General features: G+C 34.9%; 2 pseudogenes; both read right to left on the bottom strand.

Annotated features, from left to right (window-relative positions):
• Positions 1-110,577: 110,577 nt before the first annotated feature.
• LOC115768042 lies at positions 110,578-111,075 on the bottom strand (annotated as a pseudogene).
• A 53,745-nt stretch (positions 111,076-164,820) lies between these two features.
• LOC115768043 lies at positions 164,821-165,337 on the bottom strand (annotated as a pseudogene).
• Between the last annotated feature and the right edge of the window lie 123,021 nt (positions 165,338-288,358).

The following is a 288,358-nucleotide window of genomic DNA, read 5'->3' as shown; positions in this document are numbered from 1 at the left end:
GATGACGTCCCTGGTACCCATGCATACAACACACGCAGCAACACCTGCTCCAGTCATGCAGTGTTTAGCAATATTCCACCGCCAACTAATCCCGAAGTCAACAGCAATCAAGTACACGGTCTTCTAGCCCCGCTCACTGAAGCAAGTAGATCTTCACCTGATTACATGAACGAGGTTCACGTGTACACTCCTGAGGGATGGGGACAGTCGAACCAGCTACAACTACAACAACACGGCATTGTGTGCACAACAGCAACTACAACAACTACAACCACCGTGTCCTCAAGTAGCGGCTGCAGGACCTCTGCCTCCAATGGTACAAGCTGTGCCGCACTGGAGCCCTCTGGAACACACCGCAAAAGCACCAATGAAGCTTTCCAGCTTATCCCAGTAGAAACATATAGCGCCCAGAGCTCTTTCCCGGCAGCTGCGTCTTGCAGCGGTCTTTGCAGCCAAATCCCTGCTCTGCACCCTCTAAAGAGCAAAGGTAATATGCCAGCCTTCCAAGAAGCGCTGGTCAATTGGCATACGACTAAAACAAAAAAAACCGACAAGGAACAACACTAAAGGCCGGAGCCATCAAAAAAGGGAAAGTACCCACAAAAAACGGGAAAACCAGCAAGGCAGGAGAAAGTTCAACTGCTCTCAGTGCCTCCCTGACAAATGGGAACAGATATGCTCCACTTGCGCCTCTGGAAGAAGCCTCTGACATCGAAGACGACGAGATAGAAATTGCAGATGAAGCTCCGCCAGCTCGTCCCGAACCTCATCCTGAAAAAAAGGTCCCTTAGCCCAGGCCCATAACACTTCCTGGAGTTAACGACATCGCCGCAATGGAACAGACACTTGACCAGGCAGCTGGCCCAGATGCCTACGAATTTAAGGTCTCTCCCTCCGGCACGCTGAGAATATACGCGAAAGATTCCGACACTCATAGAGCCATTATTCGCAAACTCACTGAGGTCAGGGTCCAGTTCACGCACTTCTGTCTCAAGGAGGACAGACCATATCGCGTAGTCGTCAAAAACTTGGCCGCTTCTACTCCCAGAAGCCAAATCGAAAATGTCTTTGCAATACACGGCCACGTTGTAAAATATCTATACAACCCGGGGACCAGGCTACCTACAAGTGACGCTGATGCTGACCCCGCAAACGATTCGCCAAATCGCAACTACTGGTTCGTAGATCTTAAGCAGGCCCCAAACAACAGGGACGCGCTTCTAATTAACAAGGTTGGTCGTCAATGTTATCGCTGCTATGAGTTCGATCACACAAAAAACTATTGCCTCAAAAAGCCCATATGTGGACGGTGCGGCCAACCCCACTGGACCAACTCGGAGCAATGTCAGGCCAAAACGGTGGCAGACCTGCGATGCTCAAACTGTGATGAGAACCATGCTGCTTATTATAAAGGATGCAAAGCATTCCAGCAGCGCTTGAATGCCCGACAACCGGCCATCAATGTTGCCCTCCCGGCACGACACAACCAACAGCAACCTGCACGGCGCATCAACTCGCAGTTCGTACCCTCCCGAATTGTGCAAGAAGGCCTGTCGTATGCTGACGCGTTGCGGCCAGGACGCAACACGTACCAGCAAATTGCACAAGCGTGCCAACCCCCTGTGTGCAATCATCCCACCGCTACAACAATGCAGCCCCAATACCTCCAGCATGGATCAAGACACGTCCATGGGGCAAGATACGTCCCTCGGAAGTATCCTTCAAGGACTCCAGCAGTCGATCGCAGCACTGAATGCAGCAGTCACAAGCATCCTGGTCAGCATCAAGGAGCTGAAGGACGCGCAAGCTTTATTCATTAACCATAACAACGTGCAGAATAAGGTCCCGGGTAATGCTAACACCCCCTTACTAATTATCACGGCCAGCCGGGACATCCTCAGTCTTCCGTACCTTCACCGACTGAGTGAAAGTAACCTAGAGGAGATCCAGACCTCGGTAGCAAAGACGTATACCAGATAAAATGCATCGTGGGAGTGTATGTAATAGGCAGATGGAAGAATCTCCGACCCTATAAGTTATATATAGTCTTGATCAGCATCAATAGCCGAGTCGATCTAGTCATGTCGGTCTGTCTGTGCATCCGTCCGTCCGTCCGCTTGTCTGTCCGTATGTATGAACGCAAGGATCGCAAGGATAGATGTAGTTCCTCTTAGTATCTGCGCAGATCGAGTTTGTTACCGATAATCGATAACTTACTTCGTTTCCAAACAATCGATAAAAACCGATATCGCCATCCTGTTTCTTGAGCAAATTGGGTAAAAAATAAGAGCTAGAGTCACCAAACATGATATGTAGCTTCTAGAATAGTATATATGTTTGCAATTGGTGTTGGAAGAAGAGCCGTCAGGGTATCCCCTAGTCGGGAGCTCCCGACTAGAACCTTTTACTTGTTTTATTATTAAATTTTCGAAAATTAAATTCGCTTGCTAAAAGGTCACGATTTTCCCGGTCATACATGTGAATTTCATACTATGCATGATGAATAACGTCGTGGCAGATTGCGATGGGGAAACGCATGCTCTCGAAAATTGCACCACCTCTCCAGGGGCCACATTTTGTCGTCTAGCATCCGGGAGTCCATGCGCCAGAGAGCTCCACGCAGGAGGGATAGTGAATTGCGAAATCCAACCAAGCAATTTGGACGCTATCACTTTCGTAGATGACGGAATCCTCATCGTAAATGACAGGCCAGCGAAAGTGCAAGTGGACAACGGCAATCTCATTTCCACCAAGATGCAATGGATTTTCCAAAAAACGGCGTAAAATCCCTTATATGAATTTGAAGACATTTCTTTGCAAATGAGTTTGAGGCAGATCGAATGGTAAACAAAAATTATTAATACAAACAGAGTTTGCTAATTACCCGATGTTGTGTGTGGAATTTCCCAAATCGCTGAAGCACGTATTTATTAAGTTCATATAAATGTAGAGCTCTGGCAATAAATTTTAGGCAAAACGTACATAAGTTAAAACTTCACAAAAAATTCTTAGAATCGCAGTTTTTACCGAGGATGCTTTTATTCTACGAAAAATATGAAGCACGTCTTTAATGATTTTTCCTTGATACTTGAAAATTAATGTCTACTCGAAACGTTACCTATCAAGTTTTACCCCATTTCCACCAAGGAGCAATGGATTTTCCTAAAAATGTCCTTAAATTCCAAAAATTAAAAAAAATTTCTTAAAATATGTTTTAAGCAAATCGGACGAAACTTTAAACATCAACAAAAAGTTTTATAATCGTACTTTTTACCGAGGATGCTTTAATTCTCCGAAAAATGTGAAGCACGTCTTAAATGATTTTTCTTACAGATTCTTGAAAATTAATTTCAGCACGAAACGTCACCTATCAACTTATTGAAAAAATTTCTTTGAAAATTAGCTCGAGACCGATCGGATGGTAAATACAAATGTTTAATACAAACATTTTTTGCTAATTACCCACTCTTGTGTGTGGAATTTCCCAAATCGCTGAAATAAGTATTTATTAGGTTCTTATGTATTTAATTTCTGAAAATATGTTTTAAGCAAATCGGACAAAACTTTAAGCTTCACAAATTATTCTCCGAAAAATGTGAAGTATGTCTTAAATGAATTTTCTTATAGATCCATCAAGATTAATATCAGCGCGAAACATCACCTATAAAATCGTTGACCCCCATTTCCACCAAGGAGCAATAGTTTTCGAAAATATGGCGAAAAATCCCTAAATTTAATTTGAAGAAATTTCTTTGAAAATGAGTTTGTTGTCGATCGGATGGGAAACAAAAAAGATTAACACAAACATTTCCAGCTGATTATTCACTGTTTTGTGTAGAATTTCCATAATCCCTGAAACACGTATTTATTAACTTCTTATGTATGTAGGTAGAGCTTTGAAAACAAGTTTGAAATAAATCAGATAATTTTTCTTATAGATCCTTGAACATTTATTTCAACGCGTCACGTCACCTATCAAATTTTTGACCCCCATTTTTACCAAGGAGCAATGGATTTTCCTAAAAATGGCGAAAAATCCCTAAAATTATTTTTAAGAAATTTTTTTTAAAACAGAGTTTAAGGTCGATTGGATCGTAAACACAAAAGTGTAATACAAGTATTTTTCGCTAATTCTAATCCTCTGTTGTTTTTTTAATTTCCCAAATTTCTGAAATACGTACTTATTAAGTTCTTTTGAATGTAAAGCTTTGAAAATAAGTTTTAAGCAAATCGGACATAACATAAAACTTCACAAAATATTCTTAGAATTGTAATTTTTACCGAGAATGCTTTTACTTTCCGATAAATGTTAAGCACGTCTTTAATGATTTTTCCTTGATTCTTGAAAATTAATGTCTACGCGAAACGTTACCTATCAAGTTTTGCCCTATTTCCACCAAGGAGCAATGAATTTTCCTAAAAATGGCCAAAAGTCCCTAAAATTAATTTGAAGAAATTTCAATGAAAATGATTAAGAGGCCGATCGGATGGTAAACAAAAAAGTTTAATGAAAGGATTTTTCGCTAATTACCCACTGTGTGTGTGGAATTTCCCAAATCGCTCAAATAAGTATTTATTAGGTTCTTATGTATTTAATTTCTGAAAATATGTTTTAAGCAAATCGGACGAAACTTTAAACATCAACAAAAAGTTTTAGAATCGTACTTTTTACCTACGATGCTTTAATTCTCCGAAAAATGTGAAGCACGTCTTAAATGATTTTTCCTATAGATTCTTGAAAATTAATTTCAACACGAAACGTCACCTATCAACTTATTGAAGAAATTTCTTTGAAAATTAGCTCGAGACCGATCGGATGGTAAATACAAATGTTTAATACAAACATTTTTTGCAATTACCCACTCTTGTCTGTGGAATTTCCCAAATTGCTGAAATACCTATTTATTAAGTTCTTATTAATGTAGAGCTCTGAAAATAAGTTTGAAGCAAATGGGATACAACTTAAAACTTCAAAAAAAGTTTTTAGAATCGCACTTTTACCGAGGATGCTTTAAATATCCGAAAAATGTGAAGCACGTCTTAAATGATTTTTCTCATAAATCCTTGAACTAATATCAGCGCGAAACATCACCTATTAAATCTTTGACACTCATTTCCACCAAGATGCAATAGATTTTCCAAAAAACGGCGTAAAATCCCTTATATGAATTTGAAGACATTTCTTTGTAAATGAGTTTGAGGCAGATTGAATGGTAAACAAAAATGATTAATACAAACAGAGTTTGCTAATTACCCGATGTTGTGTGTGGAATTTCCCAAATCGCTGAAGCACGTATTTATTAAGTTCATATAAATGTAGAGCTCTGGTAATAAGTTTCAGGCAAAACGTACATAAATTAAAACTTCACAAAAAATTCTAAGAATTACACTTTTTACCGAGGATGCTTTTATTCTCCGAAAAATGTGAAGCACGTCTTAAATGATTTTTCCTTGATACTTGAAAATTAATGTCTACGCAAAACGTTACCTATCAAGTTTTACCCCATTTCCACCAAGGAGCAATGGATTTTCCTAAAAATGGCCAAAAGACCCTAAAATTAATTTGAAGAAATTTCAATGAAAATGAGTATGAGGCCGATCGGATGGTAAACAAAAAAGTTTAATTAAAGGATTTTTCGCTAATTACCCACTGTTGTGTGTGGAATTTCCCAAATCGCTGAAATAAGTATTTATTAGGCTCTCATGTATTTAATTTCTGAAAATATGTTTTAAGCAAATCGGACAAAACTTTAAACATCAACAGAAAATATTAGAATCGCACTTTTTACTGAGGATGCTTTAATTCTCCGAAAAATGTGAAGCACGTCTTAAATGATTTTTCATATAGACCATTGAAAGTTTATTTCAGCGCGAAACGTCACCTATCAAATTCATGAAGAAATTTCTTTGATAATGAGTTTGTGGCCCATCAGATGTTCAACAAAAAAGTTGAATATGAACATTTTTCGTAATTACCCATGGGTGGAATTTGGCAAATCGCAATCGAAACACGTATATATTAAGTTCTTATGTATGTAGAGCTCTGAAAATAATTTTGAAGCAAATGGGATAAAACTTTAAACTTCACAAAAAGTTCTTAGAATCGCACTTTTTACCGAGGATTCTTTATTTCTAATAATTTAGCGCGAAATGTCACCTATTAAATTCTTGAGCCCCATTTCCACCAATGAGCAATGGATTTTCCTAAAAGTGACGAAAAATCCCTAAAATTATTTTGAAGAAATTTCTTTAAAAAAGAGTTTAAGGTCAATTGGATCGTAAACAAAAAAGTGTAATACAAGCATTTTCGCTAATTATCCTCTGTTGTTTTTGGAATTTCCAAAATCGCTGAAATACGTACTTATTAAGTTCTTTTGAATGTAAAGCTTTGAAAATAAGTTTTAAGCAAATCGGACATAACTTAAAACTTCACAAAATATTCTTAGAATTGTACTTTTTACCGAGGATGCTTTTATTCTCCGAAAAATGTGAAGCACGTCTTAAATGATTTTTCCTTGCTACTTGAAAATTAATGTCTACGCGAAACGTTACCTATCAAGTTTTGCCCACTTCCACCAAGGAGCAATGAACTTTCCTAAAAATGGCCAAAAGTCCCTAAAATTAATTCGAAGAAATTTCAATGAAAATGAGTATGAGGCCGATCGGATGGTAAACAAAAAAGTTTAATAAAAGCATTTTTCGCTAATTACCCACTGTTGTGTGTGGAATTTCCCAAATCGCTGAAATAAGTATTTATAAGGTTCTTATGTATTTAATTTCTGAAATTATTTTTTTAATAAATTTGACGAAACTTTAAACATCAACAAAAGTTTTAGAATCGTACTTTTTACCTAGGATGCTTTAATTCTCCGAAAATGTGAAGCACGTCTTAAATGATTTTTCTTATAGATTCTTGAAAATTAATTTCAGCACGAAACGTCACCTATCAACTTATTGAAAAAATTTCTTTGAAAATTAGCTCGAGACCGATCGGATGGTAAATACAAATGTTTAATACAAACATTTTTTGCTAATTACCCACTCTTGTGTGTGGAATTTCCCAAATTGCTGAAATACCTATTTATTAAGTTCTTGTTAATGTAGAGCTCTGAAAATAAGTTTGAAGCAAATGGGATACAACTTAAAACTTCAAAAAAGTTCTTAGAATCGCACTTTTACCGAGGATGCTTTAAATATCCGAAAAATGTGAAGCACGTCTTAAATGATTTTTCTTATAAATCCTTGAACTAATATCAGCGCGAAACATCACCTATTAAATCTTTGACACTCATTTCCACCAAGATGCAATGGATTTTCCAAAAAACGGCGTAAAATCCCTTATATGAATTTGAAGACATTTCTTTGTAAATGAGTTTGAGGCAGATCGAGTGGTAAACAAACATGATTAATTCAAACAGCTTTTGCTAATTACCCGATGTTGTGTGTGGAATTTCCCAAATCCCTGAAGCACGTATTTATTAAGTTCATATAAATGTAGAACTCTGGTAATAAGTTTTAGGCAAAACTTACATAAGTTAAAACTTCACAAAAAATTCTAAGAATCGCACTTTTTACAGAAGATGCTTTTATTCTCCGAAAAATGTGAAGCACGTCTTAAATGATTTTTCCTTTATACTTGAAAATTAATGTCTACGCGAAACGTTACCTATCAAGTTTTACCCCATTTCCACCAAGTAGCAATGGATTTTCTTAAAAATGGCGAAAAATCCCTATAATTATTTTGAAGAAATTTCTTTGAAAATGAGTTTTAGGCCGATCGGATGGTAAACAAAAATGTTTAATATAAGCATTTTTCGCTAATTACCCACTGTTATGTGTGGAATTTCCCAAATCGCTGAAATAAGTATTTATTAAGTTCTTATGTATTCAATTTCTGAAAATATGTTTTAAGGAAATCGGACAAAACTTTAAACATCAACAAAAAGTTTTAGAATCGTACTTTTTACCCAGGATGCTTTAGTTCTCCGAAAAATGAGAAATACGTCTTAAATTATTTTTCTTATAGATCCTTGAAAATTAATGTCAGCGCGAAACGTTACCTTTAAAATTTTACTCCATTTCCACCAAGGAGCATTGGATTTTCCCAAAAATGGAGAAAAATTCCTTCAAATGAATTTGAAGAAATTTCTTTGTAAATGAGTTTGAAGCAGATCAGTTGTTTAACAGAAAAGATTAATACAAACATTTTTCGCTAATTACACACTGTTGTGTGTGGAATTTCCCAAATCGCTGAAATAAGTATTTATTAAGTTCTTATGTATTTAATTTCTGAAAATTTGTTTTAAGGAAATCGGACAAAACTTTAAACATCAACAAAAAGTTTTAGAATCGTACTTTTTACCGAGGATGCTTTAGTTCTCCGAAAAATGCGAAATACGTCTTAAATGATTTTTCTTATAGATCCTTGAAAATTATTGTCAGCGCAAAACGTTACCTTTAAAATTTTACTCCATTTCCACCAAGGGGCATTGGATTTTCCTAAAAAAGGCGAAAAATCCCTAAGATGAATTTGAAAACATTTCTTTGTAAATGAGTTTGAGGCAGATCGAATAGTAAACAAAAATGATTAATACAAACAGTTTTTGCTAATTACCCGATGTTGTGTGTGGAATTTCCCAAATGGCTGAAGCACGTATTTATTAAGTTCATATTAATGTAGAGCTCTGATAATAAGTTTTAGGCAAATCGTACATAAGTTAAAACTTCACAAAAAATTCTAAGAATCGCACTTCTTACCGAGGATGCTTTTATTCTCCGAAAAATGTGAAGGACGTCATAAATGATTTTTGTTATAGATCCTTAAAAATTAATTTCAACGCGAAACGTCACCTATCAAATTTTGCCCCACTTCCACCAAGGAGCAATGCATATTCCTAAAAATGGCCAAAAGTCCCTAAAATTAATTTGAAAACAATTTCAATGAAAATGAGTATGAGGCCGATCAGATGGTAAACAAAAAAGTTTAATGAAAGCATGTTTCGCTAATTACCCACTGTTGTGGGTGGAATTTCCCAAATCGCTGAAACACGTATTTATTAAGTTCTTATTTATATAGAGCTGCGAAAAAGTATGAAGCAAATCGGACATAACTTAACACTTCACAAAAAATTCTTAGAATCACACTTTTAACCGAGGATGCATTAAATGTCCGAAAAATGTGAAGCGCGTCTCAAATGAGATTTTTTATAGATCCATCAAAATTAAAATCAGCGCGAAACAAATCTTTGACCCCCATTTCTACCAATGAGCAATGGATTTTCCTAAAAGTGACGAAAAATCCCTAAAATTATTTTGAAGAAATTTCTTTAAAAAAGAGTTTAAGGTCGATTGGATCGTAAACAAAAAAGTGTAATACAAGCATTTTTCGCTAATTAACCTCTGTTGTTTTTGGAATTTCCCAAATGGCTGAAGCACGTATTTATTAAGTTCATATTAATGTAGAGCTCTGTTAATAAGTTTTAGGCAAATCGTACATAAGTTAAAACTTCACAAAAAATTCTAAGAATCGCACTTTTTACCGAGGATGCTTTTATTCTCCGAAAAATGTGAAGGACGTCATAAATGATTTTTGTTATAGATCCTTAAAAATTAATTTCAACGCGAAACGTCACCTATCAAATTTTGCCCCACTTCCACCAAGGAGCAATGGATTTTCCTAAAAATGTCCCTAAATCCCTAAAATTATTTTGAAGAAATTTCTTTGAAAATGAGTTTAAGGCCGATCGGATGGTAAACAAAAAAGTTTAATGAAAGCATTTTTCGCTAATTACCCACTGTTGTGTGTGGAATTTCCCAAATCGCTGAAATAAGTATTTATTAGGTTCTTATGTATTTAATTTCTGAAAATATGTTTTAAGCAAATCGGGCGAAACTTTAAACATCAACAAAAAGTTTTGTAATCGTACTATTTACCGAGGATGCTTTAATTCTCCGAAAAATGTGAAGCACGTCTTAAATGATTTTTCTTACAGATTCTTGAAAATTAATTTCAGAACGAAACGTCACCTATCAACTTATTGAAAAAATTTCTTTGAAAATTAGCTCGAGACCGATCGGATGGTAAATACAAATGTTTAATACAAACATTTTTTGCTAATTACCCACTCTTGTGTGTGGAATTTCCCAAATTGCTGAATAAGTTTGAAGCAAATGGGATACAGCTTAAAACATCAAAAAAAGTTCTTAGAATCGCACTTTTACCGAGGATGCTTTAAATATCCGAAAAATGTGAAGCACGTCTTAAATGATTTTTCTTATAAATCCTTGAAATAATATCAGCGCGAAACATCACCTATTAACTCTTTGACCCTCTTTTCCACCAAGATGCAATAGATTTTCAAAAAAACGGCGTAAAATCCCTTACATGAATTTGAAGACATTTCTTTGTAAATGAGTTTGAGGCAGATCGAGTGGTAAACAAAAATGATTAATTCAAACAGCTTTTGCTAATTACCCGATGTTGTGTGTGGAATTTCCCAAATCCCTGAAGCACGTATTTATTAAGTTCATATAAATGTAGAACTCTGGTAATAAGTTTTAGGCAAAACTTACATAAGTTAAAACTTCACAAAAAATTCTAAGAATCGCACTTTTTACAGAAGATGCTTTTATTCTCCGAAAAATGTGAAGCACGTCTTAAATGATTTTTCCTTTATACTTGAAAATGAATGTCTACGCGAAACGTTACCTATCAAGTTTTACCCCATTTCCACCAAGTAGCAATGGATTTTCTTAAAAATGGCGAAAAATCCCTATAATTATTTTGAAGAAATTTCTTTGAAAATGAGTTTTAGGCCGATCGGATGGTAAACAAAAATGTTTAATATAAGCATTTTTCGCTAATTACCCACTGTTGTGTGTGGAATTTCCCAAATCGCTGAAATAAGTATTTATTAAGTTCTTATGTATTCAATTTCTGAAGATATGTTTTAAGGAAATCGGACAAAACTTTAAACATCAACAAAAAGTTTTAGAATCGTACTTTTTACCCAGGATGCTTTAGTTCTCCGAAAAATGAGAAATACGTCTTAAATGATTTTTCTTATAGATCCTTGAAAATTAATGTCAGCGCGAAACGTTACCTTTAAAATTTTACTCCATTTCCACCAAGTGCATTGCATTTTCCCAAAAATGGAGAAAAATTCCTTCAAATGAATTTGAAGAAATTTCTTTGTAAATGAGTTTGAAGCAGATCAGTTGTTTAACAGAAAAGATTAATACAAACATTTTTCGCTAATTACACACTGTTGTGTGTGGAATTTCCCAAATCGCTGAAATAAGTATTTATTAAGTTCTTATGTATTTAATTTCTGAAAATTTGTTTTAAGGAAATCGGACAAAACTTTAAACATCAACAAAAAGTTTTAGAATCGTACTTTTTACCGAGGATGCTTTAGTTCTCCGAAAAATGCGAAATACGTCTTAAATTGTTGTCAGCGCAAAACGTTACCTTTAAAATTTTACTCCATTTCCACCAAGGGGCATTGGATTTTCCTAAAAAAGGCGAAAAATCCCTAAGATGAATTTGAAAACATTTCTTTGTAAATGAGTTTGAGGCAGATCGAATAGTAAACAAAAATGATTAATACAAACAGTTTTTGCTAATTACCCGATGTTGTGTGTGGAATTTCCCAAATGGCTGAAGCACGTATTTATTAAGTTCATATTAATGTAGAGCTCTGATAATAAGTTTTAGGCAAATCGTACATAAGTTAAAACTTCACAAAAAATTCTAAGAATCGCACTTTTTACCGAGGATGCTTTTATTCTCCGAAAAATGTGAAGGACGTCATAAATGATTTTTGTTATAGATCCTTAAAAATTAATTTCAACGCGAAACGTCACCTATCAAATTTTGCCCCACTTCCACCAAGGAGCAATGCATATTCCTAAAAATGGCCAAAAGTCCCTAAAATTAATTTGAAAACAATTTCAATGAAAATGAGTATGAGGCCGATCAGATGGTAAACAAAAAAGTTTAATGAAAGCATGTTTCGCTAATTACCCACTGTTGTGGGTGGAATTTCCCAAATCGCTGAAACACGTATTTATTAAGTTCTTATTTATATAGAGATGCGAAAATAAGTTTGAAGCAAATCGGACATAACTTAACACTTCACAAAAAATTCTTAGAATCACACTTTTAACCGAGGATGCATTAAATGTCCGAAAAATGTGAAGCACGTCTTAAATGATTTTTCCTTGCTACTTGAAAATTAATGTCTACGCAAAATGTTACCTATCAAGTTTTGCCCCACTTCCACCAAGGAGCAATGAACTTTCCTAAAAATGGCCTAAAATCCCTAAAATTATTTTGAAGAAATTTCAATGAAAATGAGTATGAGGCCGATCGGATGGTAAACAAAAAAGTTTAATAAAAGCATTTTTCGCTAATTACCCACTGTTGTGTCTGGAATTTTCCAAATCGCTGAAATAAGTATTTATTAGATTCTTATGTATTTAATTTCTGAAAATATGTTTTAAGCAAATCGGACGAAACTTTAAACATCAACAAAAAGTTTTAGAATCGTACTTTTTACCTAGGATGCTTTAATTCTCCGAAAAATGTGAAGCACGTCTTAAATGATTTTTCCTTGATACTTGAAAATTAATGTCTACGCGAAACGTTACCTATCAAGTTTTGCCCCACTTCCACCAAGGAGCAATGACCTTTCCTAAAAATGGCGAAAAATCCCTAAAATTATTTTGAAGAAATTTCTTTGAAAATGAGTTTAAGGCCGATCGGATGGTAAACAAAAGAGATTAATTCAAGCATTTTTCGCTAATTATCCTCTGTTGTGTGTGGAATTTCCAAAATCTCTAAAATACGTATTTATTAAGTTCATATAAATGTAGAGCTCTGGTAATAAGTTTTAGGCAAATCGGGCATAACTTAAAAATTTACAAAAAATTCTTAGAATTATTCTCCGAAAAATATGAAGCACGTCTTTAATGATTTTTCCTTGATACTTGAAAATTAATGTCTACGCGAAACGTTACCTATCAAGTTTTACCCCATTTCCACCAAGGAGCATTGGATTTTCCTAAAAATGGCGAAAAATCCCTAAAATTACTTTGAAGAAATTTCTTTGAAAATTAGTTTTGGGCCGATCGGATGGTAAACAAAAGAGATTAATTCAAGCATTTTTCGCTAATTATCCTCTGTTGTGTGTGGAATTTCCAAAATCTCTAAAATACGTATTTATTAAGTTCTTATGAATGTAGAGCTCTGATAATAAGTTTACGGGCAAATCGGCGTCAGTTCAAGTCGTATCGAATAACTATCGATATCGCCGTGTGAATTGTGCTCCTAAAAAATCGTGGAAAAAAGTGACAAAAAACGGACAAGCCCACCTAACAGTGGCATAATAATACAGCTGAAAGTGAATTGAACCCCAAAAAAATCAAAAACTGCGTTAAAGTGCCTAAAATAAAGAAAGACCCAAAAATCAAAACTGCAAATGTGCAATTTGCACACAAGCAAAAACTGGGAGCTGTCAAAGCCAGTGCTGCCAATGTCAATGCCGAGTTGCCTACAAAAATAGCAGCCAATTAACCAACGTTCAGGCTTCCATGGCAAATCAAAAAAGTTTTAGAATCGTACTTTTTACCCAGGATGCTTTAGTTCTCCGAAAAATGAGAAATACGTCTTAAATGATTTTTCTTATAGATCCTTGAAAATTAATGTCAGCGCGAAACGTTACCTTTAAAATTTTACTCCATTTCCACCAAGGAGCATTGGATTTTCCCAAAAATGGAGAAAAATTCCTTCAAATGAATTTGAAGAAATTTCTTTGTAAATGAGTTTCAAGCAGATCAGTTGTTTAACAGAAAAGATTAATACAAACATTTTTCGCTAATTACACACTGTTGTGTGTGGAATTTCCCAAATCGCTGAAATAAGTATTTATTAAGTTCTTATGTATTTAATTTCTGAAAATTTGTTTTAAGGAAATCGGACAAAACTTTAAACATCAACAAAAGTTTTAGAATCGTACTTTTTACCGAGGATGCTTTAGTTCTCCGAAAAATGCGAAATACGTCTTAAATGATTTTTCTTATAGATCCTTGAAAATTATTGTCAGCGCAAAACGTTACCTTTAAAATTTTACTCCATTTCCACCAAGGGGCATTGGATTTTCCTAAAAAAGGCGAAAAATCCCTAAGATGAATTTGAAAACATTTCTTTGTAAATGAGTTTGAGGCAGATCGAATAGTAAACAAAAATGATTAATACAAACAGTTTTTGCTAATTACCCGATGTTGTGTGTGGAATTTCCCAAATGGCTGAAGCACGTATTTATTAAGTTCATATTAATGTAGAGCTCTGATAATAAGTTTTAGGCAAATCGTACATAAGTTAAAACTTCACAAAAAATTCTAAGAATCGCACTTTTTACCGAGGATGCTTTTATTCTCCGAAAAATGTGAAGGACGTCATAAATGATTTTTGTTATAGATCCTTAAAAATTAATTTCAACGCGAAACGTCACCTTTCAAATTTTGCCCCACTTCCACCAAGGAGCAATGGATTTTCCTAAAAATGTCCCTAAATCCCTAAAATTATTTTGAAGAAATTTCTTTGAAAATGAGTTTAAGGCCGATCGGATGGTAAACAAAAAGTTTAATGAAAGCATTTTTCGCTAATTACCCACTGTTGTGTGTGGAATTTCCCAAATCGCTGAAATAAGTATTTATTAGGTTCTTATATATTTAATTTCTGAAAATATGTTTTAAGCAAATCGGGCGAAACTTTAAACATCAACAAAAAGTTTTGTAATCGTACTATTTACCGAGGATGCTTTAATTCTCCGAAAAATGTGAAGCACGTCTTAAATGATTTTTCTTACAGATTCTTGAAAATTAATTTCAGAACGAAACGTCACCTATCAACTTATTGAAAAAATTTCTTTGAAAATTAGCTCGAGACCGATCGGATGGTAAATACAAATGTTTAATACAAACATTTTTTGCTAATTACCCACTCTTGTGTGTGGAATTTCCCAAATTGCTGAATAAGTTTGAAGCAAATGGGATACAGCTTAAAACATCAAAAAAAGTTCTTAGAATCGCACTTTTACCGAGGATGCTTTAAATATCCGAAAAATGTGAAGCACGTCTTAAATGATTTTTCTTATAAATCCTTGAAATAATATCAGCGCGAAACATCACCTATTAACTCTTTGACCCTCTTTTCCACCAAGATGCAATAGATTTTCAAAAAAACGGCGTAAAATCCCTTATATGAATTTGAAGACATTTCTTTGTAAATGAGTTTGAGGCAGATCGAGTGGTAAACAAAAATGATTAATTCAAACAGCTTTTGCTAATTACCCGATGTTGTGTGTGGAATTTCCCAAATCCCTGAAGCACGTATTTATTAAGTTCATATAAATGTAGAACTCTGGTAATAAGTTTTAGGCAAAACTTACATAAGTTAAAACTTCACAAAAAATTCTAAGAATCGCACTTTTTACAGAAGATGCTTTTATTCTCCGAAAAATGTGAAGCACGTCTTAAATGATTTTTCCTTTATACTTGAAAATGAATGTCTACGCGAAACGTTACCTATCAATTTTCACCCCATTTCCACCAAGTAGCAATGGATTTTCTTAAAAATGGCGAAAAATCCCTATAATTATTTTGAAGAAATTTCTTTGAAAATGAGTTTTAGGCCGATCGGATGGTAAACAAAAATGTTTAATATAAGCATTTTTCGCTAATTACCCACTGTTGTGTGTGGAATTTCCCAAATCGCTGAAATAAGTATTTATTAAGTTCTTATGTATTCAATTTCTGAAGATATGTTTTAAGGAAATCGGACAAAACTTTAAACATCAACAAAAAGTTTTAGAATCGTACTTTTTACCCAGGATGCTTTAGTTCTCCGAAAAATGAGAAATACGTCTTAAATGATTTTTCTTATAGATCCTTGAAAATTAATGTCAGCGCGAAACGTTACCTTTAAAATTTTACTCCATTTCCACCAAGTGCATTGCATTTTCCCAAAAATGGAGAAAAATTCCTTCAAATGAATTTGAAGAAATTTCTTTGTAAATGAGTTTGAAGCAGATCAGTTGTTTAACAGAAAAGATTAATACAAACATTTTTCGCTAATTACACACTGTTGTGTGTGGAATTTCCCAAATCGCTGAAATAAGTATTTATTAAGTTCTTATGTATTTAATTTCTGAAAATTTGTTTTAAGGAAATCGGACAAAACTTTAAACATCAACAAAAAGTTTTAGAATCGTACTTTTTACCGAGGATGCTTTAGTTCTCCGAAAAATGCGAAATACGTCTTAAATTGTTGTCAGCGCAAAACGTTACCTTTAAAATTTTACTCCATTTCCACCAAGGGGCATTGGATTTTCCTAAAAAAGGCGAAAAATCCCTAAGATGAATTTGAAAACATTTCTTTGTAAATGAGTTTGAGGCAGATCGAATAGTAAACAAAAATGATTAATACAAACAGTTTTTGCTAATTACCCGATGTTGTGTGTGGAATTTCCCAAATGACTGAAGCACGTATTTATTAAGTTCATATTAATGTAGAGCTCTGATAATAAGTTTTAGGCAAATCGTACATAAGTTAAAACTTCACAAAAAATTCTAAGAATCGCACTTTTTACCGAGGATGCTTTTATTCTCCGAAAAATGTGAAGGACGTCATAAATGATTTTTGTTATAGATCCTTAAAAATTAATTTCAACGCGAAACGTCACCTATCAAATTTTGCCCCACTTCCACCAAGGAGCAATGCATATTCCTAAAAATGGCCAAAAGTCCCTAAAATTAATTTGAAAACAATTTCAATGAAAATGAGTATGAGGCCGATCAGATGGTAAACAAAAAAGTTTAATGAAAGCATGTTTCGCTAATTACCCACTGTTGTGGGTGGAATTTCCCAAATCGCTGAAACACGTATTTATTAAGTTCTTATTTATATAGAGCTGCGAAAATAAGTTTGAAGCAAATCGGACATAACTTAACACTTCACAAAAAATTCTTAGAATCACACTTTTAACCGAGGATGCATTAAATGTCCGAAAAATGTGAAGCACGTCTTAAATGATTTTTCCTTGCTACTTGAAAATTAATGTCTACGCAAAATGTTACCTATCAAGTTTTGCCCCACTTCCACCAAGGAGCAATGAACTTTCCTAAAAATGGCCTAAAATCCCTAAAATTATTTTGAAGAAATTTCAATGAAAATGAGTATGAGGCCGATCGGATGGTAAACAAAAAAGTTTAATAAAAGCATTTTTCGCTAATTACCCACTGTTGTGTCTGGAATTTTCCAAATCGCTGAAATAAGTATTTATTAGATTCTTATGTATTTAATTTCTGAAAATATGTTTTAAGCAAATCGGACGAAACTTTAAACATCAACAAAAAGTTTTAGAATCGTACTTTTTACCTAGGATGCTTTAATTCTCCGAAAAATGTGAAGCACGTCTTAAATGATTTTTCCTTGATACTTGAAAATTAATGTCTACGCGAAACGTTACCTATCAAGTTTTGCCCCACTTTCACCAAGGAGCAATGACCTTTCCTAAAAATGGCGAAAAATCCCTAAAATTATTTTGAAGAAATTTCTTTGAAAATGAGTTTAAGGCCGATCGGATGGTAAACAAAAGAGATTAATTCAAGCATTTTTCGCTAATTATCCTCTGTTGTGTGTGGAATTTCCAAAATCTCTAAAATACGTATTTATTAGGTTCTTATGAATGTAGAGCTCTGATAATAAGTTTTAGGCAAATCGGACATAACTTAAAAATTTACAAAAAATTCTTAGAATTATTCTCCGAAAAATATGAAGCACGTCTTTAATGATTTTTCTTTGATACTTGAAAATTAATGTCTACGCGAAACGTTACCTTTCAAGTTTTACCCCATTTCCACCAAGGAGCAATGGATTTTCCTAAAAATGTCCTAAAATCCCTAAAATTATTTTGAAGAAATTTCTTTGAAAATGAGTATGAGGCCGATCGGATGGTAAACAAAAAAGTTTAATGAAAGCATTTTCCGCTAATTACGCACTGTTGTGTGTGGAATTTCCCAAATCGCTGAAGCACGTATTTATTAAGTTCATATAAATGTAGAGCTCTGGTAATAAGTTTTAGGCAAATCGGGCATAACTTAAAAATTTACAAAAAATTCTTAGAATTATTCTCCGAAAAATATGAAGCACGTCTTTAATGATTTTTCCTTGATACTTGAAAATTAATGTCTACGCGAAACGTTACCTATCAAGTTTTACCCCATTTCCACCAAGGAGCATTGGACTTTCCTAAAAATGGCGAAAAATCCCTAAAATTACTTTGAAGAAATTTCTTTGAAAATGAGTTTTGGGCCGATCGGATGGTAAACAAAAGAGATTAATTCAAGCATTTTTCGCTAATTATCCTCTGTTGTGTGTGGAATTTCCAAAATCTCTAAAATACGTATTTATTAAGTTCTTATGAATGTAGAGCTCTGATAATAAGTTTACGGGCAAATCGGCGTCAGTTCAAGTCGTATCGAATAACTATCGATATCGCCGTGTGAATTGTGCTCCTAAAAAATCGTGGAAAAAAGTGACAAAAAACGGACAAGCCCACCTAACAGTGGCATAATAATACAGCTGAAAGTGAATTGAACCCCAAAAAAATCAAAAACTGCGTTAAAGTGCCTAAAATAAAGAAAGACCCAAAAATCAAAACTGCAAATGTGCAATTTGCACACAAGCAAAAACTGGGAGCTGTCAAAGCCAGTGCTGCCAATGTCAATGCCGAGTTGCCTACAAAAATAGCAGCCAATTAACCAACGTTCAGGCTTCCATGGCAAATAAAAACTTAAAAAACGATGACGTCCCTGGTACCCAAGCATACAACACACGCAGCAACACCTGCTCCAGTCATGTAGTGTTTAGCAATATTCCACCGCCAACTAATCCCGAAGTCAACAGCAATCAAGTACACGGTCTTCTAGCCCCGCTCACTGAAGCAAGTAGATCTTCACCTTATTACATGAACGAGGTTCACGTGTACACTCCTGAGGGATGGGGACAGTCGAACCAGCTACAACTACAACAACACGGCATTGTGTGCACAACAGCAACTACAACAACTACAACCACCGAGTCCTCAAGTAGCGGCTGCAGGACCTCTGCCTCCAATGGTACAAGCTGTGCCGCACTGGAGCCCTCTGGAACACACCGCAAAAGCACCAATGAAGCTTTCCAGCTTATCCCAGTAGAAACATATAGCGCCCAGAGCTCTTTCCCGGCAGCTGCGTCTTGCAGCGGTCTTTGCAGCCAAATCCCTGCTCTGCACCCTCTAAAGAGCAAAGGTAATATGCCAGCCTTCCAAGAAGCGCTGGTCAATTGGCAAACGACTAAAACAAAAAAACCGACAAGGAACAACACTAAAGGCCGGAGCCATCAAAAAAGGGAAAGTACCCACAAAAAACGGGAAAACCAGCAAGGCAGGAGAAAGTTCAACTGCTCTCAGTGCCTCCCTGACAAATGGGAACAGATATGCTCCACTTGCGCCTCTGAAAGAAGCCTCTGACATCGAAGACGACGAGATAGAAATTGCAGATGAAGCTCCGCCAGCTCGTCCCGAACCTCATCCTGAAAAAAAGGTCCCTTAGCCCAGGCCCATAACACTTCCTGGAGTTAACGACATCGCCGCAATGGAACAGACACTTGACCAGGCAGCTGGCCCAGATGCCTACGAATTTAAGGTCTCTCCCTCCGGCACGCTGAGAATATACGCGAAAGATTCCGACACTCACAGAGCCATTATTCGCAAACTCACTGAGGTCAGGGTCCAGTTCACGCACTTCTGTCTCAAGGAGGACAGACCATATCGCGTAGTCGTCAAAAACTTGGCCGCTTCTACTCCCAGAAGCCAAATCGAAAATGTCTTTGCAATACACGGCCACGTTGTAAAATATCTATACAACCCGGGGACCAGGCTACCTACAAGTGACGCTGATGCTGACCCCGCAAACGATTCGCCAAATCGCAATTACTGGTTCGTAGATCTTAAGCAGGCCCCAAACAACAGGAACGCGCTTCTAATTAACAAGGTTGGTCGTCAATGTTATCGCTGCTATGAGTTCGATCACACAAAAAACTATTGCCTCAAAAAGCCCATATGTGGACGGTGCGGCCAACCCCACTGGACCAACTCGGAGCAATGTCAGGCCAAAACGGTGGCAGACCTGCGATGCTCAAACTGTGATGAGAACCATGCTGCTTATTATAAAGGATGCAAAGCATTCCAGCAGCGCTTGAATGCCCGACAACCGGCCATCAATGTTGCCCTCCCGGCACGACACAACCAACAGCAACCTGCACGGCGCATCAACTCGCAGTTCGTACCCTCCCGAATTGTGCAAGAAGGCCTGTCGTATGCTGACGCGTTGCGGCCAGGACGCAACACGTACCAGCAAAATGCACAAGCGTGCCAACCCCCTGTGTGCAATCAGCCCACCGCTACAACAATGCAGCCCCAATACCTCCAGCATGGATCAAGACACGTCCATGGGGCAAGATACGTCCCTCGGAAGTATCCTTCAAGGACTCCAGCAGTCGATCGCAGCACTGAATGCAGCAGTCACAAGCATCCTGGTCAGCATCAAGGAGCTGAAGGACGCGCAAGCTCCACAGCTCGGTCTTCCCACTTCCCACTTCCCACACTCGGATCGTGGAACGCTCGCAGCATCATACAAAATGCAAACGAGCTCAAACTGTTTTTGAGAAAACATGAAATAGACATCATGCTTGTCTCAGAAACCCACCTACACGCCGGCCTGTACTTCGCCATGGAGGGATATGTTTGCTACCGTGCGGATCACCCAGCAAATCGAGCCAGAGGAGGTGCTGCGGTGCTTGTCAAGCAGAATTTGGTGCACTACCAACTATCTCAGGTGACTTCCAGCGCAACACAAATGGCTGCTATTATGGTGGGGACTCCTTTGGGCGAAATACCTGTAGCTGCAGTGTACTTACCACCAAATCTATCCTGGAGCCGAGCTGACCTCGATTCTCTCCTTGATCAATTTGGTCATAAATTCATCGTTGGAGGTGACTTCAACGCCAAACACCGGCTGTGGGGAAGCTACAGAGCTACATGAAGCGCTCACCAGCTGCTCAGCCCAGGTCTTGGCCACCGGGAGACCTACCCACTTCCCGTACAACAGGCAAAGTACTCCTTCGTGCATTGACTTCTATATATACAAGGGTATTCCCAACAGCTTAATATCAGTTCGCGAAGAGTATGAGCTTTCATCCGACCATCTACCCTTACTTGCAACGGTATCTACGTCTGCTCAAAGGACTGTAAAAAAGCGAAGGCTTGTCACCCCCCAGTCGAACATAGAACGCTTCAAAGCTGAACTGAATGGCATGATTGATCTAAGCATGCCAATCTTGACAGCCGAGGATGCCGACGCTGCAGTTCAAACCCTGCTGTATCAAATACATACCGCGGCTGCCAACGCTGCCAACCCACGAGGACGCTTCCCCCCATCGTTGAAGGCCTTCTTTGCCTGAAAAAGCGACTGAGGAGGGAGTACGTCCGGACCCAGGACCCCAGAATCGATAGGATCTATCGCCGTATCGTCAACAGAGTCAGAAAGGAGTTAACCTTACTGAGAAGAAAAGCCACAGACACCATGCTGGAGGAAGCAACGGCAGACGAGAGCTCCAAATTCGCACTGTGGAAGCTTACCAGTCGATACAAGCGGCAACCTGCACCAAAGTTTCCCGTTCGACATCCCGATGGCACCTGGGCCAGGTCGCCAATGGAAAGAGCCGAAGCCTTCGCCTGTAACCTGGAGGAGCGTTTCAACCCGTTTGAGACCGCATCGCATAGAAGGATACAGCGAGTCGCGCAAATCCTGGAGGCGCCGCTCCAAACGGCACTCCCTTTATCACCAATCACCTTCCAAGAAGTAAAGCAGGAGATAAAGAGCCTGAAAAACAACAAAGCCCCTGGGGAAGATCGGTTGGACAACCAGACAATTAAGCTATTGCCATACAAGGCGGTGCTTTTTCTCGTAGCCATTTTTAATGCAACTCTTCGGCTAGGTCATTTTCCGGTAGCCTGGAAGAAGGCGCATATCATTATGTTGCACAAGAGCGGAAAACCCCCTAATCAACTGGACTTTTATCGCCCCATCAGCCTCCTGCCTACCTTTGGCAAGATACTGGAAAGGTGCATCCTTAGAAGGATCCTGGATACTCCGGAAATAAAACGCTTAATCCCGAAGTTCCAGTTTGGGTTTAGACTGAAACACGGTACCCCTGAGCAACTCCATCGGGTCACAAATTTTATTTTGGACGGCTTTAACAGGAAGGAGTATGTGGTGGCAGCATACCTCGACATCCAACAAGCTTTTGACCGGGTGTGGCACGCAGAACTCCTCTCCAAGATTAAGGGCAAATTGAATCCGCAGCTCTTTAACATCATTGCGAGCTTCTTGAACGAGAGGACATTTAGAGTGGTACAGGATGGCATAGCCTCTCATACCAAACGCATAAGAGCGGGAGTTCCACAAGGTAGCGTTTTGGGTCCTCTTTACAGCCTCTTCACGCACGATATGCCCAAGGCAAGCGAAATACCCCTCGTCAGTCGGCGGGATTTCCTAGTGGCTACGTTTGCTGATGACACGGCAATCCTTGCCAAGAATAATTGCGTCTACGAAGCAATAGACATCCTACAAGAGTATCTGAAACGCTTCGAAAACTGGGCTTGCAGGTGGAATATCTCTGTGAACCCCCAAAAATGTGCTACGGTCACTCACACCCTGCGCAAGGACTCCTCCCCTGGACTTTTTCTTCATGGCGAGCTCTTAGAGCAGGTGCGTGGCCATAAATACCTAGGGATAACACTCGACAGACGACTTACGTTCAAAAAACATGTCACCGAGGTAACCAACAACTTGAAAAGCAAAATCAGGCGTCTGAGCTGGCTGCTAAACCCAAACAACAAACTCTCGCTCCGAAATAAAGTCCAAATATATAAAGTAATACTTGCCCCTGCATGGCGATATGGACTCCAGGTATACGGAATTGCCGCGAAGACGCACCTTAACAAACTTCGCATCATGCAGGCCAAGATCAAGCGAAAAAAATCTCTGGAGCCGAATGGTATATTCGAACACGAGACATTGCAAAGGACATTAAGGTTACTATGGTAGGAGACCTTATTAACCAACAAACAGCAAGTCACTTATTTAAGCTCCGCAACCACCCTAACGTCTTGGCAAGAAACCTGCTAAGGAGGCGAAGAAGGAGGCTTAAAAAGTGTTATCCTATAGACCTGGCCAAACGCCGACTATAATGAAGCAAAATTAACATGTACATATATATACACATTGTAAATATTTAACTTAAGCTTTCATTAACCAAAACTCACGCTGATAAAAGTTGCTAAAAGTAAAAAGTAACAGAAAATTAGCAAAAATAAAAGTAACTTAAAACCATAAAAAAAAAAAAGAAAACGGGCAAATCGGACATAACTTAAAAATTTACAAAAAATTCTTAGAATTATTCTCCGAAAAATATGAAGCACGTCTTTAATGATTTTTCCGTGATACTTGAAAATTAATGTCTACGCGAAACGTTACCTATCAAGTTTTACCCCATTTCCACCAAGGAGCAATGGATTTTCCTAAAAATGTTCTAAAATCCCTAAAATTATTTTGATGAAATTTCTTTGAAACTGAGTATGAGGCCGATCGGATGGTAAGCAAAAGAGATTAATTCAAACTTTTTTCGCTAATTACCCTCTGTTGTGTCTGGAATTTTCCAAATCGCTGAAATAAGTATTTATTAGGTTCTTATGTATTTAATTTCTGAAAATATGTTTTAAGCAAATCGGACAAAACTTTAAACATCAACAAAAAGTTTTAGAATCGCACTTTTTACTGAGGATGCTTTAATTCTCCGAAAAATGTGAAGCACGTCTTTAATGATTTTTCTTATAGACCATTGAAAGTTTATTTCAGCGCGAAACGTCACCTATCAAATTCAGGAAGAAATTTCTTTGATAATGAGTTTGTGGCCGATCAGATGTTCAACAAAAAAGTTTAATATAAACATTTTTCGTAATTACCCACGGGTGGAATTTGGCAAATCGCAAACGAAACATGTATATATTAAATTCTTATGTATGTAGGGCTCTGAAATAAGTTTGACGCAAATGGGATAAAACTTTAAGCTTCACAAAAAGTTCTTATAATCGCACTTTTTACCGATTCTTTATTTCTGATAATTTTAGCGCGAAATGTCACCTATCAAATTCATGAGCCCCATTTCCACCAAAGAGCAATGGATTTTCCTAAAATTGGCGAAAATGGCTGAAATTAATTTGAATACAAATTTAATTGAAAATGAGTTCGAGGCCGATCGGATGGTAAGCAAATAAGTTTGATGAAAACATTTTTCGCTAATTACCCACTCTTGTGGGTGGAATTTCCCAAATCGCTGAAACGCGTATTTATTAAGTTCTTATGTATGTAATTTCTGAAAATAAGTTTGAAGCAAGTCGGACATAACTTAAACCTTCACAAAAAATTCTTCGAATCGCACTTTTACCGAGGATGCTTTAAATATCCGAAAAATGTGAAAGACGTCTTAACTGACCTTTCTTATAGATCCATAAAAATTAATATCAACGCGAAACGTCACCTATCACATTTTTGACCCCCATTTCCACCAAGGAGCAATGGATTTTCCTAAAAATGGCGAAAAATCCCTAAAATTATTTTGAAGAAATTATTTAAAAAAGAGTTTAAGGTCGAAAGGTCAAAAAAGTGTAATACAAGCATTTTTCGCTAATTATCCTCTGTTGTTTTTGGAATTTCCAAAATCGCTGAAATACGTACTTATTAAGTTCTTTTGAATGTAAAGCTTTGAAAATAAGTTTTAAGCAAATCGGACATAACTTAAAACTTCACAAAATATTCTTAGAATTATTCTCCGAAAAATGTTAAGCACGTCTTTAATGATTTTTCCTTGATACTTGAAAATTAATGTCCACGCGAAACATTACCTATCAAGTTTTGCCCCACTTCCACCAAGGAGCAATGAATTTTCCTAAAAATGGCCAAAAGTCCCTAAAATTAATTTGAAGAAATTTCAATTAAAATGAGTATGAGGCCGATCGGATGGTAAACAAAAAAGTTTAATGAAAGCATTTTTCGCTAATTACCCACTGTTGTGTGTGGAATTTCCCAAATCGCTGAAATAAGTATTTATTAGATTCATATGTATTTAATTTCTGAAAATATGTTTTAAGCAAATCGGACGAAACTTTAAACATCAACAAAAAGTTTTAGAATCGTACTTTTTACCTAGGATGCTTTAATTCTCCGAAAAATGTGAAGCACGTCTTAAATGATTTTTCCTTGATACTTGAAAATTGTTGGTTATATAATGTTTTTAAAGTGGAACTAAACAGGAAACTGAACCGGATTAATAGGTTTTTCTTTTTATTACGCATCTGTACGTCTACATTGTTCGGTAGTTCATAAGCGACAGAGAATGGTAAACTTAAGAATAAGAATAATCACAAAGCAAAACAAAAGACTTAAGTGTGACCAGGATTCAAATATTAGTTGTTGCCGAAAAACTTATGCATATTTCAATACTCCTTCTCAACAATTACATACTTGAAAACTTATTAATATCAATTCATTTCATTATACATTTTACATGCTTGTTCTTTTGCAAATTTTTAGTTAGTACATCGGCAATCATATCATTAGTACCTATATATTTAACATCTATTTTGTTCTTAGAATATAGCTCGCGTACATGGTGAAACTTTATGTCGATGTGCTTACTACGTTTATGTAAAATTGGATTTTTAGCTAAGCACTGTGCGCTTTGATTATCGCAATACAATAAAATAGGCTTGGTTTCAATAAATCCCATTTCATGCAACAATTTTTTAATATATGTTGCTTCCCTTGCTGCGGTAGATAAGGCAATATATTCGGCTTCAGTGCTGCTTAACGCCACCAGACTTTGTTTCTTCGATTCCCACGAAATCGGACTGCCTGCACCAATAAAGACATATCCACTATATGATTTTCGATCTGCAGCATCGTTCGCCCAGTCTGCGTCGACGTATCCATAGATCTGCTTGCCAGTATCCTGATAATGAAGTCTCATATTAGCCGTGCCTTTTAAATACCTTAGCACACGCTTCGTTGCAACTTCATGCTCCTTGTGAGGGCTGGCATTTCGTTGTGCCAGTTTCGCTACCGAATGTAGTATGTCCGGCCTGGTTGTTATGGCTAAATACATCAAAGAACCTATCAATGATTGGTAGCTCTTTTTATTAACCATCTCGCAGTTGACGTCATCACATTTGACTTGGTGACCTGCATCCAGTGGTGTAGCTACAGGCCTACACGTTGACATGCCCCAAGTATGTAGCATTTGTTCCACATACTGCTTGTGGCCGATTGTTATGCTTCCAGTCTCCCCTTCGCGCTCAATTTCTATGCCCAAGAAATGGTTGAGGCCACCATCAACAATGTCGAATTCCCTGGCAATAGACGCTTTGATTTTCAACAATTCGTCTTTATTTGAGCTGGCAAGTAAAATATCATCAACATAAACTGCAATTATATTAATTTTACCTTGCCCATTGCGTATATATACACAGGGCTCGCTGACACATGGAGTAAAACCCAGTTTTTTCAAGACTGCGTCCAGTCTACTGTTCCACTCTCTACCGCTTTGCTTTAGCCCATAGAGAGATTTTTTAGTTTCAAGACTTTATCAGGCAATTCATCGCTGACGAATCCGTCCGGTTGTTTCATATAAACTTCCTCTGAAAGCTCACTATTCAGGTAGGCAGTAGACACGTCCATCTGATGCTCGACTGCCAATGCCATAATCATTCGTACAGACGAGTATCTCACAACTGGGGAGAACGTCTCAAAGAAATCAACGCCATATCGCTGCGCACATCCTTTGGCAACTAATCTTGAGTTGAAGCGCTCTACATAGCCATCCTTGTCAACTTTTATGCCAAAGACCCATTTGCAGCCTATCGCTTTCTTATTCGCTGGCAATTCCACAAGCTCCCAATTCTTACTGTCTTCAAGTGCTTTTATCTCCTTCTGAATCGATGCTGACCATTCTTGGCTCATTTCTGACTCATTTGCTGCGCTAAAATTTTCAGGAATGACGATTTCCTCTGCCTTCAGCATATTCAGACAATTATACTGGTTGCGGGGTCTACCTGGTTTTCCAGTTTTTATCTTTCGTGGACGCCCTGGACCACGAGCTTCACAGTTTACGGGCGGTTCTGCATCATCACTTTTTGCACTCTCATACTCGTCAGTATCTTTCCTTTCAGTATGTTGCCCTCCGATTTCAATCTCTGCCTGTGCCTGCAGGACATTCTCAGCCTCAGCCTGCTGATTTACTGTTGCACAATCATCAAACAGCACTGTTTCCTTTTTATCGCTTGCAGATCCATCTAAATTATTTTCTATAAAAATAACTTCTCTGCTTTCGACAATTTTCTTCGACTCTGGACAAAATAGGCGATATGCTTTTGCTGCCATCGAATAGCCAACCATTACATATTCGATTCCCTTTGGACTAAACTTATTTCTGTGCCCTTTCTTTAAGACAATTGCTTTTGAGCCGAAAACCTTCAAATGCGATACAGACGGTTTCTTGCCAGTTCAAACCTCGAATGGTGTTTTGTTAGCCAATGTCTTGGTTTCTGACCTGTTGCGTAAGTATACTGCAGTCCCTACTGCCTCACCCCATAGTGTTTCATCTACGCCCGAGTGTACAAGCATACTTCTGGCCATCTCTACCAGTGTGCGATTTGCTCGCTCAGCAACTCCATTTTGCTGCGGAGTATAGGGTACTGTCAGTTGTCTTTTAATTCCGTGTTCCGACAAGAATTTTTCAAATTCATGACTAACATACTCGCGCCCGTTATCGCTTCGAATTGATTTTACCTTTTTGCCGCATTGTCTCTCGGCAAACAAAACAAAGTCCTTAAACGCGCTTAATATTTGGTCGCGAGACTTCAAAAAACACACAACTGTGTGGCGTGAGTAATCGTCAATAAATGTTGCAAAGTATCGTGCGCCCCCGGCAGACGGTCTGCTTATTGGTCCACAAATGTCAGTGTGAATCAAACTCAATAATTGAGTCGCACGATTTTCAGAGGCTTTTGGAAATGGTTTTACACTTATCTTACTTTTTGCACAGGTTTCACACAATTCATTTTTTATTTCAAAATTTTTATTGATTGATTTTAAGCCATGCACCATCTCACCACTTGCCATTTTCCTTAAACTGGCCAGATTTAAGTGTCCAAATCGATAATGCCATTTCCATAACTCAGTGCTGCTTGCCTTAGAGTACATACACTGTTTCATTTTGACATCAATGGTGAACAAATCACCTCTCTTGTATGCTCAGTATATTCACATTATTTCTGTCTTTTATCACTGCTCTGTCTTTATCAAAAGTAACTCTGTATCCTTTTTCTACAGCTTTTGATACCGATATGAAGTTTGCTTGCAACTCATTAACAAACAACACATTTTGCAGTTCAAGATAAAAATTCCCGACAGTAATACAAACAGTACCAATGCCGTCGGCAACTATAAAATTTTCTCCTGCAAGCAATATTTTCTCTTTGTGCTCTCTAATATCTACAAACCATGACCTATCACAACACATGTGAGCAGTGGCGCCACTATCCAGACACCACGTCGATTTTGTCAAGTTGTCGCTTTTCTGCACATTCGCAAGTATGGCTAACGATCGCTTCATTTCAGCGTTTCTCTCTTTGCCTTCTTTACTTTTCTGTTTTTCCTTGCACTCAGCAATAAAATGACCTTCGCGGCCGCATCTATAACATTTTTTATTCCTTTTCGGATCTGTTTTCTGATGCGCATTTTTTGTACGCGACACAAATGCTTGGACATAACTTACAAAATTTACAAAAAATTCTTAGAATTATTCTCCGAAAAATATGAAGCACGTCTTTAATGATTTTTCCTTGATACTTGAAAATTAATGTCTACGCGAAACGTTACCTTTCAAGTTTTACCCCATTTCCACCAAGGAGCAATGGATTTTCCTAAAAATGTCCTAAAATCCCTAAAATTATTTTGAAGAAATTTCTTTGAAAATGAGTATGAGGCCGATCGGATGGTAAACAAAAAAGTTTAATGAAAGCATTTTTCGCTAATTATCCTCTGTTGTGTGTGGAATTTCCAAAATCTCTAAAATACGTATTTATTAAGTTCTTATGAATGTAGAGCTCTGATAATAAGTTTACGGGCAAATCGGACATAACTAAAAAATTTACAAAAAATTCTTAGAATTATTCTCCGAAAAATATGAAGCACGTCTTTAATGATTTTTCCTTGATACTTGAAAATTAATGTCTACGCGAAACGTTACCTATCAAGTTTTACCCCATTTCCACCAAGGAGCAATGGATTTTCCTAAAAATGTCCTAAAATCCCTAAAATTATTTTGAAGAAATTTCTTTGAAAATGAGTATGAGGCCGATCGGATGGTAAACAAAAGAGATTAATTCAAGCATTTTTCGCTAATTACCCTCTGTTGTGTCTGGAATTTTCCAAATCGCTGAAATAAGTATTTATTAGGTTCTTATGTATTTAATTTCTGAAAATATGTTTTAAGCAAATCGGACAAAACTTTAAACATCAACAAAAAGTTTTAGAATCGCACTTTTTACTGAGGATGCTTTAATTCTCCGAAAAATGTGAAGCATGTCTTTAATGATTTTTCTTATAGACCATTGAAAGTTTATTTCAGCGCGAAACGTCACCTATCGAATTCATGAAGAAATTTCTTTGATAATGAGTTTGTGGCCGATCAGATGTTCAACAAAAAAGTTTAATATAAACATTTTTCGTAATTACCCACGGGTGGAATTTGGCAAATCGCAAACGAAACATGTATATATTAAATTCTTATGTATGTAGGGCTCTGAAAATAAGTTTGAAGCAAATGGGATAAAACTTTAAACTTCACAAAAAGTTCTATGAATCGCACTTTTTACCGATTCTTTATTTCTGATAATTTTAGCGCGAAATGTCACCTATCAAATTCTTGAGCCCCATTTCCACCAAGGAGCAATAGATTTTCCTAAAATTGGCGAAAATGGCTGAAATTAATTTGAATACAAATTTAATTGAAAATGAGTTCAAGGCTGATCGGATGGTAAGCAAATAAGTTTGATGAAAACATTTTTCGCTAATTACCCACTCTTGTGGGTGGAATTTCCCAAATCGCTGAAACGCGTATTTATTAAGTTCTTATGTATGTAATTTCTGAAAATAAGTTTGAAGCAAAACGGATACAACTTAAACCTTTACAAAAAATTCTTAGAATCGCACTTTTACCGAGGATGCTTTAAATATCCGAAAAATGTGAAAGACGTCTTAACTGATCTTTCTTATAGATCCTTAAAAATTAATTTCAACGCGAAACGTCACCTATCAAATTTTTGACCCCCATTTCCACCAAGGAGCAATGGATTTTCCTAAAAATGGCGAAAAATCCCTAAAATTATTTTGAAGAAATTTATTTAAAAAAGAGTTTAAGGTCGATTGGATCGTAAACAAAAAAGTGTAATACAAGCATTTTTCGCTAATTATCCTCTGTTATTTTTGGAATTTCCAAAAGCGCTGAAATACGTACTTATTAAGTTCTTTTGAATGTAAAGCATTGAAAATAAGTTTTAAGCAAATCGGACATAACTTAAAACTTCACAAAATATTCTTAGAATTATTCTCCGAAAAATGTTAAGCACCTCTTAAATGATTTTTCCTTGATACTTGAAAATTAATGTCTACGCGAAACATTACCTATCAAGTTTTGCCCCACTTCTACCAAGGAGCAATGAATTTTCCTAAAAATGGCCAAAAGTCCCTAAAATTAAATTGAAGAAATTTCAATTAAAATGAGTATGAGGCCGATCGGATGGTAAACAAAAAAGGTTAATGAAAGCATTTTTCGCTAATTACCCACTGTTGTGTGTGGAATTTCCCAAATCGCTGAAATAAGTATTTATTAGGTTCATATGCATTAAATTTCTGAAAATATGTTTTAAGCAAATCGGACGAAACTTTAAGCATCAACAAAAAGTTTTAGAATCGTACTTTTTACCTAGGATGCTTTAATTCTCCGAAAAATGTGAAGCACGTCTTAAATGATTTTTCCTTGATACTTGAAAATTAATGTCTACGCGAAACGTTACCTATCAAGTTTTACCCCACTTCCACCAAGGAGCAATGAATTTTCCTAAAAATGGCCAAAAGTCCCTAAAATTAAATTGAAGAAATTTCAATTAAAATGAGTATGAGGCCGATCGGATGGTAAACAAAAAAGTTTAATGAAAGCATTTTTCGCTAATTACCCACTGTTGTGTGTGGAATTTCCCAAATCGCTGAAATAAGTATTTATTAGGTTCCTATGTATTTAAGTTCTGAAAATATGTTTTAAGCAAATCGGTCAAAACTTTAAACATCAACAAAAAGTTTTAGAATCGCACTTTTTACTGAGGATGCTTTAATTATCCGAAAAATGTGAAGCACGTCTTTAATGATTTTTCTTATAGACCATTAAAAGTTTATTTCAGCGCGAAACGTCACCAATCAAATTCATGAAGAAATTTCTTTGATAATGAGTTTGTGGCCGATCAGATGTTCAACAAAAAAGTTTAATATAAGTATTTTTCGTAATTACCCACGGGTGGAATTTGGCAAGTCGCAATCGAAACATGTATATATTAAATTCTTATGTATGTAGAGCTCTGAAAATAAGTTTGAAGCAAATGGGATAAAACTTTAAACTTCACAAAAAGTTCTTAGAATCGCACTTTTTACCGAGGAGTCTTTATTTCTAATAATTTTAGCGCGAAATGTCGCCTATTAAATTCTTGAGCCCCATTTCCACCAAGGAGCAATGGATTTTCCCAAAATTGGCGAAAATGGCTGAAATTAATTTGAATAAAAATTTCATTGAAAATGAGTTCGAGGCCGATCGGATGGTAAGCAAATAAGTTTGATGAAAACATTTTTCGCTAATTACCCACTGTTGTGTGTGGAATTTCCCAAATCGCTGAAATAAGTATTTATTAGGTTCTTATGTATTTAATTTCTGAAAATAAGTTTGAAGCAAATCGGACACAACTTAAACCTTCACAAAAAATTCTTAGAATCGCACTTTTACCGAGGATGCTTTAAATATCCGAAAAATGTGAAAGACGTCTTAACTGATCTTTCTTATAGATCCTTAAAAATTAATTTCAACGCGAAACGTCACCTATCAAATTTTGGACCCCCATTTCCACCAAGGAGCAATGGATTTTCCTAAAATTGGCGAAAAATCCCTAAAATTATTTTGAAGAAATTTCTTTAAAAAAGAGTTTAAGGTCGATTGGATCGTAAACAAAAAAGTGTAATACAAGCATTTTTCGCTAATTATCCTCTGTTGTTTTGGGAATTTCCAAAATCGCTGAAATACGTATTTATTAAGTTTTTCGTAGAGCTCTGAAAATAAGTTTGAAGCAAATCGGACATAACTTAAAACTTCACAGGGAATTCGTAGAATGCCACTTTTTACTGAGGATGCTTTAATTCCCCGAAAAATGTGAAAGACGTCTTAACTGATTTTTCTTATAGATCCTTAAAAATTAATTTCAACGCGAAACGTCACCTATCAAATTTTTGACCCCCATTTCCACCAAGGAGCAATGGATTTTCCTAAAAATGTCCTAAAATCCCTAAAATTATTTTGAACAAATTTCTCTGAAAATGAGTTTTAGGCCGATCGGATGGTAAACAAAAAAGTTTAATGAAAGCATTTTTCGCTAATTACCCACTGTTGTGTGTGGAATTTCCCAAATCGCTGAAATAAGTATTTATTAGGTTCTTATGTATTTAATTTCTGAAAATATGTTTTAAGCAAATCGGTCAAAACTTTAAACATCAACAAAAAGTTTAAGAATCGCACTTTTTACCTAGGATGCTTTAATTCTCCGAAAAATGTGAAGCACGTCTTAAATGATTTTTCCTTGATACTTGAGAATTAATGTCTACGCGAAACGTTACCTATCAAGTTTTACCCCATTTCCACCAAGGAGCAATGGATTTTCCTAAAAATGTCCTAAAATCCCTAAAATTATTTTGAAGAAATTTCTCTGAAAATGAGTTTTAGGCCGATCGGATGGTATACAAAAAAGTTTAATGAAAGCATTTTTCGCTAATTACCCACTGTTGTGTGTGGAATTTCCCAAATCGCTGAAATAAGTATTTATTAGGTTCTTATGTATTTAATTTCTGAGAATAAGTTTGAAGCAAATCGGACATAACTTAAAACCTCACAGGGAATTCTTAGAATGGCACTTTTTACTGAGGATGCTTTAATTCTCCGAAAAATGTGAAACACGTCTTAAATGATTTTTCTTATAGACCATTGAAAGTTTATTTCAGCGCGAAACGTCACCTATCAAATTCATGAAGAAATTTCTTTGATAATGAGTTTGTGGCCGATCAGATGTTCAACAAAAAAGTTTAATATAAACATTTTTCGTAATTACCCATGGGTGGAATTTGGCAAATCGCAATCGAAACATGTATATATTAAGTTCTTATGTATGTAGAGCTCTGAGAATAAGTTTGAAGCAAATGGGATAAAACTTTAAACTTCACAAAAAGTTCTTAGAATCGCACTTTTTACCGAGGATTCTTTAATTCTAATAATTTTAGCGCGAAATGTCACCTATCAAATTCTTGAGCCCCATTTCCACCAAGGAGCAATGGATTTTCCTAAAATTGGCGAAAATGGCTGAAATTAATTTGAATACAAATTTATTTGAAAATGAGTTCGAGGCCGATCGGATGGTAAGCAAATAAGTTTGATGAAAACATTTTTCGCAAATTACCCACTCTTGTGCGTGGAATTTCCCAAATCGCTGAAATGCGTCTTTATTAAGTTCTTATGTATGTAATTTCTGAAAATAAGTTTGAAGCAAATCGGACACAACTTAAACCTTCACAAAAAGTTCTTAGAATCGCACTTTTACCGAGGATGCTTTAAATATCCGAAAAATGTGAAAGACGTCTTAACAGATTTTTCTTATAGATCCTTAAAAATTAATTTCAACGCGAAACGTCACCTATCAAATTTTGGACCCCCATTTCCACCAAGGAGCAATGGATTTTCCTAAAAATGGCGAAAAATCCCTAACATTATTTTGAAGAAATTTATTTAAAAAAGAGTTTAAGGTCGATTGGATCGTAAACAAAAAAGTGTAATACAAGCATTTTTCGCTAATTATCCTCTGTTGTTTTTGGAATTTCCAAAATCACTGAAATACGTGCTTATTAAGTTCTTTTGAATGTAAAGCTTTGAAAATAAGTTTTAAGCAAATCGGACATAACTTAAAACTTCACAAAATATTCTTAGAATTGTACTTTTTACCGAGTATGCTTTTATTCTCCGAAAAATGTGAAGCACGTCTTAAATGATTTTTCCTTGCTACTTGAAAATTAATGTCTACGCGAAACGTTACCTATCAAGTTTTTCCCCACTTCCACCAAGGAGCAATGAATTTTCCTAAAAATGGCCAAAAGTCCCTAAAATTCATTTGAAGAAATTTCAATGAAAATGAGTATGAGGCCGATCGGATGGTAAACAAAAAAGTTTAATGAAAGCATTTTTCGCTAATTACCCACTGTTGTGTGTGGAATTTCCCAAATCGCTGAAATAAGTATTTATTAGGTTCATATGTATTAAATTTCTGAAAATATGTTTTAAGCAAATCGGACGAAACTTTAAGCATCAACAAAAAGTTTTAGAATCGTACTTTTTACCTAGGATGCTTTAATTCTCCGAAAAATGTGAAGCACGTCTTAAATGATTTTTCCTTGATACTTGAAAATTAATGTCTACGCGAAACGTTACCTATCAAGTTTTACCCCATTTCCACCAAGGAGCAATGGATTTTCCTAAAAATGTCCTAAAATCCCTAAAATTATTTTGAAGAAATTTCTTTTAAAATGAGTTCTAGGCCGATCGGATGGTAAACGAAAAAGTTTAATGAAAGCATTTTTCGCTAATTACCCACTGTTGTGTGTGGAATTTCCCAAACCGCTGAAATAAGTATTTATTAGGTTCTTATGTATTTAATTTCTGAAAATGTGTTTTAAGCAAATCGGACAAAACTTTAAACATCAACAAAAAGTTTTAGAATCGCACTTTTTACTGAGGATGCTTTAATTCTCCGAAAAATGTGAAGCACGTCTTTTATGATTTTTCTTATAGACCATTGAAAGTTTATTTCAGCGCGAAACGTCACCTATCAAATTCATGAAGAAATTTCTTTGATAATGAGTTTGTGGCCTATCAGATGTTCAACAAAAAAGTTTAATATAAACATTTTTCGTAATTACCCACGGGTGGAATTTGGCAAATCGCAATCGAAACATGTATATATTAAGTTCTTATGTATGTAGAGCTCTGAAAATAAGTTTGAAGCAAATGGGATAAAACTTTAAACTTCACAAAAAGTTCTTAGAATCGTACTTTTTACCGAGGATTCTTTAATTCTAATAATTTTAGCGCGAAATGTCACCTATTAAATTCTTGAGCCCCATTTCCACCAAGGAGCAATGGATTTTCCTAAAATTGGCGAAAATGGCTGAAATTAATTTGAATACAAATTTATTTGAAAATGAGTTCGAGGCCGATCGGATGGTAAGCAAATAAGTTTGATGAAAACATTTTTCGCAAATTACCCACTCTTGTGCGCGGAATTTCCCAAATCGCTGAAACGCGTATTTATTAAGTTCTTATGTATGTAATTTCTGAAAATAAGTTTGAAGCAAATCGGACACAACTTAAACCTTCACAAAAAATTCTTAGAATCGCACTTTTACCGAGGATGCTTTAAATATCCGAAAAATGTGAAAGACGTCTTAACAGATTTTTCTTATAGATCCTTAAAAATTAATTTCAACGCGAAACGTCACCTATCAAATTTTGGACCCCCATTTCCACCAAGGAGCAATGGATTTTCCTAAAAATGGCGAAAAATCCCTAAAATTATTTTGAAGAAATTTCTTTAAAAAAGATTTTAAGGTCGATTGGATCGTAAACAAAAAAGTGTGATACAAGCATTTTTCGCTAATTATCCTCTGTTGTTTTTGGAATTTCCAAAATCGCTGAAATACGTATTTATTAAGTTTTTCGTAGAGTTCTGAAAATAAGTTTGAAGCAAATCGGATATAACTTAAAACTTCACAGGGAATTCTTAGAATGGCACTTTTTACTGAGGATGCTTTAATTCTCCGAAAAATGTGAAACACGTCTTAACTGATTTTTCTTATAGACCATTGAAAGTTTATTTCAGCGCGAAACGTCACCTATCAAATTCATGAAGAAATTTCTTTGATAATGAGTTTGTGGCCGATCAGATGTTCAACAAAAAAGTTTAATATAAACATTTTTCGTAATTACCCACGGGTGGAATTTGGCAAATCGCAATCGAAACATGTATATATTAAGTTCTTATGTATGTAGAGCTCTGAAAATAAGTTTGAAGCAAATGGAAAAAAACTTTAAGCTTCACAAAAAAGTTCTTGGAATCGCACTTTTTACCGCACTTTAGCGCGAAATGTCGCCTATTAAATTCTTGAGCCCCATTTCCACCAAGGAGCAATGGAATTTCCCAAATCGCTGAAATGCTTATTTATTAAGTTCTTATGTATGTAATTTCTGAAAATAAGTTTGAAGCAAACCGGACATAACTTAAGCCTTCACAAAAAATTCTTAGGATCGCACTTTTACCGAGGATGCTTTAAATATCCGAAAAATGTGAAAGACGTCTTAACTGATTTTTCTTATAGATCCTTAAAAATTAATTTCATCGCGAAACGTCACCTATCAAATTTTTGACCCCCATTTCCACCAAGGAGCAATGGATTTTCCTTAAATTGGCGAAAATGGCTGAAATTAATTTGAATAAAAAATTCATTGAAAATGAGTTCGAGGCCGATCGGATGGAAAGCAAATAAGTTTGATGAAAACATTTTTCGCTAATTACCCACTCTTGTGGGTGGAATTTCCCAAATCGCTGAAACGCGTATTTATTAAGTTCTTATGTATGTAATTTCTGAAAATAAGTTTGAAGCAAATCGGACATAACTTAAACCTTCACAAAAAATTCTTAGAATCGCACTTTTACCGAGGATGCTTAAAATATCCGAAAAATGTGAAAGACGTCTTAACAGATTTTTCTTATAGATCCTTAAAAATTAATTTCAACGCGAAACGTCACCTATCAAATTGTTGACCCCCATTTCCATCAAGGAGCAATGGATTTTCCTAAAAATGTCCTAAAATCCCTAAAATTATTTTGAAGAAATTTCTTTTAAAATGAGTTTTAGACCGATCGGATGGTAAACAAAAAAGTTGAATGAAAGCATTTTTCGCTAATTCTAATTGTTGGGATAGTTTTAGTGTGCCTAAGATGCACATAAAGAAAACACACGTAGTGGTTCGGTTAAACGTTTAATGGAAACTTCAAAGCATGAGTACATAAATCTGAACAAGTACTCAATTACAGAATGAGTACTATGCTGATACAATGTTGCCAGATTATAAAGAAGCTTAACAGCTTATTGTCACTATTTTAACACTTCTTCTTAAGCTAATTATAATCAGTTGCAAAATAACAAATTTAATTCAATCCAAGTGTTTTTACAAAGCCTACGTGCTTTTGCTTACTTAAACATTTTGTTAGTATATCTGCAACATTATTATTTGTAGGTACGTATTCTAATGCAATATCATTACATTGTACCTTTTCACGTATAAAATGATACCTTATGTCTATGTGCTTAGTGCGCTTATGATGGACTGGATTTTGCGCAATATGTTGCGCGCTTAGGTTGTCGCCACATATAGTCAACGGCTCTGTATCCTTTGACCATCCCATCTCCCTAAGTAGCCTGCGTAGATAAACTGCTTCTTTGGCAGCCATGGACAAAGAAATATATTCTGCTTCAGTGCTGCTCAATGCGACAACGCTTTGCTTTGATGAAGTCCAAGAGAACGCACTGCCTGCCAGGAAAAATGCGTAGCCACTATAGGATCTCCTGTCCAGCCGATCGTTGCCCCAATCTGCATCTGCATAGCCTTTTAGTGGTTTGCCATTTTTACGGTATACTAATTTCATATTCTTTGTACCCGCAAGATATCGTAGAATGTGCTTTGCTGCAGACTGGTGTTCTCCATGAGGATTAGTATTTCTTTGTGATAATTTGTTTACAGCATGCAAAATGTCTGGTCGGCTCAAGACTGCTAAGTATATAAGCGAACCAATTAATGACTGATATTGCGTTATATTTACCTTTACACAAGTATTGTCGTTGCAGTCCACTTGAAAACCTGGGTCAAGAGGTGTGCTTACTGGACGGCAATTGCTCATGCCATACTTGTCCAATAGGCCTTGAATGTGCGTCTTCTGGCACAGCGAAACGGAACCTCGATCGCCGTCGCGTTGGATTTCCATGCCTAGGAAATAGCTAATGGGGCCTCCATCGTGCATTTTAAAATTTGATGCAATCTTCTTCTTAATCACGGCTATGTCTTCTTCGCTGGGACACACTATGATTAAATCGTCGACGTAGACAGCGATGTAGCTGAATTGTTGTTGCTTTTGCTTGACGTATAAGCATGTTTCATTTTTGCATCTTTTAAAATCCATGCCTCTCAATACCTCATCGAGCGTATTGTTCCAAACTCGTCCGGATTGTTTAAGCCCGTAAAGTGCCTTTTCTAGTTTGAGGACTTTATTTGGATGCTGCTTGTCAATAAAATTCGGCGGCTGTTTCATGTACACAGTTTCATTAAGCTTACTATTTAAGTATGCGTTTGAAATGTCGACTTGATGCATATACAGCTCTTTTTCGGCAGCTATTGCGAATAACATGCGAATGGTTTCATATCGAATTACGGGAGAAAACGTTTCCCAGTAATTGACACCAAATTGTTGACCACAACCTTGTGCAACTAGTCGAGACTTAAATTTTTCAATATTACCATCTTTATCTCTCTTGATTCGGTAAACCCATTTTGAACCAATGGCCTTTTGTCCAGGAGGTAGCTCACACACTGACCATGTCTCATTTGCTTGTAAAGCGTCGTACTCTATTTGCATAGACTTTTCCCAATCCTGCGCATTTTGGCCATGTAATGCTTCTGCAACTGACTGCGGAGTTTCAATGTCTTTACTGTAAAGGAGTAACCAACAAAAATGTACTCCTTGCCCTTTGCTTGGAACTTGCTTTTTCTGACTTTGTCGAGTGCAAATGCCCGCGAGCCAAATACTCTCAAGTGCTGTACTGATGGCTTGCGATCCTTCCATACCTCAAATGGTGTGCTTCCATCTAATGCTTTTGTGGGACATCTGTTGCGCAAATAAACTGCTGTTGCAACAGCCTCTGCCCACAAAAATTCTTCAAGCTTTGAATGAATTAGAAGACTTTTTGCCATTTCAACGATGGTCCGATTAGCACGTTCGGCCACACCATTTTGCTGCGGAGTGTAAGCAACTGTTAATTGCCCCTTTATACCGCACTCGATCAAAAATTCAGTGAATTGCTTATTCACATACTCTGTTCCATTGTCGCTGCGCACAGCCTTTATTTTATTTCCTGTTTGGCATTCTACAAAAGTTTTAAACATTTTAAACTTCTCAAAAACTTGGCTTTTTGAGTGCATAAGGTAAACAAATATCTTGCGTGAGTAGTCATCAATAAAAGTTACGAAATATCGATTGCCTGCAAGCGACTTAACATTCATCGGACCACATACGTCTGTATGTACTAAGTCCAGTACTTGCTTTGAGACACGATTTGCTTTCTGTGGGAATGGCAATGCACAAATTTTTGCTTTATTACATGTATCGCAATTTATTTCTAATTGTACGTTTTCAACTTTCATACCACGCACCAGTTGCTTATCATTAAGCAATTTCAAATCCTTAAAATTCAGGTGGCCAAATCTATTGTGCCATTTTATGGAAGATGAATCAGAACTATTTAGCATATGAACCTGATCAAGACTATGTTTGTAAACATACAAACCATTTTCGTGTCTTGCCCTTATTATCTCGTTGCCTTCTTTGTCTTTTATCAGCGCAATTTTCCCTTCAAATATGGTAGAATTCTCAAACTTTGCTGCAGCACTTACTGATAAAAAATTCATGCTTAAGTCAGGGACATATAAAACATTTTGCAGCTTTAATTTTATTCTATTGTAGTGCAACTCAACACTGCCACTGCCGGGTGAATCGATAAACTTATTTGCGGCCAACATTATCGACGTCTTTTTATCAGCATACGTAAGGAACATGCTGCGGTCGCAGCACATGTGCGATGTTGCACCACTGTCAACGCACCAAAAACTCTTTTGCTTCTCCTTGACACACGTGTGCATTAAGCATAGAGACTTTTCGTCCTTTTGGCTCTTTTTATCATCCTTCTTTTTATTTCGGCAATCGCTCGCTCGATGCCCTTCTTTTTCGCAATTAAAACATTTGCCTCGGAATGGCTGCTTACTGCTATTCTTTCTGCCTTTGCTTTCGACACTGTTGTTGTCCCGCGGTCCATTATGTTTGTGTGTATACACTGCTTCTGGTGTCCCTATGCCGTCTCTGCTAGCTCTTTCTTGCTTTCGCGTGGCCTCTTCTAACATTTTAACCTTGACGACTTCGAATTTGGGCAGGTCATCGCGTGTCTCAATCGCTATTACAAAATTTTCCCATGTGTCTGGTAAACTGCTCAAAAACATGATGACCTGCAACTCGTCATTGAGTTTGATGTCTAATTCTGCCAACTTTTCAATTGTCTCAACAAATGAATTGACATATGCGACTACATCGTCACCCTGCTGCATATTGAAACGTATTAATTTTTGATATAATTGGACCTTCCTAATCGGTCCAACTGAGACATGAATTTCCTTTAGTTTTTTCCATACAGCTGCAGATGTTGGGCATGACTTGATATGCATCAACTGTGTTGGCTTCAGATTTAAAATTATGTAAGCCATCGCTTTTTGGTCGACACTAACCCATTTTTCGATATCCTCACCATTTCCTTCTGGCTTAACATATTTTCCACACACAACATTCCATAGGTCCGCCACCACCAAGACACTTTTCATGGCCATATGCCATACGTCATAATTGTCCTCACCAAGTTTTTCTATTTGATGCGACATGTTCATTTTGACAATTTCACCACGTTATTCTTCGCACGAAATAAACTTTTTAAAAATTTAACAAAAAGAAGCTTTCAAAACCATAGACACTTTGTGTACTTATTTAACCGAAAACAACGAGACCTGGGCCCATAACCAATGTTGGGATAGTTTTAGTGTGCCTAAGATGCACATAAAGAAAACACACGTAGTGGTTCGGTTAAACGTTTAATGGAAACTTCAAAGCATGAGTACATAAATCTGAACAAGTACTCAATTACAGAATGAGTACTATGCTGATACAATGTTGCCAGATTATAAAGAAGCTTAACAGCTTATTGTCACTATTTTAACACTAATCCTCTGTTGTTTTTGGAATTTCCAAAATCGCTGAAATACGTACTTATTAAGTTCTTTTGAATGTAAAGCTTTGAAAATAAGTTTTAAGCAAATCGGACATAACTTAAAACTTCACAAAATATTCTTAGAGTTGTACTTTTTACCGAGGATGCTTTTATTCTCCGAAAAATGTGAAGCACGTCTTAAATAATTTTTCCTTTCCTTGCTGCTTGAAAATTAATGTCTACGCGAAACGTTACCTATCAAGTTTTGCCCCACTTCCACCAAGCAGCAATGAAGTTTCCTAAAAATGGCCAAAAGTCCCTAAAATTTATTTGAAGAAATTTCAATGAAAATGAGTATGAAGCCGATCGGATGGTAAACAAATAAGTTTAATGGAAGCATTTTTCGCTAATTACCCACTGTTGTGTGTGGAATTTCCCAAATCGCTGAAATAAGTATTTATTAGGTTCTTATGTATTTAATTTCTGAAAATATGTTTTAAGCAAATTGGACGAAACTTTAAACATCAACAAAAAGTTTTAGAATCGTACGTTTTACCTAGGATGCTTTAATTCTCTGAAAAATGTGAAGCACGTCTTAAATGATTTTTCTTATAGATCCTTGAAAATTAATTTCAGCACGAAACGTCACTTATCAACTTATTGAAGAAATTTCTTTGAAAATTAGCTCGAGACCGATCGGATGGTAAATACAAATGTTTAATACAAACATTTTTTGCTAATTACCCACTCTTGTGTGTGGAATTTCTCAAATTGCTGAAATAAGTATTTATTAGGTTCTTATGTATTTAATTTCTGAAAATATGTTTTAAGCAAATCGGACAAAACTTTAAACATCAACAAAAAGTTTTAAAATCGCACTTTTTACCGAGGATGCTTTTATTCTCCGAAAAATGTGAAGCACGTCTTAAATGATTTTTCCTTGCTACTTGAAAATTAATGTCTACGCGAAACGTTACCTATCAAGTTTTGCCCCACTTTCACCAAGGAGCAATGAATTTTCCTAAAAATGGCCAAAAGTCCCTAAAATTAATTTGAAGAAATTTCAATGAAAATGAGTATGAGGCCGATCGTATGGTAAACAAAAAAGTTTAATGAAAGCATTTTTTGCTAATTACCCTCTGTTGTGTGTGGAATTTCCCAAATTGCTGAAATACCTATTTATTAAGTTCTTATTAATGTAGAGCTCTGAAAATAAGTTTGAAGCAAATGGGATACAACTTAAAACTTCAAAAAAGTTCTTAGAATCGCACTTTTACCGAGGATGCTTTAAATATCCGAAAAATGTGAAGCACGTCTTAAATGATTTTTCTTATAAATCCTTGAAATAATATCAGCGCGAAACATCACCTATTAAACTTTGACCCTCATTTCCACCAAGATGCAATGGATTTTCCAAAAAACCGCGTAAAATCCCTTATATAAATTCGAAGACATTTCTATGTAAATGAGTTTGAGGCAGATCGAATGGTAAACAAAAATGATTAATTCAAACAGTTTTTGCTAATTACCCGATGTTGTGTGTGGAATTTCCCAAATCGCTGAAACACGTATTTATTAAGTTAATATAAACGTAGAGCTCTCACAAAAAATTCTAAGAATCGCACTTTTTACCGAGGATGCTTTTATTCTCCGAAAAATGTGAAGCACGTCTTAAATGATTTTTCCTTGATACTTAAAAATTAATGTCTACGCGAAACGTTACCTATCAAGTTTCACCCCATTTCCACCATGGAACAATGGATTTTCCTAAAAATGTCCTCAAATCCCTAAAATTATTTTGAAGAAATTTCTTTGAAAATGAGTTTTAGGCCGATCGGATGGTAATCAAAAATGTTTAATACAAGCATTTTTCGCTAATTACCCACTCTTGTGGGTGGAATTTCCCAAATCGCTGAAACGCGTATTTATTAAGTTCTTATGTATGTAATTTCTGAAAATAAGTTTGAAGCAAATCGAACATAACTTAAAACTTCACAAAAAATTCTTAGAATCGCACTTTTACCGAGGATGCTTAAAATATCCGAAAAATGTGAAAGACGTGTTAACTGATTTTTCTTATAGATCCTTAAAAATTAATTTCAACGCGAAACGTCACCTATCAAATTTTTGACCCCCATTTCCACCAAGGAGCAATGGATTTTCCTAAAAATGGCGAAAAATCCCTAAAATTATTTTGAAGAAATTTCTTTTAAAATGAGTTTTAGGCCGATCGGATGGTAAACAAAAAAGTTTAATGAAAGCATTTTTCGCTAATTACCCACTGTTGTGTGTGGAATTTCCCAAATCGCTGAAATAAGTATTTATTAGGTTCTTATGTATTTAATTTCTGAAAATGTGTTTTAAGCAAATCGGACAAAACTTTAAACATCAACAAAAAGTTTTAGAATCGCACTTTTTACTAAGGATGCTTTAATTCTCCGAAAAATGTGAAGCACGTTTTTAATGATTTTTCTTATAGACCAATGAAAGTTTATTTCAGCGCGAAAAGTCACCTATCAAATTCATGAAGAAATTTCTTTGAGAATGAGTTTGTGGCCGATTAGATGTTCAACAAAAAAGTTTAATATAAACATTTTTCGTAATTACCCACGGGTGGAATTTGGCATATCGCAATCGAAACATGTATATATTAAGTTCTTATGTATGTAGAGCTCTGAAAATAAGTTTGAAGCAAATGGGATAAAACTTTAAACTTCACAAAAAGTTCTTAGAATCGCACTTTTTACCGAGGATTCTTTCATTCTAATAATTTTAGCGCGAAATGTCACCTATCAAATTCTTGAGCTGCATTTCCACCAAGGAGCAATGGATTTTCCTAAAATTGGCGAAAATGGCTGAAATTAATTTGAATACAAATTTAATTGAAAATGAGTTCGAGGCCGATCGGATGGTGAGCAAATAAGTTTGATGAAAACATTTTTCGCAAATTACCCACTCTTGTGCGTGGAATTTCCCAAATCGCTGAAACGCGTATTTATTAAGTTCTTATGTATGTAATTTCTGAAAATAAGTTTGAAGCAAATCGGACACAACTTAAACCTTCACAAAAAATTCTTAGAATCGCACTTTTACCGAGGATGCTTTAAATATCCGAAAAATGTGAAAGACGTCTTAACAGATTTTTCTTATAGATCCTTAAAAATTAATTTCAACGCGAAACGTCACCTATCAAATTTTTGACCCCCATTTCCACCAAGGAGCAATGGATTTTCCTAAAAATGGCGAAAAATCCCTAAAATTATTTTGAAAAAATTTCTTTAAAAAAGAGTTTAAGGTCGATTGGATCGTAAACACAAAAGTGTAATACAAGCATTTTTCGCTAATTCTAATCCTCTGTTGTTTTTGGAATTTCCAAAATCGCTGAAATACGTACCTATTAAGTTCTTTTGAATGTAAAGCTTTGAAAATAAGTTTTAAGCAAATCGGACATAACTTAAAACTTCACAAAATATTCTTAGAATTGTACTTTTTACCGAGGATGCTTTTATTCTCCGAAAAATGTGAAGCACGTCTTAAATAATTTTTCCTTTCCTTGCTGCTTGAAAATTAATGTCTACGCGAAACGTTACCTATCAAGTTTTGCCCCACTTCCACCAAGCAGCAATGAATTTTCCTAAAAATGGCCAAAAGTCCCTAAAATTTATTTGAAGAAATTTCAATGAAAATGAGTATGAGGCCGATCGGATGGTAAACAAATAAGTTTAATGGAAGCATTTTTCGCTAATTACCCACTGTTGTGTGTGGAATTTCCCAAATCGCTGAAATAAGTATTTATTAGGTTCTTATGTATTTAATTTCTGAAAATATGTTTTAAGCAAATTGGACGAAACTTTAAACATCAACAAAAAGTTTTAGAATCGTGCGTTTTACCTAGGATGCTTTAATTCTCCGAAAAATTTGAAGCACGTCTTAAATGATTTTTCTTATAGATCCTTGAAAATTAATTTCAGCACGAAACGTCACCTATCAACTTATTGAAGAAATTTCTTTGAAAATTAGCTCGAGACCGATCGGATAGTAAATACAAATGTTTAATACAAACATTTTTTGCTAATTACCCACTCTTGTGTGTGGAATTTCCCAAATCGCTGAAATAAGTATTTATTAGGTTCTTATGTATTTAATTTCTGAAAATATGTTTTAAGCAAATCGGACAAAACTTTAAACATCAACAAAAAGTTTTAAAATCGCACTTTTTACCGAGGATGCTTTTATTCTCCGAAAAATGTGAAGCACGTCTTAAATGATTTTTCCTTGATACTTGAAAATTAATGTCTACGCGAAACGTTACCTATCAAGTTTTGCCCCACTTTCACCAAGGAGCAATGAATTTTCCTAAAAATGGCCAAAAGTCCCTAAAATTAATTTGAAGAAATTTCAATGAAAATGAGTATGAGGCCGATCGTATGGTAAACAAAAAAGTTTAATGAAAGCATTTTTTGCTAATTACCCTCTGTTGTGTGTGGAATTTCCCAAATTGCTGAAATACCTATTTATTAAGTTCTTATTAATGTAGAGCTCTGAAAATAAGTTTGAAGCAAATGGGATACAACTTAAAACTTCAAAAAAGTTCTTAGAATCGCACTTTTACCGAGGATGCTTTAAATATCCGAAAAATGTGAAGCACGTCTTAAATGATTTTTCTTATAAATCCTTGAAATAATATCAGCGCGAAACATCACCTATTAAACTTTGACCCTCATTTCCACCAAGATGCAATGGATTTTCCAAAAAACCGCGTAAAATCCCTTATATGAATTCGAAGACATTTCTATGTAAATGAGTTTGAGGCAGATCGAATGGTAAACAAAAATGATTAATTCAAACAGTTTTTGCTAATTACCCGATGTTGTGTGTGGAATTTCCCAAATCGCTGAAACACGTATTTATTAAGTTAATATAAACGTAGAGCTCTCACAAAAAATTCTAAGAATCGCACTTTTTACCGAGGATGCTTTAATTCTCCGAAAAATGTGAAGCACGTCTTAAATGATTTTTCCTTGATACTTGAAAATGTATGTCTACGCGAAACGTTGCCTATCAAGTTTTACCTCATTTCCACCAAGGAGCTATGGATTTTCCTAAAAATGTCCTAAAATCCCTCAAATTATTTTGAAGAAATATCTTTGAAAATGAGTTTTAGACCGATCGGATGGTAAACAAAAAAGTTTAAATCAAGCATTTTTCGCTAATTATCCTCTGTTGTGTGTGGAATTTCCAAAATCGGTAATATACGTATATATTAAGTTCTTATTAATGTAAAGCTCTGAAAATAAGTTTTCAGCAAATCGGACATAACTTAAAACTTAACAAATAATTCTTAGATACGCACTTTTTACCAAGGATGCTTTTATTCTCCGAAAAATGTGAATCACGTCTTAAATAATTTTTCCTTGATACTTGCAAATTAATGTCTACGCGAAACGTTACCTATCAAGTTTTACCCCATTTCCACCAAGGAGCAATGGATTTTCCTAAAAATGGCGAAAAATCCCTAAAATTATTTTGAAAAAATTTCTTTAAAAAAGAGTTTAAGGTCGATTGGATCGTAAACACAAAAGTGTAATACAAGCATTTTTCGCTAATTCTAATCCTCTGTTGTTTTTGGAATTTCCAAAATCGCTGAAATACGTACTTATTAAGTTCTTTTGAATGTAAAGCTTTGAAAATAAGTTTTAAGAAAATCGGACATAACTTAAAACTTCACAAAATATTCTTAGAATTGTACTTTTTACCGAGGATGCTTTTATTCTCCGAAAAATGTGAAGCACGTCTTAAATAATTTTTCCTTTCCTTGCTGCTTGAAAATTAATGTCTACGCGAAACGTTACCTATCAAGTTTTGCCCCACTTCCACCAAGCAGCAATGAATTTTCCTAAAAATGGCCAAAAGTCCCTAAAATTTATTTGAAGAAATTTCAATGAAAATGAGTATGAGGCCGATCGGATGGTAAACAAATAAGTTTAATGGAAGCATTTTTCACTAATTACCCACTGTTGTGTGTGGAATTTCCCAAATCGCTGAAATAAGTATTTATTAGGTTCTTATGTATTTAATTTCTGAAAATATGTTTTAAGCAAATTGGACGAAACTTTAAACATCAACAAAAAGTTTTAGAATCGTGCGTTTTACCTAGGATGCTTTAATTCTCCGAAAAATTTGAAGCACGTCTTAAATGATTTTTCTTATAGATCCTTGAAAATTAATTTCAGCACGAAACGTCACCTATCAACTTATTGAAGAAATTTCTTTGAAAATTAGCTCGAGACCGATCGGATGGTAAATACAAATGTTTAATACAAACATTTTTTGCTAATTACCCACTCTTGTGTGTGGAATTTCCCAAATCGCTGAAATAAGTATTTATTAGGTTCTTATGTATTTAATTTCTGAAAATATGTTTTAAGCAAATCGGACAAAACTTTAAACATCAACAAAAAGTTTTAAAATCGCACTTTTTACCGAGGATGCTTTTATTCTCCGAAAAATGTGAAGCACGTCTTAAATGATTTTTCCTTGCTACTTGAAAATTAATGTCTACGCGAAACGTTACCTATCAAGTTTTGCCCCACTTTCACCAAGGAGCAATGAATTTTCCTAAAAATGGCCAAAAGTCCCTAAAATTAATTTGAAGAAATTTCAATGAAAATGAGTATGAGGCCGATCGTATGGTAAACAAAAAAGTTTAATGAAAGCATTTTTTGCTAATTACCCTCTGTTGTGTGTGGAATTTCCCAAATTGCTGAAATACCTATTTATTAAGTTCTTATTAATGTAGAGCTCTGAAAATAAGTTTGAAGCAAATGGGATACAACTTAAAACTTCAAAAAAGTTCTTAGAATCGCACTTTTACCGAGGATGCTTTAAATATCCGAAAAATGTGAAGCACGTCTTAAATGATTTTTCTTATAAATCCTTGAAATAATATCAGCGCGAAACATCACCTATTAAACTTTGACCCTCATTTCCACCAAGATGCAATGGATTTTCCAAAAAACCGCGTAAAATCCCTTATATGAATTCGAAGACATTTCTATGTAAATGAGTTTGAGGCAGATCGAATGGTAAACAAAAATGATTAATTCAAACAGTTTTTGCTAATTACCCGATGTTGTGTGTGGAATTTCCCAAATCGCTGAAACACGTATTTATTAAGTTAATATAAACGTAGAGCTCTCACAAAAAATTCTAAGAATCGCACTTTTTACCGAGGATGCTTTAATTCTCCGCAAAATGTGAAGCACGTCTTAAATGATTTTTCCTTGATACTTGAAAATTTATGTCTACGCGAAACGTTGCCTATCAAGTTTTACCTCATTTCCACCAAGGAGCTATGGATTTTCCTAAAAATGTCCTAAAATCCCTCAAATTATTTTGAAGAAATATCTTTGAAAATGAGTTTTAGACCGATCGGATGGTAAACAAAAAAGTTTAAATCAAGCATTTTTCGCTAATTATCCTCTGTTGTGTGTGGAATTTCCAAAATCGGTAATATACGTATATATTAAGTTCTTATTAATGTAAAGCTCTGAAAATAAGTTTTCAGCAAATCGGACATAACTTAAAACTTAACAAATAATTCTTAGATACGCACTTTTTACCAAGGATGCTTTTATTCTCCGAAAAATGTGAATCACGTCTTAAATAATTTTTCCTTGATACTTGCAAATTAATGTCTACGCGAAACGTTACCTATCAAGTTTTACCCCATTTCCACCAAGGAGCAATGGATTTTCCTAAAAATGGCGAAAAATCCCTAAAATTATTTTGAAAAAATTTCTTTAAAAAAGAGTTTAAGGTCGATTGGATCGTAAACACAAAAGTGTAATACAAGCATTTTTCGCTAATTCTAATCCTCTGTTGTTTTTGGAATTTCCAAAATCGCTGAAATACGTACTTATTAAGTTCTTTTGAATGTAAAGCTTTGAAAATAAGTTTTAAGCAAATCGGACATAACTTAAAACTTCACAAAATATTCTTAGAATTGTACTTTTTACCGAGGATGCTTTTATTCTCCGAAAAATGTGAAGCACGTCTTAAATAATTTTTCCTTTCCTTGCTGCTTGAAAATTAATGTCTACGCGAAACGTTACCTATCAAGTTTTGCCCCACTTCCACCAAGCAGCAATGAATTTTCCTAAAAATGGCCAAAAGTCCCTAAAATTTATTTGAAGAAATTTCAATGAAAATGAGTATGAGGCCGATCGGATGGTAAACAAATAAGTTTAATGGAAGCATTTTTCACTAATTACCCACTGTTGTGTGTGGAATTTCCCAAATCGCTGAAATAAGTATTTATTAGGTTCTTATGTATTTAATTTCTGAAAATATGTTTTAAGCAAATTGGACGAAACTTTAAACATCAACAAAAAGTTTTAGAATCGTGCGTTTTACCTAGGATGCTTTAATTCTCCGAAAAATTTGAAGCACGTCTTAAATGATTTTTCTTATAGATCCTTGAAAATTAATTTCAGCACGAAACGTCACCTATCAACTTATTGAAGAAATTTCTTTGAAAATTAGCTCGAGACCGATCGGATGGTAAATACAAATGTTTAATACAAACATTTTTTGCTAATTACCCACTCTTGTGTGTGGAATTTCCCAAATCGCTGAAATAAGTATTTATTAGGTTCTTATGTATTTAATTTCTGAAAATATGTTTTAAGCAAATCGGACAAAACTTTAAACATCAACAAAAAGTTTTAAAATCGCACTTTTTACCGAGGATGCTTTTATTCTCCGAAAAATGTGAAGCACGTCTTAAATGATTTTTCCTTGCTACTTGAAAATTAATGTCTACGCGAAACGTTACCTATCAAGTTTTGCCCCACTTTCACCAAGGAGCAATGAATTTTCCTAAAAATGGCCAAAAGTCCCTAAAATTAATTTGAAGAAATTTCAATGAAAATGAGTATGAGGCCGATCGTATGGTAAACAAAAAAGTTTAATGAAAGCATTTTTTGCTAATTACCCTCTGTTGTGTGTGGAATTTCCCAAATTGCTGAAATACCTATTTATTAAGTTCTTATTAATGTAGAGCTCTGAAAATAAGTTTGAAGCAAATGGGATACAACTTAAAACTTCAAAAAAGTTCTTAGAATCGCACTTTTACCGAGGATGCTTTAAATATCCGAAAAATGTGAAGCACGTCTTAAATGATTTTTCTTATAAATCCTTGAAATAATATCAGCGCGAAACATCACCTATTAAACTTTGGCCCTCATTTCCACCAAGATGCAATGGATTTTCCAAAAAACCGCGTAAAATCCCTTATATGAATTCGAAGACATTTCTATGTAAATGAGTTTGAGGCAGATCGAATGGTAAACAAAAATGATTAATTCAAACAGTTTTTGCTAATTACCCGATGTTGTGTGTGGAATTTCCCAAATCGCTGAAACACGTATTTATTAAGTTAATATAAACGTAGAGCTCTCACAAAAAATTCTAAGAATCGCACTTTTTACCGAGGATGCTTTAATTCTCCGAAAAATGTGAAGCACGTCTTAAATGATTTTTCCTTGATACTTGAAAATTTATGTCTACGCGAAACGTTGTCTATCAAGTTTTACCTCATTTCCACCAAGGAGCTATGGATTTTCCTAAAAATGTCCTAAAATCCCTAAAATTATTTTGAAGAAATTTCTTTGAAAATGAGTTTTAGACCGATCGGATGGTAAACAAAAAAGTTTAAATCAAGCATTTTTCGCTAATAATCCTCTGTTGTGTGTGGAATTTCCAAAATCGGTAATATACGTATATATTAAGTTCTTATTAATGTAAAGCTCTGAAAATAAGTTTTCAGCAAATCGGACATAACTTAAAACTTAACAAATAATTCTTAGATACGCACTTTTTACCAAGGATGCTTTTATTCTCCGAAAAATGTGAATCACGTCTTAAATAATTTTTTCCTTGATACTTGCAAATTAATGTCTACGCGAAACGTTACCTATCAAGTTTTACCCCATTTCCACCAAGGAGCAATGGATTTTCCCAAAAATGGCGAAAAATCCCTAAAATTATTTTGAAGAAATTTCTTTGAAAATGAGTTTTAGGCATATCGAATGGTAAACAAAAAAGTATAATACAAGCATTTTTTGCTAATTACCCGATGTTGTGTGTGGAATTTCCCTAATCGCTGAAATAAGTATTTATTAAGTTCTTCTGAATGTAGAGCTCTAACTTAAAGCATCACAAAAAATTCTTAGAATCGCACTTTTTATCGAGGATGCTTTAATTCTCCGAAAAATGTGAAGCACGACTTAAATGATTTTTCCTTGATACTTGAAAATTTATGTCTACGCGAAACGTTGCCTATCAAGTTTTACCCCATTTCCACCAATGAGCAATGAATTTTCCTAAAAATGGCCAAAAGTCCCTAAAATTTATTTGAAGAAATTTCAATGAAAATGAGTATGAGGCCGATCGGATGGTAAACAAATAAGTTTAATGGAAGCATTTTTCGCTAATTATCCTCTGTTGTGCGTGGAATTTCCAAAATCTCCAAAATACGAATATATTAAGTTCTTATGAATGTAAAGCTCTGAAAATAGGTTTTCAGCAAATCGGACATAACTTAAAACTTCACAAAAAATTCTTAGAATCGCACTTTTTACCAAGGATGCTTTAGTTCTTCGAAAAATGTGAAGCACGTCTTAAATGACTTTTCCTTGATACTTGAAAAATAATGTCAGCGCGAAACGTTACCTTTAAAGTTTTACTCCATTTCCACCAAGGAGCATTGGATTTTCCTAAAAATGGCGAAAAATCCCTAAAATTACTTTGAAGAAATTTCTTTGAAAATGAGTTTTGGGGCAGATCGGATGGTAAACAAAAAAGTTTAATTCAAGCTTTTTTCGTTAATTATCCTCTGTTGTGTGTGGAATTTCCAAAATCTCTAAAATACGTAATTGTTAAGTTCTTATGAATGTAGAGCTCTGAAAATAAGTTTTAAGCAAATCGTACATAAGTTAAAACTTCACAAGAAATTCTTAGAATCGCACTTTTTACCAAGGATGCTTTAGTTCTTCGAAAAATGAGAAATACGTCTTAAATGATTTTCCTTATAGATCCTTGAAAATTAATGTCAGCGCGAAAACTTACCTTTAAAATTTTACTCCATTTCCACCAAGAAGCATTGGATTTGCCTAAAAATGGCGAAATATCCCTAAAATGACTTTGAAGAAATTTCTTTGAAAATGAGTTTGGGGCAGATCGGATGGTAAACAAAAAAGTTTAATTCAAGCATTTTTCGCTCATTATCCTCTGTTGTGTGTGGAATTTCCAAAATCTCTAAAATACGTATTTGTTAAGTTCTTATGAATGTAGAGCTCTGAAAATAAGCTTTAAGCAAATCTGACATAAGTTAAAACATCAAATAAAAATTCTTAGAATCGCACTTTGTACCGAGGATGCTTTAGTTCTTCGAAAAATGAGAAATACGTCTCAAATGATTTTCCTTATAGATCCTTGAAAATTAATGTCAGCGCGAAAAGTTACCTTTAAAATTTTACTCCATTGCCACCAAGGAGCATTGGATTTTCCTAAAAATGGCGAAATATCCCTAAAATGACTTTGAAGAAATTTCTTTGGATATGAGTTTGGGGCAGATCGGATGGTAAACAAAAAAGTTTATTTCAAGCATTTTTCGCTAATTATCCTCTGTTGTGTGTGGAATTTCCAAAATCTCTACAATACGTATTTGTTAAGTTCTTATGAATGTAGAGCTCTCAAAAAATAAGCTTTAAGCAAATCGTACATAAGTTAAAACTTCACAAAAAATTCTTAGAATCGCACTTTTTACCAAGGATGCTTTAGTTCTTCGAAAAATGAGAAATACGTCTTAAATGATTTTCCTTATAGATCCTTGAAAATTAATGTCAGCGCGAAACGTTACCTTTAAAATTTTACTCCATTTCCACCAAGGAGCATTGGATTTTCCTAAAAATGGCGAAAAATCCCTAAAATTACTTTGAAGAAATTTCTTTGAAAATGAGTTTTGGTCCGATCGGATGGTAAACAAAAAAGATTAATTCAAGCATTTTTCGCTAATTATCCTCTGTTGTGTGTGGAATTTCCAAAATCTCTAAAATACGTATTTGTTAAGTTCTTATGAATGTAGAGCTCTAAAAATAGGTTTTAAGCAAATCGTACATAAGTTAAAACATCAAAAAAAAAAATCTTAGATTCGCACTTTTTACCGAGGATGCTTTAGTTCTTCGAAAAATGAGAAATACGTCTCAAATGATTTTCCTTATAGATCCTTGAAAATTAATGTCAGCGCGAAACGTTACCTTTAAAATTTTACTCCATTTCCACCAAGGAGCATTGGATTTTCCTAAAAATGGCGAAAAATCCCTAAAATTACTTTGAAGAAATTTCTTTGAAAAAGATTTTTGGGCCGATCGGATGGTAAACAAAAAAGATTAATTCAAGCATTTTTCGCTAATTATCCTCTTTGTGTGTGGAAATTCCAAAATCTCTAAGATACGTATTTGTTAAGTTCTTATGAATGTAGAGCTCTGAAAATAAGCTTTAAGCAAATTGTACATAAGTTAAAACTTCACAAAAAATTCTTAGAATCGCACTTTTTACCGAGGATGCTTTAGTTCTCCGAAAAATGTGAAGCACGTCTTAAATGACTTTTCCTTGATACTTGAAAATTTATGTCTACGCGAAACGTTGCCTATCAAGTTTAACCCATTTCCACCAATGCTCCTGGATTTGCCCAAAAATGGCTAATTATCCTCTTTGTGTGTGGAAATTCCAAAATCTCTAAAATACGTATTTGTTAAGTTCTTATGAATGTTGAGCTCTGAAAATAAGCTTTAAGCAAATTGTACATAAGTTAAAACTTCACAAAAAATTCTTAGAATCGCACTTTTTACCGAGGATGCTTTAGTTCTCCGAAAAATGTGAAGCACGTCTTAAATGACTTTTCCTTGATACTTGAAAATTTATTTCTACGCGAAACGTTGCCTATCAAGTTTAACCCATTTCCACCAATGCTCCTGGATTTGCCCAAAAATGGCGAAAAATCCCTAAAATTACTTTGAAGAAATTTCTTTGAAAATGAGTTTTGGGCCGATCGGATGGTAAACAAAAGAGATTAATTCAAGCATTTTTCGCTAATTATCCTCTGTTGTGTGTGGAATTTCCAAAATCTGTAAAATACGTATTTGTTAAGTTCTTATGAATGTAGAGCTCTCAAAAAATAAGCTTTAAGCAAATCGGACATAAGTTAAAACATCAAAAAAGCAAATCGTACTTAAGTTAAAAATGTACAAAGAATTCTTAAAATCGCACTTTTACCAAGGATGCTTTAATTCTCCGAAAAATGTGAAGCACGTCTTAAATGACTTTTCCTTGATACTTGAAAAATAATGTCAGCGCGAAACGTTACCTTTAAAGTTTTACTCCATTTCCACCAAGGAGCATTTGATTTTCCAATAAATGGGGAAAAATCCCTAAAATTATTTTGAAGAAATTTCTTTGTAAATGAGTTTGGGGCAGATCGGATGGTAAACAAAAAGTTTAATTCAAGCATTTTTCGCTTATTTTCCTCTGTTGTGTGTGGAATTTCCAAAATCTCTAAAATACGTATTTGTTAAGTTCTTATGAATGTAGAGCTCTGAAAATAAGTTTTAAGCAAATCGTACATAAGTTAAAACTTCACAAAAAATTCTTAGAATCGCACTTTTTACCGAGGATGCTTTTATTCTCCGAAAAATGTGAAGCACGTCTTGAATGATTTTTCCTTGATACTTAAAAATTAATGTCTACGCGAAACGTTACCTTTAAAATTTTACTCAATTTCCACCAAGGAGCATTGGATTTTCCTAAAAATGGCGAAAAATCCCTAAAATTACTTTGAAGAAATTTCTTTGAAAATGAGTTTTGGGGCAGATCGGATGGTAAACAAAAAAGTTTATTTCAAGCATTTTTCGTTAATTATCCTCTGTTGTGTGTGGAATTTCCAAAATCTCTAAAATACGTAATTGTTAAGTTCTTATGAATGTAGAGCTCTGAAAATAAGTTTTAAGCAAATCGTACATAAGTTAAAACTTCACAAAAAATTCTTAGAATCGCACGTTTTACCAAGGATGCTTTAGTTCTTCGAAAAATGAGAAATACGTCTTAAATGATTTTCCTTATAGATCCTTGAAAATTAATGTCAGCGCGAAAAGTTACATTTAAAATTTTACTCCATTTCCACCAAGGAGCATTGGATTTTCCTAAAAATGGCGAAAAATCCCTAAAATGACTTTGAAGAAATTTCTTTGAAAATGAGTTTGGGGCAGATCGGATGGTAAACAAAAAAGTTTAATTCAAGCATTTTTCGCTAATTATCCTCTGTTGTGTGTGGAATTTCCAAAATCTCTAAAATACGTATTTGTTAAGTTCTTATGAATGTAGAGCTCTGAAAATAAGCTTTAAGCAAATCTGACATAAGTTAAAACATCAAATAAAAATTCTTAGAATCGCACTTTTTACCGAGGATGCTTTAGTTCTTCGAAAAATGAGAAATACGTCTCAAATGATTTTCCTTATAGATCCTTGAAAATTAATGTCAGCGCGAAACGTTACCTTTAAAATTTTACTCCATTTCCACCAAGGAGCATTAGATTTTCCTAAAAATGGCGAAAAATCCCTAAAATTACTTTGAAGAAATTTCTTTGAAAATGAGTTTTGGGCCGATCGGATGGTAAACAAAAAAGATTAATTCAAGCATTTTTCGCTAATTATCCTCTGTTGTGTGTGGAATTTCCAAAATCTCTAAAATACGTATTTATTAAGTTCTTATGAATGTAAAGCTCTGAAAATAAGTTTTAGGCAAATCGGACATTAGTTAAAACATCAACAAAAAGTTTTAGAAACGTACTTTTTACCGAGGATGCTTTAGTTCTGCGAAAAATGAGAAATACGTCTCAAATAATTTTTCTTATATATCCTTGAAAATTATTGCCAGCGCAAAACGTTACCTTTAAAATTTCACTCCATACGTATTTGTTAAGTTCTTATGAATGTAGAGCTCTCAAAAAATAAGCTTTAAGCAAATCGGACATAAGTTAAAACATCAAAAAAAAATTCTTAGAATCGCACTTTTTACCGAGTATGCTTTAGTTCTTCGAAAAATGAGAAATACGTCTCAAATGATTTTCCTTATAGATCCTTGAAAATTAATGTCAGCGCGAAACGTTACCTTTAAAATTTTACTCCATTTCCACCAAGGAGCATTGGATTTTCCTAAAAATGGCGAAAAATCCCTAAAATTACTTTGAAGAAATTTCTTTGAAAATGATTTTTGGGCCGATCGGATGGTAAACAAAAGAGATTAATTCAAGCATTTTTCGCTAATTATCCTCTGTTGTTTGTGGAATTTCCAAAATCTGTAAAATACGTATTTGTTAAGTTCTTATGAATGTAGAGCTCTCAAAAAATAAGCTTTAAGCAAATCGGACATAAGTTAAAACATCAGAAAAGCAAATCGTACTTAAGTTAAAAATGTACAAAGAATTCTTAAAATCGCACTTTTACCAAGGATGCTTTAATTCTCCGAAAAATGTGAAGCACGTCTTAAATGACTTTTCCTTGATACTTGAAAAATAATGTCAGCGCGAAACGTTACCTTTAAAGTTTTACTCCATTTCCACCAAGGAGCATTTGATTTTCCAATAAATGGGGAAAAATCCCTAAAATTATTTTGAAGAAATTTCTTTGTAAATGAGTTTGGGGCAGATCGGATGGTAAACAAAAAGTTTAATTCAAGCATTTTTCGCTTATTTTCCTCTGTTGTGTGTGGAATTTCCAAAATCTCTAAAATACGTATTTGTTAAGTTCTTATGAATGTAGAGCTCTGAAAATAAGTTTTAAGCAAATCGTACATAAGTTAAAACTTCACAAAAAATTCTTAGAATCGCACTTTTTACCGAGGATGCTTTTATTCTCCGAAAAATGTGAAGCACGTCTTGAATGATTTTTCCTTGATACTTAAAAATTAATGTCTACGCGAAACGTTACCTTTAAAATTTTACTCAATTTCCACCAAGGAGCATTGGATTTTCCTAAAAATGGCGAAAAATCCCTAAAATTACTTTGAAGAAATTTCTTTGAAAATGAGTTTTGGGGCAGATCGGATGGTAAACAAAAAAGTTTATTTCAAGCATTTTTCGTTAATTATCCTCTGTTGTGTGTGGAATTTCCAAAATCTCTAAAATACGTAATTGTTAAGTTCTTATGAATGTAGAGCTCTGAAAATAAGTTTTAAGCAAATCGTACATAAGTTAAAACTTCACAAAAAATTCTTAGAATCGCACGTTTTACCAAGGATGCTTTAGTTCTTCGAAAAATGAGAAATACGTCTTAAATGATTTTCCTTATAGATCCTTGAAAATTAATGTCAGCGCGAAAAGTTACATTTAAAATTTTACTCCATTTCCACCAAGGAGCATTGGATTTTCCTAAAAATGGCGAAAAATCCCTAAAATGACTTTGAAGAAATTTCTTTGAAAATGAGTTTGGGGCAGATCGGATGGTAAACAAAAAAGTTTAATTCAAGCATTTTTCGCTAATTATCCTCTGTTGTGTGTGGAATTTCCAAAATCTCTAAAATACGTATTTGTTAAGTTCTTATGAATGTAGAGCTCTGAAAATAAGCTTTAAGCAAATCTGACATAAGTTAAAACATCAAATAAAAATTCTTAGAATCGCACTTTTTACCGAGGATGCTTTAGTTCTTCGAAAAATGAGAAATACGTCTCAAATGATTTTCCTTATAGATCCTTGAAAATTAATGTCAGCGCGAAACGTTACCTTTAAAATTTTACTCCATTTCCACCAAGGAGCATTAGATTTTCCTAAAAATGGCGAAAAATCCCTAAAATTACTTTGAAGAAATTTCTTTGAAAATGAGTTTTGGGCCGATCGGATGGTAAACAAAAAAGATTAATTCAAGCATTTTTCGCTAATTATCCTCTGTTGTGTGTGGAATTTCCAAAATCTCTAAAATACGTATTTATTAAGTTCTTATGAATGTAAAGCTCTGAAAATAAGTTTTAGGCAAATCGGACATTAGTTAAAACATCAACAAAAAGTTTTAGAAACGTACTTTTTACCGAGGATGCTTTAGTTCTGCGAAAAATGAGAAATACGTCTCAAATAATTTTTCTTATATATCCTTGAAAATTATTGCCAGCGCAAAACGTTACCTTTAAAATTTCACTCCATACGTATTTGTTAAGTTCTTATGAATGTAGAGCTCTCAAAAAATAAGCTTTAAGCAAATCGGACATAAGTTAAAACATCAAAAAAAAATTCTTAGAATCGCACTTTTTACCGAGTATGCTTTAGTTCTTCGAAAAATGAGAAATACGTCTCAAATGATTTTCCTTATAGATCCTTGAAAATTAATGTCAGCGCGAAACGTTACCTTTAAAATTTTACTCCATTTCCACCAAGGAGCATTGGATTTTCCTAAAAATGGCGAAAAATCCCTAAAATTACTTTGAAGAAATTTCTTTGAAAATGATTTTTGGGCCGATCGGATGGTAAACAAAAGAGATTAATTCAAGCATTTTTCGCTAATTATCCTCTGTTGTTTGTGGAATTTCCAAAATCTGTAAAATACGTATTTGTTAAGTTCTTATGAATGTAGAGCTCTCAAAAAATAAGCTTTAAGCAAATCGGACATAAGTTAAAACATCAGAAAAGCAAATCGTACTTAAGTTAAAAATGTACAAAGAATTCTTAAAATCGCACTTTTACCAAGGATGCTTTAATTCTCCGAAAAATGTGAAGCACGTCTTAAATGACTTTTCCTTGATACTTGAAAAATAATGTCAGCGCGAAACGTTACCTTTAAAGTTTTACTCCATTTCCACCAAGGAGCATTTGATTTTCCAATAAATGGGGAAAAATCCCTAAAATTATTTTGAAGAAATTTCTTTGTAAATGAGTTTGGGGCAGATCGGATGGTAAACAAAAAAGTTTAATTCAAGCATTTTTCGCTTATTATCCTCTGTTGTGTGTGGAATTTCCAAAATCTCTAAAATACGTATTTATTAAGTTCTTATGAATGTAAAGCTCTGAAAATAAGTTTTAAGCAAATCGGACATTAGTTAAAACATCAACAAAAAGTTTTAGAAACGTACTTTCTACCGAGGATGCTTTAGTTCTGCGAAAAATGAGAAATACGTCTCAAATTATTTTTCTTATATATCCTTGAAAATTATTGCCAGCGCAAAACGTTACCTTTAAAATTTCACTCCATTTCCACAAAGGAGCATTGGATTTTCCTAAAAATGAAGAAAAATCCCTAAAATGAATTTGACAAAATTTCTTTGTAAGTGAGTTTGGGGCAGATCGGATGGTAAACAGAAAAGTTTAATTCAAGCATTTTTCGCTAATTATCCTCTGTTGTGTGTGGAATTTCCAAAATCTCTAAAATACGTATTTGTTAAGTTCTTATGAATGTAGAGGTCTGAAAATAAGTTTAAAGTAAATCGTACATAAGTTAAAACTTCACAAAAAATTCTTAGAATCGCACTTTTTACCGAGGATGCTTTAGTTCTTCGAAAAATGAGAAATACGTCTCAAATGATTTTCCTTATAGATCCTTGAAAATTAATATCAGCGCGAATAGTTTCCTTTAAAGTTTAACTCCATTTCCACCAAGGACCATTGGATTTTCCCAAAAATGGAGAAAAATTCCTTCAAATGAATTTGAAGAAATTTCTTTGTAAATGAGTTTGAAGCAGATCAGTTGTTTAACAGAAAAGATTAATACAAACATTTTTCGCTAATTACCCACTGTTTTGTGTGGAATTTCCCAAATCGCTGGAACGATTATTTATTAAGTTCTTAGATATGTAATTTCTGAAAATGAGCTTCAAGCAAATCGGACATAACTTAAAAATGTACAAAAAACTCTTAGAATCGTATTGTTTACCGAGGATGCTTTAGTTCTTCGAAAAATGAGAAATACGTCTCAAATGATTTTCCTTATAGATCCTTGAAAATTAATGTCAGCGCGAAAAGTTACCTTCAAAGTTTCACTCCATTTCCACCAAGGAGCATTGGATTTTCCTAAAAATTGCGAAAAATCCCTAAAATGAATTTGACGAAATTTCTTTGTAAATGAGTTTGGGGCAGTTCGAATGGTAAACAAAAATGATTAATACAAACATTTTCTGCGCATTACCCGATGTTTTGTGTGGAATTCCCGAAATCGCTGAAATGATTATATATTAAGTTCTTATATATGTAATTTCTGAAAATGAGCTTGAAGCAAATCTGACAAAACTTACAACATCAACAAAAAGTTTTAGAATCGTACTTTTTACCGAGGATGCTTTAGCTCTCCGAAATATGAGAAATACGTCTTAAATGATTTTTCTTATAGATCCTTGAAAATTAATGTCAGTGCGAAAAGTTACCTTTAAAGTTTCACTCCATTTCCACCAAGGAGCATTGGATTTTCCTAAAAATGAAGAAAAATCCCTAAAATAAAATTGAAGAAATTTCTTTGTAAATAAGTTTGGGGCAGATCGAATGGTAAACAAAAATGATTAATACAAACATTTTCTGCGCATTACCCGATGTTTTGTGTGGAATTCCCGAAATCGCTGAAATGATTATATATTAAGTTCTTATATATGTAATTTCTGAAAATGAGCTTGAAGCAAATCTGACAAAACTTACAACATCAACAAAAAGTTTTAGAAACGTACTTTCTACCGAGGATGCTTTAGTTCTGCGAAAAATGAGAAATACGTCTCAAATAATTTTTCTTATATATCCTTGAAAATTATTGCCAGCGCAAAACGTTACCTTTAAAATTTCACTCCATTTCCACAAAGGAGCATTGGATTTTCCTAAAAATGAAGAAAAATCCCTAAAATGAATTTGACAAAATTTCTTTGTAAGTGAGTTTGGGGCAGATCGGATGGTAAACAGAAAAGTTTAATTCAAGCATTTTTCGCTAATTATCCTCTGTTGTGTGTGGAATTTCCAAAATCTCTAAAATACGTATTTGTTAAGTTCTTATGAATGTAGAGGTCTGAAAATAAGTTTAAAGTAAATCGTACATAAGTTAAAACTTCACAAAAAATTCTTAGAATCGCACTTTTTACCGAGGATGCTTTAGTTCTTCGAAAAATGAGAAATACGTCTCAAATGATTTTCCTTATAGATCCTTGAAAATTAATATCAGCGCGAATAGTTTCCTTTAAAGTTTAACTCCATTTCCACCAAGGACCATTGGATTTTCCCAAAAATGGAGAAAAATTCCTTCAAATGAATTTGAAGAAATTTCTTTGTAAATGAGTTTGAAGCAGATCAGTTGTTTAACAGAAAAGATTAATACAAACATTTTTCGCTAATTACCCACTGTTTTGTGTGGAATTTCCCAAATCGCTGGAATGATTATTTATTAAGTTCTTATACATGTATATTCTGAAAATAAGCTTCAAGCAAATCGGACATAACTTAAAAATGTACAAAAAACTCTGTTCACACAAGAAGTGTATCCGACAGTCGCCATCCAACCGCCATGTAACTCCGGAACCAGTACACGGAACATGTACTGAAATTTCACCACACGTATACTAATACACTTGTAGGTACTCTTGTAATGTACTCTGAAAAAATGATATAGATGAAAAATAACCTTCAAGCTAACAAAACGTGTTTTTCTTTAAAACCTAAAATAAATTTGTGCAGAGCAGAAACGCTCCCCCAACGACGATTCATTCTATAGAACTTCACCTGGAAGCCCTGCGGACGCCCTACTACAACATTTGGTCCTTCGAGCCGGATACTTCTACAACGTTTGGCATATCCAGTTCGCCCCAGCAAGCATTGGTGGATCTGCAAGAAAAGGTTCCAGGAACAGCCATAAATTCGAACAAGATAAGTAGCAGTGCACCTACCTCAACTTGTCCATTGCCAAATTTCCGGCAACTCCAGTTAATTAATTCTTTTGTGTGTCTGAACATATTTTTTTTCGCTTCACATTGTCCGTGGTTAAAGCGAGGGGCAATTGTATTTAAAAAATTCAACAAAAAAAACCCGCAGATAAAATATTGTTCGTGGCCATTAAGGCGTCTAAAAAGTGATAAATATTGAAAGAAATAAAACAGAAAGTGACTCCGATAAGGTCGCCATATTGGTGTCTGTACATATATATATACATATATGTACAAGTGCATACCCAAAAATTTAACCGATCGCCATATTGATGTACGCAAGTACATCCAGACATATCTGCACACATAGGCTTTCGCTCCGTTGAACAACAAGTGTATGCGCTTCTCCATTCCAACCTTCACCAAAGAATCACACACTAAATACATATATAAAAACACACAATTCTAATTGGTATTTAATTAAATAAAACCACACTGTGCAAATTCACCTGCATGTATACACACACACATCCTATTATATGTGTATCGTTTGTTATTTTTCCTCCACAGCAGCTTCAATATTAATTTATATATTTATTTTTACCAATTAATTGGCAAGTGTGAAACGTAAACAAACAACAGGGTTGTAAAGTGTCAAGATCGGTTTTCGATAAACTGATTCTGTGAAACTTTTATATTTTGTATGTTTCCACCTTGCCATTGAGCTGCGTTTACTTAATAAAATACAAACATATACATTACTTTTTCTTATTCTTATAAAAAATTTATAAAACATAATTATAAGTTAAGACGTTTCCAAGTTGCGTATTAAATCGAATATCCGTGCGATTTTTTATTAAAATAACAATTTATCACAAGTAATTCTATGACAAAAAACCTTTTCGTTGAGCTGCGTTTAGAATAAACGTGCTTCTTCTTGAGCTCAACCATCAATAAGCAATAAGCGATAAGCATCATTTTTTTGCGCGATCCGTTTCCACCACACGGCCGCTTTGTCAAAAGAGAATAAATCCTTTTCTCTGGTGTTTCAATAAAGAAATAATTAGATTTTTTCTCAATTAAAGGAAACTAAATAAGAATCAATTTGGTAAATTATTAGTAAAATAATTAATTTAACAAAATTTTCCGATTTCGTTGGACTCAATAGTGCACACCATTTCGGTCATTCCATTTTATTCTGATATCTCGATTCCATCGTTCCTGTGCCATTTCTTATTCCGTTTTCTCTCTGCTGATTCAAATTATTTGTATTTGATCACATTTCACCTGGTTAGTACAATTTTTGGCTCTGTGAAGAGCCTAGTATGCCAATCGGTGGTGATCAAAACAGCCAAAAACGACTCACAGCACCGTCCGTCAAGGAGTCAAAGCGACCTTTAACCTCACCTAGAGCAGTTTTCGGGAAACTCAAGGTCGAGAGTACCAGCACAACCGTCCGCAAGACTGTGAGTCCGATTCCAACGAGAGATATTACCCCAAAAATTACCCGTTCGACTACGCAAAAAATGCAGAAGTCAAGCGAAATGGCACTGAACGACTTCGTTTCTATAACTGACCGACTAGGCCAGTTTGAAGTGAAGATCAATGACGCAGCGGACAGTGACGTGTCACTGTTCACTCTCCAAGTCCGACGAGATCAGATTAAGACTTTATGGGAAAAGGTAGAACGCGAGTACGAGTTATGTTCCAAAGCTCTCAACCAAGGCGCTTGCAGCAGCAGTGACCTGGTGGCTATGCAAGCTAAATATGATTACTCGTACTCCGTTTACGAGCGATGTGCGGCTCAACTAAGCGAAAAAATAGAAAGATCCACGGCGTTAAAAAGACAAGCTGAGCAACCCCCCTCCAACTTCTCCATGTCCAGGGGTTGCAGTCTCCCGCCATGCGACACTGAAGTTTTCAGTGGGGATTACCTACGCTGGCCTACTTTCCGAGACTTGTTTACAGCTGTTTATATTAACAATCCAAGATTGACGCCGGTGGAAAAATTGTTCCATCTTAATTCCAAAACCAGCGGCGAAGCTAGAGCAATTGTCTCCAAGTCCCCGCTCACGAATGACGGCTTTCAGTCAGCGTGGGCGAGCCTGACGGAGAGATTTGAGAATAAGCGACTATTAGTCAATAGTCAATTGTGTAGTGGCTGCTTTGCACTCCCCAAACGAATCTGCTTGTTGATCAGCTGCTCTAGTTTAGTTACTGCTTTACCGACCGCGCTGGAAGCCAATTCTTCGTTTATTGCACAGCTGAGGGCATGCGCAACCGAATAGGGCGAATAGAGAGGAAAAAGGTGATAAGATCAGGCCATAGTACCGTTTTAAAATATAATCGCGTGATGTAGAGCTTTTGAAAGCTTCCTTATTTTTTTTGTCGTTGGGAAGTAGTAAAGGTTAAAAGTACAGCTCAGCATGTCAGATATATTTGAAGCGCGTGCGAGTTAAGTTCATAACATTTTTTCTTTCTTTGCAAGTAATTTTTTTGCAAAGACATCAACGACCAAGGCTGCAATTGTAGTACAGTTTGGAAGTGTTCTTTTGGTACGCTAATAGAAACCAAAAACCTTCATAACAACTCGACCCACTAACCGAATTGTGATTCGGGGTGACCCTTAAAGAGAAGGTATTTATATGTGCTAGTGTTGAGACTTGGAACTAATTAAGGCTTCCACAGTTTCCGTGCCTGCTCAGTTGACTAAATTTAGACGTACTAGTCGGCACTACCAGAGGGGGAGATCGGACCAGACAAGGGCAACACCAAGAGCACGTGTCGCACTTAGCAACCCAGCAGAACCAATTTTGTTGCTATTTTACTTATCAGCCGCTGTCTTGCGAAGAACAACATCTGGCATAGCCTCGGAAAACGGCGTCAAGCGGGTGAAACGCTTACTATTTATGCAGCACCATCGGGACCGCATGCACTAAGCATATAGTGTAACCTGAAGAGAGTAACAAAGGAGCCGAGTCTGTATTACTTTTGGTGTACCCCTTTCGCTTGCTTAGCAGCATTGCCATATAATTCCATTAATTGTTTAACGTTGCCAAGATGGACGGCTAATAGATCCTTAGTTTTAATTTTTATTTCCTTTAAATTTTTTTTTTTTCTTTTACTAATTTCTTTAAAACAAAATGTGCAATGAATATGCCTAAATAAGTTAAAGCGAGAGGAAATTCCTACACCTCCGACCTTGACCGTTGCTCCTATATATATATATATATATATATATATATATACATGTGTTTATATACTTATAAATTTCTTTTGTAATATTTAGCAACAGCGATCATAATCGTCGTATACATTGGGCCCAACGTCTGCTTCGAAGGATATCGCGTGAGTAAGAGTTTAAACCAATGCCTATAGATATATGTAATTATATACACACATGAACATTTAAATGCAGTTAATTTAGCAAGACGGTAAATTAATTACTATCCGTCAAGTCTCAAGATAATGTTGGTGAATTTCTCCTTCCCCTTAATTTCTTTATGGGATTTAAACTAGTTATTGCACATTCATCATATTAACTTTGGATTCAAATTTTGTTTGGAAACTGTATATTTTTTTTGTAAATAGAGTTATACTCACCTTGCTATTAATTGGCAACAAAATTGAACAATGCGTGAATAAACGAATTATATTAGCTTATATGATATGATATCCTAATTCCATAATTAATTGTTTTATCTGTCAAGTACCCATGTTAGCCGCTTGCAATTTATAGTGATGGTTTAAGAACCAGAAATAGGGACAAGCATCCACATTCCATTTTTTTTTTGCTTGTCAAGGTAGGGAGGGTAAAGAGAAAGAGAGACGATCAACACCTTAGTTCTCTCACTTACGCGAAATTGAATAGTTTGAATTTGGGTGTTCGGTCGGGACACATTAATGGTACCCATACTAGAATCCGGTTTTTTTTTGTTTCAATGGATTTACTTAAATCAATAAGTTTTTTTTTATTTTTTTTGATCGCACTTAAACTATGTGTTTATGGTAAGTGCAAAAGGGAAAGGAAAAAACCCCGACCAGTCCGACGAGCTATTGTCCGAGTATTAGCAAGAAGTGCGAACCTCCAATCCCTATGCACCCGGTTAGGCAACAGCCACGGCCGTTTGTTTTTATTTTTGGTAGATGGCCAAACGAAAGGCAAAAACTGAACCCGAACCACCCCCACCATTACATATATGGCGCCCAACACGTGGGACCCTAGCAAGAACGTAAAACTTTTACTTCTTGCGTAAGCACGACTAACACCTAGTGCACAACAATCCCCAATCGAAACTCGAAGTTATACCATATCAATTACTACCTATTATTTTTTAATTACCCTGTTAGGCCCCTTTCTCGGGAAAATACGTTGTGTTCAGACAGTAGTTAGTTGTAGGAATTTGCGATTGTAATTCAGGCATTGCTGGATTAGTCGACCACAATTAATTACTAGTACTTTAAGCAGCGGGTAAGATCGGAAAAGAGGGAATAATAATCAAATTTGGGTTAATTGTTTCAAGGACTATTTGGAATTACAACAAACTGGAAATATTTCGGATGTTGTCTAGTAGTCCATGAGCAGTAAAAATCCAAATCAGAAATAGACTCCAGTAAAATAAATAGCACAAATTCAACTACTCAGGTTTGCTTAAGGATTGTAAGCAATAACGTGTGGGAAAAAGACAGATAGAATAAATAACCAAGACTTAATAATACAAGTCCTATTTAGTTTTCCTTTTGTTGTTTGGAAACAAGCAAAAGTTTGCATTCATTATGGCAGTGAGACGAAGCACAGAGAGCATAGTTGCAGCGATTAACGCGCAAGATCCATTTTGTGGCATTTGCCATGAGCAATTGCAAGCAGAACAGCTATCTGCGACTACTCCTTGTCAACACCGTTTTCACGACGTTTGCATAAGCAATACACTAAAGACAACCCCAAAATGTCCAGTATGTGAGGCAGATTGCAACCCAGGGCAACTAATATTTATGAACAATACACTGGCAGCGGAGTTACACTCAGCTGGTAATGCTGAAACAGACGAAACTCTATCGCGAAATACTCTACCTTGCCAAGATGGTTCGACTACTACAGGTATCAGGAGAGGTCAGCGATTCGGAAAAGGGCGAGGAGCCACGCCCAAGCGAAGTATGCAAACTAGGTCTATGAATCGAAATCATAGAGAATATTTAGGTAGTTGCATGTCTTTAGGCAGCAACGGAAATAAGTCAGTGGACAATGGTCCAAATGTAGAGACAATTACCTATATCAACGAAGCTCTACAATCTCAGCAAAGGACTTTAATAGCAGAACTCAAAAACGTTATTAAAGCTTCTGTTGAACAATCACTGCAAGAGAAGTTAGCAACATTAAATGTACGAAGTGAGCAAGCTGAATCAACACGCTCTAGATTAGTTCAGTCTCCAAGGGGATTAGGTGCTGATACTCTCCCTAATAGTGCCCAGAACTCTGACATACCCCTTGACTGCGGACCATACAGCCCCAGAGGTAGCAATCGACCAAACTCAAGTTTGAGTTCAGAAAAAGCAGCTAGCATTATGCAAACCTGGCGACTTAAATTTGACGGTTCGAAAGACTCTATGCAGATAGATGAATTCTTGTATCGAATTCGTTCATTAACGGCTCAAAATTTGAACGGCGACTATAGGCTGCTTTGTGACAATCTTCATTTACTTTTCTTCGGGAAAGCCAATGATTGGTTTTGGAGCTTCCACAAGAAAAACCCACAGTATACCTGGTTGGCTTTCTGTACGGATTTCCGACTTAGATTCGAGGACGTTAAAGACGACTTTGACTTGTGGGAACTAATTAGGAAAAGACGCCAGAAAGATCAGGAGACATTTGATGATTTTCAATCAGCGATTGAAGGCCTGGTTAGCCAATTATCTAACGAAATAAGCGAAGACAAGCTTGTTGACCTATTAAAACGCAATGCGAGAACAGCGCTCAGGTACGAACTATTGCATTTGAAGATTAGAACTCGAGCAGAATTAAGAGAGGAAGTTAAGAAACATGAAAGTTTCTGTAGAGAAACTGGCTCGTTTCCCAATCGAACCAAATACGGTAGAGGTAATGTCTCTGAGTTACTGGAAAATAATGATATAGAAGATAATATTTCAGAAATACAGAACAAGAAAATAGTGTGCTGGAATTGCGATAAAGTGGGACACCGATTCGATGACTGCATGGGAGAAAGGCGTATATTCTGCTACGGTTGCGGTGCTAAAAATACTTTTAAACCCAATTGTAGCAAATGCAATCTTTTGGGAAACCGGAAGCGGGATGCGCAGACCAACACCAGTTTGACGCATCCCACAAAAGAATAAAGTCCTTGCCAGAAATACAGTCATATGGTAGTTTGGAGCAATCAACTCCAAATACTATATTTACAACTTATATGGCAAATACATGTTCAGTCGCCGAGACTGCAACTCAAACTGATATTGAAAATAAGTACGTACCGTACCATATTAGAGTAAAACACTATCTTGACACACGAAGACGAATTTTTAGCAGCATAGAACCCATCGAATTTCTCAGTCGGCCAAAACGCTCTACTGTTCGACTTAGGAAATTCTGGAAAAATATTAAAAGTCTTCGTAAGAAGCTCGTTCAATCAGTGTTTATGAGCTCAGATAACCGCTTGTACACTGAGTTAAGCCTAGAGGGAGAAAAATATGTAGCATTATTAGATTCCGGAGCGACGATTAGTTGCCTCGGTAATGTTGCAGCTAAGTCACTGTTGTCACATCCCAAAGCGCGCAAATGCTCTGGATCAATCCGAACAGCTAACAACGCTATTTGCCCAGTGGTAGGCAAACTGACACTTAAAGTTGAATTTCGAAAACAAGTGCATAATGTTGATTTTTATGTTATACCCGATTTGAAACAAGATGTTTACTTAGGCATAAATTTTTGGCAGGACTTTGGACTGTTAACGAATTTAATTCGTCCTGATGAGTCCGTAAATGAATTAGACAACAGTAACGAACAGGATATCCAGGAAACAGCGAAAATGCATCAGCTAACCGCTGAAGAAAAGTCACGATTAAATTCGATCATTTCTAATTTCTATTCTTATGAAAAGGAAGGATTAGGACGCACTGAGTTAATCGAACATCGCATTGAAATAGATAATAGATAATGTGACCCCCGTCAAACAAAGACATTGGCCTATTTCGCCAGCCGTTGAAAAGCTAATGTTTGACGAGATCGAGAAAATGCTAGCTTTAGATATAATAGAGGTATCGCATAGCCCCTGGAGCAGCAACTGCGTCCTTGTGCAAAGAAAGGATAAAAACAGGCTGTGTCTAGATTCTCGAGTCATAAATAAGTACACTCGTAAAGATGCGTACCCTCTACCCCATATCGACGGAATTCTTAGTCGTCTGCCGCCGGCTAAATATATAACGGGCCTCGATATGAAGCACGCATTCTGGCAGATACCCCTAGAAGAAAAATCACGTCAGTATACCGCTTTTACAGTCCCTAATCGTCCATTATTTCAATACAAAGTAATGCCGTTTGGATTGTGTAACGCTCCTCAAACGCTTTGTAGACTAATGGAACGCGTGATACCAGCCCATTTGCGGACCCGCGTATTTGTCTACTTAGATGATTTACTTCTGCTATCAGAGGACTTCGATTCGCATATGTTGCTTTTGCAGGAAGTAGCGCTGCACTTGCGTAAAGCGAACTTGACAATCAACATCGCAAAATCAAAATTTTGTATGCGGGAAATTAAATATTTGGGCTTTATAATTGGGTATGGTCAACTAAAGACGGACCCTAGCAAAATACAAGCTATTAACGAATTCCCTGTACCAAAAAGTGTAAAACAACTGAGACGTTTTCTTGGACTCGCTGGATGGTACAGACGTTTCGTTAATCATTATGCAACAGTTAGCTTTCCGCTTACAGAGTTGCTAAAGAAATCGAAAGTATTGAAATGGAACACTGATGCTGATTCCGCTTTCAACACCTTAAAAACACTTTTAACTTCTGCACCTGTATTGGCTACACCCGACTTCTCAAAACCTTTTAGATTAGTTTGCGATGCTAGCACAACTGGTTTAGGATGCGTTCTAGCTCAACTAAATGAACAGGAAGAGGAGGCTCCAATAGCATACATGTCAGAGAAACTGTCAAAGGCCCAACGGAATTATAGTGTGACCGATCTGGAATGCTTAGCCGTAATAAGAGGTATTTTTAAATTTAGAGCGTATATAGAAGGACAGGACTTCGAAGTAATAACTGATCATGCTTCCTTACAATGGCTCATGAGACAGAAGGATCTCAGAGGACGTCAAGGTAGATGGGTGATCAAATTACAGGGCTTCAAGTTTAAAGTCTCGCATCGTAGCGGTACACAAAATGTTGTCGCTGATGCGCTATCGCGTCAAAATGAGACAGAGCTTGCGGAATTCGAGGAGCAAGGTCCCATAGTTGACCTGTCTTCACCCGAATTCAAATCGCCAAACTATCTGGATCTGATAGACAGTATTTCTTCTAACCAATCCAGATTACCGGATTTACAGATAATCGACGGTTTTATATATAAACGTACTGAGCCAGCGACGGGATATAGCATTCAGGAGAAACAATCCTGGAAACTCTGGATACCTTCGTCTCTCACCCTACAAGTGATAGAGAGAGCCCACAATCCCCCTAACGCTGCACACAGTGGCATCGGAAAAACAATAGAGAAACTCAAGAGATACTTGTTTTGGCCAAAAATGTCGGCCCAAATTCATGAATATATAGTCAATTGTAAAGTTTGTCGGCAAACGAAAAGCCCCAATGTAGTGTTGAGACCTCCAATGGGCAAGCCTATGACGTCAGAACGGCCATTTCAGAAGCTCTACATGGATCTTCTAGGGCCATATCCTCGGTCCAAGAACGGCAATATAGGTCTCCTGATGGTTGTAGACCATAATACTAAATTTCATTTTATGTGGCCTCTTCGCGCGTTTACTACCAACAAAATTATCGACTATCTAGAAAACACACTGTTTTGCACTTTCGGCGTGCCAGAAACTATTCTGACCGACAATGGCTCTCAGTTCATTTCTAGTGTCTTTAAAGCTTTTCTTACCCGGTATGGAATCATCCACATTCGAACGGCAATATACTCGCCACAAAGTAATGCGAGTGAGCGAGTAAATAGATCAGTATTAGCGGCTATTAGAGCCTATATCGGAAAAGATCATTCAAATTGGGATAAAAAGCTGTACGCCATTTGTGCTGCCTTGAGAGCCAGCGTTCACCAAAGTACAGGGTACTCTCCATATTTTTTAGCGTTTGGACAGAATATGATGTTAAACGGTAAAGACTAGGACTTGCTAAAGCGACTTAACCTCTTGTCCGAAGACACTGCTATTGAGAGGCCCACAGCCTTACAAGTAATCCGTCAGATAGCTAAAGACAATGTAGCTCAGTCACATAATAGAAATGCTAAGATATATAATTTGCGCAGCCGAAACATAAGTCTTACTGCCGGTACGAAAGTCTTCGCCCGCAATTTTTGTCAGAGTAACGCGCAAAAGAAGTTTAGTTCTAAGCTTGCACCAGTTTTCATTCCGGCGATTGTTGTACAAAAAGTCAGCCCAGCCTACTATCAACTAGCTAATGAAACAGGTAAATGCATCGGTACTTTTCATCTCAAAGATATACAAACTAGTAACAAGTTCTAACTCAACAGTTATTATAGTTATTTCAGTTTATGTCCCGCTAGCAAGTAGCGCTGCATAAACTGTGGTGTAGTGGCTGCTTTGCACTCCCCAAACGAATCTGCTTGTTGATCAGCTGCTCTAGTTTAGTTACTGCTTTACCGACCGCGCTGGAAGCCAATTCTTCGTTTATTGCACAGCTGAGGGCATGCGCAACCGAATAGGGCGAATAGAGAGGAAAAAGGTGATAAGATCAGGCCATAGTACCGTTTTAAAATATAATCGCGTGATGTAGAGCTTTTGAAAGCTTCCTTATTTTTTTTGTCGTTGGGAAGTAGTAAAGGTTAAAAGTACAGCTCAGCATGTCAGATATATTTGAAGCGCGTGCGAGTTAAGTTCATAACATTTTTTCTTTCTTTGCAAGTAATTTTTTTGCAAAGACATCAACGACCAAGGCTGCAATTGTAGTACAGTTTGGAAGTGTTCTTTTGGTACGCTAATAGAAACCAAAAACCTTCATAACAACTCGACCCACTAACCGAATTGTGATTCGGGGTGACCCTTAAAGAGAAGGTATTTATATGTGCTAGTGTTGAGACTTGGAACTAATTAAGGCTTCCACAGTTTCCGTGCCTGCTCAGTTGACTAAATTTAGACGTACTAGTCGGCACTACCAGAGGGGGAGATCGGACCAGACAAGGGCAACACCAAGAGCACGTGTCGCACTTAGCAACCCAGCAGAACCAATTTTGTTGCTATTTTACTTATCAGCCGCTGTCTTGCGAAGAACAACATCTGGCATAGCCTCGGAAAACGGCGTCAAGCGGGTGAAACGCTTACTATTTATGCAGCACCATCGGGACCGCATGCACTAAGCATATAGTGTAACCTGAAGAGAGTAACAAAGGAGCCGAGTCTGTATTACTTTTGGTGTACCCCTTTCGCTTGCTTAGCAGCATTGCCATATAATTCCATTAATTGTTTAACGTTGCCAAGATGGACGGCTAATAGATCCTTAGTTTTAATTTTTATTTCCTTTAAATTTTTTTTTTTTCTTTTACTAATTTCTTTAAAACAAAATGTGCAATGAATATGCCTAAATAAGTTAAAGCGAGAGGAAATTCCTACACCTCCGACCTTGACCGTTGCTCCTATATATATATATATATATATATATATATATACATGTGTTTATATACTTATAAATTTCTTTTGTAATATTTAGCAACAGCGATCATAATCGTCGTATACATTGGGCCCAACGTCTGCTTCGAAGGATATCGCGTGAGTAAGAGTTTAAACCAATGCCTATAGATATATGTAATTATATACACACATGAACATTTAAATGCAGTTAATTTAGCAAGACGGTAAATTAATTACTATCCGTCAAGTCTCAAGATAATGTTGGTGAATTTCTCCTTCCCCTTAATTTCTTTATGGGATTTAAACTAGTTATTGCACATTCATCATATTAACTTTGGATTCAAATTTTGTTTGGAAACTGTATATTTTTTTTGTAAATAGAGTTATACTCACCTTGCTATTAATTGGCAACAAAATTGAACAATGCGTGAATAAACGAATTATATTAGCTTATATGATATGATATCCTAATTCCATAATTAATTGTTTTATCTGTCAAGTACCCATGTTAGCCGCTTGCAATTTATAGTGATGGTTTAAGAACCAGAAATAGGGACAAGCATCCACATTCCATTTTTTTTTTGCTTGTCAAGGTAGGGAGGGTAAAGAGAAAGAGAGACGATCAACACCTTAGTTCTCTCACTTACGCGAAATTGAATTGTTTGAATTTGGGTGTTCGGTCGGGACACATTAATGGTACCCATACTAGAATCCGGTTTTTTTTTGTTTCAATGGATTTACTTAAATCAATAAGTTTTTTTTTTATTTTTTTTGATCGCACTTAAACTATGTGTTTATGGTAAGTGCAAAAGGGAAAGGAAAAAACCCCGACCAGTCCGACGAGCTATTGTCCGAGTATTAGCAAGAAGTGCGAACCTCCAATCCCTATGCACCCGGTTAGGCAACAGCCACGGCCGTTTGTTTTTATTTTTGGTAGATGGCCAAACGAAAGGCAAAAACTGAACCCGAACCACCCCCACCATTACAATTGAAAATTCTTTTCAATCTCCCCTCAGCAACACAAGAGTCTGGAGCCGCCCTTAAAGAGCTTCAGGGCACAATCCAGGGATGTTTAACGGCTCTCGACTTGTCCAGGGTGAGCACCGAAAATTGGGATTGTCTGCTAATTTTCTTGTGCTCCTCTAAATTGCCTAAGCTCACGCTGTCGTTATGGGAACAATCGCTCCACGATAAGGCAGAGATCCCTCAATGGTCCGAGATGAATTTATTTCTGATCGACCGATATCGCACCTTGGAGGCGATAGAAGATGTACGACCTACCGCACATACGCCACTCCAGTCCAAACCCACAAGAAAAGAGTCCAACCACCTGAGAACCTTCGAAGCAACAGTGACTGCAAAGCCACAGCACTGCAAATTGTGTCAGAAGGAAAACCATCCCGTGCGTCTATGCTCGCGTTTTCTACAAATGTCCGTACCCGAGAGAGTTTCCGTCATTAAGCAACAAAAGCTGTGCTTAAACTGCTTCGCCAGACAGCACCAGTTGAAAGACTGCACTAGCGCACATAGTTGTTTCACGTGCAAGGGACGTCACAACACGCTACTCCACCGTGACAGACCCCAGGTGCCCTCAGCTTCCACAACACCAATAGTTTTGAACCCTCCTTCACCAATACAGTCCACTGCTACTTCAACCCAAGCTACCGTTCAAAACTATTTTTCCGCAAACTCACATGGTGTTCTCCTCGGCACGGCTGTCATCCAAGTGTGTCATTTGGGCACAAAGTATACAGCCCGGGCATTAATCGACTCTGGGTCTGAAGCGACCTTTATTTCAGAGCGATTGTTCAAAAGGGTTAAACTTCCTTATCAACCCGTCGACGCACAGGTCTCCGGTTTGAATCAAGCCATTTCGGCTCAACCTCAAAAACTTTGCCATTTTAATATTGGCTCTCCTATAAAGCCCAGGGTTCATATTGAAACCTCGGCTTATGTTCTTCCAAAGCTGGCAGGCAATTTGCCCTCCTACACCATCCCCCAAACTGCTTTGGAAGAACTTCCAAAATTACACTTGGCCGATCCCTCTTTCTATAGGAGCTCACAGATAGACGTGCTTCTCGGCGCCGATATCCTCCCATCCATATTGTTAGGTGGCTCCTATCCCAACATATGTGGCACTCTCCTTGGTCAAGAAACGATTTTCGGCTGGATCCTTACAGGCCCCGTTTCTAAGACCAGTGCCAAATTTGTCGCATCCTTTTCGACTCAAGTCTCGCTGAATCCAAATGCGAGCTTGGATAAACTGCTCACAAAATTTTGGGAGGTGGAGGATATTCCTGTTAAGCTGGAAAAGGAATCCGACCTTTTTTGTGAGCGCAATTTTCAAAAAACCACTAAAAGGGATAAAAACGGCAGATACTTGGTCACACTGCCATTCAAGAATTCCGATCACATCCAGTTAGGCCATTCAAGGTCCATCGCACTAGCTCAATTTCTACGAAATGAGAATCGTCTGGCAAAAAATGCCCCCCTTAAGGAGCAGTACGATGCGGTGATCCAGGAATATCTGGACTTAGGTCACATGCGACAAGTCCCTCCAAGCAATGGTTCAGATAACTTTTATCTACCACACCATGCTGTTCACAAGCCTGACAGCACCACGACCAAGCTCCGCGTAGTATTTAACGCCTCCCACCCGTCATCGAATGGTAAAGGTCTGAACGATGTGCTACATGCAGGGCCCGTTCTGCAATCCGACTTAACCATTCAAATTCTAAGATGGCGTTTCTTCCGATATGTGTTCAATGCCGATATCACAAAAATGTATCGGCAAATACTTGTGCATCCCAACCACACGCCCTATCAGAGAATTCTGTTCCGAACAAAGGACAACGCGCTTCGTGACTTCGAACTCAGCACAGTCACGTTTGGAGTTAACTGTGCCCCCTTTTTGGCAATCCGGGTACTACATCAGCTATCTGATGACGTTCGTTCGCTCTATCCCTTAGCAAGTCATATTATCGCAAACAATAAGTATGTCGACGATGTACTAGCGGGAGCCCATTCCAAATCAATAGCAGATCAAGCAATTGCAGAACTCCGCAAGGCCCTTGAATCTGCCGGGTTTCCCTTGCGAAAATGGACATCCAATGAAAAGGACTTGCTAAGAGCGATTCCCAAGGACCACTTGCTTCACGCCGACTTTTTAGAGATCGAGGAAGCCTGTTCGGCAAAGACTCTCGGGATCAGATGGAAAGCTGACACCGATCAGTTCTTTTTCGCTCCATCCGAGCTAACAGCCAAACAGTCCGTCTCCAAACGTGAAGTCCTTTCACAGATTGCCAAACTGTTCGACCCAGCAGGTTGGCTGGGTCCAGTCATTATCCAGGCAAAAATATTCATGCAGGAGATCTGGCTCCAAGAACTGGGCTGGGACGATCCGCTACCTGAGAGTCTTCTCATTAAGTGGAATTTATTTCTGCAAGAGTTTCCAGGCCTTAGTGCGATTCGCATCCCTAGATGGGTCGAATTCCGCCCACAGGGGACTATCCAATACCATGGGTTTTGTGACGCTTCGCAGCGTGCATATGGGGCCGCCATTTACGTGCGCACTGAGATACAAGATCGCATCTCAGTACATCTCCTAACAGCGAAAACGAGGGTCGCTCCGGTCAAGACGATATCCTTGCCACGACTAGAGCTGTGCGGAGCAGCACTTCTGTCCGAGTTATCCGCTGCACTCAGTCCCCAGCTACCTTCCGCTGGCGGCGACTGGTTCTATTGGACAGATTCCACAATTGTGCTAGCTTGGCTTAATAAGCCACCATGCGCCTGGACTACCTTTGTAGCAAACAGAGTCGCAAAAATTACTCAGGCCACCGACTCCAATAAATGGTCCCATGTACGATCCGAGTACAATCCAGCGGACCTAGCGAGCAGAGGTGCCCCACCACACGCGTTAGTCAACAATGAGCTGTGGTGGCACGGGCCAGAATGGTTACGCCTACCTCAGAACCAATGGCCCATTCCTTCTGATCCCCTCCCAGATACGACAATAGAGCAACGTACGATTAAGGTAAACCTCGTAAACACGGCTCCCTCATTTTCTTTCCTCGAGCGCTTCTCCAAGTTCGATCGAGCCCTGCGAGTGTTAGCCTACATCTATCGCTTCTTCAAGCGTTGCAAACGATTGTCGCTCCCGTCAACTATTGAAATTGACAGCAACGAGATTTCTTATGCACAAGAAAAACTCATTCTCCTGACCCAGAGACAAGCATACTCGTCAGAGTACACTTGCTTGAGCACGAAAAAACAGCTCACTTCCAGCAAAATCCTTAATTTGAACCCCTTTTTAGATGGTAAGGGAATTATTCGAGCATGTGGTCGTGTAAGAGCGGCCGAAGCACTCGGCTACGATGAGCGGCATCCAATCATACTGCCATACACATGTGCATATTCGCGTCTCTTGACCGCTTTCACCCATCTTATATCCTTGCATGGAGGCAACCAGCTCATGATGCGTTTAATACGATCACAGTACTGGATTCCAAAGCTGAAGGTGTTGGTCAAATCCACAATTCATTCCTGCAAAATCTGCGTCATCCGAAAAAAGAAATTGCAAACGCAGCTCATGGGCGACTTGCCTGTGGAGAGAGTCACATTCTCTCGACCGTTCACTCACACAGGAGTCGATTTTGCAGGCCCCTTCGATGTAAAAAATTACACAGGTCGAGCCTGTCTTATTACGAAAGGCTACGTGTGCGTCTTTGTGTGCTTCAGCACCAAAGCCATCCACCTAGAAGCTACATCTGACCTGACCACAGAAAGATTCCTAGCGGCATTTGCGAGATTTGTGGCACGACGAGGGTGCCCAAGTCAAATGCATTCCGACAACGGCAAAACCTTCGTCGGAGCGGCCAAAGTCCTCTCGCGCGATTTTGTAGAAGCGCTTAAGACTCAACTCCAGGCCACTTACAGTCTCCAGAAACTGTCCTGGCACTTCAACCCTCCTAGTGCACCGCATATGGGTGGCCTGTGGGAGGCAGGTGTAAAGAGTTTCAAAAATCTATTTTATAAATCTACATCGACCTCCAAATACACCTTCGAAGAGCTTTCCACGCTCCTATCCAAAGTTGAAGCATGCCTGAATTCAAGACCGATATCTCCATTGTCGGAAGATCCTACTGATCTCCTAGCTCTGACTCCCGGTCATTTTCTAGTCGGGGGTCCTCTACTTTCCGCCACAGAGCCAGAGATCAAGGAAAACGCCGCGTCCATCATCAACCGCTGGCAGCGCTTGAAGGCTTTGCAACAACAGTTCTGTCTCCGTTGGAAACATGAGTATCTTTTAGAGTTACACAAAAGAAACAAATGGCAAACTCCAACGCGAGACTTACAACGGGGCGATCTAGTCATTATTAAAGAAGATAATCTTCCAGTTAATGACTGGCGTCTAGGTCGAATCCAAACGACCTATCCTGGCGACGACCAAAGAGTCCGAGTGGTCGACGTCTTAACAGCCCGAGGTGTCTCCAAGAGACCCATCTCTAAGCTGATCCTGCTCCCGATAGAATCTAGTCTCCATTTTCCATCCAGTAAAATTTCCAGTAAAGACTAGAATCCTAGATCCATAGGTCTGCGTAAGAATGTCTACTATGTTTTTTTTTCACATTCTTCACGTAACAGCACGAAGTCTCCACGCCAACAACATGGCCGATCCAAGAGCCGACCGGCAACGGAATCGTTCCGATGCCGAGTATGCCGAGGAGTCCACGCGCTGCGCAAGTGCCAGCGGTTCATGCGGCTGTCTCCAGAGAAGAGACTCCGAGCAGTTCTCGTTAATAAATACTGCCCAAACTGCCTGGCTCACCAACATTCCGGGGAGTCATGTCGCCGCAAGGACAAGTGCCGCAAGTGCCAGGGCGACCATCACACCTTGCTTCATTTGCAAGAAGCGCGTCGCATGCCATCTCCAGAGCGATCCCAGACAAGGCGCAGCACCAAGGCCCAAGCGCGACGCTCCGCGCCGCCTTCATCCGCTGGTTCCATCTCCTTATCATCACTCATGGAACACAAAAGGACAACCGTGCTCCCGAGAGCACTCATCCGACTCGGAAACGGCAAGGCGACCCGCGAAACTCGGGCACTTTTAGACCCGTGCTGTCCGGTAAGTCTTATCGACGCATCCTTGGCAAAGGCCTCCGGGCTATCCGTCACCCGCGTCGGTAAAGACAACGCTTGCTCGGCTTCAATAAGCTCTAGGACCTCTAGCTTCCAGCGAGAGGTCATCCTGCAAGTGATGCCAAATCTCCGGTATCGAACTCCAACGAAGCCCATCAGCGAGGAACTGAACGAGCCCTTCACCAACATTCGATTGGCAGACGATCGCTGGTTCCAGCCGGAAATCTCCAATCTGGTTTTGGGCTCGGATATATATCCGGACTTAATCCTCCAAGGCGTCCTGCCGAGTCTTGGCGGCGCACCACTGGCCCAAAACACGGTCTTTGGGTGGATATTGTCCGGCTCCTGTGCTCAATAGTCGGAACAGAGCCACGTCCCTCTCCCTTTTTCTTTTGCAATACTGCAAGGCGGGCGGCATGTTCACACAAGAAGTGTATCCGACAGTCGCCATCCAACCGCCATGTAACTCCGGAACCAGTACACGGAACATGTACTGAAATTTCACCACACGTATACTAATACACTTGTAGGTACTCTTGTAATGTACTCTGAAAAAATGATATAGATGAAAAATAACCTTCAAGCTAACAAAACGTGTTTTTCTTTAAAACCTAAAATAAATTTGTGCAGAGCAGAAACGCTCCCCCAACGACGATTCATTCTATAGAACTTCACCTGGAAGCCCTGCGGACGCCCTACTACATCAACTCTTAGAATCGTATTGTTTACCGAGGATGCTTTAGTTCTTCGAAAAATGAGAAATACGTCTCAAATGATTTTCCTTATAGATCCTTGAAAATTAATGTCAGCGCGAAAAGTTACCTTCAAAGTTTCACTCCATTTCCACCAAGGAGCATTGGATTTTCCTAAAAATTGCGAAAAATCCCTAAAATGAATTTGACGAAATTTCTTTGTAAATGAGTTTGGGGCAGTTCGAATGGTAAACAAAAATGATTAATACAAACATTTTCTGCGCATTACCCGATGTTTTGTGTGGAATTCCCGAAATCGCTGAAATGATTATATATTAAGTTCTTATATATGTAATTTCTGAAAATGAGCTTGAAGCAAATCTGACAAAACTTACAACATCAACAAAAAGTTTTAGAATCGTACTTTTTACCGAGGATGCTTTAGCTCTCCGAAATATGAGAAATACGTCTTAAATGATTTTTCTTATAGATCCTTGAAAATTAATGTCAGTGCGAAAAGTTACCTTTAAAGTTTCACTCCATTTCCACCAAGGAGCATTGGATTTTCCTAAAAATGAAGAAAAATCCCTAAAATAAAATTGAAGAAATTTCTTTGTAAATAAGTTTGGGGCAGATCGAATGGTAAACAAAAATGATTAATACAAACATTTTCTGCGCATTACCCGATGTTTTGTGTGGAATTCCCGAAATCGCTGAAATGATTATATATTAAGTTCTTATATATGTAATTTCTGAAAATGAGCTTGAAGCAAATCTGACAAAACTTACAACATCAACAAAAAGTTTTAGAATCGTACTTTTTACCGAGGATGCTTTAGCTCTCCGAAATATGAGAAATACGTCTTAAATGATTTTCCTTATAGATCCTTGAAAATTAATGTCAGCGCGAAAAGTTACATTTAAAATTTTACTCCATTTCCACCAAGGAGCATTGGATTTTCCTAAAAATGGCGAAAAATCCCTAAAATTACTTTGAAGAAATTTCTTTGAAAATGAGTTTAGGGCAGATCGGATGGTAAACAAAAAAGTTTAATTCAAGCATTTTTCGCTCATTATCCTCTGTTGTGTGTGGAATTTCCAAAATCTCCAAAATACGTATTTGTTAAGTTCTTATGAATGTAGAGCTCTGAAAATAAGTTTTAATCAAATCGTACATAAGTTAAAACTTCACAAAAAATTCTTAGAATCGCACTTTTTACCAAGGATGCTTTAGTTCTTCGAAAAATGAGAAATACGTCTCAAATGATTTTCCTTATAGATCCTTGAAAATTAATGTCAGCGCGAAAACTTACCTTTAAAATTTTACTCCATTTCCACCAAGAAGCATTGGATTTGCCTAAAAATGGCGAAATATCCCTAAAATGACTTTGAAGAAATTTCTTTGAAAATGAGTTTGGGGCAGATCGGATGGTAAACAAAAAAGTTAAATTCAAGCATTTTTCGCTAATTATCCACTGTTGTGTGTGGAATTTCCAAAATCTCTAAAATACGTATTTGTTAAGTTCTTATGAATGTAGAGCTCTCAAAAAATAAGCTTTAAGCAAATCGGACATAAGTTAAAACATCAGAAAAGCAAATCGTACTTAAGTTAAAAATGTACAAAGAATTCTTAAAATCGCACTTTTACCGAGGATGCTTTTATTCTCCGAAAAATGTGAAGCACGTCTTAAATGACCTTTCCTTGATACTTGAAAATTTATGTCTACGCGGAACGTTGCCTATCAAGTTTTACCCCATTTCCACCAAGGAGCAATGGATTTTCCTAAAAGTGGCGAAAATACCTTAAAATTATTTTGAAGAAATTTCTTTGAAAATGAGTTTTAGGCCGATCGGATGGTAAACAAAAAAGATTAATTCAAGCATTTTTCGCTAATTATCCTCTGTTGTGTGTGGAATTTCCAAAATCTCTAAAATACGTATTTATTAAGTTCTTATGAATGTAGAGCTCTGATAATAAGTTTTAAGCAAATCGGACATAACTTAAAAATTTACAAAAAAATCTTAGAATCGCACATTTTACCAAGGATGCTTTAGTTCTTCGAAAAGTGAGAAATACGTCTTAAATAATTTTCCTTATAGATCCTTGAAAATTAATGTCAGCGCGAAACGTTACCTTTACAGTTTTACTCCATTTCCACCAAGGAGCATTGGATTTTCCTAAAAATGGAGAAATATCCCTAATTTCTGAAAATGAGCTTGAAGCAAATCTGACAAAACTTACAACATCAACAAAAAGTTTTAGAATCGTACTTTTTACCGAGGATGCTTTAGCTCTCCGAAATATGAGAAATACGTCTTAAATGATTTTTCTTATAGATCCTTGAAAATTAATGTCAGTGCGAAAAGTTACCTTTAAAGTTTCACTCCATTTCCACAAAGGAGCATTGGATTTTCCTAAAAATGAAGAAAAATCCCTAAAATAAAATTGAAGAAATTTCTTTGTAAATAAGTTTGGGGCAGATCGAATGGTAAACAAAAATGATTAATACAAACATTTTCTGCGCATTACCCGATGTTTTGTGTGGAATTCCCGAAATCGCTGAAATGATTATATATTAAGTTTATATATATGTAATTTCTGAAAATGAGCTTGAAGCAAATCTGACAAAACTTACAACATCTACAAAAAGTTTTAGAATCGTACTTTTTACCGAGGATGCTTTTGCTCTCCGAAAAATGATAAATACGTCTTAAATGATTTTTCCTATAGATCCTTGAAAATTAATGTCAGCGCGAAAAGTTACCTTTAAAGTTTAACTCCATTTCCACCAAGGACCATTGGATTTTCCCAAAAATGGAGAAAAATTCCTTCAAATGAATTTGAAGAAATTTCTTTGTAAATGAGTTTGAAGCAGATCAGTTGTTTAACAGAAAAGATTAATACAAATATTTTTCGCTAATTACCCACTGTTGTGTGTGGAATTTCCCAAATCGCTGAAATAAGTATTTATTAAGTTCTTATGTATTTAATTTCTGAAAATTTGTTTTAAGGAAATCGGACAAAAATTTAAACATCAACAAAAAGTTTTAGAATCGTACTTTTTACCGAGGATGCTTTAATTCTCCGAAAAATAAGAAATACGTCTCATATGATTTTTCTTATAGATCCTTGAAAATTAATGTCAGCGCAAAACGTTACCTTAAGAATTGTATCCCCTTCTCCACCATGGAGCAATGGATTTTCCTAAAAATGGCGAAAAATCCTTAAAATTATTTTGAAGAAATTTCTTTGAAAATGAGTTTTAGGCCGATCGTATGGTAAACAAAAAGGTTTAATTCAAGCGTTTTTCGCTAATTATCCTCTGTTGTGTGTGGAATTTCCAAAAGCTCTAAAATACGTATTTATTAAGTTCTTATGAATGTAGGGCTATGAAAATAAGTTTTAAGCAAATCGTACATAAGTTAAAACTTTACAAAAAATTCTTATAATCGCACTTTTTACCGAGGATGCTTTTATTCTCCGAAAAATGTGAAGCACGTCTTAAATGACCTTTCCTTGATACTTGAAAATTTATGTCTACGCGGAACGTTGCCTATCAAGTTTTACCCCATTTCCACCAAGGAGCAATGGATTTTCCTAAAAATGGCGAAAAATCCCTAAAATTATTTTGAAGAAATTTCTTTGAAAATGAGTTTTAGGCCGATCGGATGGTAAACAAAAAAGATTAATTCAAGCATTTTTCGCTAATTATCCTCTGTTGTGTGTGGAATTTACAAAATCTCTAAAATACGTATTTATTAAGTTCTTATGAATGTAGAGCTCTGATAATAAGTTTTAAGCAAATCGGACATAACTTAAAAATTTACAAAAAAATCTTAGAATCGCACATTTTACCAAGGATGCTTTAGTTCTTCGAAAAATGAGAAATACGTCTCAAATGATTTTCCTTATAGATCCTTGAAAATTAATGTCAGCGCAAAAAGTTACCTTTAAAGTTTTACTCCATTTCCACCAAGGAGCAGTGGATTTTCCTAAAAATGAAAAAAAATCCCTAAAATGAATTTGAAGAAATTTCTTTGTAAATGAGTTTTAGGCCAATCGGATGGTAAACAAAAAAGTTTAATTCAAGCATTTTTCGCTAATTATCCTCTGTTGTGTGTTGAATTTCCAAAATCTCTAAAATAAGTATTTGTTAAGTTCTTATGAATGTAGATCTCTGAAAATAAGCTTGAAGCAAATCGTACATAAGTTAAAACTTCACAAAAAATTCTTATAATCGCACTTTTTACCGAGGATGCTTTTATTCTCCGAAAAATGTGAAGCACGTCTTAAATGACTTTTCCTTGATAATTGAAAATTTATGTCTACGCGAAATGTTGCCTATCAAGTTGTACCCCTTTTCCACCATGGAGCAATGGATTTTCCTAAAAATGGCGAAAAATCCTTAAAATTATTTTGAAGAAATTTCTTTGAAAATGAGTTTTAGGCCGATCGGATGGTAAACAAAAAGGTTTAATTCAAGCATTTTTCGCTAATTATCCTCTGTTGTGTGTGGAATTTCCAAAATCTCTAAAATACGTATTTATTAAGATCTTATGAATGTAGAGCTCTGAAAATAAGTTTTAAACAAATCGTACATAAGTTAAAACTTCACAAAAAATTCTTATTATCGCACTTTTTACCGAGGATGCTTTTATTTTCCGAAAAATGTGAAGCACGTCTTAAATGACTTTTCCTTGATACTTGAAAATTTATGTCTACGCGAAACGTTGCCTATCAAGTTGTACCCCTTTTCCATCATGGAGCAATGGATTTTCCTAAAAATGGCGAAAAATCCTTAAAATTATTTTGAAGAAATTTCTTTGAAAATGAGTTTTAGGCCGATCGGATGGTAAACAAAAAGGTTTAATTCAAGCATTTTTCGCTAATTATCCTCTGTTGTGTGTGGAATTTCCAAAATCTCTAAAATACGTATTTATTAAGTTCTTATGAATGTAGAGCTCTGAAAATAAGTTTTAAGCAAATCGTACATACGTTAAAACTTCACAAAAAATTCTTATAATCGCACTTTTTACCGAGGATGCTTTTATTCTCCGAAAAATGTGAAGCACGTCTTAAATGACTTTTCCTTGATACTTGAAAATTTATGTCTACGCGAAACGTTGCCTATCAAGTTGTACCCCTTTTCCACCATGGAGCAATGGATTTTCCTAAAAATGACGAAAAATCCTTAAAATTATTTTGAAGAAATTTCTTTGAAAATGAGTTTTAGGCCGATCGGATGGTAAACAAAAAGGTTTAATTCAAGCATTTTTCGCTAATTATCCTCTGTTGTGTGTGGAATTTCCAAAATCTCTAAAATACGTATTTATTAAGTTCTTATGAATGTAGAGCTCTGAAAATAAGTTTTAAGCAAATCGTACATAAGTTAAAACTTCACAAAAAATTCTTATTATCGCACTTTTTACCGAGGATGCTTTTATTCTCCGAAAAATGTGAAGCACGTCTTAAATGACTTTTCCTTGATACTTGAAAATTTATGTCTACGCGAAACGTTGCCTATCAAGTTGTACCCCTTTTCCACCATGGAGCAATGGATTTTCCTAAAAATGGCGAAAAATCCTTAAAATTATTTTGAAGAAATTTCTTTGAAAATGAGTTTTAGGCCGATCGGATGGTAAACAAAAAGGTTTAATTCAAGCATTTTTCGCTAATTATCCTCTGTTGTGTGTGGAATTTCCAAAATCTCTAAAATACGTATTTATTAAGTTCTTATGAATGTAGAGCTCTGATAATAAGTTTTAAGCAAATCGGACATAACTTAAAAATTTACAAAAAAATCTTAGAATCGCACATTTTACCAAGGATGCTTTAGTTCTTCGAAAAGTGAGAAATACGTCTTAAATAATTTTCCTTATAGATCCTTGAAAATTAATGTCAGCGCGAAACGTTACCTTTAAAGTTTTACTCCATTTCCACCAAGGAGCATTGGATTTTCCTAAAAATGGAGAAAAATCTCCAAAATGAATTTGAGAAATTTCTTTGTAAATGAGTTTGGGACAGATCGAATGGTAAACAAAAATGATTAATACAAACATTTTCTGCCTAATACCCGATGTTTTGTGTGGAATTCCCCAAATCGCTGAAATGGATATTTATTAAGTTCTTATATAGCTTGAAGCAAATCAGACATAACTTAAAAATGTACAAAAAATTCTTAGAATCGTATTTTTTACCAAGGATGCTTTAGTTCTTCGAAAAATGAGAAATACGTCTCAAATGATTTTCCTTATAGATCCTTGAAAATTAATGTCAGCGCGAAAAGTTACCTTTAGAATTTTATCCCCTTTTCCACCATGGAGCAATGGATTTTCCTAAAAATGGCGAAAAATCCCTAAAATTAATTTGAAGAAATTTCTTTGAAAATGAGTTTTAGGCAGATCGAATGGTAAACAAAAATGATTAATACAAACATTTTTTGCTAATCACTCGATGTTGTATGTGGAATTTTCCAAATCGCTGAAGCACGTATTTATTAAGATCTTACAAATGTAGAGCTCTGAAAATAAGTTTAAAGCAAATCGTACAAAGGTTAAAATTTCACAAAAAATTCTTTTTACCGATGATGCTTTTATTCTCCGAAAAATGTGAAGCACGTCCTTAATGACTCTTCCTTGATACTTGAAAATTTATGTCTACGCGAAACGTTACCTATCAAGTTTTACCCCATTTCCACCAAGGAGCAATGGATTTTCCAAAAAATGGCGAAAAGTCCCTGAAATGAATTTGAAGAAATTTCTTTGAAAATGATTTTGAGGCCGATCGGATGGTAAACAAAAAACTTGAATACAAGCATTTTTCGCTAATTAACCTCTGTTGTGTGTGGAATTCCCGAAATCGCTGAAACACGTATTTATTAAGTTCTTATGTATTTAATTTCAAAAATAAGTTTTAAGCAAATCGCACATAAGTTAAAACATCAACAAAAAGTTTTAGAATCGTTCTTTTTCCCGAGGATGCTTTAGTTCTTCGAAAAATGAGAAATACGCCTCAAATGATTATACCCTGAACCCATAAAAAATGCGTATACGGGTATATTGTATTTTTGCGAAAGCCAAATGTATGTAACAGGCAGAAGGAAGCATCTCCGACCCCATAAAGTATATAGATTCTTGATCAGCATCAATAGCCGAGTCGATCTAGCCATGTCCGTCTGTCTGTCCGTCCGTCCGTCCGTCATCTGTCCGTCGTCCGTCCGTTCGTATGTATGAACGCAAGGATCTCAGAACCTATATGAGCTAGAGACTTGAAATTTTAGATGTAGGTGCTCCTAGTTCCCGCGCAGATCGAGTTTTTTTCCGATAATCGATAACTTACCACTCTGACTAATTTTATGCCAGCTATAGCTTTATGATGATTTTTATTAAGATCAGCTGATATAGCAGCCCCTCCAACATTAAATTTATTGGGTGAAATTTCTTTATTAAATAGAATTGTTTCTTGATCTTGAGTTTCTATAATTATACTTTCTTTATTATCTTTTTTTAGAGCTGCTTATATATACTTTATATTTGTATTCATTTAGTCAACATGGAAAAATTCTTTCTGAAGTTTATTCATTTAGGAGAGGTAACATTCGTGAATATTTATTAATATTATTACATTGATAACCTTTAAATTTATTAATTATAAAAAGAGGTATATGTTTATTGTGATTATATTTAAATAGTTTAAAAAAAATACTAATTTGTGATGTTAGTGATATGAGTAATTCATTTTAGATCGTGAAATATTTGTCAATCTGTAGAATTAGATTTTTTAATTTATTTTCTATTAGAATAACATGTTTTTTTTGTAGACTATTTTTTATTAAATAATTTAGTATATTTTATTGAATGAGAAGTAGTTTCTTTAAATTCTATATCAATTACTATGACTTTATACACTATTAATAAATCAATAATTTTATATAATTTAACAAATTTTATAGGTTCAATATGGCTTATACCTTATATTAGATTTTACGGGGTTATTTTTTATCCTTTAAATTATGGGCAAATTGTTGGTAAAAGATTTGATAAAGGTTGATCAGAATATTTTGGAGGTCTGCATTTATATCAAAAATTATAAAGTTATTCTCAAACTTTATTTTTAATTGATAATAATAACTTAAAAATGAATTTAATATAATTTGTACTCTGGATTTTAATTTTAGTAAATTTTTTATTATTTTTATATTTCAATAGCTTATATTTAGAGTAAAACACTGAAGATGTTGGGGAGATTACTTAATCTTTAAATATAGTGAATTTATTTTAGTAATTTATAAAAAAAATAAAAATTTTATTTTTACAATGAAAATGTAAAGTTTTATTTTAAACTATATAAATAGAAGTATAAATGAAATTTAACCATTAAAAGAAAAAAGTTAGCAGCTTTTACTTGATCACCAAACTTCCTTAATTGGAGTAAAAGCTCAATTCTATCATTAACAGTGATAAGCATCTAGTTTGGCTTCAATTAAAGAATGAGGGTAAAATTAACTAAGATTAGGTCGAAGCTAAATGCAATAAATCGCTTCATATTCATAGATAAATAAAAGGTAGATTGAAAAATCAATTCTTTTCAAATGCAAATCAAATGTTATAATTAAGTTCAACCCTATTAATTATTAAGAAGATCAGTTAAGTATTCCTTGATTTCATTCATGGTATAGTCCAATTAATAAAATTATAATGAAAATAATTGAAGTTGTTGATCAGACTATTAAATTTGAAAATTTAAAAATAATAATTATAGGGAGAATTAAAGCGATTTCAACATCAAAAATTAAAAAAATAATTGTAATTAAAAAAAATCGTAAAGAAAACGGTAAACGAGAGGATGATTTAGAATCAAATCCACATTCAAATGGGGATCTTTTTTCTTGATCAACTAACGTTTTTTAGATAAAATTGAAGCTAGAATTATTACAATAAATGAAATTATTATAATTACTGAGGCGATAACAAGAATTGAAAAAATTATTAATTCTATTTATTAATAGACCTTATGATTGGAAGTCATATATACTTTTATACTATATTGATATAATAAATTTATTAACCTCCTCATCAATAGATTGTAATATACAAAAATAATCAAACGCTAACGAAATGTCAGTATTTGCTGCTTCAAATCCAAAGTGATGATTTTTAGAGAAATGATTATTTAAATGTCGTAGTAAACAAATTAATCAAAATGTTGTTCCAATAAGAACATAAATTCCATGGAATCCTGTGGCCATAAAAAATGTTGAACCATAAACTGAGTCAGCAATTGTAAATGGAGCTTTAATATATTCATAAGCTTGAAGTATTGTAAAGTAAACCCCTAAAAGAACAGTAAAAAATAAACCTTGAGTAGTTTGTGAGTGGTTTCCTTCTATTAATCTATGGTGTGCTCATGTTACAGTAACTCCTGATGTTAATAAAATTGCAGTATTTAATAAAGGAATTTGAAAAGGGTTAAAAGAAATAATTCCAGCAGGTGGTCATGAGGCTCCTAATTCAATTGCTGGTGATAAACTTCTATGGAAAAATGCTCAAAAAAACTTACAAAAAATAAAATTTCTGCTAAAATAAATAAAATTATTCCTCATCGTAAACCAATAGTTACTGGGTAAGTATGTAATCCTTGATAAGTTCCTTCTCGAGAAACATCTCGTCATCATTGGTAAACAGTTAAAATTGTAATAATATATTCTAAAAAATATAATGATGTGTCATATTGATGAAATCATTTAATTATTCCTGAAACAGTAGTTATAGCACCAATTGCTCCTGTTAATGGTTATGGTCTATAATCAACAAAGTGAAATGGGCGATTTGAATGTGTAGACATTTATTTTTATTAGAGAATATTATTATTCATATTAATGTGTAAATATAAATATTCGAATTTAAATAAATTTAATAAAATAAATTAATTAACTTCTCTAGAGTAAAGTGTGCTTAAAACAGCAAATACATAAGATTGGATTATAGCTACAGCTGATTCAAGAACTAATAAAGCAATTTGTGCAATTAATAAAAAAGAAATTAATATATAAGATATAGAAGGTCCAGTATTTCCCAATAAAGTTAATAATAAATGACCTACAATTATATTAGCAGTTAATCGAACTGCTAAAGTTCCAGGTCGAATTACATATCTAATTGTTTCAATACAAACTATAAAAGGTATTAAGACTGACGGAGTTCCTTGAGGTACAAGATGAGCAAATATATGTTGGGTATGGTTAATTCATCCATAAATTATAAAGGATAGTCATAAAGGTAAAGCTAATGAAAGAGTTAACGTTAAATGACTTGTTCTTGTTAAAATATAAGGGAATAAACCTATAAAATTATTAAAAAGAATTAGAGAAAATAAAGAAATAAAAATAAAAGTTGATCCATTGTGGCCTGAAGGTCCTAAAAGAGTTTTAAATTCTTTGTGTAAAGTAGATAAAATTGTGTTTCAAAAAATATTATAACGCGAAGGTATTAATCAATAAATAGAATGAATTATAAAAAGACCTAAAAATGTTCTTATTCAGTTTATTGATCCAAAAATTGCTGATGGGTCAAATACAGAAAATAAATTTGTTATCATTTTCAAGTTATTGAATTTAAATTAATATTTTTTAATTCATTTGATTTAGGTGAAGAGGGTATATAAGCGTAATAATTTATAGAACAAAATAAAATTAAAGTAATAGAAAAAATAAAAAATAAAGTTAATCATTTAATTGGAGCTATTTGTGGAATTAAAAACTATTAATAGTTTAATAATTTTAGTTTGATATACTAATGTTATAATTTTAACAAATTTTTTTTATAATTCAAGTGGTGGGAAGTAAGTGCTAATTTACTATAAAATGGTTTAAGAGACCAGTACCTGCTTTCAGTCATCTAATGAAGAATTCGCATTATAAGAAATTTGTTTAAAAAAATAATTTACAGGAACTCTTTCAATTACAATTGGTATAAAACTATGGTTAGCCCCACAAATTTCTGAACATTGGCCATAAAATAATCCTGGACGGTTGATAAAAAAATTAGTTTGGTTTAAACGTGCAGGGGTTCCATCAACTTTTACCCCTAAGGCTGGGGATGTTCATGAATGAATTACGTCCGCGGCTGTCACTAAAATTCGAATTTGGGAATTTATAGGTAGAGCAATTCGGTTATCTACATCTAATAGACGAAATCCATCATTCGAAATATCATTTGTAGGAATTATATATGAATCAAATTCAACATTGTTAAAATCTGAATATTCATAACTTCAGTATCATTGGTGACCAATTCTTTTTAAAGTTACTGAAGGTTCATTAATTTCATCCAGTAAATATAATAAACGTAATGATGGGAATGCAATAAATAATATAATAATAGCTGGTAAAATTGTTCAAATTATTTCATTTAATTGTCCGTGTAAGAGGAATCGATTAATATAACTATTAAAAAATAATATAAATATTAGATATCATACTAAAACAGTAATTATTACTAAAATCAATAGGGCATGATTATATATGGAGCTTAAATCCATTGCACTTATCTGCCATATTAGAAACTAATTAGTTAATAAAGGTAGTTCAGAATTGCTATGTTCAGCAGGAGGAGTATTTTGGTATCATTCAATTGAAGAATTTAGTTGAATTGGGTAAATAACTTGACGTTGAGAGACTAAACTTTCTCAAATGATGTAGAAAAAAAATAAAATTCTTAATAAAAAAATTGATGACCCGATAGTTGAAATTACATTTCATGTGTAAGCATCTGGATAATCAGAGTAACGACGTGATATTCCTGCAAAACCCAAAAAAATGTTGTGGGAAAAACATTAGGTTTACTTAAATAAATATAATAATAAATTGACTTTTTAATCATTTATTATTCATAGTTAATCCTGTAAATAAAGGATATCAATGAATAAATCCAGCTATAATAGCAAATACAGCTCCTATAGATAATGCATAATGAAAGTGAGCAACTACATAATATGTATCATGTAAAATAATATCAACGGATGAATTTACTAAAATAGGCCCAGTTAATCCCCCAACTGTAAATAAAAATACAAATCCTAAAGCTCATAAAATAGCTTGTGAGTAAGAAAGTTGTGTTCTGTGAAGGGTAGCAAGTCCACTAAAAATTTAAATGTACCTGTAGGTACCGCAATAATTATTGTTGCTGATGTGAAATAAGCTCGGGTATCTACGTCTATCCCAACTGTAAATATATGATAAGCTCACACAATAAATCCTAATAATCCAATTGCTAGTATTGCGTAAATTATCCCTAAAGATCCAGAAGTTTCCTTTTTACCTGATTCTTGGGTAATAATATGGGAAATCATTCCGAATCCAGGTAAAATTAAAATATAAACTTCTGGGTGACCAAAAAATCAGAATAAATGTTGATATAAAATTGGGTCTCTTCCTCCAGCAGGGTCAAAAAATGAAGTATTAAGATTTTGGTCTGTAAATAATATAGTGATAGCTCCTGCTAAAACAGGAAGTGATAAAAGAAGCAAAAGAGCTGTAATTATAACAGATCAAACAAATAAAGGTATACGGTCTGAAGTAATTCCTGAGGATCGCATATTCATTACTGTTGTAATAAAATCAACAGCCCCTAAAATTGAGGAAATTCCTGCTAAATGTAAAGAAAAATTAGCTAAATCTACTGAAGCTCCTCCATGATCAACTCCGGCTGATAATGGGGGGTAAACTGTTCACCCTGTTCCGGCTCCATTTTCAACTATTCTTCTGACTAATGTAGCATGTACTGTGGTGAAGCTACTCTAGCAATACATATCGGGTAGCAACGGTGACGGCGGTTGGCAGCCAATCTTCACAAAATAATTCGGGAAGTATTCACCGAGGCCCCTCGTGGTTGAGTTAGCATGGCAGGGCGGGATCCTCTTGCTCCCTAGCTCTTTCGGGTGGGGGGGGTTCTTTTTGCCATGTCTCGACCTGCATACACAATTTTATTTTAGGATCCCTACAGAATCTAAATTGGAGAAAAAAAAAACATTCTTCTACTACATTATATCACCATGTCACCAGGAAAGAAAACTTAGCAATTCATAATCAAAATCCGTAATTAATATTTATTATAAACAAAAGCAAAAGCAAATGAAACTGAATCCTTCCGTTAGATAATCTGCATCTTATTACAAGTGGCATTAATGATTCAACAATAACTCAGTAACTAAAACTAGTCAGTTAATATTTTTACAATGTCTCAAAAATTCTTCAAAAATAATTCATTTTATAAACTATTCAGTTAATTTTTTTTTTTCTTATTGATCAAAAAAAAAAAAAAAAACTCTCAAACTTTCGCTAAAGTGCATTTTAATAATTATAGAATACAGCTAGGTAAGAAAAAAAATGACATTAGTAAATTGAACTAAAGTGTATTCGGCAAAATCAAAAAAAAAAAATTATTATAATAGAGTCAATACAATTGTAGTTGATGGTTAATTGTATGGTCGAAAAAAAAATATGGGCAACAGAAGGTTAAGCTCAAAGCGCATGGGCAAATCGGAGCGCAGCGCAACCAGCTGATCAGTGAATACGATGATACATCTTTGTGTACATATATTTGATTCTGTTAAAAATCTGTTCTTTTAGGTTGCTTCTGTTTCAGCTAGTAATTGAGCGGGGTGTAGGTAGAATCAAAGATGATAAGCATTCACCAGACTGACACGGTCATAAACATATTGATCGGAGCTAAAGCGTAATGTGAAACAGAAAGTAAAAAAAAACTCAGCAGGTGCGCATGTCAGTTTGGCTGTGCTTATCTGTGCCAAAATAAGAAAATATACTCAAAACAAAAGGTACAGACTTACATGTATTCCTCGATGAAAGGCCTTCCAGCGGAGAGTTTGAAGCAAATTTTATTTTTTTTTCTTTCATTTGTTTTCTTTTGTCTTCTGTGGGGCTTTAAATTGTTTTGATTATATTATTATGGCACAGGAGGGTTTTTAAATTGTGAGTACTTAGAAGATACTCTCCGAAACTAAGTGGGAAAAATTAAAAAACAATATAAAAAAATTCAGAAATGACTTTGGACTCTACAAGAAGGGGGATAGATTTATACTATTATTCCTTTCTATATATATAAAGCTATGTATATAGATGTCAATTTTTCTTTTTCACTGCACTTGCACGCGGTTTTTTGAGGGCCTAATAAATGCACTTTGCACAAACTTTTGGAAGTCTCTCACAAGATTTAGTTAACAATTTTTTTACTAAAAACATTTAACAGCAATTTTCATGCATCTGCCCGCTCCGGCCAACTTAATGGGCGATGTCATCTGGGCTTCTGATCAGCGGCGCGTCAATGGGGCCCAGAAGGCTACTCCCTCTTCCGGATTCCAGACTGTGGAAACGGCGCCTGCCCGTGCTTGCTGGCATGAGCAAGGGAATGGCAGCTGATCCGCAGTTGAGGCTGACGTCTATTTAATGGGGGCAGAAATGTCATTGCCGTCCCAAGAAATTACAGTGCCGTCCAATTGGCACACGTGGCGGTTGCCTCAAAATAAGTGGGTTTTTCTGACAGAGACGGCGGCGGCAAGATTTATTCCTCCAAAAATTACTTTCGGCAGGCAAGCAAGAACTGGTTAAAACGGTGACCAGATCTTGGCACAAAGAAATATATGCCGGTGAGGTGCTGGTGGCCGGGTGGCGGAGCGAAAGGTTATCATCAAATGAACAAAAAAATTTATTTCGCCAATCGGTTACTTTTAGGGTTTTTCTTTTTATTTTTTTTGTTGTTTTTGGTTCAATTTAGTTGGAATTTAAATTAAACGAATTAAACGACTGATGCCCGAACTTGTTGCTTTTAGTTTAATATTTTGGTGGGGCTATGTCCGCACCGCCGTAGCCAGACCTTCGATGGTAAAGTAATTTTTGAAAAAGAAGGGTTATATCCGGGACCTACAGGCTTATATAGGGTCTCAGAGCTTTTTTCTTTCCCGGATTAGATTGAAGATAGCTGCGCTGCCAACGTGCACGCAGGCGGTTTATAGCAGCGGCTGAATCATTCGCAGCTGACCATGACAGACAAAAGCTGATCGCTATAGCGTCGTTACACAAACGCAAGCTGTTAGGATCGCTTACGCGGTTTAATTTAAATAGGAAAACTGCGACCATTACACCACCCGATAATATCCTACCGTTAGACGGGTATATTAGCGGGAATTAGACTCTAATGTCCTTGGCATGAAAAGTACCAATTTCTTTTCCTTGCTGATTTTCAAGGGAATAAAAACAATTTCCGAGTTTCTTTTTGACACGGCATTTAATAAACTGGGGAGCCAGTTTAGCATTAAAATTGTGTGAGAATTTACTAAGCACAAAATTTCGACAGAACACCTCCTGTCCTTCACGAAAAGAAACAGGCTTGCTGCGTAAATTATATTGAGCCGCATTGCGCTCATAGGCTTTCCTGATGTTTTTCTGAATATCTGTCCTTAGCAATGCCAAATGGTCAGACCGCAACAGGGGGGCCTGCGGTTCTTCCAATAAGGACAACTCCTTCAATAATTTGTAATCGGTACCATGAGTGATCATATCCACCCCGAATAGGGCACGGTATGGAGAACACCCAATCGATTGGTGCAGAGCAGACCTTAAGGAGCATGAAATCCCTGTAATATGTTCATCCCAATGGGTCTGATCCTGTTTTAAATACGAGCGAATGGCGGCGAGTATTGAGCGGTTAACTCGTTCTGCAGCATTGCTCTGCGGTGAATATAGAGCTGTATACAGATGTTTAATGCCAAGTTCGGCTAAGAAGGCATTGAACTCACGAGCTTTGAACTGGGTGCCGTTGTCACTTGTTATAGTTTGTGGCACACCAAAACAATGGAAAATTTGTTCAAGAAGAAATTTTTGTATCACAGCTGAGGTGAATTTCTTCAGGGGCTGCAACCAATGATACTTGCTAAAGTGATCTAAGACTATTAACAATCCCACATGACCGCTTTTGCTTCTAGGGTATGGCCCAAGCAGGTCAATATAAAGCCTTTGAAATGGTCTGCAAGTTGGGATGTGAGCACCCATAGGTGGCCGAAGGGTATAATTTGGAGCCTTAGTTTCTTTACATATCTCGCAATTTCGTATGTATTCACGTACATCTTTAACTAATCCTGGCCAGAACAAATGTCTGCGGATTTTCTCAATGGTTTTTTGCATGCCGGCGTGAGACGACGTTATGCTGTCATGGGCTTGTTTGAGCACATCGACTTTAAGTCGATCAGGCACCCATAGTTTCCACGAAGGACTTTCTTGTGACGAGTCTCCCCTCGAATGTTCGGTGCGTACATACAAAAACTTATCAACTATTTTTATGTCCGGAAACTGAGTAAAATTTTGGGAAAATTTGTCTTTAATTTGTACATAGCTGGCGTCCATAAATGTATCGGACTCAAGATCTATTACAGGACCCATGTCTAATGGAGCGATTTCTTTCTCAGGCATCCGAGACAAAGCGTCGGGAACAATGTTGTCTTTGCCTTTCCGATGGGAGACGGAAAATTTAAATTGTTGCAGTCTAAAAACCCATCGTGCCAGTCTACCCGATATATTTTGCTGGCGCATAAGCCATAGCAAACTAGAATGGTCGGTAACCACTTCAAATTCCTGGAGTTCCAAATAACATCGGAACTTTTCGATGGCTAATATGACTGCTAGGCATTCACGCTCGGTAACACTATAGTTTCGCTGCGCACGGTTTAATTTTTTTGACATGAAAGCTATCGGTTGTTCTTCATTATCTTCAGACATTTGTACTAAAACGGCGCCAATGCCAAAATCACTAGCGTCACAATGTAAGAAAAATTTCTTCTTAAAGTCAGCATTTTTAAAACCGGCGAGGATGTTAGCACTGTTTTTAAGTTGTCCATTGCGGTCTGTGCTTCAGTGGTCCACTCAAACTTTTTCTTTGTCGTTAATACGTCCGTTATGGGGCAAGTGAGATCGGAAAAGTTGCATATAAACCGACGATACCAACCGCAAACTCCTAGAAATCCTCGAACTTGCTTCAAGTTTTTTGGCGGCGGCCAATTTACAATACAATCTACTTTTTCCGGATCTGTGCAAATACCTCCGCTACCAATCACGTAACCAAGATAATTGATACTTGTTACACAGAATTGACTTTTCGAAATATTTAAAGTCAAGTTGGCTTTTCTAAACTGCTCAGCGATGCGAACCAATACCGCCAGATGTGAACTGAAATCTTCTGACACAATACACAGATCATCTAAATATCCAAACACGCAATAGCGCAGGTCAGAAGGAATTATCTCGTCCATTAACCGACACATGGTAGAAGGCGCGTTACAAAGGCCAAAGGGCATGACCTTAAACTGAGAGGCTTTGAATCCTCGGAAAGTTCTATTTGCCAATAGGCGTCTTTCAAATCTAGTTTGGAAATTATATTCGCCTTAGGTAGCCGCGAAAAAATGCCATCGATGCTCGGCAAAGGATAAGCATCTTTTTTTGTGGCGTCATTCAGTCTTCGAGCATCCAGACAAAGGCGAACCTTGTTGGGCTTAAGGACGAGTGGCATAGGCGAGCTCCAGGCGCTTACCGACGGCTCAATAACTCCAATCTGCAACATGCGATCAATTTCTGCATATAACAACTTTTCTACGACCGGACTTACAGGATAGAATCTTTGTTTCACTGGACGTGCGTCTCCTATATCTATACGGTGTTGGATCAATGTTGTGCGGCCTAATCTATCAGCAGCGTTGGGGAACAACTGCTTTACTACGTGCAGCTGTTGCGTTTGCTGGCTATCTAAGGGGTATGCAATCGACTCAGTTTCCTGCTCTTTTTCCATTGATTTTAGTTCTACAGAATTTATAATGCTTGGTGCGAGCTCAAAGGCTCTCCAAAAATCATGACCCAAAATTAGATTTTGGTTTATAGAAGGAATCACATACAGTTTCAAGGACTTGGTAGCCGATTTATACTGCATTTTAACTTCAAGCACTCCGATGACTTTCTGACTATGGCCATCTGCTGTTCTGACATGCGATTTAATAGGCTTAAATTCCGGCATTACGGTAAAATCTTGTTGCGCAAGCGTAGAACCTATGCAGCTAATATTCGCGCCTGTATCCAATAGACCAAGCTCGGTAAAGGTTAAAAACGACACTTCGGCATAGCTGCGCATATCGGTGGGATTGCAAAAAACTGTCGAAACTAAAAGCTTGCTATGTTGCTTGATTTTTGAATAATAATTTTTCAAGCGCTGCGTACGCTGAGAAATACGGGGTTTTTCTTCATAAAAAATCTTATTTCGGACATGCAAATAATTAGCTAACCGTTCATGATACGGTAAAAATCGTAATTTAATAGTTTTAGCTATTTCTAAATTGTTGGAATGTGACTTTAAAGTCGGTGTAGGGACCAAGCTTTTGCTTCGGTCCACCGGTACAAAGTTCGTATGGGAATTAATTAGATTTTTGGGGGCATCCGACTGCTGCTGGATGCACCCTTCTGTTGGTTTTCCGAAGCTTTACGGATACAGTTTTGGCACTGGGGCTTATAAATGTTGGGTGCCCCGCATCCGTAACAAAATATACGGCGGTCAGCAAGGCAATTTTCCCACAGATGCCCTTGCTCTTCGCAGTTCCAACATTTAAGGTTGGTATGACATCTACGAATTGCTGCGATGTCAAAGTTTGTATCTTCTGAATTTTCTACCTCCGGTTCATTAAAAGACTCTTCTAGTCCATATACTTGGCGACGGCCAATAGTCCTGGATTTATTCATACCATCAGTGCGACAACTGAGCTCATGAACTAAATTCTCGTTCATTTGGACCAATCTACGTAGATGGCCAACTGAACTTATTGGCTGGTATAGCAGTTTATGTCGGGTTTCGGGTAATAAATTATTTTTTAAAATTTCGATTAACTCCTCCTCGTCAATTTTAATTGCAAATTTATCGATCAGTGACGCTACAGCGTCATGGAACGACACAAATGATTCCCCAGGGTTTTGCTTTCTAGCTCTTACCAGTTCTTTGCTCATAAAATCGGACCGATAATCTTTGTACTGATGGCGAAGTGCAGTACAAAATTCAGTCCAGACTATGTGGTCTACCTGCTTGTGGTACCGCCAGTACCAGTCACGGGCTTTGCCTAAAAATAGCACATGTAAGTGCTTACAGAGACCCATAAAGTCGCTGTCCAAAGTTTCATCAGTCAATGTTTTGACTCTATACAGAAATTCTTCTACCCCTAATCCTTCGGTAGACCCATCAAAATGAAGATTCCATTTTTGCATGGTGTCAGCAATTTTCCCATTTCGGAATGACGAACTACTAGGCGACACCGGGATCGGGGTTGGCAACACTCTTGGAAAGGGTGGTGCTTGTATTTGCAGTGATGACATAACGCGAGTAATTGATTGTTCGATCATCTCCTGAATTATCCTATAGTCCACTCCCAGATTTTGGCGGGTATTATTGGACTGAGTGGGTCTTCCTCTTCTTCTTACACCAGGAGCTGGTCGTGCAGGAGCGATTTCAGGTGGATTCGTGCTATTGCTAGCGTCGAGTCCTGATTGTGGTACATCACTAACATCTAATAACCTAGCTGTTGGATTCTCGCCACTCTGGGTCGGACCAGGATTAAGAGATTTTGCTAGACTGCGCGTTACCGTTCTCTCTATGTTCGTAGGTGGAGGTGGAGCAGATTGTTTTCCTCTCGGCGAGCAATCTCCAACAACTAATTTAATTGAAGCTGGATCAATCACAGCACTACAACTGGGACATTTAGCATGGTTTACCAACCAACCTTCCAAGCAAAGTTTGTGGAAAACATGCCTACAAGGGGTGCAATAGCAAGACTGTGTATTGTCCATTACTAACTGGCATAGAACACAGTGGTTATCAGCTGTCTCTGACGACGGCTGTACATTTTGTGGGCTGCGTAAAGGCAACATGCTTCATTCATATTTTCCTGATTCGTGACATTGGTTTGGTAACATAATAAAGTAGAAGTTATTTGTTTTTTTTTTTTTTTTTTTTTTTTTTTTTTTTTTTTTAATTACGAAATATAATCGCCTTAATGAAAGTAGGTAATTTATCTGGTTTATTGAAACTACTATAGAAAGCGGTTTGTAACATTCAACATTTTAATCTAGTCAGAAATGTTCGGCAAGGATATGCAAAGCAGCATATGGCCAAGTTCCGGGCAACATTCTATCTTTGATAGTATCGTTAATACAAAACCATTCAATCTAACTTTATAACTTTTGGCTCCACGAAGACTGAGATTTACTTAACCATCAACAAGCTATCAAGTAGCAATCAGTACTGATATCTTAGCAAAATATGCAGTATTCTAAAATTGCATTTGAAGTATTTCTACCTAAGCAAACCTAATCTGTTGTTTCTCCAAAATTATAAGAAAGAAAACGGGCAAATGTATGGGACCGATTGTATAGCTGGTGTTAATAACTATAGTCGTGTTTATATATAGGCACTCAACAATATAGAAAGGTCAGATTCTCGGCATAATTCAAGCTCTGAATTGTAAGCATCGTAGTCCTAATTACTATCTTGTATACTACCAGTATCTGCGCATACGGAAGATAGACTAAGCCAGTCACATCGACGTCAGCGTGCGTGGACAATAATATAAAGACTCATTTTTTTTTTTTTTTTTTTTTTTTTATATTCAACCTCGGGCCCACGTTGTGCGCCAAAAATTTATGTAGCATGTACTGTGGTGAAGCTACTCTAGCAATACATATCGGGTAGCAACGGTGACGGCGGTTGGCAGCCAATCTTCACAAAATAATTCGGGAAGTATTCACCGAGGCCCCTCGTGGTTGAGTTAGCATGGCAGGGCGGGATCCTCTGGTTCCCTAGCTCTTTCGGGTGGGGGGGGGTTCTTTTTGCCATGTCTCGACCTGCATACACAATTTTATTTTAGGATCCCTACAGAATCTAAATTGGAGACCGATACTCCGCAGAAACAAAATCTCAAACAGGCATAACTTAACGAGCACTTAAAGTGCCAATACAATGGTGATAGCTTTCATTAGGGCATATATATTCCGAAGAGGCGAAGTCTTGGATGTAAGCTGACTCTCGCGTTCGTTACCCTCCCAACCATGATCTTCAGCGTTTAAGGTTTTGAAGATCCCAAAAAAAATATTCTTCTACTACATTATATCACCATGTCACCAGGAAAGAAAACTTAGCAATTCATAATCAAAATCCGTAATTAATATTTATTATAAACAAAAGCATTATTCAATGAAACTGAATCCTTCCGTTAGATAATCTGCATCTTATTACAAGTGGCATTAATGATTCAACAATAACTCAGTAACTAAAACTAGTCAGTTAATATTTTTACAATGTCTCAAAAATTCTTCAAAAATAATTCATTTTATAAACTATTCAGTTAATATTTTTTTTCTTATTGAGAAAAAAAAAAAAAAAAAAAACTCTCAAACTTTCGCTAAAGTGCATTTTAATAATTATAGAATACAGCTAGGTAAGAAAAAAAATGACATTAGTAAATTGAACTAAAGTGTATTCGGCAAAAGCAAAAAAAAAAAATTATTATAATAGAGTCAATACAATTGTAGTTGATGGTTAATTGTATGGTCGAAAAAAAAATATGGGCAACAGAAGGTTAAGCTCAAAGCGCATGGGCAAATCGGAGCGCAGCGCAACCAGCTGATCAGTGAATACGATGATACATCTTTGTGTACATATATTTGATTCTGTTAAAAATCTTTTCTTTTAGGTTGCTTCTGTTTCAGCTAGTAATTGAGCGGGGTGTAGGTAGAATCAAAGATGATAAGCATTCACCAGACTGACACGGTCATAAACATATTGATCGGAGCTAAAGCGTAATGTGAAACAGAAAGTAAAAAAAACTCAGCAGGTGCGCATGTCAGTTTGGCTGTGCTTATCTGTGCCAAAATAAGAAAATATACTCAAAACAAAAGGTACAGACTTACATGTATTCCTCGATGAAAGGCCTTCCAGCGGAGAGTTTGCAGCAAATTTTATTTTTTTTTCTTCTTTCATTTGTTTTCTTTTGTCTTCTGTGGGGCTTTAAATTGTTTTGATTATATTATTATGGCACAGGAGGGTTTTTAAATTGTGAGTACTAAGAAGATACTCTCCGAAACTAAGTGGGAAAATTAAAAAAATATAAAAAAATTCAGAAATGACTTTGGACTCTACAAGAAGGGGGATAGATTTATACTATTATTCCTTTCTATATATATAAAGCTATGTATATAGATGTCAATTTTTCTTTTTCACTGCACTTGCACGCGGTTTTTTGAGGGCCTAATAAATGCACTTTGCACAAACTTTTGGAAGTCTCTCACAAGATTTAGTTAACAATTTTTTTACTAAAAACATTTAACAGCAATTTTCATGCATCTGCCCGCTCCGGCCAACTTAATGGGCGATGTCATCTGGGCTTCTGATCAGCGGCGCGTCAATGGGGCCCAGAAGGCTACTCCCTCTTCCGGATTCCAGACTGTGGAAACGGCGCCTGCCCGTGCTTGCTGGCATGAGCAAGGGAATGACAGCTGATCCGTAGTTGAGGCTGACGTCTATTTAATGGGGGCAGAAATGTCATTGCCGTCCCAAGAAATTACAGTGCCGTCCAATTGGCACACGTGGCGGTTGCCTCAAAATAAGTGGGTTTTTCTGTCATAGACGGCGGCGGCAAGATTTATTCCTCCAAAAATTACTTTCGGCAGGCAAGCAACAACTGGTTAAAACGGTGACCAGATCTTGGCACAAAGAAATATATGCCGGTGAAGTGCTGGTGGCCGGGTGGCGGAGCGAAAGGTTATCATCAAATGAACAAAAAAATTTATTTCGCCAATCGGTTACTTTTAGGGTTTTTCTTTTTATTTTTTTTGTTGTTTTTGGTTCAATTTAGTTGGAATTTAAATTAAACGAATTAAACGACTGATGCCCGAACTTGTTGCTTTTAGTTTAATATTTTGGTGGGGCTATGTCCGCACCGCCGTAGCCAGACCTTCGATGGTAAAGTAATTTTTGAAAAAGAAGGGTTATATCCGGGACCTACAGGCTTATATAGGGTCTCAGAGCTTTTTTCTTTCCCGGATTAGATTGAAGATAGCTGCGCTGCCAACGTGCACGCAGGCGGTTTATAGCAGCGGCTGAATCATTCGCAACTGACCATGACAGACAAAAGCTGATCGCTATAGCGTCGTTACACAAACGCAAGCTGTTAGGATCGCTTACGCGGTTTAATTTAAATAGGAAAACTGCGACCATTACACTAATAATAATGATAATGCAGGGGGTAATAGTCAAAATCTTACATTATTTATACGAGGAAAAGCTATATCAGGAGCTCCTAATATTAAAGGTACAAGTCAATTACCAAATCCTCCAATCATAATTGGTATAACTATAAAAAAATTATAATAAAAGCATGGGCTTTACATTATAAATTTGGTCATCACCAACTAGGGCTCCAGGGTGACCTAATTCAGCTCGTATTAAAATTCTTAATGATGTTCCGACTATTCCTGCTCAAGCACCGAAAATAAAATATAATGTTCCAATATCTTTACGATTTGTTGAAAATAATCATTGTCGCGATTAAGTGGCTGAAATTGGGCGATAGATTGTAAATCTATTTATAAGAAATATTCTTCTTAATCAATTGATTAGTAAAATTATTAATTGGTCTTATAGTCAACAATGCCATCAAACTGCAATTTTGAAGGAGTAATTTATTACTAAGGCTTAAAGGATTTCCTATATTTACAGCTTTGAAGGCGATTAGTTTAATTTAACTTAAAGCCTTTAATCTAGAATAAAATAATAATAAAATAATAAATTAATAATTTCAATAATTATAAATAATCCAAAAATAGATAAAAATGTACAAATTAGGTATAATTTTATACTAAAATTATTGATTTGAGTGTTAATAACCCAGTTATTTTCGTAGTAATTTAATATAAACGCCGAATAACAAATTCGTAGATAAAAAAGTAGTGTAATTAAAGTTGATATTAATAAAATTATTAATTGAAAATATAACAAAAAGTTAATTGTTGAATTACTACTCATTTTGGTAAGAATCCTAAAAATGGAGGTAATCCACCTAAAGATAAAAAGTTTATAAATAAAGTAAATTTTATAACTTTTCTTTGTGTAAATCATGAAAATAATTGGTTCAAATGAAATTATTTGAAAATATTAAATATAAAAGTTAAAATAAATGATAAAAAAGAATAAAATAAAAAATAAACTATTCAAATCGATTCATTAATTATTAGTGCTCTTAATATTCAACCTAAATGACTAATAGAAGAAAGAGCTATAAGTTTTCGTAAAGAAGTTTGGTTTAAACCTCCAATTGCTCCGATAATTACAGAAAGAATTACACTAATAAGTAATAAATTGTTTAAATTTAAATAAGAAATTAATATTAAAGGAGCAATTTTTTGTCATGTTATTAAAAGAAGAGCGTTTATTCAAGTTAACCCTTCTATTTAATATTTATAAAATTACTGAAAACAATAAAACAGTTGAAGGTAAAACTTGGGTTAAAAAATATTTTAAAGAAGCTTCAGTTGATTTAAAATTATTATTGTCTCTTATTAGGGGAATAAAAGATAATAAATTAATTTCTAAACCTTTTCATGCTCCTAACCAAGAATTAGAAGTTACTGTAATTAATGTTCCGATAATTATTATTGTAATAAATAAAATTTTTGAAGAATTATAAAAAATTAAAAAGAAAAGGATTGAAACCTTTATAAATGGGGTATGAACCCAGTAGCTTAATTAGCTTATCTTTTTATATTTTGGTGTACGATGCACAAAAGTTTTTGATACTTTTAGTAATAGTTTAATTCTATTAAATATAAAACTTTTCTAAAAATAACAATAAAACTAATCAATGAATGTAGAATTCTACATAATTTACCTTATCAAGGTAATCCTTTTTATCAGTCAATTCATTTTCAATAAAATCACGTCTATTTTTTTTTATTTTATATTTTTAAAAATATATTTGAATTTTTATTATTGTATTTATTTAAATTAAATAATACATTTTAGTAGTAAATTTTATAAAATATGTTATTGTTTATAAATATTTAATATTTTCTATATAGATATATATATTATAGTAAATCATCAACAATAATTTATAAGATTTATATTAATTTATATAAATCAAAAGAATCATTAGATAAATCTTTAAAATATATATATATTTTTTTAATGTATTTGTAATTATTTTTGGATTGCGAAATTTTGTATTTAAATTGTTAACTATATAATAATATATTAAATATTTATATATATATAGATTATCTATTAATCTAGACTTAGTATACAAAAATGTTTTTTTTTTTTAAATTTATTAATTTTTAAATAGATACATTTTCTTTATACCTATTTTTTAATAAATTGAAAAAAAAAAAAAAATTAGAAAGATTTTTTAATAGCCTTAAAATTTACTTTAATTTAATTATATTATTGATGTTAATTTTTTAATTAAATTTAATTTAATCTTGTAAATTTATTATTATCGATATTGTTTTATTTTAATAAATTTATTAAAATTAATATTATTTAACTTATTTATTTATAAATTTTGTAAATTTATTTAATATTGTGATTTTTGAAAATTATTGTAATTACAAATTAATTAGATTTATATTATACTAAAATGTAATATCATGCTTAAAATTATTTATTTTTAAATTATGTAAAATTTTTAAACATTAGGTATTAATATAAAAAAGTAAATAATAAATAATTTTCATTTTGCTTTTAAAATAAAAATTGTATTAATAGGGGTTTATTTTAGATTATTCTAGGATTTAGTAATTAAATAAGTTTAATTATAAATTTATTATATTATTTTTAAATAAATTTTTATATTTAATTTTATTTATATTAAATTCGTAAATTATATTTATATAGTTTTATTTTGGCTTACAAATTTGTTATTAATTTGATTTATATGTAAATTTTTGTGTGAATATTTAATAATTTTAAAAATTATTTTATTTATTGTAGTCGCAGTAATTAATTTATTAGTATTGATTAAAGAAATTTAGAAATAGTAATATTAAAAGTATAGATTAAATTGGTGCCAGCAATCGCGGTAACACCAATATACAAATGAATTTTTTTAGTAAAAGTTAAATTGGTTTAATTTAAAGATAATTAAATTTATTAGGTGAAATTTTAAATTTAAAGTTTTTATAAAGTGAATAATTGAAGCTTAAAAGCTTTATCTAAAAACTAGGACTAGATTCGCTATTATTTAAAATGTAAATATTAATACATAAGTAGTAATAGATAAGTTCTTGAAACTTAAAAAATTTGGCGGTATTTTAGTCTATCCAGAGGAACCTGTTTTGAAATCGATAATCCACTATGGACCTTACTTAAGTTTGTAATCAGTTTATATACCGTCGTTATCAGAATATTTTATAAGAATAATAATATTCAATAATTTTTATTAAAATTTATATCAGATCAAGGTGTAGCTTATATTTAAGTAATAATGGGTTACAATAAATTTATTTAACCGGATAAAATTATAAAAAAATGTTTGAAGGTGGATTTGGTAGTAAAATTATAAAGATTAATAATTTAATTTTAGCGCTAAAATATGTACACATCACCCGTCGCTCTTATTATTAAGGTAAGATACGTCGTAACATAGTAGATGTACTGGAAAGTGTATCTAGAATGACAATTTAAAGCTTATTAAGTAAAGCATTTCATTTACATTGAAAAGATTTTTGTGCAAATCAATATAAATTGATTAGATTTTATTTATTAATTTTATTTGTTTTATTTTAAAATATTAAAAATAATTATATATATAAAAAGTTTTAGTATTGTTTAAAGAAAAAATAATTTTAATAATAGTTTAATAGTATTGTTAAAGAAAATTGAAATATTTTGAAACATTTTTATTATAAAAGAAAATTTAATTTATTGTACCTTGTGTAACAGCGTTTATTAAATAAAAAATATTTAAATATTTTTTTCTCGATTTTAAAAGAGTTAATATAATATTAAAGTTAATGTAATAAACTTATTTTAAATATTATATTTGAAATGAAATGTTATTTGTTTTTAAAGGTATCTAGTTTTTCAAGAAATAAATTTAATTTAGAAATTATAAATTGATTTAAAAAATTTGTAAATTAAATAATTTATAATTTTAATATTTTATGGGATAAGCTATAAAATAAATTTTTAAAAATGATAGCTAAATTTAAAGTATATATGCTTTTATTAAAAATTGTGTTATAATATATTTTTTTTAAATTAAATTATTTATTATATTTTAAATTTTTATTGAAATATTAATTTTAATTTTTAAAATTAAGTAATAATGATAGAATTAGTATATTTTATTGTAAAATAAATTTAAATAATAAGTTTAAGTAAAGAATTCGGCAAAAATAATATCCGCCTGTTTAACAAAAACATGTCTTTTTGAATTAAATTTAAAGTCAAACCTGCCCACTGAAAATGGCCGCTGTATTTTAACTGTGCAAAGGTAGCATAATCATTAGTCTTTTAATTAAAGGCTGGAATGAATGGTTGGATGAGATATTAACTGTTTTATTTAAATTTTTTATAGAATTTTATTTTTTAGTCAAAAGCTAAAATTAATTTAAAAGACGAGAAGACCCTATAAATCTTTATATTTTATTTATTTTAATTATAAAGATTACTTTTATTATAATAAATTAAAATATTTTATTGGGGTGATATTAAAATTTAAAAAACTTTTGATGATTAAAATCATTAATGTATGAATATTTGATCCATTAATAATGATTAAAAATTTAAGTTACTTTAGGGATAACAGCGTAATTTTTTTGGAGAGTTCATATCGATAAAAAAGATTGCGACCTCGATGTTGGGTTAAGATATAATTTTGGGTGTAGCCGTTCAAATTTTAAGTATTTTCGACTTTTAAATTCTTACATGATCTGAGTTCAAACTGGCGTAAGCCAGATTGGTTTCTATCTTTAAAAATGTATAATATTTTAATACGAAAGGACCAAATATTAGATTAATTTTATTTTTATATAGAATAATTTTAATAAATATAACAATTTTGGCAGATAAGTGCAATAAATTTAGAATTTATTTATGTAATATTTATTACAAATAGTACTTGTTTTATATAGAATTGATTATATCTTTAGTAGGGAGTTTATTATTAATTATTTGTGTATTAGTAAGAGTAGCTTTTTTAACATTATTGGAACGAAAAGGTTACAGGTTATATTCAAATTCTTAAAGGCCCTAATAAAGTTGGTTTAATAGGAATTCCTCAACCTTTTTGTGATGCAATTAAATTATTTACAAAAGAACAAACTTATCCTTTATTATCAAATTACTTGAGATATTTTATTTCACCAATTTTATCATTATTTTTATCTTTAGTGGTTTGAATATGTATACCGTTTTTTGTAAAATTATACTCTTTTAATTTAGGACTATTATTTTTTTTATGTTGTACTAGATTGGTGGTTTAAACTGTTATAGTAGCTGGTTGGCTTACGGGCTGTTGCTCAAACTATTTCTTATTAAGTTAGTTTAGCTTTAATTTTATTATGTTTTGTATTTTTAATTGGGGGGTATAATTTTTTATATTTTTATTATTATCAAACTTATATCTGATTTTTATTTATTTTATTTCCCATAGCTTTAGTTTGGCTTACTATTTCTTTAGCTGAAACTAATCGTACACCTTTTGATTTTGCTGAAGGAGAATCTGAGTTAGAATCCGGGTTTAAAGTTGAGTATAGAAGAGGTGGATTTGCGTTAATTTTTTTAGCTGAATATGCAAGAATTTTATTTATAAGAATATTATTTTGTGTAATTTTTTTAGGTTGTGATGTGTTCAATTTGTTATTTTATTTAAAATTAATATTAATTTCATTTATTTTTATTTGAGTTCGAGGAACTTTACCTCGTTTTCGTTATGATTAATTAATATATTTGGCATGAAAGTGTTTCTTATCTTTTTCATTAAATTATTTATTATTTTTTATTGGTTTAAAAATTTTATTATTTTCTTGATTGTTATGAATTAAAATTAGTAATAAGTTAAGTTAATAGAAAGTAAATTTTCTATCTTATGTTTTCAAAACATATGCTTATTAGATTAGATTATTAGATTATCTCATCAATTATTTACTAAAGGATTTATAATATAATATAAAAAATAAATAACAGTTAAAATTTGTTCAATTAAAACATAAGGTTCTTCTACTTGTCGAGCTCCAGTTCAGGTTAATAAAATTACTGTTACTACTATAATTAAAAATAAAATTTGGGTAATCGGGAAAAATTGAATACCTCGAAATTTACTTAAATTATAAAATGGAAGAATTATAAAAATTGCAATTGAAAGAATTAAAGCAATTACTCCTCCTAGTTTGTTAGGAATAGACCGAAGAATTGCGTAGGCAAATAAAAAATATCATTCTGGTTGAATATGGGCTGGTGTTACTAATGGGTTAGCTGGAATGAAATTATCTGGGTCTCCTAATAAATTAGGGCTAATTAAGATTAAAGAAATTAATAAAAAAATTATAATGATAAATCCTACAATATCCTTGTAATTAAAAAAAGTGTGAAATGGAACTTTTTCTCTATTTGAATTTAATCCAATTGGGTTATTTGATTCTGTTTGGTGTAGAAATAGTAAATGAATTAATGTTATTGCTAATATAATAAAAGGTAAAATAAAGTGGAATGTAAAAAATCGATTTAATGTTGCGTTATCAACAGCAAACCCTCCTAGAACTCATTGAACAAGATCAATTCCTAAGAAAGGTACTGCTGATAATAAGTTTGTAATAACTGTTGTCCTCATGGTAGAACATAACCTATAAAAGGTGTTCCTATTACTAGAAATAAAATGTTGACTCCAATTATTCATGTTGGCGTAAATAAATAAGATCCATAATAAATTCCTCGTCCTACATGTAAGTAAATACAAATAAAGAAAAAAGAAGCACCGTTAGCGTGTATTGTTCGTAATAATCATCCGTAATTTACATCACGGCAGATATGATTAACTCTATTAAAAGCTAAATTTACATCTGCGGTATAATGTATAGCTAAAAATAATCCAGTTAAAATTTGAATAATTAAACATAATCTTAGTAAAGATCCAAAATTGCATCATATTGAAATATTTACAGGAAGATCAACTAATGCATTATTAGCAATTTTAAATAAAGGGTGGGAGGCTCGTAAAGGTTTGTTCATTAATTTACAATTCGTTATGGTCCTTTGAATATTTTAGTAGTTATGACAATTAAAGTAATTAATAAATAATTTATTAAAAGAATTGTAATTAAGTTTGTAGGAAATTTATAATGTTTATATAATGATAATGAATTTTCTATAAAATAAGAGTAGTTTGATGAAATTGACTCTATTTCATTGTTTAGTAAAAAAAATCTTATCGAGGATTTATCTACAAAAAAAAATTAAAATTAAACTTACAGAAAATAATATAATTGAAATTAAAGTTAATTTAATTGATAAATTTAATATTTCATTAGAAGCTAGCGATGTAACGTAAATAAATAAAACTAATATACCTAAATATATGAAAATCAAAATGTTTTTGTTATAAGACCTGTGGTTAAAGAAATTAAAATTGTTTGGATTAAAAGTGTTAATCCTATAGCTAATGGGTGAATTATATTTATAAAAATAATTGAAGTTAAGAAAATTAAAGAATATAAAATTAATTGAAGAATTTCAAGAGGTAGTTTATATAAAATATTAATTTTGGGGATTAATGAAAAATAAATTCTTTTCTCTTGAAGTTCTAAGAGAATTTATCTTATTTTTGATTTACAAGACCAATGTTTTTATTAAACTATTAAAACTAATGATTATAATTTTATACTGAAGTTTACCAATAATTTTATTTATTTGTGGGTTATTTTGTTTAGTTTCTAATCAAAAACATTTAATATCAATGCTTTTAAGTCTTGAATTTATTGTTTTAATTTTATTTTTTATATTATTTATTTACTTAAATATAGTTAATTATGAAAGTTATTTTAGAATAATATTTTTAACTTTTAGAGTCTGTGAAGGTGCTTTAGGTATATCTATTTTAGTATCTATAATTCGAACACATGGGAATGATTATTTTCAATCTTTTAGAATTATATAATGTTAAAATTAATTTTTTTTTATATTTTTATTAGCTCTTTGTTTTATTAATAATATATTTTGAATGGTACAAGTTTTATTATTTTTATTAGTTTTTTATTTTTATTAATAAATAATTTTATAAATTATTTAATAAATATATTTTAGGTGTGTGATATGCTTTCTTATGGGTTAGTTTTATTGAGTTTATGAATTTGTTCATTAATGTTAATAGCAAGAGAAAGAGTTTATAAGTATAATAATTATACAAATTTATTTTTGTTAAATATTGTAATATTATTATTATTACTTGTATTAACATTTATAAGAATAAGTTTATTTATATTTTATTTATTTTTTGAAAGAAGTTTAATTTCAACTTTATTTTTAATTATAAGTTGAGGGTACCAACCTGACAAGCTGGTATTTATTTATTATTTTATACTTTGTTAGTTTCTTTACCTATATTAATTGGTATTTTTTATTTGATAAATAAAATAGGAACAATAAATTTTTATTTAATAAATAATTTTATATTTAATTATGACTTATTATATTTTTGTTTAGTATGTGCATTTTTAGTAAAAATACCTATATTTTTAGTTCATTTGTGATTACCTAAAGCTCATGTTGAAGCTCCTGTTTCTGGTTCTATAATTTTAGCCGAAATTATACTAAAATTAGGAGGTTATGGTATATTACGGGCTTTATCAATTTTACAGGTAATAAATTTAAAATATAGATTTATTTGAATTAGAATTAGATTAGTTGGGGGAGTATTAATTAGATTTGTATGTTAACGTCAAACTGATTTAAAGGCTTTAATTGCTTATTCTTCAGTGGCTCATATAGGAATTGCATTAGCAGGACTTTTAACTATGTCTTATTGAGGGCTATGTGGGTCTTATAGATTAATAATTGCTCATGGGCTTTGTTCATCTGGGTTATTTTGTTTAGCTAATTTATCTTATGAACGATTAGTTAGACGAAGTTTATTAATTAATAAGGGGTTATTGAATTGTATGCCAGCTATAGCTTTATGATGATTTTTATCAAGATCAGCTAATATAGCAGCTCCGCCAACATTAAATTTATTGGGTGAAATTTCTTTATTAAATAGAATTGTTTCTTGATCTTGAGTTTCTATAATTATACTTTCTTTATTATCTTTTTTTAGAGCTGCTTATATATACTTTATATTTGTATTCATTTAGTCAACATGGAAAAATTTTTTCTGGAGTTTATTCATTTAGGATAGGTAGCATTCGTGAATATTTATTAATATTATTACAATGATTACCTTTAAACTTATTAATTATAAAAAGAGGTATACGTTTATTGTGATTATATTTAAATAGTTAAAAAAAATATACTAATTTGTGGAGTTAGTGATATGAGTAATTCATTTTAGATCGTGAAATATTTGTCAATTTTTAGAATTCGATTTTTAAATCCTCGTGGTTGAGTTAGCATGGCAGGGCGGGATCCTCTTGCTCCCTAGCTCTTTCGGGTGGGGGGGTTCTTTTTGCCATGCCTCGACCTGCATACACAATTTTATTTTAGGATCCCTACAGAATCTAAATTGGAGACCGATACTCCGAAGAAATAAAATCTCAAACAGGCATAACTTAACGAGCACTTAAAGTGCCAATACAATGGTGATAGCTTTCATTAGGGCATATATATTCCGAAGAGGCTGACTCTCGCGTTCGATACCCTCCCAACCATGATCTTGAGCGTTTAAAGGTTTGTAGATCCCAAAAAAAAAAAAACAATCTTTTACGACATTATATCACCATGTCACCAGGAAAGAAGCCTTAGCAATTCATAATCAAAATCCGGAATTAATATTTATTATAAACAAAAGCATTATTCAATGAAATTGAATCCTTCTGTTGGATAATCTGCATCTTATTACAAGTGGCATTAATGATTCAACAATAATTCAGTAACTAAAACTAGTCAGTTAATATTTTTACAATGGCTCAAAAATTCTTCAAAAATAATTCATTTTATAAACTATTCAGTTAATATTTTTTTTTCTTATTGAGCAAAATAAAAAAAAAATCTCAAAATTTCGCTAAAGTGCATTTTAATAATTATAGAATACGGCTAGGCAAGAAAAAAAATGACATTAGTAAATTGAACTAAAGTGTATTCGGCAAAAGCAAAAAAAAGTTATTATAATAGAGTCAATACAATTGTAGTTGATGGTTAATTGTATGGTCGAAAAAAAATATGGGCAACAGAAAGTTAAGCTCGAAGCGCATGGGCAAATCGGAGCCCAGCGCAACCAGCTGATCAGTGAATACGATGATATATCTTTGTGTACATATATTTGATTCTGTTAAAAATCTTTTCTTTTAGGTTGCTTCTGTTTCAGCTAATAATTGAGCGGGGTGTAGGTAGAATCAAAGATGATAAGCATTCACCAGACTGACACGGTCATAAACATATTGATCGGAGCTAAAGCGTAATGTGAAACAGAAAGTCGAAAAAAAAACTCAGCAGGTGCGCATGTCAGTTTGGCTGTGCTTATCTGTGCCAAATAAGAAAATATACTCAAAACAAAAGGTACAGACTTACATGTATTCCTCGATGAAAGACCTTCCAGCGGAGAGTTTGCAGCAAATTTTATTTTTTTTTCTTTCATTTGTTTTCTTTTGTCTTCTGTGGGGCTTTAAATTGTTTTGATTATATTATTATGGCACAGGAGGGTTTTTAAATTGTGAGTACTTAGAAGATACTCTCCGAAACTAAGTGGGAAAAATTCAAAAAAAAAAAAAACAATTCAGAAATGACTTTGGACTCTACCCCAACAAGAAGGGGGATAGATTTATACTATTATTCCCTTCTATATATATAAAGATATGTATATAGATGTAAATTTTTCTTTTTCCCTGCAAGGCACGCGGTTTTTTAAGGGCCCTAATAAATGCATTTTGCACAAACTTTTGGATGTCTCTCACAAGATTTAATTAACCATTTTTTTACTAAAAATATTTAACAGCAATTATCATGCATCTGCACGCTCCGGCCAACTTAATGGGCGATGTCATCTGGGCTTCCGATCAGCGGCGCGTCAATGGGGCCCAAAAGGCTACTCCCTCTTCCGGATTCCAGACTGTGGAAACGGCGCCTGCCCGTTCTTGCTGGCATGAGCAAGGGAATGGCAGCTGATCCGCAGTTGAGGCTGACGTCTATTTAATGGGGGCAGAAATGACATTGCCGTCCCAAGAATTTACAGTGCCGTCCAATGCGCACACGTGGCGGTTGCCTCAAAATAAGTGGGTTTTTATGTCAGAGATGGCGGCGGCAAGATTGATTCCTCCAAAAATTACTTTCGGCAGGCAGACAAGAACTGGTTAAAACAGTGACCAGATCTTGGCACAAAGAAATATATGCCGGTGAAGGGCTGGTGGCCGGGTGGCGGAGCGAAAGGTTTATCATCAAACGAACAAAAAAATTGATATTCGCCCATCGGCCACTTTTAGGGTTTTCCTTTTTTTTTTTTTTTTTTTTTTATTGTTTCAACGAATCAAACGACTGATGCTTTGAGTTTAATTTTTTTTGGTGGGCTATGTCCGAACCGCCGTAGCCTTCGATGGTAAAGAAATTTTTGAAAAAAAGAAGGGTTATATCCGGGACCTACAGGATTATATAGGGTTTCAGAGCTTTTTTCTTTCGCGGACTAGATTGAAGAGAGCTGCGCTGCCAACGTGCACGCAGGCGGTTTATAGCAGCGGCAGAATCATTCGCAGCTGACCGTGACAGACAAAAGGTGATCGCTATAGCGTCGTTACACAAACGCAAGCTGTTAGGATCGCTTACGCGGTTTAATTTAAATAGGAAAATTGCGACCATTACACCACCCGATAATATCCTACCGTTAGACGGGTATATTAGCGGGAATTAGACTCTAATGTCCTTGGCATGAAAACTGCCAATTTCTTTTCCTTGCTGATTTTCAAGGTAATAAAAACAATTGCCGAGTTTCTTTTTGACACGGCATTTAATAAACTGGGGAGCCAGTTTAGCATTAAAATTGTATGAGAATTTACTAAGCGCGAAATTTCGACAGAACACCTCCTGTCCTTCACGAAAAGAAACAGGCTTGCTGCGTAAATTATATTGAGCCGCATTGCGCTCATAGGCTTTCCTGATGTTTTTCTGAATATCTGTCCTTAGCAATGCAAAATTTCGACAGAACACCTCCTGTCCTTCACGAAAAGAAACAGGCTTGCTGCGTAAATTATATTGAGCCGCATTGCGCTCATAGGCTTTCCTGATGTTTTTCTGAATATCTGTCCTTAGCAATGCCAAATGGTCAGACCGCAACAGGGGGACCAGCGGTTCTTCCAATAAGGACAACTCCTTCAATAATTTGTAATCGGTACCATGATTGATCATATCCACCCCGAATAGGGCACGGTATGGAGAACACCCAATCGATTGGTGCAGAGCAGACCTTAAGGAGCATGAAATCCCTGTAATATGTTCATCCCAATGGGTCTGATCCTGTTTTAAATACGAGCGAATGACGGCGAGTATTGAGCGGTTAACTCGTTCTGCAGCATTGCTCTGCGGTGAATATAGTGCTGTATACAGATGTTCAATGCCAAGTTCGGCTAAGAAGGCATTGAACTCACGAGCTTTGAACTGGGTGCCGTTGTCACTTATTATAGTTTGTGGCAGACCAAAACAATGGAAAATTTGTTCAAGAAAAAATTTTTGTATCACAGCTGAGGTGAATTTCTTCAGGGGCTGCAATCAATACTTGCTAAAGTGATCTAAAACTATTAACAATCCCACATAACCGCTTTTGCTTCTAGGGTATGGCCCAAGCAGGTCAATATAAAGCCTTTGAAATGGTCTGCAAGTTGGGATGTGAGCACCCATAGGTGGCCGAAGGGTATAATTTGGAGCCTTAGTTTCTTTACATATCTCGCAATTTCGTATGTATTCACGTACATCTTTAACTAATCCTGGCCAGAACAAATGTCTGCGGATTTTCTCAATGGTTTTTTGCATGCCGGCGTGAGACGACGTTATGCTGTCATTGGCTTGTTTGAGCACATCGACTTTAAGTCGATCAGGCACCCATAGTTTCCATGAAGGACTTTCTTGTGTCGAGTCTCCCCTCGAATGTTCGGTGCGTACATACAAAAACTTATCAACGATTTTTATGTCCGGAAACTGAGTAAAATTTTGGGAAAATTTGTCTTTAATTTGTACATAGCTAGCGTCCATAAATGTATCGGACTCAAGATCTATTACAGGACCCACGTCTAATTGAGCGATTTCAATCACAGGAAACCGAGACAAAGCGTCGGGAACAATGTGGTCTTTGCCTTTCCGATGGGAGACGGAAAATTTAAATTGTTGCAGTCTAAAAACCCATCGTGCTATCGTGCTGGCGCATAAGCCATAGCAAACTAGAATGGTCGGTAACCACTTCAAATTCCTGGAGTTCCAAATAACTTCGGAACTTCTCGTTGGCTAATATGACTGCTAGGCATTCACGCTCGGTAACACTATAGTTTCGCTGCGCACGGCTTAATTTTTTTGATATGAAAGCTATCGGTTGTTCTTCATTATCTTCAGACATCTGTACTAAAACGGCGCCAATGCCAAAATCACTAGCGTCACAATGTAAGAAAAATTTCTTCTTAAAGTCAGAATTATTTAAGACCGGCGAGGATGTTAGCACTGTTTTTAAGTTGTCCATTGCGGTCTGTGCTTCAGGGTTCCACTCAAACTTTTTCTTCGTCGATAATATGTCCGTTATGGGGCAAGTGAGATCGGAAAAGTTGCATATAAACCGACGATACCAACCGCAAACTCCTAGAAATCCTCGAACTTGCTTCAAGTTTTTTGGCGGCGGCCAATTTACAGTACAAGCTACTTTTTCCGGATCTGTGCAAATACCTCCGCTACCAATCACGTAACCAAGATAATTGATACTTGTTACACAGAATTGACTTTTCGAAATATTTAAAGTCAAGTTGGCTTTTCTAAACTGCTCAGCGATGCGAACCAATACCGCCGGATGTGAACTGAAATCTTCTGACACAATACACAGATCATCTAAATAACCAAACACGCAATAGCGCAGGTCAGAAGGAATTATCTCGTCTATTAACCGACACATGGTAGAAGGCGCGTTACAAAGGCCAAAAGGCATGACCTTAAACTGATATAGCGGTCTTCCGGGGACCGTAAAAGCAGTGAGAGGCTTTGAATCCTCGGAAAGTTCTATTTGCCAATAGGCGTCTTTCAAATCTAGTTTGGAAATTATATTCGCCTTAGGTAGCCGCGAAAAAATGCCATCGATGCTCGGCAAAGGATAAGCATCTTTTTTTGTGGCGTCATTCAGTCTTCGAGCATCCAGACAAAGACGCACCTTGTTGGGCTTAAGGACGAGTCGCATAGGCGAGCTCCAAGCGCTTACAGACGGCTCAATAACTCCAAGCTGCAACATGCGATCAATTTCTGCATATAACAACTTTTCTACGGCCGGACTTACAGGATAGAATCTTTGCTTCACTGGACGTGCGTCTCCTATATCTATACTGTGTTGGATCAATGTTGTGCGGCCTAATCTATCAGCAGCGTTGGGGAACAACTGCTTTACTACGTGCAACTGTTGCGTTTGCTGGCTATCTAAGGGGTATGCAATCGACTCTGTTTCCTGCTCTTTTTCCATTGATTTTAGTTCTACAGAATTTATAATGCTTGGCGCAAGCTCAAAGGCTCTCCAAAAATCATGACCCAAAATTAGATTTTGGTTTATAGAAGGAATCACATACAGTTTCAAGGACTTGGTAGCCGATTTATACTGCATTTTAAATTCAAGCACTCCGATGACTTTCTGACTATGGCCATCTGCTGTTCTGACATGCGATTTAATAGGCTTAAATTCCGGCATTGCGGTAAAATCTTGTTGCGCAAGCGTAGAACCTATGCAGCTAATATTCGCGCCTGTATCCAATAAACCAAGCTCGGTAAAGGTTAAAAATGAAACTTCGGCTTAAATGCGCATAATTTTTCAAGCGCTGCGTTCGCTGAGAAATACGGGGTTTTTCTTCATAAAAAATCTTATTTCGGACATGCAAATAATTAGCTAACCGTTCATTATACGGTAAAAATCGTAATTTAATAGTTTTAGCTATTTCTAAATTGTTGGGATGTGACTTTAAGGTCGGTGTAGGGACCAAGCATTTGCTTCGGTCCACAGGTACACAGTTCGTATGGGAATTAATTAGATTTTTGGGGGCATCCGACTGCTGCTGGATGCACCCTTCTGTTGGTTTTCCGAAGCTTTACGGATACTATTTTGGCACTGGGGCTTATAAATGTTGGGTGCCCCGCATCCGTAACAGAATATACGGCGGTCAGCAAGGCAATTTTCCCACAGATGCCCTTGCTCTTCGCAGTTCCAACATTTAAAGTTGGCATGACATCTACGAATTGCTGCGATGTCAAAGTTTGTATCTTCTGAATTTTCTACCTCCGGTTCAATAAAAGACTCTTCTAGTCCATATACTTGGCGACGGCCAATAGTCCTGGATTTATTCATACCATCAGTGCGACAACTGAGCTCATGAACTAAATTCTCGTTCATTTGGACCAATCTACGTAGATGGCCAACTGAACTTATTGGCTGGTATAGCTGTTTATATCGGGTTTCGGGTAATAAATTATTTTTTAAAATATTCGATTAACTCCTCCTCGTTAATTTTAATTGCAAATTTATCGATCAGTGACGCTACAGCGTCATGGAACGACACAAATGATTCCCCAGGGTTTTGCTTTCTAGCTCTTACTAGTTCCTTGCTCATAAAATCGGAGCGATAATCTTTGTACTGATGGCGAAGTGCATTACAAAATTCAGTCCAGACTATGTGGTCTACCTGCTTGTGGTACCGCCAGTACCAGTCACGGGCTTTGCCTAAAAATAGCACATGTAAGTGCTTACAGAGACCCATAAAGTCGCTGTCTAAAGTTTCATCAGTCAATGTTTTGACTCAATATAGAAATTCTTCTACCCCTAATCCTTCGGTAGACCCATCGAAATTAAGATTCCATTTTTGCATGGTATTTTTCCATTTCGGAATGACGAACTACTAGGCGACACCGGGATCGGGGTTGGCAACACTCTTGGAAAGGGTGTTGCTTGTATTTGCAGTGATGACATAACGCGAGTGATTGATTGTTCGATCATCTCCTGAATTATCCTATAGTCCACTCCCAGATTTTGGCGGGTATTATTGGACTGAGTGGGTCTTCCTCTTCTTCTTACACCAGGAGCTGGTCGTGCAGGAGCGATTTCAGGAGGATTCGTGCTATTTCTAGCGTCGAGTCCTGATTGTGGTACATCACTAACATCTAATAACCTTGCTGTTGGATTCTCGCCACTCTAGGTCGGACCAGGATAAAGAGATTTTGCTAGACTGCGCGTTACCGTTCTCCCTATGTTCGTAGGTGGAGGTGGAGCAGATTGTTTTCCTCTCGGCGAGCAATCTCCAACAACTAATTTAATTGAGGCTAGGTCAATCACAGCACTACAACTGGGACATTTAGCATGGTTTACCAACCAACCTTCCAAGCAAAGTTTGTGAAAAACTTGCCTACAAGGGGTGCAATAGCAAGACTATGTATTGTCCATTACTAACTGGCATAGAACACAGTGGTTATCAGCTCTCTCTGACAACGGCTGTACATTTTGTGGGCTGCGTAAAGGCAACATGATTAATTAAATTTTTCCTGATTCGTGACATTGATTTGGTAGCATAATAGAGTAGAAATATTTTTTTTTTTTTTTTTTTCGTTTTTTTATTACGAAATATAATCGCCTCAATGAAAGTAGGTAATTTATCTGGTTTATTAAAACTACTTTAGAAAGCGGTTTGTAACATTCAACATTTTAATCCAGTCAGAAATGTTCGGCAAGGATATGCAAAGCAGCATATGGCCAAGTTCCGGGCAACATTCTAACTATTTTTGATAGTATCGTTAATACAAAACCATTCAATCTGACGTTATAACTTTTGGCTCCACGAAGACTGAGATTTACTTAACCATCCACAAGCTATCAAGTAGCAATCAGTACTGATATCTTATCAAAATATGCAGTATTCTAAAATTGCATATGAAAATATTTCTACCTAAGCAAACCTAATCTGTTGTTTCTCCAAAATTATAAGAAAGAAAACGAGCAAATGTATGGGACCGATTGTATAGCTGGTGTTAATAACTATAGTCGTGTTTATATATAGGCACTCAACAATATAGTAAGGTCAGATTCTCGGCATAATTCAAGCTCTGAATTGTAAGCATCGTAGTCCTAATTATTATCTTGTATACTACCAGTATCTGCGCATGCGGAAGATAGACTAAACCAGTCACATCGACGTCAGCGTGCGTGGACAATAATATAAAGACTAATTTTTTTTTTTTATATAGACAACCTCGGGCCCCATGATTGGGCGCCAAAAATTTATGTAGCATGTACTGTGGTGAAGCTACTCTAGCAATACATATCGGATAGCAACGGTGACGGCGGTTGGCAGCCAATCTTCACAAAATAATTCGGGAAGTATTCACCGAGGCTCCTCGTGGTTGAGTTAGCATGGCAGGACGGGATCCTCTTGCTCCCTAGCTCTTTCGGGTGGGGGGGTTCTTTTTGCCAAGTCTCGACCTGCATACACCATTTTATTTTAGGATCCCTACAGAATCTAAATTGGAGACCGATACTCCGAAGAAACAAAATCTTAAACAGGCATAACTTAACGAGCACTTAAAGTGCCAAGACAATGGTGATAGCTTTCATTAGGGCATATATGGATGTAAGCTGACTCTCGCGTTCGATACCCTCCCAACCATGATCTTCAGCGTTTAAAGTTTTGATGATCCCAAAAAAAAAAACAATCTTCTACGACATTATATCACCACGTCACCAGGAAAGAAAACTTAGCAATTCATAATCAAAATCAAAATCAAATTAATATTTATTATAAACAAAAGCATTATTCAATGAAATTGAATCCTTCCGTTGGATAATCTGCATCTTATTACAAGTGGCATTAATGATTCAACAATAATTCAGTAACTACAACTAGTCAGTTAATATTTTTACAATGGCTCAAAAATTCTTCAAAAATAATTCATTTTATAAACTATTCAGTTAATATTTTTTTTTCTTATGGAGCAAAAAAAAATCTCAACATTTCGCTAAAGTGTATTTTAATAATTGTAGAATACGGCTAGGCAAGAAAAAAATGACATTAGTAAATTGAACTAAAGTGTATTCGGCAAAAGCAAAAAAAAAAAAAATTATCATAATAGAGTCAATATAATTGTAGTTGATGGTTAATTGTATGGTCGAAAAAAAATATGGGCAACAGAAAGTTAAGCTCGAAGCGCATGGGCAAATCGGAGCCCAGCGCAACCAGCTGATCAGTGAATACGATGATATATCTTTGTGTACATATATTTGATTCTGTTAAAAATCTTTTCTTTTAGGTTGCTTCTGTTTCAGCTAATAATTGAGCGGGGTGTAGGTAGAATCAAAGATGATAAGCATTCACCAGACTGACACGGTCATAAACATATTGATCGGAGCTAAAGCGTAATGTGAAACAGAAAGTCGTAAAAAAAAACTCAGCAGGTGCGCATGTCAGTTTGGCTGTGTCTGTGCCAAAATAAGAAAATATACTCAAAACTAAAGGTACAGACTTACATGTATTCCTCGATGAAAGGCCTTCCAGCGGAGAGTTTGCAGCAAATTTTATTTTTTTTCTTTCATTTGTTTTCTTTTGTCTTCTGTGGGGCTTTAAATTGTTTTGATTATATTATTATGGCACAGGAGGGTTTTTAAATTGTGAGTACTTAGAAGATACTCTCCGAAACTAAGTGGGAAAAATTAAAAAACAATATAAAAAAATTCAGAAATGACTTTGGACTCTACCCCAAAAAGAAGGGGGATAGATTTATACTATTATTCCTTTCTATATACATATATAAAGATATGTATATAGATGTAAATTTTTTCTTTTTCACTGCACTTGCACGCGGTTTTTTGAGGGCCCTAATAAATGCACTTTGCACAAGCTTTTGGAAGTCTCTCACAAGATTTAGTTAACAATTTTTTTACTAAAAACATTTAACAGCAATTTTCATGCATCTGCACGCTCCGGTCAACTTAATGGGCGATGTCATCTGGGCTTCCGATCAGCGGCGCGTCAATGGGGCCCAAAACTACTCCCTCTTCCGGATTCCAGACTGTGGAAACGGCGCCTGCCCGTTCTTGCTGGCATGAGCAAGGGAATGGCAGCTGATCCGCAGTTGAGGCTGACGTCTATTTAATGGGGGCATAAATGACATTGCCGTCCCAAGAAATTACAGTGCCGTCCAATGGGCACATGCGGCTGTTGCCTCAAAATAAGTGGGTTTTTATGTCAGAGACGGCGGCGGCAAGATTGATTCCTCCACAAATTACTTTCGGCAGGACTGGTTAAAACAGTGACCAGATCTTGGCACAAAGAAATATATGCCGGTGAGGTGCTGGTGGCCGGCTGGCGTAGCGAAAGGTTTATCATCAAACGAACAAAAAAATTGATATTTCGCCCATCGGCCACTTTTAGGGTTTTCCTTTTTTTTTTTTTTAATTTTATTTTGTTTTTGTTGTTTCAACGAATTAAACGACTGTTGCTTTTAGTTTAATTTTTTTTGGTGGGGCTATGTCCGAACCGCCGTAGCCAGACCTTCCATGGTAAAGAAATTTTTGAAAAAAAGAAGGGTTATATCCGGGACCTACAGGCTTATATAATTAGATTTTTCTTTATTCGCTGTGAGTTTGAGTCTTATAAAAACCGCGCACAGCTCTAACGGTTAAATTGAATTAAATACAAGGCGAAATTTCACGACAAGTTCATTTATTGAAGATCAACTTAAGACTAAAATTCAGTAGAACTTATTATGCTTATTTATGCTGAGAAGCTTATTTCTACGTAAAGACGCGCAGCTGCAATTATCTGACTGAGGTGTCTATTGCTTTGTGTAACTGTACAAGTGCAGCTGCAATTATCTAGTAAGGTGTTTATTGCTTTGCTTATCTGTTTGGATGCAGCTGCAATTATCTGAATAATGTTTTATTGCTTTTGCAGGCGATAAGCGCTTGCAGATTCGCAGCTGCAATTATGCTACCTTCTTATATTTGTCCCTAACTTCCCTTCCCTTATAGAGAAGTCTATGCCTAAGCAGGGACTTATTAGTACAATACAGGTAGTGTTGTTTGGTTAACATTACATTTTGTGATTTTGCACCTTGGTTTGCATCATTTTAAAAATTTGTAATTGGATTTAATTTTACATATGGTAGGTATAAGTATAATATAATTAGTTATTTTGGAAAATTATATGAACAATGGTGTTGTGATATTTATTTTTGTTAATTCAAGAGGTGCGTATAGAGGTGTGAAATCTATTTCTATTTTTTTTATAATTTTTTTTTTGTTTTTTTTTTTGACAATTTGACTTAAGTTTCTAGTTACAATCATTTCTGTTGTTTGTATTGGTATAAAGTTACAAATTGGTATACATTTTTTTATTGTTTGCATTTCATCATTCGTATTACGTCATTTAGCTCATGAATCTAATCGAATTTTGTGCAACGGTCTCTAAATTTTTTTGGAATTCCACTCGATGATTTTCGTCGAGTGTGCCAAAAAGATATTTTTGTGCTGAGCCTATTATGTTAAACAGTCCTTGTTTCCGTCTATTTTCTTGGTGTAGGGTTATTCCGGTGTTCTATTGCAGTTAGTTGTACTGTTAATTGTTGTCAAATTAATTATTTTAATTTATTTTCATGTGGTGATTAATAGAACTAACATCATTATTGTATTTAATAGACCTGTGGTATTGAGATTTGATTAAATTTCTTTCGTTTTTTAAATTGTGTTTTATAGTAGCGTGTTATTATATTTCTGTTAGTAATTTGATAATGGTCTGGGTCTGTTTGTTCAACGTTTTTATTAGCTTTAAAAGGGTTTTCTAATTTTCCTTTTTGTAATGGTCCTTTTCGATATCTAGTATCAACTTCGTATTCTTGTCGGTCACCGTTAATTTTATTTATTTTTTTTTCTTTTTTTCCTTGGGTATCTAAATTTGGTTGTCCGGCATATAAGAAAATGTTTGCAGGAGTTTGTCCAGTTGTGTCATGTTTTGTTTTGTGATTGTAAATGTAAAGAATTGTTTCTATTTTGCTGAGTTTATTTTCTTCGTCATTTAAAGTGTTAATTATTCTGATTTTTTCATTTATTGTTTTATGTAGTCTTTCGATGTCTGCTATTCCTGTTTTTGTTGTATTTAATTTTATTTCTACTCCTTCACTTTCAAGCCATTTTGTTAGTGCTAAGCTGGAAAATGCGCCGTCTCGGTCAGCTTTTAATAATACTGGTTTTCCTAACTGATTAAATATACGCATTAATGCATTTTTGCATTCTATCCAGTCTTTTGTTTTAATATTTTCAAGAGTAGCGAATTTTGAATAAATGTCCATGCAGCTAAGATAATGTTTGCCTTCAGAAGAATAAATGTCAATTACAAATTTGTCACGACAGTGTTCGGGCTTGGGTGTAATTTTCATTAGCATTTTTGTGTTTCTATGTTCTGATTTTGCTAAGTTGCAAATATGACATTCGTTTATTATGTTTTGTGTTAATATTTGGCTATTAGGGAAATAATAGGATTCACAAAAAAGTTTATTTGTTTTTTGAATTCCGGGGTGTAGGAGTTTTTCATGGGTTTCAAAATAAGTTCTTTGAATTCGGCATAGGAGTTAATGTTTTTTAATTGAATGAGACTTCGAAGAATTTTAGTATGGCTAGTGTTAATAATTTCCTTGTGTGCGTTTTGAATTATTTCAAAATCTGCATCACTGTCTATAAATATTGCACTGGTTTTTGTGCAAAAATGGTCTATTGAATATTTTTCGGCTTTATCTTTAGTCATGTTATCGTATGTAATGTGAATTATTAATTTTTTGAAGTAATTTTCTTTTTTTACGTTTGGAATGCCTTTAGAAAATATAATTTGTCTTTTAAATCTGTTTATTGGTTTCTCTGTAGTGAATATTGAATTACTATTGTCTTCGTCAGCGCTATGTTGTGTTTCTTCTCCGAAATAAGTCTGTTCTATTTTTACTCGTGATAGAGCGTCAGCTATGTGGTTTTCTTTTCCTTTTATATGTTTTATGTCAAAGTCATACTCAGATAATTTAACTCTCCATCGGGTTAATTTTGAATTTGGTTCTTTCATTTTGTACAGCCAACATAATGGTTGATGGTCACTATTGATTTCGAAATGTCGTCCTAGAAGGTAATGTCTAAAAGTTTTTGTTGCCCATACAATGGATAAAAGCTCTTTTTCTATGGCACTGTAGTTAGTTTCGTGGTCATTGAGAGTTCTGCTAATAAAACTAATGGGATGTCCGTCTTGAGAGAGTACTGCTCCAAGAGCTACATTACTTGCGTCAGTGGTTAAAACGAATTTACTTTTAAAGTCTGGAATTTTTAGAATTGGGTCATTAGAAATTAGTGGTTTTAATTTTTCAAAAGCTCTAATGTATTCAGGATTTTTAATGTCGATTTTTGAGTCTTTTCTAAGTACTGCTGTCATTGGTTTGGGTATGTCTGCAAAATTTGGAATGAACTTTCTGTAGTAACCGATTAATCCAAGAAAACCTTTTATTTCTTTGGTTTTTGTGGGAATTGGATATTTGTGAATTGCTTTGATTTTATCAGGATTGGGTTTTATTCCATCCTTAGTTATGACATGTCCTAGGAATGAAGTTTCTTGTTTTAGAATCTCGCATTTATCAAGTTGTAATTTGAGATTTGCTTCAGAAAGCTTCTCGAAAACTAATTGGAGTGGTTGCAAATGTTCTTCTAAGGATGTTGAGAATACAATTATATCATCAAGATATACCAGACAATGTTTATTTAGTAACGGTCGTAAAACATTGTTCATGCAACGTTGAAAGGTTGCGGGTGCATTTTTTAATCCAAATGGCATACGAAGATATTCATAGTGGCCATGTTTAGTAGGGAAAGCTGTTTTTTGAATGGGATCTGGATGCATTTCAAGTTGGTGGAATCCTTTTGCAAGGTCAATTGTAGTGAAATAATTGCATCTACCTAGTTTTCCTAAAATCTCGTCCATATTTGGTATTGGGTGACTATCGCTTATGGTTACTTCATTTAATTTCCTGTAGTCAATTACGATTCTGAATTTTTGTTTACCTGAAGCATCTTGCTTTTTCGGTACGATCCATATAGGACTACAATAAGGAGAATTGCTAGGCCTTATGATACCTTGATTAAGCATGTCTTGAATTTGATGTTCAACTTCCTGTTTATATGCTTGTGGATAACTGTATGGTTTTGTATGTAAGGTTGAATTGTGGGTAGTATTTATAATGTGTTTTTCTTGATTACTGAAACTAAGTTGGTTGCCTTCTTTATATTGTATTTGTTGATATTGTTTCAACAAACTGATTAAATTGATTCTTTCTTCTTCATTTAAATGATCTAATCGGTAAGGGCTTGAGTTGGCAGATTCTTGGTTATCGGAAATTTCTCTAATTGGATTTCTAAACTGTTTATTAGTTTCAGGATTTGGTTGGGCTAAGAAGTGGCTCTGATTTGTGATTGGAATATCGTTGGTTAGTTTATACCTTCTATTGTATAAAGTAACAGTTTGGGTTTTATAATATATAACGGCTTGTGCTTCTGAAAGCATTTTTCTACCAATTAATAGATGATAGTCTGAGGAGAATTGGTGTAGAAGAAATTCATTATTACCCTTGAATAGGTTATTAGAAAGGACGTTAACTTTCTTTGTGATAGTTAAAGGTCCGTTGCTGGTTTGAATGAAACAATCGGTGTCATGAACTTGTAAATTGAAAACATTTGATGTCATCATATTTACAGTAGATCCTGTATCTATTAAACATTTCAGATTTTTGCCTTTATAAATGATTACTATGAACTGTTGGTTTCCAAGGCTGGAAGCTGAAAATTTTCGGCTTGCTCGATTTCTATTTCATTTGGTTGTTCTGTCTCGTGATTGTGTGTATGTAAAGTCTGGGCTTTGTGGGTAACTTTCTGCTTGATAATATTGTGGATAATATTCAGGATAAGCAGCGCATTGATTATAGTATTCTTGTTGCATGTAATCATGATAGTTTAGCTCTTCCTGATTTCTAGCTTCATCGTCAATACTCATCTTACTCTGTCCACTTTCTGCAGGTCTAACTTGTTTAGTCGGTTGGTTGGCTACGCCAGAGTTATTGAAAGAGTTTTGTTGTGGGGTTTCTTGTCCGAAACGATTGTTGTCGAATTGGGTTTGTCGGGAGTTTGGTCTGGGTGTAAAGTAGGTTGGTCTGATTGGACTAAGTATTTGTTGCATTGGTTGAGGTGAATAATTATTAGGTTTAAAAGTGTTGTTAGTATAGTTGGGTGATGGTTGATGATATGGTTATTGAATGTAAGGCTGATGGGGTCGATATGGGACATAGGGTTGAAGAAAAGTGGGGAATCTTTGAATATTTGGGTTTGGTTGATACAATGGCTTCAAATATTTTTCTTGTTTTACTTTATTTGGGGTTGGATTAAGACAGGGTTCGTTATAAAGATTTTTTTCTTGCAAAATATTAATTAGAGATCTTAAATCGGGAATTTCGCAATTTATGATTCGAATGCAAATGTTTGTGGGTAATTTTTGAATAAGGTCGTCAATGCTAGTTTTGATTAGTCGCGCATACAATGTTTTTTCGTCAATGTTACACATTGACATAGAATCTAGTTCTAGCTTACTCATTAGTGTCTGCCTACGGTGTTCTGCTTCTTCCAGAAAAGCTCGCACGTTGCCTTTAAACGGGGTGCTCCTGAATTCCTCCAGTAGGATGTGGTTTTTAGTTTGCGTCTTGTAGTTCAGTATTAGTTGCTTCCGAAGATCCGTCCAGGTCCTCAAGCTGCTTACGCCAAGGGATAACATCACTTCACTGCTGATGCAACGTTCCACAATTCCAAAAAGAATTGACCTCTGCCTTGCATCGTTGGTGGTGTAGAGGGCCAAAATGTAGTCGATCCGGTTGATGAACGTGTACAAAGCGTTCTTATCTCCAGTGAACTTCTCAACGTTTTTAAGTTGGTTGATCACTTGTGCCATGTTGGCATCGAGCAGGGGTGTTATTGCGTTGCCTTCCATTATAAATATTTTGTTTTTTTTTTTTTATTTAATTATTTTTTGTTTACTTGGTTTTATTTTTAATTTTTCTTATCTCTTAGTTTTTGTTGTTTCACTTCAATTTCTCTTATTTTAGGTTCAGTTTCTTTTAGTTGTTGATTATATTTTTTTTGTATTCACTTAATTTGTTAACTTACAGTTTAAAATGTTTGATTGGTTTGCACAGATAGCACTTTCGAATCTTTTGAGATAACCAGAAGTTTCTGGAATTATTTTCTCTTCGAATTCTATCGCGTCTTCTTGAATTGTTTTTCAAGTTTTTTGCACAATCCGCGGCTTTGGCAATATGCGAATTTTGGTGTACACGTCACTGTCGAGGCTTAATAAAAACTTGACGCGATATTGACCGTCGCTTGGGTTGCCTTCGCGTTGGTTGTTTTAGCGGATAACAGTAAACGGGACACAAGAATTAATAACTTAGCATCAGGATCCACAATTTATTGTTATCCTACCGGCTGCGCCAATTAGATTTTTCTTTATTCGCTGTGAGTTTGAGTCTTATAAAAACCGCGCACAGCTCTAACGGTTAAATTGAATTAAATACAAGGCGAAATTTCACGACAAGTTCATTTATTGAAGATCAACTTAAGACTAAAATTCAGTAGAACTTATTATGCTTATTTATGCTGAGAAGCTTATTTCTACGTAAAGACGCGCAGCTGCAATTATCTGACTGAGGTGTCTATTGCTTTGTGTAACTGTACAAGTGCAGCTGCAATTATCAAGTAAGGTGTTTATTGCTTTGGATTGTTTGGATGCAGCTGCAATTATCTGAATAATGTTTTATTGCTTTTGCAGGCGATAAGCGCTTGCAGATTCGCAGCTGCAATTATGCTACCTTCTTATATTTGTCCCTATAACTGTGCATATGTGCGAATATGCCAGTATATAGGGTCTCAGAGCTTTTTTCTTTCGCGGATTAGATTGAAGATAGCTGCGCTGCCAACGTGCACGCAGGCGGTTTATAGCAGCGGCAGAATCATTCGCAGCTGACCGTGACAGACAAAAGCTGATCGCTATAGCGTCGTTACACAAACGCAAGCTGTTAGGATCGCTTACGCGGTTTAATTTAAATAGGAAAATTGCGACCATTACATATCTTTTGTGTTAATAATTTCTTCTTTAGTTATTTTTTACAGAAAAGAGTATATAAGAGGAGATAATAATATTAATCGTTTTATTATACTAGTTTTAATATTTGTTTTATCTATAATATTATTAATTATTAGACCTAATTTAGTAAGAATTTTATTAGGGTGAGATGGTTTAGGATTTGTTTAGTTATTAATTTTCAAAATATTAAATCTTAAAATGCTGGTATGTTGACAGCTTTATCAAATGGAATTGGGGATGTAGCTTTATTATTGGCTATTGCATTAATATTAAATTATGGAAAATGAAATTATGTATTTTGTTTAGAAGTTATACAAAATGAATTTGAAATAATATTAATTGGGTCATTAGTTATATTTGCTGCTATAACTTAAAGTGCACAAATTCCTTTTTCTTCTTGGTTACCTGCTGCAATAGCTGCACCAACTCCTGTTTCTGCTTTAGTTCATTCATCAACACTGGTAACTGCAGGAGTGTATTTATTAATTCGATTTAATATTTTAATAAGAAATATATGAATAGGACAGTTTTTACTTTTATTATCAGGTTTAACTATATTTATAGCAGGTTTTAGAGCTAATTTTGAATTTGATTTAAAAAAAATTATTGCATTATCAACTTTAAGTCAATTGGGATTAATAATAAGAATTTTATCTATAGGTTTTTTATAAACTAGCTATATTTCACTTGTTAACTCATGCTTTATTTAAAGCTTTATTGAAGTGCAGGAGCAATTATTCATCAACTTCAGCTTAATAAAATAATAATTTTATATTATTTAACAAATTTTATAGGTTCAATATGGCTTATACCTTATATTAGAACTTACGGGGTTATTTTTTATCCTTTAAATTATGGGCGAATTGTTGGTAAAAGATTTGATTGACATTTATATCAAAAATTATTAAGTTATTCTCAAACTTTATTTTTAATTGATAATAATAACTTAAAAATGTATTTAATATTATTTGTCATCTTGATTTTAATTTTAGTAAATTTTTTATTATTTTTATATTTCAATAGCTTATATTTAGAGTAAAACACTGAAGATGTTGGGGAGATTACTTAATCTTTAAATATAGTGAATTTATTTTAGTAATTTATAAAAATAATAAAAATTTTATTTTTACAATGAAAATGTAAAGTTTTATTTTAAACTATATAAATAGAAGTATAAATGAAATTTAACCATTAAAAGAAAAAAGTTAGCAGCTTTTACTTGATCACCAAACTTCCTTAATTGGAGTAAAAGCTCAATTCTATCATTAACAGTGATAAGCATCTAGTTTGGCTTCAATTAAAGAATGAGGGTAACATTAACTAAGATTAGGTCGAAGCTAAATGCAATAAATCGCTTCATATTCATAGATAAATAAAAGGTAGATTGAAAAATCAATTCTTTTCAAATGCAAATCAAATGTTATAATTAAGTTCAACCCTATTAATTATTAAGAAGATCAGTTAAGTATTCCTTGATTTCATTCATGGTATAGTCCAATTAATAAAATTATAATGAAAATAATTGAAGTTGTTGATCAGACTATTAAATTTGAAAATTTAAAAATAATAATTATAGGGAGAATTAAAGCGATTTCAACATCAAAAATTAAAAAAATAATTGTAATTAAAAAAAATCGTAAAGAAAACGGTAAACGAGAGGATGATTTAGAATCAAATCCACATTCAAATGGGGATCTTTTTTCTTGATCAACTAACGTTTTTTAGATAAAATTGAAGCTAGAATTATTACAGTAAATGAAATTATTATAATTACTGAGGCGATAACAAGAATTGAAAAAATTATCAATACTATTTATTAATAGACCTTATGATTGGAAGTCATATATACTTTTATACTATATTGATATAATAAATTTATTAACCTCCTCATCAATAGATTGTAATATACAAAAATAATCAAACGCTAACGAAATGTCAGTATTTGCTGCTTCAAATCCAAAGTGATGATTTTTAGAGAAATGATTATTTAAATGTCGTACTGACCATATTAATAAAAATGTTGTTCCAATAAGAACATAAATTCCATGGAATCCTGTGGCCATAAAAAATGTTGAACCATAAATTGAGTCTGCAATTGTAAATGGAGCTTCAATATATTCATAAGCTTGAAGTATTGTAAAGTAAACCCCTAAAAGAACAGTAAAAAATAAACCTTGAGTAGTTTGTGAGTGGTTTCCTTCTATTAATCTATGGTGTGCTCATGTTACAGTAACTCCTGATGTTAATAAAATTGCAGTATTTAATAAAGGAATTTGAAAAGGGTTAAAAGAAATAATTCCAGCAGGTGGTCATGAGGCTCCTAATTCAATTGCTGGTGATAAACTTCTATGGAAAAATGCTCAAAAAAAACTTACAAAAAATAAAATTTCTGCTAAAATAAATAAAATTATTCCTCATCGTAAACCAATAGTTACTGGGTAAGTATGTAATCCTTGATATGTTTCCTTCTCGAGAAACATCTCGTCATCATTGGTAAACAGTTAAACTTGTAAACATATTTCCTAAAGAAAATTGTGATGTGTCATATTGATGAAATCATTTAATTATTCCTGAAACAGTAGTTAAAGCACCAATTGCTCCTGTTAATGGTCATGGTCTATGTTGGTTATATAATGTTTTTAAAGTGGAACTAAACAGGAAACTGAACCGGATTAATAGGTTTTTCTTTTTATTACGCATCTGTACGTCTACATTGTTCGGAAGTTCATAGGCGACAGAGAATGGTATACTTAAGAATAAGAATAAGCACAAAGCAAAAACAAAAGACTTAAGTGTGACCAGGATTCAAATATTAGTTGTTGCCGAAAAACTTATGCATATTTCAATACTCCTTCTCAACAATTACATACTTGAAAACTTATTAATAACAATTCATTTCATTAGTACATTTTACATGCTTGTTCTTTTGCAAATTTTTAGTTAGTACATCGGCAATCATATCATTAGTACCTATATATTTAACATCTATTTCTTTCTTAGAATATAGCTCGCGTACATGGTGAAACTTTATGTCGATGTGCTTACTACGTTTATGTAAAATTGGATTTTTAGCTAAGCACTGTGCGCTTTGATTATCGCAATACAATAAAATAGGCTTGCTTGCTTCCCTTGCTGCGGTAGATAAGGCAATATATTCGGCTTCAGTGCTGCTTAACGCCACCAGACTTTGTTTCTTCGATTCCCACGAAATCGCGCTGCCTGCACCAATAAAGACATATCCACTATATGATTTTCGATCTGCAGCATCGTTCGCCCAGTCTGCGTCGACGTATCCATAGATCTGCTTGCCAGTATCCTGATAATGAAGTCTCATATTAGCCGTGCCTTTTAAATACCTTAGCACACGCTTCGCTGCAACTTCATGCTCCTTGTGAGGGCTGGCATTTCGTTGTGCCAGTTTCGCTACCGAATATAGTATGTACGGCCTGGTTGTTATGGCTAAATACATCAAAGAACCTATCAATGATTGGTAGCTCTTTTCATTAACCATCTCGCAGTTGACTTCATCACATTTGACTTGGTGACCTGCATCCAGTGGTGTAGCTACGGGCCTACCCGTTGACATGCCCCAAGTATGTAGCATTTGTTCCACATACTGCTTGTGGCCGATAGTCTCCCCTTCGCGCTCAATTTCTATGCCCAAGAAATGGTTGAGCTGGCCGCCATCAACAATGTCGAATTCCCTGGCAATGGACGCTTTGATTTTCAACATTTGAGCTGGCAAGTAAATATCATCAACATAAACTGCAATTATATTAATTTTACCTTGCCCATTGCGTATATATACACAGGGCTCGCTGACACATGGAGTTAAACCCAGTTTTTTCAAGACTGCGTCCAGTCTACTGTTCCACTCTCTACCGCTTTGCTTTAGCCCATAGATAGATTTTTTTAGTTTCAAGACTTTATCAGGGAATTCATCGCTGACGAATCCGTCCGGTTGTTTCATATAAACTTCCTCTGAAAGCTCACTATTCAGGTAGGCAGTAGACACGTCCATCTGATGCACAAACAACTTATGTTCGACTGCCAATGCCATAATCATTCGTACAGACGAGTATCTCACAACTGGAGAGAACGTCTCAAAGAAATCAACGCCATATCGCTGCGCACATCCTTTGGCAACTAATCTTGACTTAAAGTGTTCTACATAGCCATCCTTGTCAACTTTTATGCCAAAGACCCATTTGCAGCCTATCGCTTTCTTATTCGCTGGCAATTTCACAGGCTCCCAAGTCTTGTTGTCTTTAAGTGCTTTTATCTCCTTCTGAATCGATGCTGACCATTCTTGGCTCATTTCTGACTCATTTGCTTCGTTAAAATTTTCAGGAATGACGATTTCCTCTGCCTTCAGCATATTCAGACAATTATACTGGTTGCGGGGTCTACCAGGTTTTCCAGTTTTTATCTTTCGTGGACGCCCTGGACCACGAGCTTCACAGTTTACGGGCGGTTCTGCATCATCACTTTTTGCACTCTCATACTCGTCAGTATCTTTCCTTTCAGTATGTTGCCCTCCGATTTCAATCTCTGCCTGTGTCTGCAGGACATTCTCAGCCTCAGCCTGCTGATTTACTGTTGCACAATCATCAAACAGCACCGTTTCTTTTTTATCGCTTGCAGATCCACCTAAATTATTTTCTATAAAAATAACTTCTCTGCTTTCGACAACTTTCTTCGACTCTGGACATAGGCGATATGCTTTTGCTGCCATCGAATAGCCAACCATTACATATTCGATTCCCTTTGGACTAAACTTATTTCTGTGCCCTTTCTTTAAGACAATTGCTTTTGAGCCGAAAACCTTCAAATGCGATACAGACGGTTTCTTGCCAGTCCAAACCTCGAATGGTGTTTTGTTAGCCAATATCTTGGTTTCTGACCTGTTGCGTAAGTATACTGCAGTCCCTACTGCCTCACCCCATAGTGTTTCATCTACGCCCGAGTGTACTAGCATACTTCTGGCCATCTCTACCAGTGTGCGATTTGCTCGCTCAGCAACTCCATTTTGCTGCGGAGTATAGGGTACTGTCAGTTGTCTTTTAATTCCGTGTTCCGACAAGAATTTTTCAAATTCATGACTAACATACTCGCGCCCGTTATCGCTTCGAATTGATTTTACCTTTTTGCCGCATTGTCTCTCGGCAAACAAAACAAAGTCCTTAAACGCGCTTAATATTTGGTCGCGAGACTTCAAAAAATACACAACTGTGTGGCGTGAGTAATCGTCAATAAATGTTGCAAAGTATCGTGCGCCCCCGGCAGACGGTCTGCTTATTGGTCCACAAATGTCAGTGTGAATCAAACTCAATAATTGAGTCGCACGATTTTCAGAGGCTTTTGGAAATGGTTTTACACTTATTTTACTTTTTGCACAGATTTCACACAAATCATTTTTTATTTCAAAATTTTTATTGATTGATTTTAAGCCATGCACCATCTCACCACTTGCCATTTTCTCTAAACTGGCCAGATTTAAGTGTCCAAATCGATAATGCGATATAACACACAGTGCTGCTTGCCTTAGAGTACATACACTGTTTCATTTTAACATCAATGGTGAACAAATCACCTCTCTTGTATGCTCTCAGTATATTCACATTATCTCTGTCTTTTATCACTGCTCTGTCTTTATCAAAAGTAACTCTGTACCCTTTTTCTACAGCTTTTGATACCGATATGAAGTTTGCTTGCAACTCATTAACAAACAACACATTTCGCAGTTCAAGATAAAAATTTCCGACAGTAATACATACAGTACCAATGCCGTCGGCAACTATAAAATTTTCTCCTGCAAGCAATATTTTCTCTTTGTGCTCTCTAATATCTACAAACCATGACCTATCACAACACATGTGAGCAGTGGCGCCACTATCCAGACACCACGTCGATTTTGTCAAGTTGTCGCTTTTTTGCACATTCGCAAGTATGGCTAACGATCGCTTCATTTCAGCGTTTCTCTCTTTGCCTTCTTTACTTTTCTCTTTTTCCTTGCACTCAGCAATAAAATGACCTTCGCGGCCGCATCTATAACATTTTTTATTCCTTTTCGGATCTGTTTTCTGATGCGCATTTTTTGTACGCGACACAAATGCTTGCTGTATGCCATTACCCACTTCTTCGTTGTTTGCTTGTTGTCTTTGTCCTTCTTCAATAATTTTGATTTTCAAATCAGGCAAGGACGGCAACTGTTCACGCGTTTCGATCGCTACAACAAAGTTTTCGAACTTTTTTCCTAATCCCGTTAACAGCAAAATGTTGGATAACTCATTCATATAGTTTTGCACACTTGCACCTTCTGGCATACTCAATCGAAGCAAACTTTTAAATAATGCAATTTTTCTTGCTGGCCCGCGCGGTTGATACACACTTATTAGCTTCTCCCATGCTTCCTTAGACGACACGCAATTTTTTATGAAATTAATCTGCGACGCTTTAACAGCCAGCAATATGTTTGCTAGTGCCTTTTCGTCCCGTGTATCAAACTGAGCCTTCATTTCTTCGCTGTCACCTTCATTTTTAACGATTCGTCCGCATACTATCGGCCATAGATCATTTTGTACCAATATGCTTTTCATTTGCACAGACCACACCGCGTAATTTTCGTCATCCAACTTTTCGATGGAATATAACCCTTGTCCACTCGTGTTTATAAATTTTTTCGTATAATCACACACAGTAATTAAGGTTAATCGCACAATTTCGTGTTTAGAGCCCTGGGCCCATAACCTGTTGGTTATATAATGTTTTTAAAGTGGAACTTAACAGGAAACTGAACCGGATTAATAGGTTTTTCTTTTTATTACGCATCTGTACGTCTACATTGTTCGGAAGTTCATAAGCGGCAGAGAATGGTATACTTAAGAATAAGAATAAGCACAAAGCAAAAACAAAAGACTAAAGTTCCAGGTCGAATTACATATCTAAGTGTTTCAATACAAACTATAAAAGGTATTAAGACTGCCGGAGTTCCTTGAGGTACAAGATCATCAAATATATGTTGGGTATGGTTAATTCATCCATAAATTATAAAGCATAGTCATAAAGGTAAAGCTAATGAAAGAGTTAACGTTAAATGACTTGTTCTTGTAAAAATATAAGGGAATAAACCTATAAAATTATTAAAAAGAATTAGAGAAAATAAAGAAATAAAAATAAAAGTTGATCCATTGTGGCCTGAAGGTCCTAAAAGAGTTTTAAATTCTTTGTGTAAAGTAGATAAAATTGTGTTTCAAAAAATATTATAACGCGAAGGTATTAATCAATAAATAGAATGAATTATAAAAAGACCTAAAAATGTTCTTATTCAGTTTATTGATAATCCAAAAATTGCTGATGGGTCAAATACAGAAAATAAATTTGTTATCATTTTCAAGTTATTGAATTTAAATTAATATTTTTTAATTCATTTGATTTAGGTGAAGAGGGTATATAAGCGTAATAATTTATAGAACAAAATAAAATTAAAGTAATAGAAAAAATAAAAAATAAAGTTAATCATTTAATTGGAGCTATTTGTGGAATTAAAAACTATTAATAGTTTAATAATTTTAGTTTGATATACTAATGTTATAATTTTAACAAATTTTTTTTATAATTCAAGTGGTGGGAAGTAAGTGCTAATTTACTATAAAATTGTTTTCAGAGACCAGTACCTGCTTTCAGTCATCTAATGAAGAATTCACATTATAAGAAATTTATTTAAAAAAATAATTTACAGGAACTCTTTCAATTACAATTGGTATAAAACTATGGTTAGCCCCACAAATTTCTGAACATTGGCCATAAAATAATCCTGGACGGTTGATAAAAAAATTAGTTTGGTTTAAACGTGCAGGGGTTCCATCAACTTTTACCCCTAAAGCTTGTAATGGTCGCAGTTTTCCTATTTAAATTAAACCGCGTAAGCGATCCTAACAGCTTGCGTTTGTGTAACGACGCTATAGCGATCAGCTTTTGTCTGTCATGGTCAGCTGCGAATGATTCAGCCGCTGCTATAAACCGCCTGCGTGCACGTTGGCAGCGCAGCTATCTTCAATCTAATCCGGGAAAGAAAAAAGCTCTGAGACCCTATATAAGCCTGTAGGTCCCGGATATAACCCTTCTTTTTCAAAAATCACTTTACCATCGAAGGTCTGGCTACGGCAGTGCGGACATAGCCCCACCAAAATATTAAACTAAAAGCAACAAGTTCGGGCATCAGTCGTTTAATTCGTTTAATTTAAATTCCAACTAAATTGAACCAAAAACAAAAAAAAAAAAATAAAAAGAAAAACCCTAAAAGTAACCAATTGGCGAAATAAATTTTTTTGTTCATTTGATGATAACCTTTCGCTCCGCCACCCGGCCACCAGCACCTCACCGGCATATATTTCTTTGTGCCAAGATCTGGTCACAGTTTTAACCAGTTCTTGCTTGCCTGCCGAAAGTAATTTTTGGAGGAATAAATCTTGCCGCCGCCGTCTCTGACAGAAAAACCCACTTATTTTGAGGCAACCGCCACGTGTGCCAATTGGACGGCACTGTAATTTCTTGGGACGGCAATGACATTTTTGCCCCCATTAAATAGACGTCAGCCTCAACTGCGGATCAGCTGCCATTCCCTTGCTCATGCCAGCAAGAACGGGCAGGCGCCGTTTCCACAGTCTGGAATCCGGAAGAGGGAGTAGCCTTCTGGGCCCCATTGACACGCCGCTGATCAGAAGCCCAGATGACATCGCCCATTAAGTTGGCCGGAGCGTGCAGATGCATGAAAATTGCTGTTAAATGTTTTTAGTAAAAAAATTGTTAACTAAATCTTGTGAGAGACTTCCAAAAGTTTGTGCAAAGTGCATTTATTAGGCCCTCAAAAAAACCGCGTGCAAGTGCAGTGAAAAAGAAAAATTGACATCTATATACATAGCTTTATATATATAGAAAGGAATAATAGTATAAATCTATCCCCCTTCTTGTAGAGTCCAAAGTCATTTCTGAATTTTTTTATATTTTTTTAATTTTCCCACTTAGTTTCGGAGAGTATCTTCTTAGTACTCACAATTTAAAAACCCTCCTGTGCCATAATAATATAATCAAAACAATTTAAAGCCCCACAGAAGACAAAAGAAAACAAATGAAAGAAAAAAAAAATAAAATTTGCTGCAAACTCTCCGCTGGAAGGCCTTTCATCGAGGAATACATGTAAGTCTGTACCTTTTGTTTTGAGTATATTTTCTTATTTTGGCACAGATAAGCACAGCCAAACTGACATGCGCACCTGCTGAGTTTTTTTTTACTTTCTGTTTCACATTACGCTTTAGCTCCGATCAATATGTTTATGACCGTGTCAGTCTGGTGAATGCTTATCATCTTTGATTCTACCTACACCCCGCTCAATTACTAGCTGAAACAGAAGCAACCTAAAAGAAAAGATTTTTAACAGAATCAAATATATGTACACAAAGATGTATCATCGTATTCACTGATCAGCTGGTTGCGCTGCGCTCCGATTTGCCCATGCGCTTTGAGCTTAACCTTCTGTTGCCCATATTTTTTTTCGACCATACAATTAACCATCAACTACAATTGTATTGACTCTATTATAATAACTTTTTTTTTGCTTTTGCCGAATACACTTTTCTTACCTAGCTGTATTCTATAATTATTAAAATGCACTTAAGCGAAATTTTGAGAGTTTTTTTTTTTGCTCAATAAGAAAAAAAATATTAACTGAATAGTTTATAAAATGAATTATTTTTGAAGAATTTTTGAGACATTGTAAAAATATTAACTGACTAGTTTTAGTTACTGAATTATTGTTGAATCATTAATGCCACTTGTAATAAGATGCAGATTATCTAACGGAAGGATTCAGTTTCATTGAATAATGCTTTTGTTTATAATAAATATTAATTACGGATTTTGATTATGAATTGCTAAGTTTTCTTTCCTGGTGACATGGTGATATAATGTTTTTTTTGGATCTTCAAAACCTTAAACGCTGAAGATCATGGTTGGGAGGGTATCGAACGCGAGAGTCAGCTTACATCCAAGACTTCGCCTCTTCGGAATATATATGCCCTAATGAAAGCTATCACCATTGTATTGGCACTTTACGTGCTCGTTAAGTTATGCCTGTTTGAGATTTTGTTTCTGCGGAGTATCGGTCTCCAATTTAGATTCTGTAGGGATCCTAAAATAAAATTGTGTATGCAGGTCGAGACATGGCAAAAAGAACCCCCCCACCCGAAAGAGCTAGGGAACCAGAGGATCCCGCCCTGCCATGCTAACTCAACCACGAGGGGCCTCGGTGAATACTTCCCGAATTATTTTGTGAAGATTGGCTGCCAACCGCCGTCACCGTTGCTACCCGATATGTATTGCTAGAGTAGCTTCACCACAGTACATGCTACATAAATTTTTGGCGCCCAATCATGGGGCCCGAGGTTGAATAATAAAAAAAAAAAAAAAAATGAGTCTTTATATTATTGTCCACGCACGCTGACGTCGATGTGACTGGCTTAGTCTATCTTCCGCATGCGCAGATACTGGTAGTATACAAGATAGTAATTAGGACTACGATGCTTACAATTCAGAGCTTGAATTATGCCGAGAATCTGACCTTACTATATTGTTGAGTGCCTATATATAAACACGACTATAGTTATTAACACCAGCTATACAATCGGTCCCATACATTTGCTCGTTTTCTTTCTTATAATTTTGGAGAAACAACAGATTAGGTTTGCTTAGGTAGAAATACTTTCAAATGCAATTTTAGAATACTGCATATTTTGCTAAGATATCAGTACTGATTGCTACTTGATAGCTTGTTGATGGTTAAGTAAATCTCAGTCTTCGTGGAGCTAAAAGTTATAAAGTTAGATTGAATGGTTTTGTATTAACGATACTATCAAAGATAGTTAGAATGTTGCCCGGAACTTGGCCATATGCTGCTTTGCATATCCTTGCCGAACATTTCTGACTAGATTAAAATGTTGAATGTTACAAACCGCTTTCTATAGTAGTTTCAATAAACCAGATAAATTACCTACTTTCATTGAGGCGATTATATTTCGTAATTAAAAAAAAAAAAAAAAAAAAAAAAAAAACAAATAACTTCTACTTTATTATGTTACCAAACCAATGTCACGAATCAGGAAAATATGAATGAAGCATGTTGCCTTTACGCAGCCCACAAAATGTACAGCCGTCATCAGAGACAGCTGATAACCACTGTGTTCTATGCCAGTTAGTAATGGACAATACACAGTCTTGCTATTGCACCCCTTGTAGGCATGTTTTCCACAAACTTTGCTTGGAAGGTTGGTTGGTAAACCATGCTAAATGTCCCAGTTGTAGTGCTGATCCAGCTTCAATTAAATTAGTTGTTGGAGATTGCTCGAGAGAGGAAAACAATCTGCTCCACCTCCACCTACGAACATAGAGAGAACGGTAACGCGCAGTCTAGCAAAATCTCTTAATCCTGGTCCGACCCAGAGTGGCGAGAATCCAACAGCAAGGTTATTAGATGTTAGTGATGTACCACAATCAGGACTCGACGCTAGCAATAGCACGAATCCACCTGAAATCGCTCCTGCACGACCAGCTCCTGGTGTAAGAAGAAGAGGAAGACCCACTCAGTCCAATAATACCCGCCAAAATCTGGAAGTGGACTATAGGATAATTCAGGAGATGATCGAACAATCAATTACTCGCGTTATGTCATCACTGCAAATACAAGCACCACCCTTTCCAAGAGTGTTGCCAACCCCGATCCCGGTGTCGCCTAGTAGTTCGTCATTCCGAAATGGGAAAATTGCTGACACCATGCAAAAATGGAATCTTCATTTTGATGGGTCTACCGAAGGATTAGGGGTAGAAGAATTTCTGTATAGAGTCAAAACATTGACTGATGAAACTTTGGACAGCGACTTTATGGGTCTCTGTAAGCACTTACATGTGCTATTTTTAGGCAAAGCCCGTGACTGGTACTGGCGGTACCACAAGCAGGTAGACCACATAGTCTGGACTGAATTTTGTACTGCACTTCGCCATCAGTGCAAAGATTATCGGTCCGATTTTATGAGCAAAGAACTGGTAAGAGCTAGAAAGCAAAACCCTGGGGAATCATTTGTGTCGTTCCATGACGCTGTAGCGTCACTGATCGATAAATTTGCAATTAAAATTGACGAGGAGGAGTTAATCGAAATTTTAAAAAATAATTTATTACCCGAAACCCGACATAAACTGCTATACCAGCCAATAAGTTCAGTTGGCCATCTACGTAGATTGGTCCAAATGAACGAGAATTTAGTTCATGAGCTCAGTTGTCGCACTGATGGTATGAATAAATCCAGGACTATTGGCCGTCGCCAAGTATATGGACTAGAAGAGTCTTTTAATGAACCGGAGGTAAAAAATTCAGAAGATACATACTTTGACATCGCAGCAATTCGTAGATGTCATACCAACCTTAAATGTTGGAACTGCGAAGAGCAAGGGCATCTGTGGGAAAATTGCCTTGCTGACCGCCGTATATTTTGTTACGGATGCGGGGCACCCAACATTTATAAGCCCCAGTGCCAAAACTGTATCCGTAAAGCTTCGGAAAACCAACAGAAGGGTGCATCCAGCAGCAGTCGGATGCCCCCAAAAATCTAATTAATTCCCATACGAACTTTGTACCTGTGGACCGAAGCAAAAGCTTGGTCCCTACACCGACTTTAAAGTCACATTCCAACAATTTAGAAATAGCTAAAACTATTAAATTACGATTTTTACCGTATCATGAACGGTTAGCTAATTATTTGCATGTCCGAAATAAGATTTTTTATGAAGAAAAACCCCGTATTTCTCAGCGTACGCAGCGCTTGAAAAATTATTATTCAAAAATCAAGCAACAAAGCAAGCTTTTAGTTTCGACAGTTTTTTGCAATCCCACCGATATGCGCAGCTATGCCGAAGTGTCGTTTTTAACCTTTACCGAGCTTGGTCTATTGGATACTAGCGCGAATATTAGCTGCATAGGTTCTACGCTTGCGCAACAAGATTTTACCGTAATGCCGGAATTTAAGCCTATTAAATCGCATGTCAGAACAGCAGATGGCCATAGTCAGAAAGTCATCGGAGTGCTTGAAGTTAAAATGCAGTATAAATCGGCTACCAAGTCCTTGAAACTGTATGTGATTCCTTCTATAAACCAAAATCTAATTTTGGGTCATGATTTTTGGAGAGCCTTTGAGCTCGCACCAAGCATTATAAATTCTGTAGAACTAAAATCAATGGAAAAAGAGCAGGAAACAGAGTCGATTGCATACCCCTTAGATAGCCAGCAAACGCAACAGCTGCACGTAGTAAAGCAGTTGTTCCCCAACGCTGCTGATAGATTAGGCCGCACAACATTGATCCAACACAGTATAGATATAGGAGACGCACGTCCAGTGAAACAAAGATTCTATCCTGTAAGTCCGGCCGTAGAAAAGTTGTTATATGCAGAAATTGATCGCATGTTGCAGCTTGGAGTTATTGAGCCGTCGGTAAGCGCCTGGAGCTCGCCTATGCGACTCGTCCTTAAGCCCAACAAGGTTCGCCTTTGTCTGGATGCTCGAAGACTGAATGACGCCACAAAAAAAGATGCTTATCCTTTGCCGAGCATCGATGGCATTTTTTCGCGGCTACCTAAGGCGAATATAATTTCCAAACTAGATTTGAAAGACGCCTATTGGCAAATAGAACTTTCCGAGGATTCAAAGCCTCTCACTGCTTTTACGGTCCCCGGAAGACCGCTATATCAGTTTAAGGTCATGCCCTTTGGCCTTTGTAACGCGCCTTCTACCATGTGTCGGTTAATGGACGAGATAATTCCTTCTGACCTGCGCTATTGCGTGTTTGGATATTTAGATGATCTGTGTATTGTGTCAGAAGATTTCAGTTCACATCTGGCGGTATTGGTTCGCATCGCTGAGCAGTTTAGAAAAGCCAACTTGACTTTAAATATTTCGAAAAGTCAATTCTGTGTAACAAGTATCAATTATCTTGGTTACGTGATTGGTAGCGGAGGTATTTGCACAGATCCGGAAAAAGTAGCTTGTATTGTAAATTGGCCGCCGCCAAAAAACTTGAAGCAAGTTCGAGGATTTCTAGGAGTTTGCGGTTGGTATCGTCGGTTTATATGCAACTTTTCCGATCTCACTTGCCCCATAACGGACATATTATCGACGAAGAAAAAGTTTGAGTGAACCCCTGAAGCACAGACCGCAATGGACAACTTAAAAACAGTGCTAACATCCTCGCCGGTTTTAAAAAATGCTGACTTTAAGAAGAAATTTTTCTTACATTGTGACGCTAGTGATTTTGGCATTGGCGCCGTTTTAGTACAGATGTCTGAAGATAATGAAGAACAACCGATAGCTTTCATGTCAAAAAATTAAGCCGTGCGCAGCCAAACTATAGTGTTACCGAGCGTGAATGCCTAGCAGTCATATTCGCCATCGAGAAGTTCCGATGTTATTTGGAACTCCAGGAATTTGAAGAGGTTACCGACCATTCCAGTTTGCTATGGCTTATGCGCCAGCAAAATATATCGGGTAGACTGGCACGATGGGTTTTTAGACTGCAACAATTTAAATTTTCCGACGCTTTGTCTCGGTTGCCTGAGAATAAAATCACTCAATTAGACATGGGTCCTGTAATAGATCTTGAGTCCGATACATTTATGGACGCTAGCTATGTACAAATTAAAGACAAATTTTCCCAAAATTTTACTCAGTTTCCGGACATAAAAATCGTTGATAAGTTTTTGTATGTACGCACCGAACATTCGAGGGGAGACTCGACACATGAAAGTCCTTCATGGAAACTAAGGGTGCCTGATCGACTTAAAGTCGATGTGCTCAAACAAGCCCATGACAGCATAACGTCGTCTCACGCCGGCATGCAAAAAACCATTGAGAAAATCCGCAGACATTTGTTCTGGCCAGGATTAGTTAAAGATGTACGTGAATACATACGAAATTGCGAGATATATAAATAAACTAAGGCTCCAAATTATACCCTTCGGCCACCTATGGGTGCTCACATCCCAACTTGCAGACCATTTCAAAGGCTTTATATTGACCTGCTTGGGCCATACCCTAGAAGCAAAAGCGGTCATGTGGGATTGTTAATAGTCTTAGATCACTTTAGCAAGTATCATTGGTTGCAGCCCCTGAAGAAATTCACCTCAGCTGTGATACAAAAATTTCTTCTTGAACAAATTTTCCATTGTTTTGGTGTGCCACAAACTATAACAAGTGACAACGGCACCCAGTTCAAAGCTCGTGAGTTCAATGCCTTCTTAGCCGAACTTGGCATTAAACATCTGTATACAGCTCTATATTCACCGCAGAGCAATGCTGCAGAACGAGTTAACCGCTCAATACTCGCCGCCATTCGCTCGTATTTAAAACAGGATCAGACCCATTGGGATGAACATATTACAGGGATTTCATGCTCCTTAAGGTCTGCTCTGCACCAATCGATTGGGTGTTCTCCATACCGTGCCCTATTCGGGGTGGATATGATCACTCATGGTACCGATTACAAATTATTGAAGGAGTTGTCCTTATTGGAAGAACCGCAGGCCCCCCTGTTGCGGTCTGACCATTTGGCATTGCTAAGGACAGATATTCAGAAAAACATCAGGAAAGCCTATGAGCGCAATGCGGCTCAATATAATTTACGCAGCAAGCCTGTTTCTTTTCGTGAAGGACAGGAGGTGTTCTGTCGAAATTTTGTGCTTAGTAAATTCTCACACAATTTTAATGCTAAACTGGCTCCCCAGTTTATTAAATGCCGTGTCAAAAAGAAACTCGGAAATTGTTTTTATTCCCTTGAAAATCAGCAAGGAAAAGAAATTGGTACTTTTCATGCCAAGGACATTAGAGTCTAATTCCCGCTAATATACCCGTCTAACGGTAGGATATTATCGGGTGGTGTAATGGCGTTTGTGTAACGACGCTATAGCGATCAGCTTTTGTCTGTCATGGTCAGCTGCGAATGATTCAGCCGCTGCTATAAACCGCCTGCGTGCACGTTGGCAGCGCAGCTATCTTCAATCTAATCCGGGAAAGAAAAAAGCTCTGAGACCCTATATAAGCCTGTAGGTCCCGGATATAACCCTTCTTTTTCAAAAATCACTTTACCATCGAAGGTCTGGCTACGGCAGTGCGGACATAGCCCCACCAAAATATTAAACTAAAAGCAACAAGTTCGGGCATCAGTCGTTTAATTCGTTTAATTTAAATTCCAACTAAATTGAACCAAAAACAAAAAAAAAAAAAAATAAAAAGAAAAACCCTAAAAGTAACCAATTGGCGAAATACATTTTTTTGTTCATTTGATGATAACCTTTCGCTCCGCCACCCGGCCACCAGCACCTCACCGGCATATATTTCTTTGTGCCAAGATCTGGTCACAGTTTTAACTAGTTCTTGCTTGCCTGCCGAAAGTAATTTTTGGAGGAATAAATCTTGCCGCCGCCGTCTCTGACAGAAAAACCCACTTATTTTGAGGCAACCGCCACGTGTGCCAATTGGACGGCACTGTAAAATCTTGGGACGGCAATGACATTTTTGCCCCCATTAAATAGACGTCAGCCTCAACTGCGGATCAGCTGCCATTCCCTTGCTCATGCCAGCAAGAACGGGCAGGCGCCGTTTCCACAGTCTGGAATCCGGAAGAGGGAGTAGCCTTCTGGGCCCCATTGACGCGCCGCTGATCAGAAGCCCAGATGACATCGCCCATTAAGTTGGCCGGAGCGTGCAGATGCATGAAAATTGCTGTTAAATGTTTTTAGTAAAAAAATTGTTAACTAAATCTTGTGAGAGACTTCCAAAAGTTTGTGCAAAGTGCATTTATTAGGCCCTCAAAAAAACCGCGTGCAAGTGCAGTGAAAAAGAAAAATTGACATCTATATACATAGCTTTATATATATAGAAAGGAATAATAGTATAAATCTATCCCCCTTCTTGTAGAGTCCAAAGTCATTTCTGAATTTTTTTATATTTTTTTAATTTTCCCACTTAGTTTCGGAGAGTATCTTCTTAGTACTCACAATTTAAAAACCCTCCTGTGCCATAATAATATAATCAAAACAATTTAAAGCCCCACAGAAGACAAAAGAAAACAAATGAAAGAAAAAAAAAATAAAATTTGCTGCAAACTCTCCGCTGGAAGGCCTTTCATCGAGGAATACATGTAAGTCTGTACCTTTTGTTTTGAGTATATTTTCTTATTTTGGCACAGATAAGCACAGCCAAACTGACATGCGCACCTGCTGAGTTTTTTTTTACTTTCTGTTTCACATTACGCTTTAGCTCCGATCAATATGTTTATGACCGTGTCAGTCTGGTGAATGCTTATCATCTTTGATTCTACCTACACCCCGCTCAATTACTAGCTGAAACAGAAGCAACCTAAAAGAAAAGATTTTTAACAGAATCAAATATATGTACACAAAGATGTATCATCGTATTCACTGATCAGCTGGTTGCGCTGCGCTCCGATTTGCCCATGCGCTTTGAGCTTAACCTTCTGTTGCCCATATTTTTTTTCGACCATACAATTAACCATCAACTACAATTGTATTGACTCTATTATAATAACTTTTTTTTTGCTTTTGCCGAATACACTTTAGTTCAATTTACTAATGTCATTTTTTTTTCTTACCTAGCTGTATTCTATAATTATTAAAATGCACTTAAGCGAAATTTTGAGAGTTTTTTTTTTGCTCAATAAGAAAAAAAATATTAACTGAATAGTTTATAAAATGAATTATTTTTGAAGAATTTTTGAGACATTGTAAAAATATTAACTGACTAGTTTTAGTTACTGAATTATTGTTGAATCATTAATGCCACTTGTAATAAGATGCAGATTATCTAACGGAAGGATTCAGTTTCATTGAATAATGCTTTTGTTTATAATAAATATTAATTACGGATTTTGATTATGAATTGCTAAGTTTTCTTTCCTGGTGACATGGTGATATAATGTAGTAGAAGAATGTTTTTTTTGGGATCTTCAAAACCTTAAACGCTGAAGATCATGGTTGGGAGGGTATCGAACGCGAGAGTCAGCTTACATCCAAGACTTCGCCTCTTCGGAATATATATGCCCTAATGAAAGCTATCACCATTGTATTGGCACTTTACGTGCTCGTTAAGTTATGCCTGTTTGAGATTTTGTTTCTGCGGAGTATCGGTCTCCAATTTAGATTCTGTAGGGATCCTAAAATAAAATTGTGTATGCAGGTCGAGAAATGCAAAAAGAACCCCCCCACCCGAAAGAGCTAGGGAACCAGAGGATCCCGCCCTGCCATGCTAACTCAACCACGAGGGGCCTCGGTGAATACTTCCCGAATTATTTTGTGAAGATTGGCTGCCAACCGCCGTCACCGTTGCTACCCGATATGTATTGCTAGAGTAGCTTCACCACAGTACATGCTACAAGCTAGGGATGTTCATGAATGAATTACGTCCGCGGCTGTCACTAAAATTCGAATTTGGGAATTTATAGGTAGAACAATTCGGTTATCTACATCTAATAGACGAAATCTATCATTCGAAATATCATTTGTAGGAATTATATATGAATCAAATTCAACATTGTTAAAATCTGAATATTCATAACTTCAGTATCATTGGTGACCAATTCTTTTTAAAGTTACTGAAGGTTCATTAATTTCATCCAGTAAATATAATAAACGTAATGATGGGAATGCAATAAATAATATAATAATAGCTGGTAAAATTGTTCAAATTATTTCATTTAATTGTCCATGTAAGAGGAATCGATTAATATAACTATTAAAAAATAATATAAATATTAGATATCATACTAAAACAGTAATTATTACTAAAATCAATAGGGCATGATTATATATGGAGCTTAAATCCATTGCACTTATCTGCCATATTAGAAACTAATTAGTTAATAAAGGTAGTTCAGAATTGCTATGTTCAGCAGGAGGAGTATTTTGGTATCATTCAATTGAAGAATTTAGTTGAATTGGGTAAATAACTTGACGTTGAGAGACTAAACTTTCTCAAATGATGTAGAAAAAAAATAAAATTCGTAATAAAAAAATTGATGACCCGATAGTTGAAATTACATTTCATGTGTAAGCATCTGGATAATCAGAGTAACGACGTGATATTCCTGCAAAACCGAAAAAAATGTTGTGGGAAAAACATTAGGTTTACTTAAATAAATATAATAATAAATTGACTTTTTAATCATTTATTATTCATAGTTAATCCTGTAAATAAAGGATATCAATGAATAAATCCAGCTATAATAGCAAATACAGCTCCTATAGATAATACATAATGAAAGTAAGCAACTACATAATATGTATCATGTAAAATAAAATCAACTGATGAATTTGCTAAAACAACTCCAGTTAATCCCCCAACTGTAAATAAAAATACAAATCCTAAAGCTCATAAAATAGCTGGTGAGTAAGAAAGTTGTGTTCTGTGAAGGGTAGCAAGTCAACTAAAAATTTAAATTCCTGTAGGTACCGCAATAATTATTGTTGCTGATGTGAAATAAGCTCGGGTATCTACGTCTATCCCAACTGTAAATATATGATAAGCTCACACAATAAATCCTAATAATCCAATTGCTAGTATTGCGTAAATTATCCCTAAAGATCCAGAAGTTTCCTTTTTACCTGATTCTTGGGTAATAATATGGGAAATCATTCCGAATCCAGGTAAAATTAAAATATAAACTTCTGGGTGACCAAAAAATCAGAATAAATGTTGATATAAAATTGGGTCTCTTCCTCCAGCAGGGTCAAAAAATGAAGTATTAAGATTTTGGTCTGTAAATAATATAGTGATAGCTCCTGCTAAGACAGGAAGTGATAAAAGAAGTAAAAGTGCTGTTATTACAACAGATCAAACAAATAAAGATATACGGTCTAAAGTAATTCCTGAGGATCGCATATTCATTACTGTTGTGATAAAATTAACAGCCCTAAAATTGAGGAAATTCCTGCTAAATGATAAAGATAAAAAAAAGAAGGGAAAAAATAGCTAAATCTGAAGCTCCTCCATGATCAATTCCTGCTGATAATGGGGGGTAAACTGTTCACCCTGTTCCGGCTCCATTTTCAACTATTCTTCTGACTAATAATAATGATTTTGCAGGGGGTAATAGTCAAAATCTTTTATTATTTATACGAGGAAAAGCTATATCAGGAGATCCTAATATTAAAGGTACAAGTCAATTACCAAATCCTCCAATCATAATTGGTATAACTATAAAAAAGTTATAATAAAAGCATGGGTTGTAACAATTACATTATAAATTTGGTCATCACCAATTAGGGCTCCAGGGTGACCTAATTGAGCTCGGATTAAAATTCTTAATGATGTTCCGACTATTCCTGATCAAGCACCGAAAATAAAATATAATGTTCCAATATCTTTATGATTTGTTGAAAATAATCATTGTCGCGATTAAGTGGCTGAAATTGGGCGATAGATTGTAAATCTATTTATAAGAAATATTCTTCTTAATCAATTGATTAGTAAAATTATTAATTGGTCTTATAGTCAACAATGACATCAAACTGCAATTTTGAAGGAGTAATTTATTACTAAGAGTTATAGGATTTCCTATATTTACAGCTTTGAAGGCTATTAATTTAATTTAACTTAAAGCCTTTAATCTAAAATATAGAATAAGATATTGAAATTATAAATAATCCAAAAATAGATAAAAATGTACAAATTAGGTATAATTTTATACTAAAATTATTGATTTGAGTGTTAATAACACAGTTATTTTCGTAGTAATTTAATATAAACGCCGAATAACAAATTCGTAGATAAAAAAGTAGTGTAATTAAAGTTGATATTAATAAAATTATAAATTGAAAATATTGGTTACAAAAAGTTAATTGTTGAATTACTACTCATTTTGGTAAGAATCCTAAAAATGGAGGTAATCCACCTAAAGATAAAAAGTTTATAAATAAAGTAAATTTTATAACTTTTCTTTGTATAAATCATGAAAATAATTGGTTCAAATGAAATTATTTGAAAATATTAAATATAAAAGTTAAAATAAATGATAAAAAAGAATAAAATAAAAAATAAGCTATTCAAATCTATTCATTAATTAATAATGCTCTTAATATTCAACCTAAATGATTAATAGAAGAAAAAGCTATAAGTTTTCGTAAAGAAGTTTGGTTTAAACCTCCAATTGCTCCGATAATTACAGAAAGAATTACACTAATAAGTAATACATTTTTTAAATTTAAATAAGAAATTAATATTAAAGGAGCAATTTTTTGTCATGTCATTAAAAGAAGAGCGTTTATTCAAGTTAACCCCTCTATTAAATTAGGGAATCAAAAATGAAATGCAGCTGCTCCTCTTTTTAATAATAAAGTTGATAACATAATTATTGAAGAAAATGAGTTATTAATTTCAATTGTTATTCTATTATTTAATATTAATAAAATTACTGAAAACAATAAAACAGTTGAAGGTAAAGCTTGGGTTAAAAAATATTTTAAAGAAGCTTCAGTTGATTTAAAATTATTATTGTCTCTTATTAGGGGAATAAAAGATAATAAATTAATTTCTAAACCTATTCATGCTCCTAACCAAGAATTAGAAGTTACTGTAATTAATGCTCCGATAATTATTATTGTAATAAATAAAATTTTTGATGAATTATTAAAAATTAAAAAGAAAAGGATTAAAACCTTTATAAATGGGGTATGAACCCATAGCTTAATTAGCTTATCTTTTTATATTTTGGTGTACGATGCACAAAAGTTTTTGATAATAATAATGAATGTAGAATTCTACATAATTTACCCTATCAAGGTAATCCTTTTTATCAGGCAATTCATTTACAATAATATCAATTAAAGTTTTTTTTTTTGTAGTTTACTAAAATTTTTAAAAAAATATTTGAATTTTTAATATTGTATTTATTTAAATTAAATAATACATTTTAGTAGTAAATTTTATAAAATGTGTTATTGTTTATAAATATTTAATATTTTCTATATTGATATATATATTATAGTAAATAATTCAACAATATATAAATATATAAATATATAATAATTTATAAGATTTATATTAATTTATATAAATCAAAAGAGTCATTAGATAAGTCTTTAAAATATAGATTTTTTTACTGTATTTGTAGTTATTTTTGGATTGCGAAATTTTTTATTTAAATTGTTAAATATATAATAATATATTAATTATTTATATATTATTTATTAATCTAGATACAAAACTGTTTTTTTTTTTTAAATTTATTTATTTTAAAATAGATACATTTTCTTTATACCTATTTTTTCATAAATTGCGAAAAAAAAATTAGAAAGATTTTTTAATAGCCTTAAAATTTACTTTTATTTAATTATATTATTGATCTTAATTTTTTAATTAAATTTAATTATCTTGTAAATTTATTATTATCGATATTGTTTTATTTTAATAAATTTATTAAAATTAATTTTATTTAACTTATTTATTTATAAATTTTGTAAATTTATTTAATATTGTGATTTTTGAAAATTATTGTAATTACAGATTAATTAGATTTATATTATACTAAAATGTAATACATGCTTAAAATTATTTATTTTTAAATTATGTAAAATTTTTAAAAATTAGGTATTAATATAAAAGAGTAAATAATAAATAATTTTCATTTTGTTTTTAAAATGAAAATTGTATTAAGGCTATTAGTTTAATTTAACTTAAAGCCTTTAATCTAAAATATAGAATAAAATATTGAAATTATAAATAATCCAAAAATAGATAAAAATGTACAAATTAGGTATAATTTTATACTAAAATTATTGATTTGAGTGTTAATAACCCAGTTATTTTCGTAGTAATTTAATATAAACGCCGAATAACAAATTCGTAGATAAAAAAGTAGTGTAATTAAAGTTGATATTAATAAAATTATAAATTGAAAATATTGGTTACAAAAAGTTAATTGTTGAATTACTACTCATTTTGCTAAGAATCCTAAAAATGGAGGTAATCCACCTAAAGATAAAAAGTTTATAAATAAAGTAAATTTTATAACTTTTCTTTGTATAAATCATGAAAATAATTGGTTCAAATGAAATTATTTGAAAATATTAAATATAAAAGTTAAAATAAATGATAAAAAAGAATAAAATAAAAAATAAGCTATTCAAATCTATTCATTAATTATTAGTGCTCTTAATATTCAACCTAAATGATTAATAGAAGAAAAAGCTATAAGTTTTCGTAAAGAAGTTTGGTTTAAACCTCCAATTGCTCCGATAATTACAGAAAGAATTACACTAATAAGTAATACATTTTTTAAATTTAAATAAGAAATGAATATTAAAGGAGCAATTTTTTGGCATGTTATTAAAAGAAGAGCGTTTATTCAAGTTAACCCCTCTATTAAATTAGGGAATCAAATATGATCTTTTTAATAATAAAGTTGATAACATAATTATTGAAGAAAATGAGTTATTAATTTCAATTGTTATTCTATTATTTAATATTAATAAAATTACTGAAAACAATAAAACAGTTGAAGGTAAAGCTTGGGTTAAAAAATATTTTAAAGAAGCTTCAGTTGATTTAAAATTATTATTGTCTCTTATTAGGGGAATAAAAGATAATAAATTAATTTCTAAACCTATTCATGCTCCTAACCAAGAATTAGAAGTTACTGTAATTAATGCTCCGATAATTATTATTGTAATAAATAAAATTTTTGATGAATTATTAAAAATTAAAAAGAAAAGGATTAAAACCTTTATAAATGGGGTATGAACCCATAGCTTAATTAGCTTATCTTTTTATATTTTGGTGTACGATGCACAAAAGTTTTTGATAATAATAATGAATGTAGAATTCTACATAATTTACCCTATCAAGGTAATCCTTTTTATCAGGCAATTCATTTACAATAATATCAATTAAAGTTTTTTTTTTTGTAGTTTACTAAAATTTTTAAAAAAATATTTGAATTTTTAATATTGTATTTATTTAAATTAAATAATACATTTTAGTAGTAAATTTTATAAAATGTGTTATTGTTTATAAATATTTAATATTTTCTATATTGATATATATATTATAGTAAATAATTCAACAATATATAAATATATAAATATATAATAATTTATAAGATTTATATTAATTTATATAAATCAAAAGAGTCATTAGATAAGTCTTTAAAATATAGATTTTTTACTGTATTTGTAGTTATTTTTGGATTGCGAAATTTTTTATTTAAATTGTTAAATATATAATAATATATTAATTATTTATATATTATTTATTAATCTAGATACAAAACTGTTTTTTTTTTTTTAAATTTATTTATTTTAAAATAGATACATTTTCTTTATACCTATTTTTTCATAAATTGCGAAAAAAAAATTAGAAAGATTTTTTAATAGCCTTAAAATTTACTTTAATTTAATTATATTATTGATCTTAATTTTTTATTTAAATTTAATTATCTTGTAAATTTATTATTATCGATATTGTTTTATTTTAATAAATTTATTAAAATTAATTTTATTTAACTTATTTATTTATAAATTTTGTAAATTTATTTAATATTGTGATTTTTGAAAATTATTGTAATTACAGATTAATTAGATTTATATTATACTAAAATGTAATATCATGCTTAAAATTATTTATTTTTAAATTATGTAAAATTTTTAAAAATTAGGTATTAATATAAAAGAGTAAATAATAAATAATTTTCATTTTGTTTTTAAAATGAAAATTGTATTAAGGCTATTAGTTTAATTTAACTTAAAGCCTTTAATCTAAAATATAGAATAAAATATTGAAATTATAAATAATCCAAAAATAGATAAAAATGTACAAATTAGGTATAATTTTATACTAAAATTATTGATTTGAGTGTTAATAACCCAGTTATTTTCGTAGTAATTTAATATAAACGCCGAATAACAAATTCGTAGATAAAAAAGTAGTGTAATTAAAGTTGATATTAATAAAATTATAAATTGAAAATATTGGTTACAAAAAGTTAATTGTTGAATTACTACTCATTTTGCTAAGAATCCTAAAAATGGAGGTAATCCACCTAAAGATAAAAAGTTTATAAATAAAGTAAATTTTATAACTTTTCTTTGTATAAATCATGAAAATAATTGGTTCAAATGAAATTATTTGAAAATATTAAATGTAAAAGTTAAAATAAATGATAAAAAAGAATAAAATAAAAAATAAACTATTCAAATCGATTCATTAATTATTAGTGCTCTTAATATTCAACCTAAATGATTAATAGAAGAAAAAGCTATAAGTTTTCGTAAAGAAGTTTGGTTTAAACCTCCAATTGCTCCGATAATTACAGAAAGAATTACACTAATAAGTAATACATTTTTTAAATTTAAATAAGAAATTAATATTAAAGGAGCAATTTTTTGTCATGTTATTAAAAGAAGAGCGTTAATTCAAGTTAACCCCTCTATTAAATTAGGGAATCAAAAATGAAATGCAGCTGCTACTCTTTTTAATAATAAAGTTGATAACATAATTATTGAAGTAAATGAGTTATTAATTTCAATTGTTATTCTATTATATTAATAAAATTACTGAAAACAATAAAACAGTTGAAGGTAAAGCTTGGGTTAAAAAATATTTTAAAGAAGCTTCAGTTGATTTAAAATTATTATTGTCTCTTATTAGGGGAATAAAAGATAATAAATTAATTTCTAAACCTATTCATGCTCCTAACCAAGAATTAGAAGTTACTGTAATTAATGTTCCGATAATTATTATTGTAATAAATAAAATTTTTGAAGAATTATTAAAAATTAAAAAGAAAAGGATTAAAACCTTTATAAATGGGGTATGAACCCAGTAGCTTAATTAGCTTATCTTTTTATATTTTGGTGTACGATGCACAAAAGTTTTTGATACTTTTAGTAATAGTTTAATTCTATTAAATATAAAACTTTTCTAAAAATAACAATAAAACTAATCAATGAATGTAGAATTCTACACAATTTACCCTATCAACGTAATTCTTTACAATCAGGCAATTCATTTACAATAATATCACGTAAATTTTTTTTTATTTTTGTAGTTTACTAAAATTTTTAAAAAAATATTTGAATTTTTAATATTGTATTTATTTAAATTAAATAATACATTTTAGTAGTAAATTTTATAAAATGTGTTATTGTTTATAAATATTTAATATTTTCTATATAGATATATATATTATAGTAAATAATTCAACAATATATAAAAATATAAATATATAATAATTTATAAGATTTATATTAATTTATATAAATCAAAAGTCATTAGATAAGTCTTTAAAATATAGATTTTTTTTACTGTATTTGTAGTTATTTTTGGATTGCGATATTTTTTATTTAAATTGTTAAATATATAATAATATATTAAATATTTATATATATATATATAGATTATCTATTAATCTAGATACAAAAATGTTTTTATTTTTAAATTTATTTATTTTAAAATAGATACATTTTCTTTATACCTATTTTTTCATAAATTCGAAAAAAAAAATTAGAAAGATTTTTTAATAGCCTTAAAATTTACTTTAATTTAATTATATTATTGATGTTAATTTTTTAATTAAATTTAATTATCTTGTAAATTTATTATTATCGATATTGTTTTATTTTAATAAATTTATTAAAATTAATTTTATTTAACTTATTTATTTATAAATTTTGTAAATTTATTTAATATTGTGATTTTCGAAAATTATTTTAATTACAGATTAATTAGATTTATATTATACTAAAATGTAATATCATGCTTAAAATTATTTATTTTTAAATTATGTAAAATTTTTAAAAATTAGGTATTAATATAAAAAAGTAAATAATAAATAATTTTCATTTTGTTTTTAAAATGAAAATTGTATTAATAGGGGTTTATTTTTGATTATTCTAGGATTTAGTAATTAAATAAGTTTATTTATAAATTTATTATATTATTTTTAAATAAATATTAAAATAAATTATTATAATAAAATTTATATTTAATTTTATTTATATTTAATTTTTAAATAAAATTTATAAAGTTTTATTTTGGCTTAAAAATTTGTTATTAATTTGATTTATACGTAAATTTTGGTGTGAATATTTAATAATTTTAAAAATTATTTTATTTATTGTAGTCGCAGTAATTAATTTTATTGATTTCAGAAATTTAGAAATAGCAATATTAAAAAGTATAGATTAAATTGGTGCCAGCAATCGCGGTTACACCAATTATACAAATGAATTTTTTTAGTAAAAGTAAATTGGTTTAATTTAAAGATAATTAAATTATTGAAATATGCATAAGTTTTTTGGCAACAACTTATATTTGAATCCTGGTCACACTTAAGTCTTTTGTTTTGCTTTGTGCTTATTCTTATTCTTAAGTTTACCATTGTCTGTCGCTTATGAACTACCGAACAATGTAGACGTACAGATGCGTAATATAAAGAAAAACCTATTAATCCGGTTCAGTTTCCTATTTAGTTCAACTTTAAGAACATTATATAACCAACAGGTTATGGGCCCAGGGCTCTAAACACGAAATTGTGCGATTAACCTTAATTACTGTGTGTGATTATACGAAAAAATGTATAAACATGAGTGGACAAGGGTTATATTCCATCGAAAAGTTGGATGACGAAAATTACGCGGTGTGGTCAGTGCAAATGAAAAGAATATTGATACAAGATGATTTATGGCCGATAGTATGCGGAAGAATCGTTAAAAATGAAGGTGACAGCGAAGAACAGAAGGCTCAGTTTGATACACGGGACGAAAAGGCACTAGCAAACATATTGCTGGCTGTTAAAGCGTCGCAGATTAATTTCATAAATAATTGCGTGTCGTCTAAAGAAGCATGGGAGAAGCTAATAAGTGTGTATCAACCGCGCGGGCCAGCAAGAAAAATTGCGTTATTTAAAAGTTTGCTTCGATTGAGTATGCCAGAAGGTGCAAGTGTGCAAAACTATATGAATGAGTTTTCCAACATAGTTGAAAAATTAAAAGAAATCGAAATGAATATAAATGAACACATGCTCACAATTTTGCTGTTAACGGGATTACGAAAAAAGTTCGAAAACTTTGTTGTAGCGATCGAAACGCGTGAACAGTTGCCGTCCTTGTCTGATTTGAAAATCAAAATTATTGAAGAAGGACTAAGACAACAAGCAAACAACGAAGAAGTGGGTAATGGCATACAGCAAGCATTTGTGTCGCGTACAAAAAATGCGCATCAGAAAACAGATCCGAAAAGGAATAAAAGATGTTATAGATGCGGCCGCGAAGGTCATTTTATTGCTGAGTGCAAGGAAAAAGAGAAAAGTAAAGAAGGCAAAGAGAGAAACGCTGAAATGAAGCGATCGTTAGCCATACTTGCGAATGTGCAGAAAAGCGACAACTTGACAAAATCGACGTGGTGTCTGGATAGTGGCGCCACTGATGTCAAAATGAAACAGTGTATGTACTCTAAGGCAAGCAGCACTGAGTTATGGAAATGGCATTATCGATTTGGACACTTAAATCTGGCCAGTTTAAGGAAAATGGCAAGTGGTGAGATGTTGCATGGCTTAAAATCAATCAATAAAAATTTTGAAATAAAAAATGAATTGTGTGAAACCTGTGCAAAAAGTAAAATAAGTGTAAAACCATTTCCAAAAGCCTCTGAAAATCGTGCGACTCAATTATTGAGTTTGATTCACACTGACATTTGTGGACCAATAAGCAGACCGTCTGCCGGGGGCGCACGATACTTTGCAACATTTATTGACGATTACTCACGCCACACAGTTGTGTATTTTTTGAAGTCTCGCGACCAAATATTAAGCGCGTTTAAGGACTTTGTTTTGTTTGCCGAGAGACAATGCGGCAAAAAGGTAAAATCAATTCGAAGCGATAACGGGCGCGAGTATGTTAGTCATGAATTTGAAAAATTCTTGTCGGAACACGGAATTAAAAGACAACTGACAGTACCCTATACTCCGCAGCAAAATGGAGTTGCTGAGCGAGCAAATCGCACACTGGTAGAGATGGCCAGAAGTATGCTAGTACACTCGGGCGTAGATGAAACACTATGGGGTGAGGCAGTAGGGACTGCAGTATACTTACGCAACAGGTCAGAAACCAAGATATTGGCTAACAAAACACCATTCGAGGTTTGGACTGGCAAGAAACCGTCTGTATCGCATTTGAAGGTTTTCGGCTCAAAAGCAATTGTATTAAAGAAAGGGCACAGAAATAAGTTTAGTCCAAAGGGAATCGAATATGTAATGGTTGGCTATTCGATGGCAGCAAAAGCATATCGCCTATTTTGTCCAGAGTCGAAGAAAGTTGTCGAAAGCAGAGAAGTTATTTTTATAGAAAATAATTTAGGTGGATCTGCAAGCGATAAAAAGGAAACAGTGCTGTTTGATGATTGTGCAACAGTAAATCAGCAGGCTGAGGCTGAGAATGTCCTGCAGACACAGGCAGAGATTGAAATCGGAGGGCAACATACTGAAAGGAAAGATACTGACGAGTATGAGAGTGCAAAAAGTGATGATGCAGAACCGCCCGTAAACTGTGAAGCTCGTGGTCCAGGGCGTCCACGAAAGATAAAAACTGGAAAACCAGGTAGACCCCGCAAGCAGTATAATTGTCTGAATATGCTGAAGGCAGAGGAAATCCTGAGAATTTTAGCGAAGCAAATGAGTCAGAAATGAGCCAAGAATGGTCAGCATCGATTCAGAAGGAGATAAAAGCACTTGAAGACAATAAGACTTGGGAGCTTGTGGAATTGCCAGCGAATAAGAAAGCGATAGGCTGCAAATGGGTCTTTGGCATAAAAGTTGACAAGGATGGCTATGTAGAGCGCTTCAAGTCAAGATTAGTTGCCAAAGGATGTGCGCAGCGATATGGCGTTGATTTCTTTGAGACGTTCTCTCCAGTTGTGAGATACTCGTCTGTACGAATGATTATGGCATTGGCAGTCGAACATAAGTTGTTTGTGCATCAGATGGACGTGTCTACTGCCTACCTGAATAGTTTGCTTTCAGAGGAAGTTTATATGAAACAACCGGACGGATTCGTCAGCGATGAATTCCCTGATAAAGTCTTGAAACTAAAAAAATCTATCTATGGGCTAAAGCAAAGCGGTAGAGAGTGGAACAGTAGACTGGACGCAGTCTTGAAAAAACTGGGTTTAACTCCATGTGTCAGCGAGCCCTGTGTATATATACGCAATGGGCAAGGTAAAATTAATATAATTGCAGTTTATGTTGATGATATTTTACTAGCCAGCTCAAATAAAGACGAATTGTTGAAAATCAAAGCGTCCATTGCCAGGGAATTCGACATTGTTGATGGCGGCCAGCTCAACCATTTCTTGGGCATAGAAATTGAGCGCGAAGGGGAGACTGGAAGCATAACAATCGGCCACAAGCAGCATGTGGAACAAATGCTACATACTTGGGGCATGTCAACGGGTAGTCCCGTAGCTACACCACTGGATGCAGGTCACCAAGTCAAATGTGATGACGTCAACTGCGAGATGGTTAATGAAAAGAGCTACCAATCATTGATAGGTCCTTTGATGTATTTAGCCATAACAACCAGGCCGGACATACTACATTCAGTAGCGAAACTGGCACAACGAAATGCCAGCCCTCACAAGGAGCATAAAGTTGCAGCGAAGCGTGTGCTAAGGTATTTAAAAGGCACGGCTAATATGAGACTTCATTATCAGGATACTGGCAAGCAGATCTATGGATACGTCGACGCAGACTGGGCGAACGATGCTGCAGATCGAAAATCATATTGTGGATATGTCTTTATTGGTGCAGGCAGCGCGATTTCGTGGGAATCGAAGAAACAAAGTCTGGTGGCGTTAAGCAGCACTGAAGCCGAATATATTGCCTTATCTACCGCAGCAAGGGAAGCAACATATATTAAAAAATTGTTGCATGAAATGGGATTTATTGAAACCAAGCCTATTTTATTGTATTGCGATAATCAAAGCGCACAGTGCTTAGTTAAAAATCCAATTTTACATAAACGTAGTAAGCACATCGACATAAAGTTTCACCATGTACGCGAGCTATATTCTAAGAACGAAATAGATGTTAAATATATAGGTACTAATGATATGATTGCCGATGTACTAACTAAAAATTTGCAAAAGAACAAGCATGTAAAATGTATTAATGAAATGAATTGTTATTAATAAGTTTTCAAGTATGTAATTGTTGAGAAGGAGTATTGAAATATGCATAAGTTTTTCGGCAACAACTAATATTTGAATCCTGGTCACACTTAAGTCTTTTGTTTTGCTTTGTGCTTATTCTTATTCTTAAGTTTACCATTCTCTGTCGCTTATGAACTACCAAACAATGTAGACGTACAGATGCGTAATATAAAGAAAAACCTATTAATCCGGTTCAATTCCTGTTTAGTTCCACTTTAAAAACATTATATAACCAACATAAATTTATTAAGTAAAATTTTAAATTTTAAGTTTTTATAAAGTGAATAATTGAAGCTTAAAAATTTTTAATAAAAACTAGGATTAGATACCCTATTATTTAAAATGTAAATATTAATACTTAAGTAGTAATAGATAAGTTCTTGAAACTTAAAAAATTTGGCCGTATTTTAGTCTATCCAGAGGAACCTGTTTTGTAATCGATAATCCACGATGGACCTTACTTAAGTTTGTAATCAGTTTATATACCGTCGTTCTCAGAATATTTTATAAAAATAATAATATTCAATTATTTTTATTAAAATTTATATCAGATCAAGGTGTAGCTAATATTTAAGTAATAATGGGTTACAATAAATTTATTTAAACGGATAAAATTATGAAAAAATTTTTGAAGGTGGATTTGGTAGTAATATTATAAAGATTATTAATTTGATTTTAGCTCTAAAATATGTACACATCGCCTGTCGCTCTTATTATTAAGGTAAGATAAGTCGTAACATAGTAGATGTACTGGAAAGTGTATCTAGAATGACAATTTAAAGCTTATTAAGTAAAGCATTTCATTTACATTGAAAAGATTTTTGTGCAAATCAATATAAATTGATTAGATTTTATTTATTAATTTTATATGTTTTATTTTAAAATAAAATTGTGTTATAATATATTTTTTTTAAATTAAATTATTTATTATATTTTAAATTTTTATTGAAATATTAATTTTAATTTTTAAAATTAAGTAATAATGATAGAATTAGTATATTTTATTGTAAAATAAATTTAAATAATAAGTTTAAGTAAAGAATTCGGCAAAAATAATATCCGCCTGTTTAACAAAAACATGTCTTTTTGAATTAAATTTAAAGTCAAACCTGCCCACTGAAAATGGCCGCTGTATTTTAACTGTGCAAAGGTAGCATAATCATTAGTCTTTTAATTAAAGGCTGGAATGAATGGTTGGATGAGATATTAACTGTTTTATTTAAATTTTTTATAGAATTTTATTTTTTAGTCAAAAAGCTAAAATTAATTTAAAAGACGAGAAGACCCTATAAATCGTTATATTTTATTTATTTTAATTATAAAGATTATTTTTATTATAATAAATTAAAATATTTTATTGGGTCGATATTAAAATTTAAAAAACTTTTAATGATTAAAATCATTAATGTATGAATATTTGATCCATTAATAATGATTAAAAATTTAAGTTACTTTAGGGATAACAGCGTAATTTTTTTGAAGAGTTCATATCGATAAAAAAGATTGCGACCTCGATGTTGGGTTAAGATATAATTTTGGGTGTAGCCGTTCAAATTTTAAGTATTTTCGACTTTTAAATTCTTACATGATCTGAGTTCAAACCGGCGTAAGCCAGGTTGGTTTCTATCTTTAAAAATTTATAATATTTTAGTACGAAAGGACCAAATATTAGAGTAATTTTATTTTTATATAGAATAATATTAATTAATATAACTATTTTGGCAGATAAGTGCAATAAATTTAGAATTTATTTATGTTATATTTATTACAAATAGTACTTGATTTATATAGAATTGATTATATCTTTAGTAGGGAGTTTATTATTAATTACTTGTGCATTAGTAAGAGTAGCTTTTTTAACATTATTGGAACGAAAAGTTTTAGGTTATATTCAAATTCGTAAAGGTCCTAATAAAGTTGGTTTAAAAGGAATTCCTCAACCGTTTTTTGTAAAATTATTCTCTTTTACTTTTGGACGATTATTTTTTTTATGTTGTACTAGATTGCGGGTTTGAACTGTTATAGTAGCTTGTTGGCTTACGGGCTGTTGCTCAAACTATTTCTTATGAAGTTAGTTTAGCTTTAATTTTATTATGTTTTGTATTTTTAATTGGGGGGTATAATTTTTTATATATTTATTATAATCAAACTTATATCTGATTTTTATTTATTTTATTTCCTATAGCTTTAGTTTGGCTTACTATTTCTGAAACTGATCGTACACCTTTTGATTTTGCTGAAGGAGAATCTGAATTAGAATCCGGGTTTAATGTTGAGTATAGAAGAGGTGGATTTGCGTTAATTTTTTTAGCTGAATATGCAAGAATTTTATTTATAAGAATATTATTTTGTGTAATTTTTTTAGGTTGTGATGTGTTTAATTTGTTATTGGGCTCGAACACGCGACAGACCGCACCACTTGCTATGCCTCTACTCAGCAGCCACACCAACAATTAAGTACATATGATAAAAAAAGGAACTAAAATAACATTAGAAAAAAAAAAGATGCAATTACCATGCTATTAGAATGCGAAGCAGACGCGCATAAATGTGTGTGTGTACATGTATACAGAAATTCTTAAAGCTGCTGCCCCATTCAATTGCGCAGTTGCATATTACTTTGGTTTTTCTTAACCGATCTTTATGAAATGTTCTACAGTATATCTTATTGTACCATAGAATATTTGTGTATTCTGAAAAAATCAATTGCATTTAAATTGTGGTTTAAATTGGTTGGCAATAAAAGTTGGGTTAATAACTTGATTTATAGCTCTGTGGTGGTAGCGGGGAGGTGGCGATAGGTATGAAATGAAAGATACTTTAAATATCTATAATATTCTAGAAGCAACTTATCATGTTTGGTGGCTCCAGCTCTTATTATTTACCCAATTTGCTAAAAAAAAAAAAACAGGATGTCGATATCGATTTTGATCGATTGCTTGGAAACGGAGTAAGTTATCGATTATCGGAAACAAACTCGATCTGCGCGGGAACTAGGAGCATCTACATCTAAAATTTCAAGTCTCTAGCTCTTATAGGTTCTGAGATCCTTTGGCTCATAAATACGGACGGACGGACGGACGGACAGACAGACGGACATGGCTAAATCGACTCGGCTATTGATGCTGATCAAGAATATATATACTTTATGGGGTCGGAGATGCTTCCTTCTGCCTGTTACATACATTTGGATTTTGCACAAATACAATATACCCTTATACCCATTTTTAATGGGTTCTGGGTATAAAAATGATGACTCCAATTATTCATGTTGGTGTAAATAAATAAGATCCATAATAAATTCCTCGTCCTACATGTAAGTAAATACAAATAAAGAAAAAAGAAGCACCGTTAGCGTGTATTGTTCGTAATAATCATCCGTAATTTACATCACGGCAGATATGATTAACTCTATTAAAAGCTAAATTTACATCTGCGGTATAATGTATAGCTAAAAATAATCCAGTTAAAATTTGAATAATTAAACATAATCTTAGTAAGGATCCAAAATTTCATCATCTTGAAATATTTACAGGTGCAGGAAGATCAACTAATGCATTATTAGCAATTTTAAAAAAAGGGTGGGATGCTCGTAAAGGTTTGTTCATTAATTTATAATTCGTAATGGTCCTTTGAATATTTAAGTAATTTTAACAATGACAATTAAAGTAATTAATAAATAATTTATTAAAAGAATTGTAATTAAGTTTGTAGGAAATTTATAAAGTTTATTTAATGATAATGAATTTTCTATGAAATAAGAGTAGTTTGATGAAATTGACTCTATTTCATTGTTAAGTAAAACAAAATCTTATCGAGGATTTATCTACAAAAAAAATTAAAATTAAACTTACAGAAAATAATATAATTGAAATTAAAGTTAATTTAATTGATAAATTTAATATTTCATTAGAAGCTAGCGATGTAACGTAAATAAATAAAACTAATATACCTCCTAGAAAAATTAAAAATAAAATATATGAAAATCAAAATGTTTTTGTTATAAGACCTGTGGTTAAAGAAATTAAAATTGTTTGGATTAAAAGTGTTAATCCTATAGCTAATGGGTGAATTATATTTATAAAAATAATTGAAGTTAAGAAAATTAAAGAATATAAAATTAATTGAAGAAAATTGAATGAAGAATAGTTTATATAAAATATTAATTTTGGGGATTAATGAAAAAGAAATTCTTTTCTCTTGAAGTTTTAAAGGAATTTATCTTATTTTTGATTTACAAGACCAATGTTTTTATTAAACTATTAAAACTAATGATTATAATTTTATACTGAAGTTTACCAAAAATTTTATTTATTTGTGGGTTATTTTGTTTTGTTTCTAATCGAAAACATTTATTATCAATGCTTTTAAGTCTTGAACTTATTGTTTTAATTTTATTTTTTATATTATTTATTTACTTAAATATAGTTAATTATGAAAGTTATTTTAGAATAATATTTTTAAAAATTAGAGTCTGTGAAGGTGCTTTAGGTATATCTATTTTAGTATCTATAATTCGAACACATGGGAATGATTATTTTCAATCTTTTAGAATTATATAATGTTAAAATTAATTTTTTTTAAATATTTTTATTAGCTCTTTGTTTTATTAATAATATATTTTGAATGGTACAAGTTTTATTATTTTTATTAGTTTTTTATTTTTATTAATAAATAATTTTATAAATTATTGAATAAATATTTTTTTAGGTGTGTGATATGCTTTCTCATGGGTTAGTTTTATTGAGTTTATGAATTTGTTCATTAATGTTAATAGCAAGAGAAAGAGTTTATAAGTATAATAATTTTATAAATTTATTTTTGTTAAATATTGTAATATTATTATTATTACTTGTATTAACATTTAGAAGAATAAGTTTATTTATATTTTATTTGTTTTTTGAATGAAGTTTAATTCCAACTTTATTTTTAATAATAGGTTGAGGGTACCAACCTGAGCGATTACAAGCTGGTATTTATTTATTATTTTATACATTATTAGTTTCTTTACCTATATTAATTGGTATTTTTTATTTGATAAATAAAATAGGAACAATAAATTTTTATTTAATAAATAATTTTATATTTAATTATGACTTATTATATTTTTGTTTAGTATGTGCATTTTTAGTAAAAATACCTATATTTTTAGTTCATTTGTGATTACCTAAAGCTCATGTTAAAGCTCCTGTTTCTGGTTCTATAATTTTAGCCGGAATTATACTAAAATTAGGAGGTTATGGTATATTACGGGTTTTATCAATTTTACAGGTAATAAATTTAAAATATAGATTTATTTGAATTAGAATTAGATTAGTTGGGGGAGTATTAATTAGATTTGTGTGTTTACGTCAAACTGGTTTTAAGCCTTTAATTGCTCATTCTTCAGTGGCTCATATAGGAATTGCATTAGCAGGACTTTTAACTATATCTTATTGAGGGCTATGTGGGTCTTATAGATTAATAATTGCTCATGGGCTTTGTTCATCTGGGTTATTTTGTTTAGCTAATGTATCTTATGAACGATTAGTTAGACGAAGTTTATTAATTAATAAGGGGTTATTAAATTTTATGCCAGCTATAGCTTTATGATGATTTTTATTAAGTTCAGCTAATATAGCAGCTCCTCCAACATTAAATTTATTGGGTGAAATTTCTTTATTAAATAGAATTGTTTCTTGATCTTGAGTTTCTATAATTATACTTTCTTTATTATCTTTTTTTAGAGTTGCTTATACTTTATATTTGTATTCATTTAGTCACCATGGAAAAATTTTTTCTGGAGTTTATTCATTTAGAAGAGGTAAAATTCGTGAAAATTTATTAATATTATTACATTGATTACCTTTAAATTTATTAATTATAAAAAGAGGTATATGTTTATTGTGATTATATTTAAATAGTTTAAAAAAAAATAATAATTTGTGATGTTAGTGATATGAGTAATCCATTTTAGATCGTGAAATATTTGTCAATTTGTAGAATGCGATTTTTAGATTTAATTTCTATTAGAATAACATGTTTTTTTTTTGTAGACTTTATTTTTTATTAAATAATTTAGCAAATTTTATTGAATGAGAAGTAGTTTCTTTAAATTCTATATCAATTACTTTACTTTTTTGTTTAATTGAATAAGTTTATTATTTATATCTTTTGTGTTAATAATTTCTTCTTGAGTTATTTTTTACAGAAAATAGTATATAAGAAGGAGATATTAATATTAATCGTTTTATTATACTAGTTTCAATATTTGTTTTATCTATAATATTATTAATTATTAGACCTAATTTAGTAAGAATTTTATTAGGGTGAGATGGTTTAGGATTAGTTTCATATTGTTTAGTTATACAATATAGCTGCACCAACTCCTGTTTCTGCTTTAGTTCATTCATCAACACTGGTAACTGCAGGAGTGTATTTATTAATTCGATTTAATATCTTAATAAGAAATATATGAATAGGACAGTTTTTACTTTTATTATCAGGTTTAACTATATTTATAGCAGGTTTTGGAGCTAATTTTGAATTTGATTTAAAAAAAATTATTGCATTATCAACTTTAAGTCAATTGGGATTAATAATAAGAATTTTATCTATAGGTTTTTTATAAACTAGCTATATTTCACTTGTTAACTCATGCTTTATTTAAAGCTTTATTGTTCATATGTGCAGGAGCAATTATTCATCATATAAATAGTTCTCAGGATATTCGTTTGATAGGAGGTTTAAGAATTCATATGCCTTTAACTTCAGCTTGTTTTAATGTATCCAATTTAGCTTTTTGTGGTATGCCTTTTTTAGCAGGGTTTTATTCAAAGGATATAATTTTAGAAATTGTGATAATTAGTAACATTAATATATTTCCTTTATTTTTATATTTTTTTTTCAACTGGTTTAACTGTTTGTTATTCATTTCGTTTAGTTTATTATTCAATAACTGGGGATTTAAATTGTAGAAGTTTAAATGTATTAAATGATGAAGATTTAGTTATATTACGGGGAATAATAGGTTTATTAATTATAAGAACTATTGGAGGTAGTATATTAAATTGGTTAATTTTTCCTGTACCCTATATAATTTGTTTGCTTCTTTTTTCAAAATTATTAACTTTATTTGTATGTATTTTTGGGGGTTTATTTGGCTATTTAATTTCAGTAAGAAATTGATACACTATTAATAAATCAATCATTTTATATAATTTAACAAATTGTATAGGTTCAATATGGTTTATACCTTATATTAGAACTTACGGGGTTATTTTTTATCCTTTAAATTATGGGAAAATTGTTGGTAAAAGATTTGATTAGGGTTGATCAGAATATTTTGGAGGTCAGCATTTATATCAAAAATTTTTAAGTTATTCTCAAACTTTATTTTTAATTGATAATAATAACTTAAAAATGTATTTAATATTATTTGTCATCTTGATTTTAATTTTAGTAAATTTTTATTGTTTTTATATTTAAATAGCTTATATTTAGAGTAAAACACTGAAGATGTTGGGAAGATTACTTAATCTTTAAATATAGTGAATTTATTTTAGTAATTTATAAAAATAATAAAAATTTTATTTTCACAATGAAAATGTAAAGTTTTATTTTAAGCTATATAAATAGAAGTATAAATGGAATTTAACCATTAAAAGAAAAAAGTTAGCAGCTTTTACTTGATCACCATACTTCCTTAATTGGAGTAAAAAATGATAGAATTGTATCATTAACAGTGATAAGCCTCTAGTTTGGTTTCAATTAAAGACTAAGGGTAAAATTACCTAAAATTAGGTCGAAACTAAATGCAAAAAATCGCTTCATATTCATAGATTAATATAAGGTAGATTGAAAAATCAATACTTTTTAAATGCAAATCAAATGTTATAATTAACTACAACCCTATTATTTATTAAGAAGATCAGTTTAGTATTCCTTGATTTCATTCATGGTGTAATCCAATTAATAAAATTAAAATGAAAATAATTGAAGTTGTTGATCAGACTATTAAATTTGAAAATTTAAAAATAATAATTATAGGGAGAATTAAAGCGATTTCAACATCAAAAATTAAAAAAATAATTGTAATTTATAAAAATCGTAAAGAAAACGTGTAACTTGTACTGCGGTGAAGCTACTCTTCACAAAATAATTCGGGAAGTATTCACCGAACCTCCTCGTGGTTGAGTTAGCATGGCAGGGCGGGATCCTCTTGCTCCCTAGCTCTTTCTGGTTCTTTTTACCATGTCTCGACCTGCATACACAATTTTATTTTAGGATCCCTACAGAATCTAAATTGGAGACCGATACTCCGAAGAAAACAAAATCTCAAACAGGCATAACTTAACGAGCACTTAAAGTGCCAATACAATGGTGATAGCTTTCATTAGGGCATATATATTCCGAAGAAGCGAAGTCTTGGATGTAAGCTGACTCTCGCGTTCGATACCCTCCCAACCATGATCTTCAGCGTTTAAGGTTTTGAAGATCCCAAAAATAAAACATTCTTCTACTACATTATATCACCATGTCACCAGGAAAGAAAACTTAGCAATTCAAAAATTCTTCAAAAATAATTCATTTTATAAACTATTCAGTTAATATTTTTTTTTCCTATTGAGCAAAATAAAAAAAAATCTCAAAATTTCGCTAAAGTGCATTTTAATAATTATAGAATACGGCTAGGCAAGAAAATTAGTAATTGAACTAAAGTGTATTCGGCAAAAGCAAAAAAAAGTTATTATAATAGAGTCAATACAATTGTAGTTGATGGTTAATTGTATGGTCGAAAAAAACTATGGGCAACATAAGGTTAAGCTCGAAGGGCATGGGCAAATCGGAGCGCAGCGCAACCAGCTGATCTGTGAATACGATGATACATCTTTGTGTACATATATTTGATTCTGTTAAAAATCTTTTCTTTTAGGTTGCTTCTGTTTCAGCTAATAATTGAGCGGGGGGTAGGTAGAATCAAAGATGATAAGCATTCACCAGACTGACACGGTCATAAACATATTGATCGGAGCTAAAGCGTAATGTGAAACAGAAAGTCGTAAAAAAAAAAAACTCAGCAGGTGCGCATGTCAGTTTGGCTGTGCTTATCTGTGCCAAAATAAGAAAATATACTCAAAACAAAAGGTACAGACTTACATGTATTCCTCGATGAAAGGCCTTCCAGCGGAGAGTTTGCAGCAAATTTTATTTTGTTTTTTCTTTCATTTGTTTTCTTTTGTCTTCTGTGGGGCTTTAAATTGTTTTGATTATATTATTATGGCACAGGAGGGTTTTTAAATTGTGAGTTCTAAGAAGATACTCTCCGAAACTAAGTGGGAAAATTAAAAAACAATATAAAAAAATTCAGAAATGACTTTGGACTCTACCCTAACAAGAAGGAGGATAGATTTATACTATTATTCCTTTCTATATATATAAAGATATGTATATAGATGTAAATTTTTTCTTTTTCACTGCACTTGCACGCGGTTTTTTTGAGGGCCCTAATAAATGCACATTGGACAAACTTTTGGAAGTCTCTCACAAGATTTAGTTAACAATTTTTTTACTAAAAACATTTAACAGCAATTTTCATGCATCTGCACGCTCCGGCCAACTTAATGGGCGATGTCATCTGGGCTTCTGATCAGCGGCGCATCAATGAGGCCCAAAAGGCTACTCCCTCTTCCGGATTCCAGACTGTGGAAACGGCGCCTGCCCGTTCTTGCTGGCATGAGCAAGGGAATGGCAGCTGATCCGCAGTTGAGGCTGACGTCTATTTAATGGGGGCAGAAATGACATTGCCGTCCCAAGAAATTACAGTGCCGTCCAATGGGCACACGTGGCGGTTGCCTCAAAATAAGTGGGTTTTTATGTCAGAGACGGCGGCGGCAAGATTGATTCCTCCAAAAATTACTTTCGGCAGGCAGACAAGAACTGGTTCAAACAGTGACCAGATCTTGGCACAAAGAAATATATGCCGGTGAGGTGCTGGTGGCCGGCTGGCGTAGCGAAAGGTTTATCATCAAACGAACAAAAAAATTGATATTTCGCCCATCGGCCACTTTTAGGGTTTTCCTTTTTATTTTTTTTTTTATTTTTTTGTTTTTGGTTCAATTTAGTTGGAATTTAAATTCAACGAATTAAACGACTGATGCTCTTAGTTTAATTTTTTTGGTGGGGCTATGCCCGAACCGCCGTAGCCAGACCTTCGATGGTCAAGAAATTTTTGGAAAAAAGAAGGGTTATATCCGGGACCTACAGGCTTATATAGGGTTTCAGAGCTTTTTTTCTTTCGCGGATTAGATTGAAGATAGCTGCGCTGCCAACGTGCACGCAGGCGGTTTATAGCAGCGGCAGAATCATTCGCAGCTGACCGTGACAGACAAAAGCTGATCGCTATAGCGTCGTTACACAAACGCAAGCTGTTAGGATCGCTTACGCGGTTTAATTCAAATAGGAAAATTGCGACCATTACACCACCCGATAATATCCTACCGTTAGACGGGTATATTAGCGGGAATTAGACTCTAATGTCCTTGGCATGAAAAGTGCCAATTTCTTTTCCTTGCTGATTTTCAAGGGAATAAAAACAATTTCCGAGTTTCTTTTTGACACGGCATTTAATAAACTGGGGAGCCAGTTTAGCATTAAAATTGTGTGAGAATTTACTAAGCGCGAAATTTCGACAGAACACCTCCTGTCCTTCACGAAAAGAAACAGGCTTGCTGCGTAAATTATATTGAGCCGCATTGCGCTCATAGGCTTTCCTGATGTTTTTCTGAATATCTGTCCTTAGCAATGCCAAATGGTCAGACCGCAACAGGGGGACCAGCGGTTCTTCCAATAAGGACAACTCCTTCAATAATTTGTAATCGGTACCATGAGTGATCATATCCACCCCGAATAGGGCACGGTATGGAGAACACCCAATCGATTGGTGCAGAGCAGACCTTAAGGAGCATGAAATTCCTGTAATATGTTCATCCCAATGGGTCTGATCCTGTTTTAAATACGAGCGAATGGCGGCGAGTATTGAGCGGCTAACTCGTTCTGCAGCATTGCTCTGCGGTGAATATAGAGCTGTATACAGATGTTCAATGCCAAGTTCGGCTAAGAAGGCATTGAACTCACGAGCTTTGAACTTTGTGCCGTTGTCACTTATTATAGTTTGTGGCACACCAAAACAATGGAAAATTTGTTCAAGAAGAAATTTTTGTATCACAGCTGAGGTGAATTTCTTCAGGGGCTGCAACCAATGATACTTGCTAAAGTGATCTAAGACTATTAACAATCCCACATGACCGCTTTTGCTTCTAGGGTATGGCCCAAGCAGGTCAATATAAAGCCTTTGAAATGGTCTGCAAGTTGGGATGTGAGCACCCATAGGTGGCCGAAGGGTATAATTTGGAGCCTTAGTTTATTTATATATCTCGCAATTTCGTATGTATTCACGTACATCTTTAACTAATCCTGGCCAGAACAAATGTCTGCGGATTTTCTCAATGGTTTTTTGCATGCCGGCGTGAGACGACGTTATGCTGTCATGGGCTTGTTTGAGCACATCGACTTTAAGTCGATCAGGCACCCTTAGTTTCCATGAAGGACTTTCATGTGTCGAGTCTCCCCTCGAATGTTCGGTGCGTACATACAAAAACTTATCAACGATTTTTATGTCCGGAAACTGAGTAAAATTTTGGGAAAATTTATCTTTAATTTGTACATAGCTAGCGTCCATAAATGTATCGGACTCAAGATCTATTACAGGACCCATGTCTAATTGAGTGATTTTATTCTCAGGCAACCGAGACAAAGCGTCGGAAAATTTAAATTGTTGCAGTCTAAAAACCCATCGTGCCAGTCTACCCGATATATTTTGCTGGCGCATAAGCCATAGCAAACTGGAATGGTCGGTAACCTCTTCAAATTCCTGGAGTTCCAAATAACATCGGAACTTCTCGATGGCGAATATGACTGCTAGGTATTCACGCTCGGTAACACTATAGTTTGGCTGCGCACGGCTTAATTTTTTGACATGAAAGCTATCGGTTGTTCTTCATTATCTTCAGACATCTGTACTAAAACGGCGCCAATGCCAAAATCACTAGCGTCACAATGTAAGAAAAATTTCTTCTTAAAGTCAGCATTTTTTAAAACCGGCGAGGATGTTAGCACTGTTTTTAAGTTTTCCATTGCGGTCTGTGCTTCAGGGGTTCACTCAAACTTTTTCTTCGTCGATAATATGTCCGTTATGGGGCAAGTGAGATCGGAAAAGTTGCATATAAACCGACGATACCAAACGCAAACTCCTAGAAATCCTCGAACTTGCTTCAAGTTTTTTGGCGGCGGCCAATTTACAATACAAGCTACTTTTTCCGGATCTGTGCAAATACCTCCGCTACCAATCACGTAACCAAGATAATTGATACTTTTTACACAGAATTGACTTTTCGAAATATTTAAAGTCAAGTTGGCTTTTCTAAACTGCTCAGCGATGCGAACCAATACCGCCAGATGTGAACTGAAATCTTCTGACACAATACACAGATCATCTAAATAACCAAACACGCAATAGCGCAGGTCAGAAGGAATTATCTCGTCCATTAACCGACACATGGTAGAAGGCGCGTTACAAAGGCCAAAGGGCATGACCTTAAACTGATATAGCGGTCTTCCGGGGACCGTAAAAGCAGTGAGGGGCTTTGAATCCTCGGAAAGTTCTATTTGCCAATAGGCGTCTTTCAAATCTAGTTTGGAAATTATAATCGCCTTAGGTAGCCGCGAAAAAATGCCATCGATGCTCGGCAAAGGATAAGCATCTTTTTTGTGGCGTCATTCAGTCTTCGAGCATCCAGACAAAGGCGCACCTTGTTGGGCTTAAGGACGAGTCGCATAGGCGAGCTCCAAGCGCTTACAGACGGCTCAATAACTCAATTTCTGCATATAACAACTTTTCTACGGCCGGACTTACAGACTTGCGTTTTCTGGCTATCTAAGGGGTATGCAATCGACTCTGTTTCCTGCTCTTTTTCCATTGATTTTAGTTCTACAGAATTTATAATGCTTGGCGCAAGCTCAAAGGCTCTCCAAAAATCATGACCCAAAATTAGATTTTGGTTTATAGAAGGAATCACATACAGTTTCAAGGACTTGGTAGCCGATTTATACTGCATTTTAACTTCAAGCACTCCGATGACTTTCTGACTATGGCCATCTGCTGTTCTGACATGCGATTTAATAGGCTTAAATTCCGGCATTGCGGTAAAATCTTGTTGCGCAAGCGTAGAACCTATGCAGCTAATATTCGCGCCTGTATCCAATAAACCAAGCTCGGTAAAGGTTAAAAATGAAACTTCGGCTTAAATGCGCATAATTTTTCAAGCGCTGCGTTCGCTGAGAAATACGGGGTTTTTCTTCATAAAAAATCTTATTTCGGACATGCAAATAATTAGCTAACCGTTCATTATACGGTAAAAATCGTAATTTAATAGTTTTAGCTATTTCTAAATTGTTGGAATGTGACTTTAAGGTCGGTGTAGGGACCAAGCTTTTGCTTCGGTCCACAGGTACACAGTTCGTATGGGAATTAATTAGATTTTTGGGGGCATCCGACTGCTGCTGGATGCACCCTTCTGTTGGTTTTCCGAAGCTTTACGGATACAATTTTGGCACTGGGGCTTATAAATGTTGGATGCCCCGCATCCGTAACAGAATATACGGCGGTCAGCAAGGCAATTTTCCCACAGATGCCCTTGCTCTTCGCAGTTCCAACATTTAAGGTTGGTATGACATTTACGAATTGCTGCGATGTCAAAGTTTGTATCTTCTGAATTTTCTACCTCCGGTTCATTAAAAGACTCTTCTAGTCCATATACTTGGCGACGGCCAATAGTCCTGGATTTATTCATACCATCAGTGCGACAACTGAGCTCATGAACTAAATTCTCGTTCATTTTGACCAATCTACGTAGATGGCCAACTGAACTTATTGGCTGGTATAGCTGTTTATATCGGGTTTCGGGTAATAAATTATTTTTTAAAATATTCGATTAACTCCTCCTCGTTAATTTTAATTGCAAATTTATCGATCAGTGACGCTACAGCGTCATGGAACGACACAAATGATTCCCCAGGGTTTTGCTTTCTAGCTCTTACTAGTTCCTTGCTCATAAAATCGGAGCGATAATCTTTGTACTGATGGCGAAGTGCATTACAAAATTCAGTCCAGACTATGTGGTCTACCTGCTTGTGGTACCGCCAGTACCAGTCACGGGCTTTGCCTAAAAATAGCACATGTAAGTGCTTACAGAGACCCATAAAGTCGCTGTCTAAAGTTTCATCAGTCAATGTTTTGACTCAATATAGAAATTCTTCTACCCCTAATCCTTCGGTAGACCCATCGAAATTAAGATTCCATTTTTGCATGGTATTTTTCCATTTCGGAATGACGAACTACTAGGCGACACCGGGATCGGGGTTGGCAACACTCTTGGAAAGGGTGTTGCTTGTATTTGCAGTGATGACATAACGCGAGTGATTGATTGTTCGATCATCTCCTGAATTATCCTATAGTCCACTCCCAGATTTTGGCGGGTATTATTGGACTGAGTGGGTCTTCCTCTTCTTCTTACACCAGGAGCTGGTCGTGTAGGAGCGATTTCAGGTGGATTCGTGCTATTGCTAGCGTCGAGTCCTGATTGTGGTACATCACTAACATCTAATAACCTTGCTGTTGTATTCTCGCCACTCTGGGTCGGACCAGGATTAAGAGATTTTGCTAGACTGCGCGTTACCGTTCTCCCTATGTTCGTAGGTGGAGGTGGAGCAGATTGTTTTCCTCTCGGCGAGCAATCTCCAACAACTAATTTAATTGAGGCTGGATCAATCACAGCACTACAACTGGGACATTTAGCATGGTTTACCAACCAACCTTCCAAGCAAAGTTTGTGGAAAACATGCCTACAAGGGGTGCAATAGCAAGACTGTGTATTGTCCATTACTAACTGGCATAGAACACAGTGGTTATCAGCTCTCTCTGACGACGGCTGTACATTTTGTGGGCTGCGTGAAGGCAACATGATTAATTAAATTTTTCCTGATTCGTGACATTGGTTTGGTAACATAATAGAGTAGAAGTTTTTTTTTTTTTTTAATTTTAATTACGAAATATAATCGCCTCAATGAAAGTAGGTATTTATCTGGTTTATTGAAACTACTTTAGAAAGCGGTTTGTAACATTCAACATTTTAATCCAGTCAGAAATGTTCGGCAAGGATATGCAAAGCAGCATATGGCCAAGTTCCGGGCAACATTCTAACTATCTTTGATAGTATCGTTAATACAAAACCATTCAATCTGACTTTATAACTTTTGGCTCCACGAAGACTGAGATTTACTTAACCATCCACAAGCTATCAAGTAGCAATCAGTACTGATATCTTATCAAAATATGGAGTATTCTAAAATTGCATATGAAAGTATTTCTACCTAAGCAAACCTAATCTGTTGTTTCTCCAAAAATTATAAGAAAGAAAACGAGCAAATGTATGGGACCGATTGTATAGCTGGTGTTAATAACTATAGTCGTGTTTATATATAGGCACTCAACAATATAGTAAGGTCAGATTCTCGGCATAATTCAAGCTCTGAATTGTAAGCATCGTAGTCCTAATTACTATCTTGTATACTACCAGTATCTGCGCATGCGGAAGATAGACTAAACCAGTCACATCGACGTCAGCGTGCGTGGACAATAATATAAAGACTCATTTTTTTTTTTCATATAGACAACCTCGGGCCCCATGATTGGGCGCCAAAAATTTATGTAGCATGTACTGTGGTGAAGCTACTCTAGCAATACATATCGGATAGCAACGGTGACGGCGGCTGGCAGCCAATCTTCACAAAATAATTCGGGAAGTATTCACCGAGGCTCCTCGTGGTTGAGTTAGCATGGCAGGACGGGATCCTCTTGCTCCCTAGCTCTTTCGGGTGGGGGGGTTCTTTTTGCCATGTCTCGACCTGCATACAGAATTTTATTTTAGGATCCTTACAGAATCTAAATTGGAGACCGATACTCCGAAGAAAACAAAATCTCAAACAGGCATAACTTAACGAGCACTTAAAGTGCCAATACAATGGTGATAGCTTTCATTAGGGCATATATATTCCGAAGAGGCGAAGTCTTGGATGTAAGCTGACTCTCGCGTTCGATACCCTCCCAACCACGATCTTCAGCGTTTAAAGTTTTGAAGATCCCAAAAAAAAACATTCTTCTACTACATTATATCACCATGTCACCAGGAAAGAAAACTTAGCAATTCATAATCAAAATCCGTAATTAATATTTATTAAAAACAAAAGCATTATTCAATGAAACTGAATCTTTCCGTTAGATAATCTGCATCTTATTACAAGTGGCATTAATGCTTCAACAATAATTCAGTAACTAAAACTAGTCAGTTAATATTTTTACAATGGCTCAAAAATTCTTCAAAAATAATTCATTTTATAAACTATTCAGTTAATATTTTTTTTTCTTATTGAGCAAAATAAAAAAAATCTCAAAATTTCGCTAAAGTGCATTTTAATAATTATAGAATACGGCCAGGCAAGCAAAAAAATGACATTAGTAAATTGAACTAAAGTGTATTCGGCAAAAGCAAAAAAAAGTTATTTTAATAGAGTCAATACAATTGTAGTTGATGGTTAATTGTATGGTCGAAAAAAACTATGGGCAACAGAAGGTTAAGCTCGAAGCGCATGGGCAAATCATAGCGCAGCGCAACCAGCTGATCAGTGAATACGATGATACATCTTTGTGTACATATATTTGATTCTGTTTAAAATCTTTTCTTTTAGGTTGCTTCTGTTTCAGCTAATAATTGAGCGAGGGGTAGGTAGAATCAAAGATGATAAGCATTCACCAGACTGACACGGTCATAAACATATTGATCGGAGCTAAAGCGTAATGTGAAACAGAAAGTCGTAAAAAAAAAAAAACTCAGCAGGTGCGCATGTCAGTTTGGCTGTTCTTATCTGTGCCAAAATAAGAAAATATACTCAAAACAAAAGGTACAGACTTACATGTATTCCTCGATGAAAGGCCTTCCAGCGGAGAGTTTGCAGCAAATTTTATTTTATTTTTTCTTTCATTTGTTTTCTTTTGTCTTCTGTGGGGCTTTAAATTGTTTTGATTATATTATTATGGCACAGGAGGGTTTTTAAATTGTGAGTACTAAGAAGATACTCTCCGAAACTAAGTGGGAAAATTAAAAAATAATATAAGAAAATTCAGAAATGACTTTGGACTCTACTCCAACAAGAAGGGGGATAGATTTATACTATTATTCCTTTCTATATATATAAAGATATGTATATAGATGTAAATTTTTTCTTTTTCACTGCACTTGCACGCGGTTTTTTTGAGGGCCCTAAGAAATGCACATTGCACAAACTTTTGGAAGTCTCTCACAAGATTTAGTTACCAATTTTTTTACTAAAAACATTTAACAGCAATTTTCATGCACCTGCACGCTCCGGCCAACTTAATGGGCGATGTCATCTGGGCTTCTGATCAGCGGCGCGTCAATGGGGCCCAAAAGGCTACTCCCTCTTCCGGATTCCAGACTGTGGAAACGGCGCCTGCCCGTTCTTGCTGGCATGAGCAAGGGAATGGCAGCTGATCCGCAGTTGAGGCTGACGTCTATTTAATGGGGACAGAAATGACATTGCCGTCCCAAGAAATTACAGTGCCGTCCAATGGGCACACGTGGCGGTTGCCTCAAAATAAGTGGGTTTTTATGTCAGAGACGGCGGCGGCAAGATTGATTCCTCCAAAAATTACTTTCGGCAGGCAGACAAGAACTGGTTCAAAGAGTGACCAGATCTTGGCACAAAGAAATATATGCCGGTGAGGTGCTGGTGGCCGGCTGGCGTAGCGAAAGGTTTATCAACGAACAAAAAAATTGATATTTCGCCAATCGGCCACTTTTAGGGTTTTCCTTTTTATTTTTTTTTTTTTTTTTTTTGTTTTTGGTTCAATTTAGTTGGAATTTAAATTCAACGAATTAAACGACTGATGCTCTTAGTTTAATTTTTTTGGTGGGGCTATGCCCGAACCGCCGTAGCCAGACCTTCGATGGTCAAGAAATTTTTGGAAAAAAGAAGGGTTATATCCGGGACCTACAGGCTTATATAGGGTCGCAGAGCTTTTTTTCTTTCGCGGATTAGATTGAAGATAGCTGCGCTGCCAACGTGCACGCAGGCGGTTTATAGCAGCGGCAGAATCATTCGCAGCTGACCGTGACAGACAAAAGCTGATCGCTATAGCGTCGTTACACAAACGCAAGCTGTTAGGATCGATTACGCGGTTTAATTCAAATAGGAAAATTGCGACCATTACAAACGGTAAACGAGAGGATGATTTAGGATCAAATCCACATTCAAATGGGGATCTTTTTTCTCGATCAACTAAAGTTTTTATACCCTTGCAGACGGTATTATAATTTTGTCGTGAAATGTGTAACGCATAGAAGGAGACATCTCCGACCCCATAAAGTATATCTATTCTTGATCAGCATCAACAGCCGAGTCGATATAGCCATGTCCGTCCGTCTGTTTCTATGCGAACTAGTCTCTCAGTTTTAAAGCTATCTTAATCAAATTTTGCAGAAGTCCGTCTCTCTGTTGCACGCAGCACATATGTGAAAACCAGCTGGATCGGACCACTATATCATATAGCTGCCATAGGAACGATCGGTCGAAAATTAAGTTTTTGAATGAAAATACATTTTGTTTATCAAGATATCTTGATCAAACTCGGAAATTATTAGCTTTACTAAGGTCCTCATATATATGCAAAATCCTATTAAGATCGGACCACTATATCATATAGCTGCCATAGGAACGATCGGTCGAAAATTAAGTTTTTGTATGAAAAAACATTTTGTTTATCAAGGTATCTTGACCAAACTCGGCATTAACTATTTTCCCTGTGCTTCTTAGATACGGGCAAAGCACTATAAGCATTATGTAAAGGTTGGGTCTGCAAGGGTATTAGATCTTCGGCGTGACGAAGATAGCCTTTCTTTCTCGTTAATCTATCCCTTGAATCTTCTGTCTTTCCATCTCTTTGGAAAGATTCTTATAGCATATCTCTCCACAAGAAAGGTGGAAAGTCTGATATACAAAACAGGGGCATTGCAAAACTGTCAGCTATTCCTAAATCATTAAAAAAATAATCACTTCGTACTTGCAGCATTTCTGTAAATCAGTTATTTCCCCTGTTCAACATGGATTCGTAAAGAATCGGTCAACTACGACCAATCTGCTTGAGTTTACTTCCTTGGTAAATGATGTCTTCCTTTCGAAAATGCAAACTGATGTCATTTACACTGACTTCAGTAAGGCGTTTGGTATAGGTTTCCCTCTGCGTCTCTTGCTTTGGATTAATTCAAATTTAAAAGGTAGGACCCAAAGAGTAATGCTGAGGCTGACTACCTCTAAACAGGTTCACGTTACTTATGGTGTTCCTCAAGGTAGTCATCAGTCACCTTTACTCTTTACTCTTTTTATAAATGATCTCCCCTCTGTTATATCACATGCCCTTGTACTCATGTATGCGGATGATGTGAAACTTATTCTATCATACACTAATCCCCTACATCATTCTCGTCTACAAGACGATTTGAACGCTATGCATCTTTGGTGTTCGTCCAATCGATTGTATCTGAATTGTTCAAAGTGTATGTTTATGACTTTTAATCGTACTACACCTTATCTTGTCAGTTATACAATCGACAATATCCCTTTTCAACGTATACTAACAGTTAAGGATCTAGGCGTTCTTTTTGATTCTAAACTCTGTTTCAATCTTCACATAGATACCATCGTTAGTGAGGCAAAAGGTGTGGAAAGGGCGTCTTCAGTTCTCTGTTCCGGCTAGACCAACCAGAAATTATTGCCCCTTATTCCTATCTACGTGCACAACAGACTACGCTATGCACAATCCTTTTCGCGTGCTATGTAAAAATTATAACAGTTTGCATTCCGTTTTCTCTACCGAATTTTCTCTACCCCTAATAAAATCGTTGCTCTCAGGATACCTTCGGGAAGTCACTGACCATTTCCAGCTATGAGCAGGGGCATAGCTTGCCCTTTTTTGTTTTTCAAGATATCTTAACCAAACTCGGCATTAACTATTTTCCCTGTGCTTCTTAAATACGGACAAATTACTATGAGCATTATGAAAAGGTTTGGTCTGCAAGGGTATTAGATCTTCGGTGTGCCGAAGATAGCCCATCTTTCTCGTTTTAGATAAAATTGAAGCTAGAATTATTACAATAAATGAAATTATTATAATTACTGAGGCGATAACAAGAATTGAAAAAATTATCAATACTATTTATTAATAGACCTTATGATTGGAAGTCATATATACTTTTATACTATATTGATATAATAAAATTATTAACCTCCTCATCAATAGATTGTAATATTCAAAATAATCAAACTACGTCAACAAAATGTCAGTATCATGCTGCTGCTTCAAATCCAAAGTGATGATATTTAGAGAAATGAGTTTTTAAATGTCGTAGTAAACAAATTAATAAAGATGTTGTTCCAATAGGAACATGAATTCCATGGAATCCTGTGGCCATAAAAAATGTTGAACCATAAGCTGAGTCAGCAATTGTAAATGGAGCTTCAATATATTCATAAGCTTGAAGTATTGTAAAGTAAACCCCTAAAAGAACAGTAAAAAATAAACCTTGAGTAGTTTGTGAGTGGTTTCCTTCTATTATTCTATGGTGTGCTCATGTTACTGTAACTCCTCATGTTAATAAAATTGCAGTATTTAATAAAGGAATTTGAAAAGGGTTAAAAGAAATAATTCCAGCAGGTGGTCATGAAGCTCCTAATTCAATTGCTGGTGATAAACTTCTATGGAAAAATGCTCAAAAAAAACTTACAAAAAATAAAATTTCTGCTAAAATAAATAAAATTATTCCTCATCGTAAACCAATAGTTACTGGGTAAGTATGTAATCCTTGATATGTTCCTTCTCGAGAAACATCTCGTTATCATTGGTAAACAGTTAAAATTGTAATAATATTTCCTAAAAAAATAGTGATGTGTCATATTGATGAAATCATTTAATTATTCCTTAAATGGTAGTTATAGCACCAATTGCTCCTGTTAATGATCATGGTCTATAATCAACTAAGTGAAATGCGACTAATCGAACTGCTAAAGTTCCATGTCGAATTACATTTCTAATTGTTTCAATACAAACTATAAAAGGTATTAAGATTGCCGGAGTTCCTTGAGGTACAAGATGAGCAAATATATGTTGGGTATGGTTAATTCATCCATAAATTATAAAGGATAGTCATAAAGGTAAAGCTAATGAAAGAGTTAACGTTAAATGACTTGTTCTTGTAAAAAACCTATAAAATTATTAAAAAGAATTAGAGAAAATAAAGAAATAAAAATAAAAGTTGATCCATTGTGGCCTGAAGGTCCTAAAAGAGTTTTAAATTCTTTGTGTAAAGTAGATAAAATTGTGTTTCAAAAAATATTATAACGTGAAGGTATTAATCAATAAATAGAAGGAATTATAAAAAGACCTAAAAATGTTCTTATTCAGTTTATTGATAATCCAAAAATTGCTGATGATACAGAAAATAAATTTGTTCTCATTTTCAAGTTATTGAATTTAAATTAATATTTTTTAATTCATTTGATTTAGGTGAAGAGGGTATATAAGCGTAATAATTTATAGAACAAAATAAAATAAAAGTAATAGAAAAAATAAAAAATAAAGTTAATCATTTAATTGGAGCTATTTGTGGAATTAAAACGTATTAATAGTTTAGTATTTTTAGTTTGATATACTAATGCTATAATTTTAACAAATTTTTTTTATAATTCATTAGAAGTAAGTGCTAATTTACTATAAAATGGTTTAAGAGACCACTACCTGCTTTCAGTCATCTAATGAAGAATTCACATTATAAGAAATTTATTTAAAAAAATAATTTACAGGAACTCTTTCAATTACAATTGGTATAAAACTATGGTTAGCCCCACAAATTTCTGAACATTGGCCATAAAATAATCCTGGACGGTTGATAAAAAAATTAGTTTGGCTTAAACGTCCAGGGGTTCCATCAACTTTTACCCCTAAAGCTGGGATTGTTCATGAATGAATTACGTCCGCAGCTGTCACTAAAATTCGAATTTGGGAATTTATAGGTAGAACAATTCGGTTATCTACATCTAATAGACGAAATCCATCATTTAAAATTTCATTTGTAGGAATTATATATGAATCAAATTCAACATTGTTAAAATCTGAATAATCTTAATTTCAGTATCATTGGTGACCAATTCTTTTTACAGTTACTGAAGGTTCATACAGTAAATATAATAAATGTAAAGATGGGAATGCAATAAATAATAAAATAATAGCTGGTAAAATTGTTCAAATTATTTCAATTAATTGTCCATGTAAGAGGAATCGATGAATATAACTATTAAAAAATAATATAAATATAAGATTTCCTACTGAAACAGTAATTATTACTAAAATCAATTGGGCATGATTATATATGGAGCTTAAATCCATTGCACTAATCTGCCATATTAGAAATTAATTAGTTAATAAAGGTAGTTCAGAATAGCTATGTTCAGCAGGAGGAGTATTTTGGTATCATTCAATTGAAGAATTTAGTTGAATTGAGTAAATAACTTGACGCTGAGAGACTAAACTTTCTCAAATGAAAAACAAATAAAATTCCTAATAAATAAATTGATGACCCGATAGTTGGAATTACATTTCATGTAGTGTAAGCATCTGGATAATCAGAGTAACGACGTGGTATTCCTGCTAAACCTAAGAAATGTTGTGGGAAAAACGTTAGGTTTACGCCAATAAATATAATAATAAACTGACTTTTTAATTATTTATTATTTATAGTTAATCCTGTAAATAAAGGATATCAATGAATAAATCCAGCTATAATATCAAATACAGCTCCTATAGATAATACATAATGAAAGTAAGCAACTACATAATATGTATCATGTAAAATAAAATCAACTGATGAATTTGCTAAAACAACTCCAGTTAATCCCCCAACTGTAAATAAAAATACAAATCCTAAAGCTCATAAAATAGCTGGTGAGTAAGAAAGTTGTGTTCCATGAAGGGTAGCAAGTCAACTAAAAATTTAAATTCCTGTAGGTCCCGCAATAATTATTGTTGCTGATGTGAAATAAGCTCGGGTATCTACGTCTATCCCAACTGTAAATATATGATGAGCTCACACAATAAATCCTAATAATCCAACTGCTAGTATTGCGTAAATTATCCCTAAAGATCCAGAAGTGTCCTTTTTACCTGATTCTTGGCTAATAATATGGGAAATCATTCCGAATCTAGGTAAAATTAAAATATAAACTTCTGGGTGACCAAAAAATCAGAATAAATGTTGATATAAAATTGGGTCTCCTCCTCCAGCAGGGTCAAAAAATGAAGTATTAAGATTTCGGTCTGTTAATAATACAGTGATAGCTCCTGCTAAAACAAGAAGTGATAAAAGAAGTAAAAGAGCTGTAATTACAACAGATCAAACAATTAAAGGTATACGGTCTAAAGTAATTCCTGAGGATCGCATATTAATTACTGTTGTGATAAAATTTACAGCCCTAAAATTGAGGAAATTCCTGCTAAATGTAAAGAAAAAATAGCTAAATCTACTGAAGCTCCTCCATGAGCAATTCCTGCCTCAAAATCTTATATTATTTATACGAGGAAAAGCTATATCAGGAAATCCTAATATTAAAGGTACAAGTCAATTACCAAATCCTCCAATCATAATTGGTATCACTATAAAAAAGTTATAATAAAAGCATGGGCTGTAACAATTACATTATAAATTTGGTCATCACCAATTAGGGCTCCACGGTGACCTAATTTAGCTCGGATTAAAATTCTTAATGATGTTCCGACTATTCCTGCTCAAGCACCGAAAATAAAATATAATGTTCCAATATCTTTATGATTTGTTGAAAATAATCATTGTCGCGATTAAGTGGCTGAAATTAGGCGATAGATTGTAAATCTATTTATAAGAAATATTCTTCTTAATCAATTGATTAGTAAAATTATTAATTGGTCTTATAGTCAACAATGACATCAAACTGCAATTTTGAAGGAGTAATTTATTACTAAGGCTTAAAGGATTTCCTATATTTACAGCTTTGAAGGCTATTAGTTTAATTTACCTTAAAGCCTTTAATCTAAAATATAGAATAAAAGATTAAAATTATAAATAATCCAAAAATAGATAAAAATGTACAAATTAGGTATAATTTTATACTAAAATTATTGATTTGAGTGTTAATAACCCAGTTATTTTCGTAGTAATTTAATATAAACGGCGAATAACAAATTCGTAGATAAAAAAGTAGTGTAATTAAAGTTGATATTAATAAAATTATAAATTGAAAATATTGGTTACAAAAAGTTAATTGTTGAATTACTACTCATTTTGGTAAGAATCCTAAATATGGAGGTAATCCACCTAAAGATAAAAAGTTTATAAATAAAGTAAATTTTATAAATTTTCTCTGTATAAATCATGAAAATAATTGGTTCAAATGAAATTATTTGAAAATATTAAATATAAAAGTTAAAATAAATGATAAAAAATAATAAAATAAAAAATAAACTATTCAAATCGATTCATTAATTATTAGTGCTCTTAATATTCAACCTAAATGATTAATAGAAGTAAAAGCTATAAGTTTTCGTAAAGAAATTTGGTTTAAACCTCCAATTGCTCCGATAATCACAGAAAGAATTACACTAATAAGTAATACATTTTTTAAATTTAAATAAGAAATTAATATTAAAGGAGCAATTTTTTGTCATGTTATTAAAAGAAGAGCGTTTATTCAAGTTAACCACTCTATTAAATTAGGGAATCAAAAATGAAATGCAGCTGCTACTCTTTTTAATAATAAAGTTGATAACATAATTATTGAAGTAAATGAGTTATTAATTTCAATTGTTATTCTATTATTTAATATTAATAAAATTACTGAAAACAATAAAACAGTTGAAGCTAAAGCTTGGGTTAAAAAATATTTTAAAGAAGCTTCAGTTGATTTAAAATTATTATTGTCTCTTATTAGGGGAATAAAAGATAATAAATTAATTTCTAAACCTATTCATGCTCCTAACCAAGAATTAGAAGTTACTGTAATTAATGTTCCGATAATTATTATTGTAATAAATAAAATTTTTGAAGAATTATTAAAAATTAAAAAGAAAAGGATTAAAACCTTTATAAATGGGGTATGAACCCAGTAGCTTAATTAGCTTATCTTTTTATATTTTGGTGTACGACGCACAAAAGTTTTTGATACTTTTAGTAATAGTTTAATTCTATTAAATATAAAACTTTTCTAAAAATAACAATAAAACTAATAATAATGAATGTAGAATTCTACACAATTTACCCTATCAACGTAATTCTTTACAATCAGGCAATTCATTTACAATAATATCACGTACATTTTTTTTTTATTTTTGTAGCTTACTAAAATTTAAAAAAAAAATATTTTAATTTTTAATATTGTATTTATTTAAATTAAATAATACATTTAAGTAGTAAATTTTATAAAATATGTTATTGTTTATAAATATTTAATGTTTTCTATATAGATATATATATTATAGTAAATAATTCAACAATATATAAAAATATAAATATATAATAATTTATAAGATTTATATTAATTTATATAAATCAAAAGAATCATTAGATAAGTCTTTAAAATATAGATTGTTTTTTGCTGTATTTGTAGTTATTTTTGGATTGCGAAATTTTTTATTTAAATTGTTAAATATATAATAATATATTAAATATTTATATATATATGTAGATTATCTATTAATCTAGACTTAGTATACAAAAATGTTTTTTTTTTTATTTATTAATTTTAACATAGATACATTTTCTTTATACCTATTTTTTCATAAATTGCAAAAAAAAAAAAATATTAGAAAGATTTTTTAACACCCTTAAAATTTACTTTAATTTAATTATATTATTGATGTTAATTTTTTAATTAAATTTAATTATCTTGTAAATTTATTATTAGCGATATTGTTTTATTTTAATAAATTTATTAAAATTAATTTTATTTAACTTATTTATTTACAAATTTTGTAAATTTATTTAATATTGTGATTTTTGAAAATGATTGTAATTACAAATTAATTAGATTTATATTATACTAAAATGTAATATCATGCTTAAAATTATTTATTTTTAAATTATGTAAAATTTTTAAAAATTAGGTATTAATATAAAAAAGTAAATAATAAATAATTTTCATTTTGTTTTTAAAATGAAAATTGTATTAATAGGGGTTTATTTTAGATTATTCTAGGATTGAGTAAATAAATAAGTTTATTTATAAATTTATTATATTATTTTTAAATACATTTTAAAATAAATTATAATAAAATTTATATTTAATTTTATTTATATTTGTTGTAGTAGGGCGTCTGCAGGGCTTCCAGATGAACGTTGCTAAATTCTGTATCGTTGGGGGAGCGTTTCTGTTCTGCCCAAATTTTTAAGAAGGTTTCAAGAAAACACGTTTGTTCGCTTGCAGGTTATTTTTTCTTCTGTATTTTCAGAGTACATTACAATGTTTAAGTTTAAGTGAGGTGAATTTCGTGTTCCCTGTACTGGTTCCGGAGTTACATGGCGGTTGGATGGCGACTGCCGGATACACTTCTTGTGTGTACACACTTCTTGTGTGAACATGCCGCCCGCCTTGCAGTATTGCAAAAAGAAAAAGGGAGAAGGAATTGGCTCTGTTCCTACTGGTGAGCGCAGGAGCCGGACAGTATCCACCCGAAGACCGTGTTTTTGGCCAGTGGTGCGCCGCCATGGCTCGGCAGGACGCCTTGGAGAATTAAATCTGGATAGATGTCCGACCCCAAAACCAGATTGGAGATTTCCGGCTGGAACCAGCGATCGTCTGCCAATCGAACGTTGTTGAAAGGCTCGTTCAGTTTCTCGCTGACGAGCTTCGTTGGAGTTCGATACCGGAGATTTGGCATCACCTGCAGGATGACCTCTCGCTGGAAGCTAGAGGTCCTGGAACTGATAATGGCCGAGCAAGCGTTGTCTTTACCGACGCGGGTGACGGATAGCCCGGAGGCCTTTGTCAAGGAAGCGTCGATAAGACTTACCGGACAGCACGGGTCTAAAAGTGCCCGAGTGTCGCGGGTCGCCTTGCCGTTTTCAAGTCGGATGAGTGCTCTCGGGAGCACGGTTGTCCTTTTGTGTTCCATTAAAGTAGACAAGGAGATGGAACCAGCGGATGAAGGCGGTGCGGAGCGTCGCTCTTGGGCCTTGGTGCTGCGCATTTTTTGGGATCGCGATGGCATGCGACGCGCTTCTTGGAAATGAAGCAAGGTGTGATGGTCGCCCTGGCACTTGCGGCACTTGTCCTTGCGGCGACAGGGCTCCCCGGAATGTTGGTGAGCCAGGCAGTTTGGGCAGTATTTGTTAACCAGAACTGCTCGGAGTCTCTTCTCTGGAGACAGCCGCATGAACCGCTGGCACTTTCGCAGCGCGTGGACTCCTCGGCATACTCGGCATCGGAACGATTCCGTTGCCGGTCGGCTCTTGGATCGGCCTTGTTGTTGGCGTGGAGACATCGTGCTGTTACGTGAAGAAGGTTGAAAAAATACATAATAGACATTACTGATGCGGCTATATACGGATGGTCCGCAGACCAAGGGATCTAGGATTCTAGTCTTTACTGGAGATTCTACTGGATGGAGAAAGGAGACTAGATTCTATCGGGAGCAGGATCAGCTTAGAGATAGGTCTCTTGGAGACACCTCGGGCTGTTAACACGTCGACCACTTGGACTCTTTGGTCGTCGCCAGGATAGGTCGTTTGGATTCGACCAAGACGCCAGTCATTAACTGGAAGATTATCTTCTTTAATAATGACTAGATCGTCCCGTTGTAAGTCTTGCGTTGGAGTTTTCCATTTGTTTCTTTTGTGTAACTCTAAAAGATACTCATGTTTCCAACGGAGACAGAACTGTTGTTGCAAAGCCTTCAAGCGCTGCCAGCGGTTGATGATGGACGCGGCGTTTTCCTTGATCTCTGGCTCTGTTGCGGAAAGTAGAGGACCCCCGACTAGAAAATGACCGGGAGTCAGAGCTAGGAGATCTGTAGGATCTTCCGACATTGGAGATATCGGTCTTGAATTCAGGCATGCTTCAACTTTGGATAGGAGCGTGGAAAGCTCTTCGAAGGTGTATTTGGAGGTCGATGTAGACTTATAAAATCGATTTTTGAAACTCTTTACACCTGCCTCCCACGCGGTGCACTAGGAGGGTTGAAGTGCCAGGACAGTTTCTGGAAAGTGTAAGTGGCCTGGAGTTGAGTCTTAAGCGCTTCTACAAAATCGCGCGAGAGGACTTTGGCCGCTCCGACAAAGGTTTTGCCGTTGTCGGAATGCATTTGACTTGACACAAATCTCGCAAATGCCGCTAGGAATTTTTCTGTGATCAGGTCAGATGTAGCTTCTAGGTGGATGGCTTTGGTGCTGAAGCACACAAAGACGACCACGTAGCCTTTTGTAATAAGACAGGCTCGACCTGTGTAATTTTTCACATCGAAGGGGCCTGCAAAATCGACTCCTGTGTGAGTGAACGGCCGAGAGAATGTGACTCTCTCCACAGGCAAGTCGCCCATGAGCTGCGTTTGCAATTTCTTTTTTCGAATGACGCAGATTTTGCAGGAATGGATTGTGGATTTGACCAACACCTTCAGCTTTGGAATCCAGTACTGTGATCGTATTAAACGCATCATGAGCTGGTTGCCTCCATGCAAGGATATAAGATGGGTGAAAGCGGTCCGAAGACGCGAATATGCACATGTGTATGGCAGTATGATTGGATGCCGCTCATCGTAGCCGAGTGATTCGGCCGCTCTTACACGACCACATGCTCGAATAATTCCCTTACCATCTAGAAAGGGATTCAAATTAAGGAGTTTGCTGGAAGTGAGCTGTTTCTTCGTGCTCAAGCAAGTGTACTCTGACGAGTATGCTTGTCTCTGGGTCAGGAGAATGAGTCTTTCTTGTGCATAAGAAATCTCGTTGCTGTCAATTTCAATAGTTGACGGGAGCGACAATCGTTTGCAACGCTTGAAGAAGCGATAGATGTATGCTAACACTCGCAGGGCTCGATCGAACTTGGAGAAGCGCTCGAGGAAAGAAAATGAGGGAGCCGTGTTTGCGAGGTTTACTTTAATCGTACGTTGCTCTATTGTCGTATCTGGGAGGGGATCTAAAGGAATGGGCCATTGGTTCTGAGGTAGGCGTAACCATTCTGGCCCGTGCCACCACAGCTCATTGTTGACTAACACTTGTGGTGGGGCACCTCTGCTCGCTAGGTCCGCTGGATTGTACTCGGATCGTACATGGGACCATTTATTGGAGTCGGTGACCTGAGTAATTTTTGCGACTCTGTTTGCTACAAAGGTAGTCCAGGCGCATGGTGGCTTATGAAGCCAAGCTAGCAGAATTGAGGAATCTGTCCAATAGAACCAGTCGCCGCCAGCGGAAGGTAGCTGGGGACTGAGTGCAGCGGATAACTCGGACAGAAGTGCTGCTCCGCACAGCTCTAGTCGTGGCAAGGATACCGTCTTGACCGGAGCGACCCTCGTTTTCGCTGTTAGGAGATGTACTGAGATGCGATCTTGTATCTCAGTGCGCACGTAAATGGCGGCCCCATATGCACGCTGCGAAGCGTCACAAAACCCGTGGTATTGAATAGTCCCCTGTGGGCGGAATTCGACCCATCTAGGGATGCGAATCGCACTAAGGCCCGGATACTCTTGCAGAAATAAATTCCACTTACTGAGAAGACTCTCAGGTAGCGGATCGTCCCAGCCCAGTTCTTGGAGCCAGATCTCCTGCATGAATATTTTTGCCTGAATAATGACTGGACCCAGCCAACCTGCTGGATCGAACAGTTTGGCAATCTGTGAAAGGACTTCACGTTTGGAGACGGACTGTTTGGTTGTTAGCTCGGATGGAGCGAAAAAGAACTCATCGGTGTCAGCTTTCCATCTGATCCCGAGAGTCTTTGCCGAACAAGCTTCTTCGATCTCTAAGAAGTCGGCGCGAAGCAAGTGGTCCTTGGGAATCGCTCTTAGCAAATCCTTTTCATTGGATGTCCATTTTCGCAAGGGGAACCCGGCAGATTCAAGGGCTTTGCGGAGTTCTGCAATTGCTTGATCTGCCGTTGATTTGGAATGGGCTCCCGCTAGTACATCGTCGACATACATATTGTTTGCGATAATGTGACTTGCTAAGGGATAGAGCGAACGAATGTCATCAATTAACTGATGTAGTACCCGGATGGCCAAAAAGGCCAGAACTGCTCGGAGTCTCTTCTCTGGAGACAGCCGCATGAGCCGCTGGCACTTTCGCAGCGCGTGGACTCTTCGGCATACTCGGCATCGGAACGATTCCGTTGCCGGTCGGCTCTTGGATCGGCCTTGTTGTTGGCGTGGAGACATCGTGCTGTTACGTGAAGAAGGTTGAAAAAATACATAATAGACATTACTGATGCGGCTATATACGGATGGTCCGCAGACCAAGGGATCTAGGATTCTAGTCTTTACTGGAGATTCTACTGGATGGAGAAAGGAGACTAGATTCTATCGGGAGCAGGATCAGCTTAGAGATAGGTCTCTTGGAGACACCTCGGGCTGTTAACACGTCGACCACTTGGACTCTTTGGTCGTCGCCAGGATAGGTCGTTTGGATTCGACCAAGACGCCAGTCATTAACTGGAAGATTATCTTCTTTAATAATGACTAGATCGTCCCGTTGTAAGTCTTGCGTTGGAGTTTTCCATTTGTTTCTTTTGTGTAACTCTAAAAGATACTCATGTTTCCAACGGAGACAGAACTGTTGTTGCAAAGCCTTCAAGCGCTGCCAGCGGTTGATGATGGACGCGGCGTTTTCCTTGATCTCTGGATCTGTTGCGGAAAGTAGAGGACCCCCGACTAGAAAATGACCGGGAGTCAGAGCTAGGAGATCTGTAGGATCTTCCGACATTGGAGATATCGGTCTTGAATTCAGGCATGCTTCAACTTTGGATAGGAGCGTGGAAAGCTCTTCGAAGGTGTATTTGGAGGTCGATGTAGACTTATAAAATCGATTTTTGAAACTCTTTACACCTGCCTCCCAAACGGTGCACTAGGAGGGTTGAAGTGCCAGGACAGTTTCTGGAAAGTGTAAGTGGCCTGGAGTTGAGTCTTAAGCGCTTCTACAAAATCGCGCGAGAGGACTTTGGCCGCTCCGACAAAGGTTTTGCCGTTGTCGGAATGCATTTGACTTGACACAAATCTCGCAAATGCCGCTAGGAATTTTTCTGTGATCAGGTCAGATGTAGCTTCTAGGTGGATGGCTTTGGTGCTGAAGCACACAAAGACGACCACGTAGCCTTTTGTAATAAGACAGGCTCGACCTGTGTAATTTTTCACATCGAAGGGGCCTGCAAAATCGACTCCTGTGTGAGTGAACGGCCGAGAGAATGTGACTCTCTCCACAGGCAAGTCGCCCATGAGCTGCGTTTGCAATTTCTTTTTTCGAATGACGCAGATTTTGCAGGAATGGATTGTGGATTTGACCAACACCTTCAGCTTTGGAATCCAGTACTGTGATCGTATTAAACGCATCATGAGCTGGTTGCCTCCATGCAAGGATATAAGATGGGTGAAAGCGGTCCGAAGACGCGAATATGCACATGTGTATGGCAGTATGATTGGATGCCGCTCATCGTAGCCGAGTGATTCGGCCGCTCTTACACGACCACATGCTCGAATAATTCCCTTACCATCTAGAAAGGGATTCAAATTAAGGAGTTTGCTGGAAGTGAGCTGTTTCTTCGTGCTCAAGCAAGTGTACTCTGACGAGTATGCTTGTCTCTGGGTCAGGAGAATGAGTCTTTCTTGTGCATAAGAAATCTCGTTGCTGTCAATTTCAATAGTTGACGGGAGCGACAATCGTTTGCAACGCTTGAAGAAGCGATAGATGTATGCTAACACTCGCAGGGCTCGATCGAACTTGGAGAAGCGCTCGAGGAAAGAAAATGAGGGAGCCGTGTTTGCGAGGTTTACTTTAATCGTACGTTGCTCTATTGTCGTATCTGGGAGGGGATCTAAAGGAATGGGCCATTGGTTCTGAGGTAGGCGTAACCATTCTGGCCCGTGCCACCACAGCTCATTGTTGACTAACACTTGTGGTGGGGCACCTCTGCTCGCTAGGTCCGCTGGATTGTACTCGGATCGTACATGGGACCATTTATTGGAGTCGGTGGCCTGAGTAATTTTTGCGACTCTGTTTGCTACAAAGGTAGTCCAGGCGCATGGTGGCTTATGAAGCCAAGCTAGCAGAATTGAGGAATCTGTCCAATAGAACCAGTCGCCGCCAGCGGAAGGTAGCTGGGGACTGAGTGCAGCGGATAACTCGGACAGAAGTGCTGCTCCGCACAGCTCTAGTCGTGGCAAGGATACCGTCTTGACCGGAGCGACCCTCGTTTTCGCTGTTAGGAGATGTACTGAGATGCGATCTTGTATCTCAGTGCGCACGTAAATGGCGGCCCCATATGCACGCTGCGAAGCGTCACAAAACCCGTGGTATTGAATAGTCCCCTGTGGGCGGAATTCGACCCATCTAGGGATGCGAATCGCACTAAGGCCCGGATACTCTTGCAGAAATAAATTCCACTTACTGAGAAGACTCTCAGGTAGCGGATCGTCCCAGCCCAGTTCTTGGAGCCAGATCTCCTGCATGAATATTTTTGCCTGAATAATGACTGGACCCAGCCAACCTGCTGGATCGAACAGTTTGGCAATCTGTGAAAGGACTTCACGTTTGGAGACGGACTGTTTGGTTGTTAGCTCGGATGGAGCGAAAAAGAACTCATCGGTGTCAGCTTTCCATCTGATCCCGAGAGTCTTTGCCGAACAAGCTTCTTCGATCTCTAAGAAGTCGGCGCGAAGCAAGTGGTCCTTGGGAATCGCTCTTAGCAAATCCTTTTCATTGGATGTCCATTTTCGCAAGGGGAACCCGGCAGATTCAAGGGCTTTGCGGAGTTCTGCAATTGCTTGATCTGCCGTTGATTTGGAATGGGCTCCCGCTAGTACATCGTCGACATACATATTGTTTGCGATAATGTGACTTGCTAAGGGATAGAGCGAACGAATGTCATTAATTAACTGATGTAGTACCCGGATGGCCAAAAAGGCCAGAACTGCTCGGAGTCTTTTCTCTGGAGACAGCCGCATGAGCCGCTGGCACTTTCGCAGCTCGTGGACTCCTCGGCATACTCGGCATCGGAACGATTCCGCTGCCGGTCGGCTCTTGGATCGGCCTTGTTGTTGGCGTGGAGACATCGTGCTGTTACGTGAAGAAGGTTGAAAAAATACATAATAGACATTACTGATGCGGCTATATACGGATGGTCCGCAGACCAATGGATCTAGGATTCTAGTCTTTACTGGAGATTCTACTGGATGGAGAAAGGAGACTAGATTCTATCGGGAGCAGGATCAGCTTAGAGATAGGTCTCTTGGAGACACCTCGGGCTGTTAACACGTCGACCACTCGGACTCTTTGGTCGTCGCCAGGATAGGTCGTTTGGATTCGACCAAGACGCCAGTCATTAACTGGAAGATTATCTTCTTTAATAATGACTAGATCGTCCCGTTGTAAGTCTTGCGTTGGAGTTTTCCATTTGTTTCTTTTGTGTTACTCTAAAAGATACTCATGTTTCCAACGGAGACAGAACTGTTGTTGCAAAGCCTTCAAGCGCTGCCAGCGGTTGATGATGGACGCGGCGTTTTCCTTGATCTCTGGCTCTGTTGCGGAAAGTAGAGGACCCCCGACTAGAAAATGACCGGGAGTCAGAGCTAGGAGATCTGTAGGATCTTCTGACATTGGAGATATCGGTCTTGAATTCAGGCATGCTTCAACTTTGGATAGGAGCGTGGAAAGCTCTTCGAAGGTGTATTTGGAGGTCGATGTAGACTTATAAAATCGATTTTTGAAACTCTTTACACCTGCCTCCCACAGGCCACCCATATGCGGTGCACTAGGAGGGTTGAAGTGCCAGGACAGTTTCTGGAAAGTGTAAGTGGCCTGGAGTTGAGTCTTAAGCGCTTCTACAAAATCGCGCGAGAGGACTTTGGCCGCTCCGACGAAGGTTTTGCCGTTGTCGGAATGCATTTGACTTGACACAAATCTCGCAAATGCCGCTAGGAATTTTTCTGTGGTCAGGTCAGATGTAGCTTCTAGGTGGATGGCTTTGGTGCTGAAGCACACAAAGACGAACACGTAACCTTTTGTAATAAGACAGGCTCGACCTGTGTAATTTTTCACATCGAAGGGGCCTGCAAAATCGACTCCTGTGTGAGTGAACGGCCGAGAGAATGTGACTCTCTCCACAGGCAAGTCGCCCATGAGCTGCGTTTGCAATTTCTTTTTTCGAATGACGCAGATTTTGCAGGAATGGATTGTGGATTTGACCAACACCTTCAGCTTTGGAATCCAGTACTGTGATCGTATTAAACGCATCATGAGCTGGTTGCCTCCATGCAAGGATATAAGATGGGTGAAAGCGGTCCGAAGACGCGAATATGCACATGTGTATGGCAGTATGATTGGATACCGCTCATCGTAGCCGAGTGATTCGGCCGCTCTTACACGACCACATGCTCGAATAATTCCCTTACCATCTAGAAAGGGGTTCAAATTAAGGAGTTTGCTGGAAGTGAGCTGTTTCTTCGTGCTCAAGCAAGTGTACTCTGACGAGTATGCTTGTCTCTGGGTCAGGAGAATGAGTCTTTCTTGTGCATAAGAAATCTCGTTGCTGTCAATTTCAATAGTTGACGGGAGCGACAATCGTTTGCAACGCTTGAAGAAGCGATAGATGTATGCTAACACTCGCAGGGCTCGATCGAACTTGGAGAAGCGCTCGAGGAAAGAAAATGAGGGAGCAGTGTTTGCGAGGTTTACTTTAATCGTACGTTGCTCTATTGTCGTATCTGGGAGGGGATCTGAAGGAATGGGCCATTGGTTCTAAGGTAGGCGTAACCATTTTGGCCCGTGCCACCACAGCTCATTGTTGACTAACACTTGTGGTGGGGCACCTCTGCTCGCTAGGTCCGCTGGATTGTACTCGGATCGTACATGGGACCATTTATTGGAGTCGGTGGCCTGAGTAATTTTTGCGACTCTGTTTGCTACAAAGGTAGTCCAGGCGCATGGTGGCTTATGAAGCCAAGCTAGCACAATTGAGGAATCTGTCCAATAGAACCAGTCGCCGCCAGCGGAAGGTAGCTTGGGACTGAGTGCAGCGGATAACTCGGACAGAAGTGCTGCTCCGCACAGCTCTAGTCGTGGCAAGGATACCGTCTTGACCGGAGCGACCCTCGTTTTCGCTGTTAGGAGATGTACTGAGATGCGATCTTGTATCTCAGTGCGCACGTAAATGGCGGCCCCATATGCACGCTGCGAAGCGTCACAAAACCCGTGGTATTGAATAGTCCCCTGTGGGCGGAATTCGACCCATCTAGGGATGCGAATCGCACTAAGGCCCGGATACTCTTGCAGAAATAAATTCCACTTACTGAGAAGACTCTCAGGTAGCGGATCGTCCCAGCCCAGTTCTTGGAGCCAGATCTCCTGCATGAATATTTTTGCCTGAATAATGACTGGACCCAGCCAACCTGCTGGATCGAACAGTTTGGCAATCTGTGAAAGGACTTCACGTTTGGAGACGGACTGTTTGGTTGTTAGCTCGGATGGAGCGAAAAAGAACTCATCGGTGTCAGCTTTCCATCTGATCCCGAGAGTCTTTGCCGAACAAGCTTCTTCGATCTCTAAGAAGTCGGCGCGAAGCAAGTGGTCCTTGGGAATCGCTCTTAGCAAGTCCTTTTCATTGGATGTCCATTTTCGCAAGGGGAACCCGGCAGATTCAAGGGCTTTGCGGAGTTCTGCAATTGCTTGATCTGCCGTTGATTTGGAATGGGCTCCCGCTAGTACATCGTCGACATACATATTGTTTGCGATAATGTGACTTGCTAAGGGATAGAGCGAACGAACGTCATCAATTAACTGATGTAGTACCCGGATGGCCAAAAAGGGGGCACAGTTAACTCCAAACGTGACTGTGCTGAGTTCGAAGTCACGAAGTTCGTTGTCCTTTGTTCGGAACAGAATTCTCTGATAGGGCGTGTGTTTGGGATGCACAAGTATCTGCCGATACATTTTCGTGATATCGGCGTTGAAGACATATCGGAAAAAGCGCCATCTTAGAATTTGAATGGTTAAGTCGGATTGCAGAACGGGACCTGCATGTAGCACATCGTTCAGACTTTTACCATTCGATGACGGGTGGGAGGCGTTAAATACAACGCGGAGCTTGGTCGTGGTGCTGTCAGGCTTGTGAACAGCATGGTGTGGTAGATAAAAGTTATCCGAACCATTGCTTGGAGGGACTTGTCGCATGTGACCTAAGTCCAGATATTCCTGGATCACTGCATCGTACTGCTCCTTAAGGGGGCATTTTTTGCCAGACGATTCTCATTTCGTAGAAATTGAGCTAGTGCGATGGACCTTGAATGGCCTAACTGGATGTGATCTGGATGTGATTCTTGAATGGTAGTGTGACCAAGTATCTGCCGTTTTTATCCCTTTTAGTGGTTTTTTGGAAAGTGCGCTCACAAAACAGGTCGGATTCCTTTTCCAGCTTTACTGGAATATCCTCCACCTCCCAAAATTTTGTGAGCAGTTTATCCAAGCTCGCATTTGGATTCAGCGAGACTTGAGTCGAAAAGGATGCGACAGATTTGGCACTGGTCTTAGAAACGGGGCCTGTAAGGATCCAGCCGAAAATCGTTTCTTGACCAAGGAGAGTGCCACATATGTTGGGATAGGAACCACCTAACAATATGGATGGGAGGATATCGGCGCCGAGAAGCACGTCTATTTGTGAGCTTCTATAGAAAGAGGGATCGGCCAAGTGTAATTTCGGAAGTTCGTCCAAAGCGGTTTGGGGGATGGTGTAGGAGGGCAAATTGTCTGCTAGCTTTGGAAGAACATAAGCCGAGGTTTCAATATGAATATATCGGAGAGCCAATATTAAAATGGCAAAGTTTTTGAGGTTGAGCCGAAATAGCTTGATTCAAACCGGAGACATGTGCGTCGACGGGTTGATAAGGAAGTTTAACCCTTTTGAACAATCGCTCTGAAATAAAGGTCGCTTCAGACCCAGAGTCGATTAATGCCCGAGCTGTATACTTTGTGCCCAAATGACACACTTGGATGACAGCCGTGCCGAGGAGAACACTATGTGAGTTTGCGGAAAAGTAGTTTTGAACGGTAGCTTGGGTTGAAGTCGAAGTGGACTGTATAGACGAAGGAGGGTTCAAAACTATTGGTGTTGTGGAAGCTGAGGGCACCTGGGGTCTGTCACGGTGGAGCAGCGTGTTGTGACGTCCCTTGCACGTGAAACAACTATGTGCGCTGGTGCAGTCTTTCAACTGGTGCTGTCTGGCGAAGCAGTTTAAGCACAACTTTTGTTGCTTAATGACGGAAACTCTCTCGGGTACGGACATTTGAAGAAAACGTGGGCATAGACGCACGGGATGGTTTTCTTTCTGACACAATTTGCAGTGTTGTGACTTTGTAGTCACTGTTGCTTCGAAGGTTCTCAGGTGGTTGGACTCTTTTCTTGTGGGTTTGGACTGGGGTGGCGTATGTGCGGTAGGTCGTACATCATCTATCGCCTCCAAGGTGCGATATCGGTCGATCAGAAATGAATTCATCTCGGACCATTGAGGTATCTCTGCCTTATCATGGAGTGATTGTTCCCATAAGGACAGCGTGAGCTTAGGCAATTTAGAGGAGCACAAGAAAATAAGCAGACAATCCCAATTTTCCGTGCTCACCCTGGACAAGTCGAGAGCCGTTAAACATCCCTGGATTGTGCCCTGAAACTCTTTAAGGGCGGCTCCAGACTCTTGTGTTGCTGAGGGTAGATTGAAAAGAATTTTCAATTGACTATTGACTAATAGTCGCGTATTCTCAAATCTCTCCGTCAGGCTCGCCCACGCTGACTGAAAGCCGTCATTCGTGAGCGGGGACTTGGAGACAATTGCCCTAGCTTCGCCGCTGGTTTTGGAATTTAGATGGAACAATTTTTCCACCGGCGTCAATCTTGGATTGTTAATATAAACCGCTGTAAACAAGTCTCGGAAAGTAGGCCAGCGTAGGTAATCCCCACTGAAAACTTCAGTGTCGCATGGCGGGAGACTGCAACCCCTGGACATGGAGAAGTTGGAGGGGGGTTGCTCAGCTTGTCTATTTAAAGCCGTGGCTCTTTCTATTTTTTCACTTAGTGTTGAGCCGCACATCGCTCGTAAACGGAGTACGAGTAATCATATTTGGCTTGCATAGCCACCAGGTCACTGCTGCTGCAAGAGCCTTGGTTGAGAGCTTTGGAACATAACTCGTACTCGCGTTCTACCTTTTCCCATAAAGTCTTAATCTGATCTCGTCGGACTTGGAGAGTGAACAGTGACACGTCACTGTCCGCTGCGTCATTGATCTTCACTTCAAACTGGCCTAGTCGGTCAGTTATAGAAACAAAGTCGTTCAGTGCCATTTCGCTTGACTTCTGCATTTTTTGCGTAGTCGAACGGGTAATTTTTGGGGTAATATCTCTTGTTGGAATCGGACTCACAGTCTTGCGGACGGTTGTGCTGGTACTCTCGACCTTGAGTTTCCCGAAAACTGCTCTAGGTGAGGTTAAAGGTCGCTTTGACTCCTTAACGGACGGTGCTGTGAGTCGTTTGTGGCTGTTTTGATCACCACCGATTGGCATACTAGGCTCTTCACAGAGACCAAAAATTGTAATAACCAGGTGAAATGTGATCAAATACAAATAATTTGAATCAGCCGAGCGAAAACGGACTAAGAAATGGCCCAGGAACAGTGGAATCGAGATATCAGAAAAAAAAATGGAATGACCGAAATGGTGTTCACTATTGAGTCCAACGAAATCGGAAAGTTTTGTTAAATTAATTATTTTACTAATAATTTACCAAATTGATGCTTATTGCTTATTAATTGTTGAGCTCAAGAAAAGGACGTTTATTCTAAACGCAGCTCAATGGAAGGTTTTCTGTCATAGAATTATTTGTATAATTTGTTATTTTATGAAAAATCGCACGGATATTCGATTTATTACGCAACTTGGAAACGTCTTGACTTATAATTATGATTTATAAATTCTTATAAGAATAAGAAAAAGTAATGCATATGTTTGTATTTTATTAAGTTAAGAACGCAGCTCAATGGCAAAGTGGAAACATAGAAAATATAAAAGTTTCTCAGAAACAGTTTATCGAAAAACGATCTTGATACTTGACAACCCTGATGTTTGTTTACCTTTTGCACTTGCCAATTAATTGGTAAAAATAAATATATAAATTGATCTTGAAGCTGCTGTGGAGGAAAAATAGCAAACGATACACATATAATATGATGTGCGTGTGTGTGTATAATTGCAGGTGAATTTGCACAGTGTGGTTTTAAGTAACTAAAGACAAATCAGAATTGTGTCTTATTTTTTATATGTATTTAGGTATGTGATTATTTGGTGACGGTTAGAATGGAGAAGCGCATACACTTGTTGTTCAACGGAGCGAAAGCCTATGTGTGCAGATATGTCTTGATGTACTTGCGTACATCAATATGGCGATCGGTTAAATTTTTGGGTATGCACTTGTACATATATGTATATACATATGTACATATGTACAGACACCAATATGGCGACCTTATTGGAGTCACTTTCTGTTTTATTTGTTTTAATATTTGTCACTTTGTAGATGCCTTTATGGCCACGAACAATATTTTATTTGCGGTTTTTTGTTTTTGAATTTTTTAAATACAATTGCCACTCGCTTTAACCACGGACAATGTGATGCGAAAAAATATGTTCAGACACACAAATATGACTTAATCGGACTGGAGTTGCCGGAAATTTGGCAATGGACGAGTTGAGGTAGGTGCACTGCTACTTATCTGGTTTGAATGTGTATCTGTTCCTGGGACCTTTTACTGCAGATCCACCAATGCTTGCTGGGGCTAACTGGATATGCCAAATGTAGCTGAAGTATCCGGCTCGAAGGACCAAAATGTTGTAGTAGGGCGTCTGCAGGGCTTCCAGATGAACGTTGCAAAATTCTGTATCGTTGGGGGAGCGTTTCTGATCTGCCCAAATTTTTAAGAAGGTTTCAAGAAAACACGTTTGTTCGCTTGCAAGTTATTTTTTCTTCTGTATTTTCAGAGTACATTACAATGTATTAGTGTAAGTGAGGTGAATTTCGTGTTCCCTGTACTGGTTCCGGCGTTTCATGGCGGTTGGATGGCGACTACCGGATACACTTCTTGTGTGAACAATATTAAATTCTTAAATTAAATTTATAAAGTTTTATTTTGGCTTAAACATTTGTTATTAATTTGATTTATATGTAAATTTTTGTGTGAATATTTAATAATTTTAAAAATTATTTTATTTATTGTAGTCGCAGTAATTAATTTATTAGTATTGATTAAAGAAATTTAGAAATAGTAATATTAAAAAGTATATATTAAATTGGTGCCAGCAATCGCGGTAACACCAATATACAAATGAATTTTTTTAGTAAAAGTTAAATTGGTTTAATTTAAAGATAATTAAATTTATTAGGTGAAATTTTAAATTTAAAGTTTTTATAAAGTGAATAATTGAAGCTTAAAAGTTTTATCTAAAAACTAGGATTAGATTCCCTATTATTTAAAATGTAAACATTAATACTTAAGTAGTAATAGATAAGTTCTTGAAATTTAAAAAATTTGGCGGTATTTTAGTCTATCCAGAGGAACCTGTTTTGTAATCGTTAATCCACGATGGACCTTACTTAAGTTTGTAATCAGTTTATATACCGTCGTTATCAGAATATTTTATAACAATAATAATATTCAATAATTTTTATTAAAATTTATATCAGATCAAGGTGTAGCTTATATTTAAGTAATAATGGGTTACAATAAATTTATTTAAACGGATAAAATTATAAAAAAATGTTTGAAGGTGGATTTGGTAGTAAAATTATAAAGATTAATAAGTTAATTTTAGCGCTAAAATATGTACACATCACCCGTCGCTCTTATTATTAAGGTAAGATACGTCGTAACATAGTAGATGTACTGGAAAGTGTATCTAGAATGACAATTTAAAGCTTATTAATTAAAGCATTTCATTTACATTGAAAAGATTTTTGTGCAAATCAATATAAATTGATTAGATTTTATTTATTAATTTTATTTGTTTTATTTTAAAATATTAAAAATAATTATATAAGAAAAAGTTTTAGTATTGTTTAAAGAAAAAATAATTTTAATAATAGTTTAATAGTATTGTCAAAAAAAATTGAAATATTTTGAAAAATTTTTATTATAAAAGAAAATTTAATTTATTGTACCTTGTTTATCAGCGTTTATTAAATAAAAAATATTTAAATATATTTTTCTCGACTTTAAAAGAGTTAATTTAATATTAAAGTTAATGTTATAAAATTATTTTAAATATTATATTTGAAATGAAATGTTATTCGTTTTTAAAGGTATCTAGTTTTTCAAGAAATAAATTTAATTTAGAAATTCTAAATTTATTTAAAAAAATTGTTAATTAAATAATTTATAAATTTAATATTTTATGGGATAAGCTATAAAATAAATTTTTATAAATTATAGATAAATTTAAAATATATATGCTTAGAGTTAGCAATTATTAAAAATTGTGTTATAATTTTTTTTATAAATTAAATTATTTATTATATTTGAAATTTTTATTGAAATATTAATTTTAATTTTTAAAATTAAGTAATAATGATAGAATTAGTATATTTTATTGTAAAATAAATTTATATGATAAGTTTAAGTAAAGAATTCTGCAAAAATAATATCCGCCTGTTTAACAAAAACATGTCTTTTTGAACTAAATTTAAAGTCTAACCTACCCACTGAAAATTGCAAAGGTAGCATAATCATTAGTCTTCTCTGTTTCCAAGCAATCGATAAAAATCTATATCGACATCCTGTTTTTTGGGCAATTTTGGTAAATAATAAAAGCTAGAGTCGCCAAACTTCACATATAGCTTCCAAAATAGAATATATATATATATATATATATATATATATACATATATATATATACATATATATATATTTGATGTTGGAAGAACAGGGTTCAGGGTATCCCCTAGTCGGGAGCTCCCGACTAGAACCTCTTACTTGTTTTTTAGCAAATTGGGTAAATAATAAGAACTAGAGCCACCAAACATGATATGTTGCTTCTAGAATATTATAGATATTTCAAGTATCTTTCATTTCATACCTAACGCCACCTCCCCGCTACCACCACAGAGCTATAAATCAAGTTATTAACCCAACTTTTATTGCCAACCAATTTAAACCAGAATTTAAATGCAATTGACTTTCAGAATACACAAATATTCTATGGTACTATAAGATATACTGTGGAAAATTTCATAAAGATCGATTAAGAAAAACCAAAGTTATATGCAATTGCGCAATTGAATGGGGCAGCAGCTTTAAGAATTTCTGTATACATGTACACACACACATTCAAGCGCGTCTGCTTCGCATTCTAATAGCATGGTAATTGCATATTTTTTTTCTAATGTTATTTTAGTTCCATTTTTATCATTAATTTTTGGCGTGCCTGTTGAGTAGAGGCATAGCAAGTGGTGCGGTCTGCCGCGAGTTCGAGCCCTGCCAATTTAATTGGTGTTGGAATAAGAGGGTTCAGGATATCCCCTAGTCGGGAACTCCCGACTAGAACCTCTTACTTGTTTTTCTTATAGATCCTTGAAAATTAATGTCAGCGCGAAACGTTTCCTTTAAAATTTTACACCATTTCCAACAAGGAGCATTGGATATTCCTAAAAATGGCGAAAAATTCCTAAAATTAATTTCAAGACATTTCTTTGTAAATGAGTTTGGGGCAGATCAGATGTCTAACAGAAAAGTTTTGTACAAACATTTTTCGCTTATCACCCACTGTTGTGGGTGGAATTTCCCAAATCGTTGAAACACGTATTTATTAAGTTCTTATGTATTTAATTTCTGAAAATATGTTTTAAGCAAATCGGACACAACTTTAAACCATAACAAAAAGTTTTAGAATCGTACTTTTTACCGAGGATGCTTTAGTTCTCCGAAAAATGAGAAATACGTCACATGTGATTTTTCTTATAGATCCTTGAAATATAACGTCCGCGCAAAACGTTACCTTTAAAATTGAATCCCCTTTTCCACCATGGAGCAATGGATTTTCCTAAAAATGGCGAAAAATTCCTAAGATTAATTTGAAGAAATTTCTTTGAAAATGAGTTTCAGGCCGATCAGATGTTTAACAGAAGAGTTTCATACAAACATTTTTCGCTAATTACCCATTGTTGTGTGAGGAATTTCCCAAATCGCTGAAATACCTATTTATTAAGTTTAAGTTAAGTTTTAAACAAATCAACTGATTTTTCTTATAGATCCTTGAAAATTAATTTCAACATCATCCAACAAATCCTTGACTCCCATTTCCACCAAGGATAAATGGATTTCCAAAATGTGGCGATAAATCCCTAAAATGAATTTGAGAAAATTTCATTGAAAATGAGTTTCAGGCCGATCGGATGGTTAACAAAAAAGTGTAGTAAAAACATTTTTCGCTAATTACCCAATGTTGTGTGTGGAATTTTCCAAATCGCTGAAATACGTATTTATTAAGTTCTTACAAATGTAGAGCTCTGAAAATAAGTTTTAAGCAAGTCGTACATAAGTTAAAACTTCCAAAAAAATCTTAGAATCGCACTTTTTACCGAGGATGCTTTTATTCTCCGAAAAATGTGAAGCACGTCTTAAATGACTTTTCCTTGATACTTGAAAATTTGTGTCTACGCGAAACGTTGCCTATCAAGTTTTACCCCATTTCCACCAAGAAGAAATTGGTTTTCCTAAAAATGGCCAAAAATCCCTAAAATTATTTTGATGAAATTTTTTTTGAAAATTACTTTTAGGCCGATCTGATGGTATACAAAAAAAAATTTAATTCAAGCATTTTTTGCTAATTATCCTCTGTTGTGTGTGGAATTTCCAAAATCGCTAAAATACGTGTTTATTAAGTTCTTATGAATGTAGTGCTCTGAAAATAAGATTTAAGCAAATTGGACATAAGTTACAACATCAACAAAAAATTCTTAAAATCGCACATTTTACCGAGGATGCTTTAGTTCTTCGAAAAATGAGAAATACGTCTCAAATGATTTTCCTTATAGATCCTTGAAAATTAATATCAGCGCGAAAAGTTACCTTTAAAGTTTTACTCCATTTCCACCAAGGATCATTGGATTTTCCTAAAAATGGAGAAAAATCCCTAAAATTAATTTGAAGAAATTTCTTTGTAAATGAGTTTGAGGCAGATCGAATGGTAAACAAAAATGATTAATACAAACATATTTTTCTAATTACCCGATGTTGTGTGTGGAATTTCCTAAATCGCTGAAACACGAATTTATTCAGTTCTTATAAATGTATAGCTCTGAATATAAGTTTTAAGCAGATCGGACATTACTTAAAACTTTACAAAGAATTCTTAGATTCGCACTTGTTACCGAGGATGCTTTAGTTCTTCGAAAAATGAGAAATACGCCTGAAATGATTTTTCTTATAGATCCTTGAAAATTAATGTCAGCGCGATACGTTACCTTTAAAATTTTACTTCATTTCCACCAAGGAGCATTAGATTTTCCTAAAAATGGCGAAAAATCCCTAAAATGACTTTGAAGAAATTTCTTTGAAAATGAGTTTGGGGCAGATCGGATGGTAAACAAAAAAGTTTAATACAAGAATTTTTCGCTAATTAACCTCTTTTGTTTGTGAAATTCCCAAAATCGCTGAAGCACGTATTCAGTAAGTTCTTATGAATGTAGAGCTCCGAAAATTATTTAGAAACAAATCGGACATAACTTAAACATTCACAAAAAATTCTTAAAACCGCACTTTTTACTGAGATTGCTTTAATTCTCCTAAAAATATGTAACACTTCTGAAATGCATCAAAATGAATACCAACGGGAAACATCACCTATTAAATCTTTGACCCTCATTTCTACCAAGAAGAAGCAATAAAAACATTTTTCGCTAATCACCCACTGCTGTGGGTGGAATTTCCCAAATCGCTGAAACACGTACATATATATTAAGTTCTTACGTATGTAGGGCTTTGACTTTTCTTACAGATCCTTGAAAATTAATGTCAGCGCGAAAATTTACTTATTAAAATTTGGCCCATTTCCACCAAAATGCATTGTATTTTCCAAAAAATGGCGAAAAATCCCTAAAATGAATTTGACGAAATTTCTTTGAAAATGAGTTTGAGGCCGATCGGATGGTAAATAAGAAAGTTTAATACAAGCATTTTCTGCTTATTACCCGAAGTTGTGTGTGGAATTCCCCAAATCGCTGAAATGATTATTTATTAAGTTCTTATGTATGTAATTTCTGAAAATGAGCTTGAAGCAAATCGGACAAAACTTAAAACATCAACAAAAAGTTTTAGAATCGTACTTTTTACAGAGGATGCTTTAGTTCTTTTAAAAATGAGAAATACGTCTCAAATGATTTTTCTTATAGATCCTTGAAAATTAATGTCAGCGCGAAAAGTTACCTTTAGAATTTTATCCCCTTTTCCACCATGGAGCAATGGATTTTCCTAAAAATGGCGAAAATACCTTAAAATTATTTTGAAGAAATTTCTTTGAAAATGAGTTTGAGGCCGATCGGATGGTAAATAAGAAAGTTTAATACAAGCATTTTCTGCTTATTACCCGAAGTTGTGTGTGGAATTCCCCAAATCGCTGAAATGATTATTTATTAAGTTCTTATGTATGTAATTTCTGAAAATGAGCTTGAAGCAAATCGGACAAAACTTAAAACATCAACAAAAAGTTTTAGAATCGTACTTTTTACAGAGGATGCTTTAGTTCTTTTAAAAATGAGAAATACGTCTCAAATGATTTTTCTTATAGATCCTTGAAAATTAATGTCAGCACGAAAAGTTACCTTTAAAATTTTACTCCATTTCCACCAAGGAGCAATGGATTTTCCTTAAAAAGGCGAAAATTCCCTAAAATTATTTTGATGAAATTTCTTTGTAAATAAGTTTGAGGCCGATCGGATGGTACAGAAATGTTTAATACAAGCATTTTTCGCTAAATATCCACTGTTCTGTGTGGAATTTCCAAAATCGCTTAAACACGTATTTATTAAGTTCTTATAAATGTAGAGCTCCGAAAATAAGTTAAAAGCAAATCGGATAAATCTTAAAAATTCACAAAAATGTCATTCTCAGAAAAATGTGAAGCACGTCTTAAATGAATTTTCTTATAGACCCATCAAAATTGATATCAGCGCGAATCATCACTTATCAAATCTTTGACCATAATTTCCACCAAGAAGCAATGGATTTTCCAAAAACAGGCGAAAAACCCCTAAAATTAATTTGAAGAAAATTCTTTGAAAATGAGTTTGAGACCGATCAGATGTCCAACAAAAAATATCAATACAAACATTTTTCCCCAATTACCCACTGTTGTGGTTGGAATTTCCCGAATCGCTGAAACATTTATTTATTAAGTTATTATTAATGTTGAGCTCCGAGAATAAGTTTGAAGCAAGTCGGACATAGCTTAAAACTTACAAGAAATTCTTAGAATCGGACTTTTTACCGAGGCTGCTTTTATTCTCTAAAAAATGTTAAGCACGTCTCAAATGATTTTTTTTTATAGATCCAGCAAAATTAATATCAGCGCGAAACCTCACCTAGCAAATCTTTGACCCTCATTTCCACCATGAAGTAATGGATTTTCCAAAAAATGACTAAAATCGCTAAAATAATTTTGATGAGAATTTCTTTGAAAATGAATTCGACGCCGGATGGTAAACAAAAAAGTTGAATATTAGATTCAGCACGAAACGGCAGCTATCAAGCCCATTTCCACCAAGGAGCAATGGATTTTCCAAAAAATGGCGAAAAATCGCTAAAATGAATTTGAAAAAATTTCTTTGAAAATGAGCTTGAGGCCTATCAGATCTTCAACAAAAGAGTTTAGTACAAACATTTTTCGCTAATTACCCACTGTTGTGGGTGAAATTTCCCAAATCGCCGAAACACGTGTTTATTAAGTTCCTATGTATATAGAGCTCTGAAAATAAGCTTGAAGCAAATCGGACAAAACTTAAAACTTCAACAAAAATTTCTAGAAACGTCCTTTTTACTGAGGATGCTTTAATTCTCCAAAAAATGTGAAGCACGTCTCAAATGATTTTTTTTATACATCCATCAAAATTTATTTCAGCGCGAAACGTCACCTATCAAATTCTTGACCCCCATTTCCACCAATATGCAATGGATTTTCCTAAAAATGGCGAAAAATTCCTAAAATTAATTTGAAGAAATTTCTTTGAAAATGAGTTAGAGAACGATCGGATGGTAAACAAAAATGTTTAATACAAACATTATTTGCTAATTACCCACTGTTGTGTGTGGAATTTCCCAAATCGCTGGAATACCTATTTATTAAGTCCTCCTGTATGTAGAGCTCTGGAAATAGGCTTGAAGCAAATCAGATAAAACTTAAAACTTCACATAATATTTTTAGAACTGAACTTTTTACCGAGGATGCTTTAATTTTCCGAACAATGTGAAGCACGTCTCAAATGATTTTTTTTATACATCCATCAAAATTTATTTCAGCGCGAAACGTCACCTATCAAATTCTTGACCCCCATTTCCACCAATATGCAATGGATTTTCCTAAAAATGGCAAAAATTCCTAAAATTTATTTGAAGAAATTTCTTTGAAAATGAGTTAGAGAACGATCGGATGGTAAACAAAAATGTTTAATACAAACATTATTTGCTAATTACCCACGGTTGTGGGTGGAATTTCCCAAATCGCTGGAATACCTATTTATTAAGTCCTTATGTCTGTAAAGCTCTGAAAATAAGTTGAAGCAAAGCGGATAAAACTTAAAACTTCACAAAAAATTCTTGGAAGCGAACTTTTTACCGAGGATGCTTTAGTTCTCCGAAAAATTTAAAACATCTATCATAAAATATCAGCGCGGAACATCACCTATCAAATCTTTGACCCTCATTTCCACCAAGAAGCAATGGATTTTAAAAAAAATGACGAAAAATCACTAAAATCCATTTGAAAAAATTTCTTTGAAAATGAGTTTAAGTTCGATCAGATGTTCAACAAAAGAGTTTAATACAAACATTTTTCGCTGATTATTCACTGTTGTGTGAAGAATTTCCATAATCGCAGAAACACGTATTTATTATCTTCTTATGTATGTAGAGCTCCGAAGATAAGTTTGAAACAAATCAAATGATTTTTCTTATAGATCCTTGAACATTAATTTCAACGCGAAACGTCATCCACCAAATCCTTGACCATTTCCAGCAAGAATGAATATATTTTCAACAAATTGGCGAAAAATCCCTAAAATGAATTTGAAGAAATTTCTTTGAAAATGAGTTTGACGCCGATCAGATGTTCGACAAAAGAGTTTAATACAAACATTTTTCGCTAATTACCCACTGTTGTGGGTGGAACTTCCCAAATCGCCGAAACACGTATTTATTAAGTTCCTATTTATATAGAGCTCTGAAAATAAGCTTGAAGCAAATCGGACAAAACTTAAAACCTCAACAAAAAGTGTTGGAATCGTACTTCTTACCGAGGATGCTTTAATTCTTCGAAAAATGTGAAGCACGTCTTTAATGATTTTTTTTATACATCCATCAAAATTAATTTCAGCGCGAAACGTCACCTATCAAATACTTGACTCCCATTTCCACCAAGATGCAATGGATTTTCCTAAAAATGGAGAAAAATCCCTTAAATAAATTAAAAGAAATTTTTTTGAAAATGCGTTTGAGGCCGATCGGATTTTAATAAAATATGTTTAATACAAACATTTTTTGCTAATTACTCACTGTTGCTTGTGAAATTTCCCAAATCGCTGATATACCTATATATTAAGTTCTTATGTATGTAGAGCTCTGAAAATTAGTTTGAAGCAAATCGGACATAGCTTAAAAATTCACAAGAAATTCTTAGAATCGCACTTTTTACCGAGAATGATTTAATTCTCCGAAAAAATGAGAACCACGTTTCAAATGATTTTTCTTATAGATCCTTGATATTTAATGTCTGTGCGAAACGTTACCTATCAAATTTTACCCCAATCCATTTCAAAAGCAATGGATTTTCCAAAAAATGGAGAAAAATACCTAAAATTAATTTGAAGAAATTTCTTTGAAAATGAGTTTCAGGCCGATCGGATGGTAAACAAAAAAGTTTAGTAGAAACATTTTTCGCTGATTATTCACTGTTGTGTGTAGAATTTCCATAATCGCAGAAACACGAATTTATTATCTTCTCCGAAGATAAGTTTGAAACAAATCAAATGATTTTTCTTATAGATCCTTGAACATTAATTTCAACGCGAAACGTCATCCACCAAATCCGTGACCATTTCCAGCAAGAATGAATGTATTTTCAACAAATTGGCGAAAAATCCCTAAAATGAATTTGAAGAAATTTCTTTGAAAATGAGTTTGACGCCGATCAGATGTTCGACAAAAGAGTTTAATACAAACATTTTTCGCTAATTACCCACTGTTGTGGGTGGAACTTCCCAAATCGCCGAAACACGTATTTATTAAGTTCCTATGTATATAGAGCTCTGAAAATAAGCATGAAGCAAATCGGACAAAACTTAAAACCTCAACAAAAAGTTTTAGAAACGTACTTTTTACCGAGGATGCTTTAATTCTCCGAAAAATGTGAAGGACGTCTCAAATGATTTTTTGTATGCATTCATCAAAATTTATTTCAGCTCGAAACGTCACCTATCAAATTCTTGACCCCCATTTCCACCAATATGCAATGGATTTTCCTAAAAATGGCGAAAAATCGCTAAAATGAATTTGAAAAAATTTCTTTGAAAATGAGTTTGAGGCCGATCGGATGGTAAACAAAAATGTTTAATACAAACATTATTTGCTAATTACTTACTGTTGTGTGTGGAATTTCCCAAATCGCTGGAATACCTATTTATTAAGTCCTTATGTATGTAAAGCTCTGAAAATAAGTGTGAAGCAAATCAGATAAAAGTTAAAACTTCACAAAACATTTTTAGAACCGAACTTTTTACCGAGGATGCTTTAATTCTTCGAAAAATGTAAAGCATCCATCAAAATTAATATCAGCGTGAAACATCACCTATTAAATCTTTGACCCTCATTTCCACCGAGAAGCATTGGATTTTCCAAAAAATGGCAAAAAATCGCTAAAATGAATTTGAAAGGAAGCGCACCGTTAGAATAAGTTTTTACATGATAAGTCGATCGTCGCAGCTGCACAAGCTGCATATTTGTCGAGGTTCATTTCGTTTTGTGCTTGCAGCTGAGCAGAAGTGAAAGAGAACAGAAGCGCGTGAGGAGCACGAATGTAAGTCTCATAATCATGTAAAATATAGGTTGTTAAATAATGAAAAGATAATAAAGATTTCAGGGTTCGAATTATATTATATCGTACCGCCTCGTACGAATCGAATTCAATCGAGTTGTTTCTTTCGTCCCTGCTGAATAAGCGCCCCGGCACGAGTCTCGGAGCCAGACTAGACTCACACTTATCTGCCATAACCTCAAAGCGGATTTCATAGTATTGGTGTGGCGAGATGGCTGACGGTGATGAACAAGATGCAAGTGCGAGAAGGACGACAAGTAGTATTCAACCCGGTGGAACTGCAAGGCTTGTAACGGCATGGTCAACGGGACAGGCTCGCCTGTTCCTGCTGGAGTACAAGATAAAGTCGCCGGTGTAGAAAAAGGTAGCGGGGCAGCAAACATAGAAACTTATAGCGGCTGTCCGTCTACGTCGTCCGCTACTACTGGTCCAAGGGAAAGTTCAACATCAATGCAGCAAAGAACTGAGAAAGTGGGAGCTCTTTTCGACCCTTTGGGATACCAAAACGTGGTCCACATGCAAAAACAGGTTGCGGCTAATTGGAGTGTACACCCCAGTTTGCCATATCAAGCAAATACGGCGGGTTTAACCAGGCTACGGAACCCAGTACTGCCGCGTACATGGGCCAAACAGGTCTGGGAGCGCTCAATAGATCGATTGAGCACGTGCCACGGCAGCAATTTGACAATGTGCATTGTAATAATGCGACGCCGTAGAATATATCGCTGACACCTGCGCAAATCAGCGCGCGACATGTCATCAGCAATGATTTACCAATATTTACAGGCAAACCAGAGCAATGGTTGATCTTTATCAGCAGTTATGAGCAATCCACAGAGAGATGCGGATTCAGCAACGAGGTAAATCTCATCAGGCTTCAGAAGTGCCTCAGAGGGCAAGCCCTGGATGGGATCTCCACGAAAACCACTAGAGAGCGAATTTTTCTGCACAACACGGTAGATAGCCCTGAGGGTTCTCAGCAACAACGTTCACAACAGAAACAGGAGAGGGTTTCATGTGCGAAGTGCGCCGGTAACCACCGTCTATCAGATTGCGACGACTTAAGATCCATGGGTACAAATCAGCACTGGGAACTTGTTAAGGAAAAGAGGCTCAGTTTTTGCTGCTTTCGACGTCATCGTGCACAACAGTGTAAATCAAAGAAGAATTGTCATGTAGATGGTTGCGAGTCAACGCACTATGTGCTGCTGCATACGCCTACCATGAGTGGTAGTAAAGTCGAGCACACGGGCCAAGGTAGCAACCACCGGATTAAGGCAACTGAGTCTGCCGTTATGTTCCACGGCAGCTCCGCAAGTAAGACACTGTTTCGATATGTTCCAATCACGCTCTATAGTAAATCAAAAAGCGTGCGCGCATATGCATTAGTGGATGAAGGAGCTGAGTGTACGTTAATAGAAAGAGCGCTTGCAGACGAGCTGGAATTAGAGGGTCCTGCGACCCAGCTGTGTCTTAAATGGACAGGGGACATAACCAAGATTGAACCTGAGACGATGTCCGTGGCTGTGAGCATTTCAGCTCCAGAACACAACGCAATACAGTATGCCTTAAAAAACGTGCGAACAATAGCGAACTTGGACTTACCAGAGCAAAGTATCGGGCCACAGTTGCTCAAGTCTCGGAAGCACTTATCTACGCTTCCTATTCTGCCGTATAACAACGTCAAGGCTCTGCTTATCATTGGTTTAGATAATATCAAAATAACTGCACCCTTGGAGATACGAGAAGGTGAAAACGACGACGTCATAGCAGCGCGAAGCAGACTAGGATGGGCCGTATATGGCCGCCCCATTGTGCGAGACAGCGCCACGCCTCGGCTGCTACATATTTGACAGTGCAGTGCGGCGCGTGGGATGGATGAAGCTCTGAAGAACTATTTTTCAATTGAGTCACAAGGTGTGAGCGTTTCCTCACATCCGCTGAAATCCAAAGAGGACGAACGCTCGATGCAGATTATGGAGGCAACAACAACCTATCTGGAAGACGAAAAGCGCTGGCTGACCGGCCTGTTATGGAGGTTCGATCGCATGCACCTGCCAGACTCTTATCAGATGGCTGTTAAGCGCCTGAAATGCTTAGAGGCAAAGATGTCAAAAGACCCACCACTGAAAGAGTTCACGATGAACACGATGCACGATTACAAACAGAAGGGTTATATCCGCCGGCTGAAGGATAGTGAGTTAGTAGCAAACACTACATCGTGGTTTCTTCCTATCTTTACAGTCACCAATCCGAACAAGAAAAAGACGCGCCTGGTTTGGGATGCGGCTGCCAAAGTTAGTGGCAAGTCGCTGAACGATTGTTTGTTGAAAGGTCCAAATACACTAGCATCTTTGATGGGGGTGCTAGGACGCTTCCGAGAGCGTCCTATCGCAGTATCCGGCGACATAAGGGAAATGTTCCATCAAGTCAAGGTGCGCCTAGAAGACCAACCGGCACAGAAGTTTCTCTGGCGTGATGGAGATTCGTCACGCTTCCCCGAAACATACGTTATGCAAGTCATGACGTTTGCAGCATCCTGCTCGCCAGCTCTAGCAAATTACGTCAAGAATCGCAATGCCGAGCGGTTTGTAGCGGAGCATCCGGATGCCGTAAAGGCGATTTGCGAAAACACATTTGTCGACGACTGGCTGCAGTCGGTGGATACTGGAGCTGAAATTATACAGTTAGCTGAGACTGTAAAAGGATTCATGCTAGAGGCGGCTTCGAGATGCGTCGCTGGACATCAAATTCGAAGCAAGTTATACAGGCGCTGGAAGACGACTGTGAGGAGTTGGACAAGCGTATCAGCGCTCAGGATGCAGCGCAAGAGAAGGTCTTAGGCCTGTGGTGGCTACCTGGACAAGATCTGTTGACGTTTGTGGTGACGCCGAACTTGCTTGCCAAGGCATCTAAGGAGCGCCCAACTAAAATACGTGTTCTGAGTGTGATCATGTCTATTTTCGACCCCCTCGGGCTGCTAGGATTCTTTGATATACGCGCTAAGATCATCTTTCAGAACATATGGCGACCCAATATCGGATGGGATGACGACCTCACCAACGAAGACGAAGCCGATTGGCAACACTGGCTTGATCTAGTTTCAAATATGAATGCCGTCCGCATTACACGGTGCATGAAGTGGGTTAGCCGAACCCAAGCTGTGCAGATGCATACATTCGTTGACGCCAGTTTGAATGCTTACGCCGCAGTTGTATTTTTGCGGGCTGAACTTGATGGCCAAGAACATTGCGGTTTGGTTGCCTCGAAAACAAGAGTACCACCCCTAAAGCCCGTGTCCATACCTCGAATGGAACTGATGGCCGCGGTCTTACGTCTGAGACTGGCCAAATGTATCCAAAAGGAAATGTCGGCACGCATACATAGACGAACATTCTGGACAGATTCAAAGGATGTGCTCTACTGGATCCGTTCCGATGCTCGAAAGTTCCAGCAATTCGTAGCGCTTCGGATAGGAGAGATTTTAGAAGAATCAGATGTGGACAGCTGGCGATGGGTACCATCGGCTCAAAACGTGGCAGACGATGGTACGAAATGGACTAAAACGCCTGAAATTCATGGCTCAACCAGGTGGTTCAATGGACCACCATTTTTGTATGTAGAAGAATCGCAGTGGCCACAATCGGAAATAGGCCCTGCATTAAACATGTTGTACCATGCTGAAGAACAACCCAATCACACGTCGTCCTGGAGATGTATTTTGCCGGATCTGCAGCGTTTCAGCAAGCTAGAAAAATTGAGAGCCGTACAGCTATGCGTACTGGATTTCCTACGGAATATTACTAAGAAGGTCAGACTGGATGGAGGACTGGATCTGCAGAAGACGCTGCTCCTTAAAAGAAGCAATGAAATGGATGTGATTTTTATCCGGATTTGTCAAGAAGAGGAGTTTTATAGTGATATCACTTGCTTAAGGTCGGGGCGCCGCTTAACCGATCGCAAAAGCTTGCTGTTTAAGTGCTACCCTTATGTGGATGACTCGGGCATTCTACGTATTAAAGGACGGATAGACAATATAAAAGGAGTCGAAGTCTGCGTAAAACGCCCGACAATTCTGCCAAGACGACATAAATTGACGTATCTGCTGGTTGAGTTTTATCACCGCAGATATCATCACCTACACAACGAAATCGTCGTAAATGAACTGCGTCAGCGGTACTGGGTTTGTAGCTTACGAGCTTTGGTGAGAGAAGTTTCCAATACCTGCCCAGCGTGCCGCATACGACGCGTCCGCCCAAAGCCGCCAGAGATGGGCGACCTGCCAATCGAATGAACGTTCACATATACTGCAGTGGATTGGACGGCGTCGCGAGAACCGCTGGGGCGTGCTATTTACATGCCTCACGGTGCGTACTAAGTGGTTTCAACCGCCACTCCAACCAATATCAGTCGACGACATCATCATAATAGTGGACGACGGTGCCAAGCGAAACTCGCTGTCAAGCTAGCTACGCTTGACATTAAAGTTGGTAACACACTGCACGGACGTTCGTGAGTTACGGGGTGGGGAATCTACGGGGCGAAGTGAAAATAGCTGTTGACTAAGTCCTACTGGGTATCGCATTTTTTCTGTAAGCAGCCCTCGCTGCTTACACTGGAAGCGCACCGTTAGAATTAGTTTTTACATGATAAGTCGATCGCACGCAGCTGCACAAGCTGCATTTTTGTCGAGGCTCACTTCGTTTTGTGCTTGCAGCTGAGCAGAAGTGAAAGAGAAGCGCGTGCGGAGCACGAATGTAAGTCTCATAATCATGTAAAATATAGGTTGTTAAATAATGAAAAGATAATAAAGATTTCAGCGTTCGAATTATATTATATCGTACCGCCTCGTACGAATCGAATTGAATCGAATTGTTTCTTTCGACACCAGAAGTCCCTTCCGAATACGCGCCCCGGCACGAGTCTCGGTGCCATCACCCACTGTGGTGGGTGGAACTTCACAAAACGCCGAAACACGTATTTATAAGGTTCTTACGTATGTAGAGCTCTGAAAACAAGTTTGACGCAAGTCGGACATGGCTTAAAAATTCACAAGAAATTCTTAGAAACGCACTTTTTACCAATGATGATTTTATTCTCCGAAAAATGAGAAGCACGTCTCAAATGATTTTTCTTATAGATCCTTGATTATTAATGTCAGCGCGAAATGTTACCTATCAAATTTTACCATATTTCCTCCAAAAAGCAACGGATTTTCCAAAAAATGGAGAAAAATACCTCAAATGAATTTGAAAAAATTTCTTTGAAAATGAGTTTGAAGCTGATCGGATGGTAAAAAAATATGTTTAATACAGACATTTTTTGCTTATTACCCACTGTTGTGTGTGAAGCAAATCGGATAAGACTTCAATCTTCACAAAAAATTCTTAGAATCGCTCTTTTTACCGATAATGCTTTAATTCTCCGAAAAATGTGAAGCACGGATTAAATGAATTTCTTATAGATCCATCAAAATAATATCAGCGTGAAACAAATCTTTTACCCTCATTTCCACCGAGAAGCAATAGATTTTCGAAAAAAAATGGCGAAATATCCCTAAAATTAATTTGAAAAACTTTTTTTGAAAATGAATTTGAGCCGATCGGATGGTAAACAAAAAAGTTTAATAGAAGCATTTACCTAACAAATGTTACCCCATTTCCCCTAAAAAGCAATGGATTTTACTAAAACTGTCGAAAAATCGCTAAAAAAAATGTGAAGAAATTTAATTGAAAATGGGTTTGAGGCCGATCGAATGGTAAGCAAATATGTTTCATAAAAACATTTTTCGCTAATTATCCACTGTTGTGGGCGGAATTTCCCAAATCGCTAAAACACGTATTTATTAAGTTCTTATGTATGTAGAGCTCTGAAAATAAGTTTGAAGCAAATCGGACCTACTTTAAACTTCACAAAAAATTCTTAGAATAGCACTTTTTACCGAGGATGTTTCAATTCTCCGAAAAAAGTGAAGCACGTCTCAAATGACTTTTCTTATAGATCCTTGAAAATTAATTTCAGCGCGAAACGTCACCTATCAAATTCTTGACCGCCATTTCCACAAAGAATCAATGGATTTTCCACAAAATGGCGAAAAATCCCTAAAATATATTTGAAAAAAGTTCATTGAAAATGAGTTTGAAGCCGATCGGATGGTAAACAAAAAAGTTTAATAGAATCATTTTTCTATGAAATTTTACCCCATTGCCACCAAAAAGCAATGGATTTTACTAAAAATCGCCAAAAAGAATGTGAAGAAATTTAATTGAAAATGGGTTTGAGGTCTATCGAATGGTAAGCAAATATGTTTCATAAAAACATTTTTCGCCAATTATCCACTGTTGTGGATGGAATTTCGCAAATCGCTGAAACACGTATTTATTAAGTTCTTATGTATGTAGAGCTCTGAAAATACTTAAAACTTCACAAAAAATTCTTAGAATCGCACTTCTCAGCGACGATGTTAAAATTCTCCGAAAAATGTGAAATGTGAAATAATAACTATTCTTATAGATCCTTGAAAATTAATTTCAGCGCGAAACATCACCTATCAAATTATTGACCCCCATTTCCACGAAGAAGCAATGGATTTTCCTAAAAATGGCGAAAATTCCCTAAAATTAATTTGAATAAATTTGTTTGAAAATAGTTTGAGGCCGATCGGATATTAAAAAAATATGTTTAATACAAACATTTTTTGCTAATTACTCACTGTAGCTTGTGAAATTTCCCAAATCGCTGATATACCTATATATTAAGTTCTTATGTATGTAGAGCTCTGAAAATAAGTTTGAAGCAAATCGGATAAAACTTCAAACTTCACAAAAAATTCGTAGAATCGCTCTTTTTACCGAGAATGCATTAATTTTCCGAAAAATGTGAAGCACGTCTCAAATGATTTTTCTTAAAGATCCATCAAAATAATATCAGCGTGAAACAAATCTTTTACCCTCATTTCCACCGAGCTTAAAAACTCACAAGAAATTCTTAGAATCGCACTTTTTACCGAGAATGATTTAATTCTCCGAAAAATGAGAACCACGTCTCAAATGATTTTTCTTATAGATCCTTGATAGTTACTGTCTGTGCGAAACGTAACCTATCAAATTTTTCCCGTTTCCTCCAAAAAGCAATGGATTTTCCAAAAAATGGAGAAAAATACCTAAAATGAATTTGAAAATGCCTTTGAAGCCGATCGGATGGTAAAAAAATATGTTTAATTTTTTGCTAATTACCCACTGTTGTGTGTGAAATTTCCCAAATCGCTGATATACCTATATATAAAGTTCTTATGTATGTAGAGCTCTGAAAATAAGTTCGAAGCAAATCGGATAAAACTTCCAACTTCACAAAAATTCTTAGAATCGCTCTTTTTACCGAGAATGTTTTAATTCTCCGAAAAATGTGAAGCATGTATCAAATGATTTTTTTTAAAGATCCATTAAAATAATATCAGCGTGAAACAAATCTTTTATCCTCATTTCCACAGAGAAGCAATAGATATTCGAAAAAATTTCGAAATATCCCTTAAATTAATTTGAAGAAATTTTTTTGAAAATGCTTTTGAGGCCGATCGGATATTTAAAAACTATGTTTAATACAAACATTTTTTGCTAATTACTCACTGTTGCTTGTGAAATTTCCCAAATCGCTGATATACCTATATATTAAGTTCTTATGTATGTAGAGCTCTGAAAATTAGTTTGAAGCAATTCGGACATAGCTTAAAAATTGACAAGAAATTCTTAGAATCGCACTTTTTACCGAGAATGATTTAATTCTCCGAAAAATGAGAACCACGTCTCAAATGATTTTTCTTATAGATCCTTGATAGTTAATGTCTGTGCGAAACGTTACCTATCAAATTTTACCCCATTTCCTCCAAAAAGCAATGGATTTTCGAAAAAATGGAGAAAAATACCTATAAAGAATTTGAAGAAATTTCTTTGAAAATGAGTTTGAGGCCGATCAGATGTTTAACAAAAAAGTTTAATACAAATATTTTTCGCTAATTACCCACTGTTGTGGGTGGACCTTCCCAAATCGCCGAAACACGTATTTATTAAGTTCCTATTTGTATAGAGCTCTGAAAATAAGCTTGAGCAAATCGGACAAAACTTAAAACCTCAACAAAAAGGGTTGGAATCGTACTTCTTACCGAGGATGCTTTAATTCTCCGAAAAATGTGAAGCACGTCTTAAATGATTTTTTTTATACATCCATCAAAATTAATTTCATCGCGAAACGTCACCTATCAAATACTTGACACCCATTTCCACCAAGATGCAATGGATTTTCCTAAAAATGGCGAAAAATCCCTTAAATTATTTTGAAGAAATTTTTTTGAAAATGCGTTTGAGGCCGATCGGATATTTAAAAACTATGTTTAATACAAACATTTTTTGCTAATTACTCACTGTTGCTTGTGAAATTTCCCAAATCGCTGATATACCTATATATTAAGTTCTTATGTATGTAGAGCTCTGAAAATTAGTTTGAAGCAAATCGGACATAGCTTAAAAATTCATAAGAAATTCTTAGAATCGCACTTTTTACCGAGAATGATTTAATTCTCCGAAAAATGAGAACCACGTCTCAAATGATTTTTCTTATAGATCCTTGATAGTTAATGTCTGTGCGAAACGTTACCTATCAAATTTTACCCCATTTCCTTCAAACAGCAATGGATTTTCCACAAAATGGAGAAAAATACCTAAAATGAATTTGAAAATGACTTTGAAGCCGATCGGATGGTAAAAAAATATGTTTAATTTTTTGCTAATTACCCACTGTTGTGTGTGAAATTTCCTGTTGGGATATTTCTAGTGTGCCTAAGATGCACATAAAGAAAACACACGTAGTGGTTCGGTTAAACGTTTAATGGAAACTTCGAAGCATGAGTACAAAAATCTGAACAAGTACTCAATTACAGAATGAGTACTATGCTGATACAATGTTGCCAGATTATAAAGAAGCTTAACAGCTTATTGTCACTATTTTAACACTTCTTCTTAAGCTAATTATAATCAGTTGCAAAATAACAAATTTAATTCAATCCAAGTGTTTTTACAAAGCCTACGTGCTTTTGCTTACTTAAACATTTTGTTAGTATATCTGCAACATTATTATTTGTAGGTACGTATTCTAATGCAATATCATTACATTGTACCTTTTCACGTATAAAATGATACCTTATGTCTATGTGCTTAGTGCGCTTATGATGGACTGGATTTTGCGCAATATGTTGCGCGCTTAGGTTGTCGCCACATATAGTCAACGGCTCTGTATCCTTTGACCATCCCATCTCACTAAGTAGCCTGCGTAGATAAACTGCTTCTTTGGCAGCCATGGACAAAGAAATATATTCTGCTTCAGTGCTGCTCAATGCGACAACGCTTTGCTTTGATGAAGTCCAAGAGAACGCACTGCCTGCCAGGAAAAATGCGTAGCCACTATAGGATCTCCTGTCCAGCCGATCGTTGCCCCAATCTGCATCTGCATAGCCTTTTAGTGGTTTGCCATTTTTACGGTATACTAATTTCATATTCTTTGTACCCGCAAGATATCTTAGAATGTGCTTTGCTGCAGACTGGTGTTCTCCATGAGGATTAGCATTTCTTTGTGATAATTTGTTTACAGCATGCAAAATGTCTGGTCGGCTCAAAACTGCTAAGTATATAAGCGAACCAATTAATGACTGATATTGCGTTATATTTACCTTTACACAAGTATCGTCGTTGCAGTCCACTTGAAAACCTGGGTCAAGAGGTGTGCTTACTGGACGGCAATTGCTCATGCCATACTTGTCCAATAGGCCTTGAATGTGCGTCTTCTGGCACAGCGAAACGGAACCTCGATCGCCGTCGCGTTGGATTTCCATGCCTAGGAAATAGCTAATGGGGCCTCCATCGTGCATTTTAAAATTTGATGCAATCTTCTTCTTAATCACGGCTATGTCTTCTTCGCTGGGACACACTATGATTAAATCGTCGACGTAGACAGCGATGTAGCTGAATTGTTGTTGCTTTTGCTTGACGTATAAGCATGTTTCATTTTTGCATCTTTTAAAATCCATGCCTCTCAATACCTCATCGAGCGTATTGTTCCAAACTCGTCCGGATTGTTTAAGCCCGTAAAGTGCCTTTTCTAGTTTGAGGACTTTATTTGGATGCTGCTTGTCAATAAAATTCGGCGGCTGTTTCATGTACACAGTTTCATTAAGCTTACTATTTAAGTATGCGTTTGAAATGTCGACTTGATGCATATACAGCTCTTTTTCGGCAGCTATTGCGAATAACATGCGAATGGTTTCATATCGAATTACGGGAGAAAACGTTTCCCAGTAATTGACACCAAATTGTTGACCACAACCTTGTGCAACTAGTCGAGACTTAAATTTTTCAATATTACCATCTTTATCTCTCTTGATTCGGTAAACCCATTTTGAACCAATGGCCTTTTGTCCAGGAGGTAGCTCACACACTGACCATGTCTCATTTGTTTGTAAAGCGTCGTACTCTATTTGCATAGACTTTTCCCAATCCTGCGCATTTTGGCCATGTAATGCTTCTGCAACTGACTGCGGAGTTTCAATGTCTTCAATCTGATTAAGACTATTGATCAATTGGTACTGCTTTCTGGGCCTGCCTGGCTGACCTGTACGTATAATTTTTGGCCTGCCACGCCCATGTTTTACTACAGCTTCAACTTGTGGCAGCGCTACTTGGTCATTGTCGTCATCGTTGCCATCTTCTCCTGGATCGCTTGCGCTCACAAAATCCTCCTCTTCTTCTTCATTTGAGTCACTGTTGTACTCTTGCACCTCGGCAGGTTGCTCTGGGTGGTTTTTTGCAACCTCATGATTTGACTCAAACGGGATAATGTACGTCGTGAAGGTGTTTCTGTCTGAAATACTGCATGCATCAGTTGTTGCTATGTCAAACTCACCTTCAATGAATTTGACATCCCTTCTTTCAATAACTGTTCGCTTCTCGCGATCATATAGGCGGTATGCCTTTGCTGTAAAGGAGTAACCAACAAAAATGTACTCCTTGCCCTTTGCTTGGAACTTGCTTTTTCTGACTTTGTCGAGTGCAAATGCCCGCGAGCCAAATACTCTCAAGTGCTGTACTGATGGCTTGCGATCCTTCCATACCTCAAATGGTGTGCTTCCATCTAATGCTTTTGTGGGACATCTGTTGCGCAAATAAACTGCTGTTGCAACAGCCTCTGCCCACAAAAATTCTTCAAGCTTTGAATGAATTAGAAGACTTTTTGCCATTTCAACGATGGTCCGATTAGCACGTTCGGCCACACCATTTTGCTGCGGAGTGTAAGGAACTGTTAATAGCCTCTTTATACCGCACTCGATCAAAAATTCAGTGAATTGCTTATTCACATACTCTGTTCCATTGTCGCTGCGCACAGCCTTTATTTTATTTCCTGTTTGGCATTCTACAAAAGTTTTAAACATTTTAAACTTCTCAAAAACTTGGCTTTTTGAGTGCATAAGGTAAACAAATATCTTGCGTGAGTAGTCATCAATAAAAGTTACGAAATATCGATTGCCTGCAAGCGACTTAACATTCATCGGACCACATACGTCTGTATGTACTAAGTCCAGTACTTGCTTTGAGACACGATTCGCTTTCTGTGGGAATGGCAATGCACAAATTTTTGCTTTATTACATGTATCGCAATTTATTTCTAATTGTACATTTTCAACTTTCATACCACGCACCAGTTGCTTATCATTAAGCAATTTCAAATCCTTAAAATTCAGGTGGCCAAATCTATTGTGCCATTTTATGGAAGATGAATAAGAACTATTTAGCATATGAACCTGATCAAGACTATGTTTGTAAACATACAAACCATTTTCGTGTCTTGCCCTTATTATCTCGTTGCCTTCTTTGTCTTTTATCAGCGCAATTTTCCCTTTAAATATGGTAGAATTCTCAAACTTTGCTGCAGCACTTACTGATAAAAAATTTAAGTCAGGGACATATAAAACATTTTGCAGCTTTAATTTTATTCTATTGCAGTGCAACTCAACACTGCCACTGCCGGGTGAATCGATAAACTTATTTGCGGCCAACATTATCGACGTCTTTTTATCAGCATACGTAAGGAACATGCTGCGGTCGCAGCACATGTGCGATGTTGCACCACTGTCAACGCACCAAAAACTCTTTTGCTTCTCCTTGACACACGTGTGCATTAAGCATAGAGACTTTCCGTCCTTTTGGCTCTTTTTATCATCCTTCTTTTTAATTCGGCAATCGCTCGCTCGATGCCCTTCTTTTTCGCAATTAAAACATTTGCCTCGGAATGGCTGCTTACTGCTATTCTTTCTGCCTTTGCTTTCGACACTGTTGTTGTCCCGCGGTCCATTATGTTTGTGTGTATACACTGCTTCTGGTGTCCCTATGCCGTCTCTGCTAGCTCTTTCTTGCTTTCGCGTGGCCTCTTCTAACATTTTAACCTTGATGACTTCGAATTTGGGCAGCTCATCGCGTGTCTCAATCGCTATTACAAAATTTTCCCATGTGTCTGGTAAACTGCTCAAAAACATGATGACCTGCAACTCGTCATTGAGTTTGATGTCTAATTCTGCCAACTTTTCAATTGTCTCAACAAATGAATTGACATATGCGACTACATCGTCACCCTGCTGCATATTGAAACGTACTAATTTTTGATATAATTGGACCTTCCTAATCGGTCCAACTGAGACATGAATTTCCTTTAGTTTTTTCCATACAGCTGCAGATGTTGGGCATGACTTGATATGCATCAACTGTGTTGGCTTCAGATTTAAAATTATGTAAGCCATCGCTTTTTGGTCGACACTAACCCATTTTTCGATATCCTCACCATTTCCTTCTGGCTTAACATATTTTCCACACACAACATTCCATAGGTCCGCCACCACCAAGACACTTTTCATGGCCATATGCCATACGTCATAATTGTCCTCACCAAGTTTTTCTATTTGATGCGACATGTTCATTTTGACAATTTCACCACGTTATTCTTCGCACGAAATAAACTTTTTAAAAATTTAACAAAAAGGAAGCTTTCAAAACCATAGACACTTTGTGTACTTATTTAACCGAAAACAACGAGACCTGGGCCCATAACCAATGTTGGGATATTTCTAGTGTGCCTAAGATGCACATAAAGAAAACACACGTAGTGGTTCGGTTAAACGTTTAATGGAAACTTCGAAGCATGAGTACAAAAATCTGAACAAGTACTCAATTACAGAATGAGTACTATGCTGATACAATGTTGCCAGATTATAAAGAAGCTTAACAGCTTATTGTCACTATTTTAACATTTCCCAAATCGCTGATATACCTATATATAAAGTTCTTATGTATGTAGAGCTCTGAAAATAAGTTCGAAGCAAATCGGATAAAACTTCCAACTTCACAAAAATTCTTAGAATCGCTCTTTTTACCGAGAATGTTTTAATTCTCCGAAAAATGTGAAGCATGTATCAAATGATTTTTTTTAAAGATCCATTAAAATAATATCAGCGTGAAACAAATCTTTTATCCTCATTTCCACAGAGAAGCAATAGATATTCGAAAAAATTTCGAAATATCCCTTAAATTAATTTGAAGAAATTTTTTTGAAAATGCTTTTGAGGCCGATCGGATATTTAAAAACTATGTTTAATACAAACATTTTTTGCTAATTACTCACTGTTGCTTGTGAAATTTCCCAAATTGCTGATATACCTATATATTAAGTTCTTATGTATGTAGAGCTCTGAAAATTAGTTTGAAGCAATTCGGACATAGCTTAAAAATTCACAAGAAATTCTTAGAATCGCACTTTTTACCGAGAATGATTTAATTCTCCGAAAAATGAGAACCACGTCTCAAATGATTTTTCTTATAGATCCTTGATAGTTAATGTCTGTGCGAAACGTTACCTATCAAATTTTACCCCATTTCCTCCAAAAAGCAATGGATTTTCGAAAAAATGGAGAAAAATACCTATAAAGAATTTGAAGAAATTTCTTTGAAAATGAGTTTGAGGCCGATCAGATGTTTAACAAAAAAGTTTAATACAAATATTTTTCGCTATTTACCCACTATTGTGGGTGGACCTTCCCAAATCGCCGAAACACGTATTTATTAAGTTCCTATTTGTATAGAGCTCTGAAAATAAGCTTGAGCAAATCGGACAAAACTTAAAACCTCAACAAAAAGGGTTGGAATCGTACTTCTTACCGAGGATGCTTTAATTCTCCGAAAAATGTGAAGCACGTCTTAAATGATTTTTTTTATACATCCATCAAAATTAATTTCATCGCGAAACGTCACCTATCAAATACTTGACTCCCATTTCCACCAAGATGCAATGGATTTTCCTAAAAATGGCGAAAAATCCCTTAAATTATTTTGAAGAAATTTTTTTGAAAATGCGTTTGAGGCCGATCGGATATTTAAAAACTATGTTTAATACAAACATTTTTTGCTAATTACTCACTGTTGCTTGTGAAATTTCCCAAATCGCTGATATACCTATATATTAAGTTCTTATGTATGTAGAGCTCTGAAAATTAGTTTGAAGCAAATCGGACATAGCTTAAAAATTCACAAGAAATTCTTAGAATCGCACTTTTTACCGAGAATGATTTAATTCTCCGAAAAATGAGAACCACGTCTCAAATGATTTTTCTTATAGATCCTTGATAGTTAATGTCTGTGCGAAACGTTACCTATCAAATTTTACCCCATTTCCTTCAAACAGCAATGGATTTTCCACAAAATGGAGAAAAATACCTAAAATAAATTTGAAGAAATTTCTTTGAAAATGAGTTTGAAACCGATCGGATGGTAAACAAAAAAGTTTAGTACAAACATTTTTCGCTTATTATTGACTGTTGTGTGTAGAATTTCCATAATCGCTGAAACACGTATTTATTATCTTCTTATGTATGTAGAGCTCTAAAAATAAGTTTGAAACAAATCAAATGATTTTTCTTATAGATCCTTGAAAATTAATTTCAACGTGAAAGGTCACCCACCAAATCCTTGACCCCCATTTCCACCAAGAATGAATGTCCCTAAAATGAATTTGAAGAAATTTCTTTGAAAATGAGTTTGAGGCCGATCGGATATTAAAAAAATATGTTTAATACAAACATTTTTTGCTAATTACTCACTGTTGCTTGTGAAATTTCCCAAATCGCCGAAACACGTATTTATTAAGTTCCTATTTATATAGAGCTCTGAAAATAAGTTCGAAGCAAATCGGATAAAACTTCAAACTTCACAAAAAATTCTTAGAATCGCTCTTTTTACCGAGAATGCTTTAATTCTCCGAAAAATGTGAAGCATGTATCAAATGATTTTTCTTAAAGATCCATCAAAATAATATCAGCGTGCAACAAATCTCTTACCCTCATTTCCACCGAGAAGCAATAGATATTCGAAAAAATGGCGAAATATCCCTTAAATTAATTTGAAGAAATTTTTTTGAAAATGCGTTTGAGGCCGATCGGATATTAAAAAAATATGTTTAATACAAACATTTTTTGCTAATTACTCACTGTTGCTTGAGAAATTTCCCAAATCGCTGATGTACCTATGTAGGAGTTGGAAACAGAACTACGAGTGGTCGAACTTACAATCAGTTAAATTAAACAGGCGAGTATAATGTTGGCATTATACTCATTTGGTAATATAAAATCACTTATCATATGCAACCCTGCTATGGATATTTAATCCACGATAGATTTATCGATAAAAATACAAGAAGGAGAAGCTCAGTTTTAAGCTAGAAGAGGCAATGAAAAGATGTGTTCGCTGTTGCTCGTTGTCTTTGAAATACATGTCGGAAAATGTACAATAATCATAAGTTTACGCTTGTTCACCAATTTCTCTAAATAAAATAATATGAACATAAAGAACTCAAGTGCTTGTGAAGACTATCGAATGTTCATCCCTACAAATTTGGTGTCAGAAGTGGGATAGACAGAAATTGTGAAATTCGTAAATTGATTAACGAGTACAAACGTATGCAAGACTATTAATCGGAGCATAAAACGAAGCGGGTGCATGAAAATTCATTAAAATTCGAATGCCCTGGAAAAAATGGAAAAAGTCAAGAATCGTCTAGGATTAATGGCGACAGCGGCGAAGTATGCCTAGAGAGCTCTAGTAAGAGCGAGACAAACAGTCGTGTATTGCGTGACAGTGGTCGATAAGCGCAAGCGAGAAGGCGATGTTTTAAATTCTGCGTAGCAAAGGCTGGATAGCGCAAAATTTTCACTTCGTGATGAAATAAGAAGTTGCAGATCAAAGAGGCGAAGAGCGAAGAGCGCGGAATCTTTCAATAAAAGAGCGTGTGACTGGAACGTGCTTCAACACGACAACGATGATCACAGGGTGTATCAAGTTACAGATCAACAACAGAGTATGTTATTTCGTCATTATATGAAAATAATTAACTAGTTGTTGAGTAAAGAGTGTTAAATCAGTAAAAAATTTTCAAATAATCAAATTATAACAAAGAAGAAATTAAGTGTAAGCAAACACAAAGTAAAAGTATAAGTTAAGACAGACGAACATAATAATTTAATAATTTCTAAAGTTGCTGAAAAAAAAAAAAACTAAAATTTGATTCATAAGAGTTTAATTACTTATACCATTAAGTTAAGTACATTGAATTGTTTATTTGTAAGATTCAATTTTAAGCATTGTGAAAAGCGAGCAACGACGATAACAAAATGAACAGAGACGAAATTTTGGCATTAAGAGTTAACGTATTAAAAGAAAAGTTATCGGCACTTAGGTTGGTAACAACAGGTAGAAAGCAAACTTTGCAAGACCGACTTTTAGAATATTATGGGTTGCAGGTTGACGATAATGAATCTGAGTATGACGATGCTGGGTCGGCTCATACTCGTCAAAGCTCACCAATGCAGATAGTCCGAACAACGTTTACATTACGCGACATTGAAGATTCACTCTCGCAATTCAATGGGTCAAATCAACCAGCTGTTGAAAAATGGATTCATGAATTTGAAGATAACGCTTTGGCAGTGCAGTGGAACGACCTTCAGAAATTTATTTACTCAAAGCAATTACTAAAAGGTGCAGCAAAATTATTCGTGCGCAGTCAGCATGGAATTTCAGATTGGATATCTTTAAAGCAAGCGCTATTGGAAGAATTTGGGACGGTAGTTTCATCAATAGACGTCCACCGCATGTTGCGGAATAGGCGTAAGCGTCAAGGTGAAGATTATATAGAATATCTGTATAGCCTTATGGAAATTGGCGGACCTCTTAACCTGGATGACTCAAGCCTGATAGAATATTTTATTGAGGGAATACCTGACTCGAGGAGTAACAAAAGTAATCTGTATCAGGCCAAGACTCTGCAGCAACTAAAAGAACAAATCAAGGTATATGAGAAAATCCGTAGTAGTCGCCCTCAAGCGTCTAATACGGGTAGGATGCATAACGATACCGAAGAAAAGAAACCTGACTTGAATAAAGAACGAATTAAGAAATGTTTCAAATGCGGCGATCCATCACATCTAGCCAGAGAATGTAGACAGCCAATAAAATGTTACAAGTGTGCTCAACCAGGGCATAAGGCAGCTAACTGTTCAGGATCGCGTGCAGTGGAGAAGAAAGAAGGCAAAAATGCGAACACGATGATAAACAAGGCCAACAGTAGTGGAAAATGCATTTTTAAGGAGTTGTCTTGTAAGAACATATGCTTCTCTGCATTAATCGATACAGGCTGTGACCTCTGTCTGATACGCGATGATATCCTTAAAGAGCTAGGAAAAGTTGAACTGAATAATGAAAAACAGTGTCTTGTTGGTATCTGTAATAGTGAGCTAAATACACTGGGAAGCTTTGTCACTCAAGTCGAAGTTGATGGTATCTTACTGGATATAACCTTTCATGTTACGAGCAGAGACGACATCCAATACTCAGCTGTAATAGGAAACAGCGTATTGAAGCAAGCGGACTTAATAGTATCGGAAAATTTTGTAGAATTTCGACCCAAAGTGAAGGACAATGCAAACGAGAGAGTAATTGACAAGACATCAACAATAACAGAAGATACTGTCGAAAATAAGAAGCCAGACATAGAGCTTTTACAAGAATTCAAAGATGTATGTTTTTTTGCAGAAAATCAGGAGGCTGAGATCGATCTACATCACTTAGAAAAACCTGTTGCAGACGCAGTTCAAGCAATAATTAAAAACTATTCACCTGAAATGAAGAAGAAATGCCCAATTGAAATGAAAATTTTGTTAAATGATGAGCGTCCAGTTTTCGAACGCCCAAGGCGCATATCACATGCGGACAAGTCTATTGTCGATTCGCAAATCAAAACTTGGCTAGAAGAAAAGATCATACAGCCAAGTACATCGGAGTATGCATCTCCTGTTGTCCTCGTTCCGAAAAAAGATGGTACCAAAAGATTGTGCTGTGACTACAGGCGTTTAAACGAAAAGATCGCGAGGGACAATTTTCCAATGCCCTTAATAGACGATGTGATTGAGAGATTGCAGGGCCAAAGTGTGTTTACTACACTTGATCTCGCAAACGGATTTTTTCATGTTCCAATTGAGCCAAATTCGAGAAAATTTACATCATTTGTAACAAGTGCAGGGCAATATGAATTCCTGTTCGTCCCTTTTGGAATATCGAACTCCCCAGCTGTATTTTCCAGATTCATTCATGCAATTCTTGTAGATCTGGTACAGGATGGTACAGTCGTAACTTATATGGATGATCTTATAATTCCCTCCAAGGATATAGATGAAGGTATCCAAAAGTTAAAGCGCGTACTGGACAGAGCAGCAGAGTTTAACTTGCGTATTAAGTGGAGCAAGTGCCAGTTTCTCATGAAGGAAGTTGACTTTTTAGGGTACGTTATACAGGGAGGCACAATAAGACCATCTGTAAGAAAAACCCAGGCAGTTCAAAATTTTCCTATACCGCATGACCGAAAGAGTTTGCAGCGTTTTCTCGGATTAACATCGTACTTTAGGCGCTTTGTAGAAGACTATGCGCTGATAGCCAAACCGCTCTCCGATTTGTTACGGAAAGACGTGCAATTTAAAGTTGATGAAGAACAACTCGTCGCATTCAGGCAATTAAAATCAGCATTAGTTAGTACTCCAGTATTGCGATTATATAATCCGAAAGCCCAGACTGAAGTGCATACGGACGCCTCAATGAATGGTTATGGTGGTGTACTCTTGCAAAAAGACTCGGACGATCAATTGTTGCATCCAATTCAATATTTCAGTCGGAAAACAAAACCCTCAGAAGAGAAGTATCATTCTTATGAGCTTGAGGTGCTGGCTATAGTCGAGGCCTTGAAAAAGTGGCGCGTTTACTTACTTGGCATAAAATTTAAGATTGTGACCGACTGTAACGCTTTCGCTTTGACCATGAAAAAACGTGGAGATATTCCATTGAGAGTCTCGCGTTGGGCACTCTTCCTTCAAGATTTTGACTACAGTATTGAGCATCGAAATGGCAGCAAAATGAGGCATGTTGATGCTTTAAGCCGCGTATCCTGTCTTATGCTTGAAGACTCACTGCAGCACAGATTGCAGCAAGCACAAGCGAGAGATGATTGGGTCCGAGCGGTGCTAACTGTTTTGGATTGTAGCACATACGAAGATTTTTATGTTAGGCATGGTATTTTATACAAGGATCCCATCAAGGAACTTATAGTAGTACCATCGCTGATGGAAGACGAAATCATAAGAATTGCACACAAGCAAGGGCATTTCTCAGCGAAACGAACTCAAGAAGCAATCGAGAAGATATTCTATATTCCGCAGCTATCGTCAAAAGTGCCAAAAATTGTAAAAAGTTGCGTAGAATGCATAATATCTGAGAGCAAATCAGGCAAGAAAGAAGGGTTTTTGGCACCAATTGGCAAAGAAGACAAGCCCTTAGGCACGTACCATGTGGATCATGTCGGTCCAATAGAACAGACAAGTAAAAACTATAACTATATTCTAGTGATAGTCGATGCGTTTTCAAAATTTGTTTGGCTCTATCCAACAAAAAATACCACCGCAGAAGGAGTTATAGATCGACTAAGACGGCAGGCAGCAGTGTTTGGAAATCCTAAGCGCATAATATCAGATAGGGGTGCAGCTTTCGTTTCAAACTTGTTCAAGGAGTACTGTGAAACAGAAGGTATACAGCATCTTACGATAGCTACAGGAGTTCCAAGAGGAAACGGCCAGGTAGAACGTATCCACAAAATCGTAATACCAATGTTGTCTAAACTATGTCGTGAAAATCCTTGTAGCTGGTATAAGCATATTGATATCGTTCAACAAACAATCAACAGTACACCGCCAAGAAGCACTAAAGCTTCACCGTTTAGATTGTTGACTGGTGTGGAGATGAAACTTAAAAGAATATCGGACTTGCAAGAACTATTAGAAGAAGCTGCTATAGAGGAGCTAAGTAACGAAAGAGAAGAAGTTCGTAAAGAAGCGCGGCAAAATATAGCAAAAATACAGCAGGAAAACCGAAAATCTTTTAATAAACATCGCAAAACTTGTAGCCATTAAGAGAACACAGTATGGTACTGGTTTAAAATTGAAACCTAAATTCTTTGGTCCATATAAAATAGTAAAGATTCAAAACCATGGTAGATATGACGTAGAAAAGGTAGGCGACCACGAAGGTCCAGGGAAAACTACAACTGTAGCAGAATACATGAAAAAATGGGAGCCAAATGCTAATTTAACAGAAGAGTCGTCATTCGGATCGAATGAAGAGTCAGGATGGCCGAGTGTAGGAGTTGGAAACAGAACTAGGAGTGGTCGAACTTACAATCAGTTAAATTAAACAGGCGAGTATAATGTTGGCATTATACTCATTTGGTAATATAAAATCACTTATCATATGCAACCCTGCTATGGATATTTAATCCACGATAGATTTATCGATAAAAATACAAGAAGGAGAAGCTCAGTTTTAAGCTAGAAGAGTCAATGAAAAGATGTGTTCGCTGTTGCTCGTTGTCTTTGAAATACATGTCGGAAAATGTACAATAATCATAAGTTTACGCTTGTTCACCAATTTCTCTAAATAAAATAATATGAACATAAAGAACTCAAGTGCTTGTGAAGACTATCGAATGGTCATCCCTACACCTATATATTAAGTTCTTATGTATGTGGAGCTCTGAAAATTAGTTTGAAGCAAATCGGACATAGCTTAAAAATTCACAAGAAATTCTTAGAATCGCTCTTTTTACCGAGAATGATTTAATTCTCCGAAAAATGAGAGCCACGTCTTAAATGATTTTTCTTATAGATCCTTGATAGTTAATGTCTGTGCGAAACGTTACCTATCAAATTTTTCCCCATTTCCTCCAAAAAGCAATGGATTTTCCAAAAAATGGAGAAAAATACCTAAAATGAATTTGACGAAATTTCTTTGAAAATGAGTTTGAGGCCGATCGGATGGTAAACAAAAAAGTACAAACGTTTTTCGCTTATTATTGACTGTTGTGTGTAGAATTTCCATAATCGCTGAAACAAGTATTTATTGTCTTCTTATGTATGTAGAGCTCTGAAAATAAGTTTGAAACAAATCAAATGATTTTTCTTATAGATCCTTGAAAATTAATTTCAACGCGAAAGGTCACCCACCAAATCCTTGACCCCCATTTCCACCAAGAATGAATGTCCCTAAAATGAATTTGAAGAAATTTCTTTGAAAATGAGTTTGAGGCCGATCAGATGTTTAACAAAAAAGTTTAATACAAATATTTTTCGCTAATTACCCACTGTTGTGGGTGGAACTTCGCAAATCGCCGAAACACGTATTTATCAAGTTCTTATGTATGTAGAGCTCTGAAAATAAGCTTGAAGCAAATCCGACAAAACTTAAAACCTCAACAAAAAGTGTTGGAATCGTACTTCTTACCGAGGATGCTTCAATTCTCCGAAAAATGTGAAGCACGTCTTAAATGAGTTTTTTTTATACATCCATCAAAATTAATTTCAGCGCGAAACGTCACCTATCAAATACTTGACTCCCATTTCCACCAAGATGCAATGGATTTTCCTAAAAATGGCGAAAAATCCCTTAAATGAATTTGAAGAAATTTTTTTTGAAAATGCGTTTGAGGCCGATCGGATATTAAAAAAATATGTTTAATACAAACATTTTTTGCTAATTACTCACTGTTGCTTGTGAAATTTTCCAAATCGCTGATATACCTATATATTAAGTTCTTATGTATGTAGAGCTCTGAAAATTAGTTTGAAGCATATCGGATAAAACTTCAAACTTCACAAAAAATTCTTAGAATCGCTCTTTTTACCGAGAATGCTTTAATTCTCCGAAAAATGTGAAGCACGTCTCAAGTGATTTTTCTTAAAGATCCATCAGCGTGAAACAATTCTTTTACCCTCATTTCCACCGAGAAGCAATAGATATTCGAAAAAATGGCGAAATATCCCTTAAATTAATTTGAAGAAATTTTTTGAAAATGCGTTTGAGGCCGATCGGATATTTAAAAACTATGTTTAATACAAATATTTTTTACTAATTACTCACTGTTGCTTGTGAAATTTCCCAAATCGCTGATATACCTATATATTATATTCTTATGTATGTAGAGCTCTGAAAATTAGTTTGAAGCAAATCGGACATAGCTTAAAAATTCACAAGAAATTCTTAGAATCGCTCTTTTTACCGAGAATTATTTAATTCTCCGAAAAATGAGATGCACGTTTCAAATGATTTTTCTTATAGATCCTTGATAGTTAATGTCTGTGCGAAACGTTACCTATCAAATTTTACCCCATTTCCTCCAAAAAGCAATGGATTTTCCAAAAATTGGAGAAAAATCCCTAAAATGAATTTGAGGAAATTTCTTTGAAAATGAGTTTGAGGCCGATCGGATGGTAAACAAAAAAGTTTAGTACAAACGTTTTTCGCTTATTATTGACTGTTGTGTGTAGAATTTCCATAATCGCTGAAACACGTATTTATTATCTTCTTATGTATGCAGAGCTCTGAAAATAAGTTTGAAACAAATCAAATGATTTTTCTTATAGATCTTTGAAAATTAATTTCAACGCGAAAGGTCACCCACCAAATCCTTGACCCCATTTCCACCAAGAATGAATGTCCCTAAAATGAATTTGAAGAAATTTCTTTGAAAATGAGTTTGAGGCCGATCGGATATTAAAAAAATATGTTTAATACAAACATTTTTTGCTAATTACTCACTGTTGCTTGTGAAATTTCCCAAATCGCTGATATACCTATATATTAAGTTCTTATGTATGTAGAGCTCTGAAAATAAGTTTGAAACAAATCAAATGAAAATTAATTTCAACGCGAAAGGTCACCCATCAAATCCTTGACCCCCATTTCCACCAAGAATGAATGTCCCTAAAATGATTTTTGAAGAAATTTCTTTGAAAATGAGTTTGAGGCCGATCAGATGTTTAACAAAAAAGTTTAATACAAATATTTTTCGCTAATTACCCACTGTTGTGGGTGGAACTTCCCAAATCGCCGAAACACGTATTTATTAAGTTCCTATTTATATAGAGCTCTGAAAATAAGCTTGAAGTAAATCGGACAAAACTTAAAACCTCAATAAAAAGTGTTGAAATCGTACTTCTTACCGAGGATGCTTAAATTCTACGAAAAATGTGAAGCACGTCTTAAATGATTTTTTTTATACATCCATCAAAATTAATTTCAGCGCGAAACGTCACCTATCAAATACTTGACTCCCATTTCCACCAAGATGCAATGGATTTTCCTAAAAATGACGAAAAATTCCTTAAATTAATTAAAGGAATTTTTTTTGAAAATGCGTTTGAGGCCGATCGGATATTAAAAAAATATGTTTAATACAAACATTTTTTGCTAATTACTCACTGTTGCTTGTGAAATTTTCCAAATCGCTGATATACCTATATATTAAGTTCTTATGTATGTAGAGCTCTGAAAATAAGTTTAAAGCAAATCGGATAAAACTTCAAACTTCACAAAAAATTCTTAGAATCGCTCTTTTTACCGAGAATGCTTTAATTCTCCGAAAAATGTGAAGCACGTCTCAAGTGATTTTTCTTAAAGATCCATCAAAATAATATCAGCGTGAAACAATTCTTTTACCCTCATTTCCACCGAGAAGCAATAGATATTCGAAAAAATGGCGAAATATCCCTTAAATTAATTTGAAGAAATTTTTTTGAAAATGCGTTTGAGGCCGATCGGATATTTAAAAACTATGTTTAATACAAACATTTTTTGCTAATTACTCACTGTTGCTTGTGAAATTTCCCAAATCGCTGATATACCTATATATTAAGTTGTTATGTATGTAGAGCTCTGAAAATTAGTTTGAAGCAAATCGGACATAGCTTAAAAATTCACAAGAAATTCTTAGAATCGCTCTTTTTACCGAGAATTATTTAATTCTCCGAAAAATGAGACGCACGACTCAAATGATTTTTCTTATAGATCCTTGATAGTTAATGTCTGTGCGAAACGTTACCTATCTAATTTTACCCCATTTCCTCCAAAAAGCAATGGATTTTCCAAAAATTGGAGAAAAATCCTTAAAATGAATTTGAGGAAATTTCTTTGAAAATGAGTTTGAGGCCGATCGGATGGTAAACAAAAAAGTTTAGTACAAACGTTTTTCGCTTATTATTAACTGTTGTGTGTAGAATTTCCATAATCGCTGAAACACGTATTTATTATCTTCTTATGTATGTAGAGCTCTGAAAATAAGTTTGAAACAAATCAAATGATTTTTCTTATAGATCCTTGAAAATTAATTTCAACGCGAAAGGTCACCCACCAAATCCTTGACCCCCATTTCCACCAAGAATGAATGTACTTAAAATGAATTTGAAGAAATTTCTTTGAAAATGAGTTTGAGGCCGATCAGATGTTTAACAAAAAAGTTTAATACAAATATTTTTCGCTAATTACCCACTGTTGTGGGTGGAACTTCCCAAATCGCCGAAACACGTATTTATTAACTTCCTATTTATATAGAGCTCTGAAAATAAGCTTGAAGTAAATCGGACAAAACTTAAAACCTCAATAAAAAGTGTTGGAATCGTACTTCTTACCGAGGATGCTTAAATTCTACGAAAAATGTGAAGCACGTCTTAAATTTTTTTTATACATCCATCAAAATTAATTTCAGCGCGAAACGTCACCTATCAAATACTTGACTCCCATTTCCACCAAGATGCAATGGATTTTCCTAAAAATGGCGAAAAATCCCTGAAATTATTTAAAAAAAATTTTTTTGAAAATGCGTTTGAGGCCGATCGGATATTAAAAAAATATGTTTAATACAAACATTTTTTGCTAATTACTCACTGTTGCTTGTGAAATTTCCCAAATCGCTGATATACCTATATATTAAGTTCTTATGTATGTAGAGCTCTGAAAATTAGTTTGAAGCAAATCGGACATAGCTTAAAAATTCACAAGAAATTCTTAGAATCGCTCTTTTTACCGAGAATGCTTTAATTCTCCGAAAAATGTGAAGCACGTCTCAAATGATTTTTCTTAAAGATCCATCAAAATAATATCAGCGTGAAACAATTCTTTTACCCTCATTTCCACCGAGAAGCAATAGATATTCGAAAAAATGGCGAAATATCCCTTAAATTAATTTGAAGAAATTTGTTTGAAAATGCGTTTGAGGCCGATCGGATATTTAAAAAATATGTTTAATACAAACATTTTTTGCTAATTACTCACTGTTGCTTGTGAAATTTCCCAAATCGCTGATATACCTATATATTAAGTTCTTATGTATGTAGAGCTCTGAAAATTAGTTTGAAGCAAATCGGACATAGCTTAAAAATTCACAAGAAATTCTTAGAATCGCTCTTTTTACCGAGAATTATTTAATTCTCCGAAAAATGAGATCCACGTCTCAAATGATTTTTCTTATAGATCCTTGATAGTTAATGTCTGTGCGAAACGTTACCTATCAAATTTTACCCCATTTCCCCCAAAAAGCAATGGATTTTCCAAAAATTGGAGAAAAATCCCTAAAATTAATTTGAGGAAATTTCTTTGAAAATGAGTTTGAGGCCGATTGGATGGTAAACAAAAAAGTTTAGTACAAACGTTTTTCGCTTATTATTGACTGTTGTGTGTAGAATTTCCATAATCGCTGAAACACGTATTTATTATCTTCTTATGTATGTAGAGCTCTGAAAATAAGTTTGAAACAAATCAAATGAAAATTAATTTCAACGCGAAAGGTCACCCATCAAATCCTTGACCCCCATTTCCACCAAGAATGAATGTCCCTAAAATGAATTTGAAGAAATTTCTTTGAAAATGAGTTTGAGGCCGATCAGATGTTTAACAAAAAAGTTTAATACAAATATTTTTCGCTAATTATCCACTGTTGTGGGTGGAAATTCCCAAATCGCCGAAACACGTATTTATTAAGTTCCTATTTATATAGAGCTTTGAAAATAAGCTTGAAGTAAATCGGACAAAACTTAAAACCTCAACAAAAAGTGTTGGAATCGTACTTCTTACCGAGGATGCTTCAATACTCCGAAAAATGTGAAGCACGTCTTAAATGATTTTTTTTATACATCCATCAAAATTAATTTCAGCGCGAAACGTCACCTATCAAATACTTGACTCCCATTTCCACCAAGATGCAATGGATTTTCCTAAAAATGACGAAAAATTCCTTAAATTAATTAAAGGAATTTTTTTTGAAAATGCGTTTGAGGCCGATCGGATATTAAAAAAATATGTTTAATACAAACATTTTTTGCTAATTACTCACTGCTGCTTGTGAAATTTTCCAAATCGCTGATATACCTATATATTAAGTTCTTATGTATGTAGAGCTCTGAAAATAAGTTTAAAGCAAATCGGATAAAACTTCAAACTTCACAAAAAATTCTTAGAATCGCTCTTTTTACCGAGAATGCTTTAATTCTCCGAAAAATGTGAAGCACGTCTCAAGTGATTTTTCTTAAAGATCCATCAAAATAATATCAGCGTGAAACAATTCTTTTACCCTCATTTCCACCGAGAAGCAATAGATATTCGAAAAAATGGCGAAATATCCTTTAAATTAATTTGAAGAAATTTTTTTGAAAATGCGTTTGAGGCCGATCGGATATTTAAAAACTATGTTTAATACAAACATTTTTTGCTAATTACTCACTGTTGCTTGTGAAATTTCCCAAATCGCTGATATACCTATATATTAAGTTGTTATGTATGTAGAGCTCTGAAAATTAGTTTGAAACAAATCGGACATATCTTAAAAATTCACAAGAAATTCTTAGAATCGCACTTTTTACCGAGAATTATTTAATTCTCCGAAAAATGAGAACCACGTGTCAAATGATTTTTCTTATAGATCCTTGATAATAAATGTCTCCGCGAAACGTTACCTATCAAATTTTACCCCATTTCCTCCAAAAAGCAATGGATTTTCCAAAAAATGGAGAAAAATACCTAAAATGAATTTGAAAATCGGATCGGATGGTAAAAAAATATGTTTGATTTTTTGCTAATTACCCACTGTTGTGTGTGAAATTTCCCAAATCGCTGATATACCTATATATTAAGTTCTTATGTATGTAGAGCTCTGAAAATAAGTTCGAAGCAAATCGGCAAACCGAGAATGTTTTAATTCTCCGAAAAATGTGAAGCATGTATCAAATGATTTTTTTTAAAGATCCATTAAAATAATATCAGCGTGAAACAAATCTTTTACCCTCATTTCCACAGAGACGCAATAGATATTCGAAAAAATTTCGAAATATCCCTTAAATTAATTTGAAGAAATTTTTTTGAAAATGCTTTTGAGGCCGATCGGATATTTAAAAACTATGTTTAATACAAACATTTTTTGCTAATTACTCACTGTTGCCTGTGAAATTTCCCAAATCGCTGATATACCTATATATTAAGTTCTTATGTATGTAGAGCTCTGAAAATTAGTTTGAAGCAAATCGGACATAGCTTAAAAATTGACAAGAAATTCTTAGAATCGCACTTTTTACCGAGAATGATTTAATTCTCCGAAAAATGAGAACCACGTGTAATTGTCGCAATTTTCCTATTTGAATTAAACCGCGTAAGCGATCCTAACAGCTTGCGTTTGTGTAACGACGCTATAGCGATCAGCTTTTGTCTGTCACGGTCAGCTGCGAATGATTCTGCCGCTGCTATAAACCGCCTGCGTGCACGTTGGCAGCGCAGCTATCTTCAATCTAATCCGCGAAAGAAAAAAAGCTCTGAGACCCTATATAAGCCTGTAGGTCCCGGATATAACCCTTCTTTTTCCAAAAATTTCTTGACCATCGAAGGTCTGCCTACGGCGGTTCGGACATAACCCCACCAAAAAAATTAAACTAAAAGCATCAGTCGTTTAATTCGTTGAATTTAAATTCCAACTAAATTGAACCAAAAACAAAAAAATAAAAAAAAAAAAAAAAAGGAAAACCGTAAAAGTGGCCGATGGGCGAAATATCAATTTTTTTTGTTCGTTTGATGATAAACCTTTCGCTACGCCAGCCGGCCACCAGCACCTCACCGGCATATATTTCTTTATGCCAAGATCTGGTCACTGTTTTAACCAGTTCTTGTCTGCCTGCCGAAAGTAATTTTTGGAGGAATCAATCTTGCCGCCGCCGTCTCTGACATAAAAACCCACTTATTTTGAGGCAACCGCGACGTGTGCCCATTGGATGGCACTGTAATTTCTTGGGACGGCAATGTCATTTCTGCCCCCATTAAATAGACGTCAGCCTCAACTGCGGATCAGCTGCCATTCCCTTGCTCATGCCAGCAAGAACGGGCAGGCGCCGTTTCCACAGTCTGGAATCCGGAAGAGGGAGTAGCCTTTTGGGCCCCATTGACGCGCCGCTGATCAGAAGCCCAGATGACATCGCCCATTAAGTTGGACGGAGCGTGCAAATGCATGAAAATTGCTGTTAAATGTTTTTAGTAAAAAAATTGTTAACTAAATCTTGTGAGAGACTTCCAAAAGTTTGTGCAAAGTGCATTTATTAGGGCCCTCAAAAAACCGCGTGCAAGTGCAGTGAAAAAGAAAAAATTTACATCTATATACATATCTTTATATATATAGAAAGGAATAATAGTATAAATCTATCCCCCTTCTTGTTGGGGTAGAGTCCAAAGTCATTTCTGAATTTTTTTATATTTTTTTTAATTTTCCCACTTATTTTCGGAGAGTATCTTCTAAGTACTCACCATTTAAAAACCCTCCTGTGCCATAATAATATAATCAAAACAATTTAAAGTCCCACAGAAGACAAAAGAAAACAAATGAAAGAAGAAAAAAAAATAAAATTTGCTGCAAACTCTCCGCTGGAAGGCCTTTCATCGAGGAATACATGTAAGTCTGTACCTTTTGTTTTGAGTATATTTTCTTATTTGGCACAGATAAGCACAGCCAAACTGACATGCGCACCTGCTGAGTTTTTTTTTCGACTTTCTGTTTCACATTACGCTTTAGCTCCGATCAATATGTTTATGACCGTGTCAGTCTGGTGAATGCTTATCATCTTTGATTCTACCTACACCCCGCTCAATTATTAGCTGAAACAGAAGCCACCTAAAAGAAAAGATTTTTAACAGAATGAAATATATGTACACAAAGATGTATCATCGTATTCACTGATCAGCTGGTTGCGCTGCGCTCCGATTTGCCCATGCGCTTCGAGCTTAATCTTCTGTTGCCCATATTTTTTTTCGACCATACAATTAACCATCAACTGCAATTGTATTGACTCTATTATAATAACTTTTTTTTTTCTTTTGCCGAATACACTTTAGTTCAATTTACTAATGTCATTTTTTTTCTTGCCTAGCCGTATTCTATAATTATTAAAATTTTGAGATTTTTTTTATTTTTGCTCAATAAGAAAAAAATATTAGCTGAATAGTTTATAAAATGAATTATTTTTGAAGAATTTTTGAGCCATTGTAAAAATATTAACTGACTAGTTTTAGTTACTGAATTATTGTTGAATTATTAATGCCACTTGTAATAAGATGCAGATTATCTAACGGAAGGATTCAGTTTCATTGAATAATGCTTTTGTTTATAATAAATATTAATTACGGATTTTGATAATGAATTGCTAAGTTTTCTTTCCTGGTGACATGGTGATATAATGTAGTAGAAGAATGTTTTGTTGGGATCTTCAAAACCTTAAACGCTGAAGATCATGGCTGGGAGGGTATCGAACGCGAGAGTCAGCTTACATCCAATGCCCTAATGAAAGCTATCACCATTGTATTGGCACTTTAAGTGCTCGTTAAGTTATGCCTGTTTGAGATTTTGTTTTCTTGGGAGTATCGGTCTCCAATGTAGATTCTGTAGGGATCCTAAAATAAAATTGTGTATGCAGGTCGAGACATGGCAAAAAGAACCCCCCCACCCGAAAGAGCTAGGGAGCAAGAGGATCCCGCCCTGCCATGCTAACTCAACCACGAGGAGCCTCGGTGAATACTTCCCGAATTATTTTGTGAAGATTGGCTGCCAACCGCCGTCACCGTTGCTACCCGATATGTATTGCTAGAGTAGCTTCACCACAGTACATGCTACATAACTTTTTTGGCGCCCAACGTGGGGCCCGAGGTTGTCTATATATATAAAAAAAAAAAAGAGTCTTTATATTATTGTCCACGCACGCTGACGTCGATGTGACTGGTTTAGTCTATCTTCCGCATGCGCAGATACTGGTAGTACACAAGAAAGTAATTAGGACTACGATGCTTACAATTCAGAGCTTGAATTATGCCGAGAATCTGACCTTACTATATTGTTGAGTGCCTATATATAAACACGATTATAGTTATTAACACCAGCTATACAATCGGTCCCATACATTTGCTCGTTTTCTTTCTTATAATTTTTGGAGAAACAACAGATTAGGTTTGCTTAGGTAGAAATACTTTCATATGCAATTTTAGAATACTGCATATTTTGATAAGAAATCAGTACTGATTGCTACTTGATAGCTTGTGGATGGTTAAGTAAATCTCATTCTTCGTGGAGCCAAAAGGTCTAAAGTCAGATTGAATGGTTTTGTATTAACGATACTATCAAAGATAGTTAGAATGTTGCCCGGAACTTGGCCATATGCTGCTTTGCATATTCTTGCCGAACATTTCTGACTGGATTAAAATGTTGAATGTTACAAACCGCTTTCTAAAGTAGTTTCAATAAACCAGATAAATTACCTACTTTCATTGAGGCGATTATATTTCGTTATTAAAATTAAAAAAAAAAAAAAAAAAAACTTCTACTCTATTATGTTACCAAACCAATGTCACGAATCAGGAAAAATTTAATTAATCATGTTGCCTTTACGCAGCCCACAAAATGTACAGCCGTCGTCAGAGAGAGCTGATAACCACTGTGTTCTATGCCAGTTAGTAATGGACGATACACAGTCTTGCTATTGCACCCCTTGTAGGCATGTTTTTCACAAGCTTTGCTTGGAAGGTTGGTTGGTAAACCATGCTAAATGTCCCAGTTGTAGTGCTGTGATTGACCCAGCCTCAATTAAATTAGTTGTTGGAGATTGCTCGCCGAGAGGAAAACAATCTGCTCTACCTCCACCTACGAACATAGGGATAACGGTAACGCGCAGTCTAGCAAAATCTCTTAATCCTGGTCCGACCCAGAGTGGCGAGAATCCAACAGCAAGGTTATTAGATGTTAGTGATGTACCACAATCAGGACTCGACGCTAGCAATAGCACGAATCTACCTGGAATCGCTCCTGCACGACCAGCTCCTGGTGTAAGAAGAAGAGGAAGACCCACTCAGTCCAATAATACCCACCAAAATCTGGGAGGGGACTATAGGATAATTCAGGAGATGATCGAACAATCAATCACTCGCGTTATGTCATCACTGCAAAAACTTTGGACAGCGACTTCATGGGTCTCTGTAAGCACTTACATGTGCTATTTTTAGGCAAAGCCCGTGACTGGTACTGGCGGTACCACAAGCAGGTAGACCACATAGTCTGGACTGAATTTTGTACTGCACTTCGCCATCAGTACAAAGATTATCGCTCCGATTTTATGAGCAAGGAACTAGTAAGAGCTAGGAAGCAAAACCCTGGGGAATCATTTGTGTCGTTCCATGACGCTGTAGCGTCACTGATCGATAAATTTGCAATTAAAATTGACGAGGAGTTAATCGAAATTTTAAAAAATAATTTATTACCCGAAACCCGACATAAACTGCTATACCAGCCAATAAGTTCAGTTGGCCATCTACGTAGATTGGTCCAAATGAACGAGAATTTAGTTCATGAGCTCAGTTGTCGCACTGATGGTATGAATAAATCCAGGACTATTGGCCGTCGCCAAGTATATGGACTAGAAGAGTCTTTTATTGAACCGGAGGTAGAAAATTCAGAAGATACAAACTTTGACATCGCAGCAATTCGTAGATGTCATGCCAACTTTAAATGTTGGAACTGCGAAGAGCAAGGGCATCTGTGGGAAAATTGCCTTGCTGACCGCCGTATATTCTGTTACGGATGCGGGGCACCCAACATTTATAAGCCCCAGTGCCAAAACTGTATCCGTAAAGCTTCGGAAAACCAACAGAAGGGTGCATCCAGCAGCAGTCGGATGCCCCCAAAAATCTAATTAATTCCCATACGAACTGTGTACCTGTGGACCGAAGCAAAAGCTTGGTCCCTACACCGACTTTAAAGTTACATTCCAACAATTTAGAAATAGCTAAAACTATTAAATTACGATTTTTACCGTACCATGAACGGTTAGCTAGTTATTTGCATGTCCGAAATAAGATTTTTTATGAAGAAAAACCCCGGATTTCTCAGCGAACGCAGCGCTTGAAAAATTATTATTCAAAAATCAAGCAACATAGCAAGCTTTTCGTTTCGACAGTTTTTTGCAATCACACCGATATGCGCAGCTATGCTGACGTGTCATTTTTAACCTTTACCGAGATTGGTCTATTGGATACTAGCGCGAATATTAGCTGCATAGGTTCTACGCTTGCGCAACAAGATTTTACCGCAATGCCGGAATTTAAGCCTATTAAATCGCATGTCAGAACAGCAGATGGCCATAGTCAGAAAGTCGTCGGAGTGCTTGAAGTTAAAATGCAGTATAAATCGGCTACCAAGTCCTTGAAACTGTATGTGATTCCTTCTATAAACCAAAATCTAATTTTGGGTCATGGCCTATGCGACTCGTCCTTAAGCCAAACAAGGTGCGCCTTTGTCTGGATGCTCGAAGACTGAATGACGCCACAAAAAAAGATGCTTATCCTTTGCCGAGCATCGATGGCATTTTTTCGCGGCTACCTAAGGCGAATATAATTTCCAAACTAGATTTGAAAGACGCCTATTGGCAAATAGAACTTTCCGAGGATTCAAAGCCCCTCACTGCTTTTACGTTTACGTGTTTGGTTATTTAGATGATCTGTGTATTGTGTCAGAAGATTTCAGTTCACATCTGGCGGTATTGGTTCGCATCGCTGAGCAGTTTAGAAAAGCCAACTTGACTTTAAATTTTTCGAAAAGTCAATTCTGTGTAACAAGTATCAATTATCTTGGTTACGTGATTGGTAGCGGAGGTATTTGCACAGATCCGGAAAAAGTAGCTTGTATTGTAAATTGGCCGCCGACAAAAAACTTGAAGCAAGTTCGAGGATTTCTAGGAGTTTGCGGTTGGTATCGTCGGTTTATATTCAACTTTTCCGATCTCACTTGCCCCATAACGGACATATTATCGACGAAGAAAAAGTTTGAGTGGACCCCTGAAGCACAGACCGCAATGGACAACTTAAAAACAGTGCTAACATCCTCGCCGGTTTTAAAAAATGCTGACTTTAAGAAGAAATTTTTCTTACATTGTGACGCTAGTGATTTTGGCATTGGCGCCGTTTTAGTACAGATGTCTGAAGATAATGAAGAACAACCGATAGCTTTCATGTCAAAAAAATTAAACCGTGCGCAGCGAAACTATAGTGTTGCCGAGCGTGAATGCCTAGCAGTCATATTAGCCAACGAGAAGTTCCGAAGTTATTTGGAACTCCAGGAATTTGAAGTGGTTACCGACCATTCTAGTTTGCTATGGCTTATGCGCCAGCAAAATATATCGGGTAGACTGGCACGATGGGTTTTTAGACTGCAACAATTTAAATTTTCCGTCTCCCATCGGAAAGGCAAAGAACACATTGTTCCCGACGCTTTGTCTCGGTTGCCTGAGAATAAAATCGCTCAATTAGACATGGGTCCTGTAATAGATCTTGAGTCCGATACATTTATGGACGCTAGCTATGTACAAATTAAAGACAAATTTTCCCAAAATTTTACTCAGTTTCCGGACATAAAAATCGTTGATAAGTTTTTGTATGTACGCACCGAACATTCGAGGGGAGACTCGACACAAGAAAGTCCTTCATGGAAACTATGGGTGCCTGATCAAACAAGCCAATGACAGCATAACGTCGTCTCACGCCGGCATGCAAAAAACCATTGAGAAAATCCGCAGACATTTGTTCTGGCCAGGATTAGTTAAAGATGTACGTGAATACATACGAAATTGCGAGATATGTAAAGAAACTAAGGCTCCAAATTATACCCTTCGGCCACCTATGGGTGCTCACATCCCAACTTGCAGACCATTTCAAAGGCTTTATATTGACCTGCTTGGGCCATACCCTAGAAGCAAAAGCGGTTATGTGGGATTGTTAATAGTCTTAGATCACTTTAGCAAGTATCATTGGTTGCAGCCCCTGAAGAAATTCACCTCAGCTGTGATACAAAAATTTCTTCTTGAACAAATTTTCCATTGTTTTGGTGTGCCACAAACTATAATAAGTGACAACGGCACCCAGTTCAAAGCTCGTGAGTTCAATGCCTTCTTAGCCGAACTTGGCATTAAACATCTGTATACAGCTCTATATTCACCGCAGAGCAATGCTGCAGAACGAGTTAACCGCTCAATACTCGCCGCCATTCGCTCGTATTTAAAACAGGATCAGACCCATTGGGATGAACATATTACAGGAATTTCATGCTCCTTAAGGTCTGCTCTGCACCAATCGATTGGGTGTTCTCCATACCGTGCCCTATTCGGGGTGGATATGATCACTCATGGTACCGATTACAAATTATTGAAGGAGTTGTCCTTATTGGAAGAACCGCTGGTCCCCCTGTTGCGGTCTGACCATTTGGCATTGCTAAGGACAGATATTCAGAAAAACATCAGGAAAGCCTATGAGCGCAATGCGGCTCAATATAATTTACGCAGCAAGCCTGTTTCTTTTCGGTGGACAGGAGGTGTTCTGTCGAAATTTTGCGCTTAGTAAATTCTCACACAATTTTAATGCTAAACTGGCTCCCCAGTTTATTAAATGCCGTGTCAAAAAGAAACTCGGCAATTGTTTTTATTCCCTTGAAAATCAGCAAGGAAAAGAAATTGGCACTTTTCATGCCAAGGACATTAGAGTCTAATTCCCGCTAATATACCCGTCTAACGGTAGGATATTATCGGGTGGTGTAATGGTCGCAATTTTCCTATTTGAATTAAACCGCGTAAGCGATCCTAACAGCTTGCGTTTGTGTAACGACGCTATAGCGATCAGCTTTTGTCTGTAACGGTCAGCTGCGAATGATTCTGCCGCTGCTATAAACCGCCTGCGTGCACGTTGGCAGCGCAGCTATCTTCAATCTAATCCGGGAAAGAAAAAAGCTCTGAGACCCTATATAAGCAAGAACGGGCAGGCGCCGTTTCCACAGTCTGGAATCCGGAAGAGGGAGTAGCCTTTTGGGCCCCATTGACGAGCCGCTGATCAGAAGCCCAGATGACATCGCCCATTAAGTTGGCCGGAGCGTGCAGATGCATGAAAATTGCTGTTAAATGTTTTTAGTAAAAAAATTCTTAACTAAATCTTGTGAGAGACTTCCAAAAGTTTGTGCGAAGTGCATTTATTAGGGCCCTCAAAAAAACCGCGTGCAAGTGCAGTGAAAAAGAAAAAAATTTACATCTATATACATATCTTTATATATATAGAAAGGAATAATAGTATAAATCTATACCCCTTCTTGTTGGGGTAGAGTCCAAAGTCATTTGTGAATTTTTTTATATTTTTTTTAATTTTCCCACTTATTTTCGGAGAGTATCTTCTAAGTGCTCACCATTTAAAAACCCTCCTGTGCCATAATAATATAATAAAACAATTTAAAGCCCCACAGAAGACAAAAGAAAACAAATGAAAGAAAAAAAAAAAAAATAAAATTTGCTGTAATCTCTCCGCTGGAAGGCCTTTCATCGAGGAATACATGTAAGTCTGTACCTTTTGTTTTGAGTATATTTTCTTATTTTGGCACAGATAAGCACAGCCAAACTGACATGCGCACCTGCTGAGTTTTTTTTACTTTCTGTTTCACATTACGCTTTAGCTCCGATCAATATGTTTATGACCGTGTCAGTCTGGTGAATGCTTATCATCTTTGATGCTACCTACACCCCGCTCAATTATTAGCTGAAACAGAAGCCACCTAAAAGAAAAGATTTTTAACAGAATCAAATATATGTACACAAAGATGTATCATCGTATTCACTGATCAGCTGGTTGCGCTGCGCTCCGATTTGCCCATGCGCTTCGAGCTTAACCTTCCATCAACTACAATTGTATTGACTCTATTATAATAACTTTTTTTTTCTTTTGCCGAATACACTTTAGTTCAATTTACTAATGTAATTTTTTTTCTTGCCTAGCCGTATTCTATAATTATTAAAATTTTGAGATTTTTTTTATTTTTGCTCAATAAGAAAAAAATATTAGCTGAATAGTTTATAAAATGAATTATTTTTGAAGAATTTTTGAGCCATTGTAAAAAAATTAACTGACTAGTTTTAGTTACTGAATTATTGTTGAATTATTAATGCCACTTGTAATAAGATGCAGATTATCTAACGGAAGGATTCAGTTTCATTGAATAATGCTTTTGTTTATAATAAATATTAATTACGGATTTTGATTATGAATTGCTAAGTTTTCTTTCCTGGTGACATGGTGATATAATGTAGTAGAAGAATGTTTTGTTGGGATCTTCAAAACCTTAAACGCTGAAGATCATGGCTGGGAGGGTATCGAACGCGAGAGTCAGCTTACATCCAAGACTTCGCCTCTTCGGAATATATATGCCCTAATGAAAGCTATCACCATTGTATTGGCACTTTAAGTGCTCGTTAAGTTATGCCTGTTTGAGATTTTGTTTTCTTGGGAGTATCGGTCTCCAATTTAGATTCTGTAGGGATCCTAAAATAAAATTGTGTATGCAGGTCGAGACATGGCAAAAAGAACCCCCCCACCCGAAAGAGCTAGGGAGCAAGAGGATCCCGCCCTGCCATGCTAACTCAACCACGAGGAGCCTCGGTGAATACTTCCCGAATTATTTTGTGAAGATTGGCTGCCAACCGCCGTCACCGTTGCTACCCGATATGTATTGCTAGAGTAGCTTCACCACAGTACATGCTACACACGTCTCAAATGATTTTTCTTATAGATCCTTGATAATTAATGTCTGCGCGAAACGTTACCTATCAAATTTTACCCCATTTCCTCCAAAAAGCAATGGATTTTCCAAAAAATGGAGAAAAATACCTAAAATGAATTTGGAGAAATTTCTTTGAAAATGAGTTTGAAGCCGATCGGATGGTAAAAAAATATGTTTAATACAAACATTTTTTGCTAATTACCCACTGTTGTGTGTGAAATTTCCCAAATCGCTCATATACCTATATATAAAGTTCTTATGTATGCAGAGTTCTGAAAATAAGTTTGAAGCAAATCGGATAAAACTTCAAACTTCACAAAAAATTCTTATAATCGCTCTTTTTACCGAGAATGCTTTAATTCTCCGTAAAATGTGAAGCACGTCTCAAATAATTTTTCTTAAAGATCCATCAAAATAATATCAGCGTGAAACAAATCTTTTACCCTCATTTCCACCGAGAAGCAATAAATATTCGAAAAAATGGCGAAATATCCCTTAAATTAATTTGATGAAATTTTTTTGAACATGAGTTTGAGACCTATCAGATCTTCAACAAAAGAGTTTAGTACAAACATTTTTCGCTAATTACCCACTGTTGTGGGTGGAACTTCCCAAATCGCCGAAACACGTATTTATTATCTTCTTATGTATGTAGAGCTCTGAAAATAAGTTTGAAACAAATCAAATGATTTTTCTTATAGATCCTTGAAAATTAATTTCAACGCGAAAGGTCACCCACCAAATCCTTGACCCCCATTTCCACCAAGAATGAATGTCCCTAACATGAATTTGAAGAAATTTCTTTGAAAATGAGTTTGAGGCCGATCAGATGTTTAACAAAAAAGTTTAATACAAATATTTTTCGCTAATTACCCACTGTTGTGGGTGGAACTTCCCAAATCGCCGAAACACGTATTTATTAAGTTCCTATTTATATAGAGCTCTGAAAATAAGCTTGAAGCAAATCAGACAAAACTTAAAACCTCAACAAAAAGTGTTGGAATCGTACTTCTTACCGAGGATGCTTCAATTCTCCGAAAAATGTGAAGCACGTCTTAAATCAGTTTCTTTTATACATCCATCAAAATTAATTTCAGCGCGAAACGTCACCTATCAAATACTTGACTCCCATTTCCACCAAGATGCAATGGATTTTCCTAAAAATGGCGAAAAATCCCTTAAATTAATTAAAAGAAATTTTTTTGAAAATGCGTTTGAGGCCGATCGGATATTAAAAAAATATGTTTAATACAAACATTTTTTGCTGATTACCCACTGTTGTGTGTGAAATTTCCCAAATCGCTGATATACCTATATATTAAGTTCTTATGTATGTAGAGCTCTGAATATTAGTTTGGAGCAAATATTTTTCGCTAATTACCCACTGTTGTGGGTGGAACTTCCCAAATCGCCGAAACACGTATTTATTAAGTTCCTATTTATATAGAGCTCTGAAAATAAGCTTGAAGCAAATCAGACAAAACTTAAAACCTCAACAAAAAGTGTTGGAATCGTACTTCTTACCGAGGATGCTTCAATTCTCCGAAAAATGTGAAGCACGTCTTAAATGATTTTTTTTATACATCCATCAAAATTAATTTCAGCGCGAAACGTCACCTATCAAATACTTGACTCCCATTTCCACCAAGATGCAATGGATTTTCCTAAAAATGGCGAAAAATCCCTTAAATTAATTAAAAGAAATTTTTTTGAAAATGCGTTTGAGGCCGATCGGATATTAAAAAGATATGCTTAATACAAACATTTTTTGCTAATTACTCACTGTTGCTTGTGAAATTTCCCAAATCGCTGATATACCTATATATTAAGTTCTTATGTATGTAGAGCTCTGAAAATTAGTTTGGAGCAAATCGGATAAAACTTCAAACTTCACAAAAATTCTTAGAATCGCTCTTTTTACCGAGAATGCTTTAATTCTCCGAAAAATGAGAACCACGTCTCAAATGATTTTTCTTATAGATCCTTGATAGTTAATGTCTGTGCGAAACGTTACCTATCAAATTTTACCCCATTTCGTCCAAAAAGCAATGGATTTTCCAAAAAATGGAGAAAAATACCTAAAATGAATTTGAAGAAATTTCTTTGAAAATGAGTTTGAAGCCGATCGGATCGTAAAAAATATGTTTAATACAAACATTTTTTGCTAATTACCCACTGTTGTGTGTGAAATTTCCCATATCGCTGATATACCTATATATAAAGTTCTTATGTATGTAGAGCTCTGAAAATAAGTTCGAAGCAAATCGGGTAAAACTTCAAACTTCACAAAAATTCTTAGAATCGCTCTTTTTACCGAGAATGCTTTAATTCTCCGAAAAATGTGAAGCACGTCTCAAATAACTTTTCTTAAAGATCCATCAAAATAATATCAGCGTGAAACAAATCTTTTACCCTCATTTCCACCGAGAAGCAATAGATATTCGAAAAAATGGCGAAATATCCGTTAAATTAAATTGAAGAAATTTTTTTGAAAATGCGTTTGAATTCACAAGAAATTCTTAGAATCGCACTTTTTACCGAGATTGATTTAATTCTCCGAAAAATGAGAACCACGTCTCAAATGATTTTTCTTATAGATCCTTGATAGTTAATGTCTGTGCGAAACGTTACCTATCAAATTTTACCCCATTTCCCCAAAAAGCAATGGATTTTCCAAAAATTGGAGAAAAATCCCTAAAATTAATCTGAAGAAATTTCTTTGAAAATGAGTGTGAGGCCGATCGAATGGTAGACAAAAAAGTTAAGTACATACGTTTTTCGCTTATTATTGACTGTTGTGTGTAGAATTTCCATAATCGCTGAAACACGTATTTATTATCTTCTTATGTATGTAGAGCTCTGAAAATAAGTTTGAAACAAATCAAATGATTTTTCTTATAGATCCTTGAAAATTAATTTCAACGCGAAAGGTCACCCATCAAATCCTTGACCCCCATTTCCACCAAGAATGAATGTCCCTAAAATGAATTTGAAGAAATTTCTTTGAAAATGAGTTTGAGGCCGATCAGATGTTTAACAAAAAAGTTTAATACAAATATTTTTCGCTAATTATCCACTGTTGTGGGTGGAAATTCCCAAATCGCCGAAACACGTATTTATTAAGTTCCTATTTATATAGAGCTTTGAAAATAAGCTTGAAGTAAATCGGACAAAACTTAAAACCTCAACAAAAAGTGTTGGAATCGTACTTCTTACCGAGGATGCTTCAATACTCCGAAAAATGTGAAGCACGTCTGAAATGATTTTTTTTATACATCCATCAAAATTAATTTCAGCGCGAAACGTCACCTATCAAATACTTGACTCCCATTTCCACCAAGATGCAATGGATTTTCCTAAAAATGGCGAAAAATCCCTTAAATTAATTAAAAGATTTTTTTTTGAAAATGCGTTTGAGGCCGATCGGATATTAAAAAAATATGTTTAATACAAACATTTTTTGCTAATTACTCACTGTTGCTTGTGAAATTTCCCAAATCGCTGATATACCTTTATATTAAGTTCTTATGTATGTAGAGCTCTGAAAATTAGTTTGAAGCAAATCGGACATAGCTTAATAATTCACAAGAAATTCTTAGAATCGCACTTTTTACCGAGAATGATTTAATTCTCCGAAAGATGAGAACCACGTCTCAAATGATTTTTCTTATAGATCCTTGATAATTAATGTCTGCGCGAAACGTTACCTATTAAATTGTACCCCATTTCCTCCAAAATGCAATGGATTTTCCAAAAATTGGAGAAAAATACCTAAAATTAATTTGAAGAAATTTCTTTGCAAATGAGTTTGAAGCCGATCGGATGGTAAACAAATATGTTTAATACAAACATTTTTTGCTAATTACCCACTGTTGTGTGTGAAATTTCCCAAATCGCTGATATACCTATATATAAAGTTCTTATGTATGTAGAGCTCTGAAAATTGGTTTGAATCAAATCGGACATAGTTTAAAAATTCACAAGAAATTCTTAGAATCGCTTAGAATAAAACTTCAAACTTCACAAAAAATACTTAGAATCCCTCTTTTTACAGAGAATGCTTTAATTCTCCGAAAAATGTGAAGCATGTATCAGATGATCTTTCTTAAAGATCCATCAAAATAATATCAGCGTGAAACAAATCTTTTACCCTCATTTCCACCGAGAAGCAATAGATATTCAAAAAAATGGCGAAATATCCCTTAAATTAATTTGAAGAAATTTTTTTGAAAATGCGTTTGAGGCCGATCGGATATTTAAAAAATATGTTTAATACAAACATTTTTTGCTAATTACTCACTGTTGCTTGTGAAATTTCCCAAATCGCTGATATACCTATATATTAAGTTCATATGTATGTAGAGCTCTGAAAATTAGTTCGAAGCAAATCGGACATAGCTTAAAAGTTCACGAGAAATTCTTAGAATCGCACTTTTTACCGAGAATTATTTAATTCTCCGAAAAATGAGAACCACGTCTCAAATGATTTTTCTTATAGATCCTTGATAGTTAATGTCTGTGCGAAACGTTACCTATCAAATTTTACCCCATTTCCTCCAAAAAGCAATGGATTTTCCAAAAATTGGAGAAAAATCCCTAAAATGAATTTGAAAAAAATTTCTTTGAAAATGAGTTTGAGGCCGATCGGATGGTAAACAAAAAAGTTTAGTACAAACGTTTTTCGCTTATTATTGACTGTTGTGTGTAGAATTTCCATAATCGCTGAAACACGTATTTATTATCTTCTTATGTATGTAGAGCTATGAAAATTAATTTCAGCGCGAAAGGTCACCCATCAAATCCTTGACCCCCATTTCCACCATGAATGAATGTCCCTAAAATGAATTTGCAGAAATTTCTTTGAAAATGAGTTTGAGGCCGATCAGATGTTTAACAAAAAAGTTTAATACAAATATTTTTCGCTAATTACCCACTGTTGTGGGTGGAACTTCCCAAATCGCCGAAACACGTATTTATTAAGTTCCTATTTATATAGAGCTCTGAAAATAAGCTTGAAGCAAATCGGACAAAACTTAAAACCTCAACAAAAAGTGTTGGAATCGTACTTCTTACCGAGGATGCTTCAATTCTCCGAAAAATGTGAAGCACGTCTTAAATGAGTTTTTTTTATACATCCATCAAAATTAATTTCAGCGCGAAACGTCACCTATCAAATACTTGACTCCCATTTCCACCAAGACGCAATGGATTTTCCTAAAAATGGCGAAAAATCCCTTAAATTAATTAAAAGAAATTTTTTTGAAAATGCGTTTGAGGCCGATCGGATATTAAAAAAATATGTTTAATACAAACATTTTTTGCTAATTACTCACTGTTGCTTGTGAAATTTTCCAAATCGCTGATATACCTATATATTAAGTTCTTATGCATGTAGAGCTCTGAAAATTAGTTTGAAGCAAATCGGACATAGCTTAAAAATTCACAAAAAATTCTTAGAATCGCTCTTTTTACCGAGAATGCTTTAATTCTCCGAAAAATGTGAAGCATGTATCAAATGATTTTTCTTAAAGATCCATCAAAATAATATCAGCGTGAAGCAAATCTTTTACCCTCATTTCCACCGAGAAGCAATAGATATTCGAAACAATGGCGAAATATCCCTTAAATTAATTTGAAGAAATTTTTTTGAAAATGCGTTTGAGGCCGATCGGATATTTAAAAACTATATAATACAAACATTTGAAGCAAATCGGACATAGCTTAAAAATTCACAAGAAATTCTTAGAATCGCACTTTTTACCGAGAATGATTTAATTCTCCGAAAAATGAGAACCACGTCTCAAATGATTTTTCTTATAGATCCATGATAGTTAATGTCTGTGCGAAATGTTTACTATCAAATTTTACCCCATTTCCCCCACAAAGCAATGGATTTTCCAAAAATTGGAGAAAAATCCCTAAAATTAATTTGAAGAAATTTCTTTGAAAATGAGCTTGAGGCCGATCGGATGGTAAACAAAAAAGTTTAGTACAAACGTTTTTCGCTTATTATTGAATGTTGTGTGTAGAATTTCCATAATCGCTAAATCACGTATTTATTATCTTCTTATGTATGTAGAGCTCTGAAAATAAGTTTGAAACAAATCAAATGATTTTTCTTATAGATCCTTGAAAATTAATTTCAGCGCGAAAGGTCACCCACCAAATCCTTGACCCCCATTTCCACCAAGAATGAATGTCCCTAAAATGAATTTGCAGAAATTTCTTTGAAAATGAGTTTGAGGCCGATCAGATGTTTAACAAAAAAGTTTAATACAAATATTTTTCGCTAATTACCCACTGTTGTGGGTGGAACTTCCCAAATCGCCGAAACAAGTATTTATTAAGTTCCTATTTATATAGAACTATGAAAATAAGCTTGAAGCAAATCGGACAAAACTTAAAACCTCAACAAAAAGTGTTGGAATCGTACTTCTTACCGAGGATTCTTTAATTCTAATAATTTTAGCGCGAAATGTCACCTACAAATTCTTGACCCCCATTTCCACCAAGGAGCAATGGATTTTCCTAAAAATGGCGAAATATCCCTTAAATTAATTTGAAGAAATTTTTTGAAAATGCGTTTGAGGCCGATCGGATATTTAGAAAATGTGTTTAATACAAACATTTTTTGCTAATTACTCACTGTTGCTTGTGAAATTTCCCAAATCGCTGATATACCTATATATATATTAAGTTCTTATGTATGTAGAGCTCTGAAAATTAGTTTGAAGCAAATCGGACATAGCTTAAAAATTCACCAGAAATTCTTAGAATCGCACTTTTTACCGAGAATGATTTAATTCTCCGAAAAAATGAGAACCACGTCTCAAATGAAATTTCTTATAGATCCTTGATAGTTAATGTCTGTGCGAAACGTTACCTATCAAATTTTACCCCATTTCCTCCAAAAAGCAATGGATTTTCCAAAAAATGGAGAAAAATACCTAAAATGAATTTGAAGAAATTTCTTTGAAAATGAGCTTGAGGCCGATCGGATGCTAAACAAAAAAGTTTAGTACAAACGTTTTTCGCTTATTATTGACTGTTGTGTGTAGAATTTCCATAATCGCTGAAACACGTATTTATTATCTTCTTATGTATGTAGAGCTCTGAAAATAAGTTTGAAACAAATCAAATGATTTTTCTTATAGATCCTTGAAAATTAATTTCAGCGCGAAAGGTCACCCACCAAATCCTTGACCCCCGTTTCCACCAAGAATGAATGTCCCTAAAATGAATTTGCAGAAATTTCTTTGAAAATGAGTTTGAGGCCGATCAGATGTTTAACAAAAAAGTTTAATACAAATATTTTTCGCTAATTACCCACTGTTGTGGGTGGAACTTCCCAAATCGCCGAAACAAGTATTTATTAAGTTCCTATTTATATAGAGCTCTGAAAATAAGCTTGAAGCAAATCGGACAAAACTTCAAACCTCAACAAAAAGTGTTGGAATCGTACTTCTTACCGAGGATTCTTTAATTCTAATCATTTTAGCGCGAAATGTCACCTATCAAATTCTTGACCCCCATTTCCACCAAGGAGCAATGGATTTTCCTAAAAATGGCGAAATATCCCTTAAATTAATTTGAAGAAATTTTTTTGATAATGCGTTTGTTGCCGATCGGATATTTAGAAAATATGTTTAATACAAACATTTTTTGCTAATTACTCACTGTTGCTTGTGAAATTTCCTATTGAAATATGCATAAGTTTTTCGGCAACAACTAATATTTGAATCCTGGTCACACTTAAGTCTTTTGTTTTGCTTTGTGCTTATTCTTATTCTTAAGTATACCATTGGTCTGTCGCTTATGAACTGCCGAACAATGTAGACGTACAGATGCGTAATAAAAAGAAAAGCCTATTAATCCGGTTCAGTTTCCTGTTTAGTTCCACTTTAAAAACATTATATAACCAACAGGTTATGGGCCCAGGGCTCTAAACACGAAATTGTGCGATTAACCTTAATTACTGTGTGTGATTATACAAAAAAAAAAAAAAAAAAATTATAAACATGAGTGGACAAGGGTTATATTCCATCGAAAAGTTGGATGACGAAAATTACGCGGTGTGGTCAGTGCAAATGAAAAGCATATTGGTACAAAATGATCTATGGCAGATAGTATGCGGAAGAATCGTTAAAAATGAAGGTGACAGCGAAGAACAGAAGGCTCAGTTTGATACACGGGACGAAAAGGCACTAGCAAACATATTGCTGGCTGTTAAAGCGTCGCAGATTAATTTCATAAAAAATTGCGTGTCGTCTAAAGAAGCATGGGAGAAGCTAATAAGTGTGTATCAACCGCGCGGGCCAGCAAGAAAAATTGCGTTATTTAAAAGTTTGCTTCGATTGAGTATGCCAGAAGGTGCAAGTGTGCAAAACTATATAAATGAGTTTTCCAACATAGTTGAAAAATTAAAAGAAATCGAAATGAATATAAATGAAGACATGCTCACAATTTTGCTGTTAACGGGATTAGGAAAAAAGTTCGAAAACTTTGTTGTAGCGATCGAAACGCGTGAACAGTTGCCGTCCTTGTCTGATTTGAAAATCAAAATTATTGAAGAAGGACAAAGACAACAAGCAAACAACGAAGAAGTGGGTAATGGCATACAGCAAGCATTTGTGTCGCGTACAAAAAATGCGCATCAGAAAACAGATCCGAAAAGGAATAAAAAATGTTATAGATGCGGCCGCGAAGGTCATTTTATTGCTGAGTGCAAGGAAAACGAGAAAAGTAAGAGAAACGCTGAAATAAGGCGATCGTTAGCCATACTTGCGAATGTGCAGAAAAGCGACAACTTGACAAAATCGACGTGGTGTCTGGATAGTGGCGCCACTGCTCACATGTGTTGTGATAGGTCATGGTTTGTAGATATTAGAGAGCACAAAGAGAAAATATTGCTTGCAGGAGAAAATTTTATAGTTGCCGACGGCATTGGTACTGTATGTATTACTGTCGGAAATTTTTATCTTGAACTGCAAAATGTGTTGTTTGTTAATGAGTTGCAAGCAAACTTCATATCGGTATCAAAAGCTGTAGAAAAAGGATACAGAGTTACTTTTGATAAAGACAGAGCAGTGATAAAAGACAGAGATAATGTGAATATACTGAGAGCATACAAGAGAGGTGATTTGTTCACCATTGATGTTAAAATGAAACAGTGTATGTACTCTAAGGCAAGCAGCACTGAGTTATGGAAATGGCATTATCGATTTGGACACTTAAATCTGGCCAGTTTAAGGAAAATGGCAAGTGGTGAGATGGTGCATGGCTTAAAATCAATCAATAAAAATTTTGAAATAAAAAACGATTTGTGTGAAACCTGTGCAAAAAGTAAAATAAGTGTAAAACCATTTCCAAAAGCTTCTGAAAATCGTGCGACTCAATTATTGAGTTTGATTCACACTGACATTTGTGGACCAATTAGCAAACCGTCTGCCGGGGGCGCACGATACTTTGCAACATTTATTGACGATTACTCACGTCACACAGTTGTGTATTTTTTGAAGTCTCGCGACCAAATATTAAGCGCGTTTAAGGACTTTGTTTTGTTTGCCGAGAGACAATGCGGCAAAAAGGTAAAATCAATTCGAAGCGATAACGGGCGCGAGTATGTTAGTCATGAATTTGAAAAATTCTTGTCGGAACACGGAATTAAAAGACAACTGACAGTACCCTATACTCCGCAGCAAAATGGAGTTGCTGAGCGAGCAAATCGCACACTGGTAGAGATGGCCAGAAGTATGCTAGTACACTCGGGCGTAGATGAAACACTATGGGGTGAGGCAGTAGGGACTGCAGTATACTTACGCAACAGGTCAGAAACCAAGACATTGGCTAACAAAACACCATTCGAGGTTTGGACTGGCAAGAAACCGTCTGTATCGCATTTGAAGGTTTTCGGCTCAAAAGCAATTGTCTTAAAGAAAGGGCACAGAAATAAGTTTAGTCCAAAGGGAATCGAATATGGAATGGTTGGCTATTCGATGGCAGCAAAAGCATATCGCCTATTTTGTCCAGAGTCGAAGAAAGTTGTCGAAAGCAGAGAAGTTATTTTTATAGAAAATAATTTAGGTGGATCTGCAAGCGATAAAAAAGAAACAGTGCTGTTTGATGATTGTGCAACAGTAAATCAGCAGGCTAAGGCTGAGAATGTCCTGCAGACACAGGCAGAGATTGAAATCGGAGGGCAACATACTGAAAGGGAAGATACTGACGAGTATGAGAGTGCAAAAAGTGATGATGCAGAACCGCCCGTAAACTGTGAAGCTCGTGGTCCAGGGCGTCCACGAAAGATAAAAACTGGAAAACCAGGTAGACCCCGCAAGCAGTATAACTGTCTGAATATGCTGAAGGCAGAGGAAATCGTCATTCCTGAAAATTTAAGTGAAGCAAATGAGTCAGAAATGAGCCAAGAATGGTCAGCATCGATTCAGAAGGAGATAAAAGCACTTGAAGACAATAAGACTTGGGAGCTTGTGGAATTGCCAGCGAATAAGAAAGCGATAGGCTGCAAATGGGTCTTTGGCATAAAAGTTGACAAGGATGGTTATGTAGAGCGCTTTAAGTCAAGATTAGTTGCCAAAGGATGTGCGCAGCGATATGGCGTTGATTTCTTTGAGACGTTCTCTCCAGTTGTGAGATACTCGTCTGTACGAATGATTATGGCATTGGCAGTCGAACATAAGTTGTTTGTGCATCAGATGGACGTGTCTACTGCCTACCTGAATAGTGAGCTTTCAGAGGAAGTTTATATGAAACAACCGGACGGATTCGTAAGCGATGAATTCCCTGATAAAGTCTTGAAACTAAAAAAATCTCTCTATGGGCTAAAGCAAAGCGGTAGAGAGTGGAACAGTAGACTGGACGCAGTCTTGAAAAAACTGGGCTTTACTCCATGTGTCAGCGAGCCCTGTGTATATATACGCAATGGGCAAGGTAAAATTAATATAATTGCAGTTTATGTTGATGATATTTTACTTGCCAGCTCAAATAAAGACGAATTGTTGAAAATCAAAGCGTCCATTGCCAGGGAATTCGACATTGTTGATGGCGGCCAGCTCAACCATTTCTTGGGCATAGAAATTGAGCGCGAAGGGGAGACTGGAAGCATAACAATCGGCCACAAGCAGTATGTGGAACAAATGCTACATACTTGGGGCATGTCAACGTGTAGGCCTGTAGCTACACCACTGGATGCAGGTCACCAAGTCAAATGTGATGACGTCAACTGCGAGATGGTTAATGAAAAGAGCTACCAATCATTGATAGGTTCTTTGATGTATTTAGCCATAACAACCAGGCCGGACATACTACATTCGGTAGCGAAACTGGCACAACGAAATACCAGCCCTCACAAGGAGCATGAAGTTGCAGCGAAGCGTGTGCTAAGGTATTTAAAAGGCACGGCTAATATGAGACTTCATTATCAGGATACTGGCAAGCAGATCTATGGATACGTCGACGCAGACTGGGCGAACGATGCTGCAGATCGGAAATCATATAGTGGATATGTCTTCATTGGTGCAGGCAGCGCGATTTCGTGGGAATCGAAGAAACAAAGTCTGGTGGCGTTAAGCAGCACTGAAGCCGAATATATTGCCTTATCTACCGCAGCAAGGGAAGCAACATATATTAAAAAATTGTTGCATGAAATGGAATTTATTGAAACCAAGCCTATTTTATTGTATTGCGATAATCAAAGCGCACAGTGCTTAGCTAAAAATCCAATTTTACATAAACGTAGTAAGCACATCGACATAAAGTTTCACCATGTACGCGAGCTATATTCTAAGAACGAAATAGATGTTAAATATATAGGTACTAATGATATGATTGCCGATGTACTAACTAAAAATTTGCAAAAGAACAAGCATGTAAAATGTATTAATGAAATGAATTGTTATTAATAAGTTTTCAAGTATGTAATTGTTGAGAAGGAGTATTGAAATATGCATAAGTTTTTCGGCAACAACTAATATTTGAATCCTGGTCACACTTAAGTCTTTTGTTTTGCTTTGTGCTTATTCTTATTCTTAAGTATACCATTGGTCTGTCGCTTATGAACTGCCGAACAATGTAGACGTACAGATGCGTAATAAGAAGAAAAGCCTATTAATCCGGTTCAGTTTCCTGTTTAGTTCCACTTTAAAAACATTATATAACCAACATTTCCCAAAACGCAGATATACCTATATATTAAGTTCTTATGTATGTAGAGCTCTGAAAATTAGTTTGAAGCAAATCGGACATAGCTTAAAAATTCACAAGAAATTCTTAGAATCGCTCTTTTTACCGAGAATTATTTAATTCTCCGAAAAATGAGAACCACGTCTGAAATGGTTTTTCTTATAGATCCTTGATACCTTGATATCTATCAAATTTTACCCCATTTCCTCAAAAAAGCAATGGATTTTCCAAAAAATGGAGAAAAATACCTAAAATGAATTTGAAGAAATTTCTTTGAAAATGAGTTTGAGGCCGATCAGATGTTTATCAAAAAAGTTTAATACAAATATTTTTCGCTAATTACCCACTGTTGTGGGTGGAACTTCCCAAATCGACGAAACACGTATTTATTAAGTTCCTATTTATATAGAGCTCTGAAAATAAGCGTGAAGCAAATCGGACAAAACTTAAAACCTCAACAAAAAGTGTTGGAATCGTACTTCTTACCGAGGATGCTTCAATTCTACGAAAAATGTGAAGCACGTCTTAAATGAGTTTCTTTTATACATCCATCAAAATTAATTTCAGCGCGAAACGTCACCTATCAAATACTTGACTCCCATTTCCACCAAGGAGCAATGGATTTTCCTAAAAATGGCGAAATATCCCTTAAATTAATTTGAAGAAATTTTTTTGAAAATGCGGTTGAGGCCGATCGGATATTTAAAAAATATATTTAATACAAACATTTTTTGCTAATTACTCACTGTTGCTTGTGAAATTTCCCAAATCGCTGATATACCTATATATTAAGTTCTTATGTATGTAGAGCTCTGAAAATAAGTTTGAAGCAAATCGGATAAAACTTCAAACTTCACAAAAAATTCTTAGAGTCGCTCTTTTCACCGAGAATGCTTTAATTCTCCGGAAAATGTGAAGCCTGTCTCAAATGATTTTTCTTGAAGATCCATCAATATAATATCAGTTTGAAACAAATCTTTTACCCTCATTTCCACCGAGAAGCAATAGATATTCGAAAAAATGGCGAAATATCCCTTAAATAATTTAAAAGAAATTTCTTTGAAAATGCATTTGAGGCCGATCGGATATTAAAAAAATATGTTTAATACAAACATTTTTTGCTAATTACCCACTGTTGTGTGTGAAATTTCCCAAATCGCTGATATACCTATATATTAAGTTCTTATGTATGTAGAGCTCTGAAAATTAGTTTGCAACAAATCGGACATAGCTTAAAAATTCACAAGAAATTCTTAGAGTCGCTCTTTTTACCGAGAATGATTTAATTCTCCGATAAATGTGAAGCACGTCTCAAATGATTTTTCTTGAAGATCCATCAAAATAATATCAGCGTGAAACAAATCTTTTACCCTCATTTCCACCGAGAAGCACTAGATATTCGAAAAAATGGCGAAATATCCCTTAAATTAATTAAAAGAAATTTTTTTTGAAAATGCATTTAAGGCCGATCGAATATTAAAAATAAATGCTAAATACAAACATTTTTTGCTAATTACTCACTGTTGCTTGTGAAATTTCCCAAATCGCTGATATACCTATATATTAGGTTCTTATGTATGTAGAGCTCTGAAAATTAGTTTGAAGCAAATCGGCCATAGCTTAAAAATTCACAAGAAATTCTTAGAATCGCACATTTTACCGAGAATGATTTAATTCTCCGATAAATGTGACGCACGTCTCAAATGATTTTTCTTGAAGATCCATCAAAATAATATCAGCGTGAAACAAATCTTTTACCCTCATTTCCACCGAGAAGCAATAGATATTCGAAAAAATGGCGAAATATCCCTTAAATTAATTAAAAGAAATTTTTTTGAAAATGCATTTGAAGCCGATCGAATATTAAAAATAAATGTTAAATACAAACATTTTCTGCTAATTAATCACTGTTGCTTGTGAAATTTCCCAAATCGCTGATATACCTATATATTAAGTTCTTATGTATGTAGAGCTCTGAAAATTAGTTTGAAGCAAATCGGACATAGCTTAAAAATTCACAAGAAATTCTTAGAATCGCACTTTTTACCGAGAATGATTGAATTCTCCGAAAAATGAGAACCACGTCTCAAATGATTATTCTTATAGATCCTTGATAGTTAATGTCTGTGCGAAACGTTGCCTATCAAATTTTACCCCATTTCCCCCAAAAAGCAATGGATTTTCCAAAAATTGGAGAAAAATCCCTAAAATTAATTTGAAGAAATTTCTTTGAAAATGAGTTTGAGGCCGATCAGATGTTTAACAAAAAAGTTTAATACAAATATTTTTCGCTAATTACCCACTGTTGTGGGTGGAACTTCCCAAATCGCCGAAACACGTATTTATTAAGTTCCTATTTATATAGAGCTCTGAAAATAAGCTTGAAGCGAATCGGACAAAACTTAAAACCTCAACAAAAAGTGTTGGAATCGTACTTCTTACCGAGGATGCTTCAATTCTACGAAAAATGTGAAGCACGTCTTAAATGAGTTTCTTTTATACATCCATCAAAATTAATTTCAGCGCGAAACGTCACCTATCAAATACTTGACTCCCATTTCCACCAAGATGCAATGGATTTTCCTAAAAATGACGAAAAATCCCATAAATGAATTAAAAGAAATTTTTTTGAAAATGCGTTTGAGGCCGATCGGATGGTAAAAAAATATATTTAATACAAACATTTTTTGCTAATTACTCACTGTTGCTTGTGAAATTTCCCAAAAATAAGTTTGAAGCAAATCGGATAAAACTTCAAACTTCACAAAAAATTCTTAGAGTCGCTCTTTTTACCGAGAATGCTTTAATTCTCCGGAAAATGTGAAGCCTGTCTCAAATGATTTTTCTTGAAGATCCATCAATATAATATCAGTTTGAAACAAATCTTTTACCCTCATTTCCACCGAGAAGCAATAGATATTCGAAAAAATGGCGAAATATCCCTTAAATAATTTAAAAGAAATTTCTTTGAAAATGCATTTGAGGCCGATCGGATATTAAAAAAATATGTTTAACACAAACATTTTTTGCTAATTACTCACTGTTGCTTGTGAAATTTCCCAAATCGCTGATATACCTATATATTAAGTTCTTATGTATGTAGAGCTCTGAAAATTAGTTTGAAGCAAATCGGACATAGCTTAAAAATTCACAAGAAATTCTTAGAATCGCACTTTTTACCGAGAATGATTTAATTCTCCGAAAAATGAGAACCACGTCTCAAATGATTATTCTTATAGATCCTTGATAGTTAATGTCTGTGCGAAACGTTGCCTATCAAATTTTACCCCATTTCCCCCAAAAAGCAATGGATTTTCCAAAAATTGGAGAAAAATCCCTAAAATTAATTTGAAGAAATTTCTTTGAAAATGAGTTTGAGGCCGATCAGATGTTTAACAAAAAAGTTTAATACAAATATTTTTCGCTAATTACCCACTGTTGTGGGTGGAACTTCCCAAATCGCCGAAACACGTATTTATTAAGTTCCTATTTATATAGAGCTCTGAAAATAAGCTTGAAGCGAATCGGACAAAACTTAAAACCTCAACAAAAAGTGTTGGAATCGTACTTCTTACCGAGGATGCTTCAATTCTACGAAAAATGTGAAGCACGTCCTAAATGAGTTTCTTTTATACATCCATCAAAATTAATTTCAGCGCGAAACGTCACCTATCAAATACTTGACTCCCATTTCCACCAAGATGCAATGGATTTTCCTAAAAATGACGAAAAATCCCATAAATGAATTAAAAGAAATTTTTTTGAAAATGCGTTTGAGGCCGATCGGATGGTAAAAAAATATGTTTAATACAAACATTTTTTGCTAATTACCCACTGTTGTGTGTGAAATTTCCCAAATCGCTGATATACCTATATATTAATTTCTTATGTATGTAGAGCTCTGAAAATTAGTTTGCAGCAAATCGGACATAGCTTAAAAATTCACAAGAAATTCTTAGAGTCGCTCTTTTTACCGAGAATGATTTAATTCTCCGATAAATGTGAAGCACGTCTCAAATGATTTTTCTTGAAGATCCATCAAAATAATATCAGCGTGAAACAAATCTTTTACCCTCATTTCCACCGAGAAGCAATAGATATTCGAAAAAATGGCGAAATATCCCTTAAATTAATTAAAAGAAATTTTTTTGAAAATGCATTTGAAGCCGATCGAATATTAAAAATAAATGTTAAATACAAACATTTTTTGGTAATTACTCACTGTTGCTTGTGAAATTTCCCAAATCGCTGATATACCTATATATTAGGTTCTTATGTATGTAGAGCTCTGAAAATTAGTTTGAAGCAAATCGGCCATAGCTTAAAAATTCACAAGAAATTCTTAGAATCGCACATTTTACCGAGAATGATTTAATTCTCCGATAAATGTGAAGCACGTCTCAAATGATTTTTCTTGAAGATCCATCAAAATAATATCAGCGTGAAACAAATCTTTTACCCTCATTTCCACCGAGAAGCAATAGATATTCGAAAAAATGGCGAAATATCCCTTAAATTAATTAAAAGAAATTTTTTTGAAAATGCATTTGAAGCCGATCGAATATTAAAAATAAATGTTAAATACAAACATTTTTTGCTAATTACTCACTGTTGCTTGTGAAATTTCCCAAATCGCTGATATACCTATATATTAAGTTCTTATGTATGTAGAGCTCTGAAAATTAGTTTGAAGCAAATCGGACATAGCTTAAAAATTCACAAGAAATTCTTAGAATCGCACTTTTTACCGAGAATGATTTAATTCTCCGAAAAATGAGAACCACGTCTCAAATGATTATTCTTATAGATCCTTGATAGTTAATGTCTGTGCGAAACGTTGCCTATCAAATTTTACCCCATTTCCCCCAAAAAGCAATGGATTTTCCAAAAATTGGAGAAAAATCCCTAAAATTAATTTGAAGAAATTTCCTTGAAAATGAGTTTGAGGCCGATCAGATGTTTAACAAAAAAGTTTAATACAAATATTTTTCGCTAATTACCCACTGTTGTGGGTGGAACTTCCCAAATCGCCGAAACACGTATTTATTAAGTTCCTATTTATATAGAGCTCTGAAAATAAGCTTGAAGCGAATCGGACAAAACTTAAAACCTCAACAAAAAGTGTTGGAATCGTACTTCTTACCGAGGATGCTTCAATTCTACGAAAAATGTGAAGCACGTCTTAAATGAGTTTCTTTTATACATCCATCAAAATTAATTTCAGCGCGAAACGTCACCTATCAAATACTTGACTCCCATTTCCACCAAGATGCAATGGATTTTCCTAAAAATGACGAAAAATCCCATAAATGAATTAAAAGAAATTTTTTTGAAAATGCGTTTGAGGCCGATCGGATGGTAAAAAAATATATTTAATACAAACATTTTTTGCTAATTACTCACTGTTGCTTGTGAAATTTCCCAAAAATAAGTTTGAAGCAAATCGGATAAAACTTCAAACTTCACAAAAAATTCTTAGAGTCGCTCTTTTTACCGAGAATGCTTTAATTCTCCGGAAAATGTGAAGCCTGTCTCAAATGATTTTTCTTGAAGATCCATCAATATAATATCAGTTTGAAACAAATCTTTTACCCTCATTTCCACCGAGAAGCAATAGATATTCGAAAAAATGGCGAAATATCCCTTAAATAATTTAAAAGAAATTTCTTTGAAAATGCATTTGAGGCCGATCGGATATTAAAAAAATATGTTTAACACAAACATTTTTTGCTAATTACTCACTGTTGCTTGTGAAATTTCCCAAATCGCTGATATACCTATATATTAAGTTCTTATGTATGTAGAGCTCTGAAAATTAGTTTGAAGCAAATCGGACATAGCTTAAAAATTCACAAGAAATTCTTAGAATCGCACTTTTTACCGAGAATGATTTAATTCTCCGAAAAATGAGAACCACGTCTCAAATGATTATTCTTATAGATCCTTGATAGTTAATGTCTGTGCGAAACGTTGCCTATCAAATTTTACCCCATTTCCCCCAAAAAGCAATGGATTTTCCAAAAATTGGAGAAAAATCCCTAAAATTAATTTGAAGAAATTTCTTTGAAAATGAGTTTGAGGCCGATCAGATGTTTAACAAAAAAGTTTAATACAAATATTTTTCGCTAATTACCCACTGTTGTGGGTGGAACTTCCCAAATCGCCGAAACACGTATTTATTAAGTTCCTATTTATATAGAGCTCTGAAAATAAGCTTGAAGCGAATCGGACAAAACTTAAAACCTCAACAAAAAGTGTTGGAATCGTACTTCTTACCGAGGATGCTTCAATTCTACGAAAAATGTGAAGCACGTCTTAAATGAGTTTCTTTTATACATCCATCAAAATTAATTTCAGCGCGAAACGTCACCTATCAAATACTTGACTCCCATTTCCACCAAGATGCAATGGATTTTCCTAAAAATGACGAAAAATCCCATAAATGAATTAAAAGAAATTTTTTTGAAAATGCGTTTGAGGCCGATCGGATGGTAAAAAAATATGTTTAATACAAACATTTTTTGCTAATTACCCACTGTTGTGTGTGAAATTTCCCAAATCGCTGATATACCTATATATTAATTTCTTATGTATGTAGAGCTCTGAAAATTAGTTTGCAGCAAATCGGACATAGCTTAAAAATTCACAAGAAATTCTTAGAGTCGCTCTTTTTACCGAGAATGATTTAATTCTCCGATAAATGTGAAGCACGTCTCAAATGATTTTTCTTGAAGATCCATCAAAATAATATCAGCGTGAAACAAATCTTTTACCCTCATTTCCACCGAGAAGCAATAGATATTCGAAAAAATGGCGAAATATCCCTTAAATTAATTAAAAGAAATTTTTTTGAAAATGCATTTGAAGCCGATCGAATATTAAAAATAAATGTTAAATACAAACATTTTTTGCTAATTACTCACTGTTGCTTGTGAAATTTCCCAAATCGCTGATATACCTATATATTAGGTTCTTATGTATGTAGAGCTCTGAAAATTAGTTTGAAGCAAATCGGCCATAGCTTAAAAATTCACAAGAAATTCTTAGAATCGCACATTTTACCGAGAATGATTTAATTCTCCGAAAAATGAGAACCACGTCTCAAATGATTTTTCTTATAGATCCTTGATAGTTAATGTCTGTGCGAAACGTTACCTATCAAATTTTACCCCATTTCCCCCAAAAAGCAATGGATTTTCCAAAAATTGGAGAAAAATCCCTAAAATTAATTTGAAGAAATTTCTTTGAAAATGAGTTTGAGGCCGATCGAATGGTAAACAAAAAAGTTTAGTACAAACGTTTTTCGCTGATTATTGACTGTTGTGTGTAGAATTTCCATAATCGCTGAAACACGTATTTATTATCTTCTTATGTATGTAGAGCTCTAAAAATAAGTTTGAAACAAATCAAATGATTTTTCTTATAGATCCTTGAAAATTAATTTCAACGCGAAAGGTCACCCACTAAATCCTTGACCCCCATTTCCACCAAGAATGAATGTCCCTAAAATGAATTTGCAGAAATTTCTTTGAAAATGAGTTTGAGGCCGATCAGATGTTTAACAAACAAGTTTAATACAAATATTTTTCGCTAATTACCCACTGTTGTGGGTGGAACTTCCCAAATCGCCGAAACAAGTATTTATTAAGTTCCTATTTATATAGAGCTCTGAAAATAAGCTTGAAGCGAATCGGACAAAACTTAAAACCTCAACAAAAAGTGCTGGAATCGTACTTCTTACCGAGGATTCTTTAATTCTAATAATTTTAGCGCGAAATGTCACCTATCAAATTCTTGACCCCCATTTCCACCAAGGAGCAATGGATTTTCCTAAAAATGGCGAAATATCCCTTAAATTAATTTGAAGAAATTTTTTTGAAAATGCGGTTGAGGCCGATCGGATATTTAAAAATTATATTTAATACAAACATTTTTTGCTAATTACTCACCAAAAAATGGCGAAATATCCCTTAAGTTAATTAAAAGAAATTTCTTTGAAAATGCATTTGAGGCCGATCGGATATTAAAAAAATATGTTTAATACAAACATTTTTTGCTAATTACTTACTGTTGCTTGTGAAATTTCCCAAATCGCTGATATACCTATATATTAAGTTCTTATATATGTAGAGCTCTGAAAATTAGTTTGAAGCAAATCGGACATAGCTTAAAAATTCACAAGAAATTCTTAGAATCGCACTTTTTACCGAGAATGATTTAATTCTCCGAAAAATGAGAACCACGTCTCAAATGATTATTCTTATAGATCCTTGATAGTTAATGTCTGTGCGAAACGTTGCCTACCAAATTTTACCCCATTTCCCCCAAAAAGCAATGGATTTTCCAAAAATTGGAGAAAAATCCCTAAAATTAATTTGAAGAAATTTCTTTGAAAATGAGTTTGAGGCCGATCAGATGTTTAACAAAAAAGTTTAATACAAATATTTTTCGCTAATTACCCACTGTTGTGGGTGGAACTTCCCAAATCGCCGAAACACGTATTTATTAAGTTCCTATTTATATAGAGCTCTGAAAATAAGCTTGAAGCGAATCGGACAAAACTTAAAACCTCAACAAAAAGTGTTGGAATCGTACTTCTTACCGAGGATGCTTCAATTCTACGAAAAATGTGAAGCACGTCTTAAATGAGTTTCTTTTATACATCCATCAAAATTAATTTCAGCGCGAAACGTCACCTATCAAATACTTGACTCCCATTTCCACCAAGATGCAATGGATTTTCCTAAAAATGACGAAAAATCCCATAAATGAATTAAAAGAAATTTTTTTGAAAATGCATTTGAAGCCGATCGAATATTAAAAATAAATGTTAAATACAAACATTTTTTGCTAATTACTCACTGTTGCTTGTGAAATTTCCCAAATCGCTGATATACCTATATATTAGGTTCTTATGTATGTAGAGCTCTGAAAATTAGTTTGAAGCAAATCGGCCATAGCTTAAAAATTCACAAGAAATTCTTAGAATCGCACATTTTACCGAGAATGATTTAATTCTCCGAAAAATGAGAACCACGTCTCAAATGATTTTTCTTATAGATCCTTGATAGTTAATGTCTGTGCGAAACGTTACCTATCAAATTTTACCCCATTTCCCCCAAAAAGCAATGGATTTTCCAAAAATTGGAGAAAAATCCCTAAAATTAATTTGAAGAAAGTTCTTTGAAAATGAGTTTGAGGCCGATCGAATGGTAAACAAAAAAGTTTAGTACAAACGTTTTTCGCTGATTATTGACTGTTGTCTGTAGAATTTCCATAATCGCTGAAACACGTATTTATTAAGTTCCTATTTATATAGAGCTCTGAAAATAAGCTTGAAGCAAATCGGACAAAACTTAAAACCTCAACAAAAAGTGTTGGAATCGTACTTCTTACCGAGGATGCTTTAATTCTTCGAAAAATGTGAAGCACGTCTTAAATGATTTTTTTTATACATCCATCAAAATTAATTTCAGCGCGAAACGTCACCTATCAAATACTTGACTCCCATTTCCACCAAGATGCAATGGATTTTCCTAAAAATGACGAAAAATCCCATAAATGAATTAAAAGAAATTTTTTTGAAAATGCGTTTGAGGCCGATCGGATGGTAAAAAAATATGTTTAATACAAACATTTTTTGCTAATTACCCACTGTTGTGTGTGAAATTTCCCAAATCGCTGATATACCTATAGAGCTCTGAAAATTAGTTTGCAGCAAATCGGACATAGCTTAAAAATTCACAAGAAATTCTTAGAGTCGCTCTTTTTACCGAGAATGATTTAATTCTCCGATAAATGTGAAGCACGTCTCAAATGATTTTTCTTGAAGATCCATCAAAATAATATCAGCGTGAAACAAATCTTTTACCCTCATTTCCACCGAGAAGCAATAGATATTCGAAAAAATGGCGAAATATCCCTTAAATTAATTAAAAGAAATTTTTTTGAAAATGCGTTTGAGGCCGATCGGATATTTAAAAAGTATGTTTAATACAAACATTTTTTGCTAATTACTCACTGTTGCTTGTGAAATTTCCCAAATCGCTGATATACCTATATATTAAGTTCTTATGTATGTTGAGCTCTGAAAATTAGTTTGAAGCAAATCGGGCATAGCTTAAAAATTCACAAGAAATTCTTAGAATCGCACATTTTACCGAGAATGATTTAATTCTCCGAAAAATGAGAACCACGTCTCAAATGATTTTTCTTATAGATCCTTGATAGTTAATGTCTGTGCGAAACGTTACCTATCAAATTTTACCCCATTTCCCCCAAAAAGCAATGGATTTTCCAAAAATTGGAGAAAAATCCCTAAAATTAATTTGAAGAAATTTCTTTGAAAATGAGTTTGAGGCCGATCGGATGGTAAACAAAAAAGTTTAGTACAAACGTTTTTCCATTTTTATTGACTGTTGTGTGTAGAATTTCCATAATCGCTGAAACACGTATTTATTATCTTCTTATGTATGTGGAGCTCTCAAAATAAGTTTGAAACAAATCAAATGATTTTTCTTATAGATCCTTGAAAATTAATTTCAACGCGAAAGGTCACCCACCAAATCCTTGACTCCCATTTCCACCAAGAATGAATGTCCCTAAAATGAATTTGCAGAAATTTCTTTGAAAATGAGTTTGAGGCCGATCAGATGTTTAACAAACAAGTTTAATACAAATATTTTTCGCTAATTACCCACTGTTGTGGGTGGAACTTCCCAAATCGCCGAAACAAGTATTTATTAAGTTCCTATTTATATAGAGCTCTGAAAAAAAGTTTGAAGCAAATCGGATAAAACTTAAAACCTCAACAAAAAGCGTTGGAATCGTACTTCTTACCGAGGATTCTTTAATTCTAATAATTTTAGCGCGAAATGTCACCTATCAAATTCTTGACCCCCATTTCCACCAAGGAGCAATGGATTTTCCTAAAAATGGCGAAATATCCCTTAAATTAATTTGAAGAAATTTTTTTGAAATGCGGTTGAGGCCGATCGGATATTTAAAAAATATGTTTAATACAAACATTTTTTGCTAATTACTCACTGTTGCTTGTGAAATTTCCCAAATCGCTGATATACCTATATATTAAGTTCTTATGTATGTAGAGCTCTGAAAATTAGTTTGAAGCAATTCGGACATAGCTTAAAAATTCACAAGAAATTCTTAGAATCGCACTTTTTACCGAGAATGATTTAATTCTCCGAAAAATGAGAACCACGTCTCAAATGATTATTCTTATAGATACTTTATAGTTAATGTCTGTGCGAAACGTTGCCTCTCAAATTTTACCCCATTTCCCCCAAAAAGCAATGGATTTTCCAAAAATTGGAGAAAAATCCCTAAAATTAATTTGAAGAAATTTCTTAGAAAATGAGTTTGAGGCCGATCGGATGGTAAACAAAAAAGTTTAGTACAAACAATTTTCGCTGATTATTGACTTTTGTGTGTAGAATTTCCATAATCGCTGAAACACGTATTTATTATCTTCTTATATATGTAGAGCTCTGAAAATAAGTTTGAAACAAATCAAATGATTTTTCTTTTAGATCCTTGAAAATTAATTTCAACGCGAAAGGTCACCCACCAAATCCTTGACCCCCATTTCCACCAAGAATGAATGTCCCTAAAATGAATTTGAAGAAATTTCTTTAAAAATGAGTTTAAGGCCGATCAGATGTTTAACAAAAAAGTTTAATACAAATATTTTTCGCTAATTACCCACTGTTTTGGGTGGAACTTCCCAAATCGCCGAAACACGTATTTATTAAGTTCCTATTTATATAGAGCTCTGAAAATAAGCTTGAAGCAAATCGGACAAAACTTAAAACCTCAACAAAAAGAGTTGGAATCGTACTTCTTACCGAGGATGCTTCAATTCTCCGAAAAATGTGAAGCACGTCTTAAATGATTTTTTTTATACATCCATCAAAATTAATTTCAGCGCGAAACGTCACCTATCAAATACTTGACTCCCATTTCCATGCAATGGATTTTCCTAAAAATGGCGAAAAATCCCTTAAATTAATTAAAAGAAAGTTTTTTGAAAATGCGTTTGAGGCCGATCGGATATTTAAAAAGTATGTTTAATACAAACATTTTTTGCTAATTACTCACTGTTGCTTGTGAAATTTCCCAAATCGCTGATATACCTATATATTAAGTTCTTATGTATGTAGAGCTCTGAAAATTAGTTTGAAGCAAATCGGGCATAGCTTAAAAATTCACAAGAAATTCTTAGAATCGCACTTTTTACAGAGAATGATTTAATTCTCCGAAAAATGAGAACCACGTCTCAAATGATTTTTCTTATAGATCCTTGATAGTTAATGTCTGTTGGAAACGTTACCTATTAAATTTTACCCCATTTCCTCCAAAATGCAATGGATTTTCCAAAAATTGGAGAAAAATACCTAAAATTAATTTGAAGAAATTTCTTTGCAAATGAGTTTGAAGCCGATCGGATGGTAAAAAAATATGTTTAATACAAACATTTTTTGCTAATTACCCACTGTTGTGTGTGAAATTTCCCAAATCGCTGATATACCTATATATTAAGTTCTTATGTATGTAGAGCTCTGAAAATTAGTTTGAAGCAAATCGGACATAGCTTAAAAATTCACAAGAAATTCTTAGAATCGCTCTTTTTACAGAGAATTATTTAATTCTCCGAAAAATGAGAACCACGTCTCAAATGATTTTCTTATAGATCCTTGATAATTAATGTCTGCGCGAAACGTTACTTATCAAATTTTACCACATTTCCTCCAAAAAGCAATGGATTTTCCAAAAAATGGAGAAAAATACCTAAAATTAATTTGAAGAAATTTCTTTGAAAATGAGTTTGAGGCCGATCGGATGGTAAACAAAAAAGTTTAGTACAAACGTTTTTCGCTTATTATTGGCTGTTGTGTGTAGAATTTCCATAATCGCTGAAACACGTATTTATTATCTTCTTATGTATGTAGAGCTCTAAAAATAAGTTTGAAACAAATCAAATGATTTTTCTTATAGATCCTTGAAAATTAATTTCAACGCGAAAGGTCACCCACTAAATCCTTGACCCCCATTTCCACCAAGAATGAATGTCCCTAAAATGAATTTGCAGAAATTTCTTTGAAAATGAGTTTGAGGCCGATCAGATGTTTAACAAACAAGTTTAATACAAATATTTTTCGCTAATTACCCACTGTTGTGGGTGGAACTTCCCAAATCGCCGAAACAAGTATTTATTAAGTTCCTATTTATATAGAGCTCTGAAAATAAGCTTGAAGCGAATCGGACAAAACTTAAAACCTCAACAAAAAGTGCTGGAATCGTACTTCTTACCGAGGATTCTTTAATTCTAATAATTTTAGCGCGAAATGTCACCTATCAAATTCTTGACCCCCATTTCCACCAAGGAGCAATGGATTTTCCTAAAAATGGCGAAATATCCCTTAAATTAATTTGAAGAAATTTTTTTGAAAATGCGGTTGAGGCCGATCGGATATTTAAAAAATATATTTAATACAAACATTTTTTGCTAATTACTCACCAAAAAATGGCGAAATATCCCTTAAGTTAATTAAAAGAAATTTCTTTGAAAATGCATTTGAGGCCGATCGGATATTAAAAAAATATGTTTAATACAAACATTTTTTGCTAATTACTTACTGTTGCTTGTGAAATTTCCCAAATCGCTGATATACCTATATATTAAGTTCTTATATATGTAGAGCTCTGAAAATTAGTTTGAAGCAAATCGGACATAGCTTAAAAATTCACAAGAAATTCTTAGAATCGCACTTTTTACCGAGAATGATTTAATTCTCCGAAAAATGAGAACCACGACTCAAATGATTATTCTTATAGATCCTTGATAGTTAATGTCTGTGCGAAACGTTGCCTACCAAATTTTACCCCATTTCCCCCAAAAAGCAATGGATTTTCCAAAAATTGGAGAAAAATCCCTAAAATTAATTTGAAGAAATTTCTTTGAAAATGAGTTTGAGGCCGATCAGATGTTTAACAAAAAAGTTTAATACAAATATTTTTCGCTAATTACCCACTGTTGTGGGTGGAACTTCCCAAATCGCCGAAACACGTATTTATTAAGTTCCTATTTATATAGAGCTCTGAAAATAAGCTTGAAGCGAATCGGACAAAACTTAAAGCCTCAACAAAAAGTGTTGGAATCGTACTTCTTACCGAGGATGCTTCAATTCTACGAAAAATGTGAAGCACGTCTTAAATGAGTTTCTTTTATACATCCATCAAAATTAATTTCAGCGCGAAACGTCACCTATCAAATACTTGACTCCCATTTCCACCAAGATGCAATGGATTTTCCTAAAAATGACGAAAAATCCCATAAATGAATTAAAAGAAATTTTTTTGAAAATGCATTTGAAGCCGATCGAATATTAAAAATAAATGTTAAATACAAACATTTTTTGCTAATTACTCACTGTTGCTTGTGAAATTTCCCAAATCGCTGATATACCTATATATTAGGTTCTTATGTATGTAGAGCTCTGAAAATTAGTTTGAAGCAAATCGGCCATAGCTTAAAAATTCACAAGAAATTCTTAGAATCGCACATTTTACCGAGAATGATTTAATTCTCCGAAAAATGAGAACCACGTCTCAAATGATTTTTCTTATAGATCCTTGATAGTTAATGTCTGTGCGAAACGTTACCTATCAAATTTTACCCCATTTCCCCCAAAAAGCAATGGATTTTCCAAAAATTGGAGAAAAATCCCTAAAATTAATTTGAAGAAATTTCTTTGAAAATGAGTTTGAGGCCGATCGAATGGTAAACAAAAAAGTTTAGTACAAACGTTTTTCGCTGATTATTGACTGTTGTCTGTAGAATTTCCATAATCGCTGAAACACGTATTTATTAAGTTCCTATTTATATAGAGCTCTGAAAATAAGCTTGAAGCAAATCGGACAAAACTTAAAACCTCAACAAAAAGTGTTGGAATCGTACTTCTTACCGAGGATGCTTTAATTCTTCGAAAAATGTGAAGCACGTCTTAAATGATTTTTTTTATACATCCATCAAAATTAATTTCAGCGCGAAACGTCACCTATCAAATACTTGACTCCCATTTCCACCAAGATGCAATGGATTTTCCTAAAAATGACGAAAAATCCCATAAATGAATTAAAAGAAATTTTTTTGAAAATGCGTTTGAGGCCGATCGGATGGTAAAAAAATATGTTTAATACAAACATTTTTTGCTAATTACCCACTGTTGTGTGTGAAATTTCCCAAATCGCTGATATACCTATATATTAAGTTCTTATGTATGTAGAGCTCTGAAAATTAGTTTGAAGCAAATCGGGCATAGCTTAAAAATTCACAAGAAATTCTTAGAATCGCACTTTTTACAGAGAATGATTTAATTCTCCGAAAAATGAGAACCACGTCTCAAATGATTTTTCTTATAGATCCTTGATAGTTAATGTCTGTTGGAAACGTTACCTATTAAATTTTACCCCATTTCCTCCAAAATGCAATGGATTTTCCAAAAATTGGAGAAAAATACCTAAAATTAATTTGAAGAAATTTCTTTGCAAATGAGTTTGAAGCCGATCGGATGGTAAAAAAATATGTTTAATACAAACATTTTTTGCTAATTACCCACTGTTGTGTGTGAAATTTCCCAAATCGCTGATATACCTATATATTAAGTTCTTATGTATGTAGAGCTCTGAAAATTAGTTTGAAGCAAATCGGACATAGCTTAAAAATTCACAAGAAATTCTTAGAATCGCTCTTTTTACAGAGAATTATTTAATTCTCCGAAAAATGAGAACCACGTCTCAAATGATTTTCTTATAGATCCTTGATAATTAATGTCTGCGCGAAACGTTACTTATCAAATTTTACCACATTTCCTCCAAAAAGCAATGGATTTTCCAAAAAATGGAGAAAAATACCTAAAATTAATTTGAAGAAATTTCTTTGAAAATGAGTTTGAGGCCGATCGGATGGTAAACAAAAAAGTTTAGTACAAACGTTTTTCGCTTATTATTGGCTGTTGTGTGTAGAATTTCCATAATCGCTGAAACACGTATTTATTATCTTCTTATGTATGTAGAGCTCTGAAAATAAGTTTGAAACAAATCAAATGATTTTTCGTATAAATCCTTGAAAATTAATTTCAACGCGAAAGGTCACCCACCAAATCCTTGACCCCCATTTCCACCAAGAATGAATGTCCCTAAAATGAATTTGAAGAAATTTCTTTAAAAATGAGTTTAAGGCCGATCAGATGTTTAACAAAAAAGTTTAATACAAATATTTTTCGCTAATTACCCACTGTTTTGGGTGGAACTTCCCAAATCGCCGAAACACGTATTTATTAAGTTCCTATTTATATAGAGCTCTGAAAATAAGCTTGAAGCAAATCGGACAAAACTTAAAACCTCAACAAAAAGTGTTGGAATCGTACTTCTTACCGAGGATGCTTTAATTCTTCGAAAAATGTGAAGCACGTCTTAAATGATTTTTTTTATACATCCATCAAAATTAATTTCAGCGCGAAACGTCACCTATCAAATACTTGACTCCCATTTCCACCAAGATGCAATGGATTTTCCTAAAAATGGCGAAAAATCCCTTAATTTAATTTGAAGAAATTTTTTTGAAAATGCGTTTGAGGCCGATCGGATGGTAAAAAAATATGTTTAATACAAACATTTTTTGCTAATTACCCACTGTTGTGTGTGAAATTTCCCAAATCGCTGATATACCTATATATTAAGTTCTTATGTATGTAGAGCTCTGAAAATTAGTTTGAAGCAAATCGGACATAGCTTAAAAATTCACAAGAAATTCTTAGAATCGCTCTTTTTACAGAGAATTATTTAATTCTCCGAAAAATGAGAACCACGTCTCAAATGATTTTCTTATAGATCCTTGATAATTAATGTCTGCGCGAAACGTTACTTATCAAATTTTACCCCATTTCCTCCAAAAAGCAATGGATTTTCCAAAAAATGGAGAAAAATACCTAAAATTAATTTGAAGAAATTTCTTTGAAAATGAGTTTGAGGCCGATCGGAGGGTAAACAAAAAAGTTTAGTGCAAACGTTTTTCGCTTATTATTGGCTGTTGTGTGTAGAATTTCCATAATCGCTGAAACACGTATTTATTATCTTCTTATGTATGTAGAGCTCTGAAAATAAGCTTGAAGCAAATCGGACAAAACTTAAAACCTCAAAAAAAGTGTTTGAATCGTACTTCTTACCGAGGATGCTTCAATTCTCCGAAAAATGTGAAGCACGTCTTAAATGAGTTTTTTTATACATCCATCAAAATTAATTTCAGCGCGAAACGTCACCTATCAAATACTTGACTCCCATTTCCACCAAGATGCAATGGATTTTCCTAAAAATGGCGAAAAATCCCTTAAATTAATTAAAAGAAATTTTTTTGAAAATGCGTTTGAGGCCGATCGGATATTAAAAAAATATGTTTAATACAAACATTTTTTGCTAATTACTCACTGTTGCTTGTGAAATTTCCCAAATCGCTGATATACCTATATATTAAGTTCTTATGTATGTTGAGCTCTGAAAATTAGTTTGAAGCAAATCGGGCATAGCTTAAAAATTCACAAGAAATTCTTAGAATCGCACTTTTTACCGAGAATGATTTAATTCTCCGAAAAATGAGAACCACGTCTCAAATGATTTTTCTTATAGATCCTTGATAGTTAATGTCTGTGCGGAACGTTACCTATCAAATTTTACCCCATTTCCCCCAAAAAGCAATGGATTTTCCAAAAATTGGAGAAAAATCCCTAAAATTAATTTGAAGAAATTTCTTTAAAAATGAGTTTGAGGCCGATCGAATGGTAGACAAAAAAGTTTAGTACATACGTTTTTCGCTTATTATTGACTGTTGTGTGTAGAATTTCCATAATCGCTGAAACACGTATTTATTATCTTCTTATGTATGTAGAGCTCTGAAAATAAGCTTGAAGCAAATCGGACAAAACTTAAAACCTCAAAAAAAGTGTTTGAATCGTACTTCTTACCGAGGATGCTTCAATTCTCCGAAAAATGTAAAGCACGTCTTAAATGAGTTTTTTTATACATCCATCAAAATTAATTTCAGCGCGAAACGTCACCTATCAAATACTTGACTCCCATTTCCACCAAGATGCAATGGATTTTCCTAAAAATGGCGAAAAATCCCTTAAATTAATTAAAAGAAATTTTTTTGAAAATGCGTTTGAGGCCGATCGGATATTAAAAAAATATGTTTAATACAAACATTTTTTGCTAATTACTCACTGTTCCTTGTGAAATTTCCCAAATCGCTGATATACCTTTATATTAAGTTCTTATGTATGTAGAGCTCTGAAAATTAGTTTGAAGCAAATCGGACATAGCTTAATAATTCACAAGAAATTCTTAGAATCGCACTTTTTACCGAGAATGATTTAATTCTCCGAAAGATGAGAACCACGTCTCAAATGATTTTTCTTATAGATCCTTGATAATTAATGTCTGCGCGAAACGTTACCTATTAAATTTTACCCCATTTCCTCCAAAATGCAATGGATTTTCCAAAAATTGGAGAAAAATACCTAAAATTAATTTGAAGAAATTTCTTTGCAAATGAGTTTGAAGCCGATCGGATGGTAAAAAAATATGTTTAATACAAACATTTTTTGCTAATTACCCACTGTTGTGTGTGAAATTTCCCAAATCGCTGATATACCTATATATTAAGTTCTTATGTATGTAGAGCTCTGAAAATTAGTTTGAAGCAAATCGGACATAGCTTAAAAATTCACAAGAAATTCTTAGAATCGCTCTTTTTACAGAGAATTATTTAATTCTCCGAAAAATGAGAACCACGTCTCAAATGATTTTCTTATAGATCCTTGATAATTAATGTCTGCGCGAAACGTTACTTATCAAATTTTACCCCATTTCCTCCAAAAAGCAATGGATTTTCCAAAAAATGGAGAAAAATACCTAAAATTAATTTGAAGAAATTTCTTTGAAAATGAGTTTGAGGCCGATCGGATGGTAAACAAAAAAGTTTAGTACAAACGTTTTTCGCTTATTATTGGCTGTTGTGTGTAGAATTTCCATAATCGCTGAAACACGTATTTATTATCTTCTTATGTATGTAGAGCTCTGAAAATAAGTTTGAAACAAATCAAATGATTTTTCGTATAAATCCTTGAAAATTAATTTCAACGCGAAAGGTCACCCACCAAATCCTTGACCGCCATTTCCACCAAGAATGAATGTCCCTAAAATGAATTTGAAGAAATTTCTTTAAAAATGAGTTTAAGGCCGATCAGATGTTTAACAAAAAAGTTTAATACAAATATTTTTCGCTAATTACCCACTGTTTTGGGTGGAACTTCCCAAATCGCCGAAACACGTATTTATTAAGTTCCTATTTATATAGAGCTCTGAAAATAAGCTTGAAGCAAATCGGACAAAACTTAAAACCTCAACAAAAAGTGTTGGAATCGTACTTCTTACCGAGGATGCTTTAATTCTTCGAAAAATGTGAAGCACGTCTTAAATGATTTTTTTTATACATCCATCAAAATTAATTTCAGCGCGAAACGTCACCTATCAAATACTTGACTCCCATTTCCACCAAGATGCAATGGATTTTCCTAAAAATGGCGAAAAATCCCTTAATTTAATTTGAAGAAATTTTTTTGAAAATGCGTTTGAGGCCGATCGGATGGTAAAAAAATATGTTTAATACAAACATTTTTTGCTAATTACCCACTGTTGTGTGTGAAATTTCCCAAATCGCTGATATACCTATATATTAAGTTCTTATGTATGTAGAGCTCTGAAAATTAGTTTGAAGCAAATCGGACATAGCTTAAAAATTCACAAGAAATTCTTAGAATCGCTCTTTTTACAGAGAATTATTTAATTCTCCGAAAAATGAGAACCACGTCTCAAATGATTTTCTTATAGATCCTTGATAATTAATGTCTGCGCGAAACGTTACTTATCAAATTTTACCCCATTTCCTCCAAAAAGCAATGGATTTTCCAAAAAATGGAGAAAAATACCTAAAATTAATTTGAAGAAATTTCTTTGAAAATGAGTTTGAGGCCGATCGGAGGGTAAACAAAAAAGTTTAGTGCAAACGTTTTTCGCTTATTATTGGCTGTTGTGTGTAGAATTTCCATAATCGCTGAAACACGTATTTATTATCTTCTTATGTATGTAGAGCTCTGAAAATAAGCTTGAAGCAAATCGGACAAAACTTAAAACCTCAAAAAAAGTGTTTGAATCGTACTTCTTACCGAGGATGCTTCAATTCTCCGAAAAATGTGAAGCACGTCTTAAATGAGTTTTTTTATACATCCATCAAAATTAATTTCAGCGCGAAACGTCACCTATCAAATACTTGACTCCCATTTCCACCAAGATGCAATGGATTTTCCTAAAAATGGCGAAAAATCCCTTAAATTAATTAAAAGAAATTTTTTTGAAAATGCGTTTGAGGCCGATCGGATATTAAAAAAATATGTTTAATACAAACATTTTTTGCTAATTACTCACTGTTGCTTGTGAAATTTCCCAAATCGCTGATATACCTATATATTAAGTTCTTATGTATGTTGAGCTCTGAAAATTAGTTTGAAGCAAATCGGGCATAGCTTAAAAATTCACAAGAAATTCTTAGAATCGCACTTTTTACCGAGAATGATTTAATTCTCCGAAAAATGAGAACCACGTCTCAAATGATTTTTCTTATAGATCCTTGATAGTTAATGTCTGTGCGGAACGTTACCTATCAAATTTTACCCCATTTCCCCCAAAAAGCAATGGATTTTCCAAAAATTGGAGAAAAATCCCTAAAATTAATTTGAAGAAATTTCTTTAAAAATGAGTTTGAGGCCGATCGAATGGTAGACAAAAAAGTTTAGTACATACGTTTTTCGCTTATTATTGACTGTTGTGTGTAGAATTTCCATAATCGCTGAAACACGTATTTATTATCTTCTTATGTATGTAGAGCTCTGAAAATAAGCTTGAAGCAAATCGGACAAAACTTAAAACCTCAAAAAAAGTGTTTGAATCGTACTTCTTACCGAGGATGCTTCAATTCTCCGAAAAATGTAAAGCACGTCTTAAATGAGTTTTTTTATACATCCATCAAAATTAATTTCAGCGCGAAACGTCACCTATCAAATACTTGACTCCCATTTCCACCAAGATGCAATGGATTTTCCTAAAAATGGCGAAAAATCCCTTAAATTAATTAAAAGAAATTTTTTTGAAAATGCGTTTGAGGCCGATCGGATATTAAAAAAATATGTTTAATACAAACATTTTTTGCTAATTACTCACTGTTCCTTGTGAAATTTCCCAAATCGCTGATATACCTTTATATTAAGTTCTTATGTATGTAGAGCTCTGAAAATTAGTTTGAAGCAAATCGGACATAGCTTAATAATTCACAAGAAATTCTTAGAATCGCACTTTTTACCGAGAATGATTTAATTCTCCGAAAGATGAGAACCACGTCTCAAATGATTTTTCTTATAGATCCTTGATAATTAATGTCTGCGCGAAACGTTACCTATTAAATTTTACCCCATTTCCTCCAAAATGCAATGGATTTTCCAAAAATTGGAGAAAAATACCTAAAATTAATTTGAAGAAATTTCTTTGCAAATGAGTTTGAAGCCGATCGGATGGTAAAAAAATATGTTTAATACAAACATTTTTTGCTAATTACCCACTGTTGTGTGTGAAATTTCCCAAATCGCTGATATACCTATATATTAAGTTCTTATGTATGTAGAGCTCTGAAAATTAGTTTGAAGCAAATCGGACATAGCTTAAAAATTCACAAGAAATTCTTAGAATCGCTCTTTTTACAGAGAATTATTTAATTCTCCGAAAAATGAGAACCACGTCTCAAATGATTTTCTTATAGATCCTTGATAATTAATGTCTGCGCGAAACGTTACTTATCAAATTTTACCCCATTTCCTCCAAAAAGCAATGGATTTTCCAAAAAATGGAGAAAAATACCTAAAATTAATTTGAAGAAATTTCTTTGAAAATGAGTTTGAGGCCGATCGGATGGTAAACAAAAAAGTTTAGTACAAACGTTTTTCGCTTATTATTGGCTGTTGTGTGTAGAATTTCCATAATCGCTGAAACACGTATTTATTATCTTCTTATGTATGTAGAGCTCTGAAAATAAGTTTGAAACAAATCAAATGATTTTTCGTATAAATCCTTGAAAATTAATTTCAACGCGAAAGGTCACCCACCAAATCCTTGACCGCCATTTCCACCAAGAATGAATGTCCCTAAAATGAATTTGAAGAAATTTCTTTAAAAATGAGTTTAAGGCCGATCAGATGTTTAACAAAAAAGTTTAATACAAATATTTTTCGCTAATTACCCACTGTTTTGGGTGGAACTTCCCAAATCGCCGAAACACGTATTTATTAAGTTCCTATTTATATAGAGCTCTGAAAATAAGCTTGAAGCGAATCGGACAAAACTTAAAGCCTCAACAAAAAGTGTTTGAATCGTACTTCTTACCGAGGATGCTTCAATTCTCCGAAAAATGTGAAGCACGTCTTAAATGATTTTTTTTATACATCCATCAAAATTAATTTCAGCGCGAAACGTCACCTATCAAATACTTGACTCCCATTTCCACCAAGATGCAATGGATTTTCCTAAAAATGGCGAAAAATCCCTTAATTTAATTTGAAGAAATTTTTTTGAAAATGCGTTTGAGGCCGATCGGATATTAAAAAAATATGTTTAATACAAACATTTTTTGCTAATTACTCACTGTTGCTTGTGAAATTTCCCAAATCGCTGATATACCTATATATTAAGTTCTTATGTATGTTGAGCTCTGAAAATTAGTTTGAAGCAAATCGGGCATAGCTTAAAAATTCACAAGAAATTCTTAGAATCGCACTTTTTACCGAGAATGATTTAATTCTCCGAAAAATGAGAACCACGTCTCAAATGATTTTTCTTATAGATCCTTGATAGTTAATGTCTGTGCGGAACGTTACCTATCAAATTTTACCCCATTTCCCCCAAAAAGCAATGGATTTTCCAAAAATTGGAGAAAAATCCCTAAAATTAATTTGAAGAAATTTCTTTAAAAATGAGTTTGAGGCCGATCGAATGGTAGACAAAAAAGTTTAGTACATACGTTTTTCGCTTATTATTGACTATTGTGTGTAGAATTTCCATAATCGCTGAAACACGTATTTATTATCTTCTTATGTATGTAGAGCTCTGAAAATAAGCTTGAAGCAAATCGGACAAAACTTAAAACCTCAAAAAAAGTGTTTGAATCGTACTTCTTACCGAGGATGCTTCAATTCTCCGAAAAATGTGAAGCACGTCTTAAATGAGTTTTTTTATACATCCATCAAAATTAATTTCAGCGCGAAACGTCACCTATCAAATACTTGACTCCCATTTCCACCAAGATGCAATGGATTTTCCTAAAAATGGCGAAAAATCCCTTAAATTAATTAAAAGAAATTTTTTTGAAAATGCGTTTGAGGCCGATCGGATATTAAAAAAATATGTTTAATACAAACATTTTTTGCTAATTACTCACTGTTCCTTGTGAAATTTCCCAAATCGCTGATATACCTTTATATTAAGTTCTTATGTATGTAGAGCTCTGAAAATTAGTTTGAAGCAAATCGGACATAGCTTAATAATTCACAAGAAATTCTTAGAATCGCACTTTTTACCGAGAATGATTTAATTCTCCGAAAGATGAGAACCACGTCTCAAATGATTTTTCTTATAGATCCTTGATAATTAATGTCTGCGCGAAACGTTACCTATTAAATTTTACCCCATTTCCTCCAAAATGCAATGGATTTTCCAAAAATTGGAGAAAAATACCTAAAATTAATTTGAAGAAATTTCTTTGCAAATGAGTTTGAGGCCGATCGGATGGTAAACAAAAAAGTTTAGTACAAACGTTTTTCGCTTATTATTGGCTGTTGTGTGTAGAATTTCCATAATCGCTGAAACACGTATTTATTATCTTCTTATGTATGTAGAGCTCTGAAAATAAGTTTGAAACAAATCAAATGATTTTTCGTATAAATCCTTGAAAATTAATTTCAACGCGAAAGGTCACCCACCAAATCCTTGACCGCCATTTCCACCAAGAATGAATGTCCCTAAAATGAATTTGAAGAAATTTCTTTAAAAATGAGTTTAAGGCCGATCAGATGTTTAACAAAAAAGTTTAATACAAATATTTTTCGCTAATTACCCACTGTTTTGGGTGGAACTTCCCAAATCGCCGAAACACGTATTTATTAAGTTCCTATTTATATAGAGCTCTGAAAATAAGCTTGAAGCAAATCGGACAAAACTTAAAACCTCAACAAAAAGTGTTGGAATCGTACTTCTTACCGAGGATGCTTTAATTCTTCGAAAAATGTGAAGCACGTCTTAAATGATTTTTTTTATACATCCATCAAAATTAATTTCAGCGCGAAACGTCACCTATCAAATACTTGACTCCCATTTCCACCAAGATGCAATGGATTTTCCTAAAAATGGCGAAAAATCCCTTAATTTAATTTGAAGAAATTTTTTTGAAAATGCGTTTGAGGCCGATCGGATATTAAAAAAATATGTTTAATACAAACATTTTTTGCTAATTACTCACTGTTGCTTGTGAAATTTCCCAAATCGCTGATATACCTATATATTAAGTTCTTATGTATGTTGAGCTCTGAAAATTAGTTTGAAGCAAATCGGGCATAGCTTAAAAATTCACAAGAAATTCTTAGAATCGCACTTTTTACCGAGAATGATTTAATTCTCCGAAAAATGAGAACCACGTCTCAAATGATTTTTCTTATAGATCCTTGATAGTTAATGTCTGTGCGGAACGTTACCTATCAAATTTTACCCCATTTCCCCCAAAAAGCAATGGATTTTCCAAAAATTGGAGAAAAATCCCTAAAATTAATTTGAAGAAATTTCTTTAAAAATGAGTTTGAGGCCGATCGAATGGTAGACAAAAAAGTTTAGTACATACGTTTTTCGCTTATTATTGACTGTTGTGTGTAGAATTTCCATAATCGCTGAAACACGTATTTATTATCTTCTTATGTATGTAGAGCTCTGAAAATAAGCTTGAAGCAAATCGGACAAAACTTAAAACCTCAAAAAAAGTGTTGGAATCGTACTTCTTACCGAGGATGCTTCAATTCTCCGAAAAATGTGAAGCACGTCTTAAATGAGTTTTTTTATACATCCATCAAAATTAATTTCAGCGCGAAACGTCACCTATCAAATACTTGACTCCCATTTCCACCAAGATGCAATGGATTTTCCTAAAAATGGCGAAAAATCCCTTAAATTAATTAAAAGAAATTTTTTTGAAAATGCGTTTGAGGCCGATCGGATATTAAAAAAATATGTTTAATACAAACATTTTTTGCTAATTACTCACTGTTCCTTGTGAAATTTCCCAAATCGCTGATATACCTTTATATTAAGTTCTTATGTATGTAGAGCTCTGAAAATTAGTTTGAAGCAAATCGGACATAGCTTAATAATTCACAAGAAATTCTTAGAATCGCACTTTTTACCGAGAATGATTTAATTCTCCGAAAAATGAGAACCACGTCTCAAATGATTTTCTTATAGGTCCTTGATAGTTAATGTCTGTTGGAAACGTTACCTATTAAATTTTACCCCATTTCCTCCAAAATGCAATGGATTTTCCAAAAATTGGAGAAAAATACCTAAAATTAATTTGAAGAAATTTCTTTGCAAATGAGTTTGAAGCCGATCGGATGGTATAAAAATATGTTTAATACAAACATTTTTTGCTAATTACTCACTGTTGCTTGTGAAATTTCCCAAATCGCTGATATACCTATATATTAAGTTCTTATGTATGTAGAGCTCTGAAAATTAGTTTGAAGCATATCGGGCATAGCTTAAAAATTCACAAGAAATTCTTAGAATCGCACTTTTTACCGAGAATGATTTAATTCTCCGAAAAATGAGAACCACGTCTCAAATGATTTTCTTATAGATCCTTGATAATTAATGTCTGCGCGAAACGTTACTTATCAAATTTTACCCCATTTCCTCCAAAAAGCAATGGATTTTCCAAAAAATGGAGAAAAATAACTAAAATTAATTTAAAGAAATTTCTTTGAAAATGAGTTTGAGGCCGATCGGATGGTAAACAAAAAAGTTTAGTACAAACGTTTTTCGCTTATTATTGACTGTTGTGTGTAGAATTTCCATAATCGCTGAAACACGTATTTATTATCTTCTTATGTATGTAGAGCTCCGAAAATAAGTTTGAAACAAATCAAATGATTTTTCTTATAGATCCTTGAAAATTAATTTCAACGCGAAAGGTCACCCACCAAATCCTTGACCCCCATTTCCACCAAGAATGAATGTCCCTAAAATGAATTTGAAGAAATTTCTTTAAAAATGAGTTTAAGGCCGATCAGATGTTTAACAAAAAAGTTTATTACAAATATTTTTCGCTAATTACCCACTGTTGTGGG

This window comes from Drosophila novamexicana, unplaced genomic scaffold (assembly GCF_003285875.2).
Source record: "Drosophila novamexicana strain 15010-1031.04,08,12 unplaced genomic scaffold, DnovRS2.1 tig00001558-arrow-arrow-pilon, whole genome shotgun sequence".
Taxonomy (NCBI): Eukaryota; Metazoa; Arthropoda; class Insecta; order Diptera; family Drosophilidae; genus Drosophila; species Drosophila novamexicana.
The sequence above is the reverse complement of the archived record's forward strand: the minus strand, read 5'-3'. Positions and strand labels throughout refer to the sequence as shown.